We start from the raw sequence: 264,968 nt of genomic DNA, 5'->3' as shown, positions 1-264,968 counted from the left end.
CTTTTTTATTTTGTAGAAAAGCCAAAATGAAATTTCCTGATATGTGCCAGGTCTCAGGAGGATAATCGGGTACATTTCTAATGTTCCTCAGCCAGGTCTTGTTTAACAGCTGAGATCTGAGGGTGGAGTGGAGGAGCCTGGGGAAGGAGAGCTTTCTGCATTTGTGTAGTTATGTTTTTAAGTATTGTTGTTTTGTTGTTGTGTTTGTGTTCCAACCCCTTTGAAAATGAGATCTCACGGGGTTATCCTTCAATAAATTCAGATTAAATAGGAATATTGTGGATAAAAATCAAATGGCCTATTGCCTGGGTAGGATGGATTTTTATATTGAATTCAAACAATTTCACATAGTGCAAATATCGTTGCACTGTATCGTTGAACCACAGCTGCCAGGATTATTGTTTTTACCTGTAATGTTATTTTCCACATTTATAACACTGTTTTTAATTTCATTTATTGTGTGTGAATGTGCTATTAAATCCCACGTGGGAAAAATGAAAGCCATGGTTCTGCTGTTTTAAATTGAGTAAAAATGTTTGCTGTCTCCCTCTAGTGGTCAATATTTGACTTTTCAGACTAGTGGTTCTCAGCTGGTCTGGCCTCAGCAGTGCCATGTCTGTGATAATAATATGCAGATTTACTTCACCACAAAAGGACTTTTGACCTTAGATGGAGCAAGAAATGTATTTAACAAAGAGACAGGGTTAATTCTGATGAATTCTTACAGGTGTGAGTGGACTAAAGTGTTTTGAGCAGTCAGACAACAAATAACAGTACAGTAAATTTTCTAGTCCATTTAGTGTTTGGTGTCATTAAACAGTTAATCTCCAACTTTATCTAATCTACCCTTTTTTATCACTCATTAAATCTGCATTATGAGGCTGGAAACACGAGGAGCAGAACCTGGAAAACAGAGACAGAAGGAAATAGTTAACAAAACAAAACAGGAAATTAAAAAAAAAATCACAAAAACATGACCTTATGTAACTTGAGTTGTGTCACATATGGCTGCTTCCACAGTTTGTGCAAACTAGTAAAGTCAGTCAGTTCAGTTTTGTAATGAGAGATAAGCTCCTATAGATAGTGATACATCATTATCGTGCCATGTGCAGTGATTTTAGCAGCGTGCCAGCGGCAGACATTATGATCGTCTGCCCATGTAATGGAATTTGTCCTCCAAAGATAACGCCTGTGTTAGGTAAGACAATTTGACTTTATGTTATGCAAAAGATGGCAGTAAATATGCAGTTTACAGTGATTAGTGTCTTATTGTGGTGTGGGCGGCTAAGAGTGGGCAACTTCAGCTGCCTACAAGGCCACACATTAAAATCATTCTCACTGTTGAAGGGTTGGATTCTTGTGAACTGTATGATTCTCACAAATAGACAGTTCTAATGGCTTGTAATGCAAAGAAAGAAACAAAAACCTATCATCATTTATGTTTGGACTTTGTTAAATGTACTCAACTGAAGACAGAATGAAAGGAATTGTAGCTACTTTTCCACTATTTGTTCTATCATTTCCAAATGCATTTAGTATTGCTTCATAACAGACTTGAGAGATGTTTTTATCTTTTGATGTTCTGACGGAGGTGTTTTGAAACTTCACCATGCGAAGGATCCCCATGAAGTGTCAGCGTCTGGCTGGGACAAACTCTCTTAATTTTCTTCTGCAGTTTGGTAGACTATTAATCTATTAAAAAAAACAAAACAAAATAATGAAGTGGTGCCAAGCTGTAGTTCTCCTGCAGACTGAATAAGATTGTCCTCCAAGATGTTCCGATATTTTGCTGCTTTCATTTTACCCTCTGCCTTTACAAGCCTTCCGGGGCCAGCTGCTGGGAGGCATCTCCACAGCATGATGCTGTCACCAACATGCTTCGCAGTGGAGATGATGTGTTAGTGTTGATGTGCAGTGTTTGGTGTCTGCCAAACATAGGTTCTTGTCTGATGGCCAAAAAGCTCAATTTTGGTTTTCCACTTGACCATGGAGTCTCCCACATGCCTTTTGGAAAATTCTTGTCCAGATTTAATCCGAGTTTCCTTCAACAGTGGCTTTCTCTTTGCCACTCTCCCATAAAGCTTTGACTGGTGAAGAGCCCGGGCAACAGTTGTTATGGCAGAGTCTCTCCCATCTCAGCTGCTGAAGCTTGTCACTCCTTCAGAGTAGTCATAGGTGTCTTGGTGGTCTCTCTCACTAGTCTTCTTCTTGCACACTCGCTCAGGTTGTGAGGACTGTCTGATCTAGGCAGATTTACACATGTACCATATTCCTTCCATTTCTTGATAATGGATTTAACTCTTGGGGATGTTCAGCACCTTGGAAAGTTTTTGTATCCATCCTATTACTTGTACTTTTCAAAAAAAAAAATTCTCTGAGTTGCTTGGAGGGTTATTTTGTCTTCATGGTGTGATAGTAGCCAGGAATACTGATTAACCAGGGACAGGAGGAATTTGTCTTGGTGTTTTGTGCAAAACAAGTAACAAAGAGTAAGAATAAAAATTTCTAGAGGCTGTTAAAAATAAAATAAAAATATAAATGATTAACTGATCAGATGTAAACAGATTGTTATAGAAAAAATATGGTAGCAAAATAGAAATATAAAATACAATATAAATACAAAAGTATGTCCAAAGGTGGAGAAACTGTACAGAATTGCTGGTTTACTGACGATTAGAATGTAGTACCATTTTTTCTAAATCTAACACATAAGTCTGTATAAACATGCATTATTTTGTCTGCTTGTTCTGGGTTTAGTGAGATTCTGTCGGGGGAGGGCGTGAGTACTGTTCATGATGCTGACAGCAAGGGGTAAGAAACTGTTCTTGTGGCGGGAGGCTTTGGTCCTGATGGACCTCAGCATCCTGTCAGAGGAGAGCACCTAAAAAAAATGTCTGGGGTGAAAGGGGTGGCCTCAATTTTACCTGAACGCCTCAGAGTCCTGGAGGCATACAGGTCATGGAGAAATGGTTACAGATGATTGCAGCCAATCATCCTCTCTCAGAGCAGATGATACGTTGCAGCCTGTTCCTGTCCTTGCAGCGTACCAGGTGGTTATCCATGAAGTGAGGATGGACTCAAGGATGGGGGTGTAGAACTGCACCATCGTCATATTTGGCAGGTTGATTTTCTTCAGCTGCTACAGAAAGTCTGCTGCTCCCACTTCAGGTCCTGGGTGATGATGGTCCCCAGAAAGCAGAAAGAGTTCAAAGCAGAAACGCGGTATTCACAGAGGGTTATTGGGGCAGGGGTGTGGGAGGCAGCATTATTCCTAAAGTCTACAACCATCTCCACTATCTTTAAAGCATCAAGGTCCTCGTCTCCACCAGAGATGATTCCAATGAGGGTTATGCCATCTGTGAACTGGAGGTGCTTGACAGAGTTGTGACTGGAGGTGCAGCTGTAGGTATGTAGGGCGTTAATGCCCTTATTCAGATAGACTAGGGCAGTGGAACGTCAGAAAAAGATGAGAGAGAGAAAAAGGGCAACAACATGCAGAAAAAGAGCCACCAAATAGATCTGAATCTGGTGCCTGTTCCTGGATGTGGGGGCCCAACCACTAGGCTACCTGAGCTTCTTCAGTTTACTGATATGCAAAAATGACTACAATAGGTAAGAAGGGGGCCCTAATATCAGACCACAGGCCACCACTTGCCTACCCTTGGTCTAAACCATTGGTCTTAAAATGGTGTTCCTTGAGGCAAGTCTGGGTGTGCCTTTGGAATTTGTATAACAATGCATCATTACCGTAACTGTACAGTGACTGAAGATACTGTAAATTAAGCCGAGCATTAGTTCATGCAGGACAGCCTAGTCATATGCCCAGCCATAATCAGCTGACAGCCAGCTGATTATCACCTTTCAGCTCCCACAGCCAATCACACCTCTTTCTCTTGACACAACCGTGTATTTAAATATGATGTACTTCTCATTAATCCCTGCTTGCATTAATACTAATGCACCACTCTGCTGCTGCAGGCAGAGCTTAACATCCTCCAACCCAGCCTCCTCCTTTCTAGCATAAAGCTTGTTGCACCCTCATATTCAGATTCATGCAAATATGGATTAATTGCTTTTTAACTCATTTTATTGTATTCAAAATGTATTGTCATTAATGTATCCATGCATGTAGGGGTTTCTAGCTATGCACTCCCTTGAAAGTCAAAGCATGCTGCTTGACTAACTCAGGGAGCATTCTTATAGCAGAACCTTCTCTGCCAAGTAAAACTGTAAATCCATTTTGCAATAAAATGGTGTACCTTGGGTATAAAAAGTCTAACTTATACATGAGCAAAAGAAGTAGGGAGTAATGGTCTTTAAACTGAGCCACGGTGTCTCCAAGTTATCATTTTTTACTTTTACTTTTAATTTATATCTTACATTATCAAAATTAATGCAAAAACATCCGAATTAACAATGCATCAATCTTGGAAGCAAATGTCTGAAAGATGAGGGTCTTTGTGATGTAGATTTTTATTTGTGGGTAAAAATATGTTGTGATAAAACAGATGCTGTTTTTGAAGAGCTCTTCTTTCATTTACAGTAATGTTTGTAGGCATCCATGAAACAGTGGATGAGGTTATTTAATCCTTTTTGTTAGGATCAGATCCCCAAATCCCTCTGAAAGTTCATCAGCTGCCTGTATGGAGGCTAATACTAATAAGTGTTATTTCTGGAACCACCTGATGATTTGATTCTGCTGAAAGGTACAGGCAGTCTTTCTTTAGTCCCTGCATTTCTCCATCCTTCCACTAGATGTCGTCCAATGCTTCAACTTGTCTAAGTCATTGGAGTGTGACGGTGAGTTGCTGACCTACAGTTGCAAGAAATAGTATGTGAACCCTTTGGGATTTTTTGGGATTTCTGCAGAAATTGGTCATAAAATGTGTTCTGCTCTTTATCTAAGTCACAACAATAGACAAACACAGTCTGATTAAACTAATACCACACAAAAATGATGTTTCCATGTTTTTATTGAACAAACCATGTAAACTTTCACAGTGCAGGGTAGAAAAAGTATGTGAACCTCTAGGCTAATGACTTCACCAAGAGCTAATAGGAGCCAGGAGTCAGCCAACCTAGAGTCCAATCAATGTGATGTGATTGGATGTGTTGGTTAAAGTTTCCTGCCCTATAAAAAACACACACCAGTTTTAAATTTTGCTGTTCTCAAGAGGCATTGCCTGATGTGAACCATGCCTGGCACAAAAGAGCCCTCAGAAGACCTACAATCAAGATTGTTGACTTGCATGAAGCTGGAAAGGGTTACAAAAGTATCTCCAAAAGCCTTGATATTCATTTGTCCATGGTAAGACAGACTGTCTACAAATGGAGAAGGTTCAGCACTGTTGCTACTCTGCCTAGGCGTGGTCATCCTGTAAAGATGACTGCAAGAGCACAGCGCAGAATGCTCAGTGAGGTGAAGAAGACTCAGCTAAAGACTTACAGAAGTCTCTGGCACATGCTAACATTTGTGTTGACAAATCTACAATAAGTAAAACATTAAACAAGAATGGAGTTCATGGGAGGACACCACAGAGGAAGCCACTGCTGTCCAAAAAAACCCATTGTTGCATGATTGAAGTTTGCAAAAGAGCACCTGGATGTTCCACAGCACTACTGGCAAAATGTTCTGTGGACAGATGAAACCAAAATTGAGTTGTTTGGAAGGAACATACAACGCTATGTGTAGAGAAAAAAAGGCACACCAACATCAAAACCTCATTCCAACTGTGAAATATGATGGAGGGGCCATCATGGTTTGGGGCTGCTTTGCTGCCTCAGGGCCTGGACGGATTGCTGTCATTGACAGAAAAATGAATTTCCAAGTTTATCAAGACATTTTACAGGAAAACTTAAGACCATCTGTCTGCTAACTGAAGCTCAACAGAGGATGGGTGATGCAACAGGACAACGACCCAAAGCATAGAAGTAAATCAACAACAGAATGGCTTCAACACAAAAAAATACGCCTTCTGGAGTGGCCCAGTCAAAGTCCTGACCTCAGCCCGATTGAAATGCTGTGGCATAACCTCAAGAGAGCGATTCACACCAGACATCCCAAGAATATTGCTGAACTGAAACAGTTTTGTAAAGAGGAATGGTGCAAAATTCCTCCTGACCGTTGTGCAGGTCTGATCTTCAACTGCAGGAAATGTTTGGTTGAGGTTATTGCTGCCAAAGGAGGGTCAACCAGTTGTTAAATCCAAAGGTTCACATACTTTTTCTACCCTGCACTGTGAATGTTTACATGGTTTGTTCGATAAAAACATGGAAACATCATTTTTATGTGGTATTACTTTAAGCAGACTGTGTTTGTCTATTGTTGTGACTTAGATGAAGATCAGAACACATTTTCTGACCAATTTCTGCAGAAATCCAAGAAATCCCAAAGGGTTCACATACTTTTTCTTGCAACTGTATATCCATTTTCTCTTATCAGCGCCATGTTGATAAATTACTGCTGCTCTTTAGAATATGATTACATTTAAACTTACTGGTTACAGGTACATCTGTTCAGCTGCTTCTTAATGCAAATGTCTGTTTGGCCAATCACATGGCAGTAATCAATGCATTTAGGAATGTAGACATGGTCAAGACAATGTGCTGAAATTCAAACAGAGCTTCAGAATGAATTCAGAAGCAGAGGATAAAGCTAGGATTCTGTTGGTTAATCTGTTTAAATGTGGCCTTAGTCTGAGAATTAAATCTAAGAAAAGAGATCAGGTTTCAAAGTCCAAATTTTGGAGAATCGATGAGATTTATTTTTATCATCTTGTCTAATTGATGAAGAGGATGACTTTATTTCTTTCCAGATGATTTTTTAATGGAAAGTAAGAGCACAAATAAAATAACAGTCAAAGCAGTGCAATACATTAATGTAGACAACATAACAGTGATACAGATATATATAAATATACAAGCATAGCACAGTTTGATCCAAAGGAAATCAGTGAATCAGCATTTTTCTTAAGGGCATTCAAGAGAAATTTGTTTTATACAGCCAGTGTAATCTTACAGCAGAAGGGTAGAAACCATGCATGTATTCATTTTGCTTCTAAAATGTCTAAAACTGTTCAGATTTCAAATGTATTTCTTCTTTAAAGAAAAGCAAAGCTGTTTAACAAACACCACACATGACTGAGTTTACTGTGGGATGAAAAATCCATGCATATCCTTGTGGAGCCCGGTGCTCACGTATGCTCGAGCTACTTCTTTGAATGTTCTGCCGTCAAGGAGGAGGATGAAACTGGACTGGCCCGGGTTAAAGTTGAGGACTGATGTTAAGACCACACCTGCAAAAGAAATACAGAGGAGAGGTCTTTATAAGAAAAAAAATTAAAGAAAACATCTCGTTTATTTTTCTCTGGGATGTGATTTCTGTTATTAGCCAGTAAAGTTGCATACAATCATATAATCCTCTTCTTATTGAAATGTGGGGGGACATTTCTTTTTTAAGTTCATCTAAGCCAAGTCAATCAGTAACTATAATATTCATGACCCCTGCTGCACTGATGGTACTCAGTTATATGTGCCCATAAACTGACATTGGCATGTCTATGGTTCTGTCCTGTCCCTGCCATTCAAGAGGATGTCCAATGACTTTCCAGGTCCTTGAAACTCAAAAATACACCGTTTTGCTAACTACCTTTAACTCTTGAAAATAGATTGATCACTTTATACTTGGTTAAGGTCCTCTGTCTATTTATATTACAGAAAGAGACAGAAGTATTGGGAATGATCTACTGCTTTCAACTTTTCTTTCATTTTCAGACCTAGAAAAAGTCATCCATGCATTTGTTACCTCAAGGTTTGATTATTTCAACACTCTGTACTCTGGATTCAGTATAGCTAGGCATGAATGGTGCAATTTAAAGCTGATTCTATGAAAGCTGTGGTGGAAGGCTAGCTTGGCATTTGCAAAAATTTCCATGTGAAGCCAAGAGGACTTTCATGTGTTTTGCACTGAGGAGAGGCTTCCATCTAGGCACTTTGCCATAAAGCCTGGTTGTCCTAATGGAATTTTGTCCCATCTCTACACAAGATCTCTGGAGCTCAGTCAGTGTGACCATCGGTTTTTGGTCATCTCACTTACTAAGGCCCTTCTGCCCCGATTGCTCAATTTAGCCAGGCAACCAGCTCTTGGAAGAGTCCTGGTTGTGGCAAACTTGTTCCATTTGAGAATTATGGAGGCCACTGTGCTCATGGGAGCCTTCAGTGGTAGAAAATTTCATCTATAGCCTTCACAAGGTCTTTGCCCTACATCCTTTCTCTGATATCTGCAGGCAGTTCTTTTGACCTCATAGCTTGGTTTTAACTCTGACTTGCATTGTGGGCTATGAGGCCTTCTCTAGCGAGGTGTGTCCAATCAATTGAATTTGCCACTGGTGGACTCCAATCAAGGTATAGAAACATCTCAGCAATGATCCAGAGAATGGATTTCATGTTAGTGTTCTGTACTTTAATCATTGGCCTGTAAAGCAGCCTCTCTTGAAAGGTTCTTTATAAATAGTTGGCATTAGTGTTGTAGATTAACACCACAAAGTATCCTTACCATCATCCTCTGACTCTCCATTCGGTCTGGGGATGAACACTGGCTCTGATGGCCAGCAGTTTTCCTCGCTCCATTTAAGCTTTTCCTTGGTTTCTATGTCCAACTTCCCAACCTAGAGACAGCAACCACAAAGGAGAAAAAGGTATATTAAGGGTATACTCACATAAAAAACAGTCTAAGAACCATTCAACTGCAACTGATGACAACTAATGAAGAAAGAAACAAACATAACCCTGATGAAGGAAGAGAAGTATTCCTAAAAATACAGGTAGCTATCATCAGTTCAGAGTAAACTCATGGAAGAATATGAACAGGTTTTTCATTACTCCCCCAAAAAATATCTGGAAAATTGCAGACCAGGATACAGGTACTGATATATACAACTAAGCAACCTAATGTGAGGTGCTGATTTTATCCTGGTATCAGACATCAGTCCAGTCCCGACTCCAACATCTTGATCAGGTGTTGGTGACAATGGGTTGATCCTTAGATCTGTTCCTTGAGGCCAAACTACACCGCTCAGCTCCATGCTGTACTATGTTTACAGCATGCACATGCATGTGCTAGGTCACTGACCTTAGTTATTAGGCCGGCCTGTGTTTAGCATGGAGGATTGCACAACTGATGTTTCCAGGGGTGGAGGTTTAACCACGAGTTTAAACATAGAAAGTCAGGGGCAAAACAAAATGAAATGGCACAAAGTGAAGCATTTACCTTTGTTGTCTGGATTGTAAAACACACTTGGAAGTTTAGGACATTTTTAGAGATAATGCTAGCAACATGAAAAAGCAAAAGGAAATACAACTTTACAGTGCAGCTCAAAAATAGTTAACTGTGACAGCAGGGGGCGAGTGATGTATTTATTTATTTATTTGTATTTATTTTACAAAGTCAGGAAAACCCGATATTGTCTTACACATAAATGATCTCAATCTCATCGTCTGACTGAGAAACACATTTTCATTTAACACTAATATCAGAGTGGTATTGGATATCGCTTCTATAATAAAGCACATAAAGTTGGATTGCTACAAAGTTGCTGACCTTTTTCATATTTTTTTCAATCGTCAATTTATTCAGTCATGTTGATCAGACATAATATCTGAGTTTAATGGCTGTTTTGGCACCATGTGTTTAGTGGATATTTAATACCCAGGACAATACCTTTATAAAATGCAATCTGTAGCTAGCAAAAAAGCCATAAACAGGAAGTGGCCAAACAAAAAACCACTAACAAAAATATTTAATGGATAATCATTGTTATGAAATTGTATGATAAATAAATAGAAATGGACTTTTTCTGTTTAAGACAGTTATGATCAATTCTGCGAGTATTGTTATAAATGGAAAGCATATATGAACATAGAATTAACTACAGAGAAAATTTGCGGGTCACATTCACCTTTTTTCATTAATAATGGTAGTAATAGTGATTATAATCCTAATTTAACATTGAAAAATTCAACAGTTTAAACTGAATGTTAATAAAAGCTGAAAAATTCAGACGTTGTTTAACTCAAGATAAATTACCCTGAAGTATAAACATTTTCTAACTTAAAAGGTTTAAATAAAGCATTTCAAATATGACAAATTATCTTCCTGTTATGTGTCTTTAGCAGCTATCATGAGGAATTGATTTTGTAAACATTTACTGCTCCAGTCGGACTTTGTGCCGTATACTCAGGGTATGGCAATAAAGCTATAAAACAGGCCATGTTAGTAACTGAGCTCATTTACATACTGGCACTGATTCTTTATCCAGCATTACAGGAGATAAAGACGCAAAGAGGGACAAAAAACTAGACTAAACATGGTGTCATTAAAAGCCCCAACAAAAAAACCTAAAACAAAATACAGCAATTTGCAAACCGTTCAAAACCAATATTTCACGAAATACAGCACAAAGACAAGATATTAACTATTCAAACTTTTATTGTTTTCTGGTAATATACACACATTCTGAATTTGATGCAAGCCAAAAATGTGGGGATATTGGCAAGAAAAGACGTGGAAAGTTATGCAGTGCTAAAAAGACACCCATAACTTTCCCCAGGTAAATATGTTAATTGGTAATTGATGAGAGTATCATGATTGGTTATAAAAGGAGCACACCTGGCAAGCTCAGCTGTTTACAATCAACAGTACTGTAAGGTTCTCCACTTTGTGGAAGACTGCATAGGCTAACAGTCCAACAGTTTATAAACGTTCCCAACATACTCAGAAGGAATTTAGAGAATTCACCATCTACAGTTCCCCAGTATCATCAAATCAGAACTCTCTGCACATCAGGAGCAAGGCTGAACACCAACTTTACATGCTTGTGATAAAAAAAGCCCTATACAAACTCAAGTGCATTCACCATTTCAAATCGTTTGGGGAAATAAAGCCTGTCAGAGGCTCCAAAGAGGGAAAATCGCCCACCCAGATTGTGGGGGTGTATTAGTGCCCATGGCATGGGTAACTAGCCCATCTGTGAAAGAGGTACATACAAGTTTTGGAGGTACAAAATCTTCTATCATTGTTTTTATGGCCTTGCCTGCTTTTTTTTAGCAAGACAATGCAGAACCACAAGCTGTATAAGCTACAAAAGCATGGCCACATTCATGCAGGCCAGACCTATCTCCCATTGGAAATGTATAGAGTAAGACAGCACTATGGAAACCCGGCACTGTTGAACTATGGCCCAGGGGCCAAATGTGGCCCGCAAGTCATTTTTGACCAGCCCTCAACAAAATCTTAAAATTAAATGAAATATGGCCCACATTAGAGCATGAAGCTTGTACTAGACTACATTATTCTCCTTAGTTTCAGCACAAAGCAATGCTACCATGCTAATTCTGTAAACATACATTTTGACAGTATGAATTGTTTTTTTTCCCCCTGACTAGACTGAGACAACACTGTAAATGTCAGTTATATTGGCAACCAAAATTATAACAATATCTTGATCTAATACACCCTGATAGATAATGACGACGAATAGCAGCACCAATGATGTTCCACGGACAGAGCCAGTGGTATCAATGGCTGACCAGAGCCCCCTGAAATCTGAGTGGTCACCTCAGACTCTTTTAAATGATTAGTTATTTACCTTGTTAGTCATTAAACAGCCACTCTAGCATGCCCAATCACAAAGCATGTCTTAACCTACATTAGACTGGTTTTACAAACTGTAATATCCTCAAGGTGAGGTATATGAAAGTGGTCCCACCATCCTTATGTGTCTCTGTATGTGGCCTTGAATGGAAAAAGTTTGGACACCCCTGATGTCAATCAGGCAAGAACGAGAAAGAATTCCATTTTCAATACTTCAACGACAGGTGTCTTCAGTCCCCAGACGATAAAAGTGTGTTGATATGTAATTTGACATGACACAGTGGTAAACATGCTCCTGTCTGAACTTTTTTGAAATATGATGCAGGCATCAAACTCAGAACATTTGTCTATATCCATAAAACAATACAGTCTATCAGTCTCTGTGCTGTAGAAAGATTGAAATATCAGTGTATTCGGTTTTCACTGACCTTTTATACAACATCCCAGCTTTTTTGGAATTAGAGCTCATCTGGAATTATGGTTAGGAAAAATAAATCCAACTAGGGTAGATGCACCTCAGAAACTTTGAAGCTTAGTTATTCTATGATCAAATATACTGAACTGACTGTTCCGGATCCTTAATCGACGTCACTCCTGTCATTACTGCACATGCTTTGATTTGATTCCATCTGTCCGTCCTGCTTTAATTCACTGGGGTTTTATTCACGTAAAAGCCACATCCATAAACCATTCTACTCCAAAGAAAACAGGAAGCATTCTTTTGTTGTTGGGGTTCACTGTAAAGTTAGAATGAAAGATAAATGATTTGATTGTCTTAATGGAGATGTTTCCTTTGTTGCCTTCCTCTTTGCTGTCCTTACGTCTTTCACGGCGGGTATGAGGAGAAACACTTTGAAGTCTGCTGAGTTTATAGTCTCTCTTCATTGTTTCTCATGTAAAAGTGCACCCAATGGAGACAACATGTGGTTTCAAAAACCAGACCAATTAGGCTTTTTTTTTTGGTGTCTTTCAGTCATTCACATTTACACAAGATGCTTCTTTTACATCGACTGGTTAATTTTAAGTTCTGTAAACTGCTTCCTCCCTCCGTTCAAACAATGTTGCCCGGAAAACGGTCTCTCCTACGACCTTGAATTCCAAAAATTTTATAGAGTCTGCAAGTCTGTCCTCTGTGAGAAGTCCAAAAGACAGATGTTCCCATCATTTAAACAAAATCATAAAACAAAAATGATTGTTACCTCTTTTGACAGAGCAGAGTCCTCCACGAAGTTCCCGTAGACAAACCGGTGCTTCTTGCCATTGATATCATAATTCAGTCTGGGTAATTCAAAACCTGATGAAAATAAAAGGGGTTTTCTATTAATACTTCAAAATTATATATCTTAATGGTATAAGATTTTTAGTATAGTATAAAGACACCTGTGTCTGGAAGGTTCAATCACTGGTTAATTAGTATTCCTGGCTACAATTACACCATGAAGACAAAGGAACACTCCAAACAACTCAGAGAAAAGGTTTTTGAAAAGTACAAGTCAGGGGATGGATGCAAAAAATTTCAATGCACAGAGCATCCCCCTGAGTTCATCATCAAAAAATGGAAAAGAATATGGTGAGAGTTTAAATCTGCCTAGATCAGGCCGTCCTCACAAACTGAGTGAGCGTGCAAGGAGGAGACTAGTGAGAGAGGCCACCGAGACACCCATGACTATTCTGAAGGAGTTACAACCTTCAGCATCTGAGATGGGAGAGACTCTGCATACAACTGATGGCCAGGTTCTTTATCAATCAAAGATTTATGGGAGAGTGGCAAACAGAAAGACACCTTTCAAGAAAATGCATATTAAATCTGGAGTAGAGTTCGCAAAAAGTAAATTTAATATTGCACATGTAAACCTTTCTACTGATTTTACCTTCACAGAGCACCTCGGGCTGGCACATCAGTTTGCCTTCTTTCTCCTTCACAGCACTCGCTGTTGTGAACTTTAGTTTCACCAGGTCCTCTCCAACAGCGATGCCCTGCAAGACCCCACCAAAAAGCAAACAACAAGAGTTAGACGTTTATTTCAGCTCAGTTTACAAGTTCAAATTATCATTATTTATTTTTTTATTTTTTTATCTACCTTGTCTGAGTGGAGGGGAAGGGCAAATCTCCTATAGCTTGGTTTGGAGTACTTGTCCTCCTGGGAGGATGTGACCTCCTTCAGCTTGCTCAGGTAGAACATATCATAAAGGCTGTTATCCTTGTAGGTGATCACGTCAAACACTACATGACCATCTTCCTCGAAAGCATTCACATGATGGTAGACGATCATTGTCCCGGTGTAGTACTTCGTCTCAACCTCTTTGCCCGTCTTTCTGTCGATCAGGTGGATCAGGGTCTGTGAAAGAAATTCATATTTAGAAAGAAATCCCAAAGTAAAATAAAGAGCTAAAGTTGAAAACACAGACGGCAGAGACGCCCTACATTGTCCTCAGGGGAGAACTTCAAGCAGCTGGCCCAGTTGACTCCTCTCATGTATGCGGTGGCCATCTTCAGGATGTCCAGCTTCAGTGGCTGCTCGATGAAGATGAAGTAGTTTTCAGTCATGCCAAAGCTGTGGTAGTAGCTGGGCTGGAGCAGAGAGCGGCAGGGAACAGTGCACAACACCTCCACATTTTTGAGTGCAGGTTTGTCTGAGGAATTTTGATGAAATGGGAAGATTGACTTTTTTCATTCATCTTTTCGTACAAGATTAGAAAAGCTAAGTGGATAACATAAATTTTAGGCATAGGGCACTAAGTATTAACAGGGCATGATGTGCCACAACCCTGCAAGGAAAGCCAGAGTCAAGCTTGCTACGTGATCACATGTGTGCCCCTTGGCAGCCAAGATCAAGCTTGATGAAATCTCTTTAATCCAGGCCTTTTCACAGGGCTGTTTTTTGCATAGCATAGCCAGGGGCCTTGAGACCATACCCTAGACCGTGCTTACTCACCACATCTACCCCTTACTCCGCCCTAAAGGTATGGACTTTTTTTTCCAACAGATTATTTTCCTATGCTCCTGGTAATGTGCAAGGACATCCAGAAGACAACTGGGGTTGTGTCAATCCTTCCTGCCTGATAGTGCCTTCGGGTAGCTAACTTGCCACAAATCTGTGTATAAGATTGAAGCATACTTGGGCCAAAAATTGAGGCTGAAGTTAAGGCATAGATGTGGTGAGTGAGCTGTCTGAGGGCACCATCAGGCGAGAAGAGGACTGACACAACCCTTGAAGTGCTCTGGATGTCCTTGAATATCATATGCATAAAATAACAGTAACGTCCAAGCAGGTAGTAGTGCAGGCCCCCCTCAGAGGGAGCACCAAAGGTCTTTGTTTCCCTTACAGTACTGAAAGTATATTAAACTTTGACTAAAAAATGTAGCTATGTACAGAAATTATTTTTTTACCTACACTTTCACTCCTAGTGTCCATGCAAAAGTGCATTGTCAAGAGATTATTTGAATGAAATGTAAGAAAAGAATAAGAAGAAAAGGTCATTTTCTCTGTTTAGATTTCACAGCTGTTCTGATAACGCTGAAGTTGTAAAGTCTCCCATATCACACACAGATATCCAGGACTTAACCCTAGATTGTGTACTGTGAAATACTGTATGTCTCCCTAAAGACAAGGAGTGATGTTACCTAAGGACATAAAACGTGACTTCACCAGTCGAACTCTCTTGGGTTGTTGATATCAGGGAGTTTTAAGTGTCGGAAAGTTCGCCTCCCTCATAAGAAAATTATTTAATCTGTGGACCCCCACCCCCATAAAAAATATGAATTAAACAACTATATTTTATTATTTTTGTATCTTTAAGTATTTTATTTCAACAGTCTTAGATTTTTTATATTTCGGTCTGCACATGTCTTTAAACACCCATCTTACCCAGGCAATCAGTTCTATAGTTTGGATGATGAACTTTTTGCCTACCTGATCATGATGCTCTACGCTCTAATTTAGTAGGAACTATGAGTTTACGTCTATGCAGGTGATGCAGGATTGCATAACAGCAGATCATTCTCCACCTTCAACCTTGCCTGGTACTTACTTTTGATCATTGTTGGCGTCAAAAACCTGCACTTGCTGAGGCTATCTTAGTGTTTATGGCACTAAATGTCTCAGTTGCCTTCTGTGATCAAAATTTCTTTTACTTCCTGTCAAAAAAAAAATCCCCCAGGTTTGATCACTTAACTCTGCTTTTGTCTCAGTGTGACCCCAGGATTCACGAAGCCTTATGCTGTCATTAGCTTGTACATCTTCACAAATAAAACACTGTGGCTGTTTAGCACCATCAGGACAAATGCAGGAAAATCCTAACTGTAGTAGCTGACTCTATAGTATTTACTCTGCATTAACTATAAATCCATTGAATTTGCCCCATGCAGTTGTAATTCAATAGACTTAAAAAAGCCAAAATGGTACAAAATGTTGAGCAACAGGACCAGCCTTTGTAACTGAAATGCACAAACTGATCTGGATCTCTTCAGCTGTCCAATCCCTATAAAGGCAAATGCTCAAATGTGGGAATTCCCATCACTATGAATGAGGCTGGATGAGGTAGCCCTGAATGGACAAGCATAGTCTTTAATGTATTCCAGTATGCATGGGCATCTATAATGCCAAACCAGTGTGGCTCAGACCACCTCTTTATGCAGTCTAAGTTATCAGATATCAAATCATAATCAGTTCACACTGGATTGCATCCACACCTAGCATTAAAGTTCACCACTTGGTTTCCAAATACCCGGGATGGACGTTAATGCAAAGTATGAATGGGGTCTTTCTTAATAAAGTCTTTATACATGTGCATTATATGAGATTAAAGTGGTTCTGCCAATCTCAGTTCTCATACTCAGTCAATACCTGTGTCAAGTCATCAAATTCTCATGAAACTTTTTAAATACACTAATATTTATCTATATAAGTTTTCATTAAATCACAGTATGCATCCCATAGAAAAGCTGGGGTTTAGGTTTAAGTGCACTGCCTGCACACTGAAGATCTGATGATATAATAAAGTCAGGCATATTACGTGTACCAGGCTCACGTGTGCTGCTCTACATTTGCATAACACATGTTGTAAGTTAACTGTTGACGTCTTCTTCAGAGTACAGCTGATAGAGGAAAGTGACAGAGGGTCAGGAAAAGAAGAACATACCTGAACTAGAAACAGCAGGGACTTTGAACAGCAGGTATTTGGTCTTTCCTTTCTCTGCTACTGAAGTCCCCATGTTGTAAGCGTTGCCTTCCTTGTCATAGTGAGGATGGGACGACACCAGGTTTACTGGCAGGTACTTCAGGTAGTCCACCTGTGAAGCAGTACATTAAAGAATGAGATGATGCAGGCTTGGCTGTTTAAGGAGGAGTGGATCAGCTTAATGAAAGCTGTCATACTTTCATCGTGATTAACCATTGAATTCAGATAGTTAACTGGGGTTAGTTGCAGTTTTGATAGCATGTAAAAATGTCAATTAATTCACATTTCAAAACAAATATTTGAAGTCCATATTTACAGTGTGAAACAACTATTCGAAAGGTCTGAAACCATGACTTAGAGATAGGAGACAGCGTAAAAGTGCTTATTCTGTGAAACACAGTTTAACACTCTTATATGTTACAGAATATGCAGGAGTGCATGTACAAAATGACTCACTAAAGAGATCCCCAAGAAACCAGTTAAAGCTAACTGTCAAACTAAGAGACTTTCTCAAGAAACAATTCTGTTATGCTTTTACTTTGCAATTTGAGCCATCTTAAAGGGATAATTTTGTATTTTTGAAGTTGGGTGGTATGAGATGGGTATAGTTTCTCTGTGTTATTTAGCAGGTTTAAGATAAAAACGGGTCAAAAACAATGTTGACTAAATTGTTGGGTCCATTAAGCATTTTTGAAGCACTTCTTTCTTTGTTTTTTAAAGATTTATTTTTTGGGCTTTTCGTGCCTTTATTGATAGAGGACGACAGTGGACAGAATGAGAGAGCCAGGCCGGCTGCGTTCATGGGGTGCGCCCCAAACCACTAGGCCACCTGCGCCCTGAAGCATTTCAGTCTGAACCCAGAAACGTCTTTATGTTTGGCACAATTTTGCAATGCAAGCTTTGGCTACTGCTACATTCTCTTCCACCTCAACATATCTGATCATCTGTTTGGGTCTTCAGCAGAGGAAACAGCAAGAGCTAAAACAACATTAAAGTTTCAACTTGTGTGTGTGTTTTTACTGTGGAGGGGGGGAACAAGGGGATACTTTTAATGACCCGGAGTACTCAGAGGAACAACAGATGCAGAGCTACTGCTGCCATGAGTGGGATTTCACAACAATCCTTCAGGGCATTTCTAATCGAGCGTGGTGGCTTGCAAATACCTGCAGCCTGCATCACTCATCATCCAGAGTTCCCTGGGGTACTGAACGGCAGTGTTTTACAGACCTTCTTCAACCTTCTGGGGATAAACTGGTGAAACCCAACCGACAGAGCTGAATGGAATGGGAACAGGACATGGCAAAGCCAAATACAACGCACCTCAAGGTTAAAGTGTTCTAAAAACTTGTAACTGTATACAACTGAAGGCTAGAGATCCCAGGTGTAATGCTATGAAACAGAGGAGGGGAAAGCATAATGGTGAGTTTTACTAAGAAAATGGAAATGCTAGCGGAGAGGGAAAAGTTTTGTGTGTCACTCTGCCTCAGCGCTCGGGTGTGTGTTATGCCTTGGCGCTGTGTGTCAGTGAGCTGCCTACTGTCAGTGACGGAGCCACTCTGTCACAGTCATCCAAGTAGGTTATGGCCGTTATTCCTGATAACTAGGCAAGCTACAGTCATCATGATATGTTTACTTTATTTATGGCTGTCGAAAAGGAAAACTGAATTCAAATAAGTAGTTTTAGTTTGGTTTGTTGTTTCTTCTGACGAAACCTGCAGCACACCCAAACAGCTGTTCAGATCATAGACTGTAGAAAGACTTGGACAAAGCCTGTGTGAGGTCAGCCGTCTGCTAACAATAGGCGGACTCGAACTGCTTTGGAAGCCAATCTGAGGTGGGCTCCATATTGAAATTGCGGTCTCAACCGAGCTTTGGATCAACGTAACGGCCCGTCCACTAAGCTCGACTTCCTGTCAGCTAGCTAGCATTCTAGTTGACAGAAACGTAGCTTCTGCCTGTCAAGCTATCTGTCAATTAAATGAGATGCGGCAATCCCTCTGCAGGGAGATTTTTCCTAAATATGATCTAAACTATTGTGGTAGAAAAAAATTCACCCCCCATGCAGTGAGAGGACACAAAGACATTAGCTAATGAGACACATTTGGTTTTTTGAACCAGGCTGTAAACCAGTTTATGTCTAGTGTAAAAAACGGCTTTTTAACAGGTGTTCAGTGAGACTTCCAGTGTTCCTGCAGCCAGCCTCAAGTGGACACTTGCTGTATTGCAATGTTCTGCACTTTCACATTGGCTCATTTTTCCAGACCGAGGTTGCTGTTTGGTTCAGATACACTGAGGTGAAAAAGCATGTAGCTGGTGGTCGAAGTTTGCACTGCAAAATAGTGCCAAACACAGAGGCTTAAAATGGGCTTAAAATGACAATTCTGACTGTAACTGAAGCATTCGCATGGACAGCCCTAGTATAAAGCTACCTTGTCCTGAGTTTCCAGGGTCACAGGATCAATCTTGCGGATGTAGTTGGTTTCAGATGTAGCAAAAATATCATTTCCATATTTGATGAAGTTGCTTGCCCCGTTGTCAGTGAAGTCAGGCACTGTGTGGTTGAGGAAGGTGATCGCTCTGAAAAGGAAAGAAAAAAAGATTAAACAACAGAGGGGCTGTGCGAAATTATCATGAGCAAAGGGCAGAATTTTCCTTATCCTGAGGATCAACGACATGTTTGTGTTTGCTAACAACAGGGGGGTTCTCCTGTAAAAACAGACGAGTGCTGTTAGTCAGTTAAAAATATTCATCTTGAATAACTGCACTAATAATATGAGCAGGCTTGATTTACAGAAAACCAAGTGCATTACCTTATTTCTGGATGGTTATTTTTAAAATTCATATTTTTAGTTTACTCCTTCTTCACTTTATAGTTCACTATATATTTATTTAAAAGGATAAAATGTAAAAAAAAAAAATTTCAAAGACCTTTTCTGGTTTTTAAATTCAGTTGGAAAAGTTGCTGTGGATGATGCATGATAATTCAGTATGTTTACATGCAGTCAGAAAAAGCTGATTTATTGTGTTAGCCCAATGAAAACTGAGCTTTTAAAAAGCATGTAAACATATTCGTCCAGGTGAAATCTTACTTTATCAGATTCTCTAAGACGCCTTGCTAATGCGGTTGAAAATCAACTTACTTTTGCATGAATACACCTATGACAACCATATATCACCCTAGATCTGCATGTAGATGCACTGGCATACATTAGAGAACAATTAATCTGCATTATTTTTTTGATGCGTGATGTCTTCTGAGATTGATTAGTGAAAATGGTATGCTTTTTTGCGGATATGCAGATATAAAATTATAATAAGAAAGTTGTAACCAATTTCTAAATGGCAGCTCCGTGTGTGCTTTCACTATCGCAGACATTTGTGGACTAATGTTCCACGTTTGAAAAGATACTTAGTTGACTAATGAAGGTATTGCATGTCAAAAATATGACATTAAGTTCGAAAAGAATCAAAATAGAACACTGCAGTAGGATTTTCTGTAAAATCAATGATCATAATTTGTCCTAAACACAACTGAGAATATGCTTACTTGACAATGAAGTTCTTGCTTGGGTCTGGGTATGCCATCGTGCCCATTTCAGACACAACAATCCTATTTGCAGTCATGTTAGCTTTGTAGGTGTCACTTCTCAGAAATCTGCTCCGGTGGGTCATTTCACCTGCAAGATTAAAGCTTTGTTTAAAACCCCCTTCCTTCTGCGGCTTTGATACAAAGATAATAACAAAAAAGGAAAATATCTGGAAATATTTTTCTTTCTGTGTCGTATATTGCAATATAAAAATACAGGAAGTTATTTCAAAGAAATGCAGAGTCTCTTTGCTTCAAAATGTGCATCAACATTTGAATCTTGCAACCTTTATTGCACTGTTTTTGGACCTCATACAAGCCTGCTCTATATGAGGAAAAATGTGATTAACAGTACTGTTTGTTGATGATATAAAATGTGATAAATAAAGGCATGTTAAAGAATTTTTTAAGCTTTAGCTAGAGAAATGTGCAACTTTCTTCTTGTGATTTCAAGTAAATCAATATTTTTACTGCTAAACTTGTAAAGAGAAAGTATTGCATGTTGGTTTTATTTATTGCAATACATTAAGAATTGTGTGATGTGCTTATGGAAAAGCTTGCAATCTGAAATAATTAACAAGTCATGGTGCATTCCTACTAAAAGCTGAATATTTGTTGCAATAAGAGACATTTGAGTTAGAAAAAGACCACGGGGTGCTTTGGCTTGCCTTTGCCCACTCTATGTCCCTGATATCCTCCTCTATCCACAGCTTCTCCGAATAAAGGCAACAAGCTCCCAAATAAGCTCTCAAATGAAGAATCACAAGACTGACCGTCTTTAAAGTTGAAGCTGTGCATGATGGCCATCCCATCAAAGAAGTGGTCATAGCTGGTGTCCCCCACAGAGAAGATGCCAGGGCCATTACGCAGCAGTATGCCCTGCAGCCAGCTGGGAATGGACCCTGAACAAAGAGAAGCAGATAACCTCAATAGTCAGCACTAAGTCAGTGCATTTAAAAGTCATTTAGCTATATAAAAGCAACCCCTACCTTTCACTTCTGCCTTCAGAGGCTCAGGATGCTCCTCAGCATTCTTGCAGAAGTTTGTTGCCATGTTTGCAGACAGCATAGTGAAGAACATGCAGAGGTGTCTGCATAAATACTGCACCGCAAACCACTCCCCCTATAGCACTCGTCTTTATTGGAAGGGCTGTCAAAAGAACTTATCTGTCTGGACCGTCCTTTGAGATGATTGCACAGACACCGTGTGGCTCAGTTCAGAGAAAAAAGGCTCAAACTTTGACTCTCATATCTGAGTCATCCTTTTATTGATAGTTTTACAATATGTTGCTCAGTCCTTTCTTTAGTTAGTCTACTTAAAAAGGCATCAATGATTCCTTTTTTCACCTTTGCCCAATTAATATTTGTCATCTGACAAACCAAAATCTTAGAATAAAAGCTGCAGCTGCTGTTTCAGTGTTTACCACCTCATGCACCTTTGGCTTCTCTCACTGGGTTGAAGATTATGCAACAAATCCAGGGAGCCAATCCACTTTTATTGGCCACTATGAGGAATCTTAAGACCTTATATTTTGATCCTTTGTTTGAGCTTAATACTGCATGGATTTTATTTTTTACAGTTATCATTGAGACCAACATAATCTATTTATTGCAAAACAGTAGTGTAACATGACTGCTAAAAGCCACAGTGTAATTTATATGATCTTAGACCTTAGGTAACCTCTGGTATCCGACTGTAATAATGTAATGATATTGCTTTATAGCATTACATCTGAGTAAAGCTTGATACCCTACTTGCTATATATCGGTCACTATCACATACTTTATTCCATGTGTAATTATTTTTTCTTGGAAGGAGACACAGAATGACTCCAAGGTTTATTACCTATTACCTTGACCTCTTTGCGCATTGGTTCGCATGTACATGTGGCTTGTGTATTTCTTAGAATAGAGAGCAATCTATTCTGTCAATATGCAGACTGATTTTGATAGATGCAACTTACTTATCTAAATCACACATGGTTTCCCATTCAAAGGTCTTTCCAGTGCACACTGTTGTTAAGAAAGATTATGGTTTTACTTTATCCTGAAGGGTTATCTCATGCCATCCAAATCCAGTATGGGGTTTACCAAGGGATTTCTTCACAGTAATGTCAATAGAAAAAAAAAAAGTAATGTAACATAAGTGATTACATAAATTTTCAAACCCTTCAAAGTGACCGACCTAATTCAACGGAGGTCCAGCCAATTGCTGCTGGTAGTCACACAATAAGTGAAATGGGGATCACATGAGTGCAGTGAATGTGTCTTAGTGATTGTTGTTTAAAGACATCTGTGTCTGGAAGGTCCAGATGCTGGTTAATCAGTATTCCTGGCTACCATTACACCATGAAGACAAAAGAACACTCCAACCAACTTGGAGAAAAGGTTATTAAAAAGTACAAGTCAGGAGATCGATAAAAAAAATCCAAGGTACAGTTCAGCTAAATCCAACATAAAGAAATTTAAGCAATATGGCACATGTGTAAATCTGCCTAGATCAGGCTGTTCTGACAAACTGAGTGAGCGTGCAAGAAGGAGACTTGTGAGAGAGGCCATCACTACTCTGAAGTAGTTACAAGCTTCAGCAGCTGAGATGGGAGAGACCGCATACAACCCCTGGCCAGGCTCTTCCCCAGTCAAAGCTTTATGGCAGAGTGGCAAAGAGGAAGCCACTGTTGAGGAAAACTCAGATTAAATCTTGACTAGAGTTCACCAAAAGGCATGTGGGAGATTCAACAGTCAAGTGGAAGAGAGGTCTTTGGTCTTATGAGATCAGGATGGTGCTTTTTGGCGATCAGACAAGACGCCCAATGCCGCACATCATCCATCCCTAATGTAAAGCACGTGGTGGCAGCATCATGCTGTGGGGAAACTTCTTGGCAGCCAGCCTTGGAAGGCTTGTAAAGATAGAGTGTAGAATGAAAAAGGAAAATTCTACTAGAGAATCTTACTCAGTTTGCAAGAGAACAACTTGAGAGAAAATATTACCTATAACAATTACCTGAAGCTTACAGTGAAAGCTACACTGAAATCGTTTAAAGACAACATGAATGTTCTGGAGTGGTCGACTCAAAGCCCAGACCTCAATCCGACAGAGAATTTGTGGCTGGACTCGTAAAAGGGATGTTCACACCTGATCCTGACAGAGCTTAAGGAGTTAAGCAAATAAGAATGGGAGTCTAGATGTGAAAGTCCGATTGAGAGCTATCCACACAGACTCAGTGCTCTGATTGCACCCAAAGGAGCATCTACTAAATACTGAATTGGGGTGAATATCCGTGCATCACTTCTTTTACATTACATATTTTTATCTTATTGACATTACTTTGTAGAAAACTGTGTTCATTTGGGATATTAAAGAGGTTTTTTTCTGGTGTGAAAAAACAAATTATATTGACCATGATTGATTTACAAAGCCAATAAAAGGGTTAAACATCCATCAGCTTATATTAATCAATGGCGTCAGGGGAGGGTCCATTACCGAGGAGCCAAGCCTCCTCTGTGGGCAGGCCTGTCAATGTAGCGTAGATGTAATCAGCCTGTGTCAATGCTGATGTGTTATCATGTTATGTTTTGATAATGGTCTTCAAGGTGTTTGTGTTGTTGGCTCTACTGTCTCTTCTCCTTTGCAATACTCCATAGAGTCTCTATGGGGTTCAGGTCAGATCAGTTTGTTTTCCAGTCAAGCACAGTCAGCAAACCAGTTACTAATAGACTGGCTAAATATCCCTACACATTGCATGCAGTGAAGCTGTTTGCAATACTAACAAATAGGGGTCTGAGCTAAGAAGCTAGCAGCAACTTTTTAACAGCTTTTCTCCCTCATTTTGTCATAAGCATGTCTGCAAAGGAAACACTGATATACTATATAGTAAATAAAACTTCTGGCATACTGTTAGAATTAAAATGACAACTCAACTCAAGACTGTTAGTGATGAGCAAATCTGGATAGATGAAAGTAAGCCATGCTTACTGGTGTACAACCACACACCTTAACTACCAAACCAATCCGTTGAAGGCATCCCAGACCATCTCTGTATGCAGTCTGAACCACTAGATATCAAATTATCTTCAGTTTGCACTGGGTCCACATATAGAATTGATGTTAATGCAAGGTGTAAAAAGGTTCAGACACCAACCGGCTATGATTGAATTATTAAACCAACTTTTCTATTCTTAACTATTTAAGTGCTTGAAAAGAAGATGGATCTCTAAAAGTTACATGCAGCCCTTCATACTGGTTTACCTTCCACCTCAGTCCATGGAGACAGCCAATCAAAGTCCATGATCATGAGCTGGCAGCTCAAAGCCTCTGAAGGCCACATAACCCTTCTGTAATATTAATTTTTTTTTTCATCGAGTTTACAGCAATCCTCCTGGCCATTGCCAAAATCAGGTTTTGCTTCTGCATTAAAAAGAAGGTACCTCCTACATTTCCAGTTGAGGCTTTAAAAAGTTAACTGTTGCATAACCTCTGCAAAACACACTAAAACAAAATAAAAAAAACAATATCACAGAAAGCTGGGTGTCAGCTTAACCCTGACTTTGATTGTGATATTGTTTTCATACTGACAGGTATGCAAGCAGCAAGTACTGGTTTTACACAATTGGTGGTTTCAAAGGTGTATTATGAATACATAGCTTTCAGTCACGTGACTGCACAGTAGGAATGGGTGGTAATACCTTGCAGGTCGTTAAAATAATCATGAAAGACGGCACCATATAATGAGCATATATTAAAAATAAAAGAGTGTGTTCATTTCCAGCAGTTGCAGCACCGATGACAGGACTCCTGTAATAAGACATTATTTCTCAAAAAAGGAGCTTACTAAAAATAACTCTTTCAAGAAGTGTGCACACCAGGGGTGTAGCTAGGGATTTTGGGCCCCCAGAAAGAATATTACACAGGCCCCCCTTAGCCGGCTAGCCAGGCAGCCAGGCATTTTTACAAATATCTCTGCATTTAAATGTATTTCTAAACCATAATTCTCTGATGTATGAGCAATATTTTTACTCTGGTTATTAAATTAAATTTACATGCATTATTTCACAGCACTGGACTACACCAGTATTTTATGTCACTGTCTTTGATACAAATTTCAGTCGTTGACCTATTAATTTAGTTGCTTTTGATTCAATAATGACAATAATTTCAAGGAATAGATAAATAAATAAAAACTCACTTTTCGTTGCAGGCTTCCCAAGGTCCTCTTCCTACTGTGGGCCCGTGCAATCAGTACCCTTTTTCCCCCCTGTGCTGCACACATGGTGCACACTGCCCTTAGGTGGTCTACCCATATGTCATGTTACAGCCTATTCTCATTAAGGATAGTTGGAAAGAAAAGACAGCAACCCGAAACCAGTTTGTCCCCCCCCAAAAAATGCAACAGCTGAAGTCTGCAGCATTTGGGATTTTATCAGACGACAAAGGACATCCAGCACACCTCAACGAGACTGTGTGCAAATTTGCAAGAAAAAGGTGACAGCCAAAATTAACCACCAGCTTACTGCTGCTGGGATGAACTTGTCGAGTTCCTAGCTGCTGAGTGCAGCCCTAGCAGTATTATCGTCCAGAGCCTCGACCTTTATGCACCCAACAGTTGCACATACATTTGGCAGAGTGGTTCTATGAAAAGGGACAGTGTGCATTGGAAAACCTGCACCCGATTCTCTTTGACCTTACTTGAGAGAGCTTGTTAGCTTGTTTTACAAAGCTGAGAAAAGTTGTGCATTCATATCCATTTTCATTTTTGAAATGTTATGTTCTGACTAGCGCTCATTCAATATAAAATCTAATATAAAAAGGGTGACCAGGTGTCCCTGATTTCCAGGGACAGTCCCTGCTTAAGGAGACCTGTTCCCAGCGTGTGCAGTCCCATAAAACATCCACAATTTTTAATGTAAATTTCTAGAATATCTTTATTATTTAATATACAAGTATGACATTTGGGACACACTAGGTGTCAAGAAGGATTTATTAGTCTAAAGCCATGCCTTCTTCTTCCTGTGCTAAACACAGCAAAGACATATTGAAATGTTAGCATTTCCATGAAGAAAGCCAAGGGAGGAATAAGGGATCTTCTGCTGTCCATATTGTCAATGCTAAGCCTTTCCAGTATGACTCTACGAGTCCAGCTTGAGGGCCCATGATTTTCTGTCTCCATGTACCACAAATCAGCTAGGTTTTGCCTGAATGTCTGCTGAATTTGATCCTGGTGCCACTGACATCAGCGTCTTTTGTGTGACCATATTAAGTGAAAATGATAGATGAAAACAATGTAAATGTGTAGCTGTACTTGTAAAAAGTCCCAGTGATGTTCCATATCTTCACTCATTCATTGCCACTGTTGAAGAGCTAACTGCTGTGTAAATTGGATTTTATCTTCTTGAACATAGTGTGATAGTGTGCCAGTGACTGGACAGTAATTTGTATCTCCACCCACTCAATCGTGGACTACTTTCAGATTTTCTGTAAACATTTATCAACTTGTTTCATAACCAGAGATGCTCACGTTTTTATGGCTGTACCTAAGGTTGGATAAGGCGCTGCTTTTATTCTGATTGCAGCAACAAAAGATGATGATTCCCAGTCCTCCACCCTTCACAAATTTGTAAAATTGTAGTCATTAGTCACCACAGCATACAGGGAATTAAGTTTGAATGCAACAAAGTAAAGTGCCCACATGAGATTACTGAAGTGCTTGTCAACCTTTAGAAAAAATTAATGGTTTTGAAAATAAAAATATGTTTTGTCTTCTCTTTTTTTTCGTGTGTGTTTGTGTAGACATTTGTCATCAGATAGATAAGACAATTTCAAAGACAAAAGTGTCCTTCAACTAGAAAGCAGAGGTTCAAACCGTACTGGCTGGAAATGCACATCTGATAATGTTTCTGCACTTTGATCACAGTGTGGAGCAGAACAGCTACTTCATTTACTGAATAAATACATTCTTACTCTCACTCTCTCATTTGAATAGCTTTGTGTGACTGAAACAACCAAACACTGAAAGAAACAGTCCTGATAACGGAACCAGACATATCAAAACACCAGTAAAAAGTACACTATACTGGTACTTTATCATGGTCTATGTGAATATTTGCAAATGTAATTTTGGCAGCCATAGAGCAGACAAAGCCAAAGATCTTTGCCCCACCCCCTTCTTTTGCCACATTATATATAGTTGAAAAAATATTGGTCAACCCCTAATTCATGCAGTCATAAAGAAAGTCAAAAAAGCCTAATTATGTTGACCATGATTGATTTTTAAAATCAATAAAAAGGTTAAACATCCAAGGAGCTGAATCATTTCTATAGTCACTGTATGCACACAAAATCAACATTACTACTGAGATGGATAAAACAGGAAAACAAAAATAAGGATTCATTGATTATGTCTCAAAAACCCAAAACTGAATCTCACCACTATTCTTCTTCGCCACACAGAGTTCACCAAGGTCTTACCTAACCTCAAATAATTTGGCAAGGTGTTGCTTTTAATGATGGATGTGTTTCTTGTTTGTTTGTTTGTTTGGGATCCTGATAAAAATCTTTATAGGCTGTCATGTACAGTATAGTTGGTGTTAATCTTGTTGCCAGTTCTTATCTTTGTAACACAGTAACTTGATGTTCTAGGAATCTAATCCCAATTGTTAGAGTAGAAGTCTTAAAGTTATTCAATCTTTTACCACCAGCTTCCATTTCTCTTTAAGGCTGTAAAGTCTGTAGAGGGTTGCTATTTAATATGAGTGCTTTTCACAACAACACTGCTGTATATAGGTTAAATTAAGGCGAAATGTATTAAGTGAAACATAAATAATTGCTGATTAAAAGGTGCAATATGAACTTTTTGCTCTGAAATGTATGAACATATTAAAAGAATGACTAATTCTCTGATGAATATATTTTGACCAAGAACTCTAATCACCTAAAATATTTCTAACAGTTTTCAGAACCAGAGGGAACTTTATTTTTTGTAGTTTTAATGGGTTGGTCTTTTCTGTCATTATGATGGAGAAATACTTCATGTTTCGTCAAAGACTAACATAACAAAGTGGGACCTACCTGCCGTTCTGTTGCTGTATTTCACCCATGTTTTGAGCTGCCCATTTCTGATGGAACACGGCTGTTCTCTGCACATTCTCTTCCTGTTCATCTTGATTACCGTCCATTCAGAGTTTGTTTTCACTACCATGATTCCCCACTAACCTCTACATGACCTTTTAAATGTTTGGGTTGAATTTACAAACTGTACTTTGCCCAAAAATTCCCCACAAGCAGTGTCCTCAGACTAAATTTAGTTGTTGTTTTTTTTATTTCACTGAAAGCATCTTTAATTGATAGACCTACAAACCACAGCTCCTTAGATTTCATCAATAGACCTAAAATCATGTGAACATGACAATACTGACCTCTGGTGGCGCATGTAAAACATTACCACTTTGTTTTAATATACTAAACAGTGGCTTGCAAAAGCATTTATACCCCTTGAACATGCCCACATTTCTTCTCGTTAAACAAACATAGATATGTTTTATTGGGCTTTTGTGTGATAGACAAACACAAAGTGGCACACAATTGTGAAGTGGAAGGAAAATTATACATGGCTTTAAACATTTTTTACAAATAAAAATCTGAAAGTGTGGTGTGCAAAAGTATTCAGCCCCCTTTAATAAATTAAATAATAATTTTAAATCTGCATTTATGTATATCCGCAAGTGCTCACTGCTTGGCTGATTTAAAGCTTAAACAAGATAACACCAAAATAATACACACAACATCAGTTAATTTGGTATTTATTGTAAAGAACAACAGAAAATGTGAATGACAAATATTTTCTCTTCTTTGATACATTCATAGAATGTCACTATACACTCCATCTACTCACATGTCTCCTCCAAACAGCATTCAGAACAGAAACAACCAATGGCGAGGTTTCCCTCACTGGCAGCAGTGCCGTCTTCTTGAACGACCTCGGCTTCTGCTTAGTTTTACGTCTCTCGTATTAATAAATTAAAAACAATGGTAGGCAATGCAAGATGCTAATAGGATTAATGTTTATTTGCACCGCCCAGATTGTTATAAACTGTGCTGATTAGTATTCAAGTATTCCCTTACTTAATATTTCTGTGCTGGATATTATGTTTAATATCTGCTTTATGATGAAACCATCATATCTCTATCATCTTCTGTGGATTACGTCATGTGGCACAGTACAAGAATAACGTTTAAGCAAAACATTACATGTACTAACGGAAAGAAAACAAAGGACAGAGTTCGTTTGCAAATGTATATGCTATTTTGTTTACAGTGCAGTCCTCATGCAATACCACATGCAGCTATAAAGGGTGCATGAAGACCATATTGACCATGCATACAGAGCCACTGCTGGTTCTACCAGAAGTTGCCCGCTGTCCTGAAATCATTACATGACTCCATTAAATATGGGTGAAATATTAAACAGTACACCCTGGCTCTTCTCTACGATGTGAGATAGTGATATCTACATGTAATGTAGATGACAATTACCCATAATACTCTGCTGACTACGTCCAGTTCCTGACATCAGTGTGGTTTCCACACAGTAGCCAAACTGAAAAGACCCTTATCATACAGTGACTAACCACAGAGTGCACAACGGTTATGTGAACAGAATTCATGTGAACCATAAAACCATGGTTACAAGTTGGCACAGTTGTATGAAAATGCTAACGGTTCTGAGGACAAAAAATAACTGCGGAGTAGTAATGGCTAAAGCACTGGCACAAATGCAGACATCTTTAACACTTTAAAACCATGACAAAAAAACAAACAACCAGCCTTAAAAGCCTCAATCAGTACATTTACATGCAGCGAGAAAAAATGGTTATTGAGTTGAAGGAGTTGAGTTGTTATTGTCTGACTGAAACTGGACTTTGTATTCATGTTTATGTTAGTCTGACTGAAAACATCTTTAGGTTAGACTAACACCTAGATGGCTCTGACTGAATCACACAAACTGAGTAGGCATCCTAAGTATGCTTCACTGTCTTGACCCAGAAGTAAAGGAGCATAAGTTGTAAGGTTTACTACCTTCAGATATCACCATAAGCTAAGGTGTATGGCATTTGTGCCAACATAAAGTGTGCACAAAATATACAGAGAGGCAATGCTTGTCCATTATTGCACTCTTGTTTCTATTAACATATGTGCTTACTTTTCAGGTCAATAGGAAGACAGTCTATAGGTTGTTTGCAGATGACATCATGTCACGGGGGTGGTAGGAAGCAATGTCTGCATAGGGAAGTGCTATCAAAATGCCAAATTTTTAAACTGTTTGAGACTGTGCAAACCATTCAGTCTGCAAAAAGATAAAAACAATCTTGAGCTACTTTTGAGTCCTGAAAGTAGTGGCACATTACAAAAAAGTTCTTTGAGAAATAGGCAGCAGACAGGGATTAAAAGCATGTAAAGTCTTGGGTGGCAGAGTTGGATCACGCTTGTGTTTGGTTTCAGTTTGTCACGGTTTGGCACAGCAAACCCTAATCTTGTTTGTGTTTTGAAAGCTGGAGTATGTCTAGCCTCGCTTGTTGAGATTCACCTCTTTTTTAGAAATCTGTATCATTTGGCTCAGCTCAGTGAGAAAAGTCAGTCATTTGGCTTACAAACTTGCTACGTTACAAAAAATGAATCCCTCTGTAGAATCTGGTACTTTGTTTTAAAATGACTTTGTGTATTTCAATGAAATAATGAAATAATGAAATGAAACAATGCCAAGGAATCGTGTCCTGACACAGGCAGTAGATGCAGATCCGAAAACTACCCTTGAAAAAAGACCAAGAAAGACGAGTTAGATTGGTTTCTCTTATGCCATAATCAGAGGTTCTGCCCCTTCTTGATTTTGATTGGCCAGTGAGGATTGAGTGACATTGACAAGTACTGCGCTGTTCCAAAAGTTGATCCATTTTCAACTAAGAAAGCTTTGAGTGTGGTGTCAGAAACAGCTGTTTCTGAGGACGCTTTTTCACCCAGGGCACTGAGCGCTCAAAACACTGGACTACACTTGTTTTGAATTTAAAAAACTAGTGCTGCTAACTATGGACACAGGACTTTATTTGTGATATCTATTGCCTCTAGGCCAGTAAATGTGGTCAACTTGTGGAAAAATATAGCCTTATTGTAAAGTTTAGGGATCATATGTAATGTATCAATATTTTGTTGAATTTTCCATCTAGAGCTTTAACATACCAAATTTTTACCATTCTCATTAATTCTTAACAGTTGTTTTTCACTTCCTGCCCCCCCAGCTGACATATACGCATCATCAGGGTCACATGACTGCAAACAACCAATAGTACGTAGCTGAAAGAAGGTATATCTCCATCTAGGATAGGGGCAGTGGACATGCTATGTCGCTTCACCTCCTGCACATGTACACTGTTAAATCGCCTCATCAAGCTGCTTGAATTTCTATGCATGTAAATGTACTGAATTTCAAATGAATCCATTACAAAGGCCAAAGACTTTCTTTAGACAGGAATATGAGAAACACTTAAAATCACTGAAAAACTACACATTTTTCAGTGTTGTGTGGCGTTGGATGTGACATAAAATATTCACTGTGCAATCATAAGTTCTTTTGAAAAAAGGCAACAAAATTAAATGCTGAACAGAGCAAGGCGTGCTTTAAAAAACGAGCAATCCCTGTTCCCGTTTCACAAAACATTTGACACAAGCTTTCCATGTACAGCTCATAAAAAAAGACACATTTACAATTAAAGTTCAAGTACATGTTCCATAAATCATCCATGAATTAACTCTTTATGTGATACAAAGGTTCCTCTCTTAGCTGAACTGTCATTAGCATGAAACTGCTTTGTCAGAAATATGTTCCAGAAAAATTATAACATGAATACTCATAACTTATTTATGTATCAATATCCCCTGAAATACACACAATCCTTGTTTCCATCAGATGAAAAAGTAAAGGAGTGAACATCGTCTTTAACAGCTAAAAAAATCGCATAACATGAGGCAGAAGCTATTTGTTTCACAATGCTCTCAGAAATTTACAAAATTATTTCGTCATACACAGAGCTATAACTATCTGAAACACTGATCACTGTCTACGATTTTAAATAGAATCAAAACCTTCAGAAAGAAAGTCGGTCATTTCATGAATGAATGTTGTGAAATCATACTCGATTTTAACCTGCTCGCTCAAATTTCCAATTCCTTCTGTAAAACAGATATTCAGGCAAAGTATCATTTATGTTCTGACAGGATATAAGTGATGGAAGAAGGCTTAACAAATCATTTTGCATTGTTTTATTTTTGCTGAAAATGAACAATAAATTTTCAAAATAAAAGTCAGTTTTGCTCAAAATATATGTGAGTTTCTGTATAAAAAATGGATCTAAAACAAACTTGTAGTTTAGAGAACAAATGTATCAAATGAATAAAGATGTCCTCTTCACTACAAAGCATTGCTGCAGTTTTCTGATTTCCTTAAGACTTTTTTATTCTCCATGCACCTTAGAAGTGTATGAAGCCAGAAAACCCGACTTGACATCAATTAATTGGCATTCATTGCAATGCAATTACAATCCATACATGGTGCATTCATATGTTTTAAAACTGCATTAAATGCATGTGTCATCCTCCCTTTCTGCACACTTTGGTTAAGCCAATGCCTTTCTGCAGACACAGTGATGTGAAATTATTCCACCATTGCTTTTTTTAATTGAAAAAAAACAAAAAAACCAGCTCAAACTCGTCAAAAGTCATCCATGGTGTAAGAAATTTACCTTCTGACTGTTCTGATTTTTCATTTTCAATCCATTACAAGTTCCTTTTTCTTTAGTTAACATCATGTCATAATCTAGGATCGAATTTATGTTTCTTTCAAAATAAAAGCAGATCCTTCAAGAACTCAGTCCTTTAGTTTAGGAAACAAAACAATGGAACAAATGGTTTTGATTGTAGAACAGCAGAATTTCAAAATGAAATAAAACAAAGAAATATTATTTTCAAAATAAAAACCATCAAATAAATCTATAAAATCATCTCATATTGTAATCCCTGTCTTTTATTTTGGCATTTTTGCATCAACTTTGTTGTCAAACAACAACAACAAAAAAAAAAAAAAAAAAAAAAAAAAAAAAGGAAAACCACAAAAAAAATTCAACCTATATTTCAAAATTTGTTGTCGTGCTGTGTTTTTGTCTTTTTAAATCCAAATGTAAAAACTCTGGTTGTCTGTTATTTCTTTTTTGCTTCAAAACAAAAACAGGAAAATGAGTCGTTAATGCCTTCTTACAGTCATGCCATGTCTGACCATAAATTGCACTTCAAGTGTTGCCCTGGGTTGAATTAAAACATTTTTGCCTCTTAAGATAAAATAAGTACCTACTGTGATTATAATTATGTTACCCTTTCAAACAAAAGCCTGATTTATAATTCTGGATCAAAGCGATGCTGTAGTTACTAGGCCTCTGCAAAGGCCTAACTATGTAGCCATCAAGCACCCCCTAAAAATTTAACAGCTCCTCAAAATGATGCAGACTGTTGGTCTACTGGGTCGCACTGGGTGATTGCCAAGTTTTGAGAGTGTCTACAGACATGTTGTGTATAGTCGTGAGCCTCAGTTTTTTTAACTGGTGGGTCAGGACGCAAAAGTGGAAACAATTTTCAGATGTGCCAAGAAACATTTTTGGACAAAAACTCTATGATGTGCTTTTACTTTGAAGGACATCACTCAGTGTTTTCTGCTCTGTCACATATTTTGTTCCAACTCAAGTTCAAACTTTGTAATTTTACATTTAAAATGTTTGGTTGTGTTTGGAAAAAAACAAATTTGGGTTCAGATTTGGAAATGCATTAGTCAGGAAATGCATGTTTTCAAACAGAACCAGATGAACTTCCAGTAAGGGTTAAAGTGAGGGTTAGCCATGAAAACACTCTAACACAGCTGTTGAAGCAAAGACTAAAGCTAACAAAGCTATGTTAGCTATGTAGATAATGTAGCTTACATAGCTCACTCTAAAGCTACAAAGCTACATTAGCCATGTTAGCTCCGCAGCTAATATAGCTACATACCAAAATGCTTATGAGGCTACATTGGTAGGTAAGTAGCTAAACCTAAAACTAAGGAAGCTACGTTAGCTATATAAACCATTTAGGTTATGTAGCTGCATAACTAATGTAGCTAAAGCTAGGGAAGCAAAGTTAGCAACATAAGGTGATGCTATTTTTGCTCAAGCTATACCCGTTTTTGGAGTACTCATTCAAATGCTGGCGCACTTTAGCATCGTTGGCTTTAGCCAAAGCTATCATAGCTACAATGGTTTACATCTTACATAGTATTTTTAACTACATAGCTAGCAAAGATGTTAGCTTTAGCCACAGCTAATGAAGTTAAAGTAAGCCACTGTTAGCGTAACTACTTCTAAAACAGGTCTATAAAAAATGTTATCCCGGCTTAGACACTGGAAGTTTTTTCAGTTTTATTTATAACATGTTGCTCAGTCTGTAATATTTGCACTGTGGTTATTTCATGAAAGTAATAGGCAGACTTTTTATGAATAAAGCTGAATTAAGTTGAAACTGGAGAGTTATGTCCCTTCTGTTCTGACAGAGGTGGCGTCTCATAGCAGTGGTCTGCCACAGGGGGAGCATCTGAGATTTGCAGTCTGAAGCCCTTTTTGCAACACCTGCAGTTAAATTAACTGCTAATCAGCATTTATCATTACTAACCAAGACATTATGCTCAGTTTTGATGGTGTTTCCTGTGCACAGGAAATATGGCTGAGTAGCATTTGGGCAAAGAATTGCAGAGATGTGAACACACAAGTATGCAATGCTCACTACGGCAATAGCAACTATGGCATAGATGCAGAAGTATAAAACCAGGCCTAAGGCTAAACGAGCAGGGTCCAGATATCATTAGGTCAAATTTAAGCAGTTTCTAAGTACTCTATACTCCTTAACTTTTCACAAGTGGCACTTTGCTTTTTAATCCACACTAAGCCCCTGAACATGCATTACACAATGTAAAATAAATACAAATCACTATCCTAAAAAACAGTGTTAGCAACATATCTCTGCTAATGCAATATGATATTTAAAAATCTGATTTCATCTGTCTGATATTTATTAAAGGAAAAATAATCTGGCAATATTAACATCAGTGTACAAACAAACTTAGACATTCAGTTTCCCTTTTAGTATTATATCTTTAATTTATTACTCCATTCATCAGTCTCCTTTAAGATATAACAGTAAATCTTTAAAAATCTGTTTGTCTCGTTCCAAGCAAGACAAAAAACAGAGAACATGGACTGAGCACACCTGATCCGTCTTAAACTAAGGAGTGTTTTCACATTAGGCACGAGCATGATTGCTCCCCTCTTCCCTACTGTTCTGCTTTCACATCAGTAACATTTCATGACTGAGCACACCTGTAAATTGTGAATTCAGTAGGTGCCAATTTGGCCAAAGTTGGTTAGCAACCATCCAACAAGCTACTATAAATATTTTAATCATTTCTGAGATGCCAACTACAACCTTCTTTGACTTCTTCATCTACCGTGCATCTTAGAGGATAAAATGGGCTTGTGCTGCAAGAATACAATGCAACAGGAGATGTTAAGAAATGCCTTTATAGCTCTGCTTGCCGACAAGTACAGTGCACTCGAGCATGTTCACAGCTGTGCTCTAGTACAGCCAGATCAATCTAGTGCACTTGTGTTCACCCTACTTTGGGGTCAGACCTAGATTTGAGTCCCTATTGTGAAAAAACAACCCTAAATTCCTCATTCAAATGGAAGTGAAAGCAGTATTTCTATAAATTCTTAAAAGGCTGGCTTTTTAAAATGAATGACAGCATATGAGCAATGAACTGATTTATCCATGCTTAACTTCTTTTTGTGAAAGCACTTGATGCAAATCCATCTCATGCCAGTCAAATCCCTGCAAATTAAGCAGCTCTTCATGAGCTTTACTGTGAAAAAAGCAGATGCTTAATGCTTCTCCTGAACAAGCATCTATATGATAATGAATCTATGGCACTGACCATAATGGAGAAATCACTGAATGCTTTCAAGGATCCCTCAAATCTTTGCTTCACCAACATTAACATATATATCAATGATTTTAATCTGGGACTGGATTGCAGAATTTATACAAAAAGTCTTTTCTTGAGTACGTATGTAAAGAAGAGTAAACTTTTTGACAATTTGTGGATGGGCTAACAGTCCACTGTCCCAGGACGACCTCTTTTCTGTAGTGGTAAATTGTTCAAGAGGAAAATAATCTGCCATGCACACAGGGTATTGCTAGGAGGTCATTTCATGGCTTTGTGATGGCCGGTAACGTGGTCCATCGTTAAATCTCAGTGACTGTGCCTGCTTTCTGAAAAATCTCTCATTACATTCGTTCCGGTTGCATCACTCGCCCCTGGAGTGACGGGCAAGTCTCCAAGCTGATGCTTGCCGATGCACTGAGAGTGATGTCATCCTTGTCCGTTTTCTCAACAATGACACCCTGATTCCCTTAATCCATCTTTCCATTCTCCTGAGGTGTGCCGGATTTGCTCTGGCGTGCTGACCGCAGCACTTTGTAGCAGCCGCGGGCGATCTTATGCATCCACATAATGTTCATGATGTCCAAACAGATACTGGAGCAGATCCAGGCTACACGGCCGCCCCACGGCACCAGATAGAAGGCCTCAGTGCCGTAGACTGCATACATGCGACTGTAGTAGACCGGCATGACGGCGATGCGGACCATGAAAAAGACTACAGCCATAGCAACGCCATTCGCCATGTTGGGTCGGGAGGACTTGGGATAGCCAAGCACCTCGAAGAACCAGCTGAAACATAACACAATGGTAAGAAGACACTCCTAGCAGGGAAAAAAATCCTATAATAAGAAGCTAAGACCAGGGGTGAAATAAGCCAGTATGGTGTGGTACAATATACCACTGGTACAGGGTAAGCAGTACCGGAAAGAGAGGAGATCAGCTACGTGCCAAAACTCACATTCAGAACCTTTCACTGGTGCAGTTTTAGCAATAAAAACATCCAATAACATTGAGTCATGTTAAACAGCACATTGTCTCTTTATTGGGCCAGCTGTCTTTGGTTATTATGGAGCACTGTCTGACACACAGGGAGTAAAATTCAGACAACAACAATGAAAGGAAGAAAAGGAGAGAGACAGACATGCAGTCATGTATAGATATTTTAGGCATATAGGGCACTAAGGATTTATCAAGGGGCCTGATGTGGCACAATCTGAGGCTGGAGAGGTGGGGGAGGGCAGCCACAGTCAAGATTGATGGCCTTTCTTTACTATGGGTCTTCTAGGACAACACACCTTTAAAAGACTGCATTGTGTTTGGCACTATATTAAAACACTAGCTTTGGCAACTAGCTCGAGCTCTTCCATCTCAGCGTCTCTAAACAGATGTTTGGGTCTGTCGTCATCTTCAGAGGAAACAACAAGCTAAGCTAAACAACACAAAGTTAGGGACTCTGACTTGAGCCGTGGATACGAGGGGATACCGGAGCACACAGAGAAACAACTTCAAATGGAGACTCAGCAGGGAGAAAGTGAGAGAAGAGAAAGTTTGGTGGAGAATGGTTTGCAGGAGTTACCTGGTGGTGTAGGTGTAAACTGTGAGAGCTACTACTGTCAGGAGTGGGACTTAACACTTCTACAAGACAGTTGAAAGCAGCACTGAAGGGCCCTCGCACCTTCAGGCACATCAGGGTGTGTCGCAATTGCAGATATGTGGGAATAGTGGGGTGTTAGCAAACCCGGACAGTGTGCTTCAGCACGGCAGAAATGTAGATCATCCCAGGAATGCATTAAGTGAGAAAAAAGTGGCACAGAGCAGTTTGTATTTGAGTTAATACTGCCCTCTAACAGTAAGTGGCAGGATGACAAAGGACTATATTCATATGTGGAAGTTATCGGGGCAGGACTATTAATCATGTAAAATTCTAAAAAGATAGGAAGCAGTATGTAAGAGGTGCTGCCAGACCCTTAAAATGGAGGGTGCTACAGCAAAACCATAAGGCAACCTTTTAAATAAATAAAGTGGCAGACCCTGATCATAAATCTGAAATGTGAAGCATATCAGTTGTCTGAAATAAGACATGTCAGTCTTTGAAACATAAAGAAATTATTATCATTCATCCTACTCCCTCACCTCTTGGCCCTAACCCTTACGAGCAATGACAGGTCAGTGTACTGTAGCAAACTTACTTTGTATTAAGTGCATTTTGGTTGATAGCATGTTGACAAGACCGAGACTATCCGGATGTGAGTACAAAAAAGAAAAATACTTAAGGAGCAAGGGTCTACAGAAACAACATAAGTTTTAAGATTGTTCTTTCAGGAAACTTTCCTCTCCTCCACATGAACCTCCAAGTCCATCGTTGTGTTTACAGTCTGATAAAGCCTCAGCCATGTTTTTAAGTCAAGGAGAGGGAAGCAGCTTCACCGTATAAGAAGATTGCCAGTCATCAAAATCTCAGTCAAGTCTTGTACTGAGGACTTTTGTAGGAATGAAAGCTCACAGTAAACTTCTGAAAGCTAGGCTCCTTTTGTACTGCATGCGTATGTGTGTGTGTGTCTGTGCCTGTGCTTTTGTGTGTGCTTTACGGTGGTGAGATTTGCTTTAGAACTACTGCTTGTAAATTGAAATGAGTTTGTTTGGATCACGGGGGGGTCGTTGTGTTGTTTCTTGTGTAGGTGCAATGGGTGACTGAAATAATGTATTTATTATACCACGTGATGTACAAATGAGCATTTGTGTTGTGAAAAGTGACATTGTTGATGTTTTAGCTCAAGAATGGAAAAAGGGGTATCTGCAGGCTTGCAGGCAGCAGTTTCAGGACTGCAGATCCAGGACCATAGAGATAGGACCCTGCTTGAGCACATGCACATTGTTAATGAGCATTTGTTTAAATACAGATTGCTAGCTACTGCTACCATTAATGACAGTGATGGGCGGTAGACCGAATGTAAGTATTTGATGGGCTAAGTTTGATCCGTTTAAAATAAGATACAAATTTCATCCAAACAAAATGAACAACATGTTTGCAGCATGGGTTTGTGTAACATTATTGATAAAACAACATTACTAATAATAAGGGAACTAATGTTGTCTTATCAGTAATGTTATCAAGAACATTACACAGGTCATTAGAAACTAGCCAACTTTCCTATCTATATCTCCTTGCATTTCTCCCTCGGGTGTCCCTGAAGCCTTCGGCAAGCCCTGTACCCCAATTATCCCAGAGTTCTCTTCTATATGTTCCGTTTGTTCTCTTGTTTTTCGTGCTGTATTTAGTGGAAAATAAAGAAACGTTTGGAAAAAGAGTCTGTGATCAAAGACTTTGGGGAAAGAATAGCTTATCATGTATAAATCAGTTCTATAAAATAAAAAAAACACTTATCATGAAGAAGTACTTCAAGTACACTTTAAATTCCTGCCTATCAGAACTTACTTCTTCAAAATCCTTGGTTAAACCTGCTGCAGTAGCTCAATTTTTGAAGTATTGCGGGGGGCTCCACTGAGCCAAAAGCCATGCCTTTCAACAGCCATCCTATAAATCATCTCGTTTCACTACTGAGTATTTTTGTGCCAAGTTTCATGGCTTTGCAAGTTTTGTAAACATCACATAATTCTACTTCCTGTTAAATGGAGAATGAAAAGTTGTCATGGCCACCTCGTTTAAGGTAAGGACTCTTCAAATTTGTGTAAGGTCAACATTGGGGAATGTGTCTGGTGTAATTTCAGCAGGATTTGGCCAACCTTGTAACAAATGGAAATTTTTTTAGTGAGCACCAGCCTGTTTTATCATACTATGAAGCATTTAAATTTGAGGGGCCACCATGGCTACACCTTTCAACTAATGAGAAAGTTGCAAAAACTTTTGACCTAAGACATCCCTTCTTGCTCAACACCAAAGATCAAGTTGTTTGGATGAACACCCTCAGACTAGTTCATTCAAATACAACCCCTAAAATATGCCTTGTTTTACCCACAAAATCAAAATGGCTGACTTCCTGTTTGATTTACGATATGGGTCCAAGAGGCTTTTTTGTGCGCCCTGGCATGACACATCCGCCCACAAATGTTCGAAATCCCACGTTTGACCTGCTGGGGGAGCTGATTTTTTGAAAAGCTGTAGGGGTTCCATTGAACCAAAAGGCCACGCCCACCAACAAAAGTGATATAGATCAACTCAGCATTCAAAATAATTCCTGGGAGGAGTTCATCCAGATATGACCCCTGGAACAGGCCAAAAACACCTAATTTTTGGCTAATTTGTTCAAAATTGCAGAATTCCTGTTGGAGATAGAGATTTGCTCCAGGAGACGTTTTTGTAGAGCTCCCTGAGCTGAATCTACACACCAAAATTCATAACTCTAGGTCAAAGTCCCTTCTGGGGCTGTTCCATAGAAGCACGAAAAGTGGGGCAAATGGAGCAACTCCCAAGGATCATCTGTGAAACTGATATACTGATTGACTGCATCACTGTCATTGGAAGGTTCAAATGTGTGTGGCGGCTCTTAAAAGATTTTCTGGAAGGGGGTTCCGGCAAAAATGGCTCTTTCAACCCAAAAGGTTCCTGACCCCTGGTTTATGCTGTCGCTTATTCTTCTAGTGGCTGATAAGACAAGCTAGAGTCAAAGTGATATGTTTACCTCCAGAAAACACTGAATTAGCTGTTGAAGTGGAGAACTGGGTTGAAATAACTAGTTTTAGACTGGTTACTTGTCGTTTCCCCTGATGAAGGCTGCAGACCCCAAACAGCTGATCAGATACGCTGAGGCAGAAGAGCACTTAGCGGGTACCAAAAGCTCGCATTGTAAAATAGTGCCAAACATAGAATCTTTCTCAGTGAGAAATAAAACTCTTAAACTATTTTGACATAGCATACAATTGAGCCAGCATTGTTTTCTTGGCCCATTTTTACCCCAAACTCACTAAATTAGGTGAAGTAGCTATACCCATCTGCTAGCTATACAGCTTGGTGCAGTCTGGTGTAGGTACCAGATGAGTCCGGGCTGCCAGATCTGTCCGGGGGCCTGCACCTACTGATGACGTGGCACATTGTGATCGGCTTTGATGACGTATCGCGTTTGTACTGGCTGGAAGCCCACATGTGGGATAGCGAACCTGTTACCTTTCTACTACGCCAACTTTGAAAGCTAACTTCAGTGTCATAATTTTATTCATACTTCGACATTCTCTCCACCTCCAAATCATCTATTTTCAACCCTCTGTATGTTTGGAGGTGATGCTGAGGGTGTGAGAAACATCATTTTGAATAAAATATTCTATTCTGTGACATTTACTGCATCTGAAATGGCCATGACTTGCTGTTTGCTTTAGCTGATTATCACAAGGATGATCTGTGATTGATGTCTTAAACAATATTTTAACAAGTGAGAGAGAATAATTAATTTACTTATTAAAAGCAATGAAAAATTACACCGGCTAAATTAAAAGCAAAAAAACATTAAAATGTTTTTTTTTGCTTTTATTAACCTACATATTTTTCATAAAAAATATCTTTCTACTATTAATAGTTAAAATATAAGTTTTACCTACAAAAGAAGGATCTTCATGACAAAAAAAACACTAGTAAAAAGTCTTAAGAAAGAAAATCAGTCACTTTAAGTAAAAAACACAAATATCTATCTTAAAATGAATGATAAAATATGAATCCATCAGTTAACTCTGCCGCATTTTGGTTTGTCCACGTGGAGTTGCTGTAGTCAACAATGTTTGTGACGTCATCAGAAAGTGCAGGATGAAGGCGCAGGCCCCCGGACCAATCTGGCAGCCCGGACACATCTGGCACCTACACCGGTATGAAGGGGCAACGCTCATCTAAATCAACGGAAGCTAATGGCACTAAGCTTATGATACTATCAACAGTACAAACTAACTTTTAGAGTACAGAAATATTCCTTTAATGCGTGAAATTTAAATAAATACAACTGCAAAAGCTGCAGAGGAAATATCACACTTTCTTAAGTGTTGATTTTTTTTCAGAACTTTCATGTAACACCAAGTTATTTAATCAAGAATAAAATGGGTTGGGGGAATTGAGTATGTCAGTGCACACTGAATTTGTGCTGTTACTGTGGGGGCCTTAGTGACAGTCTATCATGGGGCCCTACAGATCCTTGTAATGCCCCTGGTTCTGTAACTCATTTCAACGCTATGCAACAATGCATGTGCATCTTTTTTTAAACGATAGGAAGCAATGAAGGTTGTTGTTTTAGTACCAGCAAGAATTTAAAACTACTTTCACCCCTGGAAAAAAATCACGAGTAACTTAACACTTTACATAAACTGTTCCTGAACCATTCTCTAAAGTATTATCTGACATAATCCACATATAAGGCTTAAAAGAGAGAGGAAAAGCCTCAAATAATAAGGTGAAAACAAAGAAAGCATGCTAAAAGCATGGGATTATCTTCATGTCATTAAAATTCCTAACAATTAGCATGACTTCTACTCCCTACAAGTGTTGTAAAATGATCAAGGATTTAAAGACTCAAAAGGTTGGATCACTGGTAAGCAGATACATACCGCTGGTTCACACATGGTGTAGAAAACTCGGCTAGTAGACGGAAGTTAGCAAAATAAGGCAACATTCCTTGGCCCTGGAAGAACGGAGCAAGAACAGGAGAACAACAAAAACGTGAAAGGGACAAGAACAACACACCGATTCATACAACAGTTAGGATAATTTTCTCCCTCCTCCTTTCTCTATCTGCTGAACTAAGATATGTCAGGTTAGCATCAAACACAACCATACGATATTCACAATAAATACAATAAATACTTTAACAGTGTGGGGAACAAAGGTCTAAATTTAGATGGAGTCCTCTCTAAATATAGACCTTTTTTGTCAGATCTAACAAAAAGCCTTCTCCTTCAGGACTCCTTCAAGTCTTGAGGTCCAAAATTAGACTGGTCTTTAATTTAACTTCCTAATTATTCACCCTCTTCATGTATTATAGACTGAAACTCATCCTCTCTATGGAGGGAGCGTAAAGAACTGGTGATGTGGAAAATTAACAGTTTGAGTTTGTACTACTTTAAGTCAAAAAAAAAAAAATCCTGTGAGGGATTTTTATCCCGGCCATTCTTTCAGCTAAAGCTTGTTGTAAGATATTTGAATTAAAAAGGTTAATGCCTTATAGAGCATGGACGTGCTGCCCACATTACACAATAATCCACTGGACTGAATACAAATGATTTTCTCTGGACCTTAAGGCCTCATTCACCAATATCTTCTTGAGATTGTCCTTTAATTTGTTCCTGAAGTTTCTAAGACACATTCATGATGTGGTCTTAAACTGCTGAGTTGTTTGCATTTCTGTTTTTTGCCTTACAAACGCCATAGGATTGTAAAAGCTCATGCGTGTTCAGAGAAACGCCCCTTTTCTGCCCATTGTAAGGGCATGAGACTGCAAGGCTGTGTGCAAACACAAAAGGCAAATAGGACTGAGAAGAGCAGTAGCAAGATGTTGGTAATGTCCAAATTGAAATAAACCTTAGGAACAATTGTGCATTAGGCTTCAAGGACAGGGAAAAGTTTAACAGCTCTAAAGTGGGTGTAGTGTTGCTTGAAATATATATTTTTTTCCATCATATCAGCACTTTAATGTGCAGAAGTGCTCTAGATCAGTGTTTCCCAATTTTTTTTTCCTAGTGACCCACTTTTAAGAAGGTACAAACCATAATGACCCCACAATTTTGTTTTCCGTACATTATTGCTTATCAAGTCTGCTTCCTGTGCGGTCCTCGGCTGGTTTTGCCACTGCTAGCTGGGTGAACATTAATTCTGGACTCAATCTGTTCCTGACCAGGCACTTTCACTTTTATGAGCCTTGAAGGGGCCACTTCACCTCAGTCTCACAGGCTTTCTTTGCCTGGCCCCTTTTGGGCTTCAGTTGCTACTTAGTCTGGACAGATTTCATCTTAACAACAGTTGGTGAATGAGGCCTTAAGGTTTTTGCTTGTGTGTGGCACGGTGCTGTCAAATATAGAAGTGGTCCCCCTCTCAGGACAATGAAAATGAAATGTCCCAAGGCCAGAGGTATACTTGCCATCAACCATGTGTGTACAGGATGGCTGCCATGCACTGTGTCAAAAATTAAGGCCACTTAGACATGAGATGCAGTATGCACGTGACTGGTATAAGGACTGTAGGATGTGATGCATGACGCTGGGTCGTAAGCTTCCAAACAAACAGCTGCACCACGCTGGCTTGTAGACATATCAGCCATTCCCCTAACTATGCATAATCATATCCTTTTAGGAACCAAATCGGTCAAGTTATTAAAAAAAATCATGCCTAATACAGTGGCCCTAATTAATCAAACATGTAAAAATTTGGGTGTAAAAATCATTTTACAACAAGGTCTGTGTGTGATTTATAATGGAAAGGTTACTTTGCACATCTATGTCTCAGGACAGGTGTGTCGGAGGGCAAGGTATCCAGCAAACATTTCAAAGACAAACACCCTCACACTGTCCAACTTGAAAAGAAAAGGAGTATTTATTTGCAGCATTTCGGTAATAGACCTTTATCAGACAAAAAAATAAACGTGATAAACGTGGCCACTGAAAACAATTCTATTAACGGTTCAGCCGGCCTCACCCCCAGAGTTTACCTCATGGAGGCTTGTAAAACAGCAATGAAAGCTGCTCCCCTTATTATGGTATCAATTTTCAGGTCAGAGAAGTAGTTTATTGACTAATTGTGGTTTTTCAGCCCGAAATGTAGCAGTCAAGGCAATCAGAACCACCCTAAGTGGAAAGAAATAACAGCTGAGAGTTGTGAGGCCAGCTGTACTCCAGCTGATATTAGAATATTTAATTTACAGCCTGAGCTTGATTTGAACCTGAACCCAAGGTTAAACAGCAAGTATATTTCCGGCCTAAAGATTCATTCTCTTGAGAAGAGTTACATTATTTTCAAAAATATCAATCAATTAATCTAAAAAGACCATGAAAATGCACATCAAATTGAATATGGCCAGGAACCAATGTTAAATATGGGCAGATTGTCTTCGGCTGGGTTGGCTTTAAGAGACAGTTTATCTTTCAGCTTTTTGTAAAAGACATCAAATATAATGGTCCATATAAGTATAAACAAAATAATCTATCAACTCCACACATAAGGCAGTGTACAAAAATGCTCACATGAAATGAAGCATTTTTGCATATATTAATTAATAAACAACCATTTATCAACTATGCCATCTAATGCTAGTGTACATCTGAAGACTTCTGATAACACTATCAGCACTACAGCAAGGCGACTGCAACAATAAAGAAGGTACTGAGCAAATATAAACAACACACAACAGACTTATAAACATACTTTACATTAATATGTACATTCAGCCAGCCATAGTTTGAAGGAGCAGTCAAAAGCCATGCAGGGTAAGAAGCACTAACAGCCAAACACGTCATTGTTCAGAAGATCAGGGCCTGAATCACATGTGTTAGGTTTGAGATCATCTTCAGCAGGTTTACCCACCTTGTACCTGAGCTAAGCTAGGAATGGTGTATGTTCGAGACAATGCACAAGCCTATCTCAAAGTCATCCTACAATAAGATCTCATAATTTGGGCATTAAATGAAGATGATCTTAAAACCCAGATTCATTCAGGACACCCCATCTTCAACACCATCAATATTCATACTCTAAAAGCGCCATGATCTACCAAAATGACGCACTCAGACAAAAAAAAACACAGCGTCGAAGAATGCTGTTAGACAAACACATTTGAATCAAGTGTCCTCACTTTAAAGGTGCACTGTGAAGACTGAACACTGTGATTTCATTGCACAATAACATTGCTTACCCCCTTATCATATATAGTCAGGTTATAAATAAGGGTGACTCCAAAATAGGCAACTGTTTGGCTTTCCATTGTAAAGAGCCTTAAACAATGATGCCAGTGTTAAATTGATACTAAACGAATAAAAATCTGCAATTAATATCTGTTCATGCCACTTTATTTACCTGTGCCCCGATGTCTGACATCAGGGTGGATACTGTCTATTTTAAGTGATGCATTTATGCATCCCTATTTTATAGTCTAGAAGATAAACACTTTAATTACAAGACTTATCTCTGAGGTTTCAAACAAGTTTATGGATCAATAAGCATAAAACATGATAAATTGAATGTTTAATTGCCTATAAAATTGTACTGCCTTCAAATGGAATTTGTAAGATCATGGAGTTGTTTGTGAAGTTGTGCACTGAAGAGTAGGTTGCACAATGCAGTTGCCTCTAACAGTATTTGAGAGTGTTGGAGGAGAGTGGTGCAGTCATGACATCATTTTGTAGGCAAAACCCGTAAGTTAGCATCGCATGGGTTCCCTCGGCACCAAGCCTATGGGAGTTTTCAATGTTTTCTTGGATCACTGCTGAAAATAAAATCTGTGTCCAATAAAAGTTTATGAAGCGTACATATTTTGTTCATAAAGATAAATTTAAAAAAATTTATAATATAAGAATCATATCTGGTTCATTAATATAACTGACAAAAGTTAAAAGCTAATGTTATGCTATATATGAGTGAGCGGCTGGCTCAGTTGCCACGCTTCGGATGATGACGTATAATCTACCCGAGCTGTCCTTTAGCAATGGCTTTTAAGAGGTAAAAAGATACACATCTCAAAGGTGGGGCATGTTCCAGATGTATTTTATGTTGTAGGATAAAACGTTAAACTCTCTTGAGCTTGTGTTCACAGCAGACCTTATTTAAGGCATTTAACTGAAAACTCTGTCAAAAATCCCGTAGACTTTCAGATGAGGGAACCAGAAGTGCTAAAATGCTAACTCACTTCTGGGTTTTCAGACTCATCCCTGCACCACTCTATTGCATGTGCAATCTCCTGTTCAACTTGACAGCTTCAAGCGCTACAGCTCTGCCTCTATACAGTCTTTTAATCTGTAATCTCATGATGTTTCAGTCTTGTGAGATCTCGTGATATGAGATCTCCTCACAGCTCTACTGACAGATGTAAGAATGTAGCTCAGACCTGAAACTTTGGTCCTCAAAACACACTGCGATTAAAGGAATAAGGATGAACAAAGACTTAAGATGACGTAGGGCTGTCAGACTTTCGTAAAACTCCACAACCATATCAGTACATTCAGTTGATATTTACATATATATTTACATATATATATAAATATATATATATGTATATATGAAAATGACATCACATATAGTTCCCAATGTTTGAGCCTGAAGCTTTTAAAAAAACTTGACATGTAAGTACTATTAAAAGGGACATTCAGACAGTCTTTTGTCTTGAACATAGGTACTGCCAGGGATACCCCTAGTTGTAAATCTTGAAATCAACTCCAAAATCACAGATTCAGTTTCACTTAAATGTGCATAAAGAACACATAATTCAGTTCTTTTTGGCCATCAGCATGACTTTGAATGCATTTAAAAGAAAACTTACCGTCAGAGCTGAAACAAAAGCTTTTCATTGAAACATACTTACTACATGACACAAACAAAGAACATCTGCACTGCAGTTTTTTTTAACCATATGATGTGAATTCTCCACCTAGCATTAGCATGCTAGTACGTCTAGGAACTGGTAAGTCCATACTGTGACTGGGCATCATATCTGCTCAGTGCAACACAACAGCAATAGCAGCAGACAAGACAGGAAAAAAGAAGTCCCCATCTAGATCCAGACCTGCTCTGGGTTTCTAAACGACATACAACCCTTTTTGGTAGTTTTTGCATGAACAGGATGACACAACCCGACTTGATGTTGGTAGTTTTTGCATGTAGGGTTTGGAGAGGGGCTATTTATGTTAAAGTCAGCAGAGGACACAGAGACAGACACACAGACAGACATATTAGAAGAAGAAAATAAAAAAAGATGCCACCACAATTGGAAGCAAATAAGAAGCAACACGTAGAAGACTGAGAAGAAAGCATGCATGTAATCTACTGCAGTTATTATTTGTATTGTGTGTCATATCTTCATTAAATGTTTAAACAGACAAAAAGGAAAATTAAATCACAGGACACTGTTTGGACAAAGACAGCTGTGACTGGCCTATTAATAATCAAAACATACCAACAAGCCAGGGAGATTTAGCTAAATCACAATTTCTACATGAAGAGTTTACAGAACTCTAGATCAATTAAGTACTTAGCTGTGTTCCTAAGGACTTAAGATGTGTATTGAGTAGGTGGAATTTATTCTTTGTTTCACATAAATACCTCCACATAAACACACTCAACACATTTACTAGGACTTTAACAACATATGACAGTTTGACTGGATACAAACCTAAGGGTGGTTTCACACCTAATGCTTGTTTACTTTGTTGCGACCCACATGATTAAGTGTTGCGTTTTTACCTTGCACTGTTTTGTGTTTACGATGCAATATGTTAAACAGTTTCTCACTCTGCACAGTTGCACTCTACACTGTGGAATGGCCCACAGATGCTACTTTGCTAGTAGGCCTGGGCAATATGGCCTAAATATCATATCAGTGCTTTATCTAGCCTTTGCAGTAGTGGTATTATATTATGATATAACAAAATGAAAAGAGATAATGAAATAAAATGCATATTAAGGGGTTGTAACCGCCTTCTCCCTCTAAAATAAGCCTGTGAAGACATACTAAAGTCATTTCTAAAGTCTATTTAGCTTAGCGTCAGCAGCAGGCTTACGCTACTACAGAGTCTACAGCTGCGTCTCTGACCTTGTTTGTGGCCAAAGCCTGCTTTGAATGATTATGTGCTTAAAAGAAGTAATTCATCAGTTAAGACACACCTTTTAACAGCTGTTTAAGCCGTTTTAATACGAGTCGCTGCAGCTCTGGGCTAAAAACAAATAGTCTTGAGCCCAACCTGTATTTAAGCCCCAGACAGAGAAGCTGTCTGGGGCCGACGAGATGCTATGCAAAGCTAACAGTCGCTTCATGTTTCTGTTATTACAGACATTAAACTCTGGAAGGAGAGCATGCATCTTTTACCGTATTACTCGCTTCATATAAATCACATGGACAAAACGAGTGATGTTTGGACTGTTATCTGGCTGCTCCTTAGTGCCAGAGAGAAACATCTTGATGACTGGACTCAGTATGAGCTGCTGTCTATCACAAACCACTTTTTTAAGCTAGCAATGGGATTGTATATGCCTTGTGCACCACAACACAACAACAGCATTTTAACCTGTGATGATGGTATAGCCAAAATCCAAACCATGGCAGAAATTTGACAAGCGACGGTGTTGACCCGGCCCATCATTATTAGTTAGTTATCCTACTGATAGCTGAGTCTTTGGCTGACTGCTGCTTAGTGCTCCATTCCCTGGCTTCTGATGGTGATTTCAGACAGACTTAAATGCACGTTCGAAAACAAGAAGACGCGTAATTTTGGCTAAAATCTAAAAGTAGCATGACGTACTTCAGGTCACCTGATTTTTGCACGTCCTCGCAATGCCACTTTTGCACATGTGCACATCGCCATCACAGTAGAAATACAATACCTCAATCAGCCCTGAGTCAAATAGTTCTTTGCGGCAGTTGCTGAGGCCACCTACATTCTCGCCGCAAATTTGTCAATTCAGGGTTAGAATTAAAATGAGCATAACGACCTCTTAAGCATTCTTGGCTTGCTTGTGCTAATTGTTTTGTTCACATACGTCCAAACGCACTGGGATTAAAAGAGGAACATCCCCTTGTTTTAGAACACCTTCTCCAAATGATCCAGGTATGAAAGCACCCTTGATAAACTCAGAATGGCATCAGGGGTATGTGAATTTAACTGTTTTACACTGTGGTCCGAGGGAACAGTCATGAGTGTCCAGTTACAGTATGGCTAACTTCATGGCATTTACATTTTTCTTTCAGATAGAGGTGCTTGTATTGTTTCTTCAAATGAAGGGCTGGATTTACAGTCAGTTTAAAACATAATTTCATCCCAATTAAATGGCAATGATTTAATTTCACAGTTCTGATTTAATCTGTTAAAAGGAACAGTTAACAAAGGAATGAGGAGAGACTGAAATATGGGGGCTCATTCGGCGTGTGTCAAATCAAAGTAAAAAACTGCATCTGTAAATCCAGCCGGTGACTGGAATGAGAAGGGGAAGGATGTAAATCTGGACTTAACACACTATACATGTGTTCATATCCTCAGTGTTTTGCTGTTACTTAAAAAAAGATTCTTTTATTATTTTCTGAAGACAAAGTACTCTCAAAGGACAGAACTTAAGCCTGGTTTCTACTTCTGCACTAATTGCTGTGAGTGCTATATACCCAGGTAGAAATGGACAATATTTATCAGATTCTTAGCTGGAAATGTTAATTATTGATATACACAGATGTAAAAATAACTGCTGATAGGGTGAAAATATCGGCCTATATAGGCTGTAAATATTTTCCTGTAATCTGCTGTACATAAAGGCCTTTATCTGCTATAAACATGGGCCCACCATAGAGTAAGAAAAGGTGCAGGCCATTTGAGAATGCCCATTACCATAGAGGAGTCTTTGGGATGGTATAATTTGAGTGGCTTGGGTGGGAGTCAGTTTTCCTTCAATAGGGAGATGCAGGATGAGTGTAAGGAAGAGAAAGAAGAGGCTCTGGCACAATGACAGACACGTGGAAGATAACTGTAAATAGGCAGGTGAGTAATATAGATAAATACTTTGTTTGCATGCACAGTAACAAGAAAGAAAGTTGTTGACTGTGTAGAAGGCTTCAGATCTGCCAGCATGCACACAGTGGTTACAGTTCGGCATTCAGCTGCACTAAGCTCAGAGAGGTTTCAGCGTACGTCAGAGTCACACAACATTAAAGGGGGTCAGTAAAACAAACAGAAAGCACAGAGATTGTAAGGGCAAAGTGAGGAAGGGGGGGGGGTCATCAGCCAGTACCATCATTGAGCATTCCATGCAAAAAATACCATAGTCATTCATTTCCATCATTATTTTCCACAGATCCTGGCGACCTAGAGGGTTTCAGATTAAACCAAGAGTGAACAGCACTGCCCATAAACGCTGCGTACACCTAACTATCACCAGTTTGTTAGACTAGTGGGAGCGTTAATGTCTGTGCTGAAACATGGTTGAGTTCCTGGCCCCGGCACAGATGGAAACGGTCAGATTCAACCTGGTACGACTGCTCATGAACATGCACAAGCAGGAACCTTTAACTCCTGATAGATATGATGTTTAGCCACTGACAAGCTGTTCAAACACTACAGCAGTACAAGCCTGTGGCCTCAGTGTTGGACTGGAGCTGCACATATCCACTATCTCATTTTGTCTTGTCACTCTGAATGTGACAAACACAACATTTGTCCAATCACCTCAGAGAATTTTTTTGAAAGGTCCTGACCTTTTTAAACGCTTTGCGTGGGTGGTTTCCAAGATTAATGTGAAATATCTATATCTAATGTCAAAGTGAAAAAAGATTTCTACAAAGCCATGTCAATTAAACTCCTTTAGAGTAGTCATAGGTGTCTTAATGGCCTCTCTCACTAGTCTCCTCCTGTAGCCTGAAGTAGAGAGATGTTCATGTGCCATACTCCTTCCATTTATTTATGATGGATTTAACTGAACTATGGGGGATGTTCAGTGCCTTGGAAATGCTTTTGTACCAATCCCCTGACTTATACTTCTTAATAACCCTTTCCCTGAGTTGGTTGGAGTGTTCTTTTGTCTTCATGGTGTAATGGTAGCCAGGAATACTGATTAACCAGTGGCTGGACTTTGCAGACACAGTTGTCTTTATACTACAATCACTGAGATACATTCACTGCACTCAGGTGATCCCCATTTCACTGATTGTCAGACTATTAGGACCAACTGGGTGGACCTCTGTTGAATTAGGACAGTCACTTTGAAGAGGGCAAATATTTATGCAGTCACTTATTTGATATTGCACATTTTTATTTGACATTACTTTGTAGAAACCCATTTTCACTTTGAGATTAAAGAGTTTTTGTTGTTGTTGTTGTCAAAAAAACCATATCACATTGGCCATGTGTGATTTATAAAATCAATAAAAGGGCAAAACATCCAAGGGGTTGAATACTTCTTAAAGGCACTGTATAAAACAGTTTGTCTGGTATGTCAGGTTATGGATACAGACATTCATTTTGGAAAAAAGAGGAGTACAGAAGAGTTAAAAATGGTAAATTAATTGACTGCAAATCTTTGTTTTTGGTCAAAGATCTGATAGATGTGTAAATTGTGGCTGCTCTGGTGGTTGGTCTTGACATTGTACTGGAATTCTGAAAAAAGCACACTGACAGACCATCAGAATTTTAACAGGTTTTAATCTTAACTTCTTTTGGGCAGAACAAAGACATAAACTGCTATGAAAGTTAAGTCTTTGTTAATAGATTAATGGTAGTCAAAGTTAAGTGTTTGGTTAACGGTGCTCACCTCTGGTAAAATCAAATCTACTTGAAATTAAGGATGAGCAGTTAATCCAAATAAGGATTAAATCACAATATGTGCAACAGCCGTTTTTAAAATGCAGGAGTTGCAATATCCATTTGAGCTAGAATGTCAAATAATGTTTGTTAAGGTTTGCTGAAGGAACATTGGGAAAAAGGGCAAATTTCCCAAATTGTTCAGCCCTTTCTTAAACCTGTGCAAACTTACCTTGTTGCTGATTTTAAACATCTTAGGCTAATAAAAAGTTTTGAAGGTGTCTCACTATCAAATTTAAACACTATGCTGGCTAACCAGGTTCATTATCGGCCAGTACAGCTTAACTGCTTTGGGGTGGTCATAGACACTTCCTGGATGAGGGCTACTTTAAAACACCCAGCTTGACAGGACAGAGCTGTTCAACCTTGGTTGTCTCCTTCCCATCTTGCCTGCATGTTCTGCTATTGGACAATAGGGCACTCACCAGTACATAGTAGTAAGCATACAATGCTGCCAGATGGTGAATTACAAAAAACTTGTCGCCTATCGCCTTCCAATAGTAAAATATTAGCAGCAGATCTGGAAAACACAAGTAGAGGGGGAAAAGAAAGAGAAAAGTCATTGGTGCAGTCAAAACATTATCTGCTTTTAAACATTCAAAAAAATTTTTGAAGGTCTTATCTTTCACAAATGTTCCTGGGCAGATGAACTTAAATCTTACCAGATATGAGGTAGCCTGTTGTGATGGCAACATTAGTCTTCACCAGTGTAGGATCTCCCCTGTTGGAGAAAGAAGACACATGGTGTTTGAATGGGTTTGTGACTTAAAGGTCACATATTTTAGCCCTTTAAGACAAGTTTATATTTGTCTCAGACGTCCCCATAACATGCCTGTTAAGTTTGTTTCTGAAAAAACACTTCAGTATTGGATTTGTGCATGTCTAAAAACCCCTCCGTTTCAGCTCTGCTCAAAATGAGCTGTTCCTGTAGCTTTAAATGTTAATGAGCCGTCTGACTCTGCCACTCTGAGGATATGGAAGTGGCTAAATGGATGTGGCTCTCCTGATTCTTCTCTCAGCTGCCAGGAAATCAGGAGAGGAGGGCAGAACTTTCTTCCAAGTGGGGATGGCCAACCAAACCTGGGGGTGGGGCTAACTTCCCACATGATATCATGAGGGGAAAATATAAAAATGGTTTGTTTCAGCACACATTTTCTGAAAGGTGGAGAGAGAGAAAGGGGATGGGGGAAATGTATTTTTCTGATTCTTGGGGGGACTGTGGACAGGCCAGGGACACAACCTCAAAAAGTGTATTTTGCATAATATGTGACCTTTAATGCCACCTGTTGGAAACTTTTTACTTCTTGAACCACTTTACTAATGAGATTTAGCCAACATCATTTGCTCTTAGGGTCCAAAGTTAGCATACAAAGAACATTTCCATAGACTTGAAGGGATGAGAAAGCATTTTAGCTATAACATTACTTAAAAGCAAACTTACTTAAGTTACATTGCTTGTAAAGTTAGCATAATGTAATGTTGGCAATGCTATTCTGTGATGGTTTGATTAATATTAAGATCCTGATTATTAATCAAGATTAATTTCTAATTTAAGGGAGCTTATACTATCATTTCCCTATTTAAACTGTCATAAAATGAGAGTTAAATACAGTGGAGCAGCAAAATGCAAATGTTTTGCAAGTAAAAGTGATACTACCTTGTGCCTTCTGAAGAAACATAAATGATCAGCTGCAACAGATACTCTCAGCTAATGTTAATGTTAATATTAGCTTTCATCTGATGGTAGCTGATACACTTCATGGACAAAATTATTTGGCCACACCTGTTGCCACACATGTATAAACTTGAGCACTTATCCATGCAGTCTCCATTTACAAATATTGGTAATACTAAATGTGTCATTCTGAAGAGCTCAGTGACTTCAAGCATGGCACTATGATGGATGCCACCTTTGCAATAAGACAGTTTGTGAAATTTCATCACATCTAGATCGTCCTCGGTCAACTGTAAGAGCTATTATAAGAAAGTGGACACATTTAGGAACTAGAAAAGCACTCGGAGAGCGCAGACCTCCGCCATTAGCCCTATCATCCAATAGTAAAGAATCCTTCAAAAAATTCCTGGATCCAGACGGTGATCCGGATCACTCCCTAAATCTAATCAGTTCTTCCTTATGCCATTTGTGACATTTCCTGAAAATTTAATCAAAATCCATCCATAACTTTTTGAGTTATGTTACTAACAAACTAACTAACAAACCCTGTCGATCACATAACCTCCTTGGCAGAGGTAACAACAGCAACTAAGACACAAAGCCAAAGACCATGTATGATCAAAGAGCAGGGTCAACTAAAGCGTGTGGTGCGTAAAAGGCACCAACACTCTGCTTAACTGCTCCATAGCTGAAGAATTCTGAACTTCCACTGGCATTAATGTAAACACAAAAACTATGATGCTGAGAGATGTAACCTGCCTGACTACACTGTGCCAACTGTGAAGTTTGATTAAGGGGAGATAATGGTATGGGGCTCTTTTTCAGGGTTTGGGCTAGGCCCCTTAGGTCCAGTGAAGGCCAATATTATTACTTTAGCAGACCAAGACTTTTTGGATAATGTTATGCTTCCAAATTTGTGGCAACAGTTTGAGGAAGGTCTTTTTCTATTCCAACATACCCCAGGTACAAAGCAAGCACTATAAAGACAGGAGCCAAGCCTTCCCATCCAACACCAGTGCCTGACCTCATAAATGCCCTCCAACACTCCAAAATCATGTGGAAAGCCTCCCAAGAAGAGTGGAGGCTGAATACTTTTGCCCATATAGTATATGTTATCAAAGATGTTTTTTAACATCAAATGTGGTCCAGTCTCTCTGGATTTCCGGTATCCATTGCACTGAAAGAACCAGGTTAAAATACAATACAGTTTATATCCAAACTCTTACCATACTGGGTCTTCGTTGACGGCATCATCAAACATCAAAATGTAGAGGCAGAAGACTCCCACCAACAGTGCATGAAATGTTGACACTGTTCTGAAATGAAAACAAAGCACACACACAGATGAGCTTCTACTTCTGTCTGGTTTTAGAAACATTTTCTGTTCAGTAAACTTCCCACAGTGACACTGAATATTTATATGTATTGATGGTGAGCGCCTTGGAGCCTCTTTGTAGTTTGGTGTGCTGAATTTTCAGTCCTCACAGTGAATCATCCGATTGCCTGTCAGGGCTGCACACAGATGCAGACCAATTAGAGTAAGAGATTAAACACTGCTGAAGGGTCAGGCGGAGCGGCACACAGTCCCAGTCAGTCATTAAGGCAGTGAGACGGTCCTTAGCATCCATCAGTGAGACAGGATGACAGCCACAAGGACTGTAAGGCTGTTCAGTTAGGATCTGCAAAGTCAGGAGCCTCAACAGAGATCCCCATAGCCCGGATCCATCTCCACTAATCGTTTCATTTTCATTCGCTCGTAAACCATGTGATCACTTCAATTTCACAAGAGCTCTCAAGAGTAATATGCTAAGTATGCTGCAAAATGAAAACGAGTGGCTGGAGCAAGTTGGACTGTGCAGGCTTAGCCCCTCCAGTGGCCTTCAATCTTCAGTGACAGCTTTGACTGTTCACAAGAGCCTCACTCCAGATAAAGCTGTAACAGTGAAAATTTTAAATCATGGCTATAGATAAAAACACTATTTATGTAAGCAACACAGAGCACTATGCACTTTGTGTTTTAAGTTGTGTTTAAAGGTGTGTTTTAGTCCATTTTGATTCATAAATGGATGTTCAGTTCATTCATAAAGTATTCAAACCCCCTTCACTATATTCAAATTTTATTAAGTTGTAACCTGATGCTACAGTTGGAAAACAAAAACCATTTTTATTCTCAATAATCTATACTCAGTGCCCCATCAAAGTAAAAACAGAATTTTTAAAACATTTGCAAATTAATCTGAACAAAATAAAATATCACATTAACATAAAATTAAGACTCTTTGCAAAAAAACTTGAAATTTAGATAGAAGCCTCTCAGTGCATGAAAGCCAAGTGGGCTTGCATGTGTATATGCAAACTTAGTGCATTTGTTGAAAACTGAACTGAGACAGGGAGCAAAGAATCTCTGGAATGCACAAAGTGTTGACAGAGAGAAATCAGATATTATTTTCTGATTGTTTTACAGCAGCTAAGATCTAAAGACCCTAAAAACACAATGACACAATGTGCAGGGAGGAGCAGGCTTTAGTTTAAAGTCAAGCTCTCTTCCCTGCTGTGCGTTTCTCTACTCCACCCGTTGTCACAGACTCTACACTGCTATTGGCAGTCAGACAAATAGGTTTTATTAAGCCCCCTTAGTGTCTTATGAAAATGCGCATGTTGACATTAGAGTCTGCTGCAGACAGATCAAGAGCAGAAGAGAAAGCTGATGACATCTCCTGTTTTCTCAAAGTTTCTTTACATTCCGAACTTTGAGCTATTTTTCAGTTCCCCTTGGTAAACAGGCCTGCATTGAAGCTGCATGTCTGCAAAGACTGTTAAGTCTTTAGTTGATGCTGGACACTCTGGAATGTGTATTAATAGTGACATTTCAAAAACATGGTAATTAAAACTGTTCTAAATTTGGATAGCATTACTAACTCTGAGGGATTTTTCCCACTGTTACCAGTAACCCTTACTTCCCTACCCTCTAATTGTCTTCAGTCTTCAGTACAGCTTTGACTGTTCCCAGCAGCCTCTCTTTCTCACTCCATCTTTTCATTCCAACAATGTCAGTATCAGCATGTTCCAGCCAACAGATAAAACAGAAGCATGACAACAGATGACACTTGGCTGTTTTCTGATCAAATAATCTCATCATTAGTTTGAGCTCTGTGCCCATTAAGCGCTCCAGCCTGCCGGGGTTTTCTGACAAGATAAAATAGTTCAAGTGATTAAATGCAACAAGGTTAATCTGACCATTAAGAGGGAGATTATTGTGTGTTTTAATTCATTTTATCTCCTTAATTCCTTTGATGCCACAGTTTGGATGTGGAAACACTTCTTAATTCAGTTGAAGAGTGAAACACAATGTCTCTCATTACCCAATGCATTGTTAAAGTGTGTGCACCATTGTGACTAAAGCACTGAGATGAAACAGGATGTGTGATTTCAATGGTTTTGAAGTTAACAGGAGAGGGTTTGGTGAAAACCTTTGTGTTTGCTTTTGATTTTACTTCCACACCCAAGTCATTGTTGCCGACATACAATGTGTGCGCATATCACAAATCTTGATTTGTTTATTCTTGCCAGTATTAGAAGAAAAATGCATGCATGTTTTTAAAAGGAAGAAAATTGACAGCTGAAATTTTGAGATTTGATTTGATTTCAGGTGCTCATGCTGCAGGTACTAAAAATGCAGTGCCTCCCATTTCTCTTGATCATAGTGGAGATGTTTCTACACCTTAATTGGAATCCACCTGTGGTTAACTAATTTGATTGATAGGTTGGACATTATTTAGAAAGGCACACACCTCTGAACAGAATGCCTCACAGCATATTAGAGCAAAAACCAAGCAATGAGGTCAAAGGAACTGCCTGCAGAGCTCAGACAGGATTGTTGGAGGTACAGATCTGGGGAAAAATTTCTGTTGCACTGAAGGTTCCCAAGAGTGCAGTGGCCTCCATAATTCTCAAATAGAAGAAGTTTGGCACAACCAGGACTTTTCCAAGAGCTGGCTGCCCAACCAACTGAGCAACTGGGAGAGAAGGGCATTATTATGAGAGGTGACAAGAATTTGATGGTCACTCTGACTGAGCTCCAGAGATTCTGTGTGGAAAGTTGCAAAAGGACAACCATCACTGAAGCCCTCCAGTAATCTGGGCTTATGACAGAGTGGCTAGATTGAAGTCTCCTCAGCATGAAACACATGGAAGCCCACTTGGAGTCTGAAAAAAAAGGTGGTGGCAGTATCATGCTTTGGGGGTGCTTCTTAGAAGCAAGGACTAGGTGACTGGTCAAGGTTGAGAGAAAGCTAAATGTAGCAAGTTCAGCGACATCCTCAATGAAAACCTGTTCAGCAGTGCTCAAGACCTCAGACTGGATTGAAGGTTCATCTTCCAACATGACAGTGACACTAAGCACACAGCCAAGACAACACAGGAGTGGCATAGAGACATCACCGTGAAATGTCCTAGGGTGGCCCAGCCAGAGCTCTGACTCAAACCCTATAGAAAGACTCTGGAGAAACCTTAAAATGGCGGTCCACCAATGGTACCCATCCAACTTGACTGAGCCTGAGAGGATTTGCAAAGAAAAATGGCAGAAAATCCATCTAGGTGCTCAAAGTGTGTTACATCATTAATCAATGAGAGAAAAATCAGTCTAAATGATTGCAGCATCAGGGTGCAAAAAAAGAAAAAGAAAAAGAAAAAGAAAAAGTAAAGGTGTGAATACTTTCTAAATGCACTGTATACCTTAATTGGTGAAATACTAGTTATTTCCACACAGTTTTCATGAAGTGAAAGGCTATCAGACCTAATTATAGCACCAGATTATATTCTGTGTAGGCCTATTCTTCATTACCTCTCTTAATTTTAATCTGACATCTTGTGGTTGTTTGTTTAAGAAAAGGAAACATGAAATGACGAACTAACGCCCCATTTTATGTAGGTGCATAGACAGCTTGAAGCAGGAAGACTTCACAAAGAAAGGAACCAGGTTTCTGTTATCTAAGCTTACTCACAGAAAGCCTGGGTATGTCGACCTTGCTTGTTGGTCTACCTCTCTGCTCCTTTCTCAGATAACACGGTGCTGTACAAATAAACATTGACTTAGTAATCAGAGATAAATTATATTTAACAAGGACAAAAAAAAAAACGGATTATTTTAACACTGTTCAATTGAAATAACAGTCTTATGCTGGCATCTTGATGTACTGGCCTGCAGAACAAACACTACCAAATACACAATGCATCCTACTTGTGAGTCAGAAACTATGTCATAGGAAACGTGTGGGCTGACTGTGTATCTGTGTGCAGAGCTGAAACAAACCTCATCCTCAGGCCAATATCTGAGCCGAGGCAGTGTTACACTCTGGGTTATACTTAGCATGTAAACATGGAGGCTCATGGGTTCATGTCAGGTCACCTTGAGTTCCACTCCACCTTCTGCTTGTCACTGAGGTTGAGGAAGCCGGGGCTGACACGCATGGACATCCAGGGGCTGACTTTGTGGAAGAGCCACTGGAAGGTGCAGAAGCTGGTCACCGAGATGGTGAGGATAAGCTGGCTGAATGGGTCCATGGCCACCCAACCCCACTGTGGACAGAAGGAGAGAGACGTGGTGAAGGTCAGAGAGGAAACCAGGAAATTCAGATAGTGTCTTCACAACAAACAGAAAAGAGATGTAAAAAAATTGCAGCTATCATCGACTCTGTTTTAATTCAGGATGACTTGACAGTTCTAGGTCAGCCAAACCAAAGCAGCGTTTGGTGACCTTTGATAATGACTAAAGTGAGGCATAAAAGTCGCACCTGTCAGTAGGGGACTAGTCAATTTTTAACTAACGCTGCGTGGGATCAGCCACTGACCTCAAACACAGAGACGTCTTAGGTGAAGAGTGCTGCTGACATGCACAGCTTCAAAACCACTAACATTTTCCCCATGAGGCTCATCAACAAAAATGTATGCATAATCAAACCTAGAGCAACGTGTTTTACTCAGTAATTAGCAGCATCTGCAGAAGCATTGCACACTTCACATGCACTACAATGTATTCATCCTTACCAAAAAAAATCAAAGGACCAACAGTTTTCACACCAAACTATGAGACGACATGCGATTAGCCGCTCTCCTTGTGATCTGACCTTTACACAATTAAACCGTAAACCTCATTTTCATCATTAAAGCTGCATTGTTTGGATTAAAGAGTCCTACTTTTATTTTTGGAGAGACTGCATGTGATCTAAACAAGCATGCCAAGACTGGCTAGAATAAATGTCATACTGTCTTTGACCAAAAAGGCTATACAGATAAACATCTATTAAACATGATGTTTTCAGAATAACTAGTACTGACATTTAAAAACAAAAAAGAAACTTTCTTTGATAACAAGAAAGCATCTCTATCACAAAATCAACCATAAATGCTAAATCGCACAGTTCTACCATTAAATGTAACTGGAGCCCTTTATCAATTCAGCGTTTCATGGGGACTTGCCTTTCTGTCAGGGATTATTTTTCCAAGAAAAGTTATTGTTAAGAGGTCAGTGGCAATTCTTTGAATAAAGTTTCGAAAACTGCACCTCAAGCCACACTGCCTCCACTTTTTCAACTTAAACTGGAAATAATTACGGATCACTTTCATTAGCCATAGAAACACTAAAGACCATGACAGAGAGAAGAAGAATCTCTAATCTGAACACACTGATGAGAAATCAGACTAACTATCCATGTGATTAAGACAGATCCACATTGGGAAGCATTGGTATGCTGAATGCACTACAAACTAAACCAGGGACAGGCCAGAATGCAAGTCATTGTTTGTTAGCTTGATGCTAACACATAATGGAAATTGCTGCAAACAAATTTAGCTTTGAAGTGCACAGACAAGTGCAATGTCAAGTTAGATTGTAGAACTGATAAGCCACTTAACACTGTTAAGATAGCATTTTTGCTCTGAAATGTCTATATCTAACAAATTAGGGCTACACCTGTGTTATAAATACATTACATACCATATTGACAAAAGTATTTGGACACTACAACAACAGGGAGTGTAATAACATTGTATTCAATTTAATATACTCTAACATGGAGTTGTTTGGAGTGTTTCTGTCCAGACAAGTTCCTAAGCACCAAACTCCTAAAATCATGTCTTTATAGTCCTTGCTTTTTGCACAGCCATGTTGGAGTAATAAAGTGCCTTCCTTAAATCATTGCAGCAAAGATGGAAGCATAGCATTGCCCCTCACTGGAGATAAGGAGCCAAGACCAAACCCTGAAAAACAGCCCTACACCATTATCCCTCCTCCACCAAACTTCACAGTTGGCACAGTGCAGTCAGACAGGTAACGTTCATCCAGCATAGTTGAAGTCTCACATTATCTTTAATATTTCCAACAGTTTTCAAAACCAGAGAATTTTTAGATTCCATGATTGTAACAAGGCATGTTGTGTTACAGTGGCTGTCTTAACAAAGCCACAGTGACAGTTGTTAAATGTTACTGTGGACAGGCTAAATTTACATAAAAGACTACTCCAAAACTTTCAACTGCTGCTGACAGCTGTCCTTCTGTTGCTGCATCTCATTTGAGCAGCTTGGACCACAATTATTCTTTGCCATCAGTCGCGAATACAATCACCTAGTCTCATCCCCACAACTTAGATCTCCATCCCCACAAAGCCTTGTCACTGTGAGCCCATTAGGCAATTCGCGGTCAAGCAGAAACTAGACCAAACAGTCAGCCAATGTTTTGGTTTCATGGATGAGTTTCACAAAACGAGGGAAAAAAGTTTTTAAAAGTGTGCTCTTCCTGGTTCGCACTATGAGCGATACTGGAATGCTTTGGGAGTAGCTTGTAGCATAAGGACAGTATTTTTAAGATTATTTTGGGAGGTTTTGCATTTAATAGATAGGACAGAGCGATAGGATAGAGAGATAGAAAATATAGGGAAAGAGAGTAGTGGGACATGCACCAAACATGTGGTTGAACTGAATTGATGCTGCAACCAGTGCATTGAGGACTATAGCCGTAGCATATGAGAACCTGCTCTACCAACTGAGCTAAACTAGCACCCAAGAAGGCCAGCTTGAACAGCTTTTCTACCTCCCTGAGCTACACATCTCAAATTGTCATCAAAACTGCATAATTGATGGACTGCGTTTTAGTAAAATATACTTATTCTTCACAGATACTAAATGTGTTTATGATCATCTCTTTTCTTCTGTCTTTATTTAAGCAAACAGCATTAATTTTTGCTTCTGCCACCCTCTGTTGGAAGCACTGCATAAAAAAAAACGTTTTTACAATGAGATACTTTTAATGACCATCAAGCAAAAATCTCACCCTACCCTCCTTATAGTTAAAAGCATCCAAAAAGGGCATGCATCAGCAGTAATGTACTGTAATATAAGAGTGGGACACCAGTTCATTGTTTAACACTAGATCACAGAGGGAATGGCTCAATAAAATCTATAATGCATCTGTACATAGTGTGATTAGAAACCCCGGCCTTGAAGCAACCAGATGTCCTTCAAGTTCTTCACTGTGGCCTAAATCCATCCCAAAAACCCATTTGTCATATCTATATGTGGATCAAATGTGACTGTTCTTTATATGAACACAAAGGTCCAAAATTAGCAGCTCTGCATGCACTGGCTTTCAGCCAGTAAATGTATGTCAGTGACAGAAGAGCGCTGCAGCCACATCATTGAACTGTTTTATTAGTACTGCAATGAGCTCTTTACATAAAGGCTGATTTGGCTCTGACAGCTCCTTGATGTGAGGCCAACAGTTAAAAACATGTCTGCATGGTAAAAGAAGCAGGGTGGAGTGGGGCTGGGCAATGTATGTAGTTTTTAAGATAATACAAATATATTTTCAGACAAGATCGTATAGAGTAAGACAATATCATTTATATAGGTAAAGTTGAAGCTGATGTTGAAGCCTTCTGTCACTCCGTATCCTTGCTGCAGAGGCCAATTTCATCCTATGAGCAGCACAGAAGATATGGAAGTACAGAGCAGTGTTTTTTGAGTCACGGGACCCACCAGCAACTCCTCAAGGAGAATTGCAACCCGAAGTGTGGAGATTTATTTGGTCAGTCAGATGTATTAAATGAAAAATAGTAGAGCTTGGGCCTAAGACAGTATAAAAGATGCAACAAAACAATGAAAAAGGACAAAACATGCATGCTTTTAAAGAGTCTCATAGACAATTTGGCACAATCTTTTTCCAAGACACACATCTGCAACCCACTGAAAAGGGCTTCATGACCTACTTTGGGTCCTGACCCACCAGTTGAGATCCACTGGTATAGACGGTCACTGTTGGCAACTAACCCATCATGCAATCAAGCACAGCTGTCTCTCGCAAATCAATAGCTGCGTTTCCATTACCCTTAGAAATGGCAAAGTCTATATAGTGCAATAAAAAACTGGTAATGGAAACCTGTATTTCAAAAAACCTCTCAAATATTGCTTAAAAGTTTTTACACTCTCATGAGGAAGTTTTTCAGATGTTTCCATACAGAAATACATCGCAAAAGAACAATGGAAACACATTTTTCGTATTTACAAGTCCCAGGACATAACATACGGTGTCACGTGACCAATTCACTCCAAGACAACATGTCAGGGTACATGTGGACAGAAGAGGAGACAAAGACTTTTCTTAACATCATACTTATAAACTTATATGTGGCTTTTTCATACACAAGGACTTTGCCTCTGAACTATCATCCGTTGCCTTCGTGTTTTGTTCAAAAGACACCTAGAGACAACATGAAAAGCAACAAATCCCGCTGAAATAGCTTTCATTATTTTTGGATAGTTTTGTTTGGGTGGTGCACAAAATTGGATTAAAAATACGGACAACTTCAAAAAAAAAAGCTTTACAGCTACATTAAGGAACGGGAAGCAATGAAGACGTGGCTTAAAGCTTTCTGCACGTTATGCTGTTGAGAGTTTTCAAAGGCTTCGGGGTGAGATGACCACACAGCATGCTGCTGCAGATATGCACAATATGTTAAATAAGGCCATGCATATAAAAGGTTCCAGCAGACACAATGTTGGGTTTTTAAACAAATCATGTAGGTTAAAATGAGGATGTATGTTGTGTACAATCAGGGGAATGGCTGATATGACTGCAAGCCAGCATAATGTAGCTGGTTATCATTAGGGCTTAAGACTCGCCTCTGCTCCATCTATTTATCAAGGCTGATCTGAAGTTAGTGTGAGACAGCATTTTCAATATGGCTGTCACCACAGATGGGACTCAAGAGCGCCCTTCAGTAACCAAATGGCTTACGCCACTCATGCTTCGTCTAATGCTGGGCGATATGACCTAAAATAGATATCCCAATATATTTTTGTTATATCCCGATACAGGATATGTATTGCGATATTTTGAAATGGCCTCTCAGCAGCTGTATTAGCAGCTATATTCAATTCGGTCTGAAGGCACAAACATTTTAACTCCTCGTTGTCTGTGTTTTGAACTGATAGACTGAGATAAGTCTCCGTTGTTGTGGAGAAGTGGATCACATTTGTCCGCTGCTGGGCCATCTTCTCTCTGACATGTACGACTCTGGCAGGAAGTTTTCAGCAAAATGTTCATTCCCAGGCAAATCATGTATTCTGGGCTAAGTGTCTTTATGAGATTTTTACATCCTGGCTTTTCAACAACACTGGGCTCATGTCTTTAGCGACGTGTTGTGTTACTGCCACTATTATCTCAGAGTCATCTTACAGCGTATTTTAACGAATACCGCGTGAGTTCGACCCCTTCCTTTTCAAAGTTGAATGACTGCTCAACACTGCAGATCCAGCGGTGTTTCTCGTTGTCTGTCTCAAAACGCAGCAGAGCCAGTGCTAACTCGCCACGCTGCTCTGTTTACCTTCCTCTCCCTTGCTTCACTCGCCGCTGATACAAAAGCGCACATGTGTGGAGGAGTTTTTAGGATGGGTGGGGGGAGAGAGAGAGCTCTCTGCTGTGAGAGATGCATTCAGGGACAACGGGAGAAGCAAAACCTCAGTGAGAAATGCGCACTGACAGCTCAAATTTTCCACATAATTTATACTCGTTGTTTGTGATATAGTCATTTTAAACATCGTGCGTGGCAAAAGCTGCGATACCTCGAGTCTACTGGATATATCGCCCAGCCCTAGCTTTGTCCATTATTTTCTACAGTCTACAGTTTTTAGTCATTCAGAGGACTAAGGCAAAGACCCAAATGAGGCAATCACAGGGAGCGAAGAAACATTCTGGGGCGTCACTTTTAGGTCAAACAGCCACAGAACTGCACAGCATAAACTTCCTTTATGAAAATATAACCAACAGACTAAATCCTGCTACAGCAACAAAGCCTTATGTGAAAATGTCCTTACTGGGAAATTATCCTTATATGTATTTTATTTTTCATATATGGGACGTTTATTTTTAGTTCAGCCACAAAAACACACACCTCCCTCCCTGGAGCTCTGGAACCTGCTGTGTTTATAAATACTTTTGTTCCTGCATTATGCCAAAAAGAAATGCTTGGAGGCAAACGGTGAACTTCTGAGGAGCGCTGTAGCCAAGACAAAAGCCACAGGGGAACTGAGAGGCCAAATCCACAGGGGCCTCCTCTTGTGCCTGTCTGTAATGCATTAGTGAGCACCAAAACTCTAATGTAGCATGCTGTGGGGCAGAAAGACTTTTTTGTTATAAGACAGGCACTTAAGGATCCCATTCTCTTCTACTGAGCAGATATATGGATCTCCAAGTAAGGCTAAGTTCAGCTTCTCTTACTAGAGCGGTGACGGATTGTTTAAGGTACACACACGTTTGTATCCTCAGAGTCTCAGGCAGGGCCATGTTAACGGGGGCAAATGGTTACAAAGGTCACTTAAGGATATACGGAGAGGTAACAGCTGAAACAGAAAGGAGAGCAGAGCAGAGTTGGAAGATAAGGACACTTCATCTAAAACACTTGTTGTCCATATTATCCACCGAAGACATTTAAAACCCAATGCAATGACAACTATGCATCTAAGGAGCCGTTGAAGTTAAACAACACTAGGATTAATGATAAGAAGAAAACTGTAGAACAGGTTTTTTGAGGTAGGTTAAAACCTCACATTCACACACTTCCTGTATAGCCTAAGATGCACCTGTAATGCTTAATAGGTGGCTTATCTATGAAGTCCAATCAAGATTCCTGCAGAAACAGAGTTCAATTATTCAGTTGCTGGATCGGTAAATCCAACAGTTCTTATTCCTAAACTTAACAGAGGCTTAAGGTCTTATATAGGTATCCATTTCATCCTTACAGATTACTTTAACAGCTAGTTATTAAGCATCAAAGACTCTATGACCTACAGCTGGGCAATACATTCAGTTTTTAAGGTATATCAAGATTTCAAGACATTATCATCAGGTTTTTTTTATGTTGATGATTTGCAAAAGAAAAGTAGATGACAGACCTTATTCTCAGTAAAAATATAGTAGTAAGAAGAACCACTGACAGTTATATACTTGACCACAGGATAATCCCCTTGCATGTTCAGTCCCAATGCAAACTCCTACATTAATACATTAATATAAATACATTAATGTATGGTGTATGATGCATAATCATACATTGATTACGATTCAAACAATTGACAAAAAAAGTGATTTTTCACAGTTTAACTGATTGTGCTGGTGTGGGGGTGATCAATATCACACTTTACTTAGTCCTCCTAGCTGCTGGTGTCATCTAGTCTAATAAAGGGAGACAAGCCTAGATGCATCTTGTAGCAGAGCCCCATTAACATATGTAAAAAGAAAGAATTTTGTCAAAAACATGCTTCCACTTGTAAAGGTGATAAAGCATCAACCAAATAAACTTTTTACGCCATTCATGAACAATCTTGTTCTATGAAACAGCTCTCTGATGTGAGCTAAAGTAGCTAGCTCCTCTCTAAGAGCCAGTTTCCTTTCCTCCATCTTTTCTTGTTATCCACATTTAAAAAGCCAAACTGGTACCAAATGAAGAGCCATTTGGGAGCCAAACAACCAGCCTTTCTGTGTTGAGCCAAACGAACTTGATCTCTTAAAAGACGCCAATTTCCCATAAAAATGAGCAAGGCTGGAGGGACATCAGCTGAAGAAACACGGGCAAGATCAGAGTTTAATGAGCTAAACCATGACAAAACTTCACTGAGTCAAACTAGTCCGCTTAAAGAATACAGACCATTCATGAGTGTTATGTGACCCGTTCATCCAGGGCTCAGGAGGAAACTTTTTTAATCCATGCCTGCTGATGTTTCTCAATTATTTTTTTCCAACTTCCTTTTTTTCCTGAATATTTCACTACTTTCAGGACACAAATGTAACTCAAGAATAAACATTTTTATTTTCACACTTTGAACGCTGCATTTCTCTATGCAGAAACCACCACTTGCCCCCCAAGGGGAGTTCTTCACTAATGCAGGACGTCTAGGGATGCATGATAATTATCGGTACCAGTAAATTATCAGCCGATATTGTATATATTTTACATATTTTTATTATCCTGATAATAAAACATTAACCGATAAAATCCACCGATAATAAAGGCGTTTGTTTTCTTTCTCACAAGAATACACATTCCGAAACAGTAGGTGGCGCCGCAGTATGAGACCTGCTGTTAAGGACCAGAGAAGAAGAGGAAGCAGCCTCAGTGCTAAGAGGCTAACAACTCGGTGGAGTTATTCAGTATTTACGGGGAGGATAACACAACAGTGTTTGTAGGATTTGCCCTGCAAAGGCCCCGAAGAGTGGAAAGAAGTCCTCGATGGATCTTATAAGTCACTTAAAAGTCATCATCCTAACAACGTTAAAACGAAGCGGCAGTAGCTGCTAGCCCCAGCCGCGGGCATTAGGACCGAGCCAAAGGCTAAAACCAGGCAGAGTGCTTATTCAGCAGGCATTGGAAACTGCAGAAAGTTTGCCAGAGCCAAAAGGCGCAACGTTGTAATGACAAAAACAGTCTGACAGTCTCCTGATCCACCACTGCTTTCATCGACGTATCCCTGCTTGCTCTGTTTGATGTGGTTTCATTTAGTCAGACTGACGTTAGAAACAGAAGTTTAGCCACAGACCACGCTGTACTTAAAATTTTTAACTTATTTTTGATATGACTTAGGCCTGTGCATATTTTTAATCTTTATGTAAAACATCAACCCTCTTTAATTCTGACTTAAACAGCAAAAAAAAACAGACCCCCAAGCATCTCCATTTGTTAAGCATGACAGCCTGTTATCATTTGGTTTTTTGTCTGATTTGACACAAGCCAGCTGAATTCTTGTTTAGTTGATTGAAATGTCAAATTTGACTACTTGTCAAGATACTTAAATTAAATTCAAGGGAAAAGGGAAAACCTATGTCAGTTGTTTGTGTATGTTGTACTTTGGTACACAAATGCTTTACTAAAAAAAAGTTAACTATAATAACAGTTATAAAGTCAGAATAGTTCTTTGTTTTTTGAAAATCACAAGTGATAGTTAGAATTACTTATAAATATCTTTGCTCACTACATATTATACATCTTACCCCCAAATGTGCATAAATACATTAAATAAACATATTTTGTGAAATAAACAATTGAAAAAAAAAGATCCGTTATTATCGGTTATCAGCCATCAGGAGTAGGAAATTATCGGTTTATGGTATCAGTTAAAAACATACTTATCGTGCATCACTAATGACGTCCACTACAAAAAAAAAATACGATTGTGTTAAATGAAATGTGCTCCACAGTGCTGTAGTTTTGGCGAGCGACCTTGCACACCCGAAGCGTGTCTAGAGAACAGCCCTGAGCAGCTTGAGACAAGAGGGTAGAGATCATGGAGGAACTTCAAGTCAGGAATAGCATGTCAACAGCATATTATTTTGTTATTCACTGACCTCCAAACAGGGTTTTGCTTGTGCAGGATTAGACATAATGTTGATACAGTGATGATTTATAATCAAGAGTCCATGCGGATATTTAGCATGTTTGTCAGGCTGTTTGGATCGATCTGCCCTTCAAGGATTGGCGCAGTTTGGCAGCAGCCAGCACTGAAAAACAGACCTGCTGGCATTGCCATCAAAGCGGAGTGGAATGGTGCTTCTGGGATGCACTTGTGCCAGACTGGTGCATTTTTTTGTATCCATCCCCTGACATGTTAACCTGACACGCCAGATGGATTTGTTTCACAAATCTAACTGGAAGACTTCTCATACATAGCATTTGAGAAAGGGCAGAGGCTTTGAAAAAAAAAACTCAGAGGGTGATTGGATGAATGTTCTGTCTGTCACATCTTTACGGACCAATCAGAGCAACAAAACATGTGACACAGCCGCTACCTAAGACTGCATAACACAAACCATGGCAACTGTGGACATGTCAAAAAATGACATGTCAGAAAACTCACTGCTGTTCTTTTGTCTTCTTTAAACGAAGAAATGTCATCAAGTTCTGATAAAATTGATGCTTTAGCAGCAGCCACACTGTCTTCCGCCATATCTGCACCGGCCTCTTGTTGCTGCTTGCTTATGTCACGACTCTGCTGCGCCTGAAAGCACTGCCCCTCATCGCTGATTGGTCCCGTCACTTTCTAACTGGGCCTAAACGGTTCAGATGGGAGCTTTCTAAGATGGATCTGCCAGTGAGAAACATGGAAACGGGTGTATCCATCTTTTTTGCAAGGTTCTGACTTGTACTTTTCAATCACCTTTTCTCTGAGTTGCTTGGAGTGTTCTTTGTCTTCATGATGCAATGGTAGCCAGGAATATTGTTTAATGACTGATCGGATGACTGATTGGGTCGGGAATTGGAGCGCAGCTGTTGTACATGGATATTGGAGGTAAGAAATAAGCATGAACGGGTAGTGGCAGATTTATCAAATATCTTAGGGACCGTAAATGAGCGAAAGTAAACTGTTGCAGTAATTGGACTTGTTCTACCTGTATTTAAACATACTGAGTGTGGCAATCAACAAAGCACACAAGTCGACATCCTATCAGCCTGAAAATGCACTAAAGAAAGAGTTTAGAGGGATTAACTCCAAATTAGCTTTATAACAGGGGTGCTGTGTTAATCCAGACCCCCAGTGACTCGTCTGAACCAGTAGGGTTAATCAAGTTTGGGTCCGCCTTCAGCACATGCTCGGGGTTACATTTCTGGGAAGTGAAGTCCATTTCCACAGATTGACTGGTTTCCACTACGGAGACTGTTTTGCCAGCTGCATGTTTCTATAACGACTGGTAGGCCACGTAAGGTTAAAATGCGCTTGCGTAAGACGGGTGGACATTTTTGACAAGGAAACGGTAGCTCCACGAAAATAACTCATCACTGGGATGCATTATAAAAGATGCTGGGGGCAAAACAGCGCTTAAACAACCCATTGTGGGGGTGTTTCTTAAGGAGAATGGCACGATACATACAATAACAGCGCACACAAGGGCAATCACGCCGCATTGCTTGGCCAGCTGCTGTTGCTGGGAAATGTGTGGAGGAAAAATAACACTGGCCTGCTGGTGGTTCAGTTTACAATGGCAACAGATATGACCAGAAAGCAGAAGAAAGAAAGAAATAAACAGACTCACCGTATGACTTTCATCAAGATGATTTGCGCCTCACTCTCTTTTAACGCGTCGTGGTTTCCAGGGTCGCTCGCTTAGCCGTGTATGTTGTTGAGCGAGAGAAGCCACAGCCATGTCGAGTCATTTTTGATAAACAAGCCAGCCCGCCTCTCGCTTCCACACACACGCTAACAACTTGTGGGGGATGCAGCAGCAGCAGCAGCAGTGAGCCTGGAGCTGAATGTCTGCGCCAGCCCTGCGCTGTTTACCGAGAAGACCATCCAACACGGAACATGCATAATTGCAGAGGCGCAGATCATGCAGCTCGACGCTCGATTATAGCAATGATGAGGGGGGTGTTGGTGTGTGAGGTAACTGCCTCTCTCCCCCAGTCCCTCTCTCCCTCCCTCTCTCCCTCCCTCTCTCTCTCTCTCTCTCCTGTAGAGCTCGAATTACAGCTAAATTCTTAAAGATACACACACTCAAACACACAAACATACACACTACCTAAGCAGTGGTCTGCCCAAGAACGCACACTGTGGCTATTTATAGCCAACTGAACAGGCCAGAAATCAGACAAGATAGCCACTAAAGCAGCCGTGGCCCACTGCTCTTATTATCAATGAATCCACTTTAATTCATCCCATTCACTAAAAACATTAAACACCATTGCGTTCATCTGTTTCTCTTCTTCATGCAGAATTTGGCACACGTATTTGTACAAATATGATGCCGAGTGGCCAAATGAGTGGGCATGGATGCAAAATATTATTTCAGAGCTGTAGTTTTTCACTGATCCATCCTCAGGACCAACCACCAACTCCTGAAACAGAATCCATGACCCACATTTCCCAAAAATCCCAACCACTCCGGTTTATTTAATGAAAAATGTTGCAGTTTTGGACCAAAATATATAACTGAACGAACACACAGAGCGAAATAAACGTGTTCAGAGGCCATAGCAGGAAAAGGGGTGGTTTGAGCAAGGGGCAGTTGAAAAATTACATCAATGCAGAGGTGTTTAAAGCTGCAGTTCCTCTGGTGACCACTTGAGACTGGCTGCAGAAGCACAAGAAGCCACATAAACTATGTTTACATGGTCAACATTTCTTTAATTCAGATCTGGGGTTCTAACTTCAATGTTTACATTAAGGCTAAATAAAGTGATCTGATTAAGATGCATGTGTAGTTGCTTCAAACATTTAATCAGATTGATATCACTTAGCTGAGCATCTGGTCTAATTTGTCAGAAACAGTAAGAGAAGAGAAGATAAAATCAAATAGAATAAGACTTTATTGATCCCAAAGGGGAAATTCTGGCATTGCAGTAACACAACAAAAGTGGGAGGTAGTGAAATACAATATAATTTGAATAAGAATAAGCAACATAGAAAGACTCAATAAATTTAAATTTAAAGGGGCAGTAGATATATACAATTAACATTTGTGCTGCTAATAGCAATTAAAGCAGCCTGTTACAGTGCCTGTTGAAAATATTCACCTCCATGGATGTTTTACCCTTCTATTGGTTTTATAAACCAATCATGGTCAGTATGATTTGGACATCTGGACACTGCAATTTTACTCAATTTTTCTTGACAAAACTTCTCAAGCTATGACAGTTTGCACAGGTATCCGGCATGAACAGGCCTTTTCAAGTCCAGTCACAAATTCTCTATTGGATTGAGGTCTGGGCTTTGACTCAGCCACTCCAGAACTTTCACCTTGTTGTCTTTAAACCATTTCTGTGTAACTTTCGCCGTTTGCTCTGGGTCGTTGTCATGCTGGACAATAAATCTTCTTCCAAGCCGTAGTTCTCTTGCAGTCTAGTCTGCAGACTGCAAGTCTGCAGGCAGTTCCTGTGACCTCATGGCTTGGTTTGTGCTCTGATATACGCTGTCAGCTGTGAGGCCTTTGATGATGGATTTAACTGAACTCTGGGGGATGTTTGGCACCTTGTAAATTTTTGTGTCCATTTCTTGTCTTATACATTTCAATAACCTTTTCTCTGGAGTGTTCTTTTGTCTTCATGGTGTGATGGTAGCCAGGAATACTGATTAACCAGAGACTAAACCTTCCAAATTGATTTATAATAAAAGGGTATAACATCCAAGGGGTGTGAAACGTTTTTATAGACACTGTAATATACATGCAATTCAAATAAATTCACATATTGATGCATCATTTATTGGAAAATTAAATATTGTTTGTTTTGCTTAATGTCTGTTTTTAAATCAAACAGACCATCTCAATAAAAGGAACAGATTAATTCTAGTACAGGACACATTTAGTGTTTATTAGTGTCTGCTGAAATGAGTTTGGAAATAACAGCATGCCATTGTCTGCAAAAATCCAATATTGTACACCCCTAGTTACATCTACATGACACAGCATGCTTTGGTTGTATTCATCAACACCCAAAAACCAAAAATCAGACCATAAAACTAAATCAGACCACATAAGTGGAGGAGATAGCACCAAGGGAAGTCATTGAATACATACAACAGCAGTTTAGTCCACTGTCTGTCCACAGCAGGCAGCCATATTGAAGAGTCCACCCATGCACATTGACCAGAGGTCAGATGACGGATTAAATGACAAGTGGCTGCAAATATAAAGTTACCCTCCTGTGATTTAAAGGTGCACACAGGCGAGTGTTACATCAAAAAGAGTTACTTGGGCCTGCAATGGTGCGAACTGATTCAATGTAGACTAAAGGTTTGGTGTTAAATGAACTCCAACAGTTTATTGATGTGGTTTCAAACAATCTACAGAGAGCTTAAAAGGAGAGCAAACTGTGAAAATGTCCTTTGCCCCCAGTTCAGTGACTATTCAAGCCTGAACCAGTGAGGTTCAGAGGGTTTGAAAGATTTCCCCTCATTGTCAAAGTTCCATAATTCAAGCCTGTTTTTTTAAGATTATTTTTATTATTACTAAATAAATATGTCCCTCTTTTAAACAATGACAGCCAATATTTATGAATTAACCCTTATAATAAAAAAAACATGAAAGCCCAATTGGCTCTCACATGGAGTTTACTTTTATAAAAACTCTTGCAAAAAATAAAATAAAATAAAATAAAATAAAAAACTAAACAAAAAAAACACTCCATGTGTTTTTATGTGTTTTGCACTGAGGAGAGGCTGCTGTCCAACCACTCTGCCAAAAAGCCCAGATCAGTGGAAGGATGTAGCAATGGTTGTCCCATGTAAACATAGTTTTTTTTCCCATCTCCACACAGGATCTCTGGAATCACTGAGGAGAATGCGGCAGTAGCTATGGGCGGGGTTTAGTCATACTGGAAGCCGATAGCAATGGCTGCAATCAGTGAAGCAGTTAGCTCAGATGTAACTATAGTATAGCAATAGTTTTATCAGAAGTAGTAGCAGAGAGCCACACTGAAGCTTCTCTTGTCAATGAGGATGTTTTTGCATGTCTCCTGACCAACTTCAGCATGAATTTTTCCTCCAACTAGCTCACAGGACAGAGGTTCACAGACGCCTGCAGCCTGCATCATTCCCCATCCAGAGTTCCCTGCCTTACTGAATGCTGGTGTTTTATGGAACTTTTTCAACTTTCTGAAGATAAATTGGAGAAACAAACCCAACCAGGAAGCTGAATAGAAGTATGTCATCCAAGAAGTCTACGGCTGTCACTTTCTTCTTCTAATAGCTGATAATCAGACAAGTTACAGTCGACATGATGTTTACTTTTTGAAAATATTGTGTCAGCCGTTGAAGTGGAAAACAGCTGTTCAGAAGAGGCAGAAGAGCTGGTAGCTGAAGCTTGCTTTGCAAAAAGTGCCAAACACAGACGCTTTCTGGGTAAAAAAAAAAAAAGCCTCAAATTTTGGATATAGCGTATAATTGAGCCAGCATTGTGTTTTGGCCAATTTTGTAACTAAAACTTTCAAAACTCTGTGGTGCAACTTTATCCATCTGCTGCTCTATGTAGCCTAGCTGCTCTATGTGGGTCCTGCTCACTGAAATCACCAGGGGATAATGCTACTATCACCAAGTACCTTAAACAGCCCAACTTAAAAAATACCAAAATATAACTTTACTGACTGGCTTGTCTTTTTTTATCTTTGTGTTGTAAAAATCTAAATTAATCTTCCATTTCAATAAAATGTGTTAGTTTTATCATGATAAGCATGAGATACTCAGGACCATGGGACCCTCAGTGATATTTTTCAACTACTTGCAGCAATGTTAAAACCCCCGCTTCTGCAGGATTTGCATTGCACTCCCAATGCAGCCCTCTAATGTGTGATTCAAAATAAGTTTAATAAATGAGGGGAGAAACTATGAAATGGTCAATGTTTTGCAAAAAATTAAGCCCTCACTACAGGCTGGCTATGGGCCTGTTAACTGAATATTGTTGTTCAATAGTCATGGTTTAAAGCAATCCTCAGAGGAAACACAAATAGCATTAAAATGTCCTTTGTCCCTTATTCAGTATTTATTTAAGTAAAAGAAGTGTACATACACTTTACCTTCACCTCATCTCTGCTGTGAAACATTAACTCTTTCGCCCATGCAAACATATACTGTACAATGAGTAAACAACCATCTAAGGCAGTGAATGATTGGTTTCTCGCCTAACAGGCCTTTGTTGACTGTAACCTTATCAGTGAAAGTCACAGGCGTTTGTTAAAGACAGATTTGTCGGTTGTATTGAGCAAACATTTTGGGGTGAAATACAACAAAAGAGGCGGTTTGTGTTACCTGACAACATTTCTTTCCAAGCATGATGATGTTCAGTAACAGCCCCATGCAAACTATGAAAGAGAGGCAGCACATTCAGCCTGTAGTTTGGCAAATTCACTGCTGCTGTAATGGACACAGTTTAGCGTTATGTCCCTCTATTTTATTGTTTGCTTTCTTTAAGATACATATTTTTGGGCTTTTTAGACTTTCATGGGGTGTGACCTAACTACCCGGCCATCTATCTAACATTGCTTGACAAAAGTACATTTTACTATCAGATGACCAAACAATTACAGGGGAAGCATGCTGCTGGACCCTCTTAAGTTGGGCTAAGCCCTGGATATCAAACACTTTTGGTTCTGCTCCTGCATGAGAACACAAAATGTGCCAACCGACCCCGGTCTCCCCTACTCTCAATGATCAGCACATAAACGCATTCCTCTTTAATTGATTGGTTATGTTGAATATGTATGACTAGACATGATTCTTACATAAGGTGTAAGCATGAAAAGGCTGGTCGAGGCCGACAGTGAGAGAGGGAGGAGAAACAGGATATCTGATTCTGACTGTAGCATTCATTTGAAACCCCACTGCCATCGGACCAACCGAGAACGACCTGTTGACTCACAGGGATTAAATAGGCTGAACTTTTGATGCAACTTTCTGTCACGGTCTGAACTTGTTGTCGCTCATTCCTGTTAAACTTTCACCAGCAGGATAACACGACATAAACACTAACATTTTATCTATATAAAAAAGACCTGCTTACTGCATAGGCTTCCTATTATGTGACATTATGATAGCGTGTTACGTCAGGGTTTCTCAAGGTATCATGCTATTGTTTCAGTGGGTTAAATACGTACACTTTATACTAAAACAGACATTCACGTATTCAACTTTTGTTGTTTGCTCCGTCTTTCTTTGCAAAGACTTTTATTTACCCAAACCGCAAAGCATGATGGGAAGTGAGAATGCAAATGCGCACACTCACGCCGTTCACCGCAATAAAAGTGGACAGAAACGTAATTTGGAGTTTGTTTTCAATCCCTACACTGTCACATTTCCTTTTGTGTATCATGTATTATATTGTAGCACCGAAAAGTAGTTATGACAGTAAACACTGGGCTGTTTATTTTACCAGTAAACATTTCACTGTGGATCCAAGGCGGCTGTCTAGCTGTGACATCGGCCACACGGTGGTGCTGTATTTCCATATTCTCTTCTGGACATCAATATGGGGTTTATCTGAGGATAATCACTTTAGTTGCATTATAACAATTTGGTATTATATGTCAAATAAATACAGACTCATAAACAGGGATCATACTTTTTTTTAAAATATCAACTACATTACGACATACATTTATTTCTGCCTGCTGGTATATCAGAGAAATACTGAAAACTTGGTTCATAACTCTCCAACCCGTGGACCCCCAATGTCCCTGGCGCTGGCCAAAGCATTAAAATGATCAGAAATAGAAGGTAAATATTCGAGTCTGTTATGTTTGCACATGGGTTTTTGGTGGGCCCCAGTAGATTTTCAGGTCTTAAATTGGTTGGCAGCACACTGATGTTTGGGAGAGGCTGGTATTATAAAGTCTCACTGTTACAGTGTACTCAAAGTATTCAGACCCCCTTTGCTTCTTTTCAATTTTGTTATGTTGCAGCCTGATGCTACAGAGGAAAATTTTCATTTTTATTCTCATTATTCTGCACTCAGTATCCCATCATGAGAAAAGCGAAAAGTGAACTTTATAAACTTTGCAAGTTTATAAAACATAAAAAACAGAAATATCACATTGACATAAGTATTCAGACCCTTTACAACAACACTTGAAATTTAGCTCAAGTTGGTCTCATTTCTCTGGATCGCTGCTGAGAATTTTCTCCACCTTGATTGGAGTCCACGTGTGGTATATCAGATTATCTGGATGTTATTTGGAAAGGCCTCACAGCTGACAGTGCATATCAGAGCAAAAACCAAGCCATGAGGTCAAAGGAACTGCCTGCAGAGCTCAGAGACAGGATTGAGGATTGTGGAGGCCACCTTTGTTTTTAAAAATCAAAAGTACAGTTGTGCATATGTATCAAGACCTAAATGTTGACATTTCTCCTCTTTCATAGCATAACTAGTGTCACTGTCTGACACAAGTGCCCACTGCTGTCATAGGAATGTGTTCATCCCTGCAAGAGGCAATGAAGTAAGACTATACTTGCACAAAAAAATACTACTGAAAACATAAACATTATATAAAAGGTAAAATATATCATTTTAATTATTCTTATGGGAATATAAAATTAAGATACATGCACTGGTTATGGCATAAATACAGTAGAATCAACATAAGAAAATATTTGTTCAAAGAAAAACAGAGTTCATGGACGCTTCCTCTGTAACAGCTCTTTTCGTTGGTGATAAACAACCATGTACTTATCTTAAAACAACAGATCCTCTTTATCTTATTGTAGTGATCCAAGAGAAGTCAAAGCAAAGAAACCACATACACATTTAATAACATCAACAGGAACTTTGGTCAATAAAGCAGAACGAATACAATGAAAAAGGCAAAATAATAAAAATCACTGATCAACGGAATATGATAAAAAGCAGCCTTAGTGTTCAACGTGGAATAGCTAGCGCTGATTTAGTGGTAATAAAAGCAATGTACTGGAAGCTCGTGGACCAGAGCAGCACTATTAACAGTCAGTTATGATGACTAAAGGCCTCCAAGATCCTGTTTATATCTGGCATTAAAAGCCATGCTGGATATTCGGGTACCAAAAGGTAATCCTTAATGCTAGGCAGAAACGTGCTTCAATGTGGACTGATAACGAATGGCGGTGGTTTGGGAGGCCTTCTTTCAGACTGGTTTGGTCTCACAGACCCAACGCATACTTGGACATATTAAAAAAGACCACCCAATTAACAGATGGAACCTGCAGTAGTTTGCTAGAAAGCCTCTCTTGCCACCTGACTTGAGTTGTCATCTCAAATTAGCCAGCAACCAAAAGTTTTATCTACTAATTAGTATACTAGCTTACTTAGAAGCATGTTCATGACAAAATGAGGGGGGAAATTTATTTAAGAGACATTGTTAGCCACCTGGTTTGTTGCAAATCTGCCTATTTTCATTGTTATTGTCAGCAGTTTTATTGCACATGACATACCTACAAGTGTTTCCCACACATTTGCAATACTTAGATGGGTCTCCCAAGTGAATTTGTTGACCATTTTCCCCCTTTTTTCAACTCTTATATAGTCACTATGTAACACCTGCAAATGTAAAACTTCCCACAAACACAATAAACCACAATGGTAATGCAAATCTGCAGCTTTGAATGTAAAAACCTCACAAAGGTAATATGTTTCCCACAAAATTAAAAGCAGTTGCCTACTGCAAATTACCTTAGCAGAGATTGATCATCGTCTCTCAAAACTGCATGTAATGTGAACATGAAAAATGAAAGTTGTGGTCATTGTTTGTTGGCACCTTTTCACAAAGCTCAAGTCAAATCAAATAAATGTACTCATGGCAGTTTGTTTTTGTTCACCATGAAACAGGAAGTAGTTTTTTAAGAGTCTTGAAACACTTGTAGAGGCATGAATCTTAGCACAATTTTTTTAAGTGAGAAAAGAAGATTGATATCAATTTTGTTAAAATCTGCAAAATTCAAGGGGTTCTTTTTGAAGTATGCCCTCAGAGAAGGTTGATCTGATCCTAATAATTAATTTACAGTTCATACAGAGCTGACAAAAACTTTTTTTTTTTCATATAAACAAAACTCACAGGACAAGGATGTGCTGGCTTGTCAAAGTTCGATGTCTCTCCCTATTAAAGCAAGTTACTGTGTCTTAAACACTCAGCCTACAAACTTCCTAAGATTGTGGATGGATGGGATTTTAAAAAGTGACATTATGTGATCACCATCATCATAAAAAAGGATCACTAAGGCTGGAGAGATGTATATAAGCAACTTTTTTTGCTTACTGGTAGGAGTCAGCCTTCACCACCAGAAAACTGTTGCTGTTAGTGTAGCCAACTTGGTTCCCAGTTACCCAGCATGGATGTTGATGCAAAATACAAACCAGTTGTAACTGAACGTGTGTACCATAGACTTCTTTCTTACTTTCAAGACAAACGAATCCTACTTTCTTGTATAAAAACTCATACCATCTCTCTACATTTGTGTTTCCTCCACAGATAGCTTGGCAGTTAGGTTATAAATGCATGTAGCTCTTAAAACTGGTAATATTAATGTAAAAATACTGTCATAAAACATGATAAAGGCACAAGCAAGAGTCTTGAGTTGATACTAGATAATAAACATTACGGTCTAAAAACTAACTACAACTTTAAAACAAAATGTACAAATATAAAAAGCTGAAATTATGTAAAAGTCACAATTTCTCTTGTTTGTATATTAAAAACACACCTGCAGTAACCGTGTAATGACAGCTGTTTAAGCCTAATTTCAGAGTCTGGTAAAGCTACTGTAAACTCAGACTACATAGCTGATAACCACTGAGCTGAGAGCAAAATTACACTCTATTTGAAATGCTTTTACTTGAGGGTGTGTTCAGGGTTATTAGTGTCAATTGACATGTAAGAATAGCACCTTGGAGCTACTTTTAAAGCTCACAGTAAATAGATGTGTACACAGAGTGAGCACACAACAACAGGCACTTTTTAGCATGTGTATGAAGTCGCACATGCTCATTGTAAGCATGCATGCATGTTGATGCATACAGTTAAGACCTGAGAATGCCACAAAAATCATACATGACATTATACCAAAATTATGCAAAAAAAAAAAAAGAAAGAAAATAACACTAATGTTACTAATGTAACTAATCTGCATTATTTGTCATCAAAACAAGACATCATATAAACATTATTTTTAAAAAAAGAACATAAAATAGTCTACAATTGTAGAAATCAGTTTATAATTTTAGCTCTTTTTCTTGGGTAAAAAGGTTCAGAGTTTCAGTGGCACTTGATATTTCTAAACTGGTCAAATCATTCACTAATGCGAGAGCTAAGTATAGATCATTAAGTTTTTAAAACATTTGAGCCAATCCTTCTATAAGATGGGGCACTGTTGTTTTTCTTAACAAAAGGGCAGGCAATAATTTTATTTGTAGATAATGCTACTTCAACATGCACCAGCTATGAGTTCAGATGTAGACGAGTTTAAACAGACAGAACCTGCTTATTGCTGCTGCAACAGGCTCCTGAACTCCAAGGCACGGCTGTGCATCATGGTGCGTTGTGTATTGTTTGTATCTGCCTACCATTAAACATGGAAACCCCAAGAGTGAGAACTCTTTTTAGGCACCTTTTTATACAACAAAAACTCTCCAGCATATGTGACCAAAATATCTGCCTACAGTCCAATGATAAATAAGGAGCAGAAAAGTCTTTAAAGTCAATAAGAGATACGGCAGGATGGTGCAGATGATCCCTTTCCTACACCATGAACTGGGTGTACCCCTCAGCACCTGTGACGATTACATCCATCCAGATCCTCATGGCCTCTGGAGAGGGAGCAACCATGTAGTAGACTCTGTCATGAGTCTTTACGCTGAAAGTCAGGGACGGGTTTGGGCTCTGAAGGAGAGAAAGGAAGGAGACAACAGCCAGTCAATAACATGACGATGCTGAACTGAAATATAACATAGCATACATTGTTGCACAAACTTTGTTCATAGATTGTTTTCTTTTTCATGTGTGGGAAATGGAGCACACTCTACTTTTCTTTACAGTACAACTCCAACCAAAACAGCTCTCATTTTAATTTAAGTGAGGAGCAGAGGGAACCACGACATGTATTCTAGTTAGTTTAAAAAGTGAGAGAGCTAAAGAAGACAACAGAAAGGCAGCTTTTTAATAAGTATTATAAAGGGTACCAATGAATATCAGTATCACTACTGCTATCAATTAAATGCTGATGATAATCCTCTAAAAGCAACATAAATAAAAATACATAAATGTTGGATTTGCACACTTACCTTATGTGCATTCTTCAAATGATCATAATACACTTCTTCTATTGCTTGGAAGTAGATCACTCCTTTCAGCTTGGCTTCATGCTTGTCTGCAGAAAATATAACTGGTGTTTATTATGTAGGAATATAAATGAATGGGAATATAAGGCACTACATATTTTTTCATTTAGATTTTAAATATAAACATTTGCAGCATTAGAAATATGAAATATCATCCCCTCATGCTGCAGTATTATCCTCAATCCTACCTGCAAAGTATGAGAGCGTGCGTCTGTTACGGTCAAACACAAACCAGCGTTTCTTCCAAGTTTTAATCTTTCCACCCATTTTGACCAAGTATCCCCGGCAGGTCTTTTCCGAAATGGATAAATGGAAGCATGTGTCCGTGCTGTGGCCCGCAGACTCGATGTGAGCACGCAGGTCAAAGTCGTCCTTTCTCACCGGCAGGTAACGTGTCAACGGCCGGGACTGGAGGAGAAGAGTGGATTGGTTCATGTAGGGAGAGGGAAGTTGTGATAAAAATGATCTGTTTATATCATCTCTGGTGTTTATTTAACTATGCAGATGTGTATCATATGTAAAGACATACTGAAGTTTGAAATTCTTTCATTTGCTGCCAGCTGTTGATGGTCCAGAACAGAGAACAAAGATGATGGATGAAGCTTATACTACAAACTGCTAAATAGAACCATACAGGAGGAGGGAAGTGTGCATGAAATATACAAAAGTCAGCTACAGAAGCAAGATGGAACACTTTGATAAGAAGCAAAAGATTAATCACCTATTAGATCATGTTAACATCTGTGATGGGTAATAAGAAATCAAATTGACTGCACTTGAGTATGTGCATTCACACTTTACATTAACAATACTTGCCCATCTCTAGTGCAAACTCTCAGCCTTGCAGGTCACTTGTATTGATTTAAGTTGTAATTTCAATCTATCTTTACCCCAAAAAGTGTATTTCCCTAATAGTATTTCACCATTTCCATAAGATACGTGTTAATGAAAAAATGAGGGAGAAAGCTGTGAAAAAGGCACCTCTTAGCTTGTAGCTAATGTGCAAGTAGCCCCACTGCATATAGACTGCAGAAATACCTAGTAGGTACGATTTTCTGCCTCAGATTGGCCCGACATGACCTGTAGCCTAGAACCAGGTTAGGCAAGGATCCCTGCCTCTACCATCAAGCCTGGGCTGGGTCAGCTTGTGGGTGTCCTGTCAAATATAGTGACATAACTATATTTCACCCTGGATTCATTTAGGATTTTGACAAAGTTTCAAAGTTGTTTTTTACTTCAGAACAACTTCCCTTGGAGAAGATCCTTTGTCGTAACATTTTTAATATGAAGTTTAAATACTTTCGAAGTTTGATTAAATTTAAAGTACTTGGCAATAATAGTGGCATGAAAGCATCCCAGACCACTACCAAATCGCTCCAAGTTAAAGGATATCAAATCGTTTTCAGTACACATTGAGTCAGTTTACATCTAGCATAAAGGATTACCACTTGGTATCTGATTACCCATGGATGTTATTGCAAGGTGTTAACAGAGACAACAACTTTTTCACAGTAATGACAAAAAAAGTTTACATGTCCTTGTTTTTCTTTGCTTTCCTACCTGTGCCCTCTGTTTTTCTCGTAGTTTCACCTCTCGGTCGATCAGTTTCTGCCGTCTGCTCGTCTCTTCTTGTAGCCTTTTCTCCAGTTCCTCCCTTCTTTTCCTCTCCTCCTCCAGTGCCTGCTTTCGTATGTCCATCTCTCGTTCCTAAGGAATGTTTAGACTAGTCAGATTTTGATAAACCTCTGAAGTGTTTTTCTGTATGAAGAAGTGTCTCAGAGCCTTTGCATTTATAGTTCTAATACAAATCAAGGGACAAAGCTTAAGCTCTACACATGGATATTTTTTACCATTAACACAATAAAATGTGTGAAAAGGATTTAACACTGTGTTTGTAACTAATCTCATATTGACCTTGTGTTCGAGGAGGCTCTTCTTCTCTGCCTGGGCCTCTCTCAGCAGGCGCTCCATCTCCTCTAGCTTGGCCATATTGGAAGTACTGGCACTGCAACACAAAAACACATACACAAATCAGCAACACAGCAGATGCAACTTTCTCTTCCTGTGCAGTGACCCAATCGACATATGGTCTAGAGAATACAAACACCAAAACAGCGACGATAAGGAATGTGAACGTGAACTCCTAAAATGTAATGAAACGGAGCAGATGCCAAGTCAATCAATTAAGCCTGCTACACCCAGAGCAAGTGTGACAAACTGAATCCATTCTGACTTTTCCATCTGCTTTTTCATGTGTTCTGTGAGTCTTCATGTCAGTGCAATAGTAGTTGAAATACAGGAATACCTCATGATGATTCAGATCTGAGCATAACTTAAACTAGAAGAGGTACATAAATATCTGATATTAAATACACAGTATGTAAATTCCCCTGCAAGGCTCTCAACCAATTCAATTACAAAAGATCATTGTGGGAGTAGTGGGGAATCATGGGAGTGATATCATCTTACTGTGACACTACTGATACTGAGGCTTGCAAATGTTTACTCTTAGGCTGGCCAATCATTAGACAATTTTCAAATCTTATATTAACATGTGAGACCAGAGACATAAGGACAGTTTTAAATGATTTTTAATTTTATAATCCTCTAAATGCAAACACTAGACGACTCTGCTAGAAAGTCAGACCGCACACCTGCTGTCTGCAGAAATGATTTTACAGAAAGAGTTCCCTCCACAACAGGCTGCCAAAAAAATCAAAAAACAGGGAAAGAATATGGATGAAATTCTGGCTGGAATGAAGGTTTCTATGTCCGTCAACTGTAAAAGTATGCAACATCTGATGGTAACACTACCTGGCCTGCTCAGTTTGGCCGAAAGTTGGGCTTAAAATTATGTAGTGTGTGGCCAGCCTTGGTTTCAGTGTCAGAAGCCTTGGTGTGCCAGTTTATCTGGTGCTGGATTACATGATCATTCAGAGAGATGTTCAGGGGGCTTCTTACAACTCGTATTTACCTTAAAAATACTGTTAAACATGCAAGTATGCTGCTGGCTTCCCTATAGTAAGAATTTATCAGTGCCTGCATGAAGGCAGGGCAAAGGAAGGCAAGTTTATTTGCACAGCACATTTCAGCAACAAGGCTGAAACACAATACATCCAAACATGATGACAAAGGGAAACAGAACCACCCCCCACCCACCCACCCCCACACACACACAAAGTGAAAGTTTTTAAAACAGCAAATAAAATCCACACAAGATTAAAAACAACAAAATCAAAAGAGAAAAGGAGAACATTTATACCCAATACAGGGAGAAACTTTCTTCAAAAACATCTGACCCAGTCAGTACCATATTTTGTTTTTATTTTATCTCAACATGTCAGTGGTGGATCTCTCATCTCCTTACTGCTGCCTGACCTCATCTAAATTCAACAATTCAGGACCTCTGTAAGTTTTAATCTTTCTCTTGAAACAGAAAGATTCATTTTTCTTCCCAAGCAACGAAAGCCTAATCGCGCATGAAGCCCTTGTAGAGACACCAATGTCAGGAGGACACAAAGTCAGAAAATAGGTTTAAAATCCTATGTAAAGAAAATATCAGTAACTGCAAATGCCTTTTCAAAACAATACAAATGGCAGTGACCTGCTGAAAAACTTCTTGGTTTAAGTCAGGTATTTTTGTGTAGTATTGTTTCGATTTTGGAATGTTTTACAATTAAAGCTCTCTGTCTGTAGCTACACTCTGTCCTTTCGATTGAAGGCCCGTTACAGTGTGGGAGCCTTGATTTCAGGCTAATTTCTGGATGGAAACCATTCTCCTCTCTCAGACAGTACTCTCTGACTCTCCTATGTGTCACCATCTGTCTGCGGATCAAAACAGCAAACTTGTCTAGTTTCAGGTCTCCCAGACTGCAGATGGTCTACACATGAAATGAATTCTTCACTGACATCATAGGGAAGGAATTTTGTATACGTTTGTAAATGTTCAACAATCTTTTTCTCCTTCGTCCCCTATAATTATCCAGTTCCCAATTTATTGCTTTTCCTCCCACTGAAATGCAAACACACGCACGCAAAAATTCTCTCTCATCCAGAGCCAGAAGAAACTGGAGACCCAGTGTTGATTAGTGATGATGTCACAACATTGTTAAGATAAATAGTACACATTAGACACAGTCTAAACAGATCAGGAAGGAAAGAGAGAAGGAGAGGGAAGTGGGGTATCCAAAGTGAGAGAAAAGGGGATCAGGAGGGAGGGTTTGAAAGATGGAGAAAAAAAAAATAAGGGAAAGAGAAAAAAGGTTTCCCGCTCGCTGGTAACTGATTTTTTTCAAATGCATTTGTGTCCAATCAAAGCCACATCACTCTCTCTCTTTACTCCTTTAGTTTTAGCTCACAACCACAAATGTACATACTGGAGCAGAACAGGGTTGGAAATTAACTTTTCAATCTGTTTGTCACTTTGGTTGGTGATTTCAAAAATCTACCAGCCACTCACATTGATGTTTCTCAATCACAATAAGTAGATTAAGAGGGACTTTGTACACCAATGATATAAAATGTTTCTTATTTTAAACTGTCTTTGACCAGTTTGTCCATACCTGTCCATGCAATCATTTGCTGCTTAACATATGGGGGCAGTGTAAATTTTTCTGCATTGAGTGTCAGACTTAACAGAATTAAATATTTAATGTGCCATTCCTGCAATCTTTCTTTATGCCTGTCACAAATTATTTTGTTACATGACTTTTATTTACCTGCCCCTGAGGCTGGTAGGTTGAGCAACTTCACTGCACAAAAATACCTTCATTTGACTGGTGGTGGGTGCTAATTTCTCCCCCTGGTGTAGACTCAATATATAAGTAAGAATTGAGTTCCAATAATCCACTTGCCATTAAAAAAAGAGATGAAATTTCAGAGGAAACTTTAGCTCTACACTTAAGCTCTTCAATCCTTTGCCTGTGTGAATAAGTTACTTAAAGGTGGACGACATTTTGTCCACCTTGACAATAAGTCAAATGCGAGCTGTGTCAACATTTTTTTGTGATACTAATCCACAACTAGTAACTTGGCAAACTACTTAAAATGGGTATGTAGTCTGCAGGCTCATAAAGATCGTTAAGGTTTGAGCATGTGTGATATTGTTACAAGGTAACCGCAGGTTTAATTAGTAAGAAAAAGGATGGATTAAATCCTATCATAGAGTAAAATCTTATTTCATGTCTACAGGACAAATAGTTGAATTACATGGTTTATCTCCTGTGTTGCAAAAATAAAATACATTTAACAATCAGTTGACTATAGGCAAAACTTGACCAATCAGATTCAGCATTGTAACACCCCAAGTACTTAAGTTTATTCAACAAATCTTACATCTCTTCTCCCTGTAATTTCTCACATAATAGGCATGACAAACTTATAGCAGCATCCATCCTTCCCCGTTTCTTTCAACACCTTTTCAGCATCTTACCTCCGTCGATGAGAGGGAATCGCACTCATAGTCATCATAAAACAGTCCAGTTTTAGTCTTTGAGAGTTTGAATTACTTGATATGAAATCTATTCAACTTTCTCAAACACCCGTATCTCCAGAAATAAGAACACATCACTGACAGAGAGAAGAAAAATCCAGTCCCAACGTTAAATTACGTCTTTGTCCAGTTTCCACAGCACAAGTCCTTCAATCCAGCAAAGGCTTGCACAACACAGTCCATCTGAGAGCAGACTGAGGATCACAGAGGCAGTCCGTTACTCACACTGCAGACAGAGGTCAGTCTGCAAATAGTTTGAGACTGTGCAAATTTTTGAAGAAACCAAGAGCATACCATTCAGAGGAACAAGAGGAGGGGAGACAAAAGACAGATGTAACCACTGTAAAAAGGAGCAAGGGGAAGCATGCACACATGGTTTCAGTCCAGATAGGGGGGTTGGACCCCTAAATGTACCTCCACACTCAGACTGGTTTGCTCAGCTCATCTGGACCTGAGGGGGGTTGACTGCACACACATAAACAGACACCTTCATGTTTTCCGTCTTCCGTAACCTGACCCCTGAACACCAATCAAGAGTCCCCTGAACTCATACAGCACACACACATCTTATTCTCCAAGGAGGGAGCATGAAAGGCGGGAAACCTCTGCTCTAGAGCTCCACACACTTTTTACATTAACTCACTTTCTTCTCTGTATGTTAGCCCCCCAAACCCTCTTACTTCAGTCATGTTTCATATTACGAACACAAAAGCACATTTTTGTGGATTCAAGTTTTCACATTTCAGTTTGTCTCTTGTCACAATTCAACCTTTCATATGCTATTTTTTTCACTTTTGTAGAATTTGCCTGATTTTCTCCGCATTCAGTATTGATAGCAATTTACTAGAGTACTTTGCCTGACTGCATCTTTCTCGATTCTATATTTTCTAACATGCCAGAATAATTACATTCACATGTACTAAAATAACTTCTGCTGACACATACCTGGAGACATTGTCAGGAGAGCAGGCAGAGATGCTTGTTTCAATGGAGTCCGTGCTGTCAACACTCATGGTGTCAAAAGCCTGGTTGTCACGAAACCCAAAGGCATCAAGATACACGTTGGTCTGGGAAGCTGCTCGAGAGCTGGACTGACCTGGGAAAACACACAAAACAGGACTTAACAACACAACATTAGTTGTTCATCATTTGCATGCAAGTCCACTTTAGCTTTACCTTTCTGTGTCACCTCATCTGGGACAAGAGTTTGCCCAGAAGGCTGTGATTTTGGATCACAATGCCCCGCCAGTGTGAAAAAGAATCAATACCTTTTAAGTGTAATTACCCTTTTTTCAGAAGGTCTAACAACCGTTAAGCAAAGAGAATGGCAGCAGTGCAAAAAAGGTCCTAAGGAGTCCAAAGATGCCTGGAAAGGACATGAAGTGACATGAAGTTTTCCCAAAAAGCAGGAAGACTGATGCCTAAAGGTACTGAACAGATACTGAAAGAGAGAGACTATCTGAGTCTCTGGGTACAGGAAGAACCAAACAGAAACATCTGATACCATCTGCCCTGTGCAGCAGACCTGCCCATGATGGGCCAGATCAAGGGACCAAAGGGACTAAGGGACCAGATACATGTGCCAGTGTCCGGGAAACAGCAATACTACTACAACACAAGAGAACTTCCGAATACCAATTTGTTTTTTTTTTTAGTTATTTTATATTTGACTTATAGAAAAACAATGAACTATTCATTGAATAAAATGTAGGGTTTCAGAAGTAAATTGAAGATCCAAACTCTTTCATGCATGTATGTATTTAAGTATTCAAATTTTCAATCAAAACATTAGAATCATGAATACATTACAGTTAACATTACAGTTAAAGGCATAGCTTTCTTAAGGTAACACAAAGTCAATTTTTTAGGTTTCATTTGAATTAAAAACAAAATACAGTCAAATTTTAACTGGTTGGTTGTTTGAGTTAACTTTTAAGAAATACACTTAAAAGCAGTAATTTACCAACTGTTGAAATTAAAACATTAAAACTGTGAACATAAGCCTCACACACACAAAATACTTTGCACCACAATGGAGCAGCCCTCCACCAGTTACATTCCAGTGCTATCTCCTCTGACAGATAAACAGATGACAAACTTTGCAATTTGGTAAACACAATGAAGTATACAACAACACAAAAACAGTTACTGGCACAACCATATATGGTGCATTTGTGTTTGACAACAAAAACATGGGTGAGCCTCATTCACAAGCTGTTCTTATTCAAAAAAAAAAAGTTGTTAATGCCTCTTGTGCAGTTTAAAAAAATAGAGTCTGACATGTACCAGTTTCCGATCTGAGACTTCTAAGCAGTAAAAAAAAAAAATCTAAATACATCCAGAGCACTCTTATGCTAATTTAAGTGCTGGTATGGTAGGATAAAATTCATAATTTTACACTTATCAGCACTCAAACATTCTACATGAATATAGATGGAATAACATGACATTTGAAATGGTATTTTCCTGTGTTTTTATCAATTTATTAATTTTTAAAATTAAGATCTACTTTTATTTTAATAATGCAATGTTTGATCTTGACTAAAATGTTACATTATGAAAATCCTTTACTCCAAAGCAGTGTTTCTCAAATGGTGTGCTTTGAGGCAAATCTAGATGTGGCATGGGAAATTGTATAAGAAAATGTTAGTACTAAAGCTTTACAACAAACTGAGCATATAGCGTTACTTCTGGAAGAACACAGTGTCAAGCACTGCCAGCTGATCTCATTCAAGCCCTCATCAGCTAACTGGCAGCTTTGCTTTTGGCTAGATCTTAAGTGCGCCATGGGCAAGAAAAGGTTGAACACCATGTGGCAAGGTGAGCCCCTATGTGCAGGTGAGAACAGGATCAGCAGAGCCAGCTGGGGACTGAGACCAGTGTATGCAGATGAGCTAATATTGCTGCATTATCTGCATGTGGAAGAGGTTTATTTAAGAGCGTAAATAATGATAAATATCACCAACAGTGTCAGGCACTATGAGAAACATGCAGGCGAGGAATAAAAAGACAAATGGGATTGACCCCCAGTTTATTGATCCCTGATGAATGACAGGTTAACAAGAAAAAATGATTGTCAGGTGACTCGTGGATGGGCCGCTCAGTCAGCCTGTATAGGAACTGATCCCCTCCGATATTTATGGCTCACCTGACCCTACACACCTGTGAGGAGCAGTGTGTATTTCTGCCTGTTGTGGTGAGAAGATCAAGAGGGAGCTAGTGCAGATATTAGCCCAACTGTTGCTGATTTTAACCACATTTCCCATCGGTTTGTCAGTTTGCAGCGTGGTATACGGGGGATTGCAGAATTTTCCTGTATTACAAGTGTAAGCCTTGTTGCCAAAATTTAATAAATTGTGCACAATTGCTACAATCTCGTGTCAAAATCCAGTGCTCATTTAACAACCTCAGACGTAAAACAAGCGCGGCATCGGTTCATACACAACAACTACACTGGAGAGCTCTCTCTCATGATAATGAGTCAAAGCATCCCAGCACACATGTGAACCCAGCTCTGACATGGGTAGGAGGGGATGGAGCTTTCTGGTCAGTGAGCTTGTGGGTTTACTCAGCTCTGGTCATGGGGTCAGAGGGAATGAGCAGAAAACCAGGACTCAGAAATTAAATACATTCATATAAACAAGATAAATAACATAAGGCTATTTAGGTTGTTTAACAAAGGGACTAGATATAGACCTGCTCTATAAGAAAGGCATCCTTAAATGACTTCTGTTGCGATCTGGCGCTATGTAGAAAATACTAGTACAATTAAATAAAACACTCAAGGTGGATGGGCGGTGCTGTTGGGGGGCCGGGGCGACCCCTAATGGAATGGTAGGGGAAACACCGTAATTAGGAAAAACATGCAAAAGCTGCCAGCTTATAAGGACATGACATTCATCAACTGAAGAAGACACAGGAAGATAATTCAGTAGTTTAAGAATAAGTCATGAATCTGACATAGATTTTTCTGTAGATCTTTATTAAGACATATCTTAAGATACTGATGAATGACACAGCAGAGACACAGTGAGTTGCAGCAGAAACTGACTTATCAAGAAAAGGTCAATTTATAGTGTTAATAAGATGCCTTAAAGAGTTATCTCTCAATCTACGTACAGTTTTTAAATAATTTAGTTGGTAATGATTAGATGGATGTCATACATATGTGAATAGGTACCTTTGTGCAGCCGTCGAGATTCAGTTTCTTTGCTGGATAAGGAGAGAATTCTTGGAAGAATACTGCCGCAACTTGTGCTCTGCACCAGAGGCTGATGGGGCTTTGAACAGAAAGAGAAAAGATTCATGATCATAGATATTGAAAATATTTTTGTTGTCTAAAAAATTTAGACAGTTTATATATCATTTACTCTTTACAACACAGAACAACTGTAAAACAAAAAGGTAAAACAAGGAGCTAATCATTTGATCTAAATAATTTCTAGGATTGAAGCACATATGAGCATCCAAATATGTCTACCTTGTTGGGGAAGCTGCGTCCCAGTGTTGCACACGTGAATTGGGACATCATAGTAGGAGTGCTTCTCTTCCTGGGTAAAGTGTCACTCAGATGGGATCCTGATTCTGACCTCTTCCTCTCCTCCAACAAACGGAATTGCTGATCAAACATAAATACACACAAAATGATACCAAAGGAAGGGATGTTTATGACGGATTATTCTGTAATTATTCATAATTTACGAAATTTTTCATGACACACAAGAACTACTCCGCTGAAACACACAAACGCACGCATTACCTGCCTATGTCGGTGAAGGTGTTTTTTAACAGGAAGGGGAGGCGGGGGAGATTCAGGGAGGGGAGAGGGGTCTCGATACGACACCATGTTCTCTGGCCAATGCACAGATGGGGTTTTGGGAATGGGGCGGGGATTTAGATGAGAGGAGGAAGAAGAAGAGGAGGAGGAAGAGGAGTGACAGTCGGCAGGTGAGGGAGAATGACAGAGCTTTAAAAAGAAGAAAGGAAAAATGTCAGAAAACAGAAAAAGAAAGAGGGAAACGGGAAAATAGCAACACTTTCACACAAACACAGACACTTTGCATCATCTGGAACCCTGTTTATATTTGCATTAACATCTGTACTGGGCATTCAGAATCAAAGTTGACCGTGCTTTTACTCTTTGCATGAACAATATATCTCCAGTGACTGTCTGTGATCAAAACTCACTTTCCCGCTTTCTATATAAAAAATAGCCCGTACATCATTCCTAAAAGCCAACTTATTAAAAAATAAATAAATAAAAATGCCAGGTTTATAGGGGGCAAGACAGGCTCAAATGGAACAAGCACATTCTCTTGTAGGATTGAGCTGTATCTAAATTCTAATTCATGCCCATCATGAAATTTGTCATTTTAATCCAACCAGCACCACACATTTCAGTTTTATATTTTCTAAACCATTTTAACAGTTTCCTTAACATTTTTTGACAAAATGAGGTAGAAACGCTGTTGAAAGATTCACTGCTAGCCTCTTAGCTCAAGGCTAAGTATCTCTGCACGTTACCTTCAGTGAAGCAGCTTGCAATGCAAATGAAATTAATTAGCTGCAAGAAAAGAGGCTTAATGGCAGACTATGACAGCTAATGTCAGCTGAGCAATTGGCTATCAAACTGTAGCCAGCACACATCAGGGTTCGCTCACATCTATCATCAAGAATAACCTCTTGCCATCTGATTACCCAGCACAGATGTTGATTTCAGTAGTAAACAGGGTCTAGATTCGTATACTACTCTAAGTATGCAGGTCCTTTACACCTCTACACACACCTCATCCTCTGGTGGTTTGGGGGTGTCGCCATCAAGGGAGGGGTTTGCAGTGGACTCAGGTGAGGCATTCGCTGAGGCAGAGGCAGGGACGGGTTTAAGTTCCCCCCCAAGCTGTGAGTAAAGCTCATTGATTTCACTGACTGTGACATAGCCCTGGAAAGTATTGTGTGGAGAGAAGGGGTGAGGCAGTGCATGAAGTGAATCAGCCAAATTAATATGTTATCACACTCAAGAATTAGAGAGAACAATGCAGAACTGGGTGATGCAGCTGTTCACAACTAAAAACATGATTGACAAATAAACATGTTATTAAAATGTTAACACTGACTGAGATGATTACACAAGACAAAAGACGCTTTTTCAATACAATTTTAACGTTTGTGAGTATAAGCTGTGCACAAATTAGTCAATTTTTATGCATTGCAGATATTGGCAGTTCCAATAAGAAACATACAAATCACATGGGAGGATATGACAAACGGCACAGGAAAGAGTGATTAAAATGTATTTAAGAAGACGATCTAGTCAAAGGTAAAGAAGAAAGGATATGCAAGGAATATGAGACGAAAGTACCTCAGCATTCTTGAGAAAAAGAGAGGAAAGAAGGGAGGAGAGGGCACACAAGCTGACTGGAGCAGATGTGCTGTAACAGCAGTGACCGCTAAAAGACTGACATACATCAGCCAGAGAGGCTGGATCCTAGTAGAGAAGGAAACCCCCCTGATTAAAATGGAGGAGCATCCCGCCTGCTTTCTGAGACCAAAGAGCAACACTGTTGTCTATTTGCTGTCTGACAGCTGTCAGTCAAACTTACCTCCCTCAGAGTGAAACCACGGCCTCCAGTGAGGTCAGCATATTTTCTTTCAAGTGCAGTGAGGTTTTCTTTCTCCTAAAAGATAGAATAAAACAAAGCATACCGAAACGCGTGAAAACTTGTCTTGACATTTTTTAAGGATTATGAAAAATGATCAAACAACAGAACATGAAAATCTTTGTACCCTTTGCAGCATTGCTTCAAGGTTGCTCCTCTCCTTCATGAAGCTCTCCTTCTCTCGCTGAGCCTGTTGGGTAATCTGTACTGTCTGCTTCTTTAGTGTTAAAAGTCTCTCCTGAAGAAAAAAAACAGAAACAGTTTGTCACATGTAAAATCCCCTTGTAGAAGATAGTATAACAACAGAGTTAATTCAACATAAACCAGGATACCCTTAAAAACAAAATCTTATTTGCACTAGTTTTAGGAAGATTATGCATAATTAGGCCTGGCTAATGTGACCACAAGCCAGTATGCTGTAGCTCTTAGTCAGGAGGTTAAAAACCCTTCTTAGCTCCACTTCTTTGTGTCTAAGTTGACAAAGGGAGTCTTAGAAAATGTTTTCAAAAGACTGACCGCTGACTACAAAAGGGTGGTTATATGGTAATACTCTATCAGGGGGTATTAAAAAATAGTCATGGTATAGCTTTAATTGTTGTCATGAAGACGGTGCCATATAACGAGCGCATGTTTATAATACATGCCTTTATATTTTGTGCCTGTCTCCACCAGCACCACCATACATATAGCTGTACTGGTGCATGTATACTCCTGTGTTGCGCACCATGGCCTGGCACGGTGCTGGTACCACCTTCTGATCTTCTCTAAAGTCAAACTGTTAAACCAGCACCACTGGTCGTAATGTGATCCATGGCCAAGTGAGTTTAAAACACTTTAATTCTTATCTCTGTGTGTAGATCAGTGATGAGTGATGAAAAGGTTTAGGCTATTAATAAGACAATGCATGCTGCAGCAGCAACGTCAAGCACAAGTAAATCATCAGCACATTTAAAAAATATTTAAACTCAAGTAAAATAATTTTTATAACAAATGTGGATGAAGTTAATTGGTGCTTGTTGGTTATTTTAGGCTCAAAAGTAGTCTGTAACTTTTCAGAAACTTGTGGCAGGGTGGAGCTTACCAGGCTGTGCAACACTGAAGTTTAACACAATTAAGGCCAATCTTTATCTGTTTAGAAGCACACGAACATAACTTGCATTGTTAGATACTGTATGATAATAGTTGTGTATTATTATTTTCTAGGGATGCACAATATTGGACTATTGCCAATATCTGATATGCCTGTATTTACAGATTCATTTTAGCCGACATTTACCTCTACCAAGGTTATGTGATCGGGTTTGTTTATTCGTTTTTTTGTCAGCAACATAACTCAAAAAGGTGTGGACGGATTTTGATGAAATTTTAAGGAAATGTAAGAAATGGCATAAGGAAGAACTAATTAGATTTTGGGAGTGATCTGGATCACCGTCTGGATCCAGTAATTTTTTTAAAGGATTCTGTACTATTGGGAGATAGGGCTAACGGTGGAGGTCTGCGCTCTTGGAGTGCTTTTTTAGTTGAATATGCTTGTCAGACAAGAAATTCTAGTCCTTTGGACACATTTTAAGATTTTAGGATGACCAAGGAAACAAACTTTAGTCCTTAAAAAAACTTGTTTAAAGAATGAGGATAAATAAAGAAAAAGACCTCAACTGACAAAGGTCTGTTGGTTCATCCTAAAACTCCACTTATTAATTAGTATATATGGACAAAATTTACAGTTGATACATGCTGAAATACCCAGGCAAAACATCGGCTGTACAGTGCTTAACAAATTTATTAGACCACCTGCCATATTTGTCTCAGAGACCATCCAGCTTCATGAAGTGCTTTAATGCGGACTCTTTCATTTTCAGTGAGCTGTCTGCGTTTTACCATTTTAAACAGGAATGAGGTATTTCAAACTGAATTCACCCAAATTTGAGCCAGCTTACTAGGCATCTCTGAGAAGCCAGAAATTAATCAAGCATAACATTCAACCACTAAAACAAATTTTTCTCTTCAGAAATGCAAGTACATAACTATAATTTGACATATTATCAAGAAATATATTAATGTGCCTTACTATTTTTTCAGTTTTGTTGTAAATCAGTAAATTTGAAAATTCATGGATAACAATAATAATTATATTTTAGCATTAAAAATATCATTTGGGTTAAAGAGCTTCTACATATTGGTGTATTAACCATTGCAGAAACATAAAAAATGATTTTGGTAATTACCAATGCTGTTAATTTTAGGGCAGCTGTGGCATAAACCTTACTTTGGTTAGGGTTAGGGTGGTCTAATAAATTTGTTAAGCACTGTAAATATCGGCAGAAATTTTGACATCTGCCGATACCGATATTTGCCTTTTTAAGATAATATCTGCCGATACTAATACCAGACAGATAATATTGTGTATCCCTATAATTTTCATGCTACTTCATAACAATGGTGGAAGAGAGGGCATATGAGCTCTTACGCACAGAAAAGGAGAGAGGGAAAAAAAAGGGACAGAGGATCATTTGATCCTGATGTAATTCTGCTTTCCTGTAGGGATTGAAAACAATGCTTTAATAATAAATCACTTCCAGCACCCCTGTTATCAATGTCTTTTTATTAACACTCTAGAGCATTTACCACAAAGCACCTGCAGAAGCCCGCACTCTGCTCGCTGTGCTTACACATACATGCCAGAAAATGCTTGTAAAACATGGTTTTGTAAACATCTGGCAGCAACACTGTATACCCCGCTCAAATTTGGGGAATATTTTACGTTGTTAAAAAACGGATATCCCCAGTTCCTACTTCTGAAAATTAATCTCACAAGACCGCTTTAGTAACCAAATAGGTGTTGTCACTATGACTTCTTCCAATACTTAATACAGTCTATGAAACAAACAGACTGTTTCTGTTACCTTGCGAGTGACGGTGCTTCTCTGGTAGTCAGCAATCTCACGCAGGAGTTGTTGTGTTTGTGTCTCCTTCTCTTCATCCTGCCTGCTCTCATTTTCCAGTTGCTGGAACTCTAGATCCTCAAAACGCTTTGTCTCAGTCTCTAGCACTTCACAGTCCTACATAGGAAAAAAAAAAAAAAAACAGAGAACAACAGAGATAAACAGGCAGACTAAGGAAAGCATACAGAAAGTAATGATTATTCTAAGAAGATACCACTTTAAAGAAACTTGATGACGCAAAAACATACATACATACAAGGATGTATGAGAGTTAAATGCATTAAAATGCATTAATTATTCACCACTTTAAGACATAAAGAAGATTCTACCAGGCCTAAAGGAGAAATAAATATAAGTTTACACAGTGAGGGGATTTATTGAAATACAAAAACAAGCAAAACAAACCAAAAGAACATGCAGCTTTTCATAGTCAAACTTGCACATAAAACCCATATAAACTACCTTTTTGGAAATTTAAGCAATTTTAATTTTTCTTGTTGAAAACACTGCAAAACGATTTGAAAACACTCCCCCAAGCATTTCCCCAAATCAAGGTTAATCAACAAAGACTCTGCAAACCAGACACAGACAGATCCCTGACGTTTCATTAACATGAAACGGTCATGCAGACACCAAAGCATTACCAATGTTCACGTTCACATGCAACATGGACACACAGAAAGCATTCCCTCAGAAACACAGAGAAGTCCAAATTCAACAAACAGAATTTCATTAAAGAATAAGAAACCAGGGGAAAAAACACAGCAGGTTTCATTAAAAGCAGATTAAATAAATAATTCTGAATAGACGTGTCAATTACAAGGACAGTGTATGCTTACATCATTGTGCAGGCAAGTCTAATGCCTTGTTTGATTGTTTATACATTACAATCAAGCCCTATTTACATTTTTTGGTTTGAGTCTGACCCTACCAAACCTGCCATAGACAATGAGAACATGGCTTTGGTAAGTTTATCCAGATCATGTTTGCATTCAAGCACAAGTAAATGTCAAATAAATATCAGTAGTGCAAACATACCAATGATTTTGAAACATGTGGACATGTTAAAATAAATGTTGTTTTACAGTTTCACATTGCCAGTATTTAACTTTTTGACCTGGATAATCAACTTGCAGTGTGTTCTCATGTGACTTGCAGTTGCAGGATTTGCCACAGGAGGGCTCTGTTGACCATCCAGAGGCTCTTTATGCATTTTACAACAAATATGAACAACACTGTTTTTTCCCAGGATAAACCAGAATTCTTCATTTGATTTAATACTTTATGTAATTGTTAAAGATTTGTGTTTTACTGAAACTTCAAACCATGTTTTAGATTTCACATTCTAAAAGGCTTCGCCACCTTATAAAACAATACAACATGTAGACACAGAATAGTAAGAAATAGAGAGGAGGAACCACACACCAACATAGACCAAGGCAAATAAGGTCAGGAGAGGAAAAAATGCATCTTCACATGCAGTTCCTAGTATGAAATCCATTACATGGCTAATCAAAGTGTAAATAAACAGAATTTTTTAAGAGTTCATGTACACATAATTATTTTTTTGTTTCCTTTATGTGTGCATACAGAGCTTTACAGTTCTCTATACGTAGACGAGCAGATACAAAAATCCCAACAGCAACAATAAAAATAAAATCAACATGTTCAGTCTTTAATACAAAGATACTTTTCCCTCAGCTAAAAATATCTTTATATTAGGGCTGCTTGATTGTGAGACAAATCATAATCAAGATTGTTTTAATTGATATTGAGACCAAAATTATTCAACACGATTACTTACTGATTTTATAATATCTGCATTATATGTTTTATTGAACTTGCTTTTTTCCCACACTAGTATTCTGAACTCTTAAAAAGACTATGTTGTAAAATGTGGTTTATAAGATGCATTTTAATAACTATTTTTCATCTTAAAAAGGTTGGCTGTGACCTATACCAGCGTGACCAATATACCAGTATAAAGTGCTGAGTTATGAATGGTCATGACTGCTAGTAGAGCTGCCATTACCAAACATTGCACAAGATGGGATTTAAGAAAACCCAGGGCTCAAAACAGCAAGGGTTGGTGTCACTTTTTAACAGGTTTTCTCCCAAGATTAAGTCTTGCATTCAGCACTGTGGCCTACTCTAAAGTCAAACTATTCCAATGGTGTACCGATGGTTTCAATGTGTTCCACAGCAACGTGAGTTTTTGAAAACACTTTAATTTCTCTACAGTGATGAAAAATGATCCGAAGTTTATTGTAAATAACGACATCTGCAGCATGCAGCAGCAGCAACATTTGGCACAATTAAAACCACTGAAATTGGATTAACGTTTAAACATATATTAACCCTCTTATATGGGATATGAAGATAAAGTTAGAAGGTAGTCTGGGACTGTTTCCCCTACAGTGAACTCACGGCTGAATGGAGCTCAACGCTGACGTACAAAGCAAAAAATAAATAATATTTCTGGCTTATTTTTATCTGTTAAAAAGCATGAATATTCCTAGATCCTGTCTGAGAATAGTTTCTGATTATTAATTCGCATGACACCTCTTAACAATGGGGAAAAGACAGTGCATGTGCAATACTATGCAGAGAGAGGTCCTCTTTCCTGATGTTACTCAGCTTACCTGTGAATATAACTGCACAAAGTGCTGAAATTATAAATCACTTCCAGCACCGTTATAAACATCCTCAATTTTTTTTTTAGAGTTGAAGCATTTTGTAAAAAGATTTAATGAAACATGCAAAGACGCACATGCTCTGCTTACATGTACACATGTAACACAGTGTACCGCAGAAAGATTCTGGGAGGGTTAAATGGTGCTGAAAAATGGATACTACCCAATCTCTATTAAAACCATCACACAGGACAACTGTTTAAACCTTTTTCTCTCAAAAATAGACAATTCTTGCAATTTCTATTCCAGCATGATTAATGATCTAGATTTTATGCTAAGAAAACAAAACAAATATATACAGAAATAATAATATAAAGTTTGAAACATAATCTCTTTAGATATAATCTGATCCCAAATATCTTAAATCAACTTCATTATTTGACCACCACTGAGATGCATGTGTTTCGACGTTTATGTGTGTATGTGTGATATTTGTGCGTGTGTGTACTGACCCTGGCCAACTGCTCCTGCAGGGGCTCCTTGGTGGCCTCAGGGCAGCTGTCCAGCTGGGAGCGTTGCTCACACACAATCTGAGCCAACCTTTCTACTCTGCCCCTTTCTGCCTGCAGCAACTCGCACGCCTGGCATCCACACGTCCAACAAAGACGCACAAACATCCCCGCACATACACGATGCACACATTTGTTTATGTGCACATACAAACAGACAGGAGCACACCCACACACATACAGAGGACAGAGAGAGGATGGCAGCGTTAGTGGGACTGGGGGAGCCACAGTTAGTCACTACGGCATTCGGGTCAGCAAGATTAGCCTAAAGGGACGGGGAGGAGGGGAAGCTGTAGGAATCAAATCTAATGAAGGGATGGAGAACTATGGAGGAATCGAGTAGAGATGAAGGCATGAAGATGGTATGAAAATCCTACCATGAGCTCTTTCTCTTGTCACATTTATTTGAATGGAGATGGGTTATGAATCGATGAACAGTTTAATGCGATTTTAATTATACAACAACATATAACATCCAGGATTTGAACAACCATCCAACCTTACTTTCCTTCACTTATTTCTTATAAACCCTCATTTATTTCTATGTGTTTTACCATGATTTGGATTTTATAAGAAAGCCTTTATTGGCTGTGTTCATGGAAATTTCAGTGCAATGCAACCACTTGATCATACAGCAGAGAACATACCAAACACACAAACACAAACACACAGTAAATTCAATCTGTTTCTCCACATAAACTTCACACCCAGTGAACGATCCCATATACTGGTTTAAATTCTGACTGACACGCACGCCCGCGGTCCTTCAGCAGCAGAGGGTGTAGGATAGTATCTCTTGGTGACCGCTACACCCTGGGCAGCATTAACAGATTTATATTTGGACCACAGACAGCATGAGAAGGATTAACACTTACCAGTAAATCACATGACCATTACATTTATGAAAGTTTCAGCATAGCATATGTGTGTTCAACACAAACACCTTGAGAAGGGAAATACATGCTGGGCTTAAATGCCCATGTTTAACGTACATGTTTGATGTCTGATGTGGTAAAAAAAAAACCTCCCCTCTAATAGGAAACTATTCACCAGTCACTTAGCAAAACAAGAATCAACAAAGTGGTTCAACACTGTCTGCAGTGCCCTACAAGTGCCCTCTTATCTTTTAACCCCACAGCATGTTAACAGGGCCCTCAGTTATCATCAGTGCATAGAAAATGTCTTTGATTCTGAAGTGTAGAAGCATTTAACTGAAATCCACAATTTTCAAACATGTGCATGTCAGCTGTTGTCAGTGGTTCCCAAAGTGGGCAGTGGGCCCCCCGGGGGGGGGTGTGGGGTCATGACAGGGAGGTCATGGCAAGGAGGAGCAGTTCATTTATGTCACCTCAGATTCAACAATGTTATTGCAGTTCAAGTCCAAGGCTTTTTCTGCATTTTGGATTGGAGTGGAAAAGCAGTATCCACTGCTTGGCTCGAAAGCTTTGGCCACACTCTTTCCTTTTACAACATCCTACAAGTGTGATATAGGTTTTTCTGCTGTTGCCTCATTAAGAAAAAAATCAATCAAAGCTGTATATCGAAAATGAAAAGAGATTGGTAGTCTTACAGCTGCACCCAGGACTCAAGTAGACCTGTAGCACCAAATAAGCCCATGGTTGTCACTAAAATGATAGTTGGACTGGGTGTATAAATTTTAAGGATATTCATTATTTACTTCCAGGGAATTGTTTATCTTCAGAGGGTTAGATTTTTAAAATTCAAAATCTTTGTTTTTTTGTGTTTTTTTCTAGAGTGCAGGAATATATTTGCAAATATTGTGAATGGCAGTGTGTTAGTCGTACATTTACATGTTTTTACATGTTGCTGTGTAAGGTGAGGGGTAGGGGGTGCGTGAAAATATTTTCATCTACCAAAGGGGGGTCCAACAGAAAAAGTTTGGGAGCCACTGTTATAGGTGATCTGTGTTGATAAATCCCACATGTTCAGGCTTAGTCAGCTCTCTCATCCCTGTTTTTGACTCTTTCCACTGTCCTCTCTAAATAAAGGCATAAAAGCCCCCAAAATATGTCATTTAAAAATACTGAGCTGGTGAATTTAACACTTAGATAGGATGCTCTGACACACACATATCTGTGCATACTCTGCTGATAAATGAGGGCCCAGGTCTCTGTGTCAACCGCTATAAATCCCTGAGGGCCTCCCCTCTGGCTCTCATTGTTTCACAATTAATCACATTCTGTCAAATACCTTTTCCTTCTCCTGCTGGGACTTTTTCTCTAGGTCAGTCATCTTGCTGTGAAGTGTCTCTAGAGCATCTTTTTCCTGCTGGAGAGCAGCTGCTTCTGACTCCATCTCAGCCTCCACCAGAGCTCGCTCAACCTCCACCTTGGATAAACAGATACCGATAAATAACTCATCCGTTGTTTTCTGTATGTTCTTTCAATTAACAAAAGTGAGTGTACGAACAAGTTTATTTATTTTGATTTTTATAACTGTGCACATAATGCTTCCAAACCTTTGATCTTAAAAACAAAATAAGGTTACTCTCTTCTTTTTACCTCTCGTGCAGATTCCTCTATTTGGTTGTCTAGCTCTTTGATCTTTTGCTCCACCTCCTCCATGTTGTTCAGCACCTGGATCCTCTCCTCCTCCACACGCCTCACCTCTTCCTCTGGAGGTCTGCGGTAGCGAGCCACTTCATCAGCCTGAAAACAGGAATATGAACAGTCAGTAAATGAAACTGATACATTACCATACTTATAAACCATTTCGGTGTTTGCACACAGGTATGACGTGTCTTGTGGGCAGAGCTTAGACAGGGGCAGAACGTTAGCTGGCGGTAGCTTGCTATAAAATCACATCAGAAATTATTCTAATAATTGCTTGTATTTGTTTTTATTTGGATGTACTGTAATGAAGAGTTTTTGCTGGGGGACAAACACAATCTCTATAATCTACATAATGCAGAAATAATCTTATCGATATCTGTATAGGTTTTCAGTCATCCAGGTTATCAAAAGCTTGACCCAAACGGAGAAACTGGTGTGGTTACAGTTGTTGAAAATATCATGTCTCTCCTCTAAAAAAGCTTCTTCAGCCAAAAAACTCAGGGAAATGTCAGGATATGTAATCAATTATAACACTAAAGATCTAGGTGGCAGCCTGAGAGCCACTGGCAGAGTCATTAACCTACTTACCAATCAGTAACAGTCGTCACTGCAGCCCCACGTTTTTCACATTCCTATTCTGACATCCTACAGCACAATTACAATTTTTTTTCTTATACCACTGATCTAACTCACTTCCCTGGGTTTCTCTCAGATTGTTTCAGCTGTTTTTCTGTCAACAGAGTGCATGAAGCAATCATGTCTACTTTATGTAAGTCCTGTAATTGTGATTTATGGCCATCTATTAAAATGTTTTACACCAACAACTATAAATTCAGTATTTGATGAGGAGTAAAAACAAGCTTTACCATGACAGAATTGGTGCAGACACAAGCAAACATTCACCTATAGAAACACCAGCTGTCCATTCAGCATGGTAACACTTTGCCTGCTCTAATCTAATAAATGGGCTGTAAATATCTCTCATCTGTGAACGTGAAGGATCTGGACATCGATACTTTTCAAGTATCAGGAGGAGTGATCCTTGTCACTCTCATGTTTTTCGCAAAGAACAGGACACATAATCACCTCCCACATTAATCTTGATTTATCTTCTAAGAAGCTGGCCAAGTCAAAGGTGCCACTTTAGCATTCTTGTATTCCTTCAAACAGAGAATGAGCTTTAAGGTCAAAGTGTATAACCTGCTTTTAAGCCACATGAAACAGATTCCTGCTCTTAGATAATCTGTTGTAATCAATGGTTACAGAGATTCTAGTCAGTAAGTAACCACAGGATGACATGTAATTTTGATTTCTGACTAAACACAATTTCAACTGTTAAAGAAATACGCTAGTGGTGTGATACATCCAGTCTCTAAGCAGAACTAGTCAGCAGAGGTTCACAAAGTCAGTTTACCTGGGAACTGATTGTGTACTGGTGCACCACAAAACAATCAAATTAGTAAGTAAAATTCTCATATATGTTAGATACATTAAACATAAAGTGAAATACTTCTAACCTTTTTTTTAATTTCAATGTTGATGATTACGGCTTACAACTCATGTAAATCAAACACCAAGCATATGAAATATTCAGATATTGCACATGACCTACAGAAAAGATCTATGATAGAGAACCCAGTGTTTCCAATAGAAAAAGGGCCTGTGTCCATAGCCAGCTTTTCTAGTGCCAGCGGCACTTATTTTCAGTTTAAAACTAATGCAGACGATCTAAGTGCTCAGCTGTTTTTGTCTCAGCGTTCTCAGTTGAAAACCGTTCAACATTTGGAACAGTGCTGTGCTCGTCAATGTCACTTCTCCCTCGCTTACCAATCAAAATAAACAAGGGGCAAGACTTCTGACCCATACGGAAGAGAAACCGATCTGATTCGTCTTTCTTGGAGGGCAAAGTTTCCAGTCTGCAGCTGCTTTGGTCAGGACAGGATTCCTTTATACTGTTGTCATGTTTTCTGTGTGGTATTTCTGATATACAGAAATATGAAGCACATAGAGTTTTTTAAAAACAATTTTATAGTTTCCATAGGGGAAAGAGGAACTCATTTTCTGTAATGTAGCTACAATGAACCCTGGTGAAAAGCGCTGTGATTGTGAGGTTATAGCCACTGCCGATGCTTAAAAAGTCAGCTATGGATACAGGCCGTTAAATGTACTTATGTGAATATATGACAGTTGCACCTGTATTGTTAAAGGTAGGTGAGTTAGAGCTAAGTAAATATGCTGGACCCTGCATGCATGTGTGCTTTATAAATTAAGAACTAGGTCTTGAGCCCATCTATGGCTAGTTCAAGGGTCAGCCAAATATTCAGTACAAACAGACATCAGTGATTTTATAAGGAAGTTCACATTCACAGCTAAATGTATACAATTCATTCTCTCTTTCTTGTACCTCATTGTTCCTCTGTGCCCGTGGAGAAGGAGAAGGGCCGAAGCTTCGCAGACTGACTGCAGGAGATTCTGCTCTGTTTTCTTGCTGTCCACTGCTTCGTCTCCGTCGTACCTGTAGATCATCATGATAGAAACCATTCTCTAATCCAGGGGAGGTCATGTGTCCATTCCCTGTCGTTCCATTAAAGGCTGAAGAATCAGAAAAGACGGATGGTGCGTCGTCATCGTCATCATTTACTTGAAGCTTCTCAAGCTCCTGGTTGATCTTTTGGAGATCTGCTACTGCCAAGGTGGGATCTGTAGCTGAGCCACCTCCATCTCTATCAGACCGGCCCAACTCTGTACACAGAGACAGGATGGTCTCGAGCCGCTGTCGCTCCTTAGAGAAGAACACATATAGACTGTTACTATTTTCTCATTTCTCTAAGATCTCATGGAGTTGTTGTAGTTTAGATCAAAGGCTGCAATTTGAAGCAAATGTTTGAATTCAACTTAGGCACAGCCAGTTCTACAAAACCACCAAAACTGTTACAACATAAAGAGCTGTTCAGGAGCCAAACAACCAGCTCTACTGAGCTGAGCCCAATAATCAGGATGGATTTTCTGTCACAACGAGTGAGACTGGACAGACATCGGCTGAGGAAACGCGTAAAATCAGAGTTTAATGTGTTAAACCATGGCAAAACTGTACTGAACCGGACCAAACTGTTTTGTGGAAACGGGCCATATATGAGCTGGGTATGACACCACTCATCTACGCTTTAGACGGAGGCATTTCTAATTCCTGCCTGCTGAGTATTTCAGTACTTTCCGGACACAAAAGAAGAACCAAGAATGTTTCTATTTTCACACTTTAAATGCTTGGCATAGTCCTAAACAGCTCCAAATGTTGCTTTTTTGGTAGTGTTTGAGAGTTCTCTGCTGCTGCATAACATCATCTGAAAAGACTCTGTACCATGATCAGCATAAATTTGATTGAACACAACAGATAAACACTACCTGCTAATATCTATTCCTGTCACATTTGCTGATGGCAATGCATGTCAACAAGGCGAATGTCAGCACCAATGCATCATGTTTTGTTTTTTTTTTTAAATCTTTTTACTAATATTCCTTGTTATTTTAAGTGTTCAGTGTGTAAAGGTTACCTAAACACATGTGACGCAGATGCAATTTCAATAAGTAATCATGTTCAATAACCCTGAACTCAATATTAACTAAATCAATTATGTTTATGATTTCTGCAATTTACAAACCGTTATGGCCTAAATTCAATTGAATGTTTTTTGAACTTTTTCATCTAAAACACTCACATTTTGAATTTGACACCTACAAAATATTTCAAAAAAGTTGGGACAGAGACATGTTTACAACTATAAGTTATCATGTACAAACATGTATCTTAATATCAACCAAAACCATTCTGATTATGATTCTTCACCATAACAAAGCAGTTCTTTTTCACAATAGCAATGTGGAGTCATAACAGATTTACTACAGCAGTATTATAACTTTGTCATAAAATTAAGTAGTAAATGCTCAGGTTACCTGGGGAAGCATCGCAGAAGTCAATCCCTCAAGTTACAATGTCGTCATTTAGTCCAAAAATACACTCATACCATACTCTCACAGTTTTAGCAGATCCAGTAGACTCTACAAAGAATCAAATCCCAGACCAAGAGTTCCCTTTACAGTTGTTACTGCCCTAACACAGCTATATGGAGAGTGACAGAGGCTTCAGGGGGTCAAATACTCTCCTACGTTCAGCAGCAGCTTCTGTAGAGTGAGAAGTGTGCAAGCCCTACAGCAAGTGAGTGTATGTGATATTAGAAATGGAAAGCAGGCTGGATAAAGGTATGGGGCATGGTGTGTATGTTTGTGTGTGAGTGAGAGAGTAGGCTAATGAGAAGGTGGACAGCTGTCAACTATCGGAAGCATGCATGAGAGCAGGCAACAACTCCAAACACAGGAATGTCTGTGTGTACTGACACTGAGGAAACAGGATACTTTCTAGGGAATCATTCTCTAGGAAGGAATTGGAAATGAGTGAAGTCTGGAATATTTAAGTTACCTGTTCAAAAAGATTGTAGAGATTTTCCCCTCTACAAAAACATATAAATTAATGTGCACAAGCAAACATAAACACCCCATTTATAGAGTGTAATGTGAACCAGTAGCAGCAGCAAAAACAAGCCTGTGTCAGTTTGTCACCTTGTTCTATTCTAATGCACACAAGTCTCTGTGGAACCCTTTTAGTAATCAGCTGTTAACTACAAAGAGACTGAAAAAGAAAGAAACAGAGCAGCAGAGAGGAAGAAGCATCGGAAAAGCAAAGCTGGTGCAGAATAAAGTGATGCAAAGAAAGACAGATGGAAAACCAACGAAAAGGTAAGTGTGGAGGACATAACGAAAAAGAGGGCACAACTAATTGTCATCCAAAAGTGTCAAAAAAGGTAGCACACCTCAAAATCCAAGATATGGAGGACAATGTCTGTGGAAACAAAGCCTCAAATGCTCTGATGAAGGCCTTGTGCTGAAATTTATCAGTGTTTGTTTTGTGATATGTTCCAAATAAACTAGTGAAATGTTATTGTTTTGTCCTCCATAACTTGGATTTTGAGACGTGCTGCCTTTTTGGTAACCTTTTGAATGGCTTTTGAGCTTGGGCTAAGCACTCTATTGATGGTCTACTTTGATGTGAAGTGCAACTTTCCCCTCCAACTAACTCATTGTCATCATTTCTCAAACAGCAACAGCCAAACAGTTTTATTTTTAAGGGATGCACAGTATTGGATTTTAGCTAATATTCAATATGATAATATTTCCAGACTCATAACAGCTGATACTGATAACAATACAGATACACCCACATCTTTTTCAGAATAAGACTTTACAGTTCTAGGATTGATCTGTTCCTCTTCTTGTGACAGGCAATAAACAAGACACATAAGACAAAATAACACACACAAACAAATATTTTTCTCAAGTCTAAAATATTAAATTAGCTGAAGTTAAGACCTGGCCTGTTATTTAAAAAATCAAGTGCCAGAAAACATCCCCAAGAAACTGTTAATACACAAAATCTGTTAACAGAGAAGACAGAATGCAGGTTTCCTGTCCTACCACCAGAGGGGAGACATGGTTTAGACAAGGCTTTCCTGAGCTAGAGCAATGGATGCCAGAGGTACAGGTAAGACGAAAAAGGCACTTCAGGTGTTTACAGTTGTCATCTTATTGTTGCTAATTGCTGTGTTAGCGGTAAAATAAGATAAATAAAACCCCCACTAAGACTGATTTTACCTATTTGAATATATTACTCAATTTGATAAAAGAGAGCTTCCTTTAGGATACATACTGAAAATGACTGAATACATGTATATTCAACCCTGTGTAACATTTTCCATTTCAACCAAAATTGCTCTTAAATTAGAGCAACAAAGTTTCCACCATGCTCTTCTTGTAAACTGAAATCTTGGATATCTGGAAGGTAACTGAAAACCAGTGTTAAGTCTGTAAAATGATTTGGTTTGTACAGCCTCCAGAAAATCCTTTCTCATAGTTAAAACATGAGTTAACTTAGCAGAGTACAGCTGTGTGAGAAAGAGGGAGACAAAAAAAATGAAGGTTTATGTTTCCAAATGTCATTATAAGTTGAGCATCTGTGTGTTTATCCACCTGCTACACTAAAACTCTACTCTCTAATCTTCTGGGTTCCCCTAACCAGCATCTTACTGATGTGTTCTGTGGCTCTTCAGCGGTCAGAGCCACACTGGGCGGACCTCCAGTTGACTGACATAAACACCTATCATGCATGCACGAACTTACACACACATATAATCCAAGCATGGAGTTAAGAATAGTCCTGAAAGTATGGGCTAGCTGCCAAAGGCATCTGCGCAATGGTGGACCAAACTATGCATGTGTGAGTGTACGTGCATTAACCTCCCTGGGAGAGAGTGTTTGAGGGGACAGGAGGAGGAGGTTCGTAGTAAAAGGAGGCATTCCTGAAGTCATTCCAAGGAGCATGTATTTGTGTATAACATTATAAATGTATGCAGCAACTTAATGTCAGGCCAGGGTGGGCGAGTACATACAGTATATGCCAGAACATATGTGCAGGTTCCTCGTTTGCAAAATTGACCTGACATCATTGGAGGGATTTAATTTATCACATTTAAAGCATCTTCACACCCTGGAAGTGGTGCTGCTGGTAGCTAGAGACATGCAATTTTAAGGAATTAATTATAAACATGTGCTCATTACGCACACAGCTCCATCTTCATGACCGTAGTTAAAACAATACGGTAGCAATTTTTTTAACACCCTGGTATACGGTTTAACTTTGTTCTGACCCATTCCTATAATGTATCAGGGATGCAACTAACAACTATTTCTATAGTTGAATAGTCACTGACCACTGAAACGATTAGTCAACTAGTCAGGTGGCGGTGTAGCTGTGGGATCCCTTGATGGCTCAATTTATACAAAGAAATACTATCAAACTTTCATTTCAAGCAATATTTTTGTCTTGGCTTTTAAAATAATTAGTTCTGAAGTAAGGTTGAATGATTTTCTTTTACAAATGTAAAGCCTAATTATTATATGTTGGTTAGAGTTCGCCCCACTGTTTAAGTGTTGACAAATAGTTAAAGAGATGACTTGCATCACTCCCTATGTAACGTGTCAACATCCAATGTAGAAAATGTGATGAGGAAAAAAAAAAAAAAAAAGTTATACTATTCAGTTAGAACTAAAAAGGGAAAGGTGTATCGATCACTGCTGAGCATGCTCAAGTCTCAATTGAGATAGTATGAATGAAAGATGGCCCAGTCCCAAGCATCTCAGCTTGAGAAAACAACGTTTTGCAAACACAATAGCAACACGCTGCACGAAAAAAAGATAAGCAGGCGCAACAAATGAATCATTGACAATAAAATGTGTCGGCGACAGAATTCATCACTGATTGTTAGGGGTGGGAGAAAAAAATCAATACAGCATAGTATCGCGACATTTTGTCTGATGATATATTGTATCTTCTCATCCACCAAGTATTGATTTTTTCAAATTAATTGCAAATATGAACTGAAGTCTTTGATAATGGAAAAAGTAAAATATATGGACAATTGTTTGTCCAGTGAGGTCAGCAGAGGTGACGGTCATAGAGCAGGAGAAAGTTAGTTCAACAAACATGGCAGCACCAGGTAAAGGACATTAGGAATGCAAGCAGGGCACGAATGAGATGGACATGACACATAAGGTTTTGCAAGAAGTGCTACATGAAAAATAAATATGACAAACATGAGGGCAAGACTAATGCTAAGTCAGCTAAACAGATGAAAAAATTGTATAAATCACAATACATTGCAGTATATGGTATCGCAATACTTACTGTATTGCAGACTGTTTAAAATAGCAATAATATTGAATCGTTACCCAAGTATCGTGATAACATCGTATTGTGGGAACACCAGTGATTTCCACCCCTACTGATTATTGTCGACAACAGTGACAAATCATTGCATCCCTATAATGTAACAGTATAAAGTGTTAAGACATGCATCATCTTCATCGCAAATGCGTGTACATAGCTACAACTGTCACGACCTAACACAATTCAAAATTAACTTCATCCAATGTGTACTGCAGACCGCTTATGAACGGCAGGGTTTGGTGCTACTTTTAACTACTTTTATCCCTCGTTAGGCTGTGCATTCAAAGAAAATGGGAAGTATGCCATTCGTTTTACCATTTACACTGAGCACTGGTTTGACTGAGAACTCACCTCAGTGAGGATAAGAAAGGACTGTTAGAGGAGGGCAGGAGGGCATCCCATTTTACCACACACTAATCCATCAATTCATTGTGTAAGTTGGTCATAAATCTACCTTAATATGATTAGCTTGATATGAAGACATTTGGATGCATGTTGAGGTACTCTGGCCTTGCCGTTTGGGCAAGGGTTCCTCCTCTGGAAGTTCTTTGGATGATCTAAATCTGTTTTTATGATATTTATTTGGTCATGGCAGATTAAATTAAACATACACATTTTAATAATTGTTAATCAATTTCTAAAGTAAACAGATGAGAATCCCAGATGATTGAATTTCCCTTCAGGGATAAATAAAGTTCTTGTATTGTATTGTATTGTAATTACCTCAAAAATATATAGATTTTTTATATATATATATATATATATATATATATATATATATATATATATATATATATATATATATATATGCAGTGCTTAACAAGTTTATTAGACCACCTGTCATATTCATCTCAAAGACCATCCAGCATCATGAAGTGCTTTAATGCAGACTCTTTCATTTTCAGTGAGCTCTCCACGTTTTACCATTTTGATCAGGAATGAGGGATTTCAAACTGAATTCACCCAAATTTGAGCCGGCTCAATGGGCTTCTCTGAGAATTCAGAAATTAATCAGGCATTACATTCAACCACTAAAACTCGTTTTTCTGTTCAGGAATATAAGGAAATAACTATAATTTGACATCTTAATCAAGAAATATTATTGTGCTTTACAATTTTTTCAGTTTTTTTGTAAATCAGTAAATTTGAAAATTCATGGATAACAATAATAATTATAGTTTAGCATTAAAAATATCATTTCGGTTAAAGAGCTTCTACATATTGGGGTATTAGCCTAACCATTGCAGAAACATAAAAAATGATTTTGGTAATTACCAACCTGTTAATTTTGGGCAGCTGTGGGATAAACCTTACTTTGGTTAGGGTTGGGGTGGTCTAATAAATTTGTTAAGCACTGTATATTTATAGATTTATACATATATATATTTATAGATTTTTATATATATATATATATATATATATATATATATATATATATATATATATATATATATATATATAGACAACAACCACCCCCATCAGGTGACTCAAACGAACATACTGCGGTTTCAATGCCAGGGAGATGTATATTCCAGATTAGCAGTAATATTTTTACCTAATGGGACTTGCAACAACATTTGGGAGTGCTTTTAACAGCCAATCTGAGGAGATATGGAGGATAACTGTCCTAGTGGTATAGGCGTCTGCTCCCCTTTTTCAAGAACTGGACCAGTGATATGATAAAATGACATTATGTTACAAAACCTACAAGGCTTAAAAGCAGTACCAATAAGCAAAAACATTTTTTATTATCTAGTTTTAATAAACGCAGAACTGAGTCCCTACGAAACCAGGTTTTGACTGCTATCCTCAACCTTCCTTCCTCAAATTATAATAAACTATAGTTATATTCAATTGGCACAAACATCACTATTTAAATTACAATTTTTCAAAGCTTATTTTTGGGACTTTTTTCCTTTGTTGGACAGGACAGCTGAAGAGAGACAGGAAACATGTTAGACTATGTTTTTTGCATAGAACTTCAGACATTTCAATCTATTAGAAATGTAGGTTAACAGTCACTGATGCTGTTTTAATATTTACAGCATCTTAGAATATTTAGACTATACATCTTATAGTTAGAACAATAACAATGGCATGTTCAAAGTCAAGTGTTCATTTTGAACTTCAGCACTTTATTCTGACCATGTCTACATACCAAAATGCATTAGTTGCTTCATTTTGGTAAGCTGATAAGATATTTGCGTTACTATGCAGTTTAACAGGTAGACTTAAAATGATGGGTGAGTGTCATTTGATCAAACATTATGTTGCCATAATTTAAATTTGTGGATACCGAGGCCATGACAGAAATTATTTCATTATTAACATGTAAAACCTTTTAGACTCACCAGTCTCTCCACTTCTTGCTCACGGAGTCTCTCCTCTTTTTGCCTCTGGTGGTAGTCTGTCAGCTCCTCTTTCCCACTCAGCGAGCTGATACTTCCCCGTCTTTCCCTGAAACCCCCAGGTGGGGTCACTCCGGCCTTTCCGAATGACTGCCTCCTCTCCCCAAGCCCCATCCCAGGTTCCAGACCTGCCTTTCCAAACGAAGACCTCCTCTCACCAAGTCCAAACCCAGAGGTGCCACTTAGATCACTACCCACCCCTCTCCTCTCTCTTTCCCCCAAATAAGCATCCGTTACTGCTGAGACGCCACGATTTGACAGGTCTGTTGGGTTTGAATTCGAGGAACTGATTGAGCCCACAGAGCTAGTGGAGGTAAGACTGAGTTTTTTGGCCACTCGAGGGGAAGAGGAACCCCCTGCTTTGGATGGGATGGTCACATCAGGAGGTGTTGGTGTAGGGATGGAGGGAGTAGTGGAAGGCAAGTTCTTCGGAGAAGAGAGGGAGATGGACACAACTCCTTCACCTTGAATTTGATTCCTGTTGGAGGAAATCTGGGTGAAGTTGCTTGTGTTGTGGTTGAGGTCAGTATTGACGTTCTGGTTGTTGTAATGGTCTTTGCTGTACTTGTAACCCCCAGCTACATCTGATCGCCGTGGGGGCAAAGTTGACAGAGTCAGAACTCCGTTGTTATTGTCACGAGGAGATGGAGAGGGGCAGAGGCGTGGCAGCGAGCGGCTGTGCCCTCCACCCATCAAACTACTCAGTGAACCTGCTGAGTACTTCCTGGTTCGACTGCTGGGCAACGGCTCCTGGTTGCCAAAGCTACGACGGCCAAGGCGTGGGCTCGAGGGCATGCTGACTGCACCTCCTGATGATGTAGTGCGTGTGGAGGAGGGAGGGAGAGTAAGGAGGAGGGTGTTGCTACCATCCACAGAAATAGAAGAACCTCCACCGTTCCATGTGGACAGTAAATTAGAAGACCCCTGGCTGTGTAGTCGCCGGCTATCGCTAACGCCATAGTTGTCTTGGTTGCGACTGGAGGGACGAGAAGACAGAGAAGAAGGGTCTGATCGTCGTCCAGGGGAAGCAGGGGGAGCAGATTTCATGGACATGGGAGGACGATCTGAGCCATAGAAACGTCTTGCCTGATCCTGATAGGCTGTGGAGGATGTGGCAGGACTTGTGATGGGTGTGGTGGGGGGAGACTGGAAGTAAAAAGGAAAAAGAAATATTAACACCAGAAACACATACAACACAGCTATCTTTAAATCAGTATCTAATCAATGATGTTGATTGGTTTTCAATGCACTAAGTCCTAGGGACACGAAAGTGGTGAGCTGAGGGGGCTCCATAGCTATCAAATGGGTCACCACTGAAATTTTGTCCGATTTTAAGTTTTTTACATTTCAGTACAAAAATTATTGATTAGCTGATTGATGGATATGTAAATTTTTTTTCACACTAGCACTATATTAATGAATGTAATTAAAACAATAATGTGGCAATATTTTTATATCCAGTTATACAATATTACCATATTACTGCCTTGCCTAGTTCCACCTGTGTGATTTTTAAGTACACGTTTACTTGTGTCTTATTTTAATATTCTTTCTTCAAAAGATGAAGATAAAGGAAAATATGTTTTAGTATTTTTTAATTTTGATTGTAATATTCTCTGTTTAAAATTTTGATTTTAATTCGTAAAAGATACACAGTGCATACCTGACAACATCAAAGTCTTATACAAATATGCAAAACATGGCCAGTGTAGATTAAGTGGTTTTAGTATTAAGAATCCATCCATTTCAGTCTGGTGTTACACACAGGAGTGAGGAGTAAACATTGTCTAGCCAGTGAAACTCTGTAGTTGAGCTGAGGATTATGGGTAAGCCATGGTTATTCAGTAAACCGGGGTTAGCCCTCCTTAGCCAAAGACAAACATCCAGGCTTACTATACAGACTCTATAAGCCTGAGACTGAAAGCGGCATAATAAGTTCTTAAATGGCGTTTTATGAAGGCTGACCTGTGTCACACTGAAGTAGGAGGGGTTAGCATTCCCGTTGGCTCTCAGGCTGTTCTCCAGGGCAATCTTCTTGCGTTGCAGGGTGTCCATTAAGTCTCGGAGTTCGGAGGCTGAACGCATGCCTCGAGCACTGCCGGTGCCACCCACCACTGCATGGCCATAGTCACTGCTGAACTTCAAGTAGTCTGGAAGTGGGTAAAAAATTGATTAAAAATGAATTAAATGGTTGATATGAGAAAGTGGAGATATGCTAGGCCATTGGCTCTTTACTAATCTAGTCTCAGGACCCGCCACTACCTCCTTCAGGCAAAATCGTGAAAAAACTTGGGAGAAAAATTCAACTTTTGAAATTTATTTAATGAAAATGTTTTAGTTTGGACCTTTGCTCAAACAAAACATGTGACTAAACAAAAATACATAACAAACAAACCTATCTATAAAGTATATCATTACAAAAGAGCTAGGAAAAATGCATGTATACACTTTAGTTTATATCGTCTTGCCATGAAAATGCATACATTTTGGTTGCTTCCTTGAGATCTTGAGAAGTTAACACAGTATCATGGGAAAACCAGCTTTGTTATCGAAGATTATGAAATAAAGAATCAACTAAATCTCAAGACGGCAAACAAAATGAACTTGCTATATCAAAGCAAAACAGAGTAAAATAAAATAGAAGTATGTAGGTCTGATGAGGGCTTCTGTACATCCCAGGCCTTTTGCATTCATGACCCACTGAAAACAACCCCCCGTCCCACTCTAAGCTCCTGTGCTAAGGTGAATGTTGCCAGGAAAATAAACAGGAAGAAGATATAAATGAAAAATAACAGGATAGATGCAAAACAACCAAAATAAATCAGGTATTTGTTTAAAAGTATGAAGAGATGGACGGAAATGACAGAGGCTTTCAGTTCAGCTTGTGGAAAATTGAGCAAAACAAGAGCAGTGGCAGAAAGAGAATAAGGGAGAAGAAGAAAAAGAGGGAGGGGCATGGTCATAAATACTTGCAGAGGAGAGAAAGAGGGAGAGAGAGGGTGGGGAAGGCTGTGTATGTACCTGAAGCAGCCGCTATTCATAGATGGGGGCCTTGGCAGGACAAACTCAACTCAAACAATCCACAAATGGTAGCTAACCACCAAAAATAAGAGTCTAGTCACACACATGCATGCGAATACACACTTCCACAAAACCATCCATTAGACCCAAGACAAACATTACAACTCCTTTTCAGCTTCAGTTTCTAAGAGGAGGATTTTGGGAAATGAAAAAGACCACAAAATATTCTTGACTACCCTCAGGAGGCCCCCCGCCCTTCCTAAAGCCTTTTATTTAAAGCTGCTTCAGCAATGAGGGGGTCTTTCTCTAAACCTCAACTGACCGGCAGCTTTTACTTCCTCCTCCAAAGTCTGAGAGCCAAATCAGCAAAAAAGTGTATTTTCACCTTGTAAAACAACGCTGACATCAGACAAAAAGGTTTTCTGATTAATGCCACTTCTTTTATTTTAGAGTTAAAAACCTAGAAATACATGATATTGCAATATTAAAAATACAGATCATAAAACCAGAAAATGCATTTCAGGTATACATTAGGTCTGCATGATATTACAAAATTGAACATTTGATCAACTTGGTCAATGTTTTGATAAAAGTAGGGGAGTAAAAAACATATTACAGAGTGCTTTTCAGCTATAACTCCATTTTTATGTATCTGCTGTTCTTCATGCTTACATATTAATTTGCTGGTGTGTAAACCAATGATGTTCTTAACCGTGGCAACCTGGGCATTCTTTTGAAAAGGAATGGACACCCTTCTCCCCGTTTATACTCACTGAACCTTCAGATCAGTGTTGCAGCTACTATTTTAAGGTGGGAAAGTTAAATATTTTTGCTTAAAAGCCATAGATAATATAACACTGTCAAAATACACGCAAGAAAGCCAAGGTAAGAAAGTGCAGTATGTGAGAAACCTGCCCAGTCTTTTTAATTCATCTGCAGCTTTATGTGGAAAATGAGCTATTACAACACTAAAGCTGAGACCACCCAGTGTTTAACTGTCACATACGCCCACACATACACATAGAGCTGTCCAACAACTGAAAAGACTGGTCCTACGCCTGAGAAAAGCATGCATACCGGTATGTGAATATTCCATGTGCATTTATGCCAAGAGCGAACATATGTGTCAAAAAATTCTAGAGTAAGTGAGAATATTCAACCACCACTGCTAGATGAGTTATTGTGGAGAAAAAAAAGAAACAAAAAGTGCACATCATAGCTGATTATACACCAGTGTGAGAAAATGTCTAACCTTACATGGTGGTGAGAAATGGGGCAGAAAATTAAAGGCATCATAAGATCCAGAACCACACACACACAGTCAGACACACATACTCGGGGTGTTTGTGTCCATACATGGGCAGATTTATACTGGAAGCCTGGTGTGCGTCAACTCCATTCTCTTCTATGCTCAGCTCATTTTGCTTTTGTGTTAAAGCTTCCATTTTAGCTGCAGGTTTTAGAGAGTGAATCTCACTAAGGTAAAGATGTTGTGCTTGGGATGAAACAGCTGCAAAGATAACCAGGGTGAAATTTCCCCACAGCTGGTGATACCAATCAAATTCTAATCATTATTTAACCGTTTTTGTTTGTTTTGTTTTGATAGCAGCACTTTAAGACATCACAGGAAAGGAATAAGTCTGCAGGGATCAGGTGACTTCGTTATCCCTCTCCTTTGTTGTTTATCTGTCTCTAACAGGCATTAATGCTTACATGGACATTTTAATAAGATGATAAAGTTACTAAACAGAACTTTTGCTAACCACTGAAAAAAACATGTAGCGTAGCAGAGGTTGTGACAGAGGGCAAAGCAGAGACACACAACAGCAATCAAACAAAATCCTACACCTTCATGTACTTCTGTGTAGAGGTCTTGCCATATTTTAAGTTATAGTAATATATATATATATATATATATATATATATAAAGTTGAAATAAGTTCTTTGAAGTGGAACTGCTGTAATAGCATTACAAAATATTTTATTTCTCTGTATCACCACTCTTTTTTGTTGTTGTACATGATCACCCAGCACTGTGCTAATTCTCTGGGTTGACAAGACTGTACATCACTTTTTTGGTTTGATCCCAAGCTCCTGGAGTCACATGTTGAGTGTTCTGGGGCATACTTCTTCATGTGAATGGATATGTATTAATTGGGATTAATTAATATCGATGGCTACTTCTGATATATGGACACCGTTCGAACTTCACAAGTAGTTACAGTCAAAAAATCATTACACTGTTCCAACCTAATGTGCAGCAGCTGTGAGCCGTTGCTTTTTAAGGAGTAACTATAGCAACCTGAGACAGTCAAATTTTCTGAGCAGGGAGTACAGTGCTGCCAGCCTAAGGAGCCTGCGGACCGGCATCAACCGTCACTTAACTGACATAAATAAAATGACAGACTCCAGGTTAAAGACCTGTAATTTAATACAGTCTTATCTTCTATACCCGATGTACGTCTTGTTTCCAGGCTCACCTTAACATTGAGAGGTGAGTGTCGCAAAAAACTCACTTCCCTCATTATGGGATCGTAATGGCTATTCCAGTTATTAGTCAAGACCTCAGGTGTTGCTAAGGGGAAAGAAATAGTTGTTTTATTAAAACTGTCTATTTTGATCACAAAGCGTATGAAATTATAAATTAGTAGTTTCATTAATTATTTTCGTTGGCAATTGACCATGGTATGGTACTTCGTGGAGGCCTGAACAGTTTCAGGCCTCTATGTCATCCATTAATCCCTGATAATTGGACACCTCGTCAGGCATTGACCCTTACATAAATATTGTCCGAATATTCAGCAGCTGAACAAATAAATCTTTTTAAAAATAAGACTATATCTAAGGTTTTTAACTGTGATATACAAGTACTCTTTGAACATTGTTAGTGCATAACATCCTGTGATAATACTGGTAACCATTTAGGATCATTTAGACCTGAACAACTGTGTTATGATATTTTTATACTGTTGCACCTTTATTTTGTTCATGTATGACTTTGTGTGTTTCAGAGAGCTTGAAGGCAGAGAATCTGCAGGGAAAGAAGAGTGCATTATGTAAGGTAGTTTAAAGGATGAGGATTCCACTGATTATGGCAAGCAGACACACACCTTTCCTACAGGTCGATCAATCACTACAGAGACAGCAAAATCCAGCTGTATCACCATGGCAACGGAGGAGCTCCAGATGACAAAAACATTCCAATATGCTTCAACTTTAAGTTTCAGCATGTGTTTGACAGTGAGAGCATATGTTTAGGGAAGACATATGAGAGGGCTGAAAGAAATACCTGCCTCCGCCCAGCCCTTCAGTGTTTCTACTACACAGACACATAACGAAGATCTAACACACCTGTCGGGGTCTTGTCGACCTGTAACTTCACCCTAAGTCCCTCCTAGGGCTTAGAAGAAAAGACTTTTGTGGAACCAGATGTTTTAACAAAAATTAAACAAATGAAGATTTATATGATAGGATTGGATGTACGTCAGTTAAAAAAGATGATGGGTGATAAAAAAAAAGGGAGGAAGGGGGAGGAGAAGATGGTGATGTGGCAGAAAAAGGCAGAGAGGGGGGTGAAAGAAAAAAGAGAAGGATTTAGTGCAGGTTAGAGGTCAGGACAGAGGTTTAGCAGACCTAGCTGTCCCAGTTTGTGCGTGCGTGCATGTACTGATGCAGTGATCCCAACTTTTTCAAGGTCAGATCTGCCCACTCTGATTTCCTTTTATTAAAGAGCCCCAACTGGCTGTAAAAATAAGCATTTATGCAGCATGTCTTCAATGGACATTTAACTTAGTGTACTGACTTTAGGTTAAATGTTAATTTTAAAAAACTATGAATACAAACATGTTTAAAGGCATTTCTTCTTGTGCATTTAAATGTACTGACTGTTTGTGTTGCTGCATTTCTGTTTGTGTTTACCTGTGTTGTAAGCTAAGGCAGACACAGGGCTCTTTTGGGGAAGCATGCTCTTCATTCTGCTGGCCTCCTCAGGATGGTTGAACCGGAAAAAATAGGATTTACCCAGACACAGTGAGTAACCTGGAGAGAGAAAACACAAGCATCAAGTAAAAATAGAGATAAAATTGATATTTACTCAGACAGACACTGAGTCATCTACAGTCAGAGAGTCATACGAAAGTCTAAAAAACATGGACTATCTTTACTTCAGTCATCTATGATGACATGTATATTGGGTGTATGAGCACTTAGTATGAAGAGGCAGTCATAAGTACAGCCTCATATTTGTGTAAGCCTGGAGTATTTATTCACAGCCAGACACACTTGCATGCACTGATGCATAGCCAGCCATCCCAGACCCCAGTGTTTGCTCTGGCCATCAATTAGGCTGAGAGGGCCAGGTATTAAACAAGATGTCAGGGTCACAACCTCTGTAATACACACAGCCAGACACAGCTGTCCAAATACCTCAGAAGGCAAGAGACAGCAGCAGTGCTGACACACACATACATACACACTCACAGGAAAACTGAAGCGATAAAAAAACGGCAAAAAGATATAAAAACATTTCAACATGAGCACATTCTGAGGAGTAAAGAGGAGACAGAAACCACAAAGACTGCCGGAAGAGAAAGAGTCTCATTTGTCTGTCTTCTAACATCCACATACAACCCCATAGCTCTCTCTAGGGCTGGGAGATTTATCCAGTTTTAAAGCTTTTTTTTTTTTTTTTAAATGAAAGGCAGGGTAAGACAGTGCTGTTATTATCAATACCGTTTATTTTGATTCTTGTTGGCCACATAATTCATTTGAAATTTTTAGGCTAAATTGGGAATTTTTATTTATTTAAAGAGCATTTAATTAGGGTTTCAGGTCCAGCGGAGTAAAACTTTATGGTTTTGTGCTTGTTTATCATTGTAACTGTTTTTTTTTTTCTTTGCTTAAACATGAAATGGAATATGCTACTAACGGGAAACTTGGCATTATTCTTGTAAATCCTACTGCCCCCCGCTTTTCTGAATATGTGTTTTGCACATAAATTCTGGCAACTTTTGGAAAAGTGGGTACACTTTTGAAAAGTTGGTTGACCCAGCAGGGTTTTGCATATAAGACAGTGCTCTCTCTCTTTAGGTTAAAAAAATAACCGACGGGAATGGGTTTTTTTTAACATCATTTTTCATGCATATGTCGACATTGTTCACCTGTTCACCATCGGTCACAGTTTGCAATTATTTGTGCTTTCACTGTCAAAAATAGCAGATTCCTACCATTCCTTCTTTTTGGGACTGTTCTGTTTGGGTACCAGGGATAGGCCTACCCATTCAATCCTATTCCTGCCAATCAAATAAGGGTACAGTCTGCTTTTGAGACGCAAGCAAGATCAGGGTTTGCATAAAACTGTACCAAAGTATGCTGAACCAAACCATACTGCTTGATGGAAACGAACCTCATGTGTCTGTGTGACATTTGGCCCATGTGGAATTCAATAAGAAATGCCTTTATTTTATTTCTGTGCAGAAAAAAAACAGACCAATTATGTATCATCATTGGGCTAAATAAATGTTGAGGTACGATTTGTGGTCCACATTGCCCAGCCCTAGCTCTGTCCGTTCTTTCAGCCCCTATCCCTGAGGGCAAAAGGTTCAGATAAGCACTACAGTAAACCCCCACATGTGTGCAAAGGCCTAAAACAGCACCTTCTTAATAGCTCCATTACAGTTACATCAAATTCCAACGACCTGAAGTCAGACACAAGCACTGAGGCATGAGGGGGGATAGTGAGAGGGCGAGTGGAAAAAGACTGAATGGAAACATATCCATTTCTTTTCTCTCTTTCTTGTCTCATTCTAATCAAGCTATTTTGCGCTCACCTTTTGTTCAGTTTTGAGACCATTTTTTAAGTTAGGATGATGTGAAAAGGCTTAAAGTTTAACTACAATGCTTTTATTAAGTATAAACATTGCCTCAAAGTGCCCAGAGAGCAGTTCACTCCCTTCTGAGTTGTATTTCTCAGCACAGAGGGGAATCCGAGTGAAGTCGTGAAAACAGTGTAAGGAATGTTTAGTCTACACAGCTGGACTATGAACTTTTCAAATACATACTTGTGTAAACATGATCTTGCAGGTTTGGCTGCAAACTGTGAAGCAGTGGCATCATGACGGACAGATCAAAAGATGAGAAACAGACAGAAGCAAACACACTGGTATGAGGGCAACGGGGGCAAGGCCCAATAATAGTGATGCAGGATAACGGATATTTGCCGATATCGGATATACAGATATTTCTTACTCCTGTTAAAATATGTTGAATTGTCTTAAAGAACACCGAGTTTAACCTGTAGTGGAATTGACATGTTCCTCTTGTAGAAGGTCATTAAGTTTAAAATAAAACAAGTCATTCTTTACCAAATAAAGAATACATCTTGCTTAAAATAACACATAAACCCATCCTAACCAGGTTTTAGAAGTTAGCTTACCTGTAGTTCAGACCTTGAACTCTGGTCCTAAGAACACACTTTTAAGCCCAGTTAGGACTGTGTGATAGATAGATCATGAAGAAACAGAATGTACTGATGATCTGCCAAAGCAGAGTAATTGTAGAATCTGGTGAAAAGATAAATGGATCTGAATCCATAATTAAGCTTTATGTCAAAGATCTGAGTCCATCGGTCCATGGAGTACAGTGGCCGAGAGGTCTCACAAATGCAAATTCGAAACGCTTTGCAAAAAGAAAAACACGACGACATTTGAGAAAGACACAAAAACAAAAGTTCATAACACAAATACAAAAACTTGCTGCAGCGCATGAATACAAACACTCAGCGCTGCGCATGGATACATAAACTCGGCACAGCGCGGAGGCAAACAGATTCCACAACAGCACAAAAATACAACAACTTGGTGCAGCAGATGCAAATAAAAACTCACAACACAACGGAAGTGGGGCCGTTATTAGGGACGGACCTGATGGCCTCCTAATGGGTCCGTTAGTAATAAAGTTACGTACCACCACTCAAACTAACTGAAGACACGCTTGGATCTAGTAATTAAAGTAAGTAAACACTGTTTGTTCATCAGCTCCACTTCTTGCACATTTTATTTTGTAATCAATACGTTTCAGAAGTCATTTTAACTGGCAAACAGCACGGACAGCTATGTTTGGGGTCCAATGTGCATGACGTAAGCTGTCAGACGAATGAATGGACTCGATCAATTTGATTTAGATAGTTGTTTACATACATATTAAACTGTACAGGAGGTTAAAGTCATTAAAAATCATGAAAAACACACTACAAATTACATACTGTGAGTACAGAAATTATTTTGAGTAGCAGTGTTGTACGTAGCTTTAATGCTAACGGAGCAACGTTAGCAGGCTACTGGGTCCGTCCCTAATAATAATAATAATAATAATAATAATAATTGTTGTATTTTTGTGTTGTTGTGGAATCCGTTTGCCTCCACGCTGTGCAGAGTTTATGTATCCATGCGTGGCACTGAGTGTTTGTATTCATGCATTGCAGCAAGTTTTTGTATTTGTGTTGTGAACTTTTGTTTTTGTTTTTCTCAAATGTCGTCATGTGTTTTCTTTTTGCAAAGTGTTTCGAATTTGCATTCATGTGAGACCTCTTGGCCACCGTCATGGAGCCCTGGATGGGTGAAAATCTTACATGAATCTGTCGATCCAACGACTTCAATGTTAGGAAGCAGTTCACCAGGGCTCTGCTGTTTGTTATCCTAGATTGTTTTGCCACGCTCTGGCTCAGCTTCTGCAGTTTGACCTAACTGGCATTGATCTTTTACCTGAAGATGCACCAACTGGGAAAATTAGGGCTGGTATGGATAGTGATGAGTAAAAAAGAACAATGTAGCCTATACTGATGATTAAAAGAACAATTTAGTCAATACTGATGCCACTACAAGGTTTTTCTCTCTTTCTCTCAGATGAAATCGGACTGCATTTTAACCAACAGACCACTTGTATCACCTGTAAAAATTCTATTAGTTGATTCAGCAGGTAGGAATACCAGATGTTTGAAAAACAAAACTGATGTTTGTAGGCAAACAGTGCTGATATTAGCCAATACTGATGTTAACCTGATGCATCTGTCCATCCCTGCTTTTACCTTCCCATGAGAATGACTTTAGCTCTCTAGGTAGCTAGTGTTACAAGGAGCATCACTGAAGCATCTTACAGTTTCCATCCTCCCAGTCAGAAATTAAGGATTGTGGGCTTAACATGAAGGAAGGAAAACTTTCTAAATGTCCCTCTGTATGCTTTAGAAAAAAGTGATTAAGTACAATGGCAGCACAAAAACATAGTACAGACAGCAGAGTTAACGCTAAAGTAAGTTAAAGTATTTGTGCATTTAAAGAAATATATATCAAATCTAAGATTACCAACTTAAAAATTTGACTTTTATATAACAGAAAGAAAAAGGACTGGGTAAAGGACAAGATCATGATCTAGCAATAGAAAAATCGTGAAATGATTTTTCCATTATGCCCACCCTTAAGCCCACTTCAGACAAAAGATTTGCAATGAGACAATTTAAAACTTGCAACTTCTTGCAACAGGCTGCTGTGCAATGTTCTAAGAGCCTGTCATTTCACACCACCCAGGGGGGAGATGATGGATTATCTCAATAGCAATCACTCTCCATGCTTAAGTTTCCAGTTCTGCTTTTCATACCTGTCTAGCAACTGTTTTATCGTGCAATATAAATGAGGACAGTGATAATGTGGCTGCAATTCTGTATTTGTCAACCAGACTGTGGTTGCTTCAACGGAAGACCCAAGAGGCTCGTGACAATTTCTGCAGGGAGCTTGATGCCAGAGATATTTTTTGTAAATTCTCCCAGCGTTGGGACAGTGTGCGTGTGTTGAAACCTGTACTGCAGCTACCAGTACCAATATTATGCTACTACTGCCACTACTATTATACTTCTGTACATCCCTCTTAAGATATGTTTGTCATTACAAGACATGAGTAATGATGGCGTATGTTTTAAGAATGTTACACATGCCTGTCTCATAACAGTGAGTGCCCACTGACTCACAGTAACTCTCAGTATTTAGCACAACAGCAAAACCAGAAGCACAAACACTCTCTCTACCAGCCATCAGCTCTTGTAAAAATCTAATTTCCTCCCCCTCAATAGCCTCACCATGTGCCACCTTTACAGTGGAGGGTAAAGTGTGTTGCCCTGATTTGTTCACAACCCCCCAACCCTTCTCCCTTTTTTAATTTCCTCCCTGGACTCCTTTGCTAACAAATAACTGCTCACTAAACCTACTCTCCTTCCCATCTTTAGCAAAAGTAAATAAAAGCAGCATGTGTGTTTGTGACATCCACAGCAGAACTGCTTTAATCTCCTCCACGTGTTTAATTGTTTACTAGCAAATTGAGTCTGCCCTCCCATGTCGCTGAGGCAGACTCAACACACATATGGACAGACCCTTTCCAAAACAACCAAACTGGAAACTAGTCTGTATATACATTTATAGGATAATTTAAAGTTTGCGATCTACAAAGTCAGACCTCAGAGCCTTTGAGGAGACAGATGTAGGAGCTGTATCACGGCTGGCGCCAATTTTTGTTCCCATGTAGATCTGAGAGAACCAGACCTCAATGTTATGGGAGGGGAAACTCAAAACTGTTTCTGTGTTTAGTTTACATAAGTGGATAAGATCCTCAATTGAGACCATTAGGATAGAACAAAAAATACACTAATTACAAAGATCTCATGTCGAACATGTACTTGAATTGGATGATCAGGTTTAAAATGCGACATAATCCCAATTAGAAAAATCCCCAACCTAAAAACATGACCTATTTGTTTTCATCATCTGTGAAGCTGGCTGCCTTTAAAGTGATGCTATGACCTCTTTAGAGCACACAGTACTTAAACTTAGGTTAAGTTTACTTATTCATGAAAAGATGTATACACACAAAGGTCCCAGTGGGAGTGTAAATTGGCCTCAAAACCACAAATTAACCCTGTGTGGGGCACCAGGGACCAACAGTAACATCATATAAAAACAGACCAGTCTTTCTCTAGGGACATGGTGTAGATCAGATCACTCTCACACTTTCTCTCTAATTCTAACACACAAGCACACATAATCAGGCTCAAAACCAGAAGCTCAGAGGTTAAGATATCTTTTACTGCTTTATCTCAAACTCACCCACAAAGTATCAATCCTTCCACACAAGGCAAACTATTAAGAAGAAAAAATTACTTCTAAATCTAGGCTATCTATAATGCAAGTTTTACAAAATGTGCCAGAGGCAGGCAGAAAAGGACTTTCCAACACAATAACACCCAGGACAATGGGGCTGGTTTTGTATTTAGGTGTCAGGTATCCTAAGTCTGTCCTCACAGCCACAGGCTACTTCTCTTTGTCACATGCGATCACACCACTCTGTGAACTTGTCAGCCAATATGTGACCTCAGGGCACGCATGCACATGGGGGTCATTTGCATTAAAAGGTGCAGGGCAGGCTTTGTGCTGGTTGTGATAGAAAGCCTACAAGTTGTGGCTGCAAAAAGCAGTGAAAAACTGAGTGGCATTGCTTGCACTGAGAGGCAGCACTGATTCACTCTTTCCTCTGTTGAGAAAATACTAAAAAGGTACAAAAAAACTGACAATTACCATTGATTTTACCTTTGTACTTTGGTTTTCAACGATTATGAGTGACAGATGGTGGCCTACACGACTGTGGTTTCTTTGCATTTGCTTTTGATTTTTTTTTTTCAAATCAATATTATTAGGGATGCACAATATTGACAGCATAATTTAGAATTGGGAGATTACAGCTCTGAAAGTTAGCAACAGCATCAGCTGATATGAACGTTGTTGCCAATATTTGTCAGTGGATATACTGGCTGTAAACATCAGCAGAATGTATGAATGCACCGCTATACGTCACCATAGAGTTTATGAATTTCATTACTGACTGTCTATTTGATAAATATCTTTCTTGGGTTTATATCTATTCCTGAAACAAATAGACTGTCACTGTAAAAGTAAGGCCTGTTTCAGACTGGGTGTGTGCAGCTTGCACCATCATGAGTCTTATACCAGGCTTGTGCATGCTATGTGTTCGCTGTGTCTCCCTGTTGTCACAGCCCTGTCTCTCTTCATAAGTTTTACCTCAATAAATCTCCCTACAAGTGACAGTATATTGTTTAACTGAGCCAGGAAAAGTTCAGAATAAGAATCAATGAAATCATTTTGGACAAATGAGATGACTTTCTCTATAGAAATCAGACTTTTACTTTGAAAGTGTAACCATACTTTATCTTGCTAGTGATGTAATCTACAGATGTGGGCATACATATCTGCTAAAAAGGGTAAATTCATTCTCTCTCTGTCATTTTTCTGTCTACTTTGGCCAAGGGATACAGGAATCATCCATGAGAGATGCAGCACTTTGGTAGGTAGTCTGAAAGTCCCCAATTAACATGTACACCAGAATGAAAATTAAGCCATGTGCCTACACACACTTAGTATGAAACATGGGCCCAGACTCAATGTCCCCACTCATACAAACACTGAATTTTAGACGTGTTCCCACTAAGTCTGTGAGGGCTTAGGGCTGTCCCACTGTCAAATCGTAAAGTGTGTGAGGAATCTGTCACAGCTTTTTTGAGCCCTTCATGCACCCTTTCTGTGAATGGGCATATCTACAGACTTAGCATAAGGGAATTAGCCTACCCATCATTCATAGCACTGTGACGTATGGCAGGGATTCCCTAGGGAAGCCAACTAGTGACCACTATAAAACATTGTAAAAAGAGTGTACAAGTAAACAAAAAACATGGAGGGTGCAGTCAGCGCTGACGCAGAAAAGGTTTTCCTGTAAGTTTATTATACAGCCTTCCTCCATTGAGAAAATAGGCCTAAAAGCGAGGCACCCTTGTTTTTTATCTCTGCAAGGAAAGCAATGAACACAAAATCAACATTCCCATTGCTGTAATCAAAAGAAATATGATGCTGTGCTGTCAACAAAAATTAAGGGTTGTCCCATTCCTGTTTATACCACTTTGAACCCTTGCAGCCTCATGCATTTAATCACTTTCCAGATGCAGTCATTGAAGTCCTCATGGGCTCAGGGTTTAAGGAGGAGACTGAGATTCAGCCTTGGTCTTTTGTTTACACTGAAAAAAGACGTGTCCATCAGTTCTGATACGGGCTAAAATAAGTTTGGAAATATTGGGATGTCAGATATTAGCATTGTTGCTGTGCACCTCTAAATATTTAAATCTTTACAATAAACACACAAATAAAACAATTTAAAAAGTATTGTTTGGATTTTGATGAGTTTGGAGATATCTGCATATTCTTATTAAAATTAACTCCTTTCCTGAAACTAAACAGTGCACTTTTACAGACAAGTTTACACTGCAACCACAAAAGGGAATTCATACTTTACCATTACTTGTGTAAAATATTATTGACAAAATAAAAGCAAAACTTGTTTTGAGGCTTTTTCTGTCTGTAGTTAAGATGAAAAGAAAATTAAGAAAATCATAAATCTGGTTTGATGCGGAAAAAATTGAAGATTTTATTTTTAGGCCATATCACCCAGCCCTAGTAGGTCAAGCAGTCAAAATGGTTTGTTAAAGGTGTCAATAATCATTGATTTTTGCTTTGTACTTTGGTATATCTGTGGATTTAGACTGACAGATGGTATATAATTATCATATCAGAGGGTTCTTGGCTTTTGATTTTTGTTTTTTAAGAAATCAATAATATCAGCTGTTGAGCATATGCTGAGTTTCGTTCTGGTTTAAAGTAGCCTGCTCTGGCAATTTAGCACTAAAGACAACACTTCAACATGAATTAGAAACAGTACATACATAATGAAGAGTAAAAGGCGTTCATTGCTCAAGATGCCAATTTGTGTTAGAAGAAGATTCAAACAAAATAGCATCAACTGCAAAAGACTAACGTATGGAGGCTCCACAGCAAGGCAAAATTACATTTAACTGATTTACAAGAGCTATTAAATTTTCCTCGTCGCACATACAACAGTTCCATTCAAGAAAAAACCTAATAATTATGAGAAAACATTCAAAAGGCGGCAGTTGAATAAAAAAGACGTGTAACAGGGCGAGCTAAGCAGTCTAAATGTAACGTCTCTTTGTTTTTATATGATAAGAGCTAGCTTAAAAGTCCGTTACTAACCTTTTGAGTCCCATTCAGTTAGCACTTATCCCGTCAAGAACTGCTATATTCTTCCTTTCAACGTCTGGAAAATCAGCATGACAAGCCTCAAAAATACTTCTCACTGATACTTGAACAAAAAAGGCTCTTTATCTTCAACTACTACTTCTGCCGGTGCATGTGTTGTTGTCTGCCTCCCTCCTCAGCAGCGGGATACCTCCTCTGTCGTCTTGATTCCGTGAGGAAGAAAGTTACCGTATTCACCATCCACAGGTCTGTCTCCCGGACCGTACCATCTGTCACAGAGTAGGGGGGGTACACTCAAGATGCTCCATATTACGTGATTTTTCACAACAGTTAAAAACACAGTGTTATTATATAATGATTAAAGCTCTACACGAGAGGGAAGACAGAAAAGGGAAGGTAAATTAAGATTGAAATGTATATTTTTAAACAACATAAAACGGCTTCACCCCTATGAGTAGTTGGTAGGTTCAAAGGCCATTAGACATTGAGGTATTTGGTAGACGCCCCCACTGCTTTTTCTTTGTCTACCTACCTATTTTCCTTCTCCTTTCTTCAAAATACCTTGGACAAATTTAACCCCAAACCAGTTCAGCTATTCAAACTAACTGAAAGCACGTGTCAAACTGGTGACTTTCACTCAATTTTACCAACAACCTACAGCATGTTCAATGTAATTTAATTAGTTTTATGAGGCAGAACAACAAAAGAGAAGGGGGAGGAAGGAGGTTTGATATGAAGCCAGACAGATAGACTGCCTAGAGACAGAAATTTCTTTTGGGATGATAAAACTGAAGAGCAAACAAATGAATACATAAGACGTTTTTAAGGAAGAACTTTGCCCTCCAACCTTTTCTGTTGTCATGTGTACTTGTTGCATGTGAAACACCCTACTGCTGTGAGGCATTGTTATTGAGGTTGTATTTGGTTCAGCTGCTTGATTTGCATTTGCCTCAGAACGGACAGAGAAACTGAGTATTACTCCCAGACTCTACCAAAACAGGATCTAATGTGCAGAAAAAAAGATGCAATTAGATTTTTTTGTATATTGCACAGAGAAAGCATAACACAACCTGCAATAGCCTACTTATAGCCTATTGTTTGTTTGCAATTTTTGTTGGCACACAATATTGTAGGCATGACAGAGCACAGCTTAAAAAGTTAACTAGCGGTTATTGTAAGTGAAAAAAGTCTCGGTTATGAGACATCGACATTGCTAGTTTACAAAAGTTGACTTCAGCCTCCCTTGGTTGTATTAATATGGTTTTATCCAACCTAACTGAGATGAAGAATCTTATTTACAAGTGACCTGGTCCTACCTGAAACTCTTTTACCCATTACAAGATGGACTTTAGGAACAAGGAGGAGGAGGGAAAAGGGACATTGATGAGTGTGGCACTAAAAGTTACACCCCTTGATAGCATCACTGTTTGGGCCACATGTGGCATTTATCTGGCACTTTTGGCTGAGATGCCACATGGCAAACCTTATGAAGGCCAAATCATAACCACACGTTTCGCCATAACCTAAACTGGAGGGAATTTCTTTTCTTGGAGACAAGTATGTGAAGTGTGTCTAATTGGCAAACATGATATGGCGAAAGATTTGAGGGCAAAATCATAGCCACATGCATTTTTGCCATACCTTCAGTATTGGAGGGTCAGATTTGGGCCGTCATTCTCTTCTGAATGTGGGACACATTTTTGCTGTTCATTTGGCCCATAACCGAATAAAGGGAAGTTTGCTATCAGGCACCATGTTCAGCTAAGAGCCCTGTGAAAAAAACTGCTGATACTGAGGGCAGTTTTGCACTAAGGACGCTGGGCACTGAAAACAGTGGACTACATTGGTTTTGTTGAGAAAAGCAGAAAGTAGAAGACAATACACCAGTCCTCAGATCTCCGCACTGGCTTGCTGTGAGTCAGTGGATATATTTGAAAATCCTCCTGTTTGTATTAGAGCACTAAATGGACTTTGCCTAAAATACCCATCATATCTTTTAGTTCCCTGTGTGGGATCCAGACCCCTCAGGTCCTCTTGGATGAATATTAACTCTTCTTGGAACCAGAACCAAGCAGAGGGAGGTTGTTTTTAGTTTCTGGCATGTGTAACAGACTACCAGAAAACTTTAGGCTTTCTACATTTGTTAGCTTTGTCTTTGGGCAAGACACTTAACTCCAAATTGCTCCCACTGCTCTGTTTTGGTGTCTAAATGTGTATGGATGTGCATGAATGGGATCAACTAATACAAATGGCCAATTTTCCATAGTAGCCTTGGCCATGAGCATGTGAATATAGAGGAAATGGGTATGAATGGGTATGTGTGACCTGCGGTGTTAAACTGTCTTGAGTAGTCAGACAACAAGTAAAACACTATTAGCTCAAATCCATTTACCATTTACTACAGTCTGGGAGACACCTGGTTTTACTTACAATTAAGGAAGCTTATTTCAAGTTCAGAAATATCAGCATATCAGATACTTGCACAGAATTAATTTTGGCAGCTATTTCAAATTTAGTCTTAAGCCCAATTCAGTCCAAAGATTTGCGACATGACAAGTAAATTTTAACAACACTGGCGACATTCACAGCTGTCTGAACGGAGCCATTGGAGCTTTAATCAAAGCTGTCTGATGATGTTGCCCGCAATTCAGTTCAGGAAGTTGTAGACAACTGAGGTGGAAGAATGCGTAGCCTGTAGCTGAAGCCTGGATTACATAATAGTGCAGAACACAGAGGCATTGTGGGAACACATGACGGTTTGGCACTTTGCTGTGTCAACCTGTTCTGGTCTCCTGCCAACTTTCTGTGCCAGGCCCATGCCCCTCTCCAGGCATCCTCCCAGCTGCCCTTTCCACAACACATCCCGTAGGCCCGGCATCTGGACCAACCAAAAGGTCCTGGGCACCTAGGGTTAGGCTTAAAAGTTTTCAAATAGTGTACAATTGATACAGCATTGTTTTTGGCCCATTTTTATCTTACACTTGCTAAATTGCATGGCACAACTGTACCTGTCTGAAGCACTGCATAGCCCAGCTTTCCAAGTAGTATGACGAGAGAGTCCTTCTCAAAGGGGCAATGCCCACTGAAATCTCTGGAGGCTAATGCCACACTAATGTTATTGCACTACGGATGCTTTACTTTAAAATACACTGAAGAAAAAAACTGACAAACCTTGAAGAATGCTCTCTCAGCTCTGTTTGCGTTTTTACCAATTATATGCTCGATGAATAAATATCTTAGAGTTTTTATTACAAAGCTCTTTTTATAGCAAGTCTGGGTTTTCCCTTTAAGAAAAAATGGTAGTAGCCGAATATTCTTAGTCATAGCTTGGGTTGACTAAATTAACAATGTATCTGCAAAAGTCCAATATTGTGCATCCCTACAAACAGTAACTATAAAAGTTTGTGTCATCATGTTGAACTGTGACTTCCAGCTGCTCCACTGAGTAATGAGTGAAGTTGAAGTGATTTCAGGTCAGGCTCCAAAGTCCCAAATACAGAACAGATCACTTCCTAAACACAGCTAATCATCTCCAGACTACTGCCCCAAACTGTGTATGTGTCATGTGTGTTTGTGTGTGTGTGGTTAGACTAACTCAGCCCAGAGCATTCGAGGCCACTGGCTATTCCTGAGAGTTATTCCCTCTCTCTCCATAATTTTCCAAACCGTGCCCTTTTGACTTTTTTTTTTAACCCTTTTCTCTTTCAGTCCCTTTCTCCACCCCTGCTGCTTCACAATGCCGTGGCCTTGTGTGGGGGTGTGTGTGTGTGTGTGTGTGTGTGTGTAGGCTCACCAAACTGTTGTCAATATTTGAATCGGCAAAGCACAGTGGGAAAATAAATAGGCCTGTCAATATTTAACTTCAAATGGCTGGGCCACACAGGACACAATGAAAGAAGAAGAGCGCACGCAGAAAGGATTGACACATGATGGAGGAAAAGCCAATGTACTGCATGTTTTATTAAATAACACAAGGAGAGGAAAAGGAAGGAAAACCAAGTGGAAATTATTACAGCTGGTGAGAGCTTTGCAGCTGAGAAAACCCAGAAAAAAGGAGAAAAAATAGAAAACAGACAGAAGATAAACAGATCAAGATACCAGCAGACGAAAAACAGACACTGGCACGTGGAGATGAGTGGACCGACAGATAAGGGAAGGATTAGGCCTGTATTTTGGATGATTTTCTATTTATCTGTGGGTATTCTGCAGCGTATACTGTAACAGAGTTAGAAGAGAAGTGTACACTCCACATTTGCTGGAAGCTGTGACTCATTGTAGCAGCTAGCTGTTCCAAACCACAACAAATTAAGCCAAACCGAGGGCACAAGCACATATGCACTGCATCATTCAAAACACAAGCATGCTGAAATGCTTATGCACACATTAGTGCATACATTCATGTGAAAATACACACAAATGCTCACGTAAACATACTGTACACTCCACTGTTTCCATGCAAAACATCAGCACAATACTAACTGTGCCCATATGAGTCATACATGCACTGAAAGGAATGCAAGTCAGCCAAACCACCAAGAAACCTCTCTCTTCTCTCCCTTCACTCTCTCACACTGGGGTTATGAAATACACAAAGTTTTCTGACTCCATGCAATTAAGCGTTGAGCTTAACCTCTTTTGTTGTCCAGTAGGTGGCAACATTTCAATGCTTGTATATGAGTTAAAGTCAGTGGCTGCTGCTCATTACATTACTTTCCACATCCAGAGGTGATTTTACCATCAGGCAGAGGTAGGTGATTGCCTGGGGCCTCAGGTAACAAATGGCCTTAAAGCACAGGCAAACTATGCACATCAAAAAATTCATATGAGTATGTAGGATGAAATAAGTTGAAAAGAGTTTAAAATAGCATCAGAATGGACCATCTCCTGAGATCTAGTCCCTCAAAATCACCACAATTAAAATTAGATAAATAAAAGCAAGGTATGTAGGTCCATATAGAAATGCCAAATCTATAAAACATTGAATAACTGTGAGGTCAAATTGAATAAAATTCATTGAAAAGATGTAATGTGAACTGGCATTGACTCTCTGGTATCATTCATTTTTTTGCAGCCTAATCCATTCAGGACAAAAATGTCCACTGTGAAAAACTTTCAATAAATAATTTTAAAAATATTATTACTTAATTATTGCAAGAACAAAGAGCATAACAGAAATCTCATGATAGAAAGATGTTTTCACTCCTCTGCTGAGCTGATTTGGTATGAGTTTGAGATCATTACAAGGGTGAGGATAAGTTGTAGTGTGAGCCAGTGTGTACAATGGCTGCTAGTGCAGTGCAGAGCTACACTAAAAGCTTTTCATGACAAAAGATGTTTTTCACTATCCTCCCAACCTGCTTATTTAAGAGTTTGTCATTTTTATGGGTGGAATTTGCCAGCGTGTACAATTGCTACTGCCATTGTAGCTATTAGCTTGGATGCAGCTGTAGTATAGCAGCTGTTCACCAGAGCTGAACCACATTTTTTTTATGAAAACAAGAGTGAAGAGCCACGCCAAAAGCTTGTCTTGCCAGTGATGACGTTTTTGCACGTCTCCTGTCTGTCCTCTGTATGAATTTTATTCACCAAGAAGCTCCACCAATCGTAAACTATGGCAGCACTAGCCTGTTCAACTCTGGTTAGTGCTAGACCTGCACACGTCGACTCTCTCATTTTGTCTCCTCGCTCTGATTGGTCTATAATAAATGTGACGGCCAGAGCGGTCCAATTACCTACCAAGAATTTTCTAAAAAGTCCTGCCCTTCCCAAACACTTGAATGTGAAATATATTTATATATGAACTAGTCTATCTGGCATGCCAGGTCAAGTAAGTCGACAACAAGAAACAGGCAGAGCTTTGTCTGCGCTGACAAACCAGCTCCCATCAACTGTATTCTTAAGATTGATTTGTCTCTGTAAACAGATGCTGCATCAAAGTACAGCAAACTATCTAATCTTGATCATACATTTCAACTTGAGCCACAAATCTACTTAACCAATCAGTGGTTAGATTCCCTCACCTGAAACACATCAGAAATGACTGAACCAAACTCCATTCACAAAGCTTGACTTTTTACTTTTTATGAATTACATCATGAAGTTGTTATTTCAGAAAATCTCTGTCATCTATTATCTACACCCCCGCTGGATTCCAATCCTAGCTGTAGAGACGAGGTCTAGACTGGTCGCCAGTCAACCCCAGGGCTGATATAAAGAGCCACACAAGCAGTCAGACCCACACATATGAGCTTCCTAGCATCCCCAGTCAGCCTAACAAGCATGCCTTTGGACTGTGGGAGGAAGCAAACCGGAGAGAACTGATGTATGCACCAGGGAGAGCATGCAAACTCCACACAGGAGGGCTCTGTCTAAACAGGATCAAACCAGGAATCTTCTTGCTGTAAGCAACAGTGCTAACCACCATGCAGCCATTAACCAACTTTATGCCCCTTAAGTGTGAGAAAAACACATTAAAATGTGTTCATTTTTCACAGCTGAAGCGTGCACAAGTAAAGACACAGTATTTTACATACAGAACTATTGGGACTCACCAGATGAATGGTGCTACTCTCTGAGAAAAACTGAAATGAAAGCCTTGCCATGCAGAGCGACACATTGACACACACATGTATCACTCGACAGCCGAGGTCAAGCTTGACAGCATCTGTTTTATCCAGGCCGTTTCACCCCTGGTAATACACCCAGACTTCCCTGGAGATTTTCAGGCCCTTGAGACATCCACAGCACCACAAGGGGGTCATGGCAACCCTTCCTGCCACCCTAGGCTGTGCTTACTTGTGCCACATACACCCTTTACTTCCCCCAAAGGTGTGGACTTTTTTATTTTTCAATAGATTATTTTTCGATGCACCTGGTAACATGCAAGGACATTCAGAGCATGGCAGGGGTTGTGTCAGTCCTCACCCGATGGGGCCCTCAGGCAGCTTACTTGCCACATTGCCTTATTTCAGCCAGTTTTTGGCCCAAACATGCCTAAAAGTTCTGCACAGTTCTGTACAGTAAATTAGGATTTTACTATGGCTCCATCCCTGAAGAAAAATGCACCAGGCTCCACTCATTAAAGTGAAACGAGTCTCGTGATTTTCAAAGCTGTAGGCTTAATATTAAGAAAAAAGGTGCATGATAAATCTTAGGCCAGTGTTTACATCCTACCTTGTGTCAGAGGTGTAGGCACAGTGACCTGGACTCCATCCAGACTGCAGAGGTGACCACAGGGGTCCAGGGTAACAACCCCTCCTGTTTTCAGACCATAATAAGTAAGTGCAAGGAACATTCAGTCCAGTGTATTCACTTTTAAAATTCACAATCATAAATCATTATACACTCAAAAGAATATTCTAACTACGGTAGCCATTTTAATCATAACATACACATAAAGCCATGCTATTCCTATAGTTGGTCTGAAGGCTTAGCACAGTAATTAAAATGAATGTACCACAGTGTGATTTATCTCTCTGCTTCTCCTGGTCTCTTTAAAGATCTCTGCCTTTGACAATGTGCTGAAAGAATTACAGCTTGATGTTTTTTTCTTCTTCTAACAAATAACAAACTAAAAACCTGTCAACATTGTTTCAAAAATAACTCAAACGAGGGTTGACAGTTTGTGAATATTATAAAAATGCTACACTACACTTAAAAGCCTTGTTAATTCAGAGACATCTATTTATCGCTTACAAGTCTATAGAAACATAGATGACTATTTATTTAGATGTCTGATAAAATCATTTCATAGTGATCTGACACCAACCTTCGTTATAAATGAGACAGTGCTCTGCCTCAATGCCAGGCCCCTGGACAGTGATGTCTTGAGGGACTGGGGCATCTTCTCGGCCTATTCGGGTCACTCCTGAAACACAAAGAAGCATGTGGAGCTTTTATTATTGCGAAAGTATTTGCAAATGTGCAAACAAATCCACAAATCGTCGCGTGTCTGTTTACATGTGTCTTTTGTAACACTCCTGCCATGAAGCATCCCCAAAACAAGATCTAATCAAAATCATGTTGGGGGTTGTAATGCTAGTTTATTCTCAGGGTCACCTGTTATTTTGAATGAAGAGTCTTAAATATTCAGTGTTAAAGGTCACATATTTTGCCCCTTTAAGATAAGTTTATATTGGTCTCAGAGGTCCCCAGAAAATGCCTATGAAATTTGTTGCTGATAAAACACACCGGTATTGGATTTTTTTCATGTCTAAACAACCCTCTGTTTCAGCCCTGCTCAGAACGAACTGTTTCTGTGGCTGTAGCTTTAAATGTTACTAAATGTTACTGGTAATATGTGACCTTTAATTTTGGCTGCTATTTTCAACGTATTCTTAGTCTTTAGATTAAATTCTTCCTTAAATTAGTCACACTTTAGTCATTTTGAACCTTTCTAGTTTGAGTTACATAGCTGTCTAACATTTGGAGATGAGCATTGTCTATGTATTTTTGGATTTATTCCAATTTGTGTACACAATTGTGGATGGGGTACTTTTGGATCTTTTTGAGGATCTGCATATGCATTCCTGGATGTAGTTTTTTTTAAATTTAGTTTGTTGAGTTTATTTGTATCAATGCATAAAAGACCATTAGTCTCATAAAGAGAAAAAAGGGTTTTGCCCTAGATTTAGCTTACTAGATAATCTGTAGTCCCTGGACAGGGATGACGATAATAAACAATCACACACACAGCCACATATTCACACACTGATGGGAGGTCATCAGTGCATGCGCTTAACAACAGGAGTCCTACGATGGAACCCTGTGGTACTCTCATAACGCAGGCTTTTAAAGATGATGTACAGTCATTTATCTGCAGATACTGGGAGTGGTGAGTAGATAAGACTGGATCCAGTTAGATACATTAACTAAGAGTTTAAATGTTGACATCTTTGATAGGAGTGCTGAATGATTAGCTGACATCTGTGGATCTGTGTAGGCATCTGCAGATCCATTAATGAATTTGCAAATAGTTTAGAAACAGTAATAACACCAAATGTGATTATACCTAGCAAAAATGATGCAGAGCTAAAATCTCCATGATAACCTCGGAACAACATCTTGTCCAATAGTCTCAGGAATATGTGTGTTTTGGAACTTCGTGATCCATATTTCAAACTTTTTATCGTTCCTTCAAGAATGCTTCAGAGAAAACAGACCCTCCTTCACACTGTGGACATTCCTCACTGAAATAGAAGGGAGGACACAGCGTCCTGAGAGATTGTGAAAGTGTGCGGTAATGTGGTGAGGCTTATGTAAAACAGAAAAAAGGAAAAAAAGAAGTATAATGTGACTTATCACAGTGCCAACTTTACTGTTACCACAGTCTTTGTAAAAGAGAAACCAACAAGATCATAGGCATCGGTCTGATGTTTTGGCTTTCTTATTCCACTTATTTAATGAATAAATCTATTTTCAAGCTAATGCAATATTTCACTGCAGAGTTCTCATGAGAGAGATGGAGAAACAAAAAGTGTCTTTCTGATTTGGGACATAAAGAACGCTTTGTGATCCATGCAAGACAAGCCAACCCAGTGTGTTTTTGAGCTGCAATCATGAACAGACACTCTCTTATCTTTAGCTGAATTTAAAACAATGTCAATGTGTTTTTACACATATTTTATCACTTCTAAAAGCAAAGTTTCTGCATTTATCATGTTGTACATCTCTTCTCGCTGATGTGTTTGGCTAACTAACTGGAAAAGTAATTAGGTCCTGGCACCTGTGGCTTGCTGATCTCATGAATGAGTGTGTGTTAGAGTGTGTGTTAGTGTGTTTTTATATGTGCGAGAGAGAGAGTGACGGGGGAGGTGATTAGGGGATGAAGAGAGCAGGACACCTGTGGATGGCCGATGATAGAGTGACTAAAAATAACTCCTAAAAGCACCACCATTATCATCCTCTTTCTGTGTGTGTTCAGTATATGTGCCTACACAATGAGCCTCATGTGCAACCCAAATATCAAAAAAGTTGGGACACTGTGTAAAGTGTAAATAATAAACAGAATGTAACAATTTGCAAATCTTTTTAAAGCATATTTTATTCACAGTAGAACATAAACAACATATGAGAAGTTGAAACTGAGACATTTTGCCATTTGATGAAAAATACTGGCTCAACTTAAATTTGATGGCAGCAGCACATCACAAAAAAAGTAGGGACAGGGCAACAAAAGGATACAAAAGTAACTGGTACTAATGAAAAACACCTGGAGGAGCATTTTGCAAAATGGACTGAGGCAAAATGGAAAACTGTTCTGTGGTCAGATGAATCAAAATTTGATGTTTTTAGGAAACATACACCCATTGTCCTGCAGACTAAAGAGGAGAGAGACCACCCAGCTTGTTATCAGTGCACAGGTCAAAAGCCTGCATCTCTGATGGTATGGAGTTGCATTAGTGGACAGCTTTTTATATCTAGAAAGGCACTGTCAATGCTGAAAGTAGATAGAGGTCTTAAAGCAACATATGCTCCTAGACAACTCCTTTTTCAGGAAAGACCTTGCATATTTTAGCAAGACAATGCTAAACCACATCCATCACAACAGCATGGCTTCAAAGTTGAAGAGTACAATAGGAAACATTTGGTGAATCATACAACAAATAATCTGGCATAGATAACCCAGGACTGTTGATCAGCCAGAATCTTACATCAGACAAGAATGGGACAACATTCCTCTCCCAAAACTCCAGCAACATGTCCCCTCATTTTCCAGACATTTATAGACTGCTGTCAAAAGAGAAGAGGATGCTACACAATGGTAAACGTGGCTCTATTGTGAATAAAATATGCATTAATGAGATTTGCTAGTCATTGCATTCTGTTTTTATTTTAATTTTACTCAGTGCCCCAACTTGTTGGGAATTGGGGTTATATACAGCGACTTGAAAAAATGCCTTGATATGAATTAGATAACAAGCTACTGAATTCAGTTCATTTAGCTCATGTTAACAATTTTCAGCTCAATTTAACATCATTCAACTAGTTAATGAAGCTTGGTGTTAGGTCATGCAGGACATGTAGTCAGACACCCAGCCCAATTATCACCACCCAGCTCCCACAGCCAATCACAGCTCTCTCTCTTATCACAGTGGTATTTAAATATGGCGTACTTCTCACTGATCCCTGCTTCATCATTGCTGATGCACCATGCTGCTTCTGCTGGCAGAGCTCAACCTCCACCACCCCAGCCTCCTCCTTTAGAGCATAAAGCTTCTTGCACCCTCATTCAGATTCATGCTACTATGAATCAGCTGTTTTGAACTAACTTTATTGTTACCTCCGCCAAGGAGGTTATGTGATCAGCAGGGTTTGTTAGTTTGTTAGTTTGTTTGTTAGCAACATAACTCAAAAAGTTGTGGACGGATTTGATGAAATTTTCAGGAAATGCCAGAAATGGCACAAGGAAGAACTGAATAAATTTTGGGAGAGATCCAGATCACCGACTGGATCCAGGAATTTTTTAAAGGATTCTGTACTATTGGGAGATAGGGCTAATGGTGGAGGTCTGCGCTCTCCGAGTGCTTTTCTAGTGTTTTATATGCATTGTCATGAATACATCTATCTATATGGAGGTTTCAATTGCTTGCTACCAGTTGAAACACTTTTTTTAAGTGTTACTACAACTTACTTTTTAGAGTGTAAGTTTCTTGTTATCATGTCTGTACTAAGGCCATCTAATGTTTACTTGTGTTAACTATCTGTCAGTACATTTGCACACATGGTAATGTAGTAATGTAGTAAGCTACAATTAGGAAATTTAACTGGACTACTCTTCTTGTCCCATTAGATGGTTGACAATCATGTGATCCCTAATGCTTGATGGGGGCCAGCTGTTAGGAATCAATGAGAATGGAGGAAAGTTAGTACTTCTCAACTCTGATGCTGCAATTATCAGACAATTTCTACATACACTGTGTACAATCCCTACTTGTATGTTTCAGACAGCGTTTTTAATATGGAAGCCACAGTGGATTACACTCAGGAGTCCCCTTCAGAAAACAAAAGGCTGACATCACTCAGGGTTCCTCCAATATTTTCCTCAGTTTATTGTTGGGACTCATAAATCTCTGCAGTTTGAGTCATCTCTGTTTTATAGCTGTTTGGGTTGAAGTCTGTCTGCACAGGGTTGTCCTAATTTTGGCAGAGTAAACTGTGGGTTTAGCCTGTGCCATAAACAACAAGTGGGGTAATTTTAACAGCAATAAAAAAAGTCCTGGGCTGTGGATAAAGTATCTAAATATGTGCTTTTAGTCTAAAGGGATCTTAAGGAGGGAAGAAGTGTTGGCTCATGCTGTGACCTTATTGTAACCTCCCAAACAGTGTCACTTTCTCCAATAACACCTCTCAGGTGACCATGAAAATTATGCTGTTATGAACGTGTGAAGGGTGGGTGGTAGAGGAGGGAGAAATGGAGAAGAAATATGAAAGAGCAATAAAGAGGGAGGAGAGTAAAGGACTGGAAAGGTCTTCAATCTCCACAGGCGGCTGTTTTTCATGACTTGTGAATTCTCTATGCTTCTGGTATTTGAGCAGGGGTGGGAAGATGGATGTTCACTGTATGACCTTGTAATCCTAAGCCATGGTAGAATGCTGCAAGTGTGTGTGTATGTGAGTGTGTTACCTTCTTTTAGGGGCAGCAGGGTGATCGCCACACTCAGCCTCCCGCTGCCCAGGCTCACCAGATGAGGTGTAGCTGTCTGCACCTTCAGCCCCTTCCCTGTGTCGATCAGGTCCAGAGGTGGAGACTAGAAACAGCAGTCGGGGTGAAAAGGTCAGTTTCACACATACCTGATTTATAATCAGAACATTTTTCATTTCTGTAAGACTAGAAAATGTAAAGTCTGCTTATGAAACAAGGATCATTCCATTCCAGCAACATAGGGGTGTTCAAATAATCTTTTCCATGATGCATCATAATAAAGATGTGGATCAATACAGAGGCAGCTTATAATTGATGATGATGGATGCTTATTTTGTATTTTCTCTCTGCTGCTAGGCCTACCATGAATACTCAAGTAATAACCTGTTTTCCTTCCAAACAGGACTGCTTTCAATGCCTTTCAGTGTGTTTTAAATGACACAGCCTTTCCTGTCTTTGGCAGTGGTCACACACTACTCAACCAATCAACTCCTGTGTTATGAGGGTGCTGGCGCATCAACCTGGAAATTTTACACATTAGATCGATTTCCTCCAGAGTGCGCTTCATGTGTGGATCACTGTGCAGACAGAGTATGTGGAATTTGAGGGTTAGACTCAATCCCTTTGGCCCTTTTCTCCACCACTTAGCCCTACCCAGACATCCCTATTACATCTGTATAGATACACATCCTAAAATGTCATCATTTAAATAGAGGGTTTAAAATACAACAATTTACATTGAGTTGTAAAATAAAAATGTGAGAGTGTTTTTGTTCTCTGACCTTGGGTTCAAGTGGTGACACTTGATCGGACTCTGGCTGGAACATCATCTCAGACTCCTGCAGTAAAATATGGAGAACATAGTTAGGAAACAGTTCAGACACAGACTTAAAGCTCTAGATAATGTTATTCAAATGCATATCATTGCTTCATCAATTTTTGAATGAGAGTGTTACAGTTTTATTTATCTAATCACAGACAGATCGGAACCTCACTAAAGGTAAATGTGGCCAGATCCTTTTATAAATATACAAGCTTCTCAAGAATATTTGCACATCTGTACCAATAACAGTCACTTAGACACACACAAAGAAAAAAACACAAGTGCTCTCTGCCTGTCCAGCTGCTGCCACATGAGAGGAACTCCTCGTGTGAAAGCGCTCCATTGGGAAAATACCACTTAAGAGGAAACACACATGATGCACACACAGGCTGGTTTCAGTGAAGAGAACTAGAAGAAATGTTCCATGAAAACAGACTTCCCACAACTTGTTGGCTATGGTCTATCATCACACTGCCCGGTGCTTTAAATGTGCTTGTGCTATTTGATAAATATTCTTTTGAATACTATCTTTCCCGTTACATCAGACATCCAAAAAATGGCTTAAAAATGGGTCACAATCCTAATGAGTGTCATAACCAGGTCATGCATCTCAGATGAATAAGCCCTTTCTATGAAGACTCTAAAAACTTTCCTTTCAAGTGAAAAGCATGTAAATGTATGACAAACACACAGTCATTCACAATTTTTGTAAACAAATTTTTTCTTTCTGAGGATTTACTACAACATCAAACCTAAACATTTTGAGTTTTAAAAATCAGACTCTCTAAAGAAGAACATTTCCTTGAGATGTAAAACTTAATGAACAAGTTTAAGATGTATACACCTAGTACTGCAATAATTTCAGTGAATACTGTGGGCTTAGTTGATGCTAAAGATCTTCTTGAGTTTTGGGTGCAGCTGTAAGACTGCCACTCTCAGTCCATTTTCAATTCCAGCTTTGATTTTCTCTTTTTGGTCTTAACTGAGGCAACAGCAGAAAAAAAAACTATCTCACACAGGTAGGATGTTGCAAAAGGAAAGAGTGTGGCCAAGGCTCCCAAACCTAGCAGTGGGTATTCCTTTTCCATACCAATCCAAAATGCAGACAATGTCTTAGACTTGAACTGCAATAACATTGTTGAATCTGAGGTGACATCAATCAACAGCTCCTCTTTTGTAGTGCTGAAGTCATGAGCTGGTGTTACTTGGCCTTGCCTTGCTGCGACTCCCCCTCTCATGACCCTGCGCACCCCTGGGGGGGCCATGGCCCTCTTTGCGAACCACTGGCTTAGTGCAACCTCACTTGGAGTGAGGGATTTCCAACTATCATGAACAATTACCCTACAAGATTAGTTTGCAAAATAGAATATCACTGTATCAATGAAAAGCATATTTATGACAAAATGAGAGAGAGAGAAAAGCTGTTAAAGAGGCACTACTAGTCTCTTAGGTTGTGGCTAAATCACACCCATTCATTTGTATTGTCAGTGGCTTCAGCAGCACAGACTATAGAGATACCAAGTCCTGGTAAGTGAGCTGTTTTACCTTTTGTTTTTACTGGAGCTGCTATTTTGTTTTGTATTAATTTGTTCCTTTGCTTGATTATTCAGGTGAATGTTCTTCACCTGGCATGGTTAAAAGGGTCACATCTACAAGTATGAATGCTTTGGGTTGAATTCTGCTAGTGTAAGATTTTATTTTTCTTGCAGACTGAAAAAGACTGAAAAAGTCTTGCAGAATTTTCCAATGTTTTGCTGCATCCGCCAAACATGGCGTCTTGTCTGATGGCCAAAAAGCCCCATTGTAGTCTCATCAGGCCAAAAAACATTCTTCCACTTGACCATGGAGTCTCCCATGTGCCTTTTGGCGAAATCTAGCAAAGATTTACTCTGAGTTTTCTTCAACTGTGGTTTTCTCTTTGCCACTCTCCCATAAAGTTTTGACTGATGTTTTGTGCCCTGGAATGATTTCTTTTGTATTCATACCTTGACTTGTGCTTTTCAATAACCTCTTCTCTGAGTTGTTTGGAGTGTTCTTTTGTCTTCGTGGTGTAATGGTAGCCAGGAATTCACTGCACTCAGTTGATCCCTATTGTGCTAGCTGTGAGACTACTTGTACGTCTATTGAATTAGACCAGTCAGTTTAAAGGGGGGTGAATATTTATGCAGTCGCTTATTTTATATCAAATATTTTTGTTTAATTGACATTACTTTGTAGAAATTTGTTTTCACTTTGATATTAAAGAGTTTTTGTCTTATTTTTTTTCTGACAAAAAGCTAAATTAGCTATACTGAACATGATTGATTTATAAAAGAGTAAAACACCCAAAGGGGCAAAAACTTTTTTATAGACACTGTAGGGCCAAATTTGGTACTCACAACTACAGAAAGCAAGAAAGACTGAACTGAAAAGATGCACGCTCTCTCTCCAACTTGGCACAGCAGCATCCTGACGCATGAGCTAGTGTAAACAAGCTAAATATATGAAGGGCTCTGTCAGGAGTAGATGGACCCAGTGTTTTCTTATTCTTTTTCCAAGGAGTGAGAGAACCACAAAATTGTCTTCACTGCTTTTTGCAATGTTTAGAAAAACAAACACATCAGACTCAGTGTGCAAGGGTTGTGTGCATGATGTGTTTTGTGGGTTTAGAGAACAAAAAAATGCTTCTGAAGAGAATTTTGTGTTTAGTTTTAGACGGCATTCTCAATTGCATCTAAGTACTCTTGTGCATTATTGGGCCTCAAAACTCAGGAAATCACTGTGTGACATATTTACCTATGAGAAATATGTATAGGGGATACTCAGGAAAATGTCAGGCCACCTTTTAAATTTCAAGACTTTATCTGGAATGGGGAAGAAAATATGTAGTGATAAACGTATACATACTGCTTTACACTGAAGGGTGTAATAATTAATTCTGCCTCTAGGGGCTCTCTCATCTTCAGTTTTCTGCATCCTCTTTAAAATACTTGGCAGTGGAGTCAAAGAAATCAAAACATTTAAAGGGTGAGAAAGGCGCAAAGCCAGGAGAAATTTCCAAAATAGTGGGGCAGGACTGAACTGGTATTTAAAAAAAAGAGAATGATAAACTATAAAGAGCAATGAAAAACACAGCAAGATAAAAGTAAACTCAATCAAAACTGCCTACAAAAAAATGCGCGTTGGTTTGATTACACATACTCAGATCCAGTGCCAAAAATGAGCCCTGCAGTACCCTACAATTCCATCCAGGAAAAACACTCCTGCTTCTATTTGTGTGCACGCAGACACACCACATGGATGAGTGAAAAGCTTCTCACCAAAGCAGGCATGATTACAGTACATGGGAAACCACCCTAACCACATTTCCTTTTCCACCTTCTGTCATCTCCTTCCTGTCCTCCCCTTTTCTCTCCTCATTCTACTCCCCTTTACTCTCTGTTATCCTGTAATAATCCAGTAATGATACACAATCCACCTCACACTTACACGGACTTGGGTATTACAATTTTGAACAGTTTTTTTTCTTTTAAATACCCTGTTTGGGTATATAAACATACTATTACAAGAAAACAAATTTTGACAGGATACTGTAGTATAAGTCTGCCCTACCCCTTTTTCTGACAGCCACTGACTACCTGTGCAGGTGAAGTCTCATCCAAGTGACACACTGGCAAAACACATCTGTGATTACCTCATGTGTTTCACCTGGGCAAAGTATAAGTCTCTCCAACCCCTTTGGTGAATGATGTTATTATATCAGCTTCTCCTAATGTTTCCTCGGTAGGATCTGAACATTTTCCCATGTTTCTTTGGGAGGGGTCTGGCTACAGACCACAGATCTCAGACATCCCTTTTTGCAGACCAGTAGGCTACTGTGGGACGCCACCTCTGTCAGAACGAAAGGGACTAAAGTTGGTAGTACAATGTTTTAGATTTTTTAAAATTCAATTTTATTCAAAAACAAAGTCTGACAGTTTCATGAAATAACCACAATGCTAACATTACAGACCAGGCAACATTTTTATAAATCAAACAGAAAAAAAGGTCAGAGGTCTAATCCAAGATTAAATTATGTATGGAGCTGTATTAGAAGTAATTACACAAATGGTGGCTCACTTTTGCTTTGAAAGCTAATGAATCTACGCTAGCTACATAGTTTATGTTAATACATAAGCCAGTGCAGCTAAACTAGCTTAAACTTTAGCAATGAGACGTAAATTAAATGTAGCTAGGCTGAGCATAGCATCTATGTAACATATCTTCATAGTTATGTGAGCTTCAGCGAAGGTAACACAAGGGAATGTAGCTAATGTTGTTTTGTTAGATTCAGCTATGTTAGCTACATAAGACATTACCTTCATTGTTTATACAGCTTTGTTAGCTTTATTAACTTAGCCTAAACCAAATTAGCCAAATGTAGCATAAGCTTATAAAACTAATGTAGCATTGTACGCTTCAGCTATGTTGGCTACATAAGAAACCTTACCTTCAAAGAAAACATAGCTTTGTTATCTTTAGCTTTAGCTACATTAGTAAATGCAATTTAAACTAAAATAGCTAACAGACCTTTGTTAGTTTTGCTATTTAAGATATGCTACCCACCTAGATAACATAGGTTAGTTAGCTTTGTTAGCCTAAGCCTTAGCTACATTAGCCAAATATAGCATAATCTTATGTAGCTAACATAGCTTTTTTGGCTTCAGCTATGTAAAGTACATAAGATGTCAGCTACATAGATGGCATAGCTTGGTTAGCTTTGTTATCTACAGCCTTAGCTACATTAGTTAAATGTAATATAAAATCACATAGCTAACAGACCTTTGTTAGTTTTGCTAGGTTAGCTATGTAAGGTATGCTCCTTACCTAGATAACATAGGTTAGTCAGCTTTGTTAAATAGGCTTTGCTTCATTAGCAAAATATAGTATAAGCTTATGTAGCTAACATAGCATTGTTGGCTTCAGCTATCTAAGCTAGATGAAATATGTTGCCTAAATAGATAACATTGCTTGGTTAGCTTTTTTAGCTTTAGCCTACCTACATTAGTCAACATTTCATGAACTCACATATCTAACAGAGCTTATTAGTTTCAGTTATGTTAGCTATGTAAGATATGCTACCTACCTAAATAAAATAGATTTGTTAGGTTAGTTGGCTTTAGACTTAGCTATGTGAGCCATGTGTAGCATGAGCTAACATAGCTTTTTAGCTTCAGCAATGTAAGCTTCACAAGATTACCTATGTCGACTGCAAAACTTGGTTAGCTCGGCTAGCATGAGCCTTAGATGTGTTCGCCAAATATAGCATAAGCAAACATAGCTGACATAGCTTTGTTCTCAAATATTTCAGCTATGTAACATACGCTACCTACGTAGGTACCATAGCTTCTTTAGCTTAAGCCTTAGCTATGTTAGCTGTGTTAGAGTGTTTATATGGAGGACAGGCTTTGTTTCCTCTAAGCAGACTGTTTCATTATTAAACATATCTCATCAGGTTTTTTCAGGTCTGGTTTTTGACTTTTCACACTTGATAGCCCGACTCCAACCTTAACCCTTACCTTAGCTGGAAGTTTAATCTGGTTTTTTTGAAAGTTTTAGCATGTATGTCCATTCTGCAGAGGCAGAATTTCACGATGGTGGTCTGCAAGAAGGGGGTCTGAGATCTGCGGTTTGCAGCCGGTCCGTCAGGCCCAGTCCTTTTTGTCATGTCAGCATGACAAAACAATATTTCCTAAACTTTGTCTTTTTATGTGTGCATGTAAATGACATATCTAAAAAAGGATCAAAACCAGGGTGAGGAGGAAGTCCTGGTAGCCTGGTCACGTCAGCATGCCCATTCAGAGGCTGTTGTCCTTGAAGTGGGTGGTCCAGGTTAAAATCTGGCCTTGTTCCTTCCCGCATGTCATTCCCAACTCTCTTTCCCTATGGTTTCTGATTCCACAGTCTGATCTACAACAAAGGCATAAAAGCTTAAATATAAATATTATAAAAAGTGAATAATCTGAATAATTAAGTCCATGTGAACGCATTCACTGTTTCCACCATTAGTCTCGTTGTTTTTACAGTATTTCTTTTCCTTTCTTCAGCGTGCTTCTCTATTTCTTTCCAGCTTTTCTTTTCCATTTTCACTCCTTTCTCCTTCTCCTCCCTTTTAATCTCCTCTTTTCCTTTTCTCCAACAGAGGAAGCACAAGCTAGCACAGCTCCAAACCGCTTCCTCTAATTCAGCGCCAACTTCCTCTCTGAGGTCATTTCCTTTGCTGCTTTGACACCCTTTTTTACCGTCGAACACACACATACACACACAGCCCTGCTATTCTTTGCACTTCAGCCACCCGTGCGACCGCTATGCATGCCCAAACATCCACAAATAAAGTCACACATCAGCTCTTTTTGTTATCACATTGAGATATGAGGGCCACATTCCACTGATTTTTTTTTCATGGCTGGTGTAGACAAAGCAAACACAGAGTATGATGGCAACATCAGCTGGACCAATGTAAAGGCACTACAGAAAGCAGACAGAAAATAGAGGTCAGAGTCAAATTACAAAGTCCTTACCATACCCTTCTTTTATATATAAACCTTGTGACTCTTCAATTTGCTCCAGTATTCCACCTTATAGTATGGAATTCTGTACTACAAGGCCGCTTGTTTCCCCCTACTCTTCCAGGTCTTTGTCTTTCACCTGGTGAGCTACAGAGCAGGCAGGTCAAGACAAGCCTTCAGCCTTGTTTCGTCCCAGTTAAAGCAAGGCAGTGAAGTGTGTCAACCCACGTCTAGATTTCCAGATTTCAGCTCTGGTATCTTAAAGGGTCTCAACAATCTCAGTTCACACAACCTGATGCTATCAGAGCCTGAACCAGAGAACTCAGGAATGAGATGAATGGATCGTCCAGGAATTTGCAGGAAAAATGAGAAACACACAAAGTGAATGATAGTTCTGAAGATCTTTGCATGTAATTCCCTAGATTTAAAGACCACACTTGACAATATACAGTAAATAAAGGAGTAATGGATTCAGTCAGGGCAGAGGGATATGTACCACAAATTATAAAGGCATTATTGCCAAGTATTTATTTATTTATTTTTAATGTTCTGATCATTTGACTCAGTTCAGCCGTTAGAATCGGCTTTTTTGGCTTCCATTTAACTCCCTATTTGGTACTATTTTGGCTCTATTAAATCATCCACATTCAACAATGTCTTCACCTGTTTTACTCAATTATTCCTAGTAATTAGAGCTGCATGTGATTAGCTATTGTAAAGATTAAAGATGAATCCCTTTGTAGTCTGTACCAGAATTGCTCCGCAGTTTAACTAAACATTTATATACAGTAATCAGTTCAGACCCACAATCCTGATCAAACAACTTTGCAAAACAGGTGGATTGTCCAGACTCCATGTCTGTCATCAGGTAAATCCACTTTGCAATGCTCCAGTCTACAACGTTTGAAAAAGGTTCTGATCGTTCAGAATCATTAGAGAAAAACGCAGTGGTAGCTACAGGCAGAGGCTGATAGCAATGGTTGCCATCAGTGTAGCAATTAGCTCAGATGTAGCTATAACGTAGTGATAGTTTTATCTGAACTGGACCACACTTCTTCAATAAAACAGCAAAGTGCAACACTGAAAGTTTTTCATAATGGAAAAGATGTTTTCGCTGTTCTTCTGACCTGCCTTTGGATAAGCTTGCAATTGTTACAGTTGGGATTCAGAGGTACTTTAAGCAGGTGTATACAACGACTGCCACAGATGTAGCAATAAGCTTGGATATAGCTGTAGAAAACTATCAGTTTAAATCAGACCATGACCAAATTTCTTTATTATAACAAGACCAAAAGCCTCTTTTCAACACAGAAAATGTCATTGCATTTCTCCCGTTAAACTTCAGCATGAATTTAAGCCACAAACAAGCTCCACGTTTCAGAAACGGCAGCAGCGCCAGACTGTATCAAAGGTTAGCATCAGAGCTGTGCATGTCTACTACCTCATTTTGTCTTGTTGCTCTGATTGGCCCATCATGACTGTGGCAGCACGTTCGTCCAATCCCTTTCTGAGAATATTTTGAAAAGTCCTGCTCTTCCCAAATGCTTTCTATTGTAGGTTTCCCAGATGAATATGAAACATATCCACAGTCTACACAGTCACAGTCTATCTGATGTTTCACGTTACTGATAAAAGTTACTGTCATAACTGTAAGCACTAGTAGCCAGTGTAGCTGGGGGACAACTGTGATGGTGCTTTAATACTTTTTAATCCAAAGCTTAACAACGGTGACCTGATTGCACGATAGCATTTCATAGAAACAGCAGAGTTTAGCCCAGAACAAGGGGATAAAGTTTACAAAGGCTGTATCAGTTTATACTCACATATAACTGAAGCATTTATTGAGGGTATTCAGCACAAGAATGTGGATGTAACCTGCTAAGACGCCCGAAGGCAGGCACTGCTAGCACTGATAATAGTAGCTACATTCTGTAAACCAACTTCAATCTGTTCAGAAACCACTCCTATGACAACAGTGGAGAATTCTGAGGCCTTGTTCACATGGAGATGAAAACAATATATTTCCGTTTACTTTTAAAAAAGTTTTCCGTAAACACAGGATCATTTCAGGAAATGTCCATGTAAGCACAGAACCACTGAAAATGACTGAAAACGCTGTAGTATATATGCCAAGCCTGTAAGTGGCGCTATAATGCTGCCACAGAAATGCACCAAAAGAAAGATTACAGAAAACTGCCACAAACTTTCCTGGCTGTTCTCTGCGGTGGATTTAAGAACATCTGGTGTATGCGATTCTCTGTGCTGGTAAAGTAGCATCAGATTTTGCTGTAAAAGTCATAATAAGCTCAGTAGCTTCTGCAGCACAAACACTAGCCTCTAGTCTGCCATTGTTGTTTTGGTTTGACACGTGCATACAGCTTAAGTGGGCTATGCTATGACGTAATTGTTTCAAGAAAGATGCGGTTGGTTGTCCACACGCTAAGCGTTTTCAGATTTGTTCACCTGGTTTCAAAAAGTAGCGTTTACTGCCTCCCAAAACGCTGTTTCTGTGCGAATAAAATGCCGATACAACAAAAAGCTTTCGCGTATACTCCTGAATTCATCTCAGTGTGGAAGGGGCTTGACTGTTTTCTGGGGTTTTTCCCCCAACTTTGGACAAGTCAACTACCGCAATTTTAATTTGTTTTTAAAGGGATATTTTGGTATTTTTGAAGTTTAGTTGTATAAGGTACTTAAAGATAATAGTGGCATAAGCCTCAAGAAACTTCAGTGAGTGTTGCCCCTTTAATCAGGACCAAAGGAAGCTAGGCTAAACAGCGAACCGGATGGGTATACAATCGTAATTTAGCAAGTTTGAGGTAAGAACTGGCCAAAAACATGTTTGCTCAATTGTACATGGTAAAGCATTTTAGAGAAGGCAGGAGACTTTCCCGCTCCTATCACAATGTTAATTACATCATAGCAGTGCAAGCATTCGAGCTTGCGCAAGGTTAGACATCCAGTTGTTCTTGTCTGCAGATGAAATGACCAGACCTGTGGCAGTCTCTGTTTAACCAGAAGCTGCAACACTTTATCAAAAACTAAACACAATTCAGGCTAAAAGACTAGTCCCTTTTAGAGCCCATGACAACTGTGTTTCATCTGTCAGATAGGTTTTGGTTTGTTTGTGATTTTTAGTCTACAGAAAGCTTCTTGCCTAACATTAACAAAACATTATGTCACATTTGTGCTTCAGTTTACAGCGATGGATTATTTTCTAGTCAGTCGATGATCTAAACCACATTTTGTTCTCAATATGACAGATTTTTTTACTCTTGCATGTCAAACTGAAGTTCCATTAAATACAAAATCAGGCCCCACTCTTACGATCTTGCGCAATGATTTTTTTATTCGGATGTTTGGAGACCTAAATGGAATAATATGATCCAGGCTGGGGGTAAAAAATGAGAATGTAAACACATTTCATTACAAACTAACTCCTGGAACAGGATGATTGGAACGATTGGGAAAGTTTCCAGAGGTAAACTTCTCCTTTAAAGGGAAAGTCATCGGGAAAACATCCCAAACATCCAGGACCAACCTATTTGACTGTAAATCTAATCTTTGCCTGAAAGTGTTTTTAGAGATGACAGCTTAAACAAGTCATCGATACAATAATAAAAAAAAAAAAAAAAAAAAAAACAGAAGTACCCATGAACCATCAGGAGCATGAACATAAAATCTTCCTTTGATCCCATCTGTATTACAGCTGAGAGCCCTAAAGTGCTGAGTTTCCCTTCATCTGGACATGGAGAAAAGAGAGAAAATATGGGGTAAAAAAAAAAAAAAAAGGAAAAGTTGTGAAATACAAAGGCCTCATAAAACCTTAAGGACAGTCACAGCATTCTCAAACTGTTTCTTTTCATCTTTGTTATTTTCTCCTACTTCTGCTTTCATCCCTCATTTCACGTCGAGTCCCTTCTCTGCTTCGATTTCCTCAACATCTGGTTTGCCTTCTTCCTTGTTTCATGTTCCTTCTGCATTATTGCTTCTGTCTGTTTCTATTGCAGTTTTCGTACTCAGAAACAAACCTCGGGCCAATCCAAATGTTGTGGATGTTAATGATTTGGGTCACAGAAGGCACAATCTGGGACATAAAATAAAGTGTAAATGTTTTCCTTAAGCAAACCTTGAAGTAAGGTCAGTCAATACGTTTACATGCATAGTAAATCTGAGTTATGACTTGATTAAGATACTGTCCTTGTTTAAGCATACAGTGCATTCAGAAAATATTCAGACCCTTTCATTTGGCCACTCTAGGACATTCACAGAACTGTCCCTAAGCCACTCCTGTGTTGTCTTGTCCGTGTGCTTAGGGTCACTGTCATGTTGGAAGGTGAACCCTTCAGCCAAGTTAAAGGTCCTGAGTGCTGGAGTAGGTTTTCATCAAGGACATCTATGTTCGTTGCACCATTCAGCTTCTCTCAACCCTGACCAGTCTCCCAGTCCCTGCTGCTGAAAAACACCCCAATGCCATGATGCTGCCACCACCATGCTTCACTGTTGGGATGGTATTGAGCTGATGATGAGCAGTGCCTGGTTTTCTCCAAACATGATATTTGGATTTGAGGCCAAAGAGTTCAATCTTGGTTTCATCAGACCAGAGGATCTTGTTTCTTAAAGTCTGTGAGAGTCCTTCAGCTGCTTTTGTTCTCAAACTCCAGCCACTCATGCACTGAAGAGAACTTTCTGCCTTGCCACACAGCCATAAAGTCCACATTGATGGAGGGCTGCAATGTCCCATCTCCACACAGGATCTCTGGAGCTCGGTAAGAGTAACCTTTGGGTTCTTGTCACCTCTCTTAATAAGGTCCTTCCCCTTCGAGTTTGACTGGGCAACCAGCTTTTGGAAGAGTCCTGGCTGTGTCTAACTTCTTCCATTTAAGATTTATGGAGGGCACTGTGCTCTTGACAAACTCCAGTGTAGAAGAAATGTTTTTGTAGGCTTTTGTAGGCTGATCTGTGCATTGCAACAATCCTGTTTCTGAACTCTGTTTTTTGCTCTGATGTCCATTGTCAGCTGTGAGGTCTTCTGCAGAGAGGTGTGTGGATTTCCACATCATGTCCAATCAATTTAATTTACCAAAGGTGGACTCCAATCATGGTGTAGAAACATCTCAGCAATGATCAAGAGAAATAGCTTAATGAGATAAAAATTAGTTTAAAGAACTGTAGCATCAGGCTGCAACATAACAAAATGTAAAAAAGTGAAGGGGGTCTGACTATATATATTGCTTGGGCTCGATGCTTTTAGGCCCCTTGGGGCACAATGCCCGTGTCCAATGCCAACCTTTGCCTTTGTAAAATTATGTTTGCTTGAGAAATTTTCCTAGTCAGAACTGGAATTCAAAATGAACTGAGAGAAGTTTTAAAATATTGTATTAGTCAATCACAATGGCCAGCCAGGCTAGTCTATCCCAGCCAGTTCTCTCATGTGATTTACTGCTTTAAAAGCATCAAACTCTGTTACTTTGTCAGATTATCTGCTTTGTCTTGTTACCTCTGTCCTCATCTGTGTCTCTCTCCATCCCTCTGTCCCTCACGGACACCCCCCTCCCCTTACATTCCAGCATCACCCTCTTCCCCTCCCACCTGACAAAGCCAGCATTGTGTCACAGACGCTGTTTAATATGGAGTCCCTCTCTCTGTGTCCTTCACTGGGGTTATCCCCCCCCCCCACCACTCTGCATTACACTGTATGCTTTGTGTGCATAATGTCTTGAATGAAACTTTAATTAATTTAATACATGTCTTATGCACTTAAACACACCATAAAGGTCAACACAAATGCCACACACTATGCTCCTCTTTATGAGATTTTCAGGCCCTTACAAATGCAAGTTAAAGCTGCATCATGCAAAGAAAGCATGTAAACATGATCCAGAAACACTCTGGGTCAAAGCTCATTTAAATGGGCTGAGGCTAAATGGAAAACTGTTCTGTGGTCAGATGAATCAAAATTTGAAATTGTTTTTGGAAATCATGGCTGCCATGTCCTGCAGAATAAAGAGGACAGGGACCGTCCAGTTTGTTATCATGGTACAGTTCTTAAGCCTGCATCTCTGATGGTAAGGCCTCCATCACAACAGCATGGCTTCACAAAAGAAGAGTTTGGGTGTTGAAGTGGCCTGCCTGCAGTCCAGACTTTCACATACAGAAAACATTTGGAGCATCATAAAATCCTTCAAAGAAGATGCAGGACTGTTGTGCTAGAATCCTACACCAGACAAGAATAGGACAACATTCCTCACCCAAAACTCCAGCAGCTGGCTTCCTCACTTCCCAGATGTTTACGGACAGTTGTTTAAAGAAGAGGGGTTGCTAAAAAACGGTAAGCATCCCATCCCTGCTTTTTTGAGATGTGTTGAAATGATAAAACAGTTTTCATTAAATTGTAAAATGTCTCAGTTTCAACATCTGATCATTTGTTATGTTATGATATAAGCTATTATTGATCTTGGATTAAAAAGTTAAAAAAAGCAATCCTAAATCAATCAATCAATCAATCAATTAATCAATCAATCTGTTCCTTTCAAAACTAAATGGTCAGAAAATTGAAATAAGCATGTCTGCTGCAGCCTGATGAAATGTGAGGTCTCCATGTATTTGTTCCCATGCACCCATGTGTGTGTTTTGTTGAAAACTCTGCAGGAAGATTAACACAACTTAACCTTGAACCTTCACTAAAACACAACAAACATCCACCAGCATTGTCCTCCAACTCTCTCTCACACTCCTATCAGGATTTTTTCCCCCTCCGTTTACCGAAATACAAGATCCTCACAGGAAAGAAGCTATTGTTATTGCAGCTGACTCAAAGTTGGAGGAAATCAAACTTGAATTTCTTTAGAGGGTGTGTGTTTCTTTGGAAAAGCCTGGGTTACCGTAACCTCCATGTGCAACAGATTTAGTGATGTTTGGGTTTCTGAGGGTCCGGATATGACAGGGAGACAAACAGGGACAGTGAGTCTGAAGAGGGACACGTAACCCACATTAGACACATAGCTCAACAGGTGAGGTAAACTGTGATTCCTTGAAATAAGAGAAGGATGGAGGCAGAATGGTTGACTTTGCGGTAAGAGGAATGTGGTGCATGGGAGATAACCCAGAATTACATGGATCAATAAAGAGACCAAAGGATTCAATATTGGTGGCACCAGATTGATCAATTAAAGTTTCTTATGATAACAACACCCACCTTCAAGTTAGTAAACATAAGCTGTTTTCACACATGCACTCAAAAAAATTTACCAGAAGGCTGCCCCTGAATTCTTCTATGCTCCTCACAACAGAATACTATTTCTAACAGATAGTGTACTTCAGCTTAACTTTAGCTGCTCACATTGGCTCATCCTACCTCCACATAGAAAAATTTACTAGAAGGCTGGCTGGAAAAGTTCCAGGTAAATTTCAGTTGAAAATTCAGCTGAATGATATGGTTTCTCAAACACTTCCTGAAATTGTCAGGGAGAGCTACAAGTGCAAATGCAAACAGCTATTTTTTTTTACTCTGACTTTTACCAATATCTTGCCAATATCTTAGTATATTTTCAATGTAAAGTTGGGGGGCAGCCAGGAAAATTTACAGCAAGCAAAGAGTGGCCAATGACATTTATACCCAGCTGCTGGTGTGCCTACCTGACATGATGAACTGCTTTATATATCCATTGCATGGATATGTTTCACATTCATCTGGGAAACCTCTATACAAAATGTTTGGGAAAAGTAGGACTTTTAAAAAAAAATTCTCATGAGATTCTGTCTGAGCCAATCAAATGACAAGACAAAATGAAGCAGCAGGCATGCACAGCTCTGGTAGTGACCTGAGCTTGACAAGCATGTGCTACCATAGTTTGTGAACAGTAGAGCTTGTTGGTGGATAAAACTCCTGCCAAGGCCGGTTGTGAGACTTGAAAGAACTTTCGGTGTGGCCCAATTCTGTAAAAAGCGATGCACTACATGGGTCGATGGGTTCGCTGGGCAAGACAGTGTGGCATTCCTGATATTTGAGATTAGCATGCAGACAAAAGTCAGAGTCTATCAGTCCTTGGTCCTTCCGGTCTTTCTATACCCTTGTGAGACCTGGATGTGGCCAGAGGCCCCAACTGGACTCCTTTGTGACAACTTCTCTTCGGTGCATTTATTGGTGTCGTAGGCAAGATTGTGTGTCCAATGCTGATGCACTCAGGAGAGTTGGGGATGGGTCAACTGCCTGATACGGGCATCTAGCACACTTTTCTGCACCTGATCCAGCTCACCACATACTGGGTGCCCAGCACCCAATGGGCTGGTCCAGATGCTGGGGATGACAGCATGCGTTATGGAGGAGGCAGCTGGGAGGGGAGAAATGGGGCATGTGCCTGGACAGGCACATGGAGGCCTGGAGGATGGCCATCAGGAGGCTGGAGGACCAAGGTTGACATGTTTAAGTGCTGCATATGCTCCGATACTATTGTCTATACTAGCTACATCAGAGTTAATCGCTACAATGGTAGCAGCCATTGTTTACACCAGCTTACATTACAACTTAACCCCACCTGTAATGATCACAAACTCATGCCAAAGCATGGTGGCAGAAGAGCAAAAACTATGTTTTCTTCATGAAAAGCTTTCAGTGCTGTTCTTTGTTCTTTATTTTATAATGACTGGGTCCAGTTCTAAATAAATTGCTGTTATGCTATAGCTACATCAGCACTAATTGCTACACTGGTTGTGTTCTGGCGAAAACTGCTACTGCAACATGAACAATAGCTGAGTCTAGCGCTAACCCAAACCATTTACCTATGTACATGGACAAACGCAAATAGCACATACCAGTAGGTAGCAGAAATTGTCAAAACAATTGTAGTCATTTCTATCAACTCCCAGTACAACTAAACCCCGCCTTTAGCTACCAACTAGCTCTTCTAAAATGACGCTGATTGGTCAGAACTGTTTTCAGGTCTAGTAGAAGCATTGTGGACTGGAGCTTTTCAAGATGGATTCCAGATATGAAATCTGGAAAATCCATCTGCTTCGCAAAGCTACCCAAAATGCATAGCTAATGAAAATGTAAACTGGATGTTAATATATGAAAAGATGTATTTTAAAGTACATTTTTAATGTAAATGATCAATTAAACAAACAAATAAATGTAGTTTTCAAGAGAAATGATAGTTGCTTACTTAAAATAGTGCAAAGTCATTTTAATCTGTTAGCCTGTCAATGGCAATTTCTATTATTTGTTAGCATGGCCCATCTTTTCCTCCCAATATTCTTTGCATAATTGCCAAGGACTTTTACCTGTGTTGAACACCATGCAATAAAAAATGGCAAACTAGTATTAACAGAAGGGTGAAAATTGTCATAACAGTGCTGAATTCTGTTGCTTTATTTGCATTTCATCCATGCTCTATATGTCTCCTAACCCGACTGTGCAACATGGAAAGATGTAAAGTTTAGTGAAGCTGTGAAGTTTATATGAGGGCAAACAACTCAGATTTCATACGCAGCCTGCAGAAAAATTCTCTTGCAAATTTCAGGAGTGAATGAAAAATGGTATAAATAATTTTAATTAGAAGTTAATGGACTTTCTCTGGAGAAAATGTTAAAATAGATATCCAACAATCAGAAAAACCATCACATATAAAGTTCACTCCAGCATAACAGAAAAATGATATAAGTATATGTGCCATATTTATGATGTTTTAAGAAGAAAACCACTACTGGCAAGCAGAGTCCTCCTGACAGTTCTGTTTTACACAACTGGTCTCAGCATCATGGTCAGAGCTGAAGAAGCCTGTTTGATTGTTTTAACATAAAAACTGTGAACTGCATTGGCAGTTTGCAGGAATGACACTACATGTGGATTTCTGAGCTTATAGGTTTAATAAGTGTAAAGATTCCAAAGACACAGATGTGATGTCCTTTGGGTAAAGAGCTGTGGTTGAACCCACCAAAGACAAACCCTCAACCTAATCATTACACCAGGATCCAGGGCCAGAATGTGCAGCGTACAAGTGGCCTCCATGTAACTGACAGGACGAATAACACAGCATGCAGTACACAGTCAAATGAATACGATCATTTAAGCTGGCTACACACTAGTTGATTTTCATATCCACCAAACACAATCCTTCAAACAATCCCACTAGATGATTCAGCCAGACCTCAAGATTTTAAGTAACAAAAACACGATGAAGATTCCAAAGACAAGAGCTCTAACCGAAACATGCTCAATCAAATGTGATTTCAGAAGGAAAACAAATCGACATGGTAAGGTGTAATCCTTGCACCTCAGTGACAACAGTCTGATATCTGATAGCTCAGTCTGCGTACAGAGGTGGTCTGGGATGCCTTCATCAGAGCTGGATTGGTTGTGTAGATGCAACTGGACTGACACGCTTACAGATAACACAGTCAACTGATGTGAACTGCTGTAGTGATGAGAGCAGTCACACATCATTTCCCGCTTCATCCTAATTTGAGTGAAAACAATCCCTGAGACTGATGGCATTAGACTAGAAAACAGCGATTAAACGCTATTGTGTTGTTTCATGTGCAACAAACAATTATGTCTAATTGATAAGCTCAGTCTTAAGAGACTTTAATGCCAGATTTGGCACTCAGGAAATAAAACACAGAGGGACTTTTGTTTGGTTTCTGGCTGGTTTTTGGGTATAAAAGAAACAATCTATGGCCCTGGGCTGAAAGTAATTTATCAAAAATAAACCCTTTAATATCACATTGACATAAGCATCCAGATCCTTTGCAAAACCACTTGAACTCTAGCTTTCAAGGAAATGGTTCCTCCAACTTCTCCCAATCTTTGCTGAGATGCTACTACACCTTGACTGAGTCCACCTGATTACGTTCGACTCATGTTTGTAAAGTTAAGCACGCTTCTGGTCTTGCAATGTAAACAGCATTTCAAAGATATTAAGCAGATAATGACTGCATTTTGTTTTGTTTTGACACCTTAATTGAATGAAGTGGTGTATGCACCTGCACATACACAGTCATGCACGCACTTACACCTTGCAGCACCCCTCAGCAGGAACATGTTCTCGTGCACACTTATACTGGTGCGCATTTGGGCCAGTTTTGTTGTCCCGTGGAAATTGTATAACCGTACATTATTACTTTAAACATACAACAACTTAACTTACTATAACATGTTTTTAAGAGGCTGTTTTGATGGTCAGGGGCATAACTAGGGGTTTTGGGCTGCAAGCAAGAACATTACGCAGGGCCCCTTTAACCGGCTAGCCATGCAACCAAAGTTGTGACATATATCACAAATATCCGTATTTTAATGTATGTTTTAACCACACTTTCCCCACTTGTGAGCATTATTTTAACTATGGTTAAATGAAACTTACTTGCATCATTTTGTAGCACTGGTCTACACCATTTGGGCATTTTTAAAGGTGGAACAGTGTCCCCCAGTATTGTATTTTACTCTGTTTGATACAAATTTCAGTCTGTTGACTGATTCATTTAGTCACTTTTAATTCAATAATGGCACTAATCACTAAGAAAAAATAAATAAAAACACACATTTCATCGCAGGCTTCTCAAGCCCTCCCACCCCACTGTGGGCCTGAGTAACCAGTACCCTTTTACCCTCCCTGTGCTATGCAGACGGATATGGTGTGCCTGGATATTTTCACAGGATTTTAAGGATGCCTTGAACAAAAAAGGCTGTAAACTACTCTTCTAAAAACCTTTAGAGCTATCACCCAGCCCTGCACTCACTGTGGCCAGTCTTACTGCTTATGGGCATATTTGCTTCTGTAGCTCATAAAAAGGCATCACCAGTCTGCTGCATAAAAACTCCTCAAGGGATCATTAAATGCCAGGGGATGGATTTTACCAATAAATATAATGTTAAATCACATGTAATGTAATGTAATAAATTATCAAAATTCCTGGCAGTCATTAAATGCCTCTTTGCTGGGGGTTTAAGCTAGCCTACAAACAAACAAAAGTCCCCCCTGTGTTTTATTTGCTGGGAACCAAATCCGGCTTTAAAGTCTCTTAAGACTGAGCTTATCAATCACTTTAGGAACAAACACAAGAGTAAAGAACTTCCTGAGTCGTGGATTAAACATTAGCTGCTGTAGAAACACCATAAAAGAGGTTTTATTTCCTTTTTTAAAGAAGCACACACTGAGATTATGGTATTTCCTCTTAATTAAAAAAACGCACTCACCATTATTGAAGCTGGACTGACCACTTCTGTCATCGTGTCAAAAACACGCTCTTACTCCACAATCCCAGAAAGTCCTGGAAAAATCCTGTCACTGCCCCCTTGTTATGCTCACAGTCTCCTTCTTAAAAACGAGTACATTCCTGGTTTAGTTCGAGCGACTTGTGGATGGCTGGAGAGATCCTCCGTCACATTCAAACACAGCCATAGCACAAACGTACACAAACGTAGAAAAGCCGGCGGCCTCAGCCAATTGCGACGTGTGGAGGAATTTAGCAAACAGCTGGAAGAAGTGGAGCTAGAGAGGGAACAAGGGGAGGGAGTCTCTCTCTCTCTCTCTCCCTCCTCTCTTTCTCCACACACACACACACACACTCTCTCAAGCACACTGACAGAATGCATAATGTGCAGGTGTGAACAGACCACCTACACTTGACCCCTCATTCCCACTGGTTTAAAGAGACAACAAAGAGAAGGAGAAAAGGGGAGCGGTGGATAATAAAGGGACAATGAGAGACCTACTTGGCAGCAATAACAAGGAAAAGAAACAGGGTAAGAGCACGTTAGCTTGTCATATTATAACAGGAATGCAGGCTAGGGTCCTTTCACAGGAAACAGTCCAGTCCTGGTCTCGATGGTCATCATTTAAGTTCCTGCATTCAGTGATAAAGTTTGACCATTTGAGGCAAAATGGAAAACTGATCTGTGGTCAGATTAATCACAATTTGATATGTTTTGGAAAACTGTTTGTGGAAGGATTAGGTTTGACCAATTTAGAGCATGAATATTCTCATCATATTCTCATTCTCATATTCCCATAGACAGTGTTCGGGATAGAACAGAGTCTTTGAAAAAAAATCTCAGAGGATGAGTGGATGAACATTCTGTCTGTCACATCTTTACGGGCCAATCAGAGCAACAAAACGTGGCGTTGTAGGTATGCGCCACTTCCAAGGAGTAAACTCCATAAAAAACTGCACAGTGTGAACCATGGCAACTGTAGACACGTCAGTACATAACTTTTGAAAGAAAAGAACTCAATGCTGTTCTTTGTTCTTTTAACAAAGAAATGTTGCCAAGTTCTGATAAAACTGACACTATAGCAGCATTCACGCTATTCTCTTCACCCATAATTGCACCAGCCTCTTGTCGTTACGCCACGCCTCCGCCACGCCCGGAAGTACTGCCTCTTACTCCCGATTGGTTCTGTTACTTTCTTACAGGGCCCAATCTGTTCAGATGGAAGCTTTCGTGATGGATTCACTAGTGAGAAAAACAGAAATGGGCAAATCCATCTGCTTTGCAAGGTTACTCACTGAAGGGGTGTCCCCAAATAAGGTTTTACAATGCTGTAAGAAAGTATTCAGACCCCCTTTACTTTATTTTCAGTTTGTTATGTTGCAATCTGAAGCTACAGCCAAAAGAATCTACACTCAATACCCCATAATGACAAAGTGAAAACAGAATTTTATTTTTGTCCCCGCAAATTTATAAAAGGAAAAACACAAAAATGTATTCAGATCCTTTGCAAAAACACTTAAAATTCAGCTCAGGTCCCTCTCATTTTTCAGAATCTTCTCTGAGATGTTTCTGACCCCTTGATTGGAGTCCACCTGTGGTAGATTAAACTGAGTTGATGTGATTTTGAAAGTGACTCTCTACAGAAAGCCTCACAGCTGACAATGCATACCAGAGCAAAAACCAAGCCATTAAAGCCAAAGGAACTGCCTGCAGAGCTCAGAGACAGGATTGTTGCAAGGTACAGATCTGAGAAAGACAACAAAATGCACCCGACAGACTTTCAGACTGTGAGACAAGATTCTCTAGTCTGATGAAACCAAGATTGAACATGTTTGGCCTCAATTGTAAATGTTATGTTGGGGGAAACCAGGTACTGCTCATCACCTGCCCATCCCAACAGTGAAGCATGGTGGTGGTAGCATCATGCTGTGGGGTGTTTTTTAGTAGGGACTGGCAGACTGTTCAGGGTTGAGGGAAGCTGAATGGAGCAAATTACAGAGATATCCCCAATGAAAACCTATTTCACGGCCCAGGTGTGCAAAGCTTGTTGTGCCATATTCAAAAAGACATGGGGCTGTTATTGCTGCCAAAGGTGCTTCTTATTGGCTCGTAATGAATGTGACAGAACTTTCCTCCAGTCAATTCTTATTCAGTTATTTTTTTGGGTTCTGCCCTTCCCAAACATTGTCTATGAAGTGCAGATGAAACAGCCTGTGTATCGGATTAGCGTCTGAGGAGAGAGGAACAATTTAAGCACCAGATTTTGGCTAATAAAACTCTATTTAAAGAGTCCAGAGAAAGTTTTCTTGGGTGAGATAAATCTCCTTTTCCAACACCTCCAGGGCTCTGGCCCAGCCCTCTGGGATCACATGGCAGCTGTGGAATTCACTGGGGAATGCTGTCAAACATTCGCCATCCCTCTTAAACCCACTGGCCCTTGGGTGATGTCATTACTAAAGCTTAACAGCTCCCATGCTGGCAAGCATGCATGGAGGCTTAATAGCAGTATAACTTCTGGAAACACTTGACATAAAAGAAAGCTTAAAAGGGAACAGAGAGAAGATTTTCAAGCAGCATGAAGATGATAAAACTTAGCTGTTTCTCTTTTGAAGGAATTCTTGATCTTGTGTGCATTCCTAAAGTCAATGAGTACAGTAAGTTAAAAAAAAAAAAGGAATCGACATGTTTTCTAAATCTCTCTTGGCCACTGAACTTCCAGGTAACATAAGAAGAAGCTGTGGAGAAAGTGGAGCAGGGCTGTTTGCTTGAGCTCTCTTCCTGTTTATCCACAAAGAGATCCCCTCAGTGCCAGAGAGATAAGATCCTGCTGCCATGGATAAGCATGTGTGTGCGTGTCCTTTTGTCTGTGTGTACACAAACCCTCCTTGGCCTCAGTCCTAACCAGACGACCATTTTCATGAGTAGCCAACATTTATCATTCTCCAGCAATAACAACACGTCAGTCTTTATGCTAAAGCTGCAGTTTATGCATCACCTTAACACAATCCTGCACCACTACAGCTGTATTTCAGCTCTAAATGATTATTTCTGATGTTTTTGTGATCTTTGTCCTGAACTGTGGAACTGTGTGGAATTTCACGAACCTCTGCCAGATAAAAACACCAACCTTTGATGCAGGATCGCTGGCATCTCCACTTCCATGATGGCCTCAGCGTGATGCATGACAGCACACGTAGCTGAGATTTTTCAGATGGCGCTCATAACTTTTGGGAATGGCAGCCTGCCACTGCTTCTAGCCACAGGCAACATTTTTTAGGTAGAATTAATGTATGCATAGTTCTGATTTCATGTGGTATGACAACATCTGTTTTTATTAGGCTGTTGAAAATTACAAATTATAAAGTTGTCCTGAAGCTATAGCTCCAGTTTGATGGATCCATCCTATAAATGGAAGACTCTCTCAGGTAGGTTGGCTTTCAGAAGAGTGTTGACAGTCAGTAAAGCAACTGAGCCCTAAGGTGGGCTCATAAATAACTCGACGTGTGGTGACAGAAAAACTATGTACAAAGAAATTATTGCATGGCTGTAATCCTTTCCTACATACACTCACCAGCCACTTTATTAGGTACACCTAGCTAGCAGTGGCCTTCAGGACTGCCTTAATTCTTCATGGCATAGTTTCAAGCACATAGTTTCATAGTACATTAATGCCAATGGAAGTTCAGAACTCTTCACCTGTGGAATCAGCAGAGTTGGTGACTTTCATGCACCATTAACCGTAGCAGTTGTTGACCTTGCTCTGTGTTTTTATGTGGTTTTCATAGCTAAGTTGCTGTTGTTCCTAAACGCTTCCAGTTTCTAATAATATCACTTAAAGTTGACTGTGGAATATCCAGCAGGGATGATAATTCATGAACCATCATATTGCAAAGGTAGAAGCACACTTGAAGTCACTCAGCTCTTCAGAACGACCCATTTTATAACACAAATGATTGAAAATGAAGACTGCATGACTAGGTGCTTGAGTTTAAACACCTGTGGGAACAGGTCTGATTGAAACACCTGAATTCAGTGATTAATAGTGTCAGTTAATAATAATTCAGTGTCAAACTCAAGGCCCGGGGGCCAAATCTGGCCCGTGGTACAGTTATACCCAGGCCACAAGATCATATCAGATTTTTATTATAACTGGCCCACCAGTATGAGGTCTGCAGATTTCCTCCAGTATAAAAAATGTTAACTTAACCTTGATGATTTAAAATATCCTCATTAAGTCATAAAAAATTAGAATGCAAAGAATAGAAATAATTTGATAAAAAGTCAAGAATGTGTGTATGGGGGGGGATTGTTTTCATTTCAAATTTTCAAGTTTGCATCTCATAATTAAACTTATGAGTTTGACTTTTTATTTCATTTTTGAACTTTTAAATTTAGATTTTTAGATTTGAAATATACTTGATATTCTAAACTCATCAAATTTTATCTCACATTTGACTCCCAACTTTGATTTTTAATCCCATATGCTGACCATTTAGACTTACAATTTTAAGTTTTAACCCATATTTTGACCTTTAAATCTCGTGATTTCAACTTTCTCTGATATTTGCCTTTTAAAAAAAAGTGGGACTTTTTATTCAATATTTGAACTTTTAGAGTAAAATTTTTAATTTGAAGTCATATTTTGATATTTTAAACTCATAAAATTTTATCTCACATTTGACCTTTTAAACTCCTAACTTTAAATTTTAATCCCAAATTTTGACCTTTTAGACTCACAGTTTTACATTTAACTCAGATTTTGACCTTTAAAACTCAAGATTTTAAATTTTCTTATATTGAGCTTGAAAAATTACGATTTCAACTTTCACTAATATATTTGCCTTTTAAAAACATTCTTTTGACTTTTCATTTTGTGATTTGACCTTCTGAACTAACAAAATTGACTTTTTAATCTCAGATTGAGCCTTTAAACTCATCATTTTAAGTTTAAAAATCTCAGAATCATTTACCGTCAGGGCTCGGTTTTATTTTTTCCCCATAATTCCCCCCTGATAAAAAAGGAGATTGACAGTTTATGGTTAATGTTGACCCTGTTAGAATCTCAGGCTAAACCTATATTCAGAATCTGCCCCTGCTGTATTGACCTCTGGACAATATCTTGTAGATGATATATAGGAAGGGCAGAATCTTTTAAAGTAAAAACATGGAGTGACTGGACAAATACTGGGTGACTGCCAGTTTCTGCGAAGCCTAAAGGCATATTTGTGTATTCTAGAGTGGGCTAAATGGCTGCAGACAGCGACATAACAAGTCAAAACTACTACCTGATGTGCATTTTCTCATCCATGCCTCTCACTGATGTTTGGGAAGAGTATTATGTGTACTACGACGTGGCTACTATGTAAATTTGGTTTAAGCCAGACTCAAGGACAACCTAATGTGAGTGCACCCTTGATTCCAGCTTGTTTTATTTGCGGCTAAAATCCCCTGACAGGAGCTTTAAATGTATCAACACAATCTGTGAAAAAGTATTTGAGCATCTCAAAATTAACACTGAAACCACAACAAAAGGAAACTGGCAGTTCATTTAATCTCAGAGGAATCCTTGGTATCATCACTGATGTAAGGCTATGGGTACTTTAGTGGGTAAAACCACTTAGCCCGCATGTTTTCAATAATAAGTAATGATGGATAATTGGATGACTATGACTGTTATTGGTTTAAAGATCAGATAGGAGTATAATCATATGTTTGTAGCTGTCTGGTGTAGTGTCTCTACTTGTTTTATCAAGCCTTTTTTTTCTCACTCTGTCAAACAGAGAACAGTCATTAGGTACAGTTCTGTTTGTTTTGCAGCTGTTTCGCCACCATAGTCGTCATAGTCTAAAAATGAACACTAACAAAATGAGTAATTGATGTATCAGACTTAGTCAACCCTGGTCACTGACGTCACCTAACACCAGGGATAAAGCAGCAGACTCAAACTCCATTTACTCACACATATATTTGTAGAATAGTGTCTAATAAGCCCTTTTAAGGGGTGTAAAAGGCTTCCAAGAATAGTAAGACAACATAATTCAACACAAACACAACATGCAACAAAGGTGCAAGTGTGATGACAAACTGCCACTGAAATGCAAAGTCATTTTTTATGCCTCTGTGACAGACATGTCAGCAATTGCCTGGAGCAGGAAGTATAATGTTGTCCAACCATCTGTATGCATGTACCTACCTGTGCTGTCTGGGTCATGCTCAAGAAAAGGAATATCTAAGGAATTTGCATAAAAGTCCACTCTGACTCAAGGCTGAAGTGAATGTTTTTGGAAGCTGTAAGTCAGCCCAGAGATTCATACCACATAGAGGCATCTAACTCTCAGGCATCTTGCAAAGCTGATAAGTTATCGACATGGCTTATCATCCACTGAGGTGATGTATCACTTACCCCTGTCTTTGTCTTCCAGATCCTGCTCAATGTGTTTTTCTACCTTCTATGGAAGTCCCAGTGCTGAATACCTTCACCTGAGTCTGGTTATTCCCTGATTGTATAATCCAAGTGTTTTACTGTGATTTAATTTGAGAAGTGAAACTTTCATATATTTTAGATTCATCATTGCAAAATGAAATATTTCAAGACTTTTTTTGTTTTAATCTTGATAAATACGACTTACAGCTCATGAAAATCAAAAATCCACTTTCTCAAAATAGAATATTACAAAACGTCAGTCCAAAAGAGTATTTATAATACAGGTATGTCAACCTTATGGGAAATTATGCTCATTTATGCACTCAGTACTTGGTTTTAGCTCCTTTTATACTGCATCTATGCAATGTTGCATGGAGCTGATCAGTCCGATCAGTATCCCCAAAGGCTTCTCAGCAGATGGAAGCATGAACGCCTCTAAAATCTCCTGGTTGACGGCTGACAGCGTTGACTCTGGACTTGATAAACCAACAGACTTTGATTTTCAAATGAAACCTAATATTCAGTTTCATCTGAAAACAGGACTTTGGACCACTGAGCAACAGTCCAGTTCTTTTTCTCCTTCGACCAGGTGAGACGCTGATAACAAATGTGGTTCAGGATTAGCTTGACAGCAGGAACACGACACATGTAGTCCATTTGGATCCGTCTGTGTGGTGGCTCTTGATCCACTGACTCCAGCCTCAGTCCACTCATTGTGAAGCTCCCCTAAGTTCTTAAATCTGCTTTGACAATCCTCTGAAGGCTGAGCTCATCTCTGTTGTGTGTGCTCCTGTTCATACCACACTTTGCTCTTCCAGTCACCTTTCCATGCTCTGATACAGCCTGCCCTTTCAGCAGAGACCTTCTGTGGCTTACCCTCCTTGAGGAGGGGGTCAATGATTGTCCTTTGGACATCTGCCAAGTCAGCAGTCTTCCCCACGATTGCAGTTGTGTGTACTGAACCGAAGTGAGAGAATGAAGGCTCAGGAAACCTTTGCAAGTTGGACTTTTGCACAGTATTCTAACATTTTGAGATAGTGGATTTTTGATTTTTGTAACCTGTAAGCCACAATCATCAAGATTAAAACCAAAAAAAGTCTTGGAATATTTCTCTCTGTATGAGATGAGTATAGAATGTACTATGAAAAAAATATTTTCTGAAGTTAATCAAGGAAAAAGATGCACCTTGACTGCTTCTTTGTGCACCAAGCTTGGAGACGGCTAATAAACAATTATTCCTTTTAAATCACTCTTCTATTTAGTTTGCATCGGAGTTCATTGTGTGCAGTTCTTGTGTCACTAATTTCTTATTGGAGACTGAAAACTACAACATGTGTTAGTCTGTAAAGAAGCCAAGTCTGCTTTTGATTTATGCGGTGAAATGTTTCCACTGGACTTTTAGTGGTGGGGGATGTAAAGGTTGGAAAAACCAATATGCTTTTTTGGATATCTACTGTGCAGCAAAAACACATAAGACTGCTTTTAGCTCCTGATGTTTGTGCAATAACACAGTCTAGTCTTGCACACATTTTCGATACATCTTTAAATACCGTTACATCCTGAAGATCCCGCCTGAGTTGTTGCTTGCTCCTTTGAAACCTGGGAAGCCAACAGGGATCCACTGGAGAGTGCATGTGTGTGTGTGAGAGAGAGAGTTAAGAGGACAAATCTAAACAACAGAGGAATGCTCTCCATCAGTGGATCTGCTGCTGTCTGCTCTCCCACTTGCCTGCTATGGTATGTGTAATTACTCCACAATTAAAGTGCCTGTGCTTGTGACTGTGGGTGTTGGTGTGTGCACCTCGCAGTGCTGGGTGACCACAGTCAAACATGTCAACAATGTGGCCTGGACAGTTAAGGCAATTTCACACATGGGACCAAGAGAGAAAAAAAGGCAGAGTTGATATGAAAAAGCGACATTTCGCTTGGCTGTAAGATGCTGCTGAAAAACCCTCATTTTTTAATGATTTCAGCTGATTTTTCTCCTCCCTTCTCTGTTAAGTGACTTCCTCTGCTTTGTAAATCACTCTCCTCTTCTGCTTCTGCTTTGTCTCTCCTCCTCTCTGACCACAGGAATGCAAAGTGACTGTCACTGTCTGTGTCATGCATAGTAATCATTGGACCCACAAGGCTCACACACACAACCATAGTCAGCACACTGAAGCAGATGCACAACAAAAATTTCACACGGTAATATGTCGGCCATATTGTTCTTGCTATTTTAACATATAGAGCACATGGTCTGTTTTATAGCTCTCTCTGCAGACTAGACATCTGTGGACGTGGTCATATACTGCAAATGTTTGTCTATGCATGCAGGGGTTACTATTTCTGCATGCCTAGCCCAGGTAAACTGAGCATAAACACAATAAACATCAACATTTACAGCTATGTATATGCATGGGTACATGGTTTTTATAGGGATTGTGGCACACGTTCCATGCATTTTTCACTTCTCCTCTGTTTTTCCCCACCTAAAGGTTAATTGCTTTGCTCTGCAGTAAAATTATACAGCCAAACTATAAGTGAAGTGTACATATGGCTGGCAATATGGGTTTCTTTTTACAATGTGGGACTTTTCTTAAAACAGAATCAAAACACTCTGCAGCTACTCTTCCTCCATGGTCATTTAATAATCACTAAAAAAACAAGTGCTTTGTTAAAATCCACTCACTGGCCAAGTGTTTGGTGCACTGTAAATCCAATTTGCCACCATGTCTGAGTATTTTTTGCCAAAGTTTTGTTAAAAAAGTTGGATGTTTTTGTCCAAAGAAGGAATGCATGGTTGAAGCCAGCTGTGGTATGACAGACATTTGGTCCTCCTTGTTGTGATAAATGCCACCCGGCATGGCCTGGGATCTAATCTGCAGATTCCTTCCCTCTTTTGGACTTTTAGCATGAGGGGCAGAGAGAGTCCGATGCAACAAAAACAAAGATGTCTTTAAGTTTCTTAAAGTTCACTGAGGATTTTTATCAGGTGCAGAACTTTATTCAGATCCCTGTGAATCTTACCATGGTTTATGTGCATGTAAAATCTTCCCGTTGAGCTTCTCCTTGCCATTCAAGACCCCGTTGACATTTTACATAAATATCCATGCCGAAAAACTTGATACAAAGTTGACTGCACTTTCTATGTGCAATCACACTTTGCATTAACAGTACATCTTTATTGATGACCCTTGATTTGAAGTCCTTTGCCCTCTTCTTAAGAGGGGTCTGGCTTCAGATCTCATATGTCCCCTCTTGCAGACCACTAATGTGAGACTTTGCCCATGTTAGAATGCAACTTACATAATTTTCCAATACAATGTTTTGGATTAAAAAAAAAAAAATCAGCTTCAATTTGTCAACAAAGTCTGGCAGTTCCATTCATGAAATAACAACATCGCAAATATTACAGACAAAGAAACATTTCATTAATAAAACAGAAAAAAGGTCAGAACTCTGAATGGTTGCTTGCTCTAGCTTTTTTGGCTTTATAGCTAAAGCTAATGTAGCTGTGCTAGTTACAAGGTAAACGTTACTGAAAGCCAATGTAGCTAAGTAAGCTTTATCAATGTGAGCTGTAGTGACTGTAGCTAAAGCTTATGTAGTTACATTAGCTACATGACTACATTGGTAATGTAGCTATGTGAGCATTAACAGATGTAGCTTAAGCTAACAGCCAATGTAGCTTCATAAGTTTTAGCTTTGTTAGCTTTGTTAGCTTGGATAGTTGACAAAACTTCGTTAGTTTTAGGTATGCTAGCTGGTAAGAGAAGAGTGTTTTCATAGAACAGCTTTTTTCCTGTAAGCAGACTGTTTACTCTGCTTTATTAAATCTTAGGCTGGCCACACACTAGACGATTTTTAAAATCTGAAATGATTTTTAAAACTGTGGGAGACCACAGACTTCAGGACAATTACCAAAGATTTTTCATCAATCCTCTGAACGCACACACTAAAGGGCACACTGCAAATACCTGTGATTTGTCTGATAATAAAAATTCAATGGAAGTAACTAATGTAAATCATCCCTTTATTGTAATCACAAATAAATTAATACAATGTTTTATAAACCGATAATCTGAAGTACTGTGTAATTTCAGTAGTGATGAAAGAATCAGCCATCTTTGTTCCAACCTTTGCTGTGTCAGCACAAATTCAGCCAGCTGTGCAAATATGCGTCATCTTAGCTTGTTGTCCTGCTCAGTCAGCAGCAGGTTGTTGAGTTTGATAACAATGTTGGCAAAATCTGTGAGTTCCACAAAGTCGGAGGTGATGATGTTGACCCCGTCCACCCCAGGCCTCTGAGCCTCCACCCAGGACATGATGGTTGGCAGGTTCCTATAACCACAGAAGAAGAGAAAGCATACAGTTAGACGTATTTTTGTTACACTGAATATCCTGTAACTTGGATTTAGTTTGAAACTGGCTTGTGAAGATAGTTAAAATATCAAGTGCCAAGTCTCAGTCTCCTTTTGGTTTCTTGTTATGGCTATAGCGCAGCCAAGCTTTAATCAACTGTTCCTTGGCTGAATTTCCGTCAAAAAATATGTTGATAAGGTTTCAAACGCCAGTATCTTGATATGTTTCTATGTGGGATAATATGGACCTGATGGAAAAATAGATCAAAGAGTTTGTGTCTGTCTGTCAGTAAGAGATTTCTTTTCCATGATTGTCTCAAAATCACTCAAACAGTGTCTGTTTTAGTCCCTGGCATAGGCGCACTCACCTACCATAAAGCCACTGCTGTATCACATCTAACACTCCAAAATCCTCCTCTGTCTGAGCCGCCAGCAGAACAAAACCAGGAAATCACAATGTTTACCCAGCAGAGATAAACAAACCCATTTCCTCGGAAGTGCAAAATTAGGCCACCTCCTGTCTTGACAGAGTGTCTAACAGCTTCTCTCTCATGTAAGGGTTTGGTGTTACTGTAAGTCTGGATTTCCTCCTTCATTTCCACCTAAATCTTCAGGCTCATAGAGCCATGACTGCTCAAGCTTGTACAGCTAATTTAAGCACTGAGGATACAAGGTAAAGATTGGAGAATAAAAATCAGTGTTGAGAGTTCAAGCTCCACGATCATTTTAGGTGTTGCACCAGCTGAAATAGTTTCAGTAGATTTGAAAGCTTTGATAAGTTAGAGGACGACATGGATTTTATCAGCTGTTAAGTGTCAACACTTGTCAAAACAAAGACATTCATTTTTGATGTTTTCCTACGAGCAGCTTCCTTTCTGACATACTCTCCAGCACTTTCACTTTTCAAACTAAGCGGAAACATGCCAGGCTCCCTCTGCTCCTCACTTAGATTAGAGTGAGAGCTGTTTTGGTGGGCGGGGCAGTAAAAAAGGAGGGTGCGCTCCATTAACAGCAAGATTATGGTTTCTCTAAATGTCTTACATTTACAGGAAAAGCAAGCCACAACTTTTTAGTCAAACTATTTTGATAAGACAACAATAAAAAGAGTAGGATTTGTGGTGATACCGATGTCCTTTTTTCAGCAGGAAGCCATAACTACCAGAAACTGGTAGCAACCTGAACCCCAAAGAATCTCTGGGTTATTGTCAAGAGGAAGATGAGAGACACCAGACTCATCAGTACAGATGAGCTGAAGGCTGCTATCAGAGCAGCCTGGGCTTCATAACACCCCAGCAGGACCACAGACTGACTGCAACCTATCATATTGCATAGATGCAGTAATTCTCGCGAAAGGAGCCCCAATCAGATATTGATTGCATTAATTAACATATTTTTGGATGGCCAACATTTCTGTGTTGATATTGAGATTAAAACAACAAAAAGGGATAAAAAATAACTTTTCCATGCTACTTTAATATTTTTAGATGCACCTATAAATGGTTTATATGTTAAAATGAGAAATAGCTGTCAAAGCAAATGTGTTTTTCAAGATTACAGACTAATCAAAGAGCACTTTTCTTTTGCCCATACATTTGGTTCTGCCTCTACAAAGAAATAGTACAACAAGGTTTAATTTCACTGTTTGAGATCATGAGTAAAGCTGCACTGATCTACTGCTACTGCTGGCACTTAAAACATTTACTGCACTGCCCTCTGCTGGCCCATGGGTGAAGTAGGAATACACAGTTAAGATAAAACAACAGGCACCAAAGGCTAACAACATAATTAAGCATATTGCACACATATTGCATTTGAAATATGTCTTTCAATAAAAAATATGCATCAAACCATAAATTCAGTTGATAAACTAATATTTTATCCATATATTACAACATTTAACAGTTCTCCCTTTATCAAGTTCTCCTGTACCCAGTACAGCCCCCAAACATGGTCACTGACCTCTCCACCAGGTAGTTGCGAAGCCCCCAGACCAGCCCCTTGGCCACGGTGTTGGGGCGGGGTGTGAGGATGGCCTGGGACACATGGAAGGTGCCCTGCTTTGCTCTTTCCTTCAGTGTGGTGTCCAGGAACTATAAAGAGGAATACCAAACACACACAAAAATCACAATACAACTAGAAATACTCCAAAAGTGGAACAAGATGTGCAAATGGTCTTAGTTAGATAAAAGGTTAAAAAAAAAAAAAAAAAAAAAAAAAAAGCAATATGGGGTGGTGTTTTTCTTCTATGTTGAAATCAGATCTACAATAACTGCAGATTTTCTATAACTACTGACTTCTATACCAACATATGGAGGAAAAATATCTATAACACAGATTAAAAGTCAGGAAAGATAAATGCACTATAAATTGCTGATTTTTATTTGCTTAAATCCTTGCTCTTGAGGTTGAAGTGCATTGCAGACATTACTGATTTCCACTTCATGAGATCAGGGAGCATGCATGCTGCTGAGTTCATTTCACTGACTGATGTTTTTCTGACCTGCATGAGCTTGCGGGGATCAGTAGTGTTGGCCCAGGGAGCGGGGATCTTGTTGCCTGGCCACATGAGGAGGTTCTCCTTTCCTGATGTATGATGGTAGAAAATAATCACCTGTGGGGAAAATGTAAAAGAAAATGTAAGAAGATTAGAGGTGTCAGTGACCAAGGATTTACATAGTCAGATCTGATAGGTCAGATTTTGTCTGTAGTCAACTAACTGCTGAAAATAAATTTTCTACACTCACTAACTACATGCTGAAGGAGGCATAAGCTGATATGCATGTAGGTGTAAGTTTAATGTTCAATTTCCAAACCATGTTGCGTCTTTTAAAGGATACCAAAAATGCTCCTGTTGTCTCTTTTTCAGCATCAAAATAAAGCTTGATTTCCTGAAAAAAGCTCAGGCCCCCCAAAATGTCTTCATATTAAGCAAAATGGAATTAGTTAGATCTCTGTAGACTTACTGAAACTAAGAATTGCTGGATCACTTGGTGTTAGGTGTTAAAAACAGATTATTTGTGGCAGCAGAATGGATATTGCACCAATAATGAGCATATATTTTATAAAGTCTGGCCTATCCATCCATTCTCTACTCTGCTTAAATTCTAACCAAAGTAACTGTACTTTTACTCCAGTGCAATAGTCTTGTACTCTTTCTGCCTATCGTAGATGTCTTTAGAAGTGTAAACATGTGCTGCTACACAAAAGGCTTCCCTCTGCAGCTGGTGATTGTACACATCCCTCCTCATTTGCTCCTTAGCCTCTCAGCCTTTCACCTAATCACTCTGCTTTGCACACGCTCTCTATCTACCTCTCCTTTGTAAAGTAAGCCAAACACAGATTAGGGTCAGGAGGACAAAATTCAACTCACAGTATCTGGATGGGACACAGACATACTGTACACCTAGATTAATGCAGACTTAACAATAACATGCAGCTTCTTATGCCCACATGAGTGGATATTTGTCTGTAAAGTGAGGATTTTATGCTAAGTAAGTAAAGAAACTGCTGGTGTTGAACGACTTGGGGAGGTTTGTTGAATTGCAGCAAAGACAGGAAACTGTAGGAACAACACAAAAGACAAAAGATGACGGGAAGAAAGTGTTAAGACAGGATTAAAACAAAATACCATGACAGAAGTAAGGTGAGGTGATGGTACAACAGCTGTTAATGGGATGACGCTTGACACTAATTCCTGTCCAGTAAAGTCATAGGCCACATGGATTACTTCACCACAAGGCTAATAGGGCTAATGAGTAATGACATATTTCCATGCACGTCTACACAAACACAACCAGCGAAGAAATCCATTGATCCATGGATGTAGATGATAACCTCAGCATACGTCTTTTCTATGTCTTTTGTGTGCATGCCTGTCTGAGTGAGTATGCAGAGCTCCTGCTGTGTATTGCTCTCTCATGCTCTCAAAACCTGATATGAATGAGCGGACCTTGGCACCAATACCCCAGTGTTGTGGATTCAGTATAAACAGGCATAATGACAGCAAAGCGTTGTTTCAGCGCTGTTATGGAAATGCAAGAGCCACGATCCAAAAACATCCCTTTCACTGACTTCTTCATACAATTTGGTGAGGAGTTCAGACATCCAGAGAGAGCTAGGATGTAAAGCCGCTGCTCCTTGGCACTGAAAGGAGTAAACTGAGGTGGCTCTGGCATCTGATAAGGATGTCTCCTGGGTGCCTCTCTTTGGATGGTTTCCAGGCTCATTCAGCTGGGACAAGACCTCAGGGCAGACCCAGGGCTCGCTGAAGGGATTATATATCCCTTCTGGCTTGGAAACGCCTTAGGATCCCCCAGGAGAAGCTGGAAAATTTTGCTGGGGAGAGGGAAGTCTGGGTAAAGTTGCTTCGCCTGCTGCTGTTGTGACCCGGTCACAGATGAGTGGAAGACAATAGATGGATGTGAGAATAGAATTACTAGTTATAGTCCATTAAGAACTGATGATGTGTAGTGCAATTAGGGGTGGGGGTTGTTTAACTTTATTGTTGCTGCTGACACTATTATTGATACTCCTTTTTGATCCAAGTCATTATCAATACAATTATCAATACCTTAGTTAAAAGATGATAATACATATCTGACTGGTGAGAGGTGGTGTAGGCTGAGTAGGGCTAGTGTTAAAAATTAAACATGTTTTAATTCAGTCTATTATGTACTGTCATGTGCATATGTTTTAAGCATGTAGGGTGCTAAGGATTCATCATGGAGCCTGATGGATCAAGCTCACAACATGTAAACACGTGTGTCGCTGTCATTTGGCAGTCAAGGTCAAGCTCGATGGTACTTCATTTGTCCAAGCCCATGGCATTCCGGGACAGTACCCCATGCTATGCTTACTCGCCACAAGCAATCCCCCTTACTCCTCCATTAAGGTGCAGACTTTTTTTTCAACAGATTATTTAATAAGCCAGGACATCCAAAGTTTTAACAAGGTTGTGTCAGTCCTCATTCCCGCCTGATGGTGCCCTTACTAGTGACATCTGCGCCTTACTTCATTGTCAGTTTTTGGCCCGAACATGACTAAAATTTCTGCACAATACAGTATACATTTTAATTGCTTTGGAAACAAACACATTTCTCATCCGAGAATGACCTAGGACATTACTTCCCAAAGTGTGGGACTTCCCAGTAACATTAATGTCTGTGAAAACTCATCTCTCATGCATATCTCTACTTCCACAGGTGCCTTCTGATCTCACCTGATATTCTTTCTCCCAGAGGTAGTCCAGCGTGATGCCTTCAACTTCAGTGTTTTTACAAAGTTTGCTGCCAAACACTTCCTGCAGCATGTTGAGGAGGTATGTGTGATGGTCTGTGTTCATTGCATAGTAGTGGTTGAAGTCTAGAAATACTACCTACAAAAAAACGATGCCAAGAACATCAAAATCAGCCAGTGACCTGCTGATAAATCTGTCACGAAAGCTTTCCTTCTTACCTCTTTTCTGTGTTTGCTTAAGAAAGTGTTAATCTCTAACAGGCCGTCCCTCACCTGTGGGGGAGAAAGGTGAGTAAGGTTAGAGCCCATTTACTGCATCACCACAGCTGAACTGGTTATGTACTGACTAAGGGTGACAAAATAGACAAATATTTGACATCTGATTTGAAAGAGCCTCATTCCACTGCCAAACACCTGCTTATCTGCTTAGGATCATTCCATTCAGCTGTATAAGGGTGTTCAACATCTACTTTACATAGATTTAATGTTTTCTCCAAATAAATAATGACTCTAAACATATCTTGGTACACATATATGAATGTATCAATCCTATTAATGCAATGACTTGTGCAATTTTAGTCAATCTTCTTTGCAAAAAAAAAAAAACATAATTAAACTGAATATTTAAAGCTCTTTGTTTCTGCAGCTCTGCAGTAAAACAAAAAAAAAATTGTCAGTGTGAAGGAACCCCTTAACTTGTGAATTCCATGTTTCGCTGATTTACAGGAGTTTACTAAAAAGCATGATACTGGATTTTTGCAGATATCTGATATGCCAATTTGCCCATATTTAAAAATCTAGTCCCTCCAGTCCTTAAAACACACTTTAAAGTTTGAGGATGAACAAAGAAAAAAACTCCAGCTAACATAGGTCTGCTGGTCCTGCCTAAAGCACCACAAACAATATGACTGATAATTACAGGCAACATAACATTTATAAATATCAGCAGAAATTCTCATACCTGCTGATACTGCAGATTTCTGATAATATTGTGCATCTCTAGAATTCATAACTATAAATGATTAAATTTCAAAGTATGTGTAAGCCTACTTGTTATTTAAATGCTTATTTTACAATGGCAGTTTATACAATTTTAGCTTACTGTTTGACTAACAATGGCCTCCTTTCAGTTGATGTCATTTAATTGTTGAGTTGTTTTTGTGTGACCCTTTACAACAACACTTGAAATCAAGCTCAGGTCCCTCCCCATTTCTCTGGATCATTGCTTAGAAGTTTCCACACTTTGATTGGAGTCCACCTGTGCACTTGGAGTTTGCAAAATAACTCCACATGAAAGCCAAGTGGGCTTTCATGGAGGGGCTTTCATCTAGCCGCTTTGCCATAAAGCCCAGAGGGCTGCAGTGATGGCTGTCCCTCTGGAACTGTCCCATCTCCACACAGAATATCTGGAGCTCAGTCAGAGTGACTATTATGTAGGCCACTGTGCTCTTGGCAACCTTCAGTTTAGCTGATTGCTTTGTAACCTTCCTCAGATCTGTGCCTGTCAACAATCCTGTCTCTGAGCTCTGCAGTTCCTTTGACCTCATGGCTTAGTGTGTGCTCTGATATGCATTGTCAGCTGTGTGGCCTTATATAGAGAGGTGTGTGCCTTTCCAAATCATGTCCAATCAATTTAATTTACAGCAGGTGGACTCCAATCAAGGTGTAGAAACATCTCAGCAAAGATCCAGAGAAATGGGAGGAACCTGAGCTAAATTTACACTGTTTTTGCAGTGGGTCAAAATATTTTTGTTTTTTTTTCTTTTTTATAAAATTGGGGGTACTGAGTGTAGATTAATGAGAGAAAAATATATAATTTAAATAACTGTAGCATCAGGCTGCAACATAAAGTGAAGGAGGTTCAAGGAGGTATAGATAAATAAGTCAAAGATTTGTACCTAGGTTTCCTTATACTTGTAGTTATGACCCGTATTGTAAATGGGGATGTGTCATAGCATTATAATGTCACCATAATGCATGAGAAAAATGATGGATCAAGTCCTATCATATGTGAAATTGTGACTTCAAGTCTACAAGACTAATAGTTTATTACATGGTTTATCTCTTATATTTTAAATAAGATTACAGCTCAATGAGATGGATCAATATGTAAAACACATTTAAGATATTAAACCCCAGTGCTGACACACAAAGACCATGATAGTTTTGGTCATAAATTTAGAGCTCTAAAGTGTCCCATGTTAACTTGTGAAAAAACCCAAACACCCTCACACAGCACCATGGTAAATAAATAAAGGCCAAATACACACAGTAAATGCTTCATAATCAAATCCTCTTGGTGTATTAACATGATGTCCTTGCAATAACAAAGCACATCTTCCTTTAATAACACTACCTTTAGAGAGACAGTACTGACATGTCTGTCTGACCCATTTCATAAGAACGATGTTTACAGCTAAACTGACAACCTTTGATCCCTGCAAAGAGGCCACCTCCATCCCTCTGATAACATCAGCTGGAACCACAACACAATACAAGCTGATGAAATCACGTTCCAGGCTCTTACATGAGACAAAATGAAGCCCCAATGAGCTACAGCAGTTCAGAACTAGATTTAATCATTCAGGACAGGAGATTAATGATCTGGGAAGCAAAAAAAAAATCACTTCAGGAAAAAAAAGGCAGGCACAGATTTGAGCAAAAGGGTCAGGATGAGAATATCTGGCATTGTTGCTGAAATATGTATTTAATCAGTAAAAATGGACTTTACTGCTCACCTTGTGACCAAACAGGCCATGGATGAAGTAGATCTCTTTCCCACGCTCACCTGGTTTGGAGGAGACTCTTAAATCAAAATAGCGTATTCCTGCATCCAGCTGCTCTTTGAATGACAGATTCTGAAAAGGGGAAAAGTTACATATTTATGACTTTACACATGTATATGAATACTTAAACCTCCTAAGACCCTGCAGATACAAATAAGGACATTACATATTGGCTTTCTTACAACGAAGTAATAATTTATGTTATCAGAATTTATGAGATAACTGTCCAGAATGCCCACTAAAGATTAAGTAATTTGGCTGAAATGTAGGAAAATCCAGTGTTTGGATATTTGGGGGATTTTTCTGGGATTTTTTAGAGTATTTTCACACAAATTTAAGGGATATATTTGTATATTTTGGAGTGTTTTATTGAAAAATACTGGCATTGAATTTATTTTGGCATTTTTATAGGGATTTGGGAAATTTGTTTTGGGAAATCTGTTATCAAGTCTTCAAGCATTTTCATGGATACTTGAAAAATGTAAGTGCAATTTTGGGGAATTTGATTGGAAATTCAGGGAGGAGGTGGAGGAGGAGGAATTATACATTGAATTTATTGTGGCATTTCATGGGACTTTGGGAAATTCAGATTGGTGGGAGGGGGATCTTTTTAGATGATTTTTTTTTTTTTTGGAAAACTCAGGGAATTTTCCTTGAATTTCGGGGAATGTATTGGCATATGTTTGGGAATTTGCTAAGAAACTGTTAGGGATGATTTGCTTCAAAATATGTGAATTTGCTTGAAAATGTTCAGGAATTTAAATGGACTTGGGTTTTTTCTTTTGTATTGTATTTTTTTTGTACTTTTCAATGGGACCTTTTTAAAATATGTTAAAGCATTTTCACAGAAATTTGAGGTAATATCTCTGAAATTCTAGGGAATTTGTGTGTATTAAGGAAAAGAAAATTTCCAGTTAATTCTTGTCCAAAGATAAGTCTGATGTTTTGACTTGTCAAGTCCAACCTATCCCAAATAAGTGAGAGAAACCAAAAATGCTGTTAATCAGGATAGTGAACCATGCCACAAAGCTCTAATTGACTCAAACTGGTTTCTTGAACATGACATTGAGCTCACTGTTCTCAAATGCCTTCACAGTCACCAGAACTGAAACCAAAAGACCTCTAGGATGGGAAATTTACATCCTTGTATTGCAGCCAACAGCTTTGCTACTAAGTCATTATGGACCTGAATCTTTGAGGAATGTTTCCAGCTCTGTTTTAAGCTGTGCCATTAAGGTATACCTAATTTTATGGCTGTTTAATGCATATACACATTATATTTTAGAATGCACAGACATTAAGAAAAAGAAATCGGACTTATTTGCAGGTTCTCTGGCTCCAGATGATTTGATTAGTACAAATGAGTCATTTATGGTCCATACCTGAGTCATTGACCACTTCACCATTACTTTCTTGGCAAAGACGCTGAACATGGTGGCCAGGTACTTCACATATGCCTTCTGATCTGGCCCCACTGGAGCATGCACATCCACCCAGTAGGTAAAGGAATCATGAGACCCTGAGAGAAAGAGATTATCCACAAAAAATGAATTAGGGAGAGATAAGGGTGGCATTTTACTTTTTAGTATCACAACTACAATAAATAGCTTTATTGCTGCCAGTTTTCTCTAGACTTGCAGTTTTGACGGATGCGCAGAGGACAGAAACAAACATCTTTACCCATGGCATGCTCACCAGGCACGGCGAGGTGTTTGAGGGGCATGGCACTGAGCTTGGACGGGAGCGAACCCATCCAGTCGGCATTGGCGCTGCCGATGCCCGCAGGTCGAGTCTTCATGTCAGAATATGTCTGTCAATAATCCCCCCGACGATGGGTTCCTATGCGCTCCCAAAATATGAAATCTGCTACAAATCATCATGCAATGCCTCTCTTTCTTAGTCTTCAGTTTCCACCGCTTCAGCACACATTTTAACCTGGACCAGATCCATAATCAGCTGTCTCCTCGCCCGGTGTCTGTCTACGTGGAGGGGTGCTTAGCAGTGCACCAGCCAACTAACCGAGAATCCATTGACATGACCAGCGGCTGGCTAACGACCGTGCTAATCCTCTTATGGAGAAGTCCACTTTGTTATCCCTCCTTTCCCTGCTTCTTGGCTTACCTGCCTCATGTCTGTTTAGTGAAGACCACCTCATCCAAACACGCTTGTTTACACAGAAAAACACACAGAAGAAACACGTGGGGGAGTCGAACTCTGCCTACATCAGCTGTTTCAGAGTCACAAATAAGCTAGAACCTGCAGGCTAGACTGATAACTGCCCATCTTAATCAGATTTTACAGCAGTTAGCCTTCTTTCTGATGCATGTATTCTTTTCTTTAAGCGCACTTAATGTTTTTTAAATGGTCTGATAACATTCTCATTCATTCTGGTGGGGTAATTTCAATGAATTCTTAATTTCGCCAATATTCCTAAGCAGCCACTTTAAAGTGCGTATTGGTGTCTTTACAGCTCTTTATTGGCCCCATGGAAAAAAATCATAGCCGTAGAGCTCCATCTACTGGTGAAGAATCAGAACCACAGCCACAGCAGCAGGGAGATCAAATGACGAATGCACCTTGCAGTTTTAAAAAAAGATTCTGACATTCACCAAAGTTTTCCTCTCTGTGATTTGTTCTTTAACCTTTATATAAATAAATAATATAAAAAACATTACTTACATATGGTCAAGTATTATTTTAAACATGTAGTACTTGAGCTTGACTGCAGAATGTTAAATTATGAATATAAATTCAGCACACGTGTAGCACGTGTAGGAATTTAATCATTAGACTTATTTGAACAATAGAAAACAATCTTCACACTTGGGTATGTGTGCATCAGCAGGTATGTGTTTACATGGTGTAACATTGGTCAGATTATAGAATAAATGTACTTTCTAATAAAATTAAACTTATTTTGAAAAAAAAAAAATAACTGGTAACTGTGGAAACCAGCAGTGTTGAAACAAATGGGTGTCTGTTTTTTTGTTCCCACTGTTTACCCACTATTCTGCAGTCTTATTCCCCTGTATGGCCATAAAAGGGGCATTTATCTATGCTAAACAGGATAAATGCGCACGTGCTTCGAGCTTATAAGCAAATGGAATTAAGCAACTTAAGAACATAGGTGCAAATGAAATGTTTCAGTTGAATTTTAATTTCAAGCAATACTATTTGGAGGCAATTGAGATAAACAGGACCAGATAGCTACAGGGTAATAACAATGCAAAAAACATGACCACGATATGCCTTACTCATAGATTAACTGTCCTGTCTCAATCATTCAAATGTTAGTCTAAAAACCTAATTTGGACCTTTGTCAACCATTCTTCCTTGGAACATGAAAAAGCTGCTGTTTCTCCTAAAATGGAAAAGTAGTATCATTGTTAAATGTTCTTTTTACATTTTTTGGACTAGCTAACAAAGCTAACCACAAAATGTAGACCAAAAATCTCTTGGAATATTCCAGACTCCAACATATTTTTTTTTCAGTTACAACAGCCACGTTTATTAACGAGTGGCTAACTTACATTTATTTTCGTGTAGGCGCAGGTCGACAAGAGTTGTAGGCCTATGTAAGCACACTTATGGCGTTTGACATTACTTCCTTGAGCCGTGTTATATTTTCAACTTTAACGTCAAATGTTTCACTATAATCAGTAGAGTATGCTAGTTTTGTATAGTTTCAATCGGAAACTCCATTTGTCATCTTACCGATTTTCGCCTCCGCTAGCTAGACATTCGCGTAGACTACAAGACCCACAATGCATTGCGCCTACTCGAGTTTGTGTGTGTTTCCATGGAGAACGGTAGCACACATTACCACAGACACACACAGGGCACCTTATCGTAGGAGCTAGGGTTGGAGACGACGTGTATTTTGTCATAAGTAACTTCGAGTTATCAACAGGACCAAGTAACCGCCAAGACAAGGAACTACAGCCCGGAATGGTGAGTTTTAACTTTGGGAAAAGGAGGGTAGTTAGAGTCGATAGTTACACTAACAGGCCAGAACAAAAACGGCAAGGGAGACGAGTTGGCAAAGCTGACATGTCAACCGCAATGCCACTGTCACTTTTTGACACTTTTTTCTAGTAAGCAGCCCTTTAGGTGTAGTTAGGTCATTGGAGTTGATTCTATTTATAAGGTTAGGCAGTATTTGTTTTGTTCTGGTAGCGGTGTTCAGGTCAACGTGAATGACAACAGACTTACTTATCGAGACAAAGTGCCTCATTATACTACCAAGTAATCACATTACAAGTTAAACTTCTTTTCCTTTGTAAGGCAAATATCCAAGCGTGTTTTCAATAATTGACCTTGGATAGCCCCCTTATGTCATGTGTCCTGGAGACATGTTAATTCCCTTTAAATCCCTCACCAACAGATTGCCTACTGGGAAAGCTGAGTGCATGCGGCCGGTTTCTTAGCCATTGCTAACTGTAACTGTTTGAGACCCAGGTATCAACAGAGTTTTTATTTGATAATTTATTTCTTTAAGTTTCTTTAAAGGTTACTGAAACAAATAAAGCCAATGTGCAAAGAGGAATAAGTCTTTAGATATTACCATAAACTAAAGGTATTTTTGACCGTGAGTTATCATACATTGAACAGCTGTCCTTGATCTACCTGCAGCAGTATTTCCACCACAGCTGGTCATTGACCTAAAGAAACATATGCTACTGAGTAGGGCTTATATGGATTAAAAATCATGGGCCCTACCTTGACAGCGTAAGCACTCTGTTTAAAGTATACAGCACAAAGTCTTCCTTTTTTGTGTCTTTACATATTGCTATCTAGACTGGAAAAAATCCCAGCGCAGTCTGGTGTTGAGTGCAAAGAGAATGGATTGAGTCACTTAATTGTACATAGCGTTTTGAGAGTGACATGAGTTTAATTAGTCAGAATACTGCTCTTTATTCCCTATAAGAATGGAGAGCAAATTCAGGCTTGTACACTAGTACTAGAAAATTTTCTTTACTAGGCTGAAACATTCCCACAACATCAATAATAAAGATGCAATGAACATTGCCACTTTACACACAATAGTGTTACTTCATTTACTATAAAAATGTCTAGACACAATGACAGGATCTTTGTTAACTCATGTTCTGTGAGCACACGACCAAAAACACTTCTTTCTTTCCTGTGTCTATCTGGAATGATGGGGCCATCATAGATATATAACTATAAATGCATGAAAGCATGTGAGTGTGTGCTGTGGCATATGTTTCTATTAGACAGAATGCATGATGGAGTGATCGTGCATGGGGTAGAGCTTTAAAACAAAGTTAAACAAAGCTTTCCATCTCTTAGCCCTCCTTTCCATTAAACATTTAAAGTTCATCTTTTTAATGTGACCTCAAAATATTAAAAAACTTTCTTTAACACAAACTCGAGACTTTAGACTGATTTTTTGGTGGGCTGATATTGGATCTGATGGTATTAAATTGGGAACTTGTGAATCGGAATTGATTCAGGTAATCAATGGCAATACCCAGCCCTAGTCCTGTTACTAAATAGAGATGGCTTGATTTTGAAATTTAGGGCTGACACTGAAACAGATGCATTTTCATTACTTCCTTTGTAGTAAGATTCCCACTGTGCAAATAATTTATCTTGTGTTAAATGATAACAAGTAGGGATGCATGATATCGGATTTTTGCCGATATCTGATATGCCGATATTTATAGATTCATTTTAGCCGATACCGATATTTAAAAGTATGTTTTACCTGACTAAAAATTCTGTCCTTTTAACACGATTTTAGGTTTGAGGATAAAAAAAGAAACAAACTTTTTTGTTTCTTAAAACACACTTTAAAGTATAAAGAATGAGAATGAATAAAGACAAAGATCTCAACTTACATAGGTCTGTTGGTTCAGCCTAAAACTCCACTAATTTATTAGTATATATGGCCAAATTTTACAGTTGATAAATGCTGATATGCATGGCCAAAATATTTGATGTAAATATCGGCAAAAATGTTGACATCTGCCAATACCGATATTTGGCTTTTTTTGCTAAAATCTGCTGATACCGATACCTGCCCGATAATATCGTGCATCCCTAATTAAAAGAAATCAGAGTTTGTCCAATGGATGATTTTTCAAGCCTCTATAAAAACCTTCTCTTTGAATCAGCAGTTGAGTATAATAGATTGATATGGCATAAACAGTTAATGTAGGTGTTTGACATCAACCATCCCTACTCCAATGTATCTCCCTTAACCCAACTAAAATTGTCTCTACTTTTAATTACATCAGAAATTGTGTTGTGTAAAAACAGGATACTGATATAACACCAATTTTATCCATGCATTGCTATCTTAAAGAAGTATACCATATCCTTACAGCTCTAAGAGAATCTACGAGATGTTTGTTTATTTCCTGGGGAATCATGAAATCCACTCAGGGTTTCAATAAGAGAACAGACCTTGAATTGAGACACTGAATAGTGTGGCACAACCCGACTTAAATCCTTCATGCAAAAGGATAAACTGGGCTTAAAAAGGCTTAAGAGAGGCTACTCAGTTGATCTGGTTTTATCTCAGGTTTGCCATGAGTCTGATGGGAGAAGACATGTGGATATGATGTGTAACACAAGCCAGAAAACATTTAGTTCTAGCGACCTGAAACAGACAGAGGTGAATTAACTTTTAGTTTCATCTAAGCCTGACAGCTATTGGTGTTGATTCTGTGTTCTGTATAAGAGCAAAGTTATATGGCAGAATGAACCACATGAGAGTTTATTAAATGGTGTTATGAATCATATCCTCTCACCTGGCAGGTGGACGGTAGTAGATACGGGTTATTGTGATGTAATATCCTATTTACATCCCTCTGGGCCTAATCTGCCTAGTGCTGGCTGAGTCATCTCCCTAAGGTTGTCATGTTGGAGCCTCCTACTAGTGAGGCACTCACCTAATCCACTTCACCGAGGGCAAAACAAGAAGGCGCTCTTGTTCGTCCATGTGTTTGTGTTGGACTTGTATGCATCTGGTGCTAAGTTCTGCCTTTTTTTTCTCTTATTGAAGGATAGCACGGGCACATCACTGACTGCTGGATGACTGATTCCTGCAGGATTGTACCTTTTTTTATCAGAGGATCCATGACTGCAAGATGAGTGTGAAACTTGAAGACATATTGGCCAAGTGAAAGTCCTCTCTCAAGGGAATGAACGATTGGTAACTTCTGGAGAAGAGGCTGCTGAATCAAAGACTTTTTATCCATGATTTCACACTGTTTTTCCACATCTTGGCTTATGAATAAGGAAAGTTAGTGGGCTGATGAAACCATCCTGAGAGATGATGAACCGTTACACCACCCTGAAGCAGCTGGGTGACGGCACCTATGGCAGCGTGCTGATGGGGAGAAGCAACGAGTCTGGAGAGCTGGTCGCTATCAAGAGGTTAGGGCTGATTCATACCCTGTGTGTGGTTTTTGTGTTTGACCATGTATTCATTTATGTCAGTGTGGTGGCTTCAAAAGTTTGAGAGGCAAACTGTTTTTATATCATAATATAGTCGACGTCTGTTTTTCAATATAGAAGGACTCTACAGTTTAGTGAACCTACTGCATTGATGGAGGCATGCACACTTCTTCTCTATATATATGCCCCCCATTTATATAGTTGCTGTGGTCTTCCTTCTTCCTGTTTAAGTTTTGAGTTGGCCACTTAGACTGAATAATTAAAAAAAACTACCGGCCACTTACATTTTTTTTTATCAGCCACTATTTTAACTAGCAGAAATATTTAATGAGGTATAATATAATGATCAAGGCTTACAGTATTCCATTTATATGCTATTAAATATGAAAGTTTGTGTAGAACTGATCCAACATGTTGTTCATTTTAAACCTTGTTTTCAGCTAATTTGTCCTGTATTTAAACATGAAAATGTTGGGTGTCAGACTTGGTCGAATTTAATATTTTGTGTGCAGTTTCTGCAGTCACATGCCAAATTTCAGACATTAGGCTTGCAAAAAGCAAGACATCAGTTTAAAAACACCTTTAGTAAATACACCAGTTGCAGTAGAGAACTACCCTGATGATAATGAGTCAAAGCATCCCAGCTCACAGCCGCCTGTAAACATCTGACAGCAGCTCTGACAATGGGAGGAGGAGACAGGGTTAGGGCTACTCCCTTTTACTCCTGAAGTCTTTAGTAACAAAAAAAAAAGGGGGTTTCATTTATGATTTTTGCTGTAACAAAACACTCTTTTAGGTTAGGTAACTTATTTACCTGTCCCAGAGGCTGGGAAGCTGAGCAAAGTCGCTGGACACTGGTAATTTCCCACCCTGCTGCCAAGATAAACAAGTCATATGTCCAACAGCAAAAATGTGGGCAAGTTTAACAGCTTTGTACCTTGTTTGGTACATACTCTGTGCCAGTGGTTCTCAATTGGTTTGACATGGCATACTGGTGTGGTTTTGGGCTGAGGAAATTTCTGCAACCATACATTTTCACAATGCAGATATCGATACTTCATTTTGATACCCTGCCACCCCAATACGTAGTGGAATATGAGTGATTTATGTTTCACATTAATTACTCAGGTTTCTTATCCCATGTTTGACTGGCATCTTACAAAGATTTTTCTGCAATCAGTCATGATACCCAGGCAGCTTTTATTCTCCTGCTGACTTTCAACATGTTTTTTTCTCTCAGAAGTATTGATTCAGGCACTATTCAGGCACCGGCACCATATAAAAAGTATTAATTTAGCACCGGTATCAGATAAAATCTCAAACGATGGCCAACCCTAGGCATAGTGCCCCCCCCCGTTTTACGATTGCAATTTAATATGCAATTTATAAAAACAATTTTTTAAATATCTCTCAACAAACAAGAAATAAATCAATCCAAATTAAATATCTAACTGTGATTATTCTGACTCATTGCAAATTCGATAGGCATTGGAATGATGATTTTGTCTCTCTCCTTTTTGATAAGAATAAATAACTAAAACAAGGAAAGTAGGCAAAATATTCGAGAGAAAACTGAAACTTAAACATTTGCATGTTGTGTAAACCATTATGCAAACACCTTCTCTGCCTCGAGATTGTAGTTAACTGAAATTTTGAAACACATAAAAGGTAAAAAAAAGAAATATTGCACTTTCTGCAATTTGAAAATTATAGAAGATTGCTATATAATCTAAATTTTGATTAATTTCCCAGCTCTAAAGGCAGATAACCACAATTCTTCTGTGCTACACATTTCTTGTCGACCTCCAGGCCAAGGACAGGTATGGAAACTAAGCAGCATGTCCAGAAAGCCTTGTCCAGTTTGGATCTAGTTAAAGCAAGAGTAGATCAATCTTCATCTGTCTTATCTACTGTAAGTGTGTAAGTCTAACTTTGAGAAATTTGATTTAGTACAGTTTCAGTTGGGCAAACATTTTAACATGAATTTTAAAAGTCCAGTTTTAGTTAGATACAATATTAAGACATTTTCTAACTGCATACAAAAATACTGACAGAGAAACTACACAGGCATTTAGATGAGTTTTTATCATTCTACAGTGAGAAGTGTTTAATATTTTAAATGTAGGTCAACTCTGGCCAAGTAGTATTCAAAGTATTCAAAAGTAAGACCCTCTAATACCCGAATGCTTAAACTTTGCCATGGAAACATCAAACTGGACAAAATTTGAAGTAAAGTTTCTGGCTAAGCGCCTCTGGTTTCCTTCTATCATCAAGGCAAACAAACCAACCAACATGCCTTTGTTTCAGCAGCATGGCAGCAGGGCTCAATAATGGATGAGAAACCAGGGAGATGCGTCCACTGGTTGATCATTTGGTTACCATGCAAGACAATACATGTGGTGACGGTGAAAGGGAGTGAAAGTAGAAGGAGTGTGTCAGGTTGCTGACATTGCAGAAGGAGGGAGCGAAACAGGCAGGCACCCAAGAGAGAGAAACAAGATATTTGGTCGTTCTGTAGCACTTACATAATTCTAGCTGGAGGGAGAAGAAGCGCTGATCAGAGGAGATAAGCTACCAGAAAGGTGTCCCATATGCCACCTGCTGTGTGGCTTTAATGCCTGTAACAGCATTAACAGAGCACTCACTGTCAGTTACTGCTTTAACTGAAAGTGAATGTTTTTTTAAAGGAGATTAAATTAGAGTTAAAGCCTGCACAATGTCGTCAACCAATTCAAAACACTTTACAGTCTAGAGTTTATATGGTTTTATTATAGAATTGAATGAGCTGAAATTAGAGACACCTCTGAAAAGTTTAATTATTAATGGAGACACACAAAGGAGTTCTTTAAAAGATAGTAACACTACTACTGTATACGGCCTGCAAATGTGACGCCTTTTCTTAAGGTGACACATATCTGATCATGTTTGGTTTGTTCTTCCTTTACAGAATGAAGAGGAAGTTTTATTCATGGGAAGAATGTATGAACCTACGAGAGGTGAAGGTAAGGTTATGGGACACTAATGAGGTGCCTAAACTCTTCTCACCATAGGTGACATACAGAAGAATATAAAGGCTCATTTATGCTCTATGTTTGAAACCACGTACAGATATGCACTGACCTTTCTGATCATACTCTGCGTTGATGTCGTCCATTTTTTGTCCATTCTCTTGAAGCTTACAGAAATGGATCAAATGTTGTAATACAGCCGCCAGTTGTTGGGCAGTGTTGAACAGTTCAACCTAGAGTAGCAAATGTAGTGAAGACGAAACATTTGAAAGAACTTAATCAAGTTGCAGAGGAAATGTAAATGAATAATGAGTGTGTTATTAGAAAATAAAAACATATCAATGATGTTGGCTCACCTGGGGACAAAGACAGACAACTACAAGAGCATAACTGAGCAGAGGATGGAGCGTTCTCACTTCACTCTATGGGACTGATGGAGCAGAATCAAAGTAGCTCCCTGAGAGACAATGACCTCTAGTGGATTTGTTTTTCAATGTCCATTCCAACATAATAGATGCATGTCAGTAAGAGGGCATTAAGTGTTGTATTAACGGATCTATTTTCATGCGTGCGTAGAGCATAAATGAGCCTTTAGGACGACTGGGACATGATGTACCTGACCTTTAATTTATTCCTAGCTTTCAACCAGCAGAGAACTGGAGGGCAAAAAGAGCTTAGGACAGAAGCAGCTGCCATTGAACAGCCATTTAACATCACCTGACAACAGCTGCAAAATGTATTTATGTTATCAATCTTGATCCTTTTTGGAGTCTCCAGTTTGAAACACTGGGACTTTATCCTCATTAAAACAGGTGTAAAATACTAACTTTCTGTTCTGTTATCGTCTTTATACCTAAAGTGGCTAAACCTCCATGCCTTGGTCCAGTTGAGTTTTCCAGCTAATATGGCCCAGCAACTGTCATCTAGAGATCTCTATTTCACTGTACAAATTCAGACAGGAAAAATATTTTTTGTTGTATTACTTAATAGTGATACGTACAGTGAGTCTGAACGCTACCTTTCTGAAGACTCCTTGTTCGTGCTTGTACTCCAAATGGTTCAAATGCAGCATTTAGTTTAATTTGGGTATTCCTGGATAGGCGTTTGTTGACTAATTTTAGCAGAAATTCTAAGGGGCTAATTTAGCCATGACAAAGGACGTCAACAAATTCATATTGTCAAAATGTTTGTTTGCAGAATTAACACAGCATTGTGTTGAAACTAAAACAGTCCAGCACAGCCTTTTTAGAAAGTCCTGCTGGCCAATTTAAAATCAACAAAGGGACAGTTGTGTCTCCCAAGCTGTAGTTTTGACACCCCTGCTTTAAAGCAACAATGTTCTTCTTGGACACTGGAACTTTTGACAAAGTAACCAACGTAACCCATTTCTCCTTTGAATTAGGATTATGTTACGTCATTCAAAATCCTATTACAAAAATTATGCAGTTTATTCAGTGTTAAGCTTACAATGTGCCTTTTAAACTAACCATCTTATCAGCTGCTAATTTTAATTATTTGACATTCATGGACACTGGAAGTCCGTCAGAGTTGGGGGTCTCCCATGAAGTCATTTTTGATTTGCTTTTATACTCTCTCTAGTCTTTGAACCAAGTAGCAGTCATCGGCTGTCCTTGTCTGATAGGATATGCCTCTTGGGATGGATTTGAATTACTTTGCACTGTATTCTGATGGAGCCAGAGGTCAGTGTTAAACAACTTCCAGGCAATATTTCCTTTAATGCTACACAGAAAAGGGAGTTTTTCCTCAACCATCTCTGGAATATGTCATTCATAACATCCTGGAGTCACATATTGAGTCTCAGTTTCATAGTTGTAGGAAGATGTGCCTGAGGAAAAAAGTCAGGGTCTAATAAGAAACATGACAATTTAACAGTTTATAAATCAAAAATATAATCTTAATATCAATCCCAGAACCCAGAGAGAACCAGTAAAGGGAAGCGAAAATGGAGGAAATGTGCTCAAATGTAGGTCTACCAGTAGTTACTTATTTGTCATTGTCCCACCAGTCACTGAAGAAACTGAACCATGCCAACGTGGTGAAACTGAAGGAGGTTATCAGAGAGAACGATCACCTCTACTTTGTCTTTGAATATATGAAGGAGAACCTCTATCAGCTTATGAAGGACAGGTAAGAAAAGAAACACCACACTGATCAACACGTGTGCACAAGATTTATAATGCCATTGAATGGTTTATATTATTACTAAATCTGAAATGTACCAAATGTCAGCATCGTATCAGGATTTTCCTATTGGTTCAAAAGCCGTAAATGGCTAGATTTACTAATTAAAGATTATTCTTGTTAAAGTACTTGTTTTAAGTGGCATATTTTATATATCTGTCACACATCACAGTATTTTGAAATGTTTACCAGCATCAGCTTGCCCTGACACATACACAGCTGCCAACTGACTTTCTCTAAGAGCAGCCTTGCTGCTTTTCTTAGTTTGTAATCCCAGGTGTGGACTGCACCTGCAAACACCTTGCTTTAGCTTCCTCTGTGGCAAACAACTGAAAGAAGTCACTTAAATGTTTAAATATATCTCATGTATGCTGTGTTTCTGGGAATATTGTGTGTTATACTTGAGACTCATAAACTCAATTTTATGTTTACAGAAAAAAATTGTTCCCTGAGTCAGTGATCAGAAACATAAGCTTTCAGATTTTACAAGGCCTGTCCTTTATACACAAACATGGTAGGTGTACCGTGTTTCCCTACATGTCCTGCTGGTGTGAGGAGGGTGGTTGCATACTGCAAGATTCAGAAAATTTTAAACATGATCCTGAATTGGGAAATTGGAGCATCAGAATCTTGTAGTTTGTGAACTCTTCATAATTAACTCACTCTTTTCACTTTCCTCCTAAGAAATGGATTTGTGGAAGCATCTTATGTAGGCTGGAAAGCTTAAAACCTTGACTTTTAGATGCTTCCACTCATCTGGCTGACATGTCTCTGGATTTCTTTATCTTCTAACTACTTGTTTCATTTCTCTCTTGCCTCCTTATCATTTGTTTTCCATGCTTTTACTCTCCTGTCAGAGAGAATAAGATGTTCTCTGAAAATGAAATCAGGAACATCTTGTTTCAAGTTCTGTCTGGGTTGGTTTTTGTACATAAGCACGGTAAGGGGTTCTATGCTTCTTTTTTTGACCTACTCAAAGGTAGCATGATCTTTCCGTTGTTGGTTTTAGTGTGTGATAAGTCTTGTTACTTAATGTGAACCTAGGATAGAATAACACGTGAACTGTAAAGGTTTACAAACATGTAATGTTCTTGTTTCATTCCAGCTATGTGTAAGTAATGTTTTAAGATATGCCCTAAGGTCCACAATTAACCCTGTGCTGAAACTTGGCAAGTTCCAAGTCTTCAAGTTGTGAAGTTTTGTTGTTTGGTTTTACTGCAGACATGCAACATCCATCTTAATCAGTAGATGGAAGGTTAATCTTAACTAGAAGAGTGTGATCTCCAAACTAACCAACATATTTTTGCTGATATGAAGTTTTCACTTAATTTGACCAATTAGTTAAAAGGCATTTTTAATGCAGTGTTTGTTAAGATTCTGTCTCATGCCAGATTGTCTATGGACAGGCCAACAGCTGAAATAACTGCTTTTTTCCATGTATCCTCAAACAGCAACAAAAGTGTATGCGAAATATTTCTGAGCATTGTGATTAGCTTTCAGACTGAACCTACACAAAGCCAATACAACCTGTAGCTGGATCATGTGACTTAGCTGAATAACTGACCCATACTTTGGTATCATTTTGGCTATTCTGCTAAATTTAGCTTTATTCTGGCTGAGGATTGATACACTATATGGACAAAAGCATTTGGCCACACCTGTTAACTATTGAACCAGGTGTTTTAATCAGACCCGTTGCCACAGGTTTATAAAATCAAGCACCTAGCCATGCAGTCTCAATTGGCAAACATTTGTGATCCAAAATTGGTCATTCTTAACAGCTCAGTGACTTCAAGCATGCTACTGTGATGGATGTCATCTTTGCGATAAGATGGTTTGTGAAATTCCGTCCCAGCTGGTTATTCCACAGTCAACTTACAGTTGACTGTGGAATAACCGCCATAAAGTGGGGCAAAAAGTTGACAAGCATTAACCGCAGCAAAAGTCGAGTGTGCACATTTGCCAAAGTATAGCGTCGTTTATATTCAAAATACATGTCGACATACAAGCAGTTTACCAGTTGCTAACTTGTTTGCAAGGTCAGCAGGAAGAAAGTCAACAACTTCTTGAAAAGGGGCATATTGCCATCAACTTTTAACCTTGCAAATGGATTTGCCCGTTTCTGTTTCTGTGTTTCTCACTGCTGAATCCATCTTGCAAAGCCCTGTGAGAAAGTGACAGGACCAATCAGGGTGAGACGAAGTTGTGACGTAAGCAAGCAGCGACAAGAGGCCCGTGCCCTTTATGGTGGGAAAGATTAGCGTGAATGCTGCTATAGCGTTGATTTTATCAGAACTTGACAACATTTTTCCATTAAAAGAAGAACAAAGAACAGCATTGAGTTTTTTTGCGAAAAACGACAAAAGTCGTGTAGTGACATGTCTACAGTCACCATGGTTAGGGTTATGCAGTTCTCTATGGAGTTTACTCCTCGGTAGTGATGCACACCTACTACGTCCAATTTTGTTGTTGCTCTGATTGGCACGTAAAGATATGAGACAGAACGTTCATCCAATCACCCTCAGTTTTTTGTTTTTTTTCAAAGACTCTGCCCTTTCCCAACACACTCTATGGGAGGGTTTCCAGGTAGATGTGTGAAACAAATGTGTGCATTCTCCTGTTGATAAATCTACCAGTTAAATTGCCTAACCAAGTTAGCTTGACTGTTCTATACGTGTAGACATACTGGCCGTAGAGGTGGTTAAATAATAAAGAGGGCAATGTAGAACACTCAGGCCTTAAAGAAAAAGACCTTGGAACATGGACCACCCCCATTCACATAAACCACCTATTCAACAAAACCTCAGTTTTTCCTCTCTTGTGCTTACTGAGTTTTGCAAAGTAGCATGCCGGTTAAGTAGTTTTGTGATTTAGTTTGTTTGTTAAAATTTGCAGTTACCCTTTGCACATAGACTGAGCCCAGTAATACCTTTTTACAGGTTTCTTTCATCGTGATATAAAGCCAGAGAATCTTCTATGCATGGGTCCAGAACTGGTCAAAATAGCAGATTTTGGACTGGCCAGAGAGATCCGCTCCAAACCTCCCTACACAGACTACGTGTCAACGAGATGGTGAGAGAACTTGATTGGTTAGAATAGACCTTTTTCTGTCTTTGAACACATTGATGTGGTTAGTGGGTGGAGCTGAACTGGTGGCAGAAAATAAGCTGGCAGTAGCTTTTCAGTCATATCACAACAGAATGTTCTGGACTATCTGGATACCTTCTCTTATATGTTTTACTAAAGTTGTATGGATGTGAAAATCAGTACCAGTGTTTAAAATTACAGTTTAGCTAATGCTAATGCTTTACCACTCTTTTCGTGTTCTTTTTCCTAAATATCGGCCTATCTTATCGGGTTCCTATCCACTTGCTTCCACTGTTTTTCTGCCACTGATATGTGCACACAACTGCCATAACGTAATGATGACATCTACTCCAAATTGTCTGTAATTGTCCACAAACAAAGGAAAGGCCATACATTCATCCTAACATTATATGACTATTTAACTATACAGCACAGAGTTGTTGGCTGGTTTGTTTGAATATATATTTTTGTCAAGGTATCGAGCTCCAGAGGTTCTGCTCAGGTCGATTTCCTACAGCTCTCCCATTGACCTGTGGGCTGTGGGCTGCATCATGGCTGAACTCTACACTCTCAGACCTCTATTTCCTGGAAACAGTGAAGTGGATGAGATCTTTAAAATCTGTCAAGTCCTAGGCACAGTCAAAAAGGTGAGCAGTGTCTGCAGGTAGACAAGTTGAAAGGAATTATTTGTCATCAGGGTTTAAAGGGATACAGTCGAAATTACAACTTTGTGATATGATTACGTTTATTGTGGAAATGTGTTGATCAAGTCAAAGTAAGCTGTAAGAAGTCTGGGAGTCCTGATTGTCCTCTTTCTGTGGGGCAAAGCAGCTTGTGTGCTTCATGCTGAGCAGGATGTCCTCTTTATTAAGGCTTTTCTTTTCCTATCCATCTCTATTTACTCTGATTGGAGGGAGCAGTAAGAGCCCATTTTAGTAAGAGCTGGGCAGGAACTAAGTCTTCGACCTTAGCCACAGGGACAGGCATTCAGTAGCACTTAAATACACTCACTGACCACTTTATTGGGTACCACTTGCTAGTACTGTGCCAAAAACTGTGACCTCCGACACACCTGTCCTAAGAAATAGATGTGCAAAGCAACTCTTCCATTGGAGGGCTTAGTGACAGGTCAATAGTTGCTCTAAGGGTTATATTTGTATGTTCAAGGCAAGTTTTAGTAACATATTTCAGCAGATAGACAATTCAAAGTACTTTACTTAAGACATCAGAACATGGTGATGCATTCATATTCATTCATATTTGTTATTTTTTTTATTTGATTAGGATGTCACAGATTATTCAACATACGTGCAATACATGTCAATGTAAATATGCAGGAATTAGCACAACAGCTAAATTTCATCCCTTGTGCTAAGGCAGGTAATTACAAAAATGTAGCATTAGTAAAATAGCAATGTTTTTAAAAAGTTGTAAGCATCAAAATACATTTTCCATATGATTCTTTTACTTCAGGCAGATTGGCCGGAGGGCTACCAGCTCGCAGCTGCTATGAACTTTCGGTTCCCCCAGTGTGTGCCGACCCACCTGAAGACCCTCATCCCAAATGCCAGTAATGAGGCCATCACTCTGATGAAGGACCTGCTGCAGTGGGACCCAAAGAAGAGACCGACTGCTGTGCAGGTAGGAAAGACCAAGCCTCTTGATGGTCTTTAATCTAGTCTGCATGGCAGACTGCTTTACTGCTGTGGACTCCATGGGTTTAAAACGGTGATTTCCAGGACAACACTGCTACGTGCAGATCCGCTGTAGCTCCAATTCTGAGATTGAATCAGCATCCTAATCCTTCATTTTAAGTTGTGCTTAAGCCCCTTTACGTCACCCTCTGGGCCTGTGCTTAATGTTCCACCTGTGCTGCTGTGCTCAGTGTGTTTATCATGTACAACAGTGGTTATCACGTACTTGGATATAATTTACACTCCAGTGAGGAGCTTGAATTGCTCTGTGGGCCCTGAGCAGGCAACACTTTTCTGACAGGAGTGACAACACTTTTCCATTCTCTGCTTGCACAGCTCCCAGGTGAATGATGCACATCTACTGACAAGTCATCCTGGGAGAACAATTTGGTTTTACTCTAAATTTAGTCAGCAAAGTATTAAATACATAAAGTAAATCAATGTAACAAGAATGGAAAATATTGTGTCTGCATAATATTCTTAAAATCCTTCCTGTGTAACAAAAAATGTTCAGCTTCATTGACACTCAGTTTAACCATTTAAGTTATATGGTGGACTAATCCATGAATTTTATTACACCATAGGATAGGATAGGACAGGACAGGACAGGACAGGATAGTATAGGATAGCATAGGATAGGGCAAGATGGTATGTGATAGGCAGGTAGGATAGTAGGGGATAGGAAAGGAACAAAAAGAAAGGAAAGGGTAGGGTAGGATAGGATATGTAGGTTAGGATTTTAAGAGCATCATCAGATATTGGGTTAGGATAGTACAGTAAAGACTGTACTATCCTAACCCAATATCTTCAATAGTACAGACTTTACTGTACTATCCTAACCAATATCTGATGATGCTCTTAAAATCAACCTGTTGTTAAAAAATCTGATCCTCTGATGAGAAATGCCAATCATGTATGGTTAAGCAAGGTTTGAAATTAAGTATTGTTTACACTAGCGTCATGTTGTACGAATGATTAAAACATATCCTTACTGTACTACTTAAGAATTCTTGCTTAATATTCAAGCTAACAATCTGTTGTTGCCCCTTGTCTTTTCTAGGCCCTGCGTTATCCATACTTCCAGGTAGGACAAATTTTAGGACCTCGTCCTCAGAGCCAGGATGTGAAGAAAGCACAAGCAAGGATGCAAGCCCAGAGGCAGACACCAGAGAGCAAGACCGAACCCCAACAGACTTCATCTGAGTCCAAAGCCTCAACTTCCTCCTCCAGAAACCATCAGCAGCATCAGCCTCTTCAGCAGATCCCCCTACCCCAAACAGAGTGTAAACCAGGTCTCAGCCATGCAGTAAGTGTCTGTAGTTCAAGGTCAATACTATGCAAATGAAATAACTTCACATTTTATATAAGAATAGTGTTTAAATAACAATCCTTCCACTGGTTTTGTATAATAGACTCCTCTTTAAATAAAAACTGGATTTTTACATTTTAGTCTGGAAATCTGTGTAAAATTTATTGGTAAAATCTTCTGCAGAAAGCATCATCAGTGGGCAGTGAGAACAGTATCTCTGGTGGAGGAGTGGGGGTGTTAAAGAGTGGCCGTCGTCGCTGGGGCCAGACGGTGGCCAAGACCTCAGATAGTTGGGAGGAATCTGACCCCTCAGAAACATCTGCCTCCAACTCCAAGAAACCCAGCCTAGGGAACGCAGTGGAGGAGAAGGCCTCTGTGGAGCACCGACCACTGTGAGTCATCTTTTAACAGATCTGCATTGTACACGAAATGAATATGTAAGCATTGACTGTCAGATTTTTTAGGATACTAAGACCCTGTTTACACCTTGTATTGATATCCCAACAAGGTAATTGTACTCCCATTGGTAATCCTCAATGCTATGTGAATGCACCAAAAATCACATTATATTAGAAGCTGTTTGTGCTTGTTACACATTTTGACTTCTGGAGACATCACAGCACGGTGTCATCACATGCCATGAGATTATGAAGCTGTCTGAATAGTGTGTTCTTCGACAGTTTATTCATTTGACAAAATTAGCCCTACAAAATTAACCAGGGTTCTTTCATCACTTTTAGAGCTATTTCAAACACAGACCATGCTGCTGCTGGAAACAGACATACACGTAGAGGGCATCTATTGGAAACAAGAGAAAGTCTTAAAGTCATTAAGCAGATTCTTTTAAATTATGGTAATTTAAGAAAAACTGGGCTATATTTAAATTCTAGCTGTGCAATTAATTGAAAAATATTCAAAAACCGTTAGAGCCTCTAACTGACGTAAACCTGCCGCGTCAAGGATTTAAATTTTTTCCCCTTGTAATTCTCTCTCTACTAATGCACCACCCCCTTAAAAACAAACCACTAGCTTTGCACTCATGTGATAGGAAGCCAGGTGTCGCAGGGCACGCAGCCTGCTGGAAACCCAAGAGAAGAAGAAGTACTAGTCATGTTACACCATCCTATCCAGTCTGCTAAAACTAAAACACGGAGACGACTGTGCAACATGAGCAGCAAAGTTATTTTCTACTTTTTATACTACAGTATACATTTTTTACAAGTTGTTTTCTACTTTTCTTGTAAAATTTGACCTTTTTTTTAATGAAAAATATTTTCTTTCAGCTGATGTGTGTTTTGATTTCAATTGTTTCAATAAATAACTATAAATTTTTCATCTTTGCATGTTCCTTTCAGTTATTTGTTGTATAATTATACAAATATTTACAGAACAAATGGAGTCAGAGGTTGGGGGTGGAATAATCGTTCATTAATCTTAATTGAGGTAAAAAGTTCCATTAACCTTGATTTTGATTTTTGCCATAATCACCCAGCCCTACCACCGCGTATGTAGTATTACCCTAATACTGCTTAATCTTGACTGACATGCATGTGAGGCTGCCCCATCAACTGAGGTAGGCTGCAGTAGTCTGCCAGTAAGAAAAAAATACATGGCTCATTTATGTCCATCCAGCCTAGCTGGTTACTTGTTGTCTCAAATTGCGCTGTCATTCCAATCCAGCAAGCACCCAACTAAATCAATTTGCTGAATAATAATTATTTACTTTGGAGCATCTAATGACCAAATAAGAGAGATAGGCTGTTAAAGAGGGTAGTCTCTGACATTATGGCGAAGTATACCAGCACACAATGTGCAGTAAAGATGTTGGGGTGAATTATTGATTAGCTAAGATACTAGCTGCACCTCTTTAACAGTGTTAATCCCTTATTATGTCATAAATTTTAAAACGTTACAGTGAAATGACACCCCAGCTCAAGTGAGCAGCAAGGCTTGAATGATATAAATATTTCTCTGTAAGCCTGAGAGCCATGGAAATAATATTAATATATATGTTATAGGAGGCCAGCAAGAGAGTTCAGATCCCAGGTTGTCCTTGGAAATGTATTGTTAATGCAAACTGTGAGCACAAAGTGGAGTCACTTTGGGATTCAACTACTCAGCACAAATGTCCATGCAATGTAAACAGGGTGTAGCCGTGTAATATCTATATATTAGATGCCTTATTTTCTTCCTAGTCTCTTTTTTAATATTTGATACAATTTTGAATGCATGCTCATACATTGAGGACTAACCATTAAGACTGTGTGATGCTGTTTCTCAAAAATGAGCTGTTTTTTAGGACATGGACCTTACAGAATGATTTCTGTTGCAGGCCAAAGGAGCAGAAACCTTTGTATTCATACAGCACAGTGACAAAGCTACCCAATAATATTAAAACTAACCAAATAGACTCCAATCTACCTGGATCTGCTGCACGGCAGCATTACCTGAGCCAGTCGAGATACTTGCCAGGTAAGACCACATGACACCAAAATGGGTCATATCCATCAGTGGAAAATGCCACTGTAACATGGTGATATGAAAGTGTTATGAAAGTCCTTTTGACTCTTTAAAGCCTAGTATAACTTCCATGAATGTTTTGCAACCTCATCAGCCAGTCCTGAAAAAATGCAACATGCCACTGAAAGTCAGTCTGCATGGGATTTATTCATAAAATAATTTCTGTTGCTTCAAGGGTTGATCACCAAGAATCAGAATTCCTCTGGAGATAAGGAGATGGCTGGCATGTCGCTGCGGGACTTGTGGGAGAACTCCTCAAACACAGTCAATAAACCACTCGCTCCAATTGGAACCAGAGTCAATGCAGGTAAGAATGTTTACAGAAATGTTCAGAGGTTTGATCAGTGTGTGCAGTAGATAGGGCCCAGCTTTCACTAGCAAATCAACTCTTATCTGTTAGCAACTTTTAGAGGCCTGAGGTGTAGAAAATATCTAACCAAACTATATCTCAGTGTGTTAGACCCATGTATTGATACTCTTCTAATTATCTGTATCAGTATCTGAAATTTGGAATTATTAGCCGGTTGAAATGGGGCATTGTATACTGCACATGTACGTTCTAAATTTAGAAGAATAAACAATGATTGCACCGGGACTGTTCCTGTCGCCTCATTTTACCTTGCAGTGGAAACCTGGCGACTGACAGTGTCATTAACCGTTACATAATAGGACACTGCACTCTTTGTGATTAGCTCTAAATGCTAATGATGCAGCTAATGTCTCCTGATCAGTATTTATGGAGCTATTGACAGAGCCGTGTTGGAGTGAGCCAGAGTGTCTGTGACTTTAAAGATGGAAGACCTCTATAAATCATTTGTCATGTAGATAGACACACAATCCGGGCCCCTGCTGTGCTCCCTCTTTACCTCCTTTCTGTTGCCTTTCTTTCTCCTCTCCTCTCTTTCTTATTCATGATAGCCGGTGTTTGATCAAGTGTTCCCTAAATGGCTCTTAACTGCAACCTTCAGCTCGTTTGTCTGACCTCCAAACACTCTAACACATACAAACCCACTCTTGTTTGTTCTGATAATACCTACCTTTTTAATGAGTATTATTTGTTGTTGAAAATAATAAACTTGTTTTGTTGTCTTTTTCTGTAAGCTTTAGCATCAGTGTTGATGTGTAGGGTGAATCCAGGGTTAGTGGGACATTGGTGGAATAGGACAGTATGGGTGTTAAGGGAAAATTTCATAAGCAATTGCTAGTTTTTATCGTATCTTATCTTAGACTTTATATTTAAATGTTCTTTAGTTTTGGTCAGATTTTCCTCATTTTCAACCTTTATAGTCTAGTTTAAGTCTATGAACATTCTAGTCCAGTTTTAGTCAATAAAAAGTCCTTACATGTAATTCTTTACTTATAGTGAATGCATTTTATTTTCTTTTAACTATTTATAAGCCATATTGCAATTCTTCAAGAAATATCAAGATTTTTAAATGTCCAACAGTCCAGTTCTAACATTTAAGTCATTTTTTGCTGGTCTTATCCAAGAAGACTTCACTAAAACTTTTAAAAGACTAACATCTAATACCTTCTCACATCTAAAGACAATTTGTCTGCTGGTCGCTGAGTTTTTAGTCTCAAACAAAAAACTGGGGATCTTATATGGTCACTAATTGCAAGACTAGAATTAGATCCCTTTTGAGATTATTTCCTATCATGCACCTGGTGGAATTTCACAGCAACAGAGCAGAAACAGAGCCAGCTTTTGGCTACAGTGGGCTACGTATGTGCCGTGATTTGTTCAGGGGGGAAAAAAACCAGCAAATTGTTTGTAATGTAGTAGAGCAGTGATCATCAACTGTTGGCCCGATGGCCACATCAGGCCCCCCACATCTTCCCACCTGGCCCCCAGAAAATTATTATAATCAAAAATATGCAGCGGATAAATATGTTGTGGCATATCAATTTTTAATTTACCTGCAGCTTTTTAGAAACAAATGAGATTTAAACAGTTTTATTGGGATTGGTTAAATGCTTGATCCATTCAAAAGTCATAATGACAGTATTAGATGATTGGTAGGGATCCCATTTGGACTTTTGTTAGTCTGTTGGCCATGGCAGGATTTATGTTTCATTGTCTGACATGGTGCCATCATAAAAGACAAAAACAAAAATTGTGCAGTTTTATCTGTCCATTAATCGGCTGTAAACATCCTGTCCAATAACCCAAATGTTTCCAGGGAAAAAAAAAATTCCTTTATTCTGATCATATCATATCATGAAATCTTTACTGGAACAGAAGTGTCTTGTGTTGGACTTTTTCCTTAATTTCATGGCAAGTAAGCTTAAAGAAGACAGAAATTCACCCTGCACATTTTACCCTTTTATTTCTCAATCATTTCTTTTTCTCTTTCCCTCTGGTTGCATGCATCTCTTCCAACTCTACTTGTCCTGGGACACTAGATGAGAATGCCTCTAAATCTTTGGATAACCCACAAGAGAAAGCTATTGTTAAAGAAAGAGTTCTTGAGAAAATCGATCTCTCCAAAGGTATTTCTTTGAGATAACATTTAGCGAGCTAGTCTGTTGTATTATACAGCTGGAGTCAATCTAGATATCTCTGACTGTTACTGTTAGTTACTTTAGTTTTCATGCTAAAACACAGCCGTATATTAACATTGTTGTAAATATGCTGGCTGATGCAACAAGCTTTAAGGATTCACCTTGCATCTTTACATGTGAAAAAAACAAGCTGCCAAAGGCTCTGCAGGAGACGAGAGTACAAATACACAGTTTAAGCAGAGAACTAAGACCTCCAGTTGCTAAACCACTGGTAATTTGCTCTACAACCACAACATCTTAATAAAGGAACAATGGGGCTTTTCTCTAATTACACTGATAACCATCTAAGGCTGCCGGTGATGCAGACTGGTGGTGTCGCTTAAAAAGCTCAGTGACTTCAATAACGTGACCTCAGTCATTTGTTTGGGTCATCAGGAGCGTTTGCATATGCAGAAGCTACCTCAAACACACTCACATGAGAATTTAATAGCAGTAAAGTCATGGTCGAGGATTTTTTCTTTGCATTATGTTGACATAATATTTGATGAGCTAAGACATGCAAAGGAGCAAATGAATGGTGTCTTTTTTTACTTTTAGGGACCTTTGTAAGCACCAAATACAACCTCTCTGGAGGTTATATCCCGTCATTCCAAAAGAAAGAGGTGGGCTCTGTGGGACAAAGAATCCAGCTTGCTCCTTTAGCTGGACAGCATGCAAGTAAGACAAAATAACTCCTGATACTTAAAGATCAGTTACATTAGTTCTGTGCCTTACTGTTTCCACTAATTTTTTTTTACAAAAATGTCCAGTCTCTTACTTGCAGTATCTCCACTCTTTAGCTCTTGCTCAGTGAGACAATATTTCTCCTCCTTCTTCACTCTTTCAGTTAATCTTTCCTCATCTCCTGATAATAAAAAAGACAAGCCAAAATCTGAAAAAAACAAGCCCATTTCCAACTCATCTTTGAGTGACTCTAATGGAGGTATTTCCTTTTTTCTTCTAACAGCTGCTATTTTCCTCTCCAATGATCCATGCTTGAATCAGTCAGTACATTTACATGCATTTATGAAAAATCAATTTCCTGTGTCTATCCACCTGAAAGTGGACTTTAAAATACATGAAAACATGGGTGTTTTTAAGTTGAATTTCACGTTGTCTAGATATTGCAATTGGAAACTGATGTTCGAAACCATGTATTGATAGATGACATCTTTAAACAAGGCCATCTGATGCAGTCACCTGAGATTCTGCTTGTGAAGTTGCAGACAGCTGGTTGCAACCAGATAAATGTGGAAAAGGGGAATAGAAGTCTCATTTTACAAAGCTATAAAAGCCAGTTTTGTGGATAGTTATGCAATGAATTTGGACATTTTTACATTCATCTTCTTCTTTTTTATGTTTTCAAACAAAAATTTCAGCTCATACACTCCTGTCGCCTCTATTGGCTGAACATTATACTTGAATGCACAGCTGATGGAGAAGACAGGGTGTTAACAGGCTGAAATTTTCATGTTAAAACTTAAAAAAGGTAGATGTAATCATTTCCAACAAGCAGATAAATGTGAAAAAAGAAATATCTTTTTGAAGGCTCTTGTTTATCCAGCTTTGCTTATAAATGGGATTGAGAAATCCAAGGCTGTAGGAGCTAAATTTGTCTGTGGAAAATCAATTATTCTCAGTGGATATTTTTGTTATAACAAAACTGAGCTAACAAAGCACTTTGGTATTTTTTTGTGCCGTGAAATAGCGCTGCCATGCTACGATGTTGACACGGAAGATTTAGTAATGAAAATCATCCCTCTCCCTCTTATACAGACAGATTTATTGCCCTGTAACTTCAGAAATTAGTCACTTAAAACTGAGTGACTGGGAGAGTTGTTGCTACGAAATAATGCATCGTCTTCTTCAGTTGCAGCGGTGTGAACTAACAAGTGTTTAGAATGTCCCAGAACCGAGCGTAATAGAAACTACCAAGTACCATAGCTGAGTCAGGCATACTCCTGTCAATGAACTGATTACTCTCCAGTGCTCATACACTGGGACAAGGACAGTAGTCCAGACAAACAGCCTAATGGCTACTATTGCTTGACTACATTGTGCATGTAAAAGTACTGATTTCCTCTGCGTTTTGCATCCCATCTCGAAACTCAAATTCCTACCTGTATAGCTGCTGTAAATATTGATGAGAGGTCAGCTGACAGACCGGCATGTTCTTTCAGATTTCGATAACTGGAGAAGGAGAGCAGACAGGACTCAGATGAAGGGGAACAGCTACTCGGCCCTGGGAAAAAACTCCGGGAACATCCTCACCAGAGCTCCAACTGTACAGCCGGTCCATGGCAGGGTAGACTGGACATCCAAATATGGAGGAAATCGATAGATCACACAGAGGAGGGACAACCTCAGCTGTATGTTGGGACTTGGTCATTTAGTGGCATGAAGAGTTTTACTACGATCCTGGTTGTAGAAACCACTATGTTCCCCTGCACGAGTTACATTTTCAAAAAAATCACATATTAAAGTAGATGTTAGAGGGTAGGAAATAATGCCATCCCACATCCTTCAAAGAGACATTTCCATGTCATAACCAGAGAGCCTGAGACATGTACTGTATGATCTTACTGTTTATGTGTGTAGTCTGTATGATTGAAAGATGACGGTTGCCATGATGCTGAACCAAGAATGATACCGTCTAAAATGATCCCATTTGTACCTTGCATTAACATTTCTTTTTAGGCATTTTGATACCAAGAGGACTGCACTTTAGTACATGCATTCACACCAGTACCCCACAATGTTTGTTTACTTATAGCACATGCCTTTTTCTTTTAAAAGCATGTATTTCACAATACGAGGGAGAAAAGCTGTTTAAGAGGCACTGCTAGCCTCTTGGCTTGCAGCTAATTCACCCCTATTCTTTTTTACAGCTGGTGACATAGCATGCAGTGATAGCAAGCCAGGGTAAGAGAGCTCCACAGAAGTATGTATGACTGTAATTTTAGGGTGGGTAAGTGAGTTTCAATATTGGGTCCTCACTCAAGATCTATTGTTAATACAAAGTTTGGGTACTAAAGTTCAGTCACTTGATATCTAAATGCCCAAAACATGCAAAATTTAATGCATATTATAAACAGAGCATAAATGAGGGAGAAAAGCGTTCAAAGGGCACCATGAGCCTCTTTACTTATGGCTGGATAGCCATGCATGCTATGTGCAGGTAAGCTGCTAGCAACATTAAAGAATTGAGGTGAATTATTAATAAGCTAAGAGGGTAATGATGCCACTTTAACAGCTTTTCTCCTTCATTTGGTCATAAACATGCTTTATAGTGAATGGTGATATACCATTTAGTAAATGAGGTTTTTGGGGTAATAGTTGGAGAAGTGGTAGTTACACTGAAATGCCAACTCAGTTTAAGACAAATGGCCAGCATGGCTGCATAGACATAAACAAGCCATGCTTATCGCTTATTGGTGGAGCATTCCAGATGAAGGCATCCCAGACTCCTCTGTATGCAGTCTGAGCATCTTCTGTGGACACTGAGGAGAGCATACTGCTTTGACACTTAACATAAAGGATTGCCCTGAGGTATTGAACTACCCAGCACAGATGTTAATGCAAGCTCTTAACAGGATCTGCAAGACAATCCCACTGTATTCCTGAGTAATCAGGATGCGCCAAGTCTACTGTTAGTGTTGTGATATGAGTAGGAGTTTAATTTAAGATAGCTTTAAACTTTTTTCTATTCTAGCTGCAAGTATTACCACTTAGGACCAACGTAAGCTGTTTATTTATACTTTCTGAAATGCTTATTTCACTCTCCTTTTATCAAACAGGTGACTCTGAACATCTTCCTTGTAATTGTAGTGAAAGCTGTAACTTTGTCTCTCTTTGTATTATGCAACAAATTAACTGAACATTTTGTAAAGGTTTTTACAAATAAAATAAAAATGTGCATAACGTATTTGTTGAAAAAACACAGACATCCATCATTATTATACAAGCATGATATAATCTTTTATCTTTAAATATACACTGTTGTATTTATTTTTCTACAAAATAAAACTAATGATCAACAGTAAATGACAAACACAGACATGCTGCCCCACTGACAGAGGAAGAACAGGTCACTCTCCTTGCTCCATCAGGACTCCTGGGGTTTCTGAAGCAGGGCCAGGCTCAGCTTTCCCACCATCAAGAGACTGGAAACAAAATACAAGCTTTAGACTGGAAAAAAATGGTGTTCCGCACAGATGCATGTATTGGTGTTTGCTAAAATTACTGTCATTCTTGCGACCTTATAAAACTATTAAAATTAGGGATCAACCTATAACCTGGCAGATTATTGGTGCCAATATTTTGTAATTTGCATTACACCATAAGGACAAAAGAACACTCCAAGCAGCTCTGAGAAAAGGTTACTGAAAATAATAAGTCACGGATGGATACAAAAAAAATGTCCAAGGTACTGAACATCCCCCAGAGTTCAGTTAAACTGATCATAAAAAAATGTAGGGACTATGGCACATGCATAAATCTGCCTAGATCAGGCCATCCTCACAAACTGAGTGACTGTGCAAAAAGGAGACTAGTGAGTGGCTACCAAGACACCTATGACTACTCTGAGTTGCTATGTTTGGCGGACAACAAACACTGCACACCACCACAAACACACCATCCCCACTGTGAAGCACTGTGGTGACAGTATCATGCTGTGGGGATGCTTCTCAGCAGCCAGCCCTAGAAGGCTTGTAAAGGTAGAGGGTAAAATGAATGTGGCATGAATACAGGAAGTTCCTGGAGGGCAATCTTGCTCAATCTGCAAGAGAACTATGGTGTGGGAGAAGATTTATTTTCCAACAAGACGATGACCCAGAGGACGCAGCAAAAGCTACACAGAAATGGTTTGCAGCATCCCGATGTGCAAGCCTGACTGAGACCTATCCACATAGACTCAGTGTTGTTATTGCAACCAAAGGTGCATCCACTAAATACTGATTTGAAGGGGGTGAATATCTATGCAGTCATTTATTTTACATGACATATTTTTATTTAACTGTTATTACTTTGGAGAACTCTGTTTTCCCTTTATCTGGAATATGTAACTACTGTCATGTAAAGGAGATCAATACCTTGCTGCAGCCATCAGGCCAGCTGGCATAAACTTCCTCGATCCATAGAATCTCTTTCCCATGATTGCAGACAGAGTTCCTGAAGTACCTGAGAGATGCAAGTGTAAAATATCATTCAGTGATGAGTACTAAGTGTGAAACTCTCCATCCAAATACTGCGTTTTTTTGAGTATACTAACCAAGAGACACCCAAATATTATTGGGATCATTGGAGATTTGGTAGGCACCGAAACCTGCGAGACCACCAAAGAGAAGACCAGCAGCAAGGGAGGGAACACTGCCTAAAAAGAGAAGCAATTATTAATTGCATAGTATGTGGATATTTAACTTGTTGGATAGAGTTCCAAGTTTTCACATTATTTTGGGGAGGTTAGGAAAGAATTTTGGATCTACTTTGGATTAAGAAAGGACACGAGACAAACTCAGGTACTGGGTAAAACATGAAGAACAGAAGAATGAAAATAAATAAATAAATAAATAACAATGTGAAATCTGAAAAATATGGGTCTTTATAGCTCATTTTTAGCCTGCCTTCTTCAAAGAATAAAGTTATCTTGAACATCTTTTGTCAAGTTTCTAGACTTCTTACAAAAGTAAAGAAATTAATGTTTCAGATATTATTTCTTTGCTGTAACAATTCTTCTTGGCAATAAAGATAATACAATTGGAAAGTCTGTTTATTTCCTTTAAAAGAGTGCCACATTTGTAAGGAACAAGCATTTGTGGGATGAGCAGAGGATCAGCAGAGCTGAGTATGTAGGTTGCACACATGAAAAATTTGCTCAATCTTCTCTGCCAATAACAAACAGCTTATTCTGTCATTGGCTGAGACATACTGGCAATTTAACAATATATTCATTTAACAAACATGGCTCTTTTTATGCCAAATTTATTCCTTAGTCTGTAACAATAACACAGTTGTTAAGAATGGAGCACAGAGACACAATAAATGTCCCATTATCCTTGAATTTACCCTCTCACTGTTAAGGTTGTTTCCGAGTTTCAGATCCTAACTTTACTGAAAAACATACGTGCTTTGGCATAACCAACGGCTCCTCCAGAAGCGATTAGGGCTGCGTATCCATAACCAACCCAGTCCACAGTCATGTTGGAAACCTGTCAGGGCCACAGTCAGTTAGTTTACAAATTCAATGTACATGCTAAATATTTAACAATAGGACTTTCTTTTTTAAACCCCAGTATCACTTACAATTGCAAAAATATCGAAAGAACTGCCTGAGTCCTGCAACACAGAGCTATTGAAGAGAACAAGCTGAGGTAACAGAAAATATAACAACATGCTAGCATACGTTAACGTTTCTCAGCCGTTATACCGCAGAGCTCGTCTGTTTCAGTGTGAAATCATTACATGGTGGCCCCATTGATGGGTGTGACAGTGTCTGCTTTATTAGATAAGAGTTACTCGTGTCACTCAGGAGCTTAAGCATGACTTCCAGTACAAACTAGCATCACTGTCAACAACACCTTAGCAGGATATTGCTGAGAGCATGTAGCCGTCAGTCACTGTTTTTGAAGGGCACGTGCGCCACTGTCATCTTAAGAAATGTAAAACTGTTGAAGAATATTAAATAAAAACCATCTGAAACGAAAATTTAGCATACAACCTTGTTTCTTCACTTCGTCCTCTGTCACAACCAAAGCAGCCTCTGTGTCCCACCGGACGTCTTTTATTGAAACACGGAAACGTCACGGAGAGGCTCATGGGAAATGTAGTCAAAGGTTGTTTACAAGTGGTTTAGGCGTTCAAGTTCGATTTTTTAAAGTAATGACTAGAAAAATACACATTTTTCAAAATATTGATGATATTCAAGATAAGATACATGACTGTGTTTTATAAATTGTGTTTTCTGACCCTTTTTTTGACTCTTTTCAGAACAGTAATTCACAACCTTTTTCATTTGAGGGCTCTTAACTAAAACTAGCTGACTAAATAGCTTAACTAAAACTAAAATGTAAAAATTCTTTTAGTTAACTGAAACAAAACAAAATAAAAAAAGCTAAGCTTTACAAAAAAACTTAAACTAACTAAAACTTAACTCTGTTAAATTAAAAATAACCAAAATAATTAAGATTAGGGACTAAATGCCCTTACCATCATATTGACTGACACTCAAGCCTGGGAGGCTTAAAATGATTGATGAAGCTGGTTAATTTTAGGTCTTTGGTTGTATTTCAATTTTTAATTTCGATTTTTAAATTAGAAGGAAAAAGTGAAGATTAGCCTGTCTGTGTTTTTAAAAATTGTATGTTTACTTTTTCTGATCCTTTTGGGTCGAGTATCCCTTTTTGCTCAACATTGCTCTAAAGCTCTAATTAAAACTTAACTGAAGCATTTTTGCAAAATAAAAACTTAATTAAACAAAGAAATCAGCAGTAAAAACTAAAATAAAATTTAAATCAAGGAGAATAAACTGTATAACAATAAAAACTAATAAAATATCCAAAACGATTATATCCATGTCCCCAAGGACCCATAAGAAAAAAGGATATACAGTATTTCTGTGAAAAATTGCTTAAATCCAAATGAAAATAGCCTCCCACACAGGTGTCTTTACCAAAAGTTCTTTAAATAAATTATTGTTTATAAATTATTATATGTTTTATCATGATTTTACGTACTAGGAATTACTCTAATTTATAACTGTATTTTTTTTCCTGCCTCAAAGCATCCCCACAGCATGATGCTGCCGCCACCGTGCTTCACATTGGGGATGGTGTGCTTGTGGTGATGTGCAGTGTTTGTCTGGGGAAACAGTGTGTCTTGTCTGATGGCCAAAAAGCACCATTTTGGTCTCAATGAACTTTCTTGCACTTGGCCATGGAGTCTCCTTCAAGCCAAACTCTAGCTGAGATTTTAAAATAGCTTTCTTCTTTCTCTTTGCCGCTCTTCCATAAATCTTTGACTGGTGGGTAACCAGAGCAACAGTTGTTGTAAGCAGAGTCTCTCCCATCTCAGCTGCTGAAGCTTGTCACTCCCTCAGAGTAGTCATAGGCGTCTTGGTAGTCTCTCTCACTAGTCTCTTTCTTGCACACTCAGTTTGTGAAGACGGCCTGATCTCGTCCGATTTACACGTGCCACATTCCATCCATTTCTCGCTGATGGATTTAACTGAACTCTGGGGGATGTTCAGTGCCTTGTTTGTTTGTTTCTTGTATCCATCCTATGACTTAAACTTTTCAATAATGTTTTCTCTGAGTTGCTTGGAGTGTTCTTTGGTCACACAGGTGTATTTAATCACAATCACTGAGACACATTCACTGCACTCAGGTGATCAACATTTCACTAATTGTGGGATTACTAGCACCAACTGGCTGGACCTCTGTTGAATAAGGTTGGTCACTTTGAAGAAGGTGAATATTTATTCAATCACTTATTTTACATTACATATTTTTGTTTAATTTACATAACTTTGTGGAAATCAGTTTTCACTTTGACATTAAAGAGGTTTGTGGAGATTTTTTTTGTCATAAAAGCCAAATGATTATTGACCAAGACTGGTTTATATAATCAGGTAAAGGGTTAAACCTTTTTTGTCTGTATATTTCTATTCTTTCAGTCCTTATTTGCATTTCACCTGCTTTTTTCATATTTTGGACACTTTTAATCATTTTTTTTTTCTACTTTTAGCCAATTTTGCCACTTTTATCCAATTTTGCCAGTTTCTCCTCTTTTCCATTCTGCTTTTTGCTATTTGCATTTTTTCCCCAATTCTGGTCATTTTTTACCACGTTTAACCTGCCTTTTTAAATGATACTTTTTTCCCATTTTTCCCACCTTTTTGCTGCTTTTGCCTATTTTAGTCACTTTTCACTAAGGTTTGCTATGTATTTGCTGCTTTTTGACCATTTTTGCCACATTTAACTCATTTTTTTACTTCTCACCCATTTCTGCCACTTTTCTGCCCTTTTTTTGCTACTTTTTTCTCAATTTTTTGCCACTTATCGACCACTAGGATTGTGGCTCTTGCAAAGGTATATTTCAACAATTTGGTTCTCTGGTTGAGCAAGGATGAGTAACATTGCTCAAGGTCTGGGGGCCAAATCCAGCCCATGGAACAGTTACATCTGGCCCGCAAGATGGTCATATTTCTGTTATAACTGGCCCATCATCCTTGATGATTTAAGATATCCTTGTTAAGTTACAAAATCTGAAAAAGTAAGGAGTAAAAATATTTAGTTAAGAAGTCAGGAATGTGGATAAAGAAATTAATTTGTGTTTTAATTTCACATTTTCAATTTAGCATCTCACAATTAGGACACAAACTTGGGATTTTGAATTTTAATTTCATACTTTGAGCATTTCAACACATACTTTTGACTTCTCATATACTATTTAGAGCTTTAAGATTCATAATACTAATTTTTAAGCGATATTTTGACCTTTTAAACTAATTATTTTGTATTTTACCTCACATTTTCAACTCCAAACTTTGACTTCATAATCCCATAGTTTGACCTTTTGGATCATATTTTAATTTCGTGATTACACATTTTATTTCATATTTTGACCTTTTAAACTCAGGATTTTGACTTTCTTTCTAATATATTTGCCAATAAAAAGCATTATTTTTCAATTTCAATTTCATGTTTGACCTTTTTGAACTAATAAATGTACTTTTCTCAGATTATGAGCATTTAAACTTATCTTTTTAACTTTTTGTCAAAATCAATTATCATCAATGCAAGTTTTTTTTTTTCATATTTTATTACCGGTGAAACAAGGTTGACAGTTTCTGGTTAAAAGGGTGACCCTGTTAGGCCCTCAGGTTAGTCCTGAATCCAGAATCCAGCCCCTGCTGTGATTGAGTTTGACATCCCTGCTCTACAGGCACCACAAGAACACTGTTGACTGCCCTGTTTGATTTTATACCAAACGACCACAAGATGGCGCTCCAGGATTAGAATAAATTATGTTACAGACCACTGAAATCCCAAAAGCGTCGCAGAACTACTTTTCATGATAGGTAAGATATTTTTGCTGTAGATCCTTGGCCAAACACCAACACATCTCCTTCCACTGCTCCAGAATATGTGTTTAGATGTTGGGGCCCTATTAACTGATCATTGAGACACATTCTGTTATTTGGGTGTGATACATTTCATGAAGAAATTTAGATGATCATAGTTATGAATGATTGAAAAAAGCCCAAACGGTGTTGCCTGAAAGTATCTTACAGTCAAGTAGGCAGATAAATAACTCTGATACTTCCTTGTATATTGACCAATGGGCTTCCTTCATGTCTCAATAATCGGCGCACGCTCTTAACGACCATCTTCTACTTTACTGACATAGATCTACCAATTTATCTGACTGGAATACACGCTGCACACACATTCTCATTTGGTTTCAATTACCTTCAATATTGTCTCAAATCCACCAGCGGCGCGTCCTTGCTCCTCTATGGCAGCAGGGTGGCGCTGCAGCTCCATTTATCATCCATGGGGGGAAGAAGCGTTTCATACAATGGGCCTGAGACCGTCAGCTGTAGTTACAGGACACAAAATCTATAACTGTTAGAAAGCAACGCAGGACCTTCTTTACAATCACTACAGGTGACGTGTCCTTTACGCACGGAAAAATGGAGCAAATTAGCAGACTGAAACCACCACTGCACAAATGCAACTCAACTTTTACATCAGTGCAGGACCCAGATGAGTCCACTCAGAGATCAATATTACTGAACAATAAGGGAATACACCTCCCTGACTATTTATAACACGCTCGGTGAGGAGACTGATGCGTAATTACACACGGAGATTTGCTTGAGACTTTGCAGGTTTTGAAAAGTGGCACGTTCAACCCAAACCCCCTCATCGACCCCCCAAAACACACAAAGTAGTCAAACTTTATTAACAAAGAACATTTTTACACAGGTAATATCCAATCAACCTTACAGCCAAGCAGTCTGTCTTTATATAGGGCCAATTCATAATAAATGTTTTTTCCTATACAAAAATAGCAGCTCCAGGACAGGACTTTGCTTTTTATTCACAAAGACACAATATAAATCATTTAAGGACATTAGATATTACTGGTATGATATCAATTTTGGCAGATAATTGACCAGAAAGTGAATTTTTGGCATTTTTGCCAGTATCTACAGCAGATATGTGGGTCTAAAATTTCGGCAGGATTTACAAATTTACTATAAGGCTTCATCTTATAAGGTGAATTATGAAGTGTGTGGAGTTAAAGCAGAAATATATGAGTATAAATATCAGGATAAGAATTAACATAGCAAAAAATATCATCACACACTAAAGAAAACAAATTCAGAAAAAATATAATAATAATAATAATAATAATAATAATAATAATAATAATAATAATTGTACTCAGGTGTCATTTGTGCAGATATAAATGGCTGTTCAAAGTGCCTGAGGTGCAGCCGTTGCCTGCGCCTATTAAACCCAGCTCGCAGTTTTAAGGAGCTGAATGTTGCCGCAGGCCCGCACAGCTCTGGTGGAAGTGGTTGAAACCGAGCCCTAGACAAACAGGCTGGATATTCAAAAGGGACCCCGCTCTTTAACCCACTCTCAGACAGCTCTGCTTTAAAACTTCTACTCCTCCCTTAGTGCGCAGAGCCCCAAACAATATTTCTGATCCCCCCCCCCCCCTCCTCAACCTCCCTCTCTTTTGTCCAGTCCTGCTAAGGTTTATATCGCTGCAGGTATTGTGTGCGCAGTTAAAATGTGTTCGCCTTTGAAGTCAAACATGAAGGCTTGTTTTAAATATTAACACCACAAAGGAATCTATAGATTTTCTCTGGAATCCACCAAAAAACCCCAACATTTTTACAGGAGAAAAAAAAAAAAAAAACGCACAATAAAAAGTATTTTTCAGCATGTTTTTGGTCACTGCATGCATTGACTGTTTTTAATGTGAGTGTTTGATGTGAGAAAACATCCATGCAGCTGTGTGCCAGCGAGGTGCAGCGCACTGTGCGTCCCATCTGCAGCCTGTGTGCGCCGTCAGGAACTTGAAAGAGGAGAAAGGGGGTTTTGGACTTAAGCTTTCACCATTATCACCTATGTGAGCGCACGTGTTGCTCTCTTCTCTATGTGTGTGTGTGTGTGTGTGTGTGTGCGTGTGAAAGACAGACAGAGGGGGAGCTCATTCGCTCATGGCCGGAGGGGTCTACATAAGTATGTATTAGAAATAAACAGTGGATAAATAAATAATGAGGCTCACAATAGCAGGGTAGCGTTCTGTGTGAAAGTAATGATGTTGGCAGTTAACCTTCAAGTTTTTAACTCGATACAGTTGCACTGGTGATGAGAAATTGTGTTTTTTGGCACCTTGGAAAGAAAGGAGAAAGGTTCAATTACGCACAGAACACTTATGTCATTTTAACTTTAACATAATTTAAAAGAAACAATTAATTCACCATAATTTCTGCTCTTCTCACCCTCTTTCCTTTAAGCTTCAGCTTTTGCTCTATTGAGTCATCTTTATTTATTTCCCCTGGAACAAGGATTAAAACTCCATCATATTCACCTGCTTTTGACGCACGTAATGCATTTATTCTCTTTTCTTATAAAAAAATAACAGTTGATTTCAGATGCCCTGGTGTAAAAAAGTTAAATATATGGCACCTTTTAAAGCACATTTCTCCTGGATTTCAGTATGTGAAATCACTGGCTGTGATTGCGCATCTTCCTCGAATTATTAGTGTGTGGATTTTTCCCGCAATCAACATTTTTATGACGATCAAAGATGCCACGCTCTGACAGCTCAGGCCTACACAGCACCCACACAAAAAGGCTTTCCCATTTTACTCAGGTAGTCTCTCCTTTCTCGCCCACACCCGTCACACTGCGCATGCGTCACCAGGTGGCCCCGCACCGTTTTTATCGCCAGGTGAGTCGATCCGAACCAGGTAAAAAGTGAAAGGTTTACCCTGGGACTCGAAGGCTCAATGATATAGACATCGGCACCGGATCGACCGAGAAGAAAAAAAAAAATCCTCCAAAGGCAGCGGAAGACAAAGAATGTCAATTATGGGCAAAATGGGGGAATGGCAGGTATGTAAGTGCTTACTTTAAGACAAAGAGACGGAGGTGGAAATCAGTGGAAAGTGTCAAAGTGTCGACTTGTTGTTGGATGAGGCTGCGCAAAAAGCGCAGAATGTTTTGGTAAAGGAGGTGCTGGAGAGCTGGTGTTCTGTTCTTTTATCTGTGAGGAGATCATACAACAAAGTTTGATTTGAAGTTTGTTTGCGCTTCCATGTCAAACTGCTCATCTCTTTGTTTTGCCTTGAAAAGCCGAGGACGATGATCGCATGTTGGTGTTGAGTGTAAGGACGCGTTTTACATCCACAGATGTGTTTGAGGACAAATAGGAAATATGTCGAAGCAGGCACGACATGACATGATTTTGTCAAAAGGAGAACTCTGAAGAAACTCGACCTTTACTCTAAATTACGCCGTGCGTATCTGTGCGTAAAATACATATGGAACTTGCTCTTTTAAAATTAGATCCCATGTTTTAAAGTTAGTTCCCTTGTTGGCAGATTTTCTTCACTTCACTGAAATCTTGCCCTTGTTTTCCTGAAGATTCTCAGTGAAACAAAAACACTCCTCTCTCTCTTTAAAACCTCAGCCAACCTGGCCTGACCAGCAGAAAGACACTCGCCTGCATAGCTGTCATTGTCAGCCAGTTTCATCTCCCCCTTCTCATTAATAACAACTGCTTCTTTAAAAAGGGAACTCCACCAAAAATGGTAATCCAGGTTTTAAAGCACAGGGGCCAACGCCTTGCAGAGCTGGCGACCTGTCTGCTGACCCACGACCTGCTGAGGTGAGGGCTCGGCCGGCGACAGGGCAGAGCCAGGCTCTCCCTGCAGCTCATTCAAATGAAACAAGGCCATGTTGTTGTGTTAATTATTTACATCCCCCCCTCTCCAAAGCCTGCGCCCTTACAGGTAGTCAGTGGACCTGTAGAGCCGCTCCGAATGGCTCACCTTTTTAACATAACACTTAGAGAATAGCCTCTCAAGGTCTTCACTCTCAATGGGATTAAAATAACAGTTTTAGAGTTAAAAAAAAATCAAGGCTGGCAACAAAGTGTGTGACAGGGTTGTATTTGCATAGGCATGCTGCGCTCATGTCATTCTTGGCAAAACTAAGACGCATAAAGCACCAAATCAGTGCCAAAAAAGTTGCCAAAAATTTGCATTTTAGTGATAAAGGTGTCATTATGTCATGCCTGTGATTTTAGATCTCCATTAAGAGATGCCAAACTCCACTAGAAACCATCCCAGGTGCATGCAGGTCCCCATGCATGACTACAACCCCCCCTCTCCAAACATGCACCTCACTGAACAGTAGAAATAATAAGCGCGTGTAGTGTCTGTCTGCTTTAGTTTTTACCTGTGCGCTGTCCATTGGTGTTGTGTGAGCAGATGGGGGGGAATCAAACGGCTGTTGATATGCTAATGAGGCCCTGTGCCAGTGTTATTACAGAGCTGCTCCAGCCCTTCACTTCCACCATTAGAGGGAGACCTCAGAGCGCAAGACAGACAGCAGCCCACAGCTTCAATAAAAGTAGTTTTTCTGAGCGGGGAGCACAATTCACTGAGTGAAAACAAGACTATAAGGCGATACCTAAACTCAATATCCACCTCTGCAACCCATGAAAATGCTTTGGAAATTAACTGATAACATTAAATATGAAGATTGCGAGGTAAGGGGCTCCTTTATGGTATGTTTAATTTTATTTAAGTAATTTTTAAATTATCCACAATTATTATTTTGGGCATGTGTTGCACTGCTATGATCCATATATGCCATTATTTTGACACATGGTGTGGAAAACAATTAATCCAGTGGAAGTGTAAATATATGGATAGCTTTGATTTATTTTTACATGTGGCTGTTTTTTATTTGTGTATTTTTTAGACAAAAAAAAATAGGCGAACATTAGGAAATATATGTATTAAAATTTACTGAAATGTTCCTTTTTTAATTTTTGCTTCATGCGTAAAAGTTGTCATCCATACTAGGATTTATTTTGACAGTCGTTGCATGCCACACATTTAATTCCATGTCTTTATTTAAAGCTATATTGCAAAAAAATATTTTTTGAAAAATATTTTCTATATTAAGAATAAAAATGATAATTATATAGACTTACCAGTCATGCAATTAAAATTAAATACAGGAGTCTTACGCGCTAACACAGCCTGCTTTATTCCTGCTAAAATGCCATGGACACTTTTAATATCGCTGCAACTTGAGCTGTTAGATTTCGCGTGTGTGCATGTATGTGTGAAGTGCATACACTGAGTGATTGTTGTTATGGGCATAGACAAAGTTTGGCACTAATATCAGGGACTTGTTTAGGAGTGGAGGAGCCTGTCGGACGTGTTTTTCGCCCGCGTCCTGGGAGGATAGGGACGGCCGGGAGCAGGAAAACAAAAGCTGGCCACCTCCGCGCTCATGTCGTTCTCATTGTTTTAATTTACAAGCAAATGTTTACTCGCTGGTATCGATGCAATAAATTAAAATTTGCCATCGAAATCCGTTCACAGCGTGTTGTTTCGTAATTTGAAAAAAAAAAAAAATATGCGCGAGCAGGAAAGGGAGTGGAGCTCTGTGAGCCGCGCGTAAAAGTTAGAGCGCTTAGATCCGCGCGGCCCTATCTTACACTGGGAGTTTATTTTTCTCCGATTTTTACTGATCTGATTAAAAGTTAGTAAGGTTTGGGAGTCGAGGAGGAATCGGTGGATTAATTCGGCGCTGACAGAGGAGAGAAAGGAGCCCCATGGAGGAGAGCTCGCTGTCGGAGTCTGAGGTGGAAAACAAAGGGAAGAGAGGTAGAAATGAGCCCATAGCGTCGTCTGCTGGATTTTCACCCAGTTCAGAGGTGCACATTGTTTCCTTCCACGGCTTCTCCTGCTTCTTCTTCTCCAATCGGTTGTCCACCTTCCTTCATTCCTATGTCTTTCTTTCACTTTTGGCCCTGGGACCCTTTTAAAATGCCCCCCCCCCCCCCCCCTCCCTCTCTCTCTGATTCGTCAGACGGGAGTGAATGTCCCTCTTTTTGTCTCTCTCTCTCTCCACTCCCTCCACAGTCTTTCACTCCCTCCTTCTCTCTCACTCCCTCTCTCTCCCCATCTCTGATTAGATATACTGATTCCTCCTTTCAATGGACGTCATTTGAGCGCAGACTCCTGCCTTGAGTTGCGTCCTCCGCTTCACGCCCGATTTCCGACCATTCTTTCCTTATTATTAAGTATTCCTGTAATATTAATAGTCATGAATGCGCTCTATTAGGAGTCCAAGAGGGAGACGAAGAAGAAGCGGCTCTTCTGCTAATATGAGCTCAGGCGAAGGGACGGCAGCACTGTGATAGAAGCCAGGAGAGCAGGGAGAAAAAGAGGGGAAACTTTTCCACCACAATCCTCCAGCAACGCCGAATATCTGCATTTTTAGCCCCAAATGAAGGGCAGCGGGGATCTAAGCATTTATTTCTGATGGATTATCGTCCAGCTGCTGTGGCACATATCTGAGCGCCGGGGCCAGCGTGATCTAACAGGAGAAAAGAAGTCTTTTTTTTTTTCTGGGGGCTCATTTTTTTGGGGTTGTTTTGCTGGTTAATTCCCATCGCTCACCCCCGAAAAGTCAAAGTGATCTTTTCGAACTGTTTGCTTTTCTCTTGAATCGCATCAAAATACCTTTCAGATGTTAGTGCACAGTTTTTCCGCGATGGTAAGTTGCTGGAGCCTTAGCGTGTCAGAACAATCGAATTTGTTGTGTTTCAGAATTTAATTGAATCCATTTTCTATCGCTGAATAATGTTTGGTAAAGCTTGCAGGCTTAAAAAGTGTGAGAAAATGCTCAAATTATGTTTTGCTCGGTTACGTATTTGAGGGTATTTCCACCTCGGAGTTAAATGTTTTATTTTATTAACACTTTAAACCCCTTTGGTTTGATTTATGATTTATTTTTTTATTTTTACGCACAAGACGAAAGTGCGTTTTATTGTTGGCTTTCCTGTTTTAAAATAAAAAAAGAATAATTTAATTTTCGACACATGCTGTTATTGCTGCGTACTCAGGCCATGTTTGAAAAAGCCCGCAGAGCATTCTGATAAAAAAAGATTGAAATCACGCACAGGAATTTCTGATATCCATGTCCTCACACTTCTTTCCAATCTTCCCCTCCAGGACCGTCACGACGGCACCAGCAACGGGACAGCGAGGCTACCTCAGCTGGGCGGCGTGGGCCAGAGTCCCTACACGAGCGCCCCTCCGCTTTCTCACACGCCCAACTCGGACTTCCAGCCCCCGTACTTCCCCCCACCCTACCAGCCCATCTACCCGCAGTCTCAGGACCCTTACTCGCACGTCAACGACCCGTACTCCCTCAACTCTCTGCACGCCCAGCCACAGCCGCAGCACCCGGGCTGGCCAGGCCAGAGGCAGAGCCAGGACAGCGGCCTGCTGCACCAGCACCGCAGCCTGCCCCACCAGCTGTGCCGGGAGTACCGCAGGGAAGTGCTGCTACCGTCCGGCCACGGCATCGATACGGGACTGTCAGACTCTATCCCAATCCATGGAATACCTCACTCTTTAGAAGACGTTCAGGTGAGGCAGACTTTTACGCATGTGTCTTCTGGGCATACTCCTGTAAAAATACAAATACGTGGGAAGTAAATGGATAAAAATAGGAATATTTCATTGAAAGGCGTTGTGTCCAGCATTATCTTATAAAAAAGATCACACAGAACTAATTAACCAATTTTAATATTGTAAATGATATCAGCAACATCAGTTTCCACTCCTAAATTTAATTCATATCCACATAAACAAAGCCTCGCCATTTTATTGATGTTTTTGGAAGTGTAGTGTTTAATTTTTCCTAATTTAAGATATAAAAAAAAATTTCCTGCTCTTTGGCACGCACTGATTTTATCCTTTTACGCACCATGTTGTATTTATATTCTATTTTTGTCAAGAGAAGCAGCCTTATTCATGATCCTTATTTCAATTTTAAAAATAAACATTTTAATCAGAATGAAAGTTACTGAATTACATCTAATTTAATGGATTTTACAGCTTGTGTATTAAATTAAATAGATTAAAAACAAAGCGCACGCGTTTCCACGTGCGTAATGGCACGTTTTCTGACTTTATTTGCTTTTTAGTTATTGCAAATATAACCCGCGTCTTGCATTTTCAGAAAGAAGTCAACATTAAAGGTTACTGCTTGCACACTAGAGGTCGAATTATGCAATATGTTCAATTAACAGCCACGATCAGTAAAGACGCATGATGAATACGCGCTGAAATTGTCAGTAAGTCCTGTTTTTATTCGGAGTATTCTTCCACTTTTGAATCAGAAACAAACACCAATAATCCTCTAATTAGTTCATAGGCCTGTAATAGGCTGCGCCGCCGTAATTACTATCCAATCTAGATTAGAAGTTTCCTTGTGAGTGGAGCCAATCTGAGGGCAAAATTAGGTCAGGATTATGGGGCGACACAGCAGCGTTATTTAAGTCTGGTTTGGTGTTATGCGCTCATGAAGGGACAATAATAACACAGGTATGGGCCTCGTGAGCATCCACGTTGGCTGATTGTTGCTAATTGTGTCGGGCTTTTGTTTGCGCACATGCATCAAGTATTGCGCAGGGACACAGGCTGATATTCTGAATGCTAAAATTGTCCATTTTTGTGCGTTTGTGTCACAGCCTGTTGAGGATCAAGGAATCCACATTCCCGACCAGACTGTAATTAAAAAAGGTAAGCAATTTCCTCCGAGATATCATGCATGTTCCTGCAAGCTGCACCGCACACACATGCACTAGCACACCATTCACCATTCTGCTCGAGAGAACTCGATGCAATGCGGTAATGCCTGACTGATCCTAATACGCAGTAGCCTATTTTTCATTACATGCTTTCCAAGTGCATCAAACTGGCTGCACCTTTTTTTTTTTTCTCGCTGATGGAATTTACTGTCAGCGTTTCAGAGCAGCGGGGAGATGAGTGGAGCTGCTGGGCTTTGAAGGCCCCGTGGTATTGATGGTCAAAGATACAGGGCCCTTATAGCTGGAGACGATCCTATGCTGGAGAAAGCCAATAGCTGCAATCACACAGCATGGTCAAATTTAAAATGGAAGTTGTAAGCGCAGGATGGAGCAGAGTCTGTCATCTGGAGAGGGCATACTCGGCTAGGAGAATTCACTTACAGCTAAATTGAAGTTTTTTGGATTGCATAGCTTTCATATTTTTATTTGCTGTGAAAATTAAATTGTTATGGAAAAGGGAGGCCTTTCAATGCTCACGTTTAAACCTCTCGTCGCCATTTTCTTTCTTTATTCTGCTTCTAAATCTGTCCTTATCCCTTTATTTCCTTTTTGAGTCTGCCTATCTGCATATCAACATGATAATTGGCTTCTTATATTAGTAATCTCAGGAGTTCGTTTAACTCCTATTGTCTCTATTAGGCTCCCCTGAGCCATTAATGTCACAAGTGATCTATCCAAAGGCGCACAGTCCCCTTTGTCTCCGGTTACTGCACACCAAAACGGTGGAAAGCCCAGTGGTGCTCAGTCCACCCCCCCCTACACTCCACTCCCTCCCCACTCGGTGTGAAATCACACACGGGTAACGGTGTTTTGCTGGATACCAGGATATGTCAAAATTGGTAGACTTTACCAAATCTCTCGGTTGGTGTGGTTTGCTTTGTGCCGGGCGCGTAAACATGCTGCATGAGCGCGCAGATACTGCTGCTGCTGCTTCATATATGTGTCTGCTTTTGGGATAAAGAACAGATATGTTGATGATTTTTTTTCGCTATCGAATCATCCCTAATAGCGCTGGTATTTATGGTTCTATCTGCACACACAAACATTTGTTTTTGCTGCAAAGTAGGGATGCACCGATGGCATTTTTTTCAGACCTAAATATGGCGACACAGTTCTTAGAATTATTTTGAAGGCTGTTTTATTTCCATCAGATATTCTATTCCCTCTTATTGATGTATTGGGACCCCCTTGAAAACAAGATGATTCATCTCAAGGGGCTATCCTGTCAATAAATTAAATTTACAATTTACAATAAATTTACTTATCAGTGAATAGTGCAGTCTGCTCTACTTTAGCCATCCTCATTTGAGTTAAAATATTCCCAAGCTGTAAACATTGCTCCAATTTAGCTCTTACTTAAATTATAAGAGGCTACAGCTTTGCTGTGGAATAATACTGAGCACTGTATTGCCAATTCTGAGACATGAGAGCACACACCAAAGAAAAAACAAAATAAGGCAACATACGAAACGGTTAATCTGCAATGTAATGCTGTTTGTGGTCTTTTTGTTTGTATTTGCAAAACCATGAACATGTGGATTGCTGTTTTTGCTTCTATTGTTCCCTTTTCTCAGCTGAATGTTTGCAGCACTTTGACTCCAAGTAAAATTTCCCCAAGGGGACGATAAAGTGTATCGAATCGTGTTTGATCATATTGTGATGCTTTATAAGTCAAGCTTGGTATTGGAATGGGTGCAGCCCTAATTATTAGCATTATTTCCATGTATAGGCCTCCATTGCTCGCTTTCTCTGCATGTCCTTGCTGCTGAAAGAGTACACATGTGGTGCTAAACTCTAAATCCAGGGCCTAAATCCCCCCTTCTCATTTAGTTAAGGCTCTGCATTGCATGAAATTCACTGAGCACGGTCTCTCTCCCTCTCTGTGCCTCCCCCCGCCCTCCTTCCCCACATCCCTCTCTCTCTCTCTTTCTCTCTGGCTATAGGTCCAGTGTCTTTATCCAAGAACAACAGCATCTCCGCCGTCCCAGTAAATAAAGACGGGCTTTTCGGAGGAGTGGTAAACCCCAACGAGGTTTTCTGCTCGGTTCCGGGTCGCCTGTCCCTTCTCAGCTCCACATCCAAGTACAAGGTGACGGTGGCAGAGGTGCAGAGACGCCTCTCACCGCCCGAGTGCCTCAATGCCTCTCTGCTGGGCGGGGTGCTGAGGAGGTGAGTCAAATAAAAAAAAAAAAAATCTCCTTTCATATCTACCTGTTTAGAGTGTGTGTGTAGAAACTCTCTCACTCCCCTCCAATCCATTCTCTCTCTCTCTCGCTTCTCTGTACCAAGAATAATTAAAATCGACCAACCATGACACCTAGCTCCTGCATTTAAAGCAGGAGAGGTCTGTTAAATTCCATATTAACTTCCCTACTCTCTCCCTCTCTCTCTCTCTCTTTCTCCCCCTCTCCCTCTCTCAAATTAATGTAGGCCTAGTCTGTTTCAAGCCCAGCTCTATAGGCCCAGTGAAGGCATTACACATGAAAACATTGGTCTCTGGTGAACTGTCTTACTGAAGTGCTGCTGCAGACACGCAGCCAGTAATAGTGCTGCCTATTAAGTAGGGCTTTATTTATTCATTTTGTACAGTATTTGTCTGCAGCTGGAGTAGGCTGAGCTCTTTAACTATTATTTATAGCAAGTATGGGGGATGTAGAGCAGGGTGAAGCCAAACAAATTCACTCCAATCAAGTTGGAATTAATAAAAAATGTGGTGGCAACTTCTGCTCCAACTGAGTTCTTAACCAGGTGGAAAACAATGAACCCCTTAGATATTTTACAGAATCTCTTGTATCTTGATTTAAGATTTTTTTTTAGTTCAGTTGCTCATCATTTGCTCTTTTTGCTTGATTGCAATCATTTTGATGTTGCACTGATGATCATAATGGTGTAAAAGGGATCTCTTGGAGGAGATTCTGTGGTTGCATTTTGCAGAAATGACCCAAATGCATGGCAGCTTGTGTTTTGTTTACATGTGCAAAACCGATAAAGACACTTTGATTTAAAAGGAAATAGCTGCACACAGTTTAGACATGTTTATATGGTTATATGATGGGAAAAGCATTAAGATTTTTAAATGAAAGACTTGAAAAATATTGAAGTTGAGCTCATTAAAAAAGCTCAACAAGGCTGCCATTAGTTCCAAATATGCACCATAGGGATACACATTAAAATTCAAAGTTTAAGGAGATAATAATAAAGAATATTTGATATATTATGACACACATGAAGCATTTTTATTGTGAAATTCCAACATTGTGTTTTTGTTTTCCTTCCAAGGGCCAAATCCAAGAATGGGGGCAGATCCTTACGGGAGAAGCTGGATAAAATCGGTTTGAATCTACCTGCAGGCAGACGCAAGGCAGCCAACGTCACCTTGCTGACGTCACTAGTCGAAGGTAAGTCTGCTGCCTTAAATCACGTTCTCACTCTTGTTGCTCCCGCGATATTAGGAGCTTGAAATGTGGGAGTTTTTTTCTCTCTCTCTCTCTCTCTCTCCCTCTCTTTCTTTCTCCGTGTTGGAAATCAGCATATGCGCTCATCCGTGTAATGTGGACCGACTTTGCCTCGCAAGTAATAAAGCATGAAGGATGTACGTGTATGTGTGTGGAGAGAGAGAGAGAGAGAGAGAGAGAGGGAGAAAGAGATAGAATGGTGCTGGTGATTCTCGTGGCGTTGCAGCGTTATTGGCCCCCTCGCTTTCAGGAGCGCACTTGCAGGTCCACGGCTGGCCTAGTTTACGCACTGGATGAATTTGTGTTGAAGTCCAGTTAATTATTGAGTGCTGCTTGTTTATTGGGCGCCGCTGAGCTGCTTCACCTCATGGATGAGAAGTCGATTGATTTATTAACCCTCATGCATTGTTTCAAACATTAATACAGCCTGGCTGTGGCGGCGCAGGCCTGATTTTTAATTCTTTCGTTAATAGCTTCTCATGCTTTGGCTCTCAGTGAAGATTTTCGTTGCATGCAAATGGCATGGAGCTGACCTATTGGGAGCTATATGTTTTGGGTCTATTAACGAATAAATTAGTCATTTATTGTGCGCTTTTACGCGAATGGACAAATCCATTTTGCTCGCAGAGTTGGACCTTATTATTCAGTGCAGTGGTATTTGGTGCGCAGTGGCTTTCCAAAGGTGAAACCCTGAGATGGTTCATTGGTCCTTGTTAATCATTACTGCGGAAGAGAGCCGAATCCAGAGTGCTTGGTGCAGATCTGGTGCTGTGTTGTAATGAGGCCTGGAGAAATGTGGGTAATAAGGAGGTGGTGGCACGTGGTGGGCTCGGATGGGTGAAGGGACACTGAAGTGCTGTCATTGTTTATGATCCGCTCCATTTTATGGAAACGAGTTTACTGGACTTGAGCTTTGATGCTAATTGGCGCATGCGTTCTTCCGGAGCAGAAGCTTATGGGCAGGAAGCCCCGCAGTAAAATCTCAACTGCTTCAGGAAATTAAAACCAAAGGACTTGGGGAGAAGAAAAAAGTCCAGAAAGAGAGAGAAGAGGGGCGAGTTTAGACTCGGACGGAATGAAACCTGAAATTCTCAGAGCTGGAGTCAGGAAACAGAAAGAGAGATTTAGGTATAGCCCTTTAAAATTGCTTCCCCATGCCTGTGTGATCTGCTGGACTTTCAATAATGTGCAGGCATTGGTAATCAATGACATGGTGTTAAGCATGACGCTCCGTCTATATTTCATATCCACTTATTGTTCCTGCTCCATATTTAAGCGTTCTCACGGTATGAAGGGGTGATCCTGACGTGTACTGACAGCCCACAGCGCTGTTTTCTTATTACTATTCCAGGGCTTTTATTTTTGTAATCATCATCATTAGTGCTGTTGATGCACAGGTGCTGTAACCCTGCTGTGTGCACGCGCTGCTCACATCAGATTAATCATGTTTTAGCCCAAGAAGGGAGTGTGAGCTGATCCCAGTTTGATGTAACCATATTTAATAAAGAAAAAACACACTCAGGCTCATTTTCTTCTTCTTCTTTTTTATTTTTTTTTCTCTCTCAAGGCGAAGCAGTCCATCTTGCCAGGGATTTCGGTTATGTGTGTGAGACCGAGTTTCCAGCCAAGGCAGTAGCTGAATATGTAAACCGTCAACACACCGATCCCAACGAACAAGTCCAAAGAAAAAACATGCTATTGGCCACGAAGTAAGTGCAATTATCACATTTCAGTGTGTCACATCAACGAATGCATCCTCTCCCTCTGTCACTGTCTCTCACCCAGACACAAACAAACACACACAAATACTGGAGCACAGATTTTCTCTTCTATTTTCTTGCATTTTTCTGAGTTGTTTGATTTTTCTATCAAAGATAAAAAGTAGTGAACAGATTTTTGTAGTGAAAAGATATTTGATGTGTGCTCATTAAAAGGGTGGCCATCTCTATTCCATATACATATGCATTTTTTTTCCGTATATATGGAAAAAATGCGTGCGTAAAATACACTTTTACGCACGCTTTTCCCACATATCAATCTGCATTTTTGCCCTTTTCCACACTCTGTTTTGTAATAATTAAATCTAATATTGTAAATTGTTACAGTGCAGTCAAAGTGAGCTGTTGTTGTTGTTGGTTGTGTTGCATGCCCTCCCCTCATCCACACGCACAGCGCTGTTGTGTTTGCCTTGTGATTTCAGTGACATTGACACGTAGCTGGGTCTCATCCAGCAGCGCTACCACTGCTGTTGGTTATTTTTACCCTGCGTTTACTGCAACATGGGCATGGCTTATAATAAAAAAGGCATAGAGAGGCAGAAGTCTGCATTTAATATTGATGATGGACCGCTATAATCAAACAGCTGTCAGCTATAACCGCTTATTACAGCCTTCCTGTCTGTTATTAAAATACCAATAGCATGAAATGGAGAGTGAGGATGCGTTACTTCAGTTTTTTTTTATGGCGGAATACAATTTTCTATACATTATAGGGTCTTTTATATAGAGTCAGAGTGTGCTGAAAAATAAATAAGATGTAGGTTACATGGAAATGGAGGGGTCTTTTATCAGGATAAAATGATGGTGTACCATTTGGTTATTGGTTTCATTTTTATTAAAGGGGTTGAAGTTCAAAGCTTACAGTGTAGATAGATAGATAGATAGATAGATAGATAGATAGATAGATAGATAGATTGTATTGATCACTAACTGTGGTGAAACTGTGGTGTTACAAGCAAGCAAAGCAACAGAAGAAGGACACAGTGCTAAGCACTAACTAATGGAGAAACAGATACAAGTTTTCATCCAGTAACTAAGGCCAACAACTCAAAGAAATGTTGGAAAATAGTTTCCTTGCAATTTTTTTTTTAACAAAAGAAACACCACTTCCTTGGATTCATGCTCCTTATTTATACCAGTAGGATATGTATATTTGTATATTTTTAGGCTATTTTAGAATCCATTAGACTGGGCAAAATTATTTCAGTTAACTTAAAAAAAGTCTTAAGTATTTTAAAAAGTTATTCTGAAGAAGGAAAACGCGAGTAAACTCGATCCCTTTCTTTGTTTTGCACATTTTACGCGTTTTTACGCAATTTTACGCACATTAGGAATTCGCACATAAGCACCCCCTGAGTCAAAAAAAAGTCACATTTTTCCACTTTTCTTCGTTTGATTTTTATTTTTGCTGTTGCTGTGATTTTACACCCTGGTCTTTAACACTCCTCTCCACCTTTCAGGCAAGTGTGCAAAGAGTTCACAGACCTCCTGTCCCAGGACCGCTCGCCGCTGGGGAACTCACGGCCGCAGCCCATCCTCGAACCAGGAATCCAGAGCTGTTTGACCCACTTCAGTCTAATCTCGCACGGTTTCGGGACCCCGGCATTGTGCGCGGCCGTCACGGCCCTTCAGAACTATCTGACCGAGGCTATCAAAGCCATGGACAAAATGTACCTCAACAACAACCCCAACAGTCACTCAGATAACGGCACTAAAGGCGGAGACAAAGACGAGAAGCACAGAAAGTGATGTTTCCATCCCACCTTCACGGAGGGGGCCACACCAACCCCGAGGTCCCTTCTTCCACACCGACCCACAGCCCTCCGCCCCCACCCATCCAATATAAATATTATAAATACCTTATAAATACTATTGATAAAGTTAAACGTGCCACTTCCTCATCTTGCGCGGTTTTACATGTTTTCTTTTTACATCCCACTTTGGATTGACGGGAAAACGACGCAAGAATCTTCTTCTTCTCCTTTCAACACGTGAACCATAAGAAATGTTATTTTTAAAAAAAGAAAAAGAAAAAAAGCTGCAGAGGAACAGCTCCAGGGCGAGGAAAAAGGTGTGTTTGCCTCAGCCAGAGGACTTTTTATGTACTCCCCGTGTTTTTTTATGAGCTGCAACAGAATGGACTGAAACCCAGCGAAGCCCTCTATATCTCAATTTAACGATTGTGACAAAAACGAAGCTAAAAGAGGATGAATTCTTATCAGTATTGTGAATAATAAACTTGAAAAACAAAGAGAAATTCCACAGAGCTCCATGTCATGACTTCAGTTGTAGACTCTCTCTCTCTCCACGCGACCAACTTGAACTTTTTGAATTTCAACACGATTCACGGTTATATAAGGGAATCAGTGTTCATGTATGTATATATTTATTTATGTGTAATTTAATGGGAATTGTAAATATGGTGCGTCTGTTGAAACTTCTTTTTTTATTTATCTGGTGCCTCCTGTTTTAGTGGGTTTGAATATTCGGTTAGTTCTTCATGTGATTTTATGGTTCTTAGAAAAAAAAAACAGAAGTTTGGGGTATTTTTTATTTCTCTGGGATATTTCAATTCAGCCCTCTTGTAGCATGTTGAGGCGACATTGAAGCAAGTGAACAAATTGAATAGAAATAAAACTTCCATCTCTCTCTATATATATCATCCTTATTCAGTTTTTTATTTGAGACAGAGCATAAGTGAGACCCTGAGGAGAACTGTTTTTTTTTGTGTTTCTATTTTCGTTTTTATACGAGCTTTTATGTGTTGTGCCAATCAGAATTCACCTCTTGTTCTCTCCTTGAAGCACCATAAAAGCAATAAATGGAATATTGTCTTTTTTTAAATGTTGGAAGACATTCAAAAAACATTTTTTGGGACCATCTGATATCTTGTTCTGTCCGATAATGTCCAAAATTGGAGGCGGTTTTAGCTGTATTGTATAGACATGTGCTGGCAATAGTTCCCATGCCTGTCAATGTATTATAGTCCTTTGTTGCCCAGAAAAAAAATAAATATTTGATACGCTTCATCTCGATTATTATTCATATCTTTTAATTTTTTATTCACTGCTTGACACGCCGGGTGTGTTTTTTTCTTTCTTTCTGTATTTTTTTTCCCATTCTGAACGGCTACAGTAATTGAGTTTAAGTCTCCCCAGACGATTGCTCCTTGCAATAAGCAGCTGAACTCATTGTTTCCCTCAAGTATAATAAAAAAAAAATCTTACTTTAAACTCCCTGGTTCAGAGCACAGGATCTTATGCAGGCCAAATGGCTCACAACAATGGATGGATGCGCGTTTGAAGTGCGCAGCGCCACCCCTCCAGCTAAAACCCTCTGAGATGTATACAGGCCTGGTGCGCAATGTTTGGTTGTTATAGGCTATATTTGGCTCCCCCCCCCTCCTCCTTCCCCACTTTATTCTGTGCTGCATTCAAAGACATGCATCAAATATTTGTTGTTTTGTTTGCCTCTCAGTGTAATCAATGAACAATCAGCGCTCACCATGCTGGCTTTTTATGCACATTTTAATCATTTCATAAGCTCTGCCTGGTATTTAGTCTGCTTTCGTTGTGTTTGCCTGACTGAGTCTGTAAATGTGGCTATCACGCTGGCTGTAATAGCAAATCTGACGCTGGCCTTTGCTTTATTTCGCGTGCAGAGCTGCACAGAGCAGGCCCCGTTGCATAACATTTGAGTTTGATTGTATATTGATGGCTTGGCACCTATAGCTCGAAATCAATCTCGTGTGGAGCATGAATCAGAGTGGTGATATATGCATCTTGGTATTGTTTCTTGCGCTCCCCATTTCACTGTCTGGTAACCATGCAGTTTAAAATATTGTACTGCCACCTCCCCCCTCCTCCTTCCTCCAATCTCTGCAGCCATATTTATTATCTGGGCCCTGGTTGCTTTAATTCTGAGGCAGTTGTTGTTTTGCAGGAGGGTGAATGAAGCCTAACTGTACATGTCCTTGGCATAATTGCGATGCACAGTGCTGGAGCAGGTGAAGCGAAGCATTGTCTGTCAGGCCCGTGTTTTTGTTGGCTCAGGCTTCAGATTGTGTGTGTGGGATCCTGTCCTCAGGCACAATAGCTCACTCATAAAGGGGAGAGACTACCCGGCTGCTCCTGCTATGCTTGGATGTGAGGGGGGAATAGCATAAATAGTCACTTTAAGGGGGAAAACAATCGTATTAAAACAGCATTCAAAAGGAAGCCCCTCACGTGTGTCATTAATGCTAATGTTATTTAATAAATGTATCGGGGTTTGCTTGAATGAAAACAGGTTTTTAAGGGTAGAACGAACGCATTAGAAATAGTGCTATATCTGTGATAATAGTGGATATTTGTGCGTATTATTAGTGCAAGATGAAGAGGATCGCGAGGCCTGTAATTGTGCCTTTTTTTCTGCGTAATGGATTGGAAGTGTTAAGGAAACTCCAAATCCCATTGTGTGTCGTTTGTTTACACTGATACTAGCCTATAATTTGCATTCCTTTTTAATACCAAATTGTAATTTTACCCTAATTTGATCTTAAACAGGTAGAGCTAGTTTCACAAAATGCCTCAGAGCGAAAGTCATTTACGCACAAAAACAACAAGGAGGGCTGAAATTTGAAGAGCCAGTCAGGAATACCCAGCTGAATTTAGCTAATTCAATCCATAACTGCTGCTTGTCTCAACTAAACCAATTACAGCTGATCCCCCCTTTTAGTAATTAATAAGTGTGAGGCCTGTTGTTATCAAATATTCTGGAGAATATGCGCAATAAAATCCATACATCCTGTGCCATTGAGCGTCTTCTGCAGGGAGTTTGATGCGCATGGTGTTTGTTCCTTCCCTTATCCATCCATTCATTGCAGAATTGTATTAGCTGGAAAAGCTGCTGTGTTGATGTTTGTTGCAGACATGTAATGAAGGACAAACACAGGCTGTCTGTGATTACCCTGTGCGTCTTAATCTGGCGCTTTAAATTTAAACTTTCAGCACCAGACGCAACGAAATGACGCATGAATCCTGTGCTTATTGAACTTTGTATTAATTCATGTGCTCTTATATTTGATTTTCACGCATCTAAGCTTTTACTGTATCACGCATTTTCCGAACTTTCTCATCCACCAGCAGCTGCACATCACCCACATGTGTCCCATCCACTTTTTTTTTTTCTAAAGCCAGCAGCCATGTTTGTGGTCAGAAAGAATGTATCTGAAGCTGCTGAGCTCATTGCTTGGTGAAAGGAGTGTCTGCATGGCCTAATTACCCCGCAGCACCATCACTACAACAGTCTGTACTGTAAACGCTTGCAGGCAATGCTTTGGAGCTACTCCGCCTGTATGGGAGGAAGATTTAGGGCAAAAGCCTACAAGGGCCAGATTTGTTCACTCGTTGTGCCTTCCAGAAATGTTACATTGGAATGATGGGAATTTGATTTAAGCCCAGCTGTCCTGCTGACATTAAAACTGAGAGAGAGAAAGAGGGAGAGCGTTTGGAGATGATCGGTTATTGCGCAGCACTATTGCGCACACAAAGCTGGAAACTTTTACTCATGCTGCCTTTACTGATGCCATTTCTGCCAATCAGAGTTGCTTGTATCTTATTTTTACCCACAGTGCATCGCACACTAATAATAAGTGGCTTGGACAAGATGCAGGGTTCCTCTAAATGACATTTGAAACGCTCATTGGTGCAATCGAATTATGGGACTTTAAAGTTTGCAATGAAGCGCAAAATGGCTAATTGTCCTCAACTCTGACATTAACCATCATTTTGGGGTCATTTTGGCCCCCTCCTTCCCTCTGCGTGGCTTATGACCCCCCCCCCTCCGGGCCTCCTCTGCCCAATCTGGAAGCCAAGAGAGGTCACCAAATCACCAAACCAGGTCTGATTACTTCAGACATTCGGTAATCGATTAGAAAACATTAAGTGACTTTGAATAAACACAGGGACTAAGAGCTCGATTATTCCTCTCATTCATAAAAATTAAGAGGTGTGTGGTGATAGTTTAGCGCTGCGCACGCACCCACGCGCATGGAGAACTTAATTTTCAAGTTTATTTTAATTGTGCATGATTTCTTTTAAGCTTTATGAAGATTAAACAAAGGTTTCTCTCTGCACTTATCAAGAATCATTGTTGCCATCTATGAAACACTCATTTATTCCAATTTTACGCGCTTGTGTATGCTCAAATATAAGAAAAAGGCGGATTAAAATTGTGTTAATGTTTCCTCACTTGGTAAATGCACTTTATATTCTAGTTTTAGTCATTCTCTCTCCTCTCTCTCTCTTTCTGTCTCCCCCTGCATCCTCTGCAGTCAGCCAGGGGGGGAGTGTCGCCCCGGGCCAAACATATGCTTCTTTCCATTGCACTAATCCAAATGCAGCGTGGAGGAATAATTGCTCGAGTGGCCGTGGCTTCGCTGGGGCTTTGTCCCTCACTGGCTCCCGTCAGCCAGGCACACGCCATTTCAATCAACCCTCTCTCTCTCTTTCTCTCCCTCTGTATCAAACCTCAGACCTTTTATCAAAGCAGGCCCTCACGCTTCATAAGCACACATCCTTTAAAAACAGCGTTGTGTTGTTGGTGCTGTCAGGTCGTCATATTTGGAGCTCCATCTTCATTAATATTGACAGAGCAGCTTCTTGGCAGGCTGGATTGGCAATACGGTGTGCAAATGAAAATGACTTTTTTGGTGACTTTTTTTTTTTTGTTCCTTCACAGCGCCTCAGACTATTTCACAAATTTCTCACAGATTCCGAGCACCAAACATTATTCAGTCAGGAGGGGAAAATCAACTCGGTCATCCAAGCAGAAAGTTGACAGAGCTGATTAGGAGTTGCTTGGATTTTTGCAGAGCGGTGGCTGTAACATGTTAGTAAAGGCAAGACATAGTCTCTACAAGATGCTGCGTGAAGATGCAAGCGATTAGCTACGCAAAAATAAAACACACAAGAGTCCAAATAGAGTAAAATTTACACCATAATTAATATCTGACGCTTTATTTTTGCTAATTAACTCAAAATAGCAGATTTCCTGTTAGACTCAGAGTATGGCTCCAGTAGGTTTTTTTTTGCAGATCTCATCAAGACGCACAAGCCTGCCAGATTTCAAGCATGCAGCTAAAAGTAACCCCTAAAGGCACACATTTCTGGACATTTTAGGGGGCGCTATTGAGCCATTACGCGCATTTCATCCATAAACGCATCAAAGTAAGCGCATTTGTCGCCGAATCTGAGGCAATTTGCAAAATTCCGGGAGTTTTTGGACATGTACAACACACAAAAAATGAGACTATTTCAAACGAGAGAAAAAAAAAAAAAAAAGGAATAATGAAAGTAAAAGTCACGTGCGTTTTAATAGGGTACTTGGACCATCAGTGCCTGGGCCCTGATAATAACGGCTACCATTATTTTACAAAATAGGAGGGGATCCCAAAATAATAATAACAATAATAATAACGTATTATTGTTATTATTATTATTATTATTGGTAATAATCCCAAAATATCATTTGATAAATTAAATTGACCGTATAAAAGCCACTTTACACTCATAGAAATTCTCAAAGTTTCCCAAACTTAGCTTAAATACATGTCAAGTTTAATTTTTTTTTTTTTTTGCTTTAGTCATAAATATCTGTGCAGAAAAACAATCCGCCCCAATGCGCAAAGTTTGATTTTCTTTAAAGTTTATTCCTTTAATTAGCTCACAAACGGGTTTTCGATTAGTTAATATAGATCTCTGTATATCTATAATTAGTTTATAACCAAATCACGACTTTTTTTGCAACTTAATAAAGTCCAAACATTCACGCTGGTCGTGATGTGCACTTTACGCTGCGCTTTTACGCACCGTGCCCGCCATTGTCTTATTCTGTGTGAACCAACGCTTAAAAATCACTCTAGTAAAATGCAGCATTTGTTAGGAAATCACACATTTCCACGGATAAGAGCTGGAATAAGACAGAGAGAGAGGGAGAGAGGCAGAGTAGCGGGGGTAAAAGGGGGAGCAGCGGAGAGCCGTGGATGTCTGACTGAATTAATAGACATGATAATTTCACACTATTTCATAGTGAGCTATCTGTTCCATCACAGCAAAATAAAAGGGTCACTGCGCAGCTGTGGCGAACCCCAAGCGTTATTATGAAGTTTGATGATAGACACCCCCTCCCCTTTCTTTTTTTTTCTCTCTCCCTCTCTCTCTCTCTCTTTTTCTTCTCTCTGGTTCTTCGCTTCAGGCCAGCTATAGCTCGAGGCCACGCCGGTGCCTCCCCATGATAAAGGACTTAGACTGTGTCTGCGCGCAAAGAAAGCCGCAGCAGCTCCTCTCTCTCCCGAACCTAATCAACTCTCTGGCTGGGCCCTTTAACGATTGGTATACAACTCCCCCCCCCCCCGCACCCCCATTTCTCCATCCCTCTCTTTTTTATAAATACATTTTATTTTCTCTTTCCTTCCTCACTCTCTCTCCCTCTAAGTTTGCTTGACATTTCATTATTGATCCTTATGACCTCAAACAAAAAGGTAACAACAATAATAATAGCAATGATAATAATAATAATAAAATAATAATAATTGCCCCAATATCAATACCAAAATGGGTTCTGATGAAAAAACCTTAATTCTTGTACTTGTGGGAATGACGGTACTGATTTAGGGGCTCCAGGCAAAGAGCAATACAGGCCCCTCTCCATTTTGCTTAAAGCAATTATTGCAAGTAAAGAAAATATTCTGAAGCATCTCTTCTCATTGAAAAAAGCCTTATAAACACAAAAAATCAGATTTTACCAAATGTGTGCATGCAGTGAGGTGTAACTTGCAAATTTAAATCATACCTGCACACTGCATTTGTAGCATCAGGTCCTCTGCCACACATCATATTTTCATTATTTATTTCATGCCATTTTACCATGCAGTAATTCACTATATTGATTTTTTTTTTATGTATATATTTCATGTTGATCTACCTTAATGCTTTTTCTTAATGAGAATTTCTTTGCCGTGTAGTGGTGTCTGCAGAAATTGGTCTAATCTTAATTAATCTGCCATATTTTGAAGTGGTAAATCACCATCATAAATCATGTAAGACTATCTTTACATTTAGTATGGGCCTTTACACATTGCCATTCAAATTCTGCTGCTTCACGGATAAATAAGACTGAAACTAACAACCTTAGACGATTTCACAGTCACCACTGACCCAATGACCACTCCATGAAAATGCATGTTAAGTTAACCATGTTTCTCAGCAGTGTTGGGTGATGTGTTGCAGAGAAATGCAGCAGTGGGTAAACTCTATGGAGACTGAAAAATAAGTACTTTTTATACTTTGTATCCCTGCGTGTACTCTTCCTTAATGCTGAGGCTTTTTCAGGAGCTGGGACCTGAGGCCGAGAGTCAATCTCAGGGAATCTTCCGGACAATCAGACTCTATTTCTATACTATTTGATGCACTTTGGACACCTTATTCACACTGTCTCTTAATTCTTGACACACTTTTTGATTTATACCTCATATTTAAAGAACATCTCTGCCAATGCCTCCAGGCCTCTTGGTGAACAAGGCCCCAGGCAATGGCCTACCTTTGTGTAATAGAAAACTGCCTATGTGCCTGTAATCAGAATACATAGCAGAGACTGTGCTTGATATTATTATACAACATGAAGTCAGAATATTATTGTGGGTTTCTATGCAAAGTTGGAGTCAAAAAATTTGCAGTTTGGTGAGATAAATTCGGATGAAAAAAGTAGAGAAGACTTTTATTCTCATAATAATAATAATAATAATAACAATAATAATAATGTTATTATTATCATTATTATTATTATTAACAACAATGATAAAACAACAATAATAATAATACTAAATAACATAAAATAATAGTATTAATAAGAATAATAATGAAAGAGATCAATCTCAACACTAAAGTGTCAAAAATAGTTCCGTATAAACTGATAAAAAAATGATGAATCTTACAAAAAGAAGTCTGCCAAAAAGGGTATAATAAAAATCGCCACTGTTAGAGGACAATAAAACACTGAAAAGAAATTTAAGGTCACTTTAAACTCACCTACAGTGTTTTGTTATGAGTTTTCAACACATAAATGTTCCCAGATATTTCACTTGTAGGTGTAAAACCTTGCATCCAAATTCCCAGATGTTCTTGCAATCTAAAGATGATAAAAAATAAGCTTTTTCAGCTCTTGACAATGACCATTTGTTTAAAAAAATGTATGAAGAAATGGATGTGATCTTATAGGCCTGGTCCCCTGAAGCCTGAGCTTGATAGGGACCTAAAAGTCTCATTGGTGGTGATGGGGCTCCATCCATATGGCTCTGCTGCTGCCTTCAGGTCACACTCTTTAAACTTCATCCAGCAGGAAAAATAAACACTTATGCAGTGACAAAGAGTATTTATTTCCACATATTAAGGCATGGGGGACTGATGTTAGGTAGCTTACTTCTCCAATGCTACTTTTTATACTTAGAAATGTTTTGGGTATTGAGGGTAATTTTTTGTTAAAGGTGAGGATAAAGGGACATAAAATAAACGTCCTCTTCAATCTCAGTGGAGGATAAAGTGAGTCCAACTTTAAAAGGTTCTAAACTATTTTATGAACTGCTGGGAAGATTTAAATAATAATAATAAAAAAAACCAAATACAACAGGAGTTTCTTTCCTTGATAAAGAAAAGATTTTAAGATTCCACACACTGATAATTATGCCTGTTTGGACAGGATGCAGGGCAGAGCAGGGATAGACCCAGGTGTGTTAGATATCCAGGGCTAGCCCCAAACAAAGGATGGTCTGTGGCACCACTTCTCTAGAATTTTTTTTTTTTTTTTTTTTTTTTGCTAGTTGTCTGGGGCCCATGAAGATCAGGAAAATCATGGTCCACTGTAACATATTTCATATTTAACCTTAATAAAACCCATTCTTATTAAACATCAAATCAAAGAATCTTATTTATCTATGCTATAGTACAGAATAGCTCTTTTTAAAATGTAAACCCCTTTCCTTTAAACAAAACTGCCCCTTTTTGGTAATGTTAACAATGCACACTAATATAAAACATTAGGATAATGAAGTAGAAAGAACTGAGATAACTTTTATGGAAAATAATTTCATCATTGCAAACAGAGGCAGATAAGAGGTGGGAAATTGGGAAAAAAGGGCAAAAAATGGCAAAAATTAGTGGGAAAAGTGGTGAAAAGAAGTTACAGAGGAGCAAAAATGGGTTAAAAGTGACAAAAATGGAACAGCAGTAGCAAAAATGGGCTAAGAAATTCAACAAGGGGCAAAAATGGGCAGAAAAGAATGGTGAAAAGCAGTTAAAAAGTGACAGCTATGGGTCACAGAGGCAATACGTAAAAAGTGGCAAAAATAGGTTAACAGTGGCAAAAAAGCCATAAAATTAGATCGATTGATAGATTGATAAACTTTATTACAACACATAAGAATACACATTTAAAATCACTTTTAAAAACACATTTGAAACCCAACACAGTCTAATTAGTATGCAAAGTAGGAAAAAAATTAGCAAAAATAGGGTAAAGTGTCAAGAATTGGTTAAAAGTGGCAAAAACTTACAAGTTATAAAAAATGTATGAAATGGACAGAAACAACGATGAAAATGGATCTAAAACAGGCATGAAAAAGTAGTTTGAATATCAGTAGCTCAAAATAGTTTGAAACACTCTTCAGGTCCTAAATGAGGGAACTGTTAGCCGGGATGCTAGCACCAATGCTACTGGTCCAACAGACATGCATTAATATCATCAATAAATCAAAATTTAGGAGGATTATTTACTGGGTTTTTCATTTGCCCAGCCATTCTGTGGGCAGGCCTGGTTGTTTTCACTATTTTTAAAACAATTTCTAACACAAAATTTAGGACCCATCACCACCTCCTCCAGCAGAAGACAGAGTTTTACACAAATTCAACCAAGATTGTTCCAATTCTAAACTAAGATGGAACAAACACAACGGAACAAAGTAACAGGATAAAACCTTGCTAAAGAAAGTGCATCACCACAAAAGAACTGGGCGAACATGCATGAATGCGATTTATTTAAATCCATTTCCTGTGATGAGATGCCAAACTTTAAGAAATGGCCACATAATCAAGGGGAAAGCAGCTTTTTTTTATCCCAAAAAAAGAAACAGATGGCTCAAGATCTCTGAAAAAGAACAAAAATAAAGTCATTTTAAGGGGTATAAACATCTAACTGTTGTCATTCTATACATACAGGGTTCTATTTTTCCACACACAAAGTGCTTAAGTCAGTGCAACAAGAAGTCAACTATTGTTAAAAAGCTGAAGTTAGTAGAGTTCCTGCTTAAATGGATGGAAGGGTTTTTGGGAAGTTTAACAGCACCTCAAGGCGCAGTGACCTTTGTGCACATATTCAGTGTTAAGAGTAAACTTTTTTTAAACTTTTTAAAAACTAGTGTTTGGATTTTGAGATAAATTAATAAAATAATTTGACATCCAACCTTGGGTGCAAGGCTAATTTGTTGTCTTTTACATTGTGGCGTCTGCATTATATATAGCACAAACTCAAAACAAAGTTTTATTACGTCTTCTAAAAACAACTTCTTTGCCTATTTGGTGACATTTGCTTTTTAAAATTATGAACATTTTGCCATTGGCTCATAAACAACAGGAGATTAAAAAGACAAATATTGTTCATTAAAAGACAAGGAACAGTCCCTCCAAAAAGAAAATGATTCCTTCAAAGCTGCTGTGAACAGCTTTTAGCTGCTAAGAAATTGACTGAAATTCCCACTGATGGCACTTTAAAATCCCCCAAAACAAACAAGATCATCAGAGTAGATGATTATTTCCATGAAGTATTTATGCTTTTAACCCAGGCAAATAAATCAAGGGAATAAACATTACCAAAATAGCTTTACTTTATATCTAATTTAGAAGCCAAAGACTCATTGCGAGTTTCATGTAAGAAATTATCAATCAAAGGATGGGTCGGTTTTAATCAGAAAACTTGACTTAAAAAATCTCTCCTTGTTAACTGGCAGTATACAGGAGCGTTACTTATTACCCATGAATTTATGCTTCATTTTATACATCTTTTCTCACTGATTTTTGTCTTTGTTGTTATTTTTATCCTTGAATTAACCTTCTTCTAGAGTACTTCTAGTGCATTTGTAATACAACATTTTGTTCTTCACAACACAACACAAAAATACAAAAAACAGCCTCCACTCTTCTTGGAAGGCTTCCCACAAGATTTTGGAAAGTCTCTGTGGAAATTTGTGCCCATTCATACAGTAGAGCATTTCTGCAGTCAGGCACTGATGTTGGATGAGAAGGCCTGGCTTGCGATCTCCGTTCCATTTCATCCCAAAGGTGCATGATGGGGTCGAGGTCAGGGCTCTTCCACACTGAACTCATCAAACCATGTCCTTATAGTCCTTGCTTTGTGCACTGGGGCATGGTTATGTTGGGATAGAAAATGGCCTTCCAGAAAACTGTTGCCACAAAGTTGGAAGCATAGCATTGTCCAAAATGTCTTGGTATGCTGAAGCATTAAGATTGGCCATTACTGGAGATAAGGGGCCTAGACCAAACCCTGAAAAACAGCCTGATTCCATTATCACTCCTCCATCAAACTTCTCAGTGCTGTCAGGCAGGTAACTTTCTCCCAGCATCCATCAAACCCAGACTGGCATCTCACTGCTTAACAGAGAAGCACGAACACATTTCCACTTCTCCACAGTCCAGCGTCGGTGTCCTTTACAGCACTCCATCTGACGCTTGGCATTGGACTTGGTGATGTGAGGCTTGCATGCAGCTGCTCAGCCATGAAAACCCATCCATGAAGCTCCTGCTGCACAGTTGTTGTGCTTACATTAGAGCCAGTGGAAGTTCAGAACTCTTCAGCAGTAGAATCAGCAGAGCCATGGCAATTTTTATGCCTTAGCAGTCCTAGATCTCGCTCTGTGATTTTACATGGTCTTCTGCTTCGTGGTCGAGTTGCTGTTGTTCCTAAACTCTTCCACTTTCTCATATCACTTACAGTTGAATGTGGAATATCCAGCAGTGATGATATTTCACAAATGGCCTTACTGCAAAGATGGCATCCATCACAGTGCTAAGCTTGAGGTCACTGAGCTCCTCAGAACGACCTATTTAGGATCACAAATGTTTGTGAATGGAGACTGCTTGATTTTATACACCTGTGGCAACGGGTCTGATTTAAAAACCTGAATTCAATTAACAGGTGTGACCAAACATTTTTGTCCATATGATGTTTGTATTTTCTGAATATATTACTGTAATTTCCTTCTTCTCTTTACTAAACATTGGGCACTCATGAATAAACATGGCTGACTGTAAATTCTGCACAATTTTCATCAGATTTTGTGCAACCTCTTAATGAATGCATTTGCACAGAGTTGAGACGTGTTTGTAAGAATGCACTTGGCTGAAAAGTTTTTGTTTTCCCTGAGATTGCAGCATTACAACAAAGTTTTTGGTCACCCTCAGTCCACCCTACATTCGGATGATAATAATGTAATAACTTGACGATAAGCAGCCACATTATAAGCTTAAAGGAGAGGGTTGTATGGTACAGAGAGCTAGAGTGCTCGCTCTGGCCTCTCGGAGCCTGTGAAGAAATGGTTTTGATCTTACCACAGGCTAAACACTGCCAACAGGACTTGACATTGCAGAACAATTTCCCAATTACCTTTTGACATGCATATTGACACAAACGCGCAAAACTGTAATTTTCTCTCTGAATTTGTTAGCTTGAGGGGCTCACTTTCATGCCAGTGGATTGTCAGATGTGCTGCTCTCTCTCTCTCTCCCTCTCTCTCTCGTCTATGAGTGTCCAGAGAAAGGATTCCCTCCTGACAGCTGGAAAATGGGAAAGACCATTTTCAAAATGTAGGAAAAAAGTGTGAAGTTACATGAGAAATGAATTTTCTGCCAATATTTAAATCTAGTTGAAGTTTGCATTTAAGCCGCTGTGAGTGTTTACTCACTGTTATATAGGATTTAAAGAGCGTCTCTGAAAAGTCGGTGTATTTTTCACTCATGCTTCATGGTTTACGGAAGCTCCTCGGATGTAAATGCGATCTGATAGTTTGCCTCCACAAACAACTTTCATCTAATACCACTGAACACTTGTGTGCCAAAAACCTCAACCTTTCCCAATAAACTTTGCAGAGCTCACAAACATGTTGTCTCTCCATTGTCAATCTCAAGGTTGCGGCCAAACTCAACATGCCAGTTGACACTGAAATGCCATAATCACTGGGATGTTTTCCTGCCTCTGAGATGTCCAGGCAGCAAAGAGAAGGGAGACGACGATGGCAGTGTCATCACGAGCTTGTCATCGCGTTCGCCGTGATTGGCACATGCTCGGCTAGATTACAGGAGCTGGTGTTGATGGAGGGTTACCCTGAGACTCCCAGCCGTCTGTTCACAGGAACCCCCCCAAAAAACTGGGTCAGACTTTGGTTTGGCTCTGCCCCGAGCCCCATTTGCCCCGGTGTTAGTCCCAAAACACGAGCTGGTGGAGGAGGAGGATCAGGCCTCAGGCCCAGAGTGAAGGCCAGAGCCCAAACCACTCAGCCTCCCCATGGTTCTCTTTCCAAAATCAGACTAAGGTATAATTGTAGCTATAAAAGCCCTTTTTCCCCTCTACATTAAAATAAATATGAGGACACAGGATAAAACTTTAATCTTAGCAAGTGTATTTATTTAATATCTGGTAAAAATATCTTGTTACACTTAATATAAACCACATTCAGCTAAAAAAGCCAAAAAAACATTTTATTTTAAGTATTATAAAGCCAAAAATAAGATGTGAACTGGTTGTGAAAAGTTTTAAAAACATCTGCCAATGCAGCAAGCAGATTTGATTTTACAATCTAAATTGTTAGTTCATTTCATATGAACAGACTCAACCCTTTATTCTTGAAACATATTAAAAGCAATGCAGTTTTAGGTGGTTTTATCATTGGACAAAGGTAGGTGACCGCAGGGGCTTTCTGCACCAAGGGGCCTCAAGCCAAAGGCAAGGGTGTGATATTTGGCTGTCAGTATCAGCATATTTCAACTTTAAACTTTTGCCATTTGTAATAAGTTTGTCCAGTTTTAGGCCAGACCAATTCAAAACATGTTCAAAGAACTGAAGTTTGAGGTCTGAAATACATATTTGAATATTGGTATCAATATCTGTATCAGCTAAAATTAATCTGTAAATATCTGCAAAAAATCTGATATCCTGCATCCCTCCAAAATGGTGTTGCCTTATTAAGACATGTGAATTAGGGAACCAGAGTGGATATGATGGCATCAAAATAAGAGTTTGATCATCCCAAAAAGATTGCCTGGAAAGTACTAAGCTAAGCCTAAAACGTCAGATAGACTGTTTCATATATCCTTTGCATAGATACATTTCACATTCAAAAGGGAAGGACTTTTTTTTAAATTCCTGGAAGGTGATTGGACAAACATTCTGTCCGTCACATACATGACAGGCCAATCAATCCGGACTAGTTGCTACATCCATACACTTTAATTTCTGCATTGCTATTTGCTTAAAGTACAACTTGACCCCACCAGTTGCTTTTGCCTTGTTCTCCTCAAATGATGCTGATTGGTGGGAAACGTTTTCAGGCAGGGTAAACACTGCAGTGTTGCAAAATAGATTTGCAATGATGGACATGAAGGCTGGCAAATCCATTTGCTCTGCAAGGTTACCCAGGCTGAGTTTAAAGTCCCTTAAAAAGCCCCGGCACATCTTCACATCAAGCAAACAGAAGTATGATAGGTATATAGAACTGTAGAATATCAAATCAATAAAACTGTGGAGAACAAATTTGAAAAAAAAAAAAAAATCATAATTTGTGGCAGGACCTAACACCTAACACCTTTCCTGTGCAAATATATATATATATATATATATATATATATATATATATATATATATTTTTTTTAAAATTAGACCTTATCTTGAGACATGTTTAACTGTATTTAACTATGACCTTCAGTCATTTGTTTACTCAAATCAGAAGTTCAAGGTTTAAGTTGTCTTTCTTACCAAAAAGTCTACATTTTTAGAGCCGACAGGAGTTTCAGCATTCCAAAGAAAACAACAATAACAGAAATAATAATTCACAGTTCAAGACGCATCCAGATAAAATACATTAAGGTCATCACTTTCATCATCTATACTCACCACTTGTTAAATTTCTCAGTAAATGACAAAAATGTTCATGTGTTTACTAGTTGAATAATTTTCTGCATTGAAATAACAGAAAGCCGCGCACTTGTGAAGAATACACATTTGGAAAGTATAAATCTGGCATCAGTCCTTCAAAATAAAACCATACTTTCCTGAATCTCCTTTTTATTGTGTAAGCTCTTCCAGATTGTGTATTATTACTGGGTGGAGTTGTAAAGAGGATGTAAATTTTCTTTAAAGTCACTGTGTTCAAACAAAGTAAGTATGTAAGCATACTGAGCCCTCATCACCAGTTCATGACCCATGGAGTGTTTATGAAACACATGTTCAAACGATATAGAAGAAAAAAAAACTCTTTGACACCACGCTGTAAACAAATGGGTCAAATAGAGGACAGAGTGAGTTTGTTTGGATAAAATCAGATGGTATATGATATAAAGTTCTCACTGGTTTTATTGAAAACCACATTAATGGCTGGAGTTTGACAGTAGAGTGACATTTAACCAAACACCACTTAAAACAGCATGGTTTCACTGCTGCAGCTTCAAAGTTTAAAATTTGGACATAGTTATACAATAATCAGTTGAAGTTTAAATAGAAACCAGAATATAGTACTGTTTTAAACAAAAGGAAAAATGCAGCTAACTGCAAGGAGTAAATTTAGACCTTCATAAAGAAATGACTGTATATTAATGTGAACAAAGAATCTCCTTAAATTGTACATTAGTGAAGCCAGAATATTGCCAACAACTGGTGCTTGCTTGTTGTGATGGAGATATGATTTGGGGAGAAGACATGACTAAAGGGAGTTGGAAATTGATTAAATTAGTGATGGCACATCCCTTATGTTACACCAAAGACTGCTACAAAGGGCAGTGTGAATTGCTACTGGAAGCTTCTGTTCTGCTGCTGTACCTCATTGATGTCCTGTGCTGCTTAGCTGTGATGAACCTTGATTGCAGAGCTCAACAGTGTAAAGTAAAATTCCCATTCTCTATAGTGGGTTTTATCATAAGTAATAATGTCTGAAATATCCACTGTAGGCTCACCACAAGCTGCTGGAATGTAAATTGATTCATCAAAGAAATACAATCCTGAGCACAAGTTTTAGACATGGAGGGCACTGAGGATTCACCACAGGGCACAATGTGTTACAACCTGGGGCTGGAGAGGTGAGGGAGGGCAATCTGTATCAAGCTCGATGGCATCTCTTTAATCTCTTTTGCCCGGAGACTGCTGTAGTGCTTCTGGACCTTTGGACAGCCAAAGAACGACCAGGAACTCATGGCAACACTACTACCTGCCTGGACAGTGACCCAGGCTGTGCTCACTCACCCTCTCCACCCCTTTCTCCACCCTAAAGGTGTGGACTTTGTTATTTCAACAGATTATTTTTCCATGCCTCTGGTAAAAAGCAGGGACATCCAGAGCACTATGGGGGTTGTGTCAATCCTCCTTCCAGCTTGGTGGTGCCCTCAGGCAGCTTTCTTGACACCCTACTTCATCCTCAATTTTTGGCCCAAACATGCCTAAGAGTTCTGCACAGTAGTGTATGACTATGGTCTATTCTGTTATTCTCATAGGGTTGGAGTGGCTTGGAATCACTCTCAGGGCTCTTTGCTAACCGCGGGCCCGCCCACACTAATTGCTGGGCCCCTGGAAAACCAAATAGGGGGCCTTTCCATTCTAGATTCAACATTATAAACCAACGCGCATTTGATCAGTAGCAGTAACGATTGCCTCTGGCAAGCATTCAACCCCATGACTTAGTAATCAGCTTTTGGAGTTTGGTGTAAGTTACTGTTGGGGTCAAATGACCTAACTAGCACCCTCTTTTTCACCTGGCTTTTTTTCCAATTTTGCTGGTTTGGGAATAACTGCACACAGTCTGACAGATAGGAGCAATTGGCCTCTGCAATATCAATATTTTAGGGAGACATATTCTATTTTAAGAAACGTATTAATGGACAGCCTGAACTACTCTTGCCATTGTTTTGACTGAGAGCCCCCTAGCGGCGGAATTTTCATACATAGTGCATTACATAACATAACATTAAGGATGGGAGTTTGTGACCTATACTACAGCTAGGCCGCGGGGGGAGCTCTACATACTTTGGCTTCACTCCCAGAAGGCTGCTGCTCTGTCCATCTTTGTATATGGATGCAGCCTTAAAAAGCTGATATATTTCAATGCTGTTGCTCTGGAGCGAGAACCACAGAGAAAATGTAAAAGCAGCCTGTGTGAATAAAGTCTGTGCATCCTCTTTCTCTGCCTCCTTGGCCTTGGAACACACTTCTTAAAGTGCGTAACCCCAAATGAGCTCCGTCTTCTTTTCACCTAAATGAAAGCAGCCACAACTAAGGGGCCGGGGCTGAACGCCAAAGCTTTGCAGTGGCAGCACCGTGTTTAACACAAGTTCCATTAAACAGAGCCCATTACTACCACTGAAGGAAACGGTGCCCGGGGCCTCTCTAAAGTGTTGCGAAAAAACCTCATTGATAATTAAATGTTGGTTACCCCCGGTATGCATCGCTCCCGCACTTTGCTTACCAATCAAACCTCCGCCCACCACGGCTGCTGCCATTTGCTCTCTCTCTCTCTCTTTCTCTCGCTCTCTCTCACTCTCCCTCTCTCCTCGGTGTTTATCAAGGAATCATGCAGCCCCTCTAATAGGTGCCAATTAGAACCAATGGGGGCTCAGGGGTTAATTATTCCCAACACATTATTTGATTGAGCGTATTTAGAGTGATACAGTGCTGCGGAAAAATGGTGACATGGGTATCAGTAGATAACACTTTAGTCTGTGTTGATGTACACTCACAGACAGAAGCAGACATGTGAGCACTCAAACTGCAAGAGTGGGTCCCAAGTAGCTTTAACACTAGAGAGACTATGGCAGTCTTTCAGCTGTTTTTATATTTGTAATAGGTATAACTTTGTATATATTTTAAATTTAAGTAATATTTTATCAAACTGCTTAAAAGGCAAAGAAAATATGATCACTTCTATCCATAGCTTAGTTGCTTGGCAGCATTTAATTATTTCTCATAGAGCAAGCTCCATATTGGACCAATTCTAGATGTTAAGTAGTTCAATGAGACCAGGCTATGGAGGTTTAGACTGTTATTAGACAGGATGCATGTGCCACTCTGTGGTGCTGATTGAGGGCTGATTTAAATGACAATTTCAGGTAGGGCCAGCCTAAGACATCAGCTCTATCCAGCTGTTATGGAGAGATGCATCAAAAACACTACTTTGGCAGTCTTAAAAACATTTCGTCATGATGTCGTAAACCAAATCTAGTTCATAATTTACAAGTTAAAACTCATTATTTTGGAAGAAGTCCAATGAAACATGCAAAATTAGCACTGACAAAAACAACAAAATGGTTTGATACAACAACAATAACAAAATAAAAAAAGAAATTATTATAATTATATCAAAAATAATAATAATACATGAAAACACACTTTGATGTAGCAAAGTGTCTTTTGCTGTGTCACTTTAGCTTAGCTTGTAACATTTCCTTTTCCCTTTGATTTAGTGAAACTTAGTTTTTCTGGATTAACTTATGAAGTTAAGTTCAAGCAGGAAGACTGTTTCATTTCCATTCCTCCTTTCATTTATTAATATTCACTCATTCACGTATCTCCCTTTCCCCGTAATCAGCTGGCATTGGCATCTACACACTTAAGCTCCGAGCCAATCATATTCTGCCATGACCTCTCAGATCCAATCACCCTTCTGCTGTCATATCAAAATCTGTTCTGCTCTCCTACACAGCCAGTCTTTTGTTTCTGTGTGACCGCTGCAACCCTCCTCCACCCCAGCCACCTCCATTACACCTCAACTGTCCGGGCCCAGCTCCTCTGTGCCATCCTTTTTCCCTTTGTTGCCACCTTCAAGCCGTATCAACTGAGTCCAGGTCCAGCTCTGGCTCCTCTGTGCTGTCCTGGATCCCTTGATCACCATCTCCAAGTCACCTCAACAGTCTCTGGGTTGACACAGCTTGAGCTCCTTGGAGGTCCACTTCTTATCTCATCTTACTCATTACCTTACCACTACCACCAGCGTCTAGACTCCATAGGGGATATTCTGTCCTGCTTTCAGCCTTACTACTCCTTCAAGTACATAAAGACATCAAGATGGAGTTTATCTGCCAAAGACATTTTAACTTTTCCAAACATGTAAAATAAATTAACTCACATTAAATCTCTCCTGATTGAAAACAACATAAACATCTTATCTGTGTTTATTATTATGACTGTGTTTATTGCAAAAGTTGCGCCCAAACTTTCCAGTGATCAGCACAAAAATTCAATCTAAAATAAATTTCCTATAAAGAGTAAATCAGCGATAATTGGATATTATTATCTAATCATAAAAGGATCAAAACTGAATGTTTTATAGTAAAATCAGACACAAAAACTTATTTTCTTGTTCCAAGAGTACTAGCTAAATATACCTATTACAAACGCAGGTGTTTTATCTGGAATGATTACAGTTGCTGTATGTGATGACAATAATGTTGAAAAATGTAAGTAATAATGCAAAATATGCATATATTTTGTTGTAAAATATGCATATATTTTTTATTTCAAGTTTAAAGAAGATATCCTTCCACAATAAATTTGGTTTGAAATTCTGGCCTTTCTAGTGTTAATAACTTTCCTTAGTACTAATTTGATTCTGGTTTCACTTAATGCTGTGGAAAGAGAAGAAAAGGTTTTAGAGGAAAAGGTTGGGGATCTCACATCATTTTAAAGTCCTAGCTCTGCATCCTTACTCATAACAACCCGTATTGATCTCTTAAGGTAGCGTGAGAATACACAAAGCGGGATAAAAGAAACGGCTTGTTAATAATTTGTATTGTTGAATAATCTTCCTCACACAAATAAGAAATGCCCCAAATGTATTTCACTGCTAAAGCAAACAAACAAAAACAACAACCAGTAGAAAAAAATAAATCGTTACGCAGGTTCTTTCAAGTGCAACATAGACCGTATCAGCATCAATAATACAATAATATGTGAAGAGGGAGAAACAAATGTGGACTCAAGCTGCTCTCCTTGAACAGTAAACACTGGCAAGAGAAGAAAGAGATGCACTCACACAGAAAAATCCTATACACAATGAGCGGTAGGTATCTGATTTATACTGGGTAAATAGATAATAATCATTATGCCCAAATAGTGGCTGTGCTCAGTCACACCGCAGAAAGCAGAGACATAAAAGTAAGTTGAGAATAAAGCGTTTGACAGGTTGCTAATGGATCGCTGTAGGCCCATCTGTTTCACTGCAAATAGAGAAATGGCGGGGTTTTGATTTGGGTGTTGAAACTGTTACCACTGTCACTGTAAACAATAATTGTCAAACATATTTACCTCGCAATCGCTTTAGCAGATGTTCCGCTTTTTGTTTCAAGCCGCTTTTTTGTGTGTTGTATCTCCCCTCTGCAGACACACCACATGAACCCCCCACCACCACCGACACCACCACCATCGCTGCTGCACCCCCAACTGGAATATTGAGCAGGTATTTGCGAAAGGTGCTCCAGGGCACAGAGTGCGAGGGATTGGGTGGGGTGGTAGTGAGGAGGAGGAGGGGAGGAGAAGGGAGAGGGGGGGAGGAGGGAAAGGGAGAGAGAAGGAGATTATCTGGGCCCTTCATCAGAGGTTCAGCCTACCCCCCCCAACACCACCTCCTGCTCCTGCCCATCGTGGAGCCCTGAGGGCCCGGGGAGGCGGCCCTGTGCCTCGCAGCCATGCAACCTCTTTATCACTCTAATCTGTTAATTGTAGGCGCTCAATTGGCACATGGTGGCTTTTTATTAGAGCCTCCCAACATTAACTAGACAGAGAACGGAGCAAAGCTGGGGCCCTTGTCTTTTCATTTTTTCCTCTCTTTCTGTCGACTATTAAAAATAATAAACAGAAATCTATGCTTTTATTCTTTATTTACTTGAATAAGTAGGATAATCTACATTTTTGATTAAAATCTGAGCTATAATTTAGAAAGCTTCAATAAAAACATCAATATTTGAAAAAATCACTCAGATATGGTGTTCCTTGTTTTTTAACATAGTGCTTGTCAGCCTGTTTGGCAGGAATGGAAAGTTGTGCGTATTTTTTCTTTATAAAGATTTCTTTTTTTTTTTGCCTTTATTTTGATTGGACAGCTAAAGGGCTGCAGGAAATATAGGGAGTGAGATCCAATCCAAACATGCCCCATGCATGCATTTCTGCAACAGCACCATATGAAGCTACTCCATCTTTGCACCTTGAAACAATCATATAGATATTGCAATGACTATATTACATGTCTCCATCTGTTTTTCCATGGTGCATTTCTGCATTGCAGGATAGCAAGAGAGCACAGCACATTGGGAGCTCCACATACGCACACAATCAGACATCCACACGCACATCTCAGGCTCAACTGATCATGTTTTTGCCACTCTGACCATTTCTGAAGATGGCACAGAGAAGGGACACTGCTTAACGCCTCTGCAGCAATGCAACATTGCAGAGGCATAAATGTCACGGCTGGAAACAGGAATGTAGGAATGAGGCCTCTGTGTACAGATGGCAGTTGAGCAAAACTGGTGCCTTCACTTTTCTGAGTAGAGGACATAGGAGCTGAGCTTTCTGTTGACAGGCCCTTTGAAGTAGTTTGGCTTACACTGCCACACAACATTCATGAGCACATAATGAGAGAATGATTCCATATTACATCCAACATTTGCTGTTGGATTTTGCACTTTATTGTATAGGGTTGACTTGTTTTTTGTTCTTCTGTATTTTTTTTAAACTTATTATTCTATATTTTTTTATTATTTAATTTTCAGCTCTAATGGTCATTGTCATAAGCTGCATATTTATTCTTTAAACATCAAAATACTAACTTGTGCTTAAATCTTTTTGTACAGAGCAAGTATATAAACACTGTAGGCAAACAGCAGGAGTTGATGAAGGGTGGACTTGCTTGGCTTTTTCTTTTTCATTTGGATTTTTGTGCTTCTACCATTGGTAAGTAACCTAGTCGTAAATAAATGCCCTTAATTAGTTTACTATGATTTATTAGAGATGTATAATCCAGATCATTTTCACCTATTCTTCTTGTCCCTCTGACCTATTGACTCTGAGCTCAGCCCTATTATGACATTTCTCGATGTAGTAAAGTGAAATGAAGCATTTTGTTCTGAAATTACTGGATATTTTAAATTGGTCTTGGCATAACTTCATGCCCCTCGATCTTCTTTGTGCTAAACTGACTCAACAGCTGGACTTACAAATCATCATTTTCCCCCCAAAAAAATCTATTTCTGAGCTCACTGAAAAGATTGGTGCCCTTGATTCTTTCTCTCAATCTTTACAGGCAGCATGAATGCAGAGCTGACCCTTTACTGCAGGCAGTGATCATCAGATGTGATCTCAGGTGTTCAGCTCTCCTCCCTCTGCTCCTCCCGCTGTCTTTGTCTCGATTGTTACAGTGAGCCGATCCCCTCATCCCGTGCACACTTTGAGGGATAACTGTGAGAGGGCCAGAGGTCTCCCTCCTGTCCCGTCTGGGCTTGTCCGTGGCGACTGCTCTTTTTAACCTCCCCTCTTGCAATTTCTCTGCCTCCTCCTTTGTTTGTCAGACTTGTGGTTTGAATCAATGAGATGGCTGCAGATGTCCATAGAGAAAAAGAGGTGGGGGATTTACCCTGGCTGTCCAGGTGACACAAACATAAAGGCAGTACGTTTAAGGTAGATTTTTGTTTTTTTTTATTGTGTAAGTCTCACTTAAACTGATCTTTAAATGCATTCAAACAGGTTAGTTTGACTCAAACTGTACTAAATAAATTTCTCAAGACTGGACCAACACACCTACATAATGTGTCAGGGCTTGAATAACTCTTTCCCTTCAATGTGACTCAGGTTTTCTACACATGCTCTGAGTTGGGCTTTGACGGAGAATCAAAAGTCCTATTTTGGGACTTTTTAATGCCTGTATAAAGAGAGGAAGACAGTGGATAGAGCTGAAAACAGGAACGACAGAATGGGGAGTGATGTGTGGGAAAAAAGCTACAGATTGGACTTGAACCCCTGCCACATTGGGTGTGACCGAACCACTGGGCTATTTGCACCCAAATTTATGGACCGTTGAGATGTGGCATCAGTCTGTTTCATTAGGTCTTACATCCACCTGGATGGCAAAAAACACCATGTTACTTATTTGATGCCATTGCTAAATTAATATACCTGTTGAGTAATCCCCACGGTAATCTGTGTAGTGCACATCAGACATTCACAGAACCACCCCCTGGCAGACAAGAACACCTTCTGTTGCTATAGAGAAGATGATGGTCTCGTTGCCATGCAAGTGTTGCCAGCTTTATTTTTGTTTTTTAAATAAAAAAGAAGTTATTGTTAAGTTAGATGAACTATAAGGAGTCAAGCTCGAACAGACTCAAAGTTTTTAAGTAACATTTCAGCACCAGAACACTGAGCTTTGGCTGGCTGACAGGGATCTTTATCTCATCGTTAGCTAACATGACCTAGCTAATCTTAGCTAATAAGCACTCACCTGTGGTGAAGAATTTCCCGTCCCTCACTTCCCAAACTGTGGCACTAATGACCTAACCTTGCAAAGCAGATGGATTTGCCAGACTCCATGTATGTCATCAGGCAAATCCATCTTGCAAAGATTCAATCTACAATGTTTGCGCCAGACCGGAGAACGGTTTGGACCAATCGGCATCATTTGAGGAGAACAATGCCATAGCTACGAGATGGGTTTAGTGGTACTGGAAGCTGGTAGCAATGGCTGCCACTGGTGTAGCGATTAGCTAGGATGTAGCTATATTATAGCTGCAGTTTTACCAGAACGCGACCACATTGCTTTGTGAAAACAAGAGCTAAGAACAGCTCTGAAAGCTTTCCACAATAGAAAAGATGTTGTCGCTCTTCTCTTAACGTGCTGCGGCATGAGTTTGAGATCGTACTGTGTGGGTGAAGTTGTACTGTAAGCTGGTGTATGAAATGGCTGCAGCAGAAAAGCAGTTTAATCTGACCTCAAACACTTCTATAGTAAAACAAGAGCAAAGAGCAACACTGACACATCTTCTCACGACAGGGATGTTCTTGCACATCTCCAAACAGGACTTGCCTGAATTTTAGCCACCAACAAGCTCTGCTTTTGATAAACTACGGCAGTGCTAGCCTTTACTGCTCAGGCTAGTACTGGAATTGTGTATGTCTTCCTCCTCATTTAGTCTTGTCTCTTTGATTAGCCTGTGACAAATGTGACAGAACATTTGTCCGATCACCCACCAAGATTTTTTTTTTTTTTTTTTAAGTCCAGCCCTTCCATGTACTGGATATAAGAAACAGCCTATCTGTTGTGTCAGGTTATTATTGACCCCAACTTACTATTGAAGACTTTCATTCTGGCAACAATATAAGGGAAAAGATTCTCCACTACTGTAGATATGCTGGTATGTAAACATCACTGAAACTAAGTTTTGGCTTGGACTTGACTGTTTGGAGTAATTCGAATATTGCCCTGGGTGCAATATATGGGCAGAAAGTGACAAAAAAATTACAGTTTAAATCTGTTTTTCTGCATTGGTCAGGTGATGTAAACATACGTTATGAAGAGATGGAGAATAAAACACAGGTGCTGTCACTGTTCTTAGCCCTGTTTTTGCCCTCCAGGCTTCTGTGTGGTCACTTGCCCGAAATTATTAATTGCCACCTAGCAGTTCAGAGTCAAATATACTTTAATAGATTTATTTTTCCCCCAACAATTGTACGCTGGGACAAGGACAGCAGTTCAGTTAAGGATCCTTCCTGAGCTATAACCACAGCTGGATGAAACTGTGCATGTAAACGCTGACTCTCACACCTTCAATGCTTTCTGTGGCCCCAAACAGCTTATGTTTGTTGTCAAAAGACTGATTAGTAAAAAGACCCTTCTCTGCTGGTGCTCTGGAGCCTTCACACAAGGTTAACAGCAGCTAAAGTCTGATAAATCTGTGTGTTTTTGGTGCAAACACTGTTCTCTATATCAGCAGTCCACCAAAAAGCCTCTGTAAATGGCTGTAACTAATTTACAGTATAGTTAGATGTTTCAACAAAAGAAGACAACAAACTTATGAAATGTTTTATGAGTAGAAAACTAAATTGTTTGCAAGAAATCAAAAGGCAATTAGCATGTTCAGAGGTTCATTTTCTGATTTCTAAAGTGGTGATTGATGCTTCAAAATGTTTGATGTGAAAGCAGCAGAGACGGAGGGGGCGACATTATACTTTTCAACACAGTTTTACCTCATGAACCCCACTGAGAAATGCAGGCCTGCAACTTGGTGACAGAACAATGGAGTGAGCGATTTATGGCCGGCTATTAACAACTCCTGCTTTCAGGCCCCCATACTGCAAACAGGTGTTTTACGAGTCCGCCCGCTGTTTATTTCCAGCAACTTTCAGAGTTTCCATTTTCTGCTCCAGACCAAAGGTTAAAAAAATGAAACGGCGAAGTAGATGACAGCCTCAAATCACATGGTTTATTCTTACTTCCTCTTTGGGTTTTACTGAGTGAAATGCCCAGAGAAGAAGAAACATTGGGCCTATTGCAGATGAGTGATGAATATTTGCTTTGTTAAGCCTCTGTCTGGATTGGTTCATGGACACAGAGGCAGAAGAATTAGCACTTTAAGAACATCAGAACTGCCATGGAGGAGATTAAATTAAGAGTAAAGAAATCAAAGTTAGCACCATCATCACACCAGATCTGACACAAAAAGAGCCTCCTGATTTAATTTGCTGCCTTTCTTCCCTTTAGATTTCAGGCTTCTGCAAGAAACACAATCATAAACACAACGAATTGGTTCATTACAGAAAAAGATGCAACTCATTTTAAGAGTTTCCACTGGAGAAGGAAGTTCTGGTTACTTGTTCAACAGGATCTTTGAGCATGTAAAGAAAGATACAAAAAGACTGTAGGCATCATAGATTTGCCAGAACACATATTAGCCTTAGCATCAGCACTTCTTTTCATTAAAAACTGTACATTTTTCAATCCAGCCTTTACTATTTTTTCCCAGCCTGCTGTTCATGTGTGTACTTCCTTGAATGGAACATTTTGTGTGTTTGAGCGAGAAGAACTCATTAAGAAATCGTAGAAGGACAGAGCTTTTATCTCCATTCTGCGGCCCAGTCACAAGGGCTCCATGCGGCAGACAACAGTGGGTACGATAGACAACTAAACGCACCATGAATCTGTCTATTTTGGGTCAATGGTGCCGCAGAAAGCTGCAGAAACTTTCCAGCCACTAAACTCTCTCCATTCACATCTGCTCACACTCTGCTCAGTCTTTACTGTCATTAATTTCAGGATTGATTTCTACAGTCAAGGTACATTTATATTCAGTCACTAGAGAGTCTAATGAGTGATTGCTGCAGAGCTGGCGCAAAGAGCTCAGCTGATTTCAATCAGACGGTAATGATGAGTGTGAACACACTACATTTAGGACAATGGGGGTGTTTACATGTATTATCCTTATCCTGGTTTGATCATACTCAAGGTATGGTGTTTACATGCACATGAAAAAACCCCAGATATTCATATCTCAAAGGGTAGTTTAAGTAATTTAGAGGCCCCAGGCAAGAAATGATTTAAGGCCCTTCTCCATTTAGCTAAAAAGCAATCTGTGCCCAAATCTGAAATATAAATACCCAACAGTGCTTAATATTTTTCTATGGTGCAATATCAATTCTAAAATATTTTACATTTTTTTTACTGCAAGAAATTTTACTCTTCCCTACTGTAATCCACCTATTCGTTGTTTCAGTATGTCTATAGATTTAACTGTAATCTGCTGGGTTTAAAGGGGCATTTTTAAGACAGTGTGGCTGCAGATCTTAGCTTCCAAATGGCTCCCTTGCAGACCACTAATGTGAGACATAACATCTGTCAAAATGGAAATATATGCTAAAACGGTCAAATTGACATCAGATTAAACTTCCAGACAGGTCAAGGTTCAGGCTACCAAAAAATTAAAAATCTAGAAAAAGTTAAATAAAGCTGAGAAAACAGTCTGCAAACAGGAAAAAATCTTGTCCGCCATGAAAACACTAACACAGCTAACGCAGCTAAGGCTAAAGCTAATAACATTATTAGCAACATAGATAACTTGGCAACATAGCTATTGAACTTACTATAAAGCTAACAAAGCTTCATTAGCTACATAGCTAGGTAGCGAAATCTCAAGCTAAAGAGGCTATGGTAGATATAGATGTAGCTTATGCAAATACAGCTACATTAGCTACATTGGATTATGCTATGTTTGCAAAAGCTTGACCTGTTTTAGAAGTAGACGTAGACGGTGGCTCGCTTTAGCTTTAGCTACGGTTAACATGGCTACATTGTCTTAAATAGTGACAATGTTAATATCTATGTGCAGTAATGTTAACTGCATAAGTAGTGAAGCTGTGTTAGCGTTAGTTTAAGCTAAGGAAGCCAAAGTGAGCCCCTGTTCTCATAACTATCTCTAAAATGGGTCTATACATAATTAATCTCAGATTAGGCATCTGAGCGTCTTCCTATTTTTTTGTACTGGCAGTGTGTATTGCCCTGCTTGAAGGGGCGATGCCAATGAAATCATTGGAGGCTAATACCACTTCTATTGCCAAGTACCTATCTTCCCATCTTCAAAAACATTGAAATATCCCTTGAAGACATTTTAGGGCTACTGAGGGGCTTAGAACTTGCTGTTGGGGCCAGGGGTCCTCCCTGGGAGACTTATGTTGAAAATCAAACTCTATTTTGATGCTGTTTCTTCACTATTTGTGCCTTATTTATGATGAAAATTGAAGTTTTTATCACACATAAAGTTATTTCAGACATACAGTATCTTATATTTGATGCACACCTTTCATGACTATATCTGGAGGCCCCTTGGAGCATGAGATGCCAGGCAGGTGACTATGTTTGCCTTATGGTTTGAATATCCCCATGTACTTTTCCTGGTTTTTGATTACTGCATCTTATGTGCAGGCACCTGTGATGTTTAGTCTTTAGAAAACAAACCACGGCGATCAGACAAAGGTGAGACTACTGTGGTGTAAATGGAGGCTTAGCAAAGTAAAAGTTAACACTGGGTTTCAGATATGACAAATTCACCTCATTTCCAGTAACAAGAGAAGACTTTTAAGGTCCTCACTTCTGGTGCCTGACTGTGAATGTGCATGTAACTTCAGTAGCAAGTATATTTTTAGTTCAATCTATGAAAAAAAAACTACTGTAAATTGGCATTTTTTTAGGTTTAGGTTGTTAAATGAAGCATCACTATCTACACTTGAGTTGAAAACTGTACATTTTTTAAATAAATTCTTATGTATTTGTTCCTCTTGTCAAATAGAAGTAATAACTGCCTAATTTAGAGTATCCTATTGTAAAAATTTATCCTTCCAGGGATGACACCAATGATTATAGCCCACTTTGTAACCAAAGTTGCCCTTTCTTGTGTAGTAAAGCTTGCTTGCTGCATTGGCAGATATTTTTGCATATCATAAGCCATTCAGGCCATGTTGTTTCCTTTTTAATATTTTTCAAAATAAAATGTTTATCTGGACTTGTTAGGTTAATGTGGCTTTTTATAAATGCTTTGAGATGAGAAATTAGACAGACACACTTGGTTAGATTTGAGTTTTTGCAGTGCTATCACCATAAGAGCAAACATAGATACATTTTAGTGACTGCTCTTCTGTCCTGCACTAGTTGGCTAGCAGATCAACAAGACTTTTCAGAGATATGAGGATACATTGTTCTCCTCAAACCCGTCTTTAGACATAACAGCAGAATCTCAGAAGCGTGCTAAAGCAGCTAAAGCAGCAATTTCAGGTTACATTTAGTGTTTCAGACTATATTTCCTAAGTGCGTAAGTTTCTAATTAAACCCTGCAAGAGTTTTGTTTACAGGCCGTTGCCTCACACCTTGTATGCATTGGCCCACTTACATTCCTCAAAGTGAATTAGATTAGTTTCACTCCATGCAGGATGGCAGAGTTACTCCCTGTCTTCTGCCCTAACCTGAAAAAGTATCCATTCAGGAAACGCTTTAAACCCTGCCTCCCCTTTCCCACACTTTCCTCCTCTGCTGAAGAAAAAACACCTAATAAAATCTTAGTGTTTAAAACTACATGGACATGTTAATAACACCAGATTTTCTGTGTTATACAGTGAGTGTATTTACATGGACTTAAGCATCCTGGTTTTGATCAGGATGCTTAATATTGGGTATCCTAACCATCACCTTAATTATTATCTTCACCCTAAATGGATGTTCAATCTGATTTTATTTTGAAAGTTTTAGTGTTTATTTCAGTTCTGAAAGAGACTCAGGTCTATGAGAGTGGTCGTCAGAGATGAATAGTCTGCAGCTAGTCCCCTCTACAAGTTAAAAGTAAAAAAATCTCACCTGCAAAACATTTAAAAGTCAGTCTGCTAACAGGGAAAAAGCCTTTCCTCCATGAAAACACTCTAATGTGGCTAAAGAAGCAAAGGGCAATGCTAACAAAAGTATATTAGCAAGATCAGAAACCCAGCCACATAACTAACCTCGCTAAAGCTAACAAAGATTCGTTAGGTAAATTAATCTATGCTATGTTAGCTATTGCTTCGTTTCTACAGCAAACATAGCCACATGAGCTTTCGTGTGAGCTATGTTAACTACATAGCTACATTACCTACATTAGCTGATGTAGCTACATTAGTTTTAGCTACATTTTATAAAGCTCACTTTGCAAAAGCCAAAGCTGATCTCGCTACATTAGCTTACACAGTAACATGAAATACATAGCTAGCATAAGTAAAGGTAGGTAGGTAAATCTAACAAAGCTACATTAGCTTTATTAGCCTATGGTACGTTAGCTTACGCTTAATTTTCTACAGCAACAGTAGCTATATGAGCTTTTGTGTGAGCTCTATTAGCTTCATAGCTACACCACTTGCATAGCAGATGTAGCTACATTAGTTATAACTACATTTCCAGTGTCCATTACTAAAGCTGATCTAGCTACATCAGCTTACATAATGACATTAAACATGAAGCTAGCATAGCAATGTTGGATTTAGGTAAATCTAACAAAGCTACATTAGCAACATTAACCTATGCTACATTAGCTTAAGCTTCATCTTCCACAGCAAATGTAACCACATGAGCTTTCGTGTGAGCTACACTGGCTTCATAGCCATGTTACTTACATGGCTGGTGTAGCTACATTCATATTAGCCAAGTTTTCTAAAGCTCACTCTGGGAAAGCTAAAGCTAACCCAGCTACATTAGCTTACACAGTAAATATAATAATGCTTAAGCAAGCCACTGTTCTTGTAACAACTTCAACAACAGGTCCATACATAATTTAATCCCTGATTAGCCATCTGACCTTAGTTTCCAGTTTATTTATAAAATGTTGCTGAGTCTGTAAGTTGTGCAATGTGGTTCTTTCAAGAAAATAACTGCCAGACTTCATTTATGAATAAAATTGAATTAAAAAATCCTAAAGGTGGAATATGTTGTACCAGCAAATTATGTCTCTTCCATCCTGACAGAGGTGGCATCTCACAGTAGGGGTCTTGCCCACCCCTGGGATCTGCGGTTTGCAGTCAGATCCCTCTCCTTAGTTGTCCAGTTTGGCCATTCATCCTCTAAAGCATTTGGTCTTCATCCATCATGCTGTAGCCTATTAATGAATTTATCAGTTAATTCATGGTTTAAATCCTGCATGACAGATCTTGCCATGTTCTCTTCATGTTTGTTTATATTTTACACTGACTTGCAGGCTGCATTGAGCAAGGAAGGGGGCTGCATGTGACTCAAGGGCTACCATTTGCCCAACCCTTAATTTAGATTTAAAATCTCTTTTGAAAACATCAGCAAGTATTTACTTGTCTGCCCTGGCAGATATTTCTACTATACTTTTCTATCAACATTATCAATGTTTATCTAAGATGTTTATCCAGACTTCTTTAGAGTGTGTATATTAAGTACAATAAAATAGTTTTGCCTATGTGCTTGCAATATGAATTCATGCAGTGAAGAGGAGACCAACAAGATTGGCTCAAACTTGCAGCTCATACTATCAGAAACAATTCCTCTCTTTCTTTTCAAAGAAAAAAAAAGTGGAACTTTTCTGTCTTCACATGGCTGCCGTGGGATTTTCTACCTAATACCTCTTGATAGAGGAGAAACAGCTCTGCAGCATTACAGCGAGTATAAAGTGGGACTTGTCTTTATGTGTAAGAGCCAGACTTAAACTAATTGTCAGTGTTGTGAAGCATTAGCTGTTTCCTTTTCTGTTGACAGCTTTGTCACTGGCGGTCAAACTTTGCAGCAGGCTGCACATGCCACGCTCCAGACCGCACTCCAGTTAAATAGCTTTTATTGGGTGACTTTTCGCCAGGCTAAATGGGGATACATTTTATTCGCAGTGTTTGGGGAGAGCCCGAGGTGTGTACGGCCGACATAAGTGGAAAGGCTTTGCAACTTAAAGGAGCCCTTACCTTCCGGCACTGTTTTATTACAACTACTGTTTACATCTCCCAATACATCCTAAGTATTTCCATTATTAAGTTTGGACAAATCATTTGCCTGGGGTTCAAGGTAGTATGCCATTGAAACATGATCCTACTGTTGATCTTATTACTGCCAAAGCAAACAAGCAGAAATCAATTTCAGCAGGAAAGGTAAAGGAAGAAGAAGAAAAAAAGAGGAAATTAGATCAAAACGATCGGGGGTGGCGGCTGCAGCTGTGGGTGCAGAGGAGAGGAAGAGAGGTGGGGCGAGGTATACGTACACCATGAGTGTTTGCTCACTGTCCAAACATGTCAACAAATAGTCAGCTGCAATTTTCTAAGGCATTAAAATATTGCACCTCTCTGCAGAGCTGTTTGCCCCCACCCAGTGCTGACCCGGAAGTGAATTTAGACAACTTGGATTATGTTTTTTCTTTCCAGATTCATCACATACTGTGCTTGTGTTTTAAAGACTCACTCCACACTGTGAGAAAGTACAGTATGTTCCAATTGCTTTGGTACTAATGACGCCTCAAGTCTGATTATTTGACAGTTTGAAGGCTTTTATCCACCAGGATTTCATTTCATAGGTTGACTTAATAGAGTGTTAATGAAAATACAGATGCTTTGTATGCAGCCAGTACATCCTGTATTTATTACTTATTGATGATGGCAACTTCAATACAAATGTTCAGAAATAATTAAACATATAAATGACCAAATTCTGCTGATAAAACTAAAAAAAGTCCATCTTTGACAGCTTTAAGTGTCAATGTTGTTTCATTTATTTAAAAAACTGGACACTATGCTTTGAGAACTTTTATCACAGGAGAAGAGTATGTGAGAAAAGGATGTGATAAATTAGCCCTGGGAGGAAATGCAAAGCAGAGATTCTGGCGTCCGGCCACTTGGAGCCCCTATAAAACAGCAACATGCATGCTGGTCTCTCAGCTCTATTCCTCCCATTTGGGTGGCAGAGAGGACATGTTAAAATTGTTAATACCAGATGAGTGATGTCATGGAAAAGTTAGCCATGTTTCACTGCTTCTTCCTCCACCTCCTCCACCTCTTTGTTTGTCCAAGTAGAGGATGACAGTTCACATACACACTAACTAATTGCATGCAGTATGTGTTTGTGTGCAAATATACTTGCACTCCAATGTAAACAGGCATGTGTGCTTAAATGCACACAAACACACAGATGCTTACAAACCATAAATATTGCTCTGTGTTTAAGTCATACAAAAAGCAAACACCTTTACGTGTTTTTAAGCAGCATGTGTCATTTTTGCACTGAAACTTCTCTATTAATTTGCTCTGATTGGCCTCTAATGAATGTGACAAGGAGGATATTCGTCCAATCACCCTTGGGGTTTTTCTTTTTAAAGGTTCTGCACTTCCAAGACACTGCCAAAAGTGTTGCCCAGATGGATATCAAATATATCCTACACAATGAATATATATATTAGACAGTCTAAAGTGTCTATATTCATTGGATGTTCTACCCTTTTATTGATTTTATAAATCCATCATGGTCAATAAATTTTAGCTTTTTTGACAAAAAAAAAAAAAAAACATAAAAAATTGCTTTAATCTTAAAGTGATCGCAGATTTATACAAAGTAATGCCAATTAAATACAAATATGTAATATAAAATTAATGACTGCATAATCATTCACCCCTTTCAAGTCACTATTTAGTAGATGCACCTTTGGCTGCAATCACAGCAGTGAGTCTGTGTTTCAAGTCCAGCCCCAAGTTCTCTATTGGATTGAGGTCTGGGCTTCGACTCAGCCACTCCAGAACATTCACCTTGTTGTCTCTAACCCATTTCTGTGGAGCTTTCTCTGAATGCTTCAGGTCATTGCCCTGCTGGAAAATAAATCTTCTTCTGAGCCACAGTTCACCTGCAAACTGAATAAGATAGTCCTCCATGGACTTTCCTATATTTTGCTGCATTCATTTCACCCTCTACTTTTACAAGCCTTCTGGAGCCAGTTCCTGAGAAACATCCCCTTAGGATGATGCTGCGAGCACCGTGCTTTGCAGTCTGGAGTGTGTGTTTGTAGTGATTTGCAGTGTTTGGTGTCCGCCGAACATAGTGTCCCATCTGATGGCCAAAAAGCACCATTTTGGTGTCATCAGACCAAAGAACTTTCTCCCACTTGACCATGGAGTCTCTCACAGCTCTTCCAGTGAACTCTAGTTGAGATTGAATCTGAATTTTCTTCAGCATTGGCCTTCTCTTTCCCACTCTCCCTTAAAGCCTTGGCTGGTAAAGAACCCGGACAACAATTAGTGTATGCAGAGTCTCTCCCATCTCAACTGCTGAAGCTTGTCACTCCTTCAGAGTAGTCATAGGTGTCTTGGTGTTCTCTCTCACCAGTCTCCTTCTTGCATGCTCACTCAGTTTGTGAGGACGGCCTGATCTAGGCAGATTTGCCATATTCCTTCCATTTCTTGATTATGGATATTTAACTGAACTTAATGTTCAGTGCCTTGGAATCTTTTTTTGTTTGTTTTTGTATTCATCCCATGACTTATACCTTTCAATAACCTTTTCTCTGAATTGCTTGCAGTGTTCCTTTGTCTTCATGGTGTAATGGTAGCCAGGAATACTGATTAACCAGTGACTGGACCTTCCAGGCACAGGTATCTTTATACTACAGTCACTTGAAACACATTCACTGCACTCATGTGATCCCCATTTCACTTATTGTTAGACTACTAGCACCAACTGTCTGAACCTCTGTTGAATTAGGCCAGTCACTTCGAAGGGTGAATATTTATCCTGTCACTTATTTTACCTGTTACTTATTTAGCACTAATTAGTAGAAATCTGTTTTCACTCTGACATGAAAGGTTTTTTTTTTGTCAAAAAAAGCCGAATTATATCGACCATGGCTGATTTATAAAATCAACAAAAGAGTAAAACATCAAAGGGGTGAATATTTTGTAGGCGCTGTAACTAGCATATGATTTCTCTTTGAACAGAGAAATCTTTGAGTGATTT

The 264,968-nt window shown here is 39.3% G+C and overlaps 7 protein-coding genes across 24 annotated transcripts; 2 read left to right on the top strand and 5 right to left on the bottom strand.

Annotated features, from left to right (window-relative positions):
* Positions 1-7,083: 7,083 nt before the first annotated feature.
* bco1 (beta-carotene oxygenase 1) lies at positions 7,084-21,470 on the bottom strand. Its single transcript, XM_041814513.1, has 11 exons — positions 21,407-21,470; positions 21,191-21,319; positions 20,379-20,508; positions 19,261-19,408; positions 16,793-16,943; positions 14,076-14,284; positions 13,732-13,989; positions 13,522-13,627; positions 12,850-12,944; positions 8,555-8,666; positions 7,084-7,295 (listed from the first exon to the last, which is right to left on the bottom strand). The coding sequence occupies exons 1-11, from the start codon at positions 21,468-21,470 to the stop codon at positions 7,147-7,149; spliced, it is 1,551 nt and encodes a 516-aa protein (XP_041670447.1). The 3' UTR covers positions 7,084-7,146.
* A 7,726-nt stretch (positions 21,471-29,196) lies between these two features.
* Positions 29,197-71,509, bottom strand: LOC121527245 (TLC domain-containing protein 4-B-like). Its single transcript, XM_041814107.1, has 7 exons — positions 71,193-71,509; positions 60,027-60,196; positions 55,846-55,935; positions 53,607-53,665; positions 53,370-53,464; positions 43,018-43,091; positions 29,197-37,266 (listed from the first exon to the last, which is right to left on the bottom strand). Exons 2-7 carry the CDS (start codon positions 60,179-60,181, stop codon positions 36,948-36,950), a joined length of 792 nt encoding a protein of 263 aa, XP_041670041.1. The 5' UTR covers positions 60,182-60,196; positions 71,193-71,509; the 3' UTR covers positions 29,197-36,947.
* Positions 71,510-78,123: 6,614 nt separating this feature from the next.
* On the bottom strand, positions 78,124-161,695 carry phldb2b (pleckstrin homology-like domain, family B, member 2b). 5 transcript variants are annotated; one of them, XM_041813825.1, is made up of 24 exons: positions 161,415-161,695; positions 142,654-142,710; positions 141,854-141,977; positions 136,997-137,095; positions 136,402-136,485; positions 119,990-120,109; positions 115,016-115,200; positions 112,994-114,196; positions 105,213-105,590; positions 102,758-102,904; positions 102,447-102,584; positions 100,179-100,307; positions 96,995-97,150; positions 94,219-94,329; positions 94,035-94,109; positions 93,221-93,373; positions 91,916-92,053; positions 91,616-91,715; positions 88,381-88,531; positions 83,859-83,949; positions 83,505-83,651; positions 82,133-82,352; positions 81,888-81,973; positions 78,124-81,486 (listed from the first exon to the last, which is right to left on the bottom strand). In XM_041813825.1, the coding sequence occupies exons 1-24, from the start codon at positions 161,445-161,447 to the stop codon at positions 81,346-81,348; spliced, it is 4,266 nt and encodes a 1,421-aa protein (XP_041669759.1). In that variant the 5' UTR covers positions 161,448-161,695; the 3' UTR covers positions 78,124-81,345. The 5 variants fall into 5 exon arrangements, with proteins under 5 accessions (XP_041669759.1, XP_041669761.1, XP_041669760.1 ...); XM_041813827.1 differs by lacking the exon at positions 93,221-93,373; XM_041813826.1 differs by lacking the exon at positions 100,179-100,307.
* A 10,162-nt stretch (positions 161,696-171,857) lies between these two features.
* Positions 171,858-182,372, bottom strand: plcxd2 (phosphatidylinositol-specific phospholipase C, X domain containing 2). Of its 2 annotated transcripts, none has more exons than XM_041814368.1 (8): positions 181,904-182,372; positions 181,606-181,742; positions 180,176-180,295; positions 177,657-177,710; positions 177,421-177,576; positions 174,703-174,813; positions 174,162-174,292; positions 171,858-172,182 (listed from the first exon to the last, which is right to left on the bottom strand). In XM_041814368.1, exons 1-8 carry the CDS (start codon positions 182,019-182,021, stop codon positions 172,023-172,025), a joined length of 987 nt encoding a protein of 328 aa, XP_041670302.1. In that variant the 5' UTR covers positions 182,022-182,372; the 3' UTR covers positions 171,858-172,022. The 2 variants fall into 2 exon arrangements, with proteins under 2 accessions (XP_041670302.1, XP_041670303.1); XM_041814369.1 differs by having other exon boundaries at positions 181,919-182,372.
* A 1,683-nt stretch (positions 182,373-184,055) lies between these two features.
* Positions 184,056-207,862, top strand: mak (male germ cell-associated kinase). 11 transcript variants are annotated; one of them, XM_041814469.1, is made up of 16 exons: positions 184,056-184,174; positions 187,257-187,630; positions 190,599-190,653; positions 192,686-192,807; positions 193,719-193,801; positions 195,801-195,933; positions 196,424-196,595; positions 197,422-197,589; positions 198,703-198,948; positions 199,135-199,343; positions 201,284-201,423; positions 201,647-201,778; positions 203,878-203,964; positions 204,574-204,693; positions 204,863-204,958; positions 206,196-207,862. In XM_041814469.1, exons 2-16 carry the CDS (start codon positions 187,527-187,529, stop codon positions 206,354-206,356), a joined length of 2,028 nt encoding a protein of 675 aa, XP_041670403.1. In that variant the 5' UTR covers positions 184,056-184,174; positions 187,257-187,526; the 3' UTR covers positions 206,357-207,862. The 11 variants fall into 11 exon arrangements, with proteins under 11 accessions (XP_041670403.1, XP_041670404.1, XP_041670405.1 ...); XM_041814470.1 differs by lacking the exon at positions 193,719-193,801 and adding an exon at positions 193,296-193,375; XM_041814471.1 differs by lacking the exon at positions 203,878-203,964.
* A 108-nt stretch (positions 207,863-207,970) lies between these two features.
* On the bottom strand, positions 207,971-210,846 carry tmem14ca (transmembrane protein 14Ca). Of its 2 annotated transcripts, XM_041814480.1 has the most exons (6): positions 210,734-210,846; positions 210,319-210,364; positions 210,140-210,224; positions 209,288-209,389; positions 209,109-209,196; positions 207,971-208,178 (listed from the first exon to the last, which is right to left on the bottom strand). In XM_041814480.1, the coding sequence occupies exons 1-6, from the start codon at positions 210,829-210,831 to the stop codon at positions 208,121-208,123; spliced, it is 477 nt and encodes a 158-aa protein (XP_041670414.1). In that variant the 5' UTR covers positions 210,832-210,846; the 3' UTR covers positions 207,971-208,120. The 2 variants fall into 2 exon arrangements, with proteins under 2 accessions (XP_041670414.1, XP_041670415.1); XM_041814481.1 differs by lacking the exon at positions 210,319-210,364 and having other exon boundaries at positions 210,734-210,798.
* A 6,211-nt stretch (positions 210,847-217,057) lies between these two features.
* Positions 217,058-231,207, top strand: tfap2a (transcription factor AP-2 alpha). 2 transcript variants are annotated; one of them, XM_041813729.1, is made up of 7 exons: positions 217,058-217,154; positions 221,300-221,719; positions 222,826-222,877; positions 224,889-225,114; positions 226,225-226,343; positions 227,968-228,109; positions 229,639-231,207. In XM_041813729.1, the coding sequence occupies exons 1-7, from the start codon at positions 217,122-217,124 to the stop codon at positions 229,925-229,927; spliced, it is 1,281 nt and encodes a 426-aa protein (XP_041669663.1). In that variant the 5' UTR covers positions 217,058-217,121; the 3' UTR covers positions 229,928-231,207. The 2 variants fall into 2 exon arrangements, with proteins under 2 accessions (XP_041669663.1, XP_041669664.1); XM_041813730.1 differs by lacking the exon at positions 217,058-217,154 and adding an exon at positions 220,222-220,841.
* Positions 231,208-264,968: the final 33,761 nt, after the last annotated feature.

The sequence above is a fragment of the Cheilinus undulatus genome, linkage group 19 (assembly GCF_018320785.1).
Source record: "Cheilinus undulatus linkage group 19, ASM1832078v1, whole genome shotgun sequence".
Lineage (NCBI taxonomy): Eukaryota > Metazoa > Chordata > Actinopteri > Labriformes > Labridae > Cheilinus > Cheilinus undulatus.
This window is presented reverse-complemented; position numbering and strand designations above follow the sequence as displayed.

What these genes read in the sequence shown, in the direction of transcription:
- tmem14ca (XM_041814480.1), bottom strand. Translation starts at nt 210,831, where the DNA reads ATGAGCCTCTCCGTGACGTTTCCGTGTTTCAATAAAAGACGTCCGGTG. An exon ending in GGACGAAGTGAAGAAACAAG is followed by an intron (nt 210,365 to 210,733) that starts GTTGTATGCTAA and finishes TCTCTTCAATAG; the next exon opens with CTCTGTGTTGCAGGACTCAG. An exon ending in TAATATTTGGGTGTCTCTTG is followed by an intron (nt 209,197 to 209,287) that starts GTTAGTATACTC and finishes TGCATCTCTCAG; the next exon opens with GTACTTCAGGAACTCTGTCT.
- plcxd2 (XM_041814368.1), bottom strand. Translation starts at nt 182,021, where the DNA reads ATGAAGACTCGACCTGCGGGCATCGGCAGCGCCAATGCCGACTGGATG. An exon ending in TGAAGTGGTCAATGACTCAG is followed by an intron (nt 180,296 to 181,605) that starts GTATGGACCATA and finishes TCCCCTTTTCAG; the next exon opens with AATCTGTCATTCAAAGAGCA. An exon ending in TCTGGGAGAAAGAATATCAG is followed by an intron (nt 174,814 to 177,420) that starts GTGAGATCAGAA and finishes TTTTCCCCACAG; the next exon opens with GTGATTATTTTCTACCATCA.
- phldb2b (XM_041813825.1), bottom strand. Translation starts at nt 161,447, where the DNA reads ATGACAGAAGTGGTCAGTCCAGCTTCAATAATG. An exon ending in CCTGCTGCCCCTAAAAGAAG is followed by an intron (nt 137,096 to 141,853) that starts GTAACACACTCA and finishes TTTGTGTTTCAG; the next exon opens with GAGTGACCCGAATAGGCCGA. An exon ending in GAGAAAAACAGAGGGCACAG is followed by an intron (nt 82,353 to 83,504) that starts GTAGGAAAGCAA and finishes CTTCTCCTCCAG; the next exon opens with TCCCGGCCGTTGACACGTTA.
- mak (XM_041814469.1), top strand. Translation starts at nt 187,527, where the DNA reads ATGATGAACCGTTACACCACCCTGAAGCAGCTGGGTGACGGCACCTAT. An exon ending in GGTTTTTGTACATAAGCACG is followed by an intron (nt 193,802 to 195,800) that starts GTAAGGGGTTCT and finishes ACCTTTTTACAG; the next exon opens with GTTTCTTTCATCGTGATATA. An exon ending in AACCAGGTCTCAGCCATGCA is followed by an intron (nt 198,949 to 199,134) that starts GTAAGTGTCTGT and finishes AATCTTCTGCAG; the next exon opens with AAAGCATCATCAGTGGGCAG.
- tfap2a (XM_041813729.1), top strand. Translation starts at nt 217,122, where the DNA reads ATGTCAATTATGGGCAAAATGGGGGAATGGCAG. An exon ending in CCAGACTGTAATTAAAAAAG is followed by an intron (nt 222,878 to 224,888) that starts GTAAGCAATTTC and finishes CTCTGGCTATAG; the next exon opens with GTCCAGTGTCTTTATCCAAG. An exon ending in GCTGACGTCACTAGTCGAAG is followed by an intron (nt 226,344 to 227,967) that starts GTAAGTCTGCTG and finishes TTCTCTCTCAAG; the next exon opens with GCGAAGCAGTCCATCTTGCC.
- LOC121527245 (XM_041814107.1), bottom strand. Translation starts at nt 60,181, where the DNA reads ATGGACCCATTCAGCCAGCTTATCCTCACCATCTCGGTGACCAGCTTC. An exon ending in GTCAACGAAGACCCAGTATG is followed by an intron (nt 53,666 to 55,845) that starts GTAAGAGTTTGG and finishes TTTCTCCAACAG; the next exon opens with GGGAGATCCTACACTGGTGA. An exon ending in ACACCATGTGTGAACCAGCG is followed by an intron (nt 37,267 to 43,017) that starts GTATGTATCTGC and finishes GTTATGTTTCAG; the next exon opens with CTGGTTCTTCGAGGTGCTTG.
- bco1 (XM_041814513.1), bottom strand. Translation starts at nt 21,470, where the DNA reads ATGGCAACAAACTTCTGCAAGAATGCTGAGGAGCATCCTGAGCCTCTG. An exon ending in TTCCCCTCCACTCAGACAAG is followed by an intron (nt 13,628 to 13,731) that starts GTAGATAAAAAA and finishes GGGGTCTTGCAG; the next exon opens with GGCATCGCTGTTGGAGAGGA. An exon ending in GCCCGAGGTGCTCTGTGAAG is followed by an intron (nt 12,945 to 13,521) that starts GTAAAATCAGTA and finishes TATTTTCATCAG; the next exon opens with GTTTTGAATTACCCAGACTG.